Here is a 231,366-nt window from a genome sequence, read left to right on the forward strand (position 1 = left end):
AAACAAGCATTCCTTATATAAGAATTATTTCAAGAGGTGTGACTGCATTTTACATAAACTTTACAAAAGTTGTTTTTGTAAGAATCTAAATAATACAAAAACAAACAAAATTGTAAATAATAGAAATCATGGAAATCATCGCAACTTTATATTCTAAAAGATTTGTGTATTTTACATTTATTTTCCAACATAATGAGGAAATACAAAAATATAAAAGACAAGGATTGGCTTAAAGACTGGCAGAAATAAAGTAATGGAGAAAAAAAAAATCATTTTTTTACAGGCTTTTTCCAAAAGGTTTAACAATCATTGCTAATAATGATTTTTACAATCAAACAATCAAACCTATCAAAATGTATGAAATTTGATCACTGGAGTTGTTGTAGTTTCCCCTCCCTGATAATGCATATTAATTTATAGTTTTCTGAATATTTCCCAATTTGGAATCAAAATCCAGAATGAAGTATTTTTTTTTTTCTTTTTTTTTTTGGCCTGTCCCGTTTGGCTCTTTTGCCATCAGAATTGTTGTCTAAAGGCAAAGAAAGATGCCCAACGGATTTACTTTACCAAACTGACCATCCCAGCCTTGCCGTAATGGTCCATTTGATTCACCTTTTATTGTTTATTTTATTTTCACTTACTGAATACGGGACAGACTTGACTGGGGGAAAGAAGGGGAGAAAGAAAGAGGGAAAGAGAAACAGCTGAGAAGAGGGACGGGGGAGAAGGGCAAAAGACAAAAACCAACAGAACGGGCAGAGAAAAAAAAATGCATATATCAATCACCTGGATCACCTGCTGAGAAAGAAAAAAGAAAGCAAGCAGAAGAGAACAAGAGTAATAGAATAAACAACATCACAATGATATATGGGAATATGACAGTAAATACTAAATATTAAACATTATTGTGCAGCACATAAGATCAACAGAACACAGTGTGCTTTGAGGTAGGAGCCAAAAAGGGTGGAGTTTGTGGGTGTGATCACCCGTGTGTACACCTGTGAGCATGGACGCGCTTGTTTTTTGTTTTTTAAAAGGTTCCTTCATGTAATAATCTGCTAGAGGGTGTGGGGGGGCCACAGCCCCGTCCTCCAGGGCGTGAAGCAGGTATGGAGGAGATCAAAACTCCAGACATCCAGAGGCCCCCAGAACACAAGAGACCAAGGAAGACCAACAGAGGGGCAGCTGCGCCACTGTCCCGGAAAGAGCTGAGGAGAGTCCCAGATGAGGGCTCACTCAGCAGCCGCGGAGCAGAAGCCAGGGGGAGTTGCAGTGACGCGCCCGTGAGCTCCGCCGGCAGCCAGCTGTGCCTGAGTGACCGAGCCCCAGGCCGAGAGGCCGGGGGCACCCCACCTCCGAAGTGGCCCGAGCGAGCCCCAGGCTCCAGGCCCCGATAAGCGGCCACCAAGGAGTGAGCCGGTGTGTACCTGGACGCCCATCCCTGGACACAAAGAACCACCAACGCACCGATGTCTGAGGGGGTCCGCCACTGGCAGGGGAAGTGGTGGTACATATAAATCTTTTTTACGCACACACAAATGTTTTTTACACATACAAATCTTTTTTACGCACACACAAATCATTTTTACACATACAAATCTTTTTTACGCACACACAAATCTTTTTTACACATACAAATCTTTTACGCACACACAAATGTTTTTTACACATACAAATCTTTTTTACGCACACACAAATCATTTTTACACATACAAATCTTTTTTACGCACACACAAATCTTTTTTACACATACAAATCTTTTACGCACACACAAATTCTTTTTACACATACAAATCTTTTTTACACACACAAATCTTTTTTACAAGTACAAAATATTTATGACCACATTTTGAGCCCATATTTTACAAACCAATTGACTGTGTGCACGTTAGCATATGCTACTTCCGGTGCGGAAACTCCTGTGGGGAGCTTTGTTTCTGGTGTCCTATTCGCGCCTGGTTTATGGTCCAAAACAAGTTAAGCAAATGAATGACTCAAGCGGCGATTTACATTTCTATAGATGTCTTGGGCATTTACCCAATATATCTGTAAATGATGTTCATCGACTTGTTGATATTTTTTCCCTGCACCTCAGGGCAAAAGAGAAAAGGGATTCAAATGTTATATTTCTCAGCTGTCCCTCGTTTATCGCGGGTGTTATGTTCTAAAAATAACCAGCGATAGGTGAAATCAAGTAGCCAATTTAATTTTTTGACGATGCAAAACGTTTCGTGGACATCGTGGACATACAGTACTGCACTTCAGAGTCACACTGCTAGCGATCGATGCAGCGATTCTGTACTGTACAGGAGAGAGGTCACGGAGGAGATCGTCTGCAGCAATCAGGACGCAGGACACAATGTGACGTAAAAAAAAAAAAAAAAGGCATGCAAACTTGCACTAAAAAATCTGCGAAACAGTGAGGTGAAAGGTTAACCGCGTTATTAGCGAGGGACCGTGTAATTTTTAAGGTAAGTCACAACTAGAGCTGGGCGATAGAACGATAACGATATGTATCGCGATATAACTTTTACTCGATAGAGAAATTAAGCTATCGCGATAGACCTCGCCGCTCTTGTCCTCTTAAAAAAAAAAAAAAAAAAAAAAAGGTCAGCCAAATTAAGTAGCGCAGAGCCGAACCAATCACAGCCGCAGCGTCACGTCGCGTGACTTGTTACGTACAGCACAAGTGCCAAGCCGCACGTGTGTTTGTTTGGGAAGCAGCCAGCGGGTAATGGAGCCAGCGCGTAATGGAGGAAATGAGTGTGCCGACTAGAAAAATCAACCGAGCGTGACCGAAGAGAAAACAGATGATGGTTCCAATGCCGGAGAGATTGTCGAACAGAAGAGCCATAGAAGTTCCGTAGTGTGAAGGTATTTCGGCTATTTCAAGTCTGACAAAAAACAGAGTAGCGTGCACTGTAAATTGTGCCGAAAGCAAGTCTGGAAATGCAATAAACTGGTGCATGCGTCACACTGTGTGCCACGTTATTGTTTCGGTGAAATGAATTTCTACAATACTGTTACTGTTAATTCTACTCTCTGCAGTGTTTAAATGCTTACATATACACACAGTTACTGTCCCTCCACACATATGACTCGGTTCTGCTTCTATGCCCCAGCTTTGTTTACTTTTTCCCACCGAGGCTTCTAGACTTCTGATTGGCCAACATTTCTGCACGGTTAGGAATTTAGCGCCACCTGCTGCTTTGGCATGTTCATAGCAGCGTTTTCCTTCATTTCTCCCTTTATGTGTGGACGGGATTCTTTTTTAAAACGAAAACGGAAAATCTCCGTTTTCAAAAATACCCGTGTACGTGTGGACGTAGCCTCAGTCTCTGACTGGAAGCGCTAATTCGTCATTCGGCTTTTGTCAGACTAAAGTAACTGTTAAAACTGTTTGAAAAGCTCAGCTATACAACAAGGAGAGATTGAGAATTTCCTTTTAGTTCTCAGTTTATTTGATATTGACAAAAGTTGGTCAGTTTTGTCTGTTATTCTGTAAAACAAACTAAGATTTATTTTTAGAATTAATATTTTGTTTCTAAGTGAAATTGACAATTTAGTAGTCTGTTTCGTTTGTTCTATTTTGAAACTTAAACGCTTTAGCGGCTGCCTTTTGTGTAGTTTGCAATATTTGCCTTTATTTATCTGAAAAAGTCTCATGTTCCTTAAGTACATCTACCCTGTTGAACTTATTATGAGAAATAAATATTTAAATCAAAACAAGCTGCTGATTATTTCACATTTTACTTGTGAGCAACGGCACATTTAAATCTTACAAATATAGTTATTTGGCTTATATCGTGATAGATATCGTTATCGACTGAAATGAAAAAAACATATCGTGATATGAAAAAATCTCATATCGCCCAGCTCTAGTCACAACATACTCTTCGTAAATACTAATGTATAGAAACCCTTACCAGCAATCATTCATTTTTTGTGTGGCTTTTTTCACGGTTTGTTAACATGCTGTGTAGGTGTGTACTTGACTAGCTGATCTCGACATAATGGGGGAAACATCTGGTTTGACTATTCTTCACCTGTAGTTTGAATGCTGAACATTTGCCTGTCTAAATCATAAGACCAGTCACTATACAGAGATGTGCTTCTGAATGTGGACGATGTGTCTTCTGCATGCAGTAATGCAGTTCTGCTTGTGTTGAGTGATGTAAACAACTCATCGATCTAAACTCTTTAAACGTCAAAATTGATCATTAGATTTTTTATGACACAACAGTGGTGAGTGTTCCCACCTTCTGCTCTTTGTAACTTAACGCGATCATTCCGTTTTCGAGTTTTGGACATGATTTTGGAGTACATCTTCGCAGTAGCAATTGACCGCAAAGTAAAGCTACCGGAAATGTACAACCCTACATCCGGTCTCAAACCAGGAAGTTAGACCCTGTGCACGAGAAAATGCTAACTTCCTGGTCTCAAACCAGGAAGTTAGACCCTGTGCACGAGAAAATGCTAACTTCCTGGTGTGGCGGGGCGTGGCCTGCGGTGCCGTGCAGAGGAGGCGGACGCACCTGCACGGCATCCGCAATCACGCCCCGCCGAATTAAATATTGTACTGGGTCCTGTGGTTGTGTTGTTGTGATAGTGTTGAGCGGGCAGCGGGAGAGCTGCAGCTCTGTGAGTACTGTGGACAGCAACCGTCAAAGCTTTAATAAAAGGCATCAAAATGCCACTGGGTCTGCCGTGGTCGTTTACAGTGGTGCCGAAACCCAGGACGGGAGGCACGGCAGATCCAGGAGTGGGCCAGCAGAGGGAGGAGCTGGCGAGAATGGTGGCCGAGCTGGCGGCCACGCAGCAGGAGCAGGCGGCGGTGTGGCGCCGCAGGCAGGAAGAGCTGCAGGACCAGACCGAACGCCACCTGCAGAGGATGGAGAATCTGGCGGCGCTGATCCGGTCCTGCCCGACACCACCGCCACCCCCACCGGCGCTTCCCAAAGGCGCTGGAGTGGAGGAGATCCAGTCCGTGCAGGCGCCCGTGCCGGCCCCCGGGTTGCGACCAACTAGCACGCAGCCTGCCACAGCGCCTGTCCCCACACCTCGCGTGGGAGCCGCTGGGGCTCTGCAGGGCCCGGTGCCCGTTCCTGCGCCCCGGAAGAAGGCGGCGGAGCTGGCAGCGGTGGAGGCGGCGCCCGAGGAGCCGCTCCAGCCGGGAGAGACAGCGGCGATGGCGGCGCCCGAGGAGCCGCTCCAGCCGGGAGAGACAGCGGCGATGGCGGCGCCCGAGGAGCCGCTCCAGCCGGGAGAGACAGCGGCGATGGCGGCGCCCGAGGAGCCGCTCCAGCCGGGAGAGACAGCGGCGATGGCGGCGCCCGAGGAGCCGCTCCAGCCGGTAGAGGGAGCGCCGGAGGCGCAGCGAGGGGAGCTGCTCCCACCGGGAGGGGCGGAGAAGCCGCGGGATAAGTCGGTGGTGCCCGTGCTAGGGGAGTCCGCTCCACCGAAGCCCGAGGTTAGCGGGGTGAGCAGAGCGGCCTCACCTCCACCAGAGGCCGGTGCCTGCCGGACATCTGCCCAGCCGCCTGCGAGCTGGGGCGCACGACCGTACCAACAGCGCTGCGTCCACCTGCCACGCGGCCGACCTCCGGACCAGCTTCGCCGACGCTGCTGGGTTCGCAGGCGGCCACCTGAACTCACAACTCCCCGTCGCTTGGCCAGGGCCCGGGGGCGCCGACGGTCCGGGCTGATCCCCTCTCCCGCTCGCGGTGGGGGGGGAGTACGTTCGGCCGGATGGTTCCCCGGCCTCAGTCGGGCGATGGGGGTATGTGGCGGGGCGTGGCCTGCGGTGCCGTGCAGAGGAGGCGGACGCACCTGCACGGCATCCGCAATCACGCCCCGCCGAATTAAATATTGTACTGGGTCCTGTGGTTGTGTTGTTGTGATAGTGTTGAGCGGGCAGCGGGAGAGCTGCAGCTCTGTGAGTACTGTGGACAGCAACCGTCAAAGCTTTAATAAAAGGCATCAAAATGCCACTGGGTCTGCCGTGGTCGTTTACACCTGGTTTGAGACTGGATGTGGAGTTGTACATTTCCGGTAGCTTTACTTTGCGGTCAATTGCTACTGCAAAGATGTACTCAATTCATTTGTCAGAGCAATTGGACTCACTCCCGCTATTTCATTCCCAGGTTTGAATTTCAATAGCACTTTAAATTCCTCCATCAATACTTTCTTTCTTTGATCATGCCTAGCATCTTCCTCTTCAAGTGCCCGCTTCCCTGTTGGCGTGGATTTCAACTTGTCCTTCCTAACCCCTACCTTTCTACTATGTCCAACTTTATGCCAATCAACATCCATGTCCTCATCATCAGAAAACCCTCCACTACTTGCCATTCCGACCCAGTCACAATTCTGATTATGCAAATCCACCGCCTCCAGAGATCCCAAAACCTCCTGTCCGTGTCCGGACCTGTTGCGGGTACCCCCTCCAGCCCATCCATTCTCATAAAGTATAACCAAACTTTTGAGTGTTTGTGCCGCTTAGGCGCCGTGTTTCCTGCCGGGTAAATTACGCTACGCAACGTGGTGACGTCATTCGAGGCGACTGGACTCGATAGGGGAATCGTTTGCAAAAATGGCAAACAATTCCAAATAATTGAAACAGTGGGAACCGTTTGATTCTGGGAGGAGACACAAATCCCTTTGGGGTCATGTGAGGAAGGGCATTGAGTGTTATAGTTTGTTTTCTTCATATGATCACGACCTGGAGGAAGCTATAGCTGGAGACACTTCAGGTCACTTCAAGAGACCTCTTGTTATTCTTCTTCAGGTAAATATAATCCTCTCCTCTATTTAATTAAAACGTTCTTTTCCTTCTCAGGCAAACAGGCAGAAGGGGATCCAGGCGGAAAGCAAAGAGAGTGACGCTCAGGTAGGCTTTTTAAAATATTTGATTCCTCATCATCAGTAGCTTCTTTGCTTTTAGTCTCACGGCATGACCATCACATGCGTTTGGTCAGGTGTTCAGTTAATCTGTAAAGCTGGGTTGACGCCCTCTGCTGGACAACATGAGCAAAACTTCCCTTAAAATGTTGTTCAGAACAGGGCGTTATGTTGTCATGTTTTTGCTTAGAGAAAGGTCCTGTGGTGTCTTCTGGTGTTACTGCCAAACTGATCATAGATAGCTTAGTGAAATGTATCTAGATGTGATTTCTGTTGCAAATCTATTTTATCACGTCGAAATTACTTCATCGTGAAGCTCAGAGAGATTTGGATCTGACAGCAACATGCTGGGTCTAGTACAAAGACTCTGGACCTCCGGATCTGAGGTATTCAGGCTCGGTAGTCCACAAAAATGTACATTCTGGACCTCTAAGACTTCCATAATCCTAATCATTGTTGTAGCTCATCACATTCCCTCGATGGCTTCATGTACTATCATCTATTGAAATCACCACTGAATCCTTGACTTGGTGGAAATGTTTCTCATCTCTACAACAGAGTTAATATGATATGAAAGCAGGAAAATCTCCTGTAGTGTTTACAGTAAAAAGCGTAGTTTTTTTCAAGTTCTCCCCTGTACTCTGCCATAGACACTAAATTCAGCTGTTTCTCCCTGTGATCAACAAAACACGCTTTAAATGATAACATGCATGATGCGTCATTTTCTGGTTTTAGGCCCTCTTCAAGGCTGGAGAGCAGAAGTTTGGCACTGATGAACAATGTTTTGTTACCATCCTGGGTAACCGGAGTGCAGAACACCTCAGGAAAGAACTGAAGAAGCTTCTCGGATGAGAGGTGAAACGTCTTCAAGCAACTTAAAGAAGTCCAGACGCTTTTCTTTCCAAGCTCCTTTGACTACAATGACAATGACAAGAAAGCTCCTTACCATGCATGGAGGGTTTCACCCCAAGTCCAGCACCCTGAGGCTGTACGCTAAGTGGAAGGAAGGGGGCCGGGGACTGGTGAGTGTCAGCACCACAGTCCAGGATGAGACAACGAACATCCAAGAATACATTGGGAAGATGGCCCCAACTGACCGAGTGCTCAGTGAATGCCTCAGGCAGCAGAAACCCAAGAAAGAGGAGGGAGACGAGGAACCATCATGGAAGGACAGGGCCCTGCACGGTATGTACCACCGGCAGATAGAGGAGGTGGCTGATATCCAGAAATCCTACCAGTGGCTGGACAAAGCTGGACTGAAAGACAGCACAGAGGTGCTAATCGTGGCAGCACAAGAACAAGCTCTGAGCACAAGATCCATAGAGGCTGGGGTCTATCACACCAGGCAAGACCCCAGGTGCAGGCTGTGTAAAGATGCCCCAGAGACAATCCAGCACATAACAGCAGGGTGCAAGATGCTAGCAGGCAGGGCATACATGGAATGCCATAACCAAGTGGCCGGCATAGTGTACAGGAACATCTGTGCCGAGTATAACCTGGAAGTCCCGAGGTCAAAATGGGAGATGCCCCCAAGGGTGGTGGAGAATGACCGAGCTAAGATCCTGTGGGACTTCCAGATACAGGCGGACAAAATGGTGGTGGCTAACCAACCGGACATAGTGGTGGTAGACAAACAGAAGAAGACGGCCGTAGTGATCGATGTAGCGGTTCCGAATGACAGCAACATCAGGAAGAAGGAGCACGAGAAGCTGGAGAAATACCAAGGGCTCAGAGAAGAGCTCGAGAGGATGTGGAGGGTGAAGGTAATAGTGTTTCCCGTGGTAATCGGAGCACTAGGTGCGGTGACTCCCAAGCTAGGCAAGTGGCTCCAGCAGATCCCGGGAACAACATCGGAGAGCTCTGTCCAGAAGAGCGCAGTCCTGGGAACAGCTAAGATACTGCGCAGGACCCTCAAGCTCCCAGGCCTCTGGTAGAGGACCCGAGCTTGAAGGATAAACCGCCCGCAGGGGCGTGCTGGGTGTTTTTTATATATATATATATATATATATATATATATATATATATATATATATATATATATATATATATATATATATATATATATATATATATATATATATATATATATATATATATATATATATATATATATATATATATATATATATATATATATATATTAATTAGATAGATAGATATAATCAAAGCTTTTGTTCCTATTAGGTTCTTGCAAAAACCACATTTTTATAGCACATTTTAAACTGGGTCATGGCGTCATACTTGGACATTGGTTCAGTTCATCGCTCAGTCTTACTACTCATAAGTACACAGTGATGAATTTCCTTTCTGTGTGTGTTTTTTGTACTGTGAAGTGTGCCAGGCAGGAGTGTTCCTTCACTATACAACGAAATATTATGCTGAAGTGTCAGACTGCAATTGTCTACTTTGTATGGGAGAACATATATATCCAATAATAAATGCTTAATTTGATGAAGTTCAGTGGTGTCTCATTAATAATATTGCAGCCAGTATGCTGTTTTTTTGTTTTTTTTACATATGTATTGACCTCTCATGACCACAAGAGGGAGTCAAAGGAGTTTTGTTAGAGATGAGGTGAGCTGCTGAGCTCTGACCCTCTGTAGGCGTCTTCTTCAGCTGATAGATGGGGAAGTCACTCACTACTCAGTGTTCATCTTCAACATCACAGAAGAGCTGCATGTTTTTATTCCTGTACTGTACTGAAACAGCTTTGCATGATTTACAATTCTAAGTAATTTAAAATAAAATACTTATTTATTTTAAATTGGGCCTTGGTGCAGCCCTTCTGTTCATCCCTGGTTTGACTCCTCTTCCTTTAAGGCTGTCTTCCCTTTAAGCCAACGGTGTCAAACTCATTTTCCATTGTGTGCATATATATATATGTATATATGTATGTATGTGTATATGTGTATATATGTATATATATATATGTATATCATTTACAAAAAAGGCTATTACATATAAGAGCCAAATATGTTCTTTATCTACTCAATTTATCTTAAAATTGAAATTACTTACAGATTCAGATTTTACATATAAAAAAACACTTTAACTCTTACCTGCAATAGAGCATTTTATGTTATTGCATCATTACTAAAGGAAAAGGTCAGATTAAACCACTACTGCATGTATATCATATATATCATCTACTGGTGATGAGGCATAATGAAAAGCTTTACTGCATTCGTTTTACCAAACGATCTGGATGGATGTTCACTGTAAACTTCACTATGCAGGTATTGACTTCAGCTAAGTCAATACCTGCATACTAACGATAAAAGTGAGAGGAATGTGCTTTTCACGCCTCAGTGTATGTGTTTGATAAAGGAGGGATTATCTCAGGTCTTGTTATGATACTCTGTCATTGTTTTCATGGAAGAGGTTGGCATTTATTGTTGCCACAGAAACCGGCAGCCAATAATGAGGTCCAAACAGCTGGGTGTGGGGTCAGACCACCTCGAGTCACTGGAAGAACAATACCTTTGACTCCTCCTACCTGGTTGCCTTGTGTGTCTTTGGGTGTGGGAGACTATGAGCGGGCATGTGAACAGTCAGCTTTTTCAGATTTTGTCATGGGTATTTGGTTGAGCGTTGAGCTGTGCTTTGATATTTTTCCCGTCTGACATGCAGCCCCTCCCCCTGCTCCACACACTGGCCAAGGCTCTGTGAACTACAAAAGAATCTGATGGGAAGTTTGTTTAAGAAAGAGGATTAGATGCTGGTTAATGTGTCCAGAGAAAGAAGCAAATCAATGAAAGATAAATGGCTTTGTGACAAACGTTGTGCAGCCTAATTGTGTCTGTGACTGTCTATGTTTCAAGAGGTGAAAGATGGCTCATTTATAATGTAAAATGCTAGCAATGTCATATGGTACTGTCTGGTGTAGGTACACTAATGAAAAGCTCATCAACTGGGATAAAGCTGGAATAGGCAGCAAAGGTAACTGGAGAAATATAAGAAATAAATTAAATGGTTTCCTCCCTTAAAATGCTCTGCCAGGGCTTTACTGAAACCTCCCTCAGTTGCTGTTTATTTGTGCATTAGTATTCAGTGTTGTATATAATAACTGAAAAGCACTGAAGAATATCTCCTTTCTTTGCTTCAAGAAACTCTTGAACTGAGCAGAAGGTATGGACCTGTACATTTCACAAATCATCCCGATACCTTTTTCAGCTGTCACACTATCAAAAAACACTTTGAATGTGTGACCTTTGTGCATACATGTACTGTAATGTTGCTTGTGCCATGTTTGAAAGATGATGTGGTATTCAAAGGAGCTTGCAAAGAAAAGCGACTACGATGACTACGATGATCTGGATGACTGAGAACCTTCACAGACATGATGTGGTATTGTTTGTATGATGAGCTGTTTCTTCCTACTTTTCTCTTCCCGTCACTGTGGTACAAGTTGATCTATCTATCTATCTATCTATCTATCTATCTATCTATCTATCTATCTATCTATCTATCTATCTATCTATCTATCTATCTATCTATCTATCTATCTATCTATCTATCTATCTATCTATCTATCTATCTATCTATCTATCTATCTATCTATCTATCTATCTATCTATCTATCTATCTATCTATCTATCTATCTATCTATCTATCTATCTATCTATCTATCTATCTATCTATCTATCTATCTATCTATCTATCTATCATCTTGCAATTTGATAAGACTCAAATCAAAATAGAATTAAAATCTTTTTTTTTTTAACTTTTACTTGGATTTAATAAGTCTGATAAAAGGTCACGTGGCTGCTATTCTCATCTGCTTTCATCAAGTCATGCTGAGGGTATGTGTCTGCATCTTTATGCAGAAGCATGGTAATACAGTTTTTCTCAGTCGCTTTGGTGCGTTTCTCAGAACACCATTAACATTTGCACAGCAGTTAGTGCATTTCCCAAAACAATTAGTGCAAACTGCAAAACCTAGTGGATAGCCTGCAAAAGCACGTCACATGCACAGAATTGATTATCCATACCTCAAAAGCAAGTATCCATGTCAATGAAACTGTCAGTGCCATCAAAATGAAAAGTCTTGACACCATCTTTATGAACAAGATAGTCAAATGGCATTGTCATGTTTCCACTATGACAGTTTATAATTTCAGTGTTTCCCATTGCAAAAACAATTGGTGACACCTGAAAATGCTGACGACAGCACTATGGCCTACCTGTACAGCCATCTGAAATGTGCAGTAAAGTCACTGTAGATGTTATGGGAGTCTTGGGAGTAACTGAGTCACTGAATACGTACGTTTCACATTTCCATTGTGTAGAAGTGTTTGTAATCCTACAGAATTGTGCAAAAGAAAAATATGCTACAGTCACTTGTGCACTGTAGAATACATGTAAACATAAAATCACCCATTTGGTAGAGCTGTGCACTAATGTGAACAATAAACAGCACATGTAACAGTACAGTAAATCATTCTGGCACATCCAGACGTTCCTGTCTGTCTGGCCACATATTTTCATCTACATCACAACAGATGTTATCCCTCGCAATGCAGCGAGGAAAGTATCTCCTGGAGTGGCGAATCCATCCTCTGCAGGACCCTGCTGTGATGTCGTCACATGCTGCATCCATGGCTGCTAGCAGGGCCATTTGCTCATGTGGATTTCATTTTTCTTGAGTACTCTGTCAATTGTTGAAATTGGAACAGATTCAATATTGCCAAATACCGTGTAATTCTCTATGACAGCGCTTTGTATGTCTCTCAGCTTTATTGCATTGTTTGCAATGACCATTGCACAAATGGCTTCTTCTTGCTGTGGGGTAAAAAGGGGCCCTCTTCCGCCTCCGCGAGGTTGTCTTACTATCCTATGTGGTGCAGAGTAAACTTTTTGTGAAATTGCAAATACAGTACAGTAACATGTGATGTGTCTGAGATGGCACAGTACAGTACAGTGTATTACTGTTTGCATACCTGTTTTCCCTACGGAATGTTTGAATGATTGAACTGACAGTAGTTCTTCCAATATTGGGTTGCACCCTTCGACCAGCCTCCTCCATGGTGAGGCCGTGATTGACAACATGGTCCACAATTGTAGCCCTTATTTCATTAGGAATCCGCCTATATCTGCCTCTTCTCCCTCTTCCCCTTCCCCTTCCTCCCCGCATCCTCACCCCTCTTCCACGGTGCTGACCTTCCATTTTGTGTCACAGAAGTGTAGAAATGGTACACACTAGCTCCTGCGCAGTTTATATATGCTTGCCAATTGGGGATTCACAGGATTCATCCATAATTGACAGTGAACAAGTTGTTTGTCATTGGTTACAACTAAACTTTCACACGCCTCCTCATGAGTGACAGCTGTAATTCACCTGAGATCAATTGTTCAGTTTCGGAGACATTTCCAGGGAAAATGATACAGAAAGGTATAGGATTTGCTTGACAGATGGCCAATATTTGGCATGTGATAACTAGTTCAACAATTTTGTGTGTGATGACTCAAGCAATGGATGTATGACTATTAGTTTTATTTGGAACGACTATTCAGCATCCATAGGTATGATTACTTTTGACTGACATGACATAAGCAAATGGAAATGTCAGAAAGCAGCAGGGAAATGTATGGAAGCAACTGATTCATGTCCAAAATCATTTGCAGTTTGTTCAGAGAGAGGAGAAATTGCTACTATGATGTGCACAAATGACTGAGTGTTGTGGAGGTTGAACTAATAGTTATGAGAATTTCAATTCTGATCTGAGAAACGCACCAAAGCGACTGAGAAAAACTGTAATGTCCAAAAATTAGGCTAATCTGTTTGTTTGTTTTTTTAACAGTTTTACAAGTCTATGAAAAACCAGCTGTTTTGGCATTAAAGTCTTAAAGTCTAAATGTTTCTGAGCAGGGCTAAAGTGCTGAACTGAAGACTTAGAAACGTGTTTTCACATGTTTTTTATTATTATTCATCAGGAAGACACTTGTACAAAAGGGTTTTGTGTCTTTAGACTGACTGAAGAGGAGATAGGAACACATCAAAAGGGTTTTCTAAAGAAGGTGATGTAATAGTTTGAACCAAGGACTCAAAGGCTGCTGCTTTCACAGCTATAGCATCCTCTGAGGAATAAACAAGACGAGACGTGCCCAGTGTAACCTATACAGGAAGGATAAGGAGATGCACATACCTGAATATGACTCAGATGAGCTGATGATTATTGATAATAATGAGTCTCCCCCCCAGGGGCTTCTTCACCTCATCAGGGCTTAGAGTAACAGTTTCAGATAATCCTTAGTCTTAACAGGGCTCCTCATGCTGTGAAGAGGCTTTACACAAATACTGTACAACATGTATTTACATTAGTATTTCATGAATTTTAAAGAAACAAAAAGACTACCATTAATTTTTGTTTGATTTCCTTTCTTTAACAGTGTCTGCAAGCCTCTTTGGCAGAAGCCCAAACTTTAGGTACAATTTGTTTAACACATTTCTTTTTTTTTAAATAGATTTCTGTTTAAGGTCGAGAGGGCTCACAAAGTGACTCTGGATTCACAAGAGAAGGACATATTATAATATTTGAATGCTTTTTTTTTTTTTACGTAATATTAACTGACTAAAGGAAAAACTTTGTGTGTGTGCCTGTGTGCTCAAACACCTGTGAGGTGGGACTACAAGCAAATTCCTCTGAATACACCCACCTAATCACACCTCACACCTTACTACAAGCCAATACCTACAAATCTTACAATCACATATAAATTCATATGTGTGTTTGATATACTTCATCAGTTTGCCGACCATCGAGAGTAACTTCAAGTCATCCGACAACGCCACCAAAGTGCCTGGGATTGAATTTCCTCTGGTATTTGCTCTCATTTGCTTTTCATTTTAACACACTGAAACTCTTGAAAACACAGAAGCAGTCTTTATGAGGTTTTCCATCCATCCCTCCCGCCATCCATCCATTTGTCCTCTTCTACTTATCCCATCCAAAGCTGGGGTGGGCATTATCCCAGCTGTCAAAGGGTGAGAGTTGGGATACACTGTGGAAAGGTCACCAGAATCTCACAGCGCTAACGCACAGAGAAAGACAACCGTTCATGCCTACGCCAAGTGTAGAATAACTCATTAACCTAACAAGCATGTCTTTGGACTGGGAGGAAGCTGGAGTACTGGGAGAGTCCATGCAGGCACAGGGAAAACATGGAAACTCCATACACAAAGGCATGATCACATATATAAAAGCACAAACAGAAGATTAAAAAATGACGTATTAAATATCAAGTCAAAATCATGGATTTAAAAAAAATTCTATGTGTAAGAAAGGTTAAAGTATAATAAAGTATAATAATCTATTAGGCGTCCATTAATATTCCTGTGTGTGATATTTTTGTAATTCGCAGTAATTTTACAGACACGGCAAAGAAGTCAGTCCTTGAATTTGAGTGGAAGAATCCACTTACAAATGGCTTATAAAGTGAATTGGCTCTGGATACTGGATCACCTTAAGCAAACATTTAAGGATCTGATCCCTGTATCCTGCTTGTGGATTTTCCTTATTATCTGCACTCACTCCTGGGTAAAACAAATTAACCCACAAGATGACTAAAAATAGAGGTGGGGAGACATTTTGGTGGTACTATTTCCTACTTCACCCTTAACCTCTGACTGTGTGGTGACACTTGATTGCACCCTTGAGCTGTGATGAAGGATTTGTTCAAACAGTTTGTCTTTGAGCATCTCTTTTATGGCGTCTGAGACTGATGTGGAAAAGGTGGAAGTCACACTCCAGACAACTTTTATGTGTCTGTCTGAGGGAGCAAAGAGGTCAGAGGCAACACTCCCTTGTCCAGGTACCACACATATATGCACATGAGTGCACGCATCACACGTCTTACTACTTATATTTCTGTGAGGACAAGCGTTCGTGACACTGGTTGCTGTCACTGAGAAGATAATTAGAGGCTTCTGCAGGAAACTTCAGGAACAAGCCTCCTGTTTGGATGCCGTGCACAACTGGACCGGTTATGCATTTGAGTCTTTCATGATTTTGTGGAGTGTTAACCTCAGAGCAAGTCATCTGGGTCTCAACTCTGTGTGGTGTAGTTCACAAATCATTTCATCGGCCATACAGAAGTGTGCTCTGATTGTGAGGTGGAAGATGTTTTGTTCAGCACAAATGTCAGATACAAAGTTTAAAATTGTTGGAGGGCTTTAAAACACAAGCTTAAAACACATGTAAGGAGCTTCCATGTTCCCCCTGTCCCTAAGTCTAGTCTAAGACGGCTGTAGGTGTGAATGTGAGTGTGAAGGGTTATCTGTCTTCTGTGTTAGCCCTGTTGTTAGCCCTGTGAGAGACTAGCAAACTTTCCCTACCTCTTGCCCTGCTAGGATAAGGCCCACAACCCAACCTTGGATTGGATAAGCAGAAGAGGATGGATGGATACAATGGATGGATATGTGCGCTGCACAGAGACTGTTTGTGTACATTATCAAATCCACATTGTTATTCTTTGACTTGTAGAGCAGCTATGCATAATTTCACAGATCATTCTAGTCCTTATTTATCTCATACGGGGCTTAGACCAGTCCCTCAGTTTATTTATATATTTTCCCTCTATCTCTATCCCAACTTTCTTCTGATTGGGTGCCCCTCAAAAACAGAAGGTTTAAACAGCAGATGTATTGCTGTGTGCCCTATGATCATATTAGAAATAGCCACGCTCACTGACATCATATGGAGCCAAGAGCAGAAAGAACATTTTTAAAACGTTAAAGCAGTCTGAGCAGTTATTTGTACATGATGAGCAGGGGCCTGTTTGGTGCCCTGGACGAACACTCGCTCCACATTTATATATATATAAGGATTGCAAATTAACATATTTTATTGTGACAACTGTTGTCGGAACCATACTAAATTTGACCTGATAAATATTTTTTGCGTGTGTGTGTGTGTGTGTGTGTGAGAGAGAGAGAGAGAGAGTATGCAAATGGCTAACAAACAGTCATTATAATTCGTCTTACATTGAGAATAGCAGACAAATCAACAACACACCTCTTCCAGTTAATGGCTAATTAACACTATGCTGAACACAGTCCGAAAGATTAACTAAGCCACATCTGTGTCTACTCTCTGACTACTGTTTACCATCATAGCCGAGTGGCTGACAAAAGTAAACGTTTTCCCAGTCCCTACTGATGAATGTTATCTTGTTTCAGGATACATAATACATGCCATTATCCAAAGACACATCTGCTTACCTGTATCTTTCGCTCTTTTCTCCTCTTCTTTTCTCTTTTTTTCTAAACTGAGGACCTTATAGCTTTGACCTTTTCTTGTCCATCTTCCATCAGTAATTTTGCACTCCACTATCAACACCCAACCCCACAACAATATCTAACAGACCTACACCTTAGTGGAATCAGTTTTGTATATGTTTTTTTTCTTCTTCTGGGATTTCAAAACAACCCAGGAAAGAATAATTAATACATAATGGGCTTGATAACATTATGAATTGATAATGTTATGATTGATTGTTATCCATTGATAACATTATGAATGAAATCTGCACTATTTGATAGCAGCACACCCCCTCCCCTTTCGACAGGTTGTGTGTGAGCAGCAGCAGCAGCAAGCAGGTGCACCGAGGGCCCTCACGCTCACTTATATGTGAGTGATAGAATTTAGAAAACACATCGGTGCAAATTATAAGTCTTTATCATAACGTCTTCTGGTTTTGTGTTTGTTGTAGGTCTGTCAACGCGTTAACGCTGTCATTACGATTAATGCAATAAAATTTTTTAACGCAATCAATCTATCTGGTGAGCAAAATAGACAAACTTTGGACAAACTGCCCAAAATGCGTTGACAGAGACATTTCAGGGATTTTGAGTCATTCTCCAGGTGGATTAATTGCATTAATCGTGATGTTAACGTTGGAAGCCCTGGTTTTTTTTGTTTTTATTTGTTTTAGAGAATCCCCCGCTGTCCCGCCCCTCTCCTCCCTGTGCAGCAAGCAGCAGGGGCACCTGGTAAATGGAGGGCGCCCTTACTCCTCGCAAATTGCCAATGCCATGATGCAGCATGGCCCATGTTGCCCATATCAAAAACCGCCACTGATGATGAGTTCCTTGACTATGATTAATGAGACTAGCAAATGGACTTGAATATATAAAACACATGGTTTTACTGCTCTTACTGAGCAATCAGAGCTCATTTAGACTACGAGCCACAGTCACCCAGTGCTTGTTATTCAATGTGTAAGGACATCTCAGAATGTACACTGGTGAACCGGAGAAATAACCACCAATCTTCCAATCATCAGACACAGTCACTCCAGCCAACAATAATATGCACAAAAAGTATTTGAGTAAAAAGTTGGAACTGTTGGAAACACTGTTTTAATGAAATAAGACTTAGTGAGGACAAGAAAAGACAAAATCTGACACGTTTGCTGTTTATATTGTTTATCAAATTGCTCAAGGACTAAAAAACACAAATGTGGAGGATAAACACAGATTCTTCCATTAGTGGTTGAATGATGACCAGAGGTAGAAGAAAACAGACAACTCATCATAATGAGCACTTCTGCGAGACAAACAGCAGTGGAAGAAGCATTCGGGTCAGTTACATTAAAGTAACAACAGCAGTGCAGTTAATCATACTTGCAAAAGCATTAAAATGTTTCCTGTCTGCAGGTCGGGGACTAGGTTTTAGATCCTAGGATCAGAACAGCGCTTCAATGACACAACATGAGGTGATTATACATAAACACACAGAGAAACTGACACTTTATACCTATCGCTCTGACTATGTCTGATCATGCAATAAACGTGTCTTTTTCGATTATACATGTACAAATTATCACAATGTTATATTTTAATGTATTAACATGAAAGAAAATATTCAAAATTAAAGTCCATGGATGATGAATGTCTAACAGTGAAGGTAATTAGAGCATGTCTACTTTATGGGATAAAACACAAGGATAAAAAATAATGCCAGAGTAACACAGAAAATCCTTACTTTTCACAATTGCCCATACATTATGGCATTTCCAAGAAACTAAAATCTTCAGCTCTGATCTGTTAAGTCAAACTCAACTCATAAATAAGATCACCTGAGTAAAATCTGTAGACTCAAGCTGGTGCGCATGCGCACAGAGAATAATCTGATTATTGCTGATTAGAAATAAAAGACACAAAAAAGCCGCTCATGCGTCCTGTAGCTAGCAGTCCTCCTCGCTTTGCATCATGGACAGGAAGAAAGAGCACACGCTGGCCCAAGAGCTGCCGCAGTACTCTTCAGCCGTTTTGCCGTGGTCCGCGCGCCGCCTCATGCACGCTGTCGTTGCAGTGGAGGTGGAGTGAGATGATGGGGGCGGTGAGGGAGGCTGAGTCCCCGGGTCTCCGGACTGAGCGGAGACACGGGAGCTCGAGATGTCCAGCTTGAAGTGCGCACTTCGTGGCGCGCGCTTACACATCCCGGCCCTCACCAGCGCGCGCTCGTCCTTGCACACTTTACCTTGGAGCCGTTTAAGCGCGCGTGCCACCTGCTTCCAAAAGTTTAGGGGCTCGGACAGGTAACCCGGGCAACCCCGGGGTTTGGCGTTGTATTCACAGCGCAGGTCGGCGATCCCGCCTGTGACGCGCGCCTCCGGGTTCTCGCATTTGACCAGTAGCTGGACCGCGTCCCTGACTTCGCTGGCGACCCACGTGCACTGCATCCTTTCCTTTGTGGAGAACTTTCCCCGGCCACCCGCTACACCCACCTTGGACACGGCTCTGTCCGATTTTCGGGCACCGCAGGACAGAGAGACCAGCTGTCCGAGGAAAGCCAGCAGCAGCCAGGGAGCTGAAGCCTTTAGTAGCAGCATGATGTGTTTCAGCAGAGTAACTTTCCATCTGAAAGCAAATATATGTCTATAAATGGTGACACTCAAAAAAAGTGCAGCTGAAATGTCTCAACACCGAGGTGCTGTTCCTAACTTACCGACAATGGCTATAGTTTAGTGTTGCCGTGCGTAAAACTTCTTCTTGTGCTGCTACTGGCGTGCCACATGGCTTTCATACATAGGTACTATCACGCCCACTGCTTCCGTCCAGCACACGCACGCCCCCCCCCCCCCCCCCCCCCCCCACACACACACACACACAGAGAGAGAGAGAGAGAGAGCACTATAGAAATCTAAAAAAGAGAAAATGTGGCAGCAGTTCCTTATCAGATTATGTTTTGCTATGACATGCCCAAAACGGATTTTTCCACCTCTTACAGTGAGTAGAAGTGAAGATGATCAGTGGGTGATGTGTCAGCATGTCAGTACACGTTCTTGGTTGATCCTAAAGAGCCACCATGAGCCTGATTACCATTACAACTCCAACCCTCTGCTGTCTTCAGGAGATACGTCCCCAGATTATGTTCGCAGGTTTTGTGTTTCTTCTTCTTTTTCCCCCTGTTTTTATAAAAAGATTCTTGATCATCTGAAAAGGAGGACAATAAAAATTAAACATGAGGACAATCCATTCTTATGAAAAAAGACTGTATTCTTTGGATCATAACTTTAATTTTCCATGTTAAACTCAAAATACCATTAGGGATTATAAAGCTGCTGATCATAGTTCCCTATAAAGAACCAAATATCCATCTTCCCTTGAATTGGTGGAGATCAAACACAGAACTAACGGAGTCTTACAGAGAGACCAGAGGCACAAAGTTGCTGTTCTGGATTTTAAATAAGCAAAAGTCTGGTATGAGTTCTCTTGTGATGCACACATATGTGTCTAATCCAGACCAATGTTTTATGGTCTTTTTTATTTTATTTTACTGCATATATTCTGATTTCCCATCATAGGAAAAGATTGTTTTACCTACACAAGTGTAAAATTACATAACTCCATATTACTTGTCTCTAGTAACTGACCACTCCTCATAGCTCACACATGAATTGTTCCCATTTCTTTAGTCGAATCTGTAAAAGAAATACCAGGTAACAGTTTGACAGGCAAAAAAATAGTGTTTTTGCACCAACAAGGTGATTCCCAAAGAGCTATTAGCTGAAAATGTGGCACAAGGTGTGCAGTGAGTCCTTAAAAATATGGGGAAACTGGATAAGAGGAAAGAAGAATCAACAGGCTCAAAAGCAACTGTCCACTGCAGATGAACAGTATCTGAAAGTCACATCCTTAAGAAATGTTGTGCAGTGTCCTCCAAGAGGTTGTACCTTTTTCCCTTTTTTTATAATATAGAGAAGTAAAGGAGGACTCAAGAGTTTTGCACAATACTGTAAATTGTAAATCATTTAAGGTGAGTGGACTGAGATCTGAAGTTTGATAATCAAATTAAGGCAGTGGTAAAATCTAGCTTCTTTCAGCTCAGGCAGCTGGCAAAAATAAAGTCAATTCTTTCACGACAGCACTTTGAGACAGTGATCCACGCCTTTGTTAGCACTCGGCTGGATTACTGTAATGCACTTTATATTGGGGTCAGCGCATCATATATTACTCATCTACAGAGGGTGCAAAGTGGAACGAGCTCCCTTTAGAGATTAGACAGGCCAGTTCTTTACCTGTTTTTAAGTCACTCTTGAAAACCCACCTCTTTACCCTGGCCTTTGACACCACGTGAGATGTTGGTTTTTATTTTTATTTTATTTTTTATTTTAGTCGTTTTTAGTTGATTCGATGCTGTTTTATCTTGTTTTTGTTTTAATATAGGGCTGTTTTAATTTTATGCATTATGTTTTTATTTATTTTTGCTGTTTTCTGTTATTCTATTGTTTTTAACTTATTTTCTGTACAGCACTTTGTTCCTGTGCTGGGTATTTGAAAGTGCCTTATAAATAAAATTGGATTAGATTGGTGAGGACTTGATTTAGAGAGCTATCGTATGCTTTCAGGAAATGATTGCAAGTCAGTGTAAAGTCCTTTAAAGTGATGCAAACTATGACTTTGTGCTTGTTTTGGACACATTTCGGGAAAAATCTCACAGCGAGGACACTTCTGCAGCTCTACAACTTTTTGGTTGCTCCTCTTCACACCTTCATGTCACCACTAGAACAGGGCCCCAATCTGTTTTTGAGCTCCCAGCTCAGCAGCATCATCTTGTGTTCACCACAGGTTAAACAGCCTAAAAACAGATCACAAGTACAGTACTTTCTACTCCACGGTAGTTAAAGGCAAAGATTATACAGAAAGTAAAATGATGAACGATTGACTCCAGCAATAATAGTTGCAGGTTTTTATATTTATATTTGTGCTTCCAATTTCCTCTTTAAATCTGCACACATTCCAGTGTTGTAATTATATTAAATCAGGCCTATAATAAACTATAGAGTTTGTTTTAGTCTTATATTAATACCTGAAACAAATTCTATAGTTTTCTTATGGTCAGAGAGCACAACACGGAGAACACAGCTCTCACTTTGATTTGGCTCGTTGTCATTCTCACTTTTTTTTTGCTTAGCTTACTTAGCTTACAACACATTTAAATTTCAAAGACTTTTTCCTATAGAACTTATAGTAAATGATAGAAATTTGCAATATCACACAGGACTTCTACTTCCTCTTTTTTGCTTATTCCGTCTTTGGGACTGAAAAAAAATCAAAGTGCTAAATGTGACGTAACTCTCCCGTCTTTATCAGATTGTGTGTGTGTTTCACGGCCACCACATCCATTTCCACTCATCTTCGGCATGCGCACAGACCCCCTCTGTTCCTGCACACAGCAGCTCTCAGGACTCAATTCATCAGCTCATACAAAGACGTTTTTAGCTCTGCTCAGACACCTCCTGCACCTCATGGGTTCTTTCAGACTTCGTGTCGCACGGTAGCAGCTTCCCCAGCTGGACAGCAGTCGCGGTGCTCCAGCCGAAGGGTGGAAAGAAACAAGATCTCCTTTTAATAAATGAGCATGAAAGCTCTCTGCTTTGTTTCAGCTCAGTAGAAGAAGAAACAGAGGGACACAGAAAAGAGGAGGGCCACCACTCGGATTTTATTCTCTTCTGCAATTAAAGCTGGAGGGAATTTTCCATCATATACAAACAGAAACACATGCCTGCTATATTTTCTCCTTTGTCTTGCTGTCATTTTGACACATTCAAAAAAAAAAAAGACACTACAGGAAAGAAATCATCTGCTAATTGCACACAGGTGTAGGTCAAGGGTTTTGGTCTCAGTCTGTAGGGTGCTGTAACGCGAGGAGTTCGGAGTTCGATCAAATGACTCCAGGAGCTTCCACACAGAGGTCAAAGATGGAAGTGCGGATGGGGCACGCCAACTGAAATAAAAACAAAAAAGCACTCAGGAACATATTGTACTAGCATTTTCAAACTTAAATGACAAAGAAAAGTCACATTTTCACATTAAAAATGTAAGTTTATAAGCGTGTTCATTGCTAAGATCTCTCCCTCTCTGCCCTTTCTTTTCCTTCATTCGTCACTCACCTGTGGCTGCGGTATCGTCTCAGTTTTGGAACCAGTTGATGACGTAGGTGCAGATGCCTTGGAAGCTCTTCCAGCAGTAATCGGATGCAAGACGGGAAGCTGTGGATTCAGGCAGCTCCGTCGGGTGATCACTGGTTTTCTCAGGCTTAGGAGTAGTCTTCCTGCTCTGACGCCCCTTGCCTGGCTGCTTATTGGGCTTCACAGGTTTAGGAGAAGTAACAGGCTTGGTCTGACCTGGCAGTGCTGGTTTACGTGGTTCCTGAGCGGGCTTGGAGGGCTTCAAGTTGGCTGTTTTGGGCCAGGAGGCCAGCAAGGTCATCTGAGTCTCATCTGGGTATTTCTTGCACATGTGCGGGCGGTAGATTTTAGTTCCCTGGCAGGCGTGGCTCAGTTTCCTCAACTCCCACATCATCTGTGTGAAGTAGTGGCGAGGGTTCTGGTTGTAGGCCCGGCACAGGGTGGGTTTTCCCTGGAAGTCGCAGTAGTAAGAGCGTCCTGGGGTTTGGCCCTTGCAGGAGACACGAAGGCGGGTGTAGTTCTCTGGTGCAGACACCACCATGGTGCAGGAGTCTTTGGTCTTGGTGCTGAATCTGATGGGTTCATCCCAGATGCTGCGCTGCTGCTGCTTGTCATTGTCGCTGCTGTTGTCGGTTTGAGCATTTGAAACACAAACAGCTGCTGCTGAAACCAGCAGCAACAGTCTCAACCCAGCTCTCATGGTGTTCAGCGTGGACTGATGGACGGGCAAGGGCTCAGGGGTGATGTGTCCGCAAAGAAAGTTAAGGTGTGGAAGGACGGAAAGCATGCAACTGGGAATTTATAAAGCTGAAGCTCACAAAGAAGGCATTATTCAGTTAAGCTGAAAAGTTTTAACCCCTCCCTCATGCTACAGACACACACAGAGCAACCACAAGGTTCGTGTGGTATGCTAAAAAAACACCAAGGAGTAACGTATGGAAGGAAAGGGTGAACATAAACTTAGAGATGAAGACAGGAAAAGGAGGGGGGTTGGCTTGTGGGAGCCGAGGGAGAATTAAGAGGTCTGAAGAACACGCATGAGGCCAAATAGCTGCAAGTCATTATGCAGTGTCACATAAGAGGTTCATTGACCATTGATCAGGAGGGGAGAGCAGTGAGGCTCCAGAGCCACACTGCAGGCTCAGGTTACTTGGTGGAGATTTAAGATTTGATATGTGACTCAGTAAAACAACAAATCTTTAGATGTTTGATGACTTTTGTTGCAGAATTAATTGAAATGGACTTCTAGGATGTCTCTCAAAGTTTCCAAAGATGGTAAATTATGTTTTACTTGCAGTACATATCTTACACTACAGGAGTGTTTTTGGTTGCACCTGGAGAAAATGTTTTATCCTGATAGTTTGAGAGGGTCTGACTGCAAATCTCACATCTGGGGGCACCTCTAGAGTCTGCGGGCGGAGGTAGAGCAGGTCATCTGCTAAGTGGAAGGTCAGCGGTTTGATCCCTGTGGCTCTTCCAGTTAGAGCCGGGAATCTATCTAAAGATAGTGAACTCAAGAAACAGCAGTCCATTTATCATTTACCACATGCACACAGCGACTCTGTTGGCAGCTCTTGCATACATGAGCTGTTAATGTTGTGAGCTGTTTGGATTGAGCGGGCATGGCGTAGGTCTACTGCCTGGTAGTTTAAATTTAAATATCCCCCTTCCCCCCTACTGCATAAGCACTCCCATTCCTTGGGCACCACCAGTCTGGAGAGCCTGAGTTCAAAGTCAGACCAGACTGAAAATTTCCGCATTAGCTAGCGGGTTTGTTTGCTGAGTGAAAGAGTGTGTAAGTGCACGCACAGCCTCAGTGCATTCTGGGAGTTTTTATTTTTATGGCGGTTAGCCTAATGAAGCGGGGAAAAGCTCAGCTGGAAGAAACGCTGAGGATGTGTGTGTGTGGGCTGTCTGCACCATGTTTTCCTATATTTAGTTCTCTTCTCATACGGTGCAACAGCATCACACCACCTCTAACCAGAGATGGGCAGTAACGCGTTACTTCTGATTACTTTTTTCAGGTAACAAGTAAAGTAAGGGATTACTATTGCAAAAACGGTAATTAGATTACCGTTACTTTCCCGTAGGAACGCTGCGTTACTGCGTTACTAAAACAGTGATTTTTTGCGAGAATGTCTCACGACAGTGACGTAAGCGAGTGCGACGTTAGTGACAACAGCTGTGTGCAGATCAACAATGGATCATATATGGAGTGCAGGAGAGAGTATGAGCGTGCAGCGTTTAAAGCGTGGAAGTACTGACCTTACTTTGAGTTTGATTCCATAAAAAGTGACAAAAACATTAGCGTCCATCGTGCGTGGGAAGAAAACTTCTTTTTACAGCGAAAAAAACCCCTAAACTTCCAAGCAAGCACCGAGTGCGCAACGAGGTAATGGGAAACTCACAGAGAAACTCGCGGATTCTTCAACTGACCGCTGCGGCACACCTGCACCAGGGTAAACCTCCGCCTACGCCAGTCCTGCTTTACAGGTGAAAATAGAGCAACAGGGCCGCTGAGTCTTTGACTTTATTTATTTTCTGCTGTGTTTTACTTGCATCTATTTGAAAGAGTGAGTGTAAACACACAAAAAAAATTATTTTATGTGCTGGAATGTGCACAAAATAAGTTTAAATGTTAAACAAATTTCTTCCAGTCAATGTTGCATATAATTAAATTTTTGCTTGATGCATAAAGTTAAAAGGTTAAAACTAATAAAACAAGTTTTAAAAAGAGACTTTTCCATTTGATTACATTTTGTATGATGGATTATGCAGAAAAAGTAGAATTGGGCTGAAAGATCTATCGCTTTATCACCTATTCAGGTTGTAAATAGTGTTTTTAAAAAGTAACTAAGTAACTAAGTAATTAATTACTTTTGAAAATAAGTAATCAGTAAAGTAACGGGATTACTTTTTGGGGGAAGTAATCAGTAATTAGTTACTGATTACTTTTTTCAAGTAACTTGACCAATACTGCCTCTAACACCACCAGCACCATCATCACTTCCTGTGTCTACCTCCAGCTGCTGTGTGCGCATTGCAGTTATATTTTTGTATTTTCTAATTAGCTTTTATTTATTTTTTTTACTTGTTTTAATTCAGTTTAGTTTTCAGGATGGATTTTCTAATTTTCAGTTTAGTTTCCATCTTTTTAATTATTATGGAGCACATGTCAGAGGCCAATTTTCAGAAAATCAGGACAGATGTAATAAGAAAAAACACTTTTAAAAAAGTTCATAGTACCATTTCAGTTCATTTTATTTTAGCTAAAATATTTTGTCATCTAGTTAACTATAATTCATCTCTGCATGTGCCACATGAGCATCACGTGTCTTCCTGAGCACGTATCAAACTCCTTTTAAGTCATTTTTTAAAGGTTTTGCACACAATAAAACATTTCCTTTATATTTAGAAACGTGTGATTTATGAACCATGTTTATGCAATAAAAAACAGACGACACTGGATTTGAGTTTTTATTTAGAGATTTGCATCCTCACCACAAGCCCAGTTGTGTTTTTCAGACCTTTAATATTGCAGAGGCTTCTGGGAATTTTATTTGACAACACAAGCAACAGGCCCTCATTAACAGTCTGGTGAAACATGATATTTTGTGTGTCATCGCTCCTTAAATCCTGTTAAAACAGCGCTTACCAAACTTTTGAAGCTGATCAAACAAGTTGACAGCCTACATACAGTTTTTATGAACAAACAACAACATAAACAGGAACTTAATTAAATTTAGTTAAATAAAAGCTGATTCAATAGAATAAGCACATGTGTGTATTTAATAGCTTGTAACACTTTGTAGTAAACTGCGCAGTCTTCATGTTTCAAGGATGTACTGAGCCGAGCAGAGCTGCCGCTTTGCTGCTTAAATGAATAATTCAATACCTTTGGTCTCTTTGGTCAAAAACACAGCTGCACAGCTGTTTGGTAGATTCCCATGAGAGATGTGATCTGTGTCAGTTCTGAAAGAAAGCGAGTAGCTACTTTTTTTTTTTTCAAATTGTCAAACCATTCCTTAAATAAACACCTGCTAAGTGAAACCTGTTTGATGCAAATTATGTAAGCTATATTACAAATATTCACAGAGAAAAAGAAAGCTATTACTACAAACCTACTTACATGTTATAAAACAAAGTTTAACAAAAAATATATAAAACTTTCAAAAGACTTGAAAGTGTAAAAACTGTACACTTGTGTTGCCTTGTTTAAAACTGATTATGTAAGTACAAATTGATTCTCTATGCAGCTAAATATGCAGCTGTTGGTGTACATAATAAAATGGTAAAGGGGTCGAGAAAACACTTCATAGGATTTTGCTGGCATTAGTGGTTTTGTCAAATGGCCTGAAGGACTACTGAAAGACGCCTTCATCCCAGAGTTCACGATTGTTCTTCCCTTTTGTCCTTGGAAGTGTTAAAAGATCTGAATCGGAAGCCTAAACAGCCCAGTGATCCTGGAAACGAAGAAAGCTTTTAGAAAAATTAAGTGCACTAAGAGTCAGGTATGAAATATGTGAAGAGATACAGATGAGCGCTTACCACAAAGGGAAGATCAGTTCCAGTTCTCCTGTCCACTGTGGAGGGAAAAGAAAAGGTAATGTTTTATGTTAATGACTGGAACATCAGTCAAATCATCAGGAAGAGCATCTGGAGCTGTTGCGACACCTTGTGACTGTTACTGTCATTGCTATTATTATAAATTGCAGGGTGAGGGTGATGGGTTTTTTTTAAAACCACATAGTAGATGATTATAAAAAGCAAATGATTTCCTGTGGTCCACACAATGGGAATCACTTCCACAAATCTTTGAAGATTGGAGGGTAAACATGTACACAGGTATACAGGAATTGTATTCATATTTCTATAGCTGAAATATGTGAGAGTTACACACAGAATAATATTTATTAATTTATTTTCCTGTGAGGTTTTCACCTGCACACATTCAAAGCCAGGACTTGTGTTTTGGGGCCTTTACTGTTATTTCACAACTGGTGGGGAAAACACGAGTTTTCCAACATTTTTTTAGTGTTTGAAAATAGTTTTGGGTGCTCTGTTATTCAGAAGGAAACACAAATCAATCATGCAGAGCTACGTGCGTTCGTGACTCCTTCCAGGATTAAACCAGGGACCTTTCAGGAATCTAAAAAATGATTTTCTTGTTTTTTTGTTTTTCCAAATAATAGATTGATTCATTTTTGGTCTTAACACAAGAAAAATGTTTCAGAAAAATAGTGTAGCATTAGGTTTCTTCTGTTTTGTCCTGTTGAGGCTCATTTTCCTTTAACTGGAGAACACAACAGCGCTTCAAACACAAAAGCAAAAGATTTTTCTCTCTTCCTGTGCAGCTTTGACTGAACACTGCATATATCCAAGGATGAAAACTGATCTAATTGAGGCACAATCTGGATGCCTGACACGTGGCAGCATCATGTGGATATAAGCAGTTACCTCCATCACAGAAAACTTCATTTCAGTGGGCTCTGATGTTTGAATGCAGTGATGGATGAAGAAGATAAGAGGGAAGTCAGGAAAAAGAAGGATGTTTTTGTCAAAATGAAATCAGCGTAGTGATGGTGGGATGCTGGATGGTCTTACATGGCTGGTTGTTAGCGTAGCTGTAAGGGTTAGTGGAGTCATCAGTGATCGTCAATACCTCATCAGCAGGGAGAGAGTTCCAGTGGGTCACCAGACTGAGTAGCTCGGGGGGGCAGAGGCCCGAGGGAACCGAGTCAGAGTGTCAGAATAGGGAGAGCTGAATGCACACACACACACACACACACACACACACACACACACACACACACACACACACACACACACACACACACACACACAGGGAATTCTTTATATCTCTATATGTGGTAAATAAAAATTTACGCTGACAGGACTCCAAATATCCCTCCACCAATTAACACTCCAGCATGCAAGTCAGATTTAGCTCCACGCGGCTCGTACCTGATGGCAAGGTTTCCATGGATATCACACACCTGTTCACCGTGATTACCTGTATTAGCCATACTGCAAGAGAAGAACGAGGGGAGGGGCAGATGAAAAAGGGGAAGACTCCTGTGAAAGTGACAGGGATGGAGTGATCCACAGAGAGCGACGCTCGCATCGGAAAGAAAGAGAGCGCGAGCAGTGATGGGAAAGTCCATGTTAAGAGCTAAAATGCCGAGCTCGTGATTTCAGAAGAAAGAGTGAAAAAGCTCAAGAGATTTGAAGCTGAACAGTCCCGTTCCAAAAAGCGAGTAAGTGTGTGGGAGAAGATGAGAAAGTGCATGAATTATCGATGTTAAAGTGCAACAAGCCATGGGTAAGAGGAGCTGGAGTGAGCGGATACAACACAAGGAGAAAATACGAGGAGAATCCGTGTCCGTGAAAAGGAATAATGGACAGAGAAAAGGAAAGAAAATTATTAATGAATTTGGCTTTGATTTACATCAGAAAAAAACCCAGGAGGATAACGAGGAAGGTTTGGACTCACTCTTCAAAGACGTCCTCTGTGTCCATCCTTCTGTAATACTTGGCCAGTTTGACAGAGAAGATGATGCTGGGGATGAGCAGGATGCAGCAGCTGCCGAGACCAAACCAGAATGTGTTCTGGAAAATAAAAGTACCAGTAATCACATTTTATGCGATTTCATTCATTGCTGTTACTTTTCACTAAACACTGAACTCTTAGTGCTAAAACACTGTCAAAAAGATTTCAAATCTTGATATTAATGTGGGTATAATAAGAACTCATATTTGGCACAATGGCTGTACCCGTTTCTCTGTACCTGACAAAAGTTGCAGAGACTGAAACATTGTGTGGAGGTTATAATATATTTCTACATAACAACAAGACAACGAAACCACTATTTTATTGATTATTATCATTTATGGTCCACCTGCTTCATATTATTCTAACATTATTGTAACACAATACAGTCCTGTGAAAAACTAAGTACACCCTTTCAGTCCATAACTTGTAGAACCATCTTCAGCATCAATAACTTGATACTTTTCCTGTATGAAATTTATTGGGAATTTTGGCCCGATAACACAGGACTCTGTGTGAGAAGTTTGAGTCCAGCTTTATCTGTCACACAGATGGAGTGGAAGTGGAAGATGCCCAGTTCCCGTGGCTCCAAAACAAACCCAATTCATCATCCATCCTCCGCCGTTATGAGGTGTTTGTGCTGCTGTGTTTGGTTTTCATCAAATGTGGTGCTGTGCATTAAATACTTCACTTTGGTCTCTGGTGTCCAGAGGACATTGTTCCAGAAGTCTTGTGGTTTGTTCAGATGTTACTTTGCAAACCTCATCGTGCTGCCATGATCATTTTAGAGGTAAGAGGTTTTGTCCTGCAACCCTTCCTAAAGAAGTCACACTTACTCAGTCTTTTTCTAATCTGAATGTCATGAACTGAGGCCTTTAGAGTCTGAGATGTAGCTCTTGGATTACTTTCAGTCCTTCTGAGCCTGACTTGAGTGTGAGTTTGCTGGGACATCCATTCCTGAGAGATTGCGGCATTGTGTTAACACACATCTGGATATTCAGATGTGTGTTAACACAACACCTGTAACATCCAGACCAACAAACTACCAAAATGTCCGCCTTTGTAATGATCTTCAGACTTGCTGTGGATCAGCGAATCAAGTGATTAACAGTGAGTAGCAGCATCTGGCTGCAACTGACGACCTTAATTCCTATTGAAGAAGTAAGGGTGTATTTAATTTTTTTAGGGCTGTAGAGAGTCCCATAAAAACATGTTTACCTTAGAAATGTACTGATGTACAAGTTTAAAGTAGACTAAAAGAGTAATTGCAAATGCTTGAGCTAAGGTACTTGTTAATATGCAACAACTCTTAAATCAGGGGACTTTTTATTTGTAATCATCACTGAATGAAATGTCAGGACTGTGACTTTTAAAGACATAATAACATCATGGACCAATGAATTAATAATAAATATACTTGTTGTAGTACTGCTAATGTCACACATTTATGCAGCTGAATTTCACGAACAGAAGCCTAAAATATGTGTGCACACAGACACACACACATGCACACACAAAGCACATCTAAATGTACAGTAGCTGCAGGCAGTGCAAAAATTAAAATCCTGTTTATATTGCTCACAGTCTTTGGCCTGTTTGGGCTCATTAAACTCTCAGGAAGTCGCATGCTTGATATACAGCAAGTATAAAAACATAAACCTTTATAACTCCTCAGGGTCAGGAGTGAAAACACGGAAGAATCCATGTGTGTGTGTAAATCCCCGGCCCAGACACAAAACAGGCTTTATTTAATCTCAGTGTTTGTGAACAACACACCGTTCTCCTCCTAAAACTCTGAGCTCCCCAAACAGTTCACATAAAACCACAGATATATTTTTAGTTTACATCCAGGTACATGAAGGTACATGCACTGTGCAAACAGCTGGGAAAACACACATCCACACATACAGGTAACCACAATGACATCTTACCAGTGAGTCGATTATGAAGCTGCATCCTACTATTTCCATACTGTCCACAATGTTGCTGATGGGTTTACACTGGGCCACCTCTGTAGTTAGCTGTAGGATAAAAACACACATGCTGGCTGATCTCTCTTCAGAATCCACATTTATTCATTAACTTCAAGTTAAATCAGCAGTTCTTAAACCATACTAAAACTTAAACACTAAAACTAAATTAAACACTGACTCAGATAATCAGAAGAGGCAGAGGAAGGATTTACTATACTGCAAATTTTGTACAAAGACACTGAATAAAACAATAGAGAAAATGGCAGAGTACTCACAGAGTTTTTAACCCATTCTGTGTACTGTTTGAAGTATCCCACCAAGCCCTGCACATACGCCTTTGTTTCCTACAACCAAAAAAATGAAAAACACTCATGAGTACTCACTATGATCACGATTGAGATTTCAAGCTCTGGAGTTCATTTCCCTGTTGGATCAAGATTAGCTCTTTATACACTTTTCTTTAAAATGTAACCTGATTTGAGCACTACGATAATGACGTTCTTGGCCAGTGAATCAAGTTTGGATTGCAAACACAAAAAATATTTATAATAATGTAATCAGTCTGCTTACAATGGGACTCTAATAAGCCACAGAAAAACAAGTCGTCTTTATTCTGAGGCAACACATTTGCTACCAGAGAACAAAATCACAACACCAGTCGCCTCAGAGCCCTTACGATTATAAAGCAAAGACCCTACAATAATAGAGGGAATATTGCAACAATCATACAACCCCTCTATGAGCAAGCATTTGGCAACAGTGGGAAGTAAAAACTCCCTTTTAACAGGAAGAAATCTCCAGCAGAATCAGAGAGGGGGATGAGGGAAAAGAAAAGAGAGAAAAAGGAGACCATAAGGACACAAAGACAAAACGTACACTTTGGGACAATTTAATGATGTGAGTGTTGGTGTAAAAACCCCTGAGAGAAGACAGGAGTGGAGCACAAATGCCCAGTGCATCATGGGAAGTTTGCCTGTTGTGGCATGATTAAAGAGCTTTTTGCTGTGTGTTCAACATTTATCTTTTGATGCTCCATGTCACCATGTTATGTTGAAGCCTTGATCGATGTACCTGCTTCACCACGTGGGAGGCATTATGAGCGATGAGGTACTCTGCTGCATCAATGGCACTCAGGACATTTGTTACTTTGACCTCAGAGAGAAATAAAAGCAAAAGAAATTAGTTCACGAAACGTGGATAGGTTGCTAAGGAAATAATTGTTTACACTGCTATCTGTGGTCTATAACAATAGTTTTCATATTTACTGGCAGGTCGTTGGATGTCTTCTGTAGCTGTTTGACACTCTGGTGCAGCGTACTCTGTGTGAGAAGATTAAAGCACAAGCAGTCGCACGGTGAAACAGACACACGCACAACTCCCTCCTTATTTACAGATACACATCCATCACATCACGCCACCGCTGTCACAACATGAAGGACGTTGCTAAGACAACACACACAAAAAAAGAAAATAAATCACTGTCACAGTGCTGCACATCAACAGCAGCTTACCCGTGCTCTGACATATTTCTGTCACCACATTATGAAAGAAAAGAACAAAAAGAAGGAACACTGAGGAACAGAGCAAAAAACAGACCATGTAGATGTGTTTTGTCTCTGAAGACATTCTCTGTTCATTAAGATTACGTAATTACCACTATTTCCCTATTAAATAATGGTAAAAAAAAAGAAAAAAAGCTTAGGTGTAATGCTACATGTTTGCCTCATTCAGTATGTGCAGATGTGCAAATCCTCCCTGGGCCACTTGCCACCAGCTTTCCTGTGCTAGGCCAACTCACAGGTTCTCCTTCTATGTGGGGTGAGACGCTGCTGAAATACGTGCTGTTGTTTTTTACATGAGAGTCACTGCTTCATACTAACTCAAATACTATTATCCTCACCTCCTCAACCCTGTAGGTATCTGTTTTAGTAACAGAAACAGCATTTGGCTCAACCACTGACAGTTTGTTTCATTAATGGGGTCAAAATGATTTTCATTTTACCCAAAAATGGGTAAAAAATTTACGTTTTTTGTTGTGATGCCTGAAATAAAAAAGCCTCAATTCAAAATCCTCTGTTCATCTAGGACACTGCTAAAGAAAAATAAACAGGTGATCTTCATCGTCTTGGTAGCTGAATATATAAAATAAGCTATGAGAAATAAGTGTTGAACTGTTAATAGTGCTGTTTGTATTTGTGCTGTGGTTAGTTGATTACCATTGCTTGCTCCAGTGGCACCACCTGTTCTCGGTGAATGAATCTAATGCTGCTGGCATGGCCTCTCAGTGCGTTCTCCAGAGCACCACGTGGCTGTAAACAAACACAGTTTTAAGGATACAATATGTTATTACAGATGTATATTGTTTAGGTTCCCATGAAAATGTAGAATAGATTTTGAGTCTTTAACGTAACTAAAAACAAATATTTTGTCATTGTTTTATTATAAGTTTCACTACAAGGGCACATGCAAACATCTCCCTGTGTAACAAGCTCCAGAACCCGAACACGTGGCATAAATGTGTGCAACGTGAACATGAACCCTAAGTTCCTTCAACATGGGTGTCTGACTATATGTTTAGAATTGCCGGTCTAACACGTATATATGACATTCCTGCTGTCAAGTATTAAGTCAAGTACTGCCAGAGATGTGCCATCCTTCATGAAGATGAAATTAAAAAATCCACTTTTAATCAGATCATTTAGACAGATGTGAAGATTCACTTTAGGTCTGTGGTGAGAACCTGACTAATTCAGCAGCTCAAGTGTTCATAATTTTAACCAACTGTGACATCGTGGCTAATAGTTTTTCACCCGTTTTGCATCCACAAGAGAGCAATAGTGGGACCTCTGACTGCCACTGCTCTACAAAAGGCTGTAACCGTGCATGCATACAATATGTTGATGCTGATCTACAACACATGTGCAGACATTAATGACTCACCAGCTGGTCAGCCTGACCCTCCAGGTCGCTACAGAAGGACAGCAGATCTATTAGAGTGACTCCTTTATTTACCTAAAAACCAGGAATTTACACATGAAAGATGGTTAGTATAAAAGGTTTTAGTTAAGGTTTGTTTGGGGGTGGGGGTATTTTTATTAGGGATAGCTTTTAAAGTTGCATAATCACTGTTTCAAATTAAATGCATTTTATTTATGCATATTAACAAAACTGGAAGATGTTATGATTGCATTCAAAATATTTTACATTAAACAAGAAAAATAAAATTAGCAGAATAATGGAAATAATTTTTACTGAGTGTATGCGCATATAAGCGGAGTGAAGGGCTTTTTGTGCACAGGATATAAAGGAAGTAAACGGTGTGCATCGTGCCATTCAACATAAACACAACCACAGATGCACACAGCTCACCTCAGTGAGATAAACCTGAAAGTCAATCTGTCCAATTCCAGAGTTGGCAAAGTTGATGAGGTTGTCTCTGCCAGCCTGCTCCAGCAGCGTGATGCCCTGCAGGTCCACCTGCACACTATCAAACACTTTGGCCAGGTCCCTGTTGTACTGTTGTGAAACACATGTGTAGAGTCAAACTACCATTCACCTTCTGCCATCAATGCACCTGTAATGGTGACATACAGTAACAGAGCTCTTACCACTGTTCTGTTGAGGAAGGAGTTAATGTTGAACATGGTCTCCAGCTGCAGAGCGTGATACAGACCGTTGTTGTCATAGCACTCCCTGTGAGACAAAACCATGATCATCACAAACACAGTGCTGTGATGTTTTCTGCTTAACTACAGGTAATGAGTTTCTTACAAAAACAACTAGAAAAATTGGATTCATTACTTTTTCGTGATAACTTAAATGTTACCTGTACATGCCGCCTAGAGTTAAATCAATATTTGGATTCTGGAAAAGCATCCCAGGAAGGAAGTTCCTCTTTTCAGGATGGACCAGGAACGGCGTATCAATGATCTACAGACACACACACACAGTTTAAGAAAGCAGTGTTGGCCATTTTACGGCTCAGATAAAAGGTGAAAATAATAAAATCTCCAGCAGAATAAAAATAAAAGACAAAAGAGAGTTAACACCTTAAACAGTTGTCTGTTAGCCAGAGGTTCACATATCAGCTTTTCCACATTGCCCCCGACAACAAACAGGGTGGTAACGATGACCATCAGCACCCAGGCAAAGATAAACGAGAAGCCAACACCACTGCAAGAGTAAAAAACAGACTCTGAGAGACAAAAATAATATTTTTGCTGTTATTTCCCACCATATATCACAAGAGATAATCCCGTAAGAGTCCACTTTTGATAAAACCAGTATTAATGTGAAGAAACTCTCTGAACTTGAGACCTTTCTATAATTATTTCATGCATTTACTGTTAAATTTAATCTTATTTGAAGAACACTATTGTGAGTCTTCATTTTTTGTAAAGTAAACCTGTACTCAGTGCTTATAATGCTTCCTTTGTTATATGACTGTAAGCTAAATGGATCACAGCCACTTTTACAGTTTGAACTCCACCCTGAAAAAAAGATCCCTGAGTGATGCCTTCAGGTGAGTGAGTGTTGTGATGGAAACCTACGCCATCAGCAGGTTTCCCCCAGTGTTCGACAGGCAGCCGCGGGTGGTCGGGCTAGCTTGCTTGTCGTAGCCACAGTTACCACACAGCAGGCCGAGGATGTTAAAGGCCATCACCAAGACGACCATGCAGAGCACCGCCACGCAGGCGATCCACCTGAAGGTTAGACAGAGAGGTTTACCCACTTTAACCTAATTCATTGTAACCTAGAGTGAGATTATTTCTCACAAGCTGTTCAACTAGTTTGGTTCTTTTTATTTATTTATTTTTTAAAAGCAGTGAGAAGGACCGTGTGTTATAACTAGAGCTGAACCTTAACAGCCTTGTTTCTATCTATAACGTTTTAACATCCTCACATTTTCTTAATAGATTTTTAAAGAGAAACACACAAACCTGTAAAAATCCATCTGATCGATTTGGGGGTAATAGGACTCAATAGCTTTGTGTCTTTCATTTAGGAAAATGGTGAAATTTGCCAGAGAAGCTTCCACGGGGAACATCTTGGAGAAGCCGGTGATCTCTGCACCGATCTTATCCAGCATCCCCTTTACTCCTACAAACACAATTGTAACAATAAATAAGTCAGACAGAAATAAACTGGAAGGCTGGGGGTTTTAAGGTGAAGTGAAAAAGGGATAATGTGTCTGACACAGAAGAGAAAAACTTACGAGGCAGAGCTGCAGTTTCATCATCCACAAGTATGCAGACAGAGATGAAAGAAGAACATGAAACACTTTATACTCACTCTTATCTCATTTACAAAACAGAGCTCTAGCTCACACACACGCACGCACGCACGCACGCACGCACGCACGCACGCACGCGCACGCACGCACGCACACACACACACGTGTACCTGCAACAATGTTTTTTGTTTGCTCTTTAACCAGTCTTGGCGTGTCGTTAAAGGATGCGTAACCCTGTAGATGAACAGAATAAGAGAAAAGAAAGATGACAGGTGAGACAAAAAGTTTTAGCATGGACAAGATGATGATGCTGAGTGAGAGACGGCCACTAACCTTTTGTACAATGTTGCTGAGATCTGTTTTCAGGACAGTATTGACATTGGCCAAGGCATGATTAACATCTGGGATCTGACAGACAGGAAAAAGAAGCAGAGTAAACCTGGAGATATTTCTCACGGTTAAAATGTTCCAGTATTAGATGGCATATTGCTTCTTATCACCTTGGAGAAGTCAGCATTGATTCCCAGCTGGGACAGTGTGGAGCGGATGGTGTTACAGGTATGTGACACAGCTCCGTTCGTGCAGGCGGGGTCGGACAGGGTGTTGGACAGAGAGGCGCGCTCTCCTGACAGGCTGGCCTGAAGCTTCCCCACCCCGTCCTGCAGCACCTCCAAGGACGAGCTGACGTTCTCCAGGGCCTCTTTGGTCTCCCGCATGGCTACAAACAACAAGCAATATGACACACAGTGAAACTACTTTTTCTTGAGACAACAGCATGCTGGGCTTTTTTACACCGACCACAGAGGCACAACCCACAGAGGAAAACTATAACAAAAAACAGTTTCCAACTTAACACAAAGGTTCAGAATCACCATCTGCTTCTAACACTTTTGCAGACACAGCTACGAACACTGCACCACTGAGTCCCACTCAGCTCACTTTACCTTTGATGGCACTCTCAACTTTTGCTTTAGACAAAAGAAAATGTGAGAGAATCATAGAGGGGAAAAAAGAAAGAAAAAGAAATGAAAATTAAATGGTGAGTACTTTTCCTTAAAGACTGTCTTTAGTATTAAACCCACAAGAGAAGTTGTGGCATTTAAATGGCATTAGCTGTAACCGTAGCAACTACTTAAAAAACTCCTGATTTTATTAGAAACTTAAATTTGCTACAAAATTTAAAATTTTATGTGTATTACAGTACATCTTTTAAAAAGAACAACTGAGTTTTGTTTAAGAACTTGCACACTGGTTTGTGAGTCCGAGTTGTGTAATCTCAACGGGAGGTTTATACAGAGACGTTACCTCCTGCCATACGCAGGGCGGTGTCCAGCGAAGGAATCACTGATTTCTCCAGCTGAATGTGGATCCTACCCCCCAGCAAAGGGCCAATGTCTGTGAGGAAGCACAGAAAGGTCAGAAAGTTCAGCACAGTTATGTAAAGTGAGAGATATCAGACAAACACTGTGTGCAAACATGCAGGGTCGAGCTTACTGTCGAGGTCTGACAGGACTTTGTTCTTGGCTGTGGTGTACTGGGCTGTCAGGTAATCGACTTGCTGCAGCAGGAGACACACAGTATTAATAGATATTAGTTATATTATATTATTGGCTTTTGTTTTTTCAAAAATAAACGGGTTATTGTGAGGACATACTGCAGGCGTGTTGTTAGCGAACGTCTTCAGGTCTCTCATGTTGGTGTTAATGAGCCGCCGAGTGCTTTTGACCTGTGAGCTGATGTTGTGGTTTGCGGCGAGAGCAATGAGAACACCCACACTGAAAAACACATGCAGGATCAATTAGGAGAAGAGCAGTGCAGTGACCACACTTTAACAGCAGAGAGCAGCACAGCTACATAATGGGGACTCCTGCATTATGAGTTTTAATTCTTGCTCACTGAAGATTCAACTCTGCCCTCCACAGTTAGTGATGTAAGAAAAACTGTACGGCTGAGTGTACAAGCTAAACATGCAAAGTGAAGCTAAGCATTAGGATTATGTGGTTAGAATTCACTGTGATTCACTGCAAAAACACCTTATTAGTTTTACAGTAGTGATATTTTAGACTTTCTGTAACAAACAAAAACAATGTAGAAACAGTAAAAAAACAAATCAACAAAAGCAACCAACTGGTTATATTGTTCTTTGGATGTGAGCATTCACATTTGTGCTGTGAAAGGACTCATTCAGATGGCGAGGCCTCTCATGGTCAGCCAAGTAATATCGGTAACACATAACTGTCCTCCACATTTAAATCAAATTTCAGTGGGCTTGCCTCTTCCACACAGCAGGTACTCCGCATGCTCTCTGCATATGAGCAAATAAAGTTATTGGACATTTTTTTTTACCCCACATAAAGGAAAGCATTTTTACATATGTGAAAAATTATACGTGTAAATATGTGGCGCCAACATTGACCTGCTGAGATCTGTTCATTATTACAAGGGTTGTTAACTTTTTGGTCAGACTGCTTTCAGGAGCATTTTTGTTCATATTTTAAGTCGTAACTAATTTTAACGAATAGTCTGGCATGACACCTGATAGTCTTTTAGCTTGTAGGTTGTAATCTATTTGAGAAAACAGATAACTTGTGTAACGTTTTGGGTTCATATGCAGTGAAGAAAGCTATCCAAACCTACCTGGCACCATGTAATTTGACCCCTAAGCCTAATAACTGGTTGTGGCACCTTTGGCAGCAAGAGCTGCAATCAAGTGTTTGTGATAAATGGCAATGGGTCTTTCACATCACTGTGGAGGAATTTGGCCCACCCTTCTTTATTTAATTGTTTTGATTTGGTCACATCTGAGGGTTTTCAAGCATGAATGGCCTCTTATATGATTTTTGAGCCATTCAAAGGTGAGCTTGCTGGCAGGGATGGGAATCGAGAACCAGTTCTGTACAAGAACCGTTTCCCAGTAGTCAGATTCTTTGGAATTGTTAGTCTGTTTGCCTATCAATACCATTTACCGGTTTCTGCAGCAGTTCAATCAGCTAATTTCAGTTTGTGTGCCGGAGATGGAAGATAGTGGTACGGTCTACAGCCTGGATATAGTCATTACATTTAGTTTTACTACACAAAAGGACAAGAGCACGATGGTAAAGTGGAAACTGCATCCAGGTCAGAAAAAAAACGCATTATGCTGCCAACACAACTTCGGCTCCTTGCAAGCACCTGCACAGACAGCATGCTAATGCTAAGCTAGCCAAGAACCCAGAGTGATGCTATAAAGCTGACTGAATGCTGACCTCAGCCCAGCAACCAGACCCTGAACTTCAACAGATAACAAAAGCAGTAATGAGCAATCAGGCTTGTAGATGCAGTTTCCATCTGTTTATTGACTGACATATGTCAATGACTTTGTTTTTCAGCTGTTTTTGAGTTTCTTTAGATCGTGGTATGATGTGTTGCTTTTTCAGATTTTTTAGTCTACTTCACTTTGTCAGGCAGATTCTGTTTATTTCTATTTAACCTCTATTTATGCAGGTATTCCCCTTGAGAATCAATGTCTCATTTACAAAAGAGACCTGTTTCTGACAAACATATTAAAATTACAACAATAAAATTTAAATTTTCTAATGTTTACACAGTTGTATCAAAAACAGGTGCTTTAAACAAGTGTTTAAATGATTTCATGATTCAGCAGGTCTGGCAATAATCATAGCTGGAAATGACTAATGAAATTATACTCCAATGTGATTCATTGGAGTTAATTCATGATTTAGAAAAGGGGCAATGATTTTTTTGCATAGGGCCAGGTAGGTTTGGATAGCCTTTTCCCTTAAAAATTGAAAGAATCATTTAAAATCTGCATTTTGTGTTTATTCTGGTTACTGTGATCATTTTTAATCATCAAAATGTCTTTGATGATCTGAAGTGTGGATGTGTGACAAATATGCAAAAATAACAAATCACCGCAGAAGGTGAAATCTTACAGGTACTTCGCAATACAGAAATCAAAGTAGAGGAGAACCAGTGTCATTAAAATCATCCTCATTTTGGAGTATAGCAGACTGATAATGATAAAAACTGTGAAGAAGAGGAATGACGACTCACATGATGAAGATGGTTGTAGCAACCAGCGAGGCGGTATAGAAACCTCTGTGACAGTCTGCATTTTTCCTCTGTCTCTGATGCATCTCCCCTCCACAGTTATCACAGCATCGACACATGCAGAAGCACATAGCTATGACGGGGATAAGGACCACAAACACGACGCCGAAGGTTGCACATGTGAGAAATCCGGACTCGTACTGGATCCACTGCGGGAGGAGAGCATTCACCCAGTTATCAATCTGCTCTCTGCCCTTTACTTTTGACAGAGATATGCAGTGAAAGCTGTGTTGAGAGGAGTTTACCTGCAGCAACAAGACGACGTTTTCTGGCTGGAGCACCAAACCAGATGTGGAGGTGTGCAGAAATCACACAAGCATGAACAAAAAGAAGACATGCAAACCAGGTCAATGTGACAACAGAGGGATTAAAAAAAGGAGAATCCTCATTTCTAAATGAATAAAGTTTTTCATGATGTGACACAGTCACTTTGTGGTTCCTGCTGTGAAGTGATATTTTAATTTCATTAAAATTATCCAAACACATAAAACTAATAAACTTTAAAGTGAGACACAAAACATGTTTTTTTCATACACTGCTCAATTGTTTTGTGTAAGTATAAAATTAGATAGTGCTTCTTTTAAAGATTTAAATTAAATAAATTAAATTTAAATTATACTTCACAGTGACGTGTCATCTACTAGTAATTTGTGAGCAGTGTGCCCCCAATACAATTGCAAAAACCTGCAAGTACACAATTTAGAAACCCAATGGTCTAACGTCCATTCAAAATATGTTACTGTATCAGAAGAGCATGTGGGGGTTCTGTGGAGGGTAATTGGGGTGGCTACAGCTCGGGAGGTAGAGAAGGTCATCTGTTAATTGGAAGGTTGGTGGTTGGATCCCAGGCTGCTCTTGTCTGCATACCTCAGCATCCTTGGGCAAGATACTGAACCGTGATCCATTCATCATGGGAAAGTTATAAAGCACTTCAGTGTAAAAAGCAAGTGCTTGTAAGAATGAGGCATGTTTTACAAAGTGCTCTCAGTATTCAAGTAGAATAGAAAAGCACTATAAAAGAACCAGTTCATTACCATTTGCTAGTAATTTTAACACTTAACATACCTTTCTCCATTCCTCTATTTTGATTCCACCCATGTTTTGCTGAATGACTTTGACAATGAGATCTGCAAAAAAAAAAAAAAAGAACACACACATACAGACGAGTGCTTACATACAGAAAAACTGCCGCACAGAGTAGATGCTGTGTTTCAGTGATTTACAGGCAGGTACGTGATGACAAGCAAAGTTGGAGAGGGTAAAAAAGAATCCATTTATGTGCTCACAAGCAGACAACGCGGATTACGTGGGATCGTTTTTTAATTTCCGAGGAGAGGACGGCACTGAGACCGTGTTTCAGTGTTTTAACGGGAGCTGTTTGAATTGTGTAGTTTGTCACCAGTGACTTCAGTTCAGTCCAGCTGTCTGTGTTTACTGTATATAGGTCAGCCAGCGCTAAGCCTACCTGCAGTGTGACTCACAGCAGTGTTACTCAGCATGTAAAAGATGATTACGATATGCTTCTATGGACACAAGCTCACACATACATATTACATGTATGCCTATTTGACAGCATTAAAAGCAGGATATCTGTGCCACGTATAGATACAATCACATCCAAGCGTTCCAACACACTCACATCAAAATACTGTATTTGACAACTCAGCAGAGGTTATTTGAAGTTGTACAATTAAATGACTTCACAGCGTTTGTTTGCCAGATTTCTCACATTAAATCAGTAGTTCACAATTTCTTTTTTCGGGTCTCACTTCAAAAAGATACAAATGTCGTTTACACACATTATTTAACTCAAACACTCAAACGGCTTTATTAAAGTTTTGCATTTTTCTTATTAGTTTTTATTTCTGTTTAAAGTTTTTGTTTCCAGACAGTCTCCGGAGTGGGTTTAGTTTGTATTCTTTTCAGTGTAGGGTTTAGTCTTTAATTATTCTAATATGACAGGTGATTGTCATGGGCAACCTATTAGACATACAGAGTACAACAGAAAACAAAACAACACTTTATGAAAGCAGCTGACTCTCAGTCCTCTAGAGATCTCAAATCTCAGTAGACATTTGCATCTGGGCCTTGTTCGGCATGTGCTGATACATTTCAATCACATAGTAGCTCATGATCCAGTACAACTCCCAGGCAACCCTAATGTGAAGTACAGAAGGAAAGTTATGTTTTTCAAGTATTGCACAAACTAATGAGAATTAAAATCTACTGAGAAGTGAAGGAGTCCTGTAAACAGTCATATCTTGTTTCACTAAAATCTGACCAGTACTCTAGGAGGAGGAGTGGTTCTTGTGAAAATGGTGAAAAGCTCCTAGGAAACAACAAAAATACGATCTTGAGCATAATTTGGGTGAAGACTCATTAAGTGATTAAAAACAATCGGACTAAAAATCAGTCCTTGTGCCGGGTGGGCTGAAACTAAAAGTGAGAGCATTTCCACTACTTTTACTTTGTTGTTAGTAGGGGTGCAACGATATTCGTATCGATATTGAACCGTTCGATACAGTGCTTTCGGTTCGGTACGCATATGTATCGAACAATACAACATTTGTAATTTATTTTATCAATTTTCCTTCTGACGATGCTGTCTGTGTTGAGCGCTCAGTGAATCTGTGTTCGACTACTCCGCCTAGGCTGCACTGTCCAGCGCAGATCCACTGAGGGCTCAACACAGACAGCATAGTCAGAAGGAAGAGCGCAGGGCAAGCTAGCGAGACAGAAGTTAAGCTCTCCTTTTAACATGGACCTCCCCCACTCTCATTCAGATCTGGCGTTTGGAATTATTTTGGTTTTCATGTGACGTATGACCCTGAAGGTAAGCGAGTCATGGACTAAAGTAAAACAGTATGTTGGATGTGCCATGCAATGCTCAATTACATTGGTGTGAACTAGTGTGTTAGCGCAGTTAGCTCGTTAACGTGTTGGCCGTCTAGCCCCATGCACGGAGCGATCGGCGGTAGCTCGTTAACGGAGATTTGCCGTGTTGTGGCGTTAAGGTCATTTCAACGAGATTAACCTGAAAGCACTAGTGGGAACACAACGAATATGACTGCACATTTACGCCGACATCATCCTAGTGCAAAGACAAGTGGAAGCAGACAAAAAAAAGCAAGCATGCTACTAACTTTAGCCGAGTCATTTAGACAGCTGTTAGCACATGATTCTCCTTATGCTGCTGAGAATATAGCCCAGAAGAAGCGTATAGTATAGCTTTTATTTTGGAAAGAGCCATTTCTCTGTAATAAACTCTCTTTTCCAAAGATGAGTGATTCCTCAATCAGATACAGGGCTCGCAATATCGCTAGCCCGACGTCCCGGGGCTAGCGATTTTTTTCAGTCGGGCTACCAAAATCTATCTCTTCCCTGCCCGTCGGGCTATTGTAGGAAAAATATATGTCAATGCTTTTGCATTCTTTCAGAAATGTAGCTGGGTAATTATGTCATTGGCATCGGTGAGCCACTGTCAATATGTGACATATTGAAATCGCGTTTGAATTTGCGCTTGTTTTTTTGCTTTCACTTTGCAATCGCCCGAACTGTGTATAGAGAGCGACAGCACTGATCTGTGAGTGATGATAATTTGTGCACCAATTCCTCTGACATCGTCTTATTAATCGTTAGCTTACTATGCAAACATGACAAGTGAAATCTCCCGCAGCAAGCTTAAACATGTGAGAGGTTGATCGCGCAGAGAATCGCTGAGCTTATGTGAGTGCGCGTGTAAAAGCATTTCAGTTCTGCTGAGCCAAATAAGACAGGTCAGGGTGAAGAAGTGACAGCCAAAGAAAAGCTTACCACAAAACGGAGAAGTTATGACAAATCAGACTATAAGGCAAAAAGAAAGTGCAGCTTTATGGTTTCATGGACAAAAGAATTTCTGTGGCTGCAATATGATGAGCTAAATAACCAGGGCTGCACATAAGTGGTCCGCAGGTGCGCATTCGCTGTCAAAATAAAAAACACGCACAAGGGTTAGGGTTAAATTTAAAAACTGTACTTTTGAGTTAAAATATATATTTATAATTTTAATAAATGACAAATTAAAAATGCTTGAACATTTTTTTGTATCGAAAAAATATCGAACCGTGACACCAAAGTATCGAACCGAACCGAACCGTGAATTTTGTGTATCGTTGCACCCCTAGTTGTTAGTGCACAACACTGTTTGCTATTTTTACCAGAAAAATCAAGTTTTTATTTTAGTTAACAAAAAGCATTTTTTAAAGAAAACTATAATAAGGTCAACATAATGTTGGCAAAGTTGTTTATTTTCCCAAAAAGAAAAATATCCAACCTTTTCCCTTTTTTTCTGTCTTTTAACTTAATATTATCTCACAGCAGAGCTTCTCAGATTAGTACCGTGTCATGTGCCATTGCACACAACAAGCAGATGGAGACCAGGGCCCTGTGCTTCGTACGTCGCTTACTACATCCAAGATCAAATGAAACATCCAAGACCAAATCATCGCGCTAACTCTGAGCTCGCTATTCCGGTTCCCCGAACACACCTGTTGTTGACGATTAGTATAGCTGGATGAAGTAATGTGAGATCACTGGGTGGCCCAACAGGGGCTACGCATCGATAGTAGAAACATTGATCGGCAACCCTCTGATTGGTCGGCGAAAATGTCGAAGGAGCGCGCTCGGTATTTTTCGGCAGCAGAGCAAGAACTCTTGAGTGAGGGATTTCAGGAGTTTCAGAGTTTAATCAGAACGCAAGGGAACACTGCAAAGGCTGCAAAAGCAAGGAGAGAGGGCTGGCAGAAAGTTGCTGACAAATCAAACTCGTAAGTAATTCAATAATAACAATAATAATGGAGTGGATTTATATAGCGCTTTTCAAGGCACCCAAAGCGCTTTACAATGCCACTATTCAGTCACTCTCACATTCACACACTGGTGGAGGCAGCTACGGTTGTAGCCACAGCTGCCCTGGGGCAGACTGACAGAAGCCAGGCTGCCATATTGCGCCATCGGCCCCTCTGGCCAACACCAGTAGGCGGTAGGGTAGATTTATTATATTACACTATATTATCCAATATTATATTACATTATATTATATTATAATATGTTATATTATATCCCCTTTCACATTAGAGCCACAACAGGACCCACTAGAACATGGGAACAAGTAAAAGTGAAATATAAGAATATTCTACAGAATGGTAATATTTATCACTTATATTGCTTGTCGTCTCTTGGAAAGAGACCCTGGAATACTCTGTTTGTTTGTTCATAACAGCAACCAAGAAAAGGGCAGAGCAAAAAAAAAGACAGGTGGTGGTCCTGCACCCCCTCGTCAACAAGTTGGTTAAGTAAATAATACCCTCACGGGAAAATCGATATCTCTCTATGAGCACACTGTCGCGCTGAGCTAAAGGATCCTGTCTGTCCCGCAATATACGCTGAATTCTGAAAACTCTCCTTATCAATCTTGCACCTTCCGCAATGGGTTGCTCGCGTAAACGGACAGGATATGACTGCGACAGACTTCCCAAATCCACCTTCGCTTTTATAGCCGCGGTCTCTCATCTTGATTACACGAAGTAATTTACAATTACTACTCTGAAATATGAATTACATCTGTAATAATCACATACATGTAATAGAATGTTAATAGTACATTTCCCTTTTTTAGGGAATGACCTGTATGTATCTGTGTGAAATCAATAAAAGGATCAAGTGCTGCATTATCTTTAGTTACATTGATGTTATTTATTTATGGTGAAACAGTGGTGGAATATCGCTGTTGCTTTCGTATGAATGACGCGGACATACCTGCGTGGCCGCGATCTAATCCTGTTTACATAAAGTAAACCTGCTCCCCAGCAGGTTTACGCTTACGGCTCTGTTGCTATGACAGCAAGTCCCGGATGGGCTTCGGGGAACCGAACGATCCAGGATCACGCGAAATCGTCAACAATCTCATCCAGCTAACTCACTTAGCGCGGTACGAAGAACAGGCCCCTGATTAGCAAATAGATGTCCCTCACACACACGTGCGCGCGCGCACACACACACACACACACACACACACACACACACACACACACACACACACACACACACACACACACACACACACACACACACACACATTCTGGTTCAAGCTTCTGCTTGCACACCTGCTGATCATCAGGTGAGGTGATAAAGTGCACTTCACAGTGTCTACATGGTTTTTAATCTTCTGTTTGTACCGAGCTTACCAAACATTTAATTTCTCTTTCTTTCCCGTGGAAAGTGTGCAGTAATGTCTGTTTTCATAGCAGATTTAATTGATCACATGTCAGAAAATTACTTTTGTGAGTCTGAGGTGGTTTCTTTAAATTACATGGAGAATTACACACACACACACAAAAGCAGCAAATCCATCCAAATCAGAGAATGTTTTACATTTCGTGCTAGAAATTTTTGACAGAGTTAATTATGAATCAACAAATCAATTAGCTACCTTATCCTAGATCTTGTATTGCGTACTATCAAAACAAAGGAACAGATCTTCCAGATGACTGAACAGAACATTTTGTTTTTTTGTGTTTAAATTAATTTTTTATGCATTTATTTTTGTTGACTGGCAACAAACTGTCTTTTTCTTCTTGCATTTTCAGACTTCCTGAACATTTCTGCTCAGTCAAACAAAAGTAACAGTGATGTGTGCTTTTCTTTTGTAACCACACAGATAATCCTCTCAGTACCCAATACTGTGTTTCTGCTCGTGGTGGGAGGGGACTCGCATTTCTGTTTCTCTAATCTCTGTGAAAATGCTGCTAACACTGACCGGCCTGTCACAAAGTGTGAAGACATCTTTACTGGTTAACTCTGCAGATGCAGCATATGAGCACCTCACAGTAGGGTCAGTGCCACCTGCTGTTGCTCAGCTACTTAGTTAGCATTAGCCACTGAGGGCAGTTAAGCTTACACAGCTTAGTTCAGTGACCCAGTATAGGAGCTACCTACGGGAAATGAAAGGAAGAGAAGGGATAAACAAGCATCAGACTTATACCTAAAAGGATGAACAGACCACTGCCCAACATGATCTCATACAACCTCAGTAGTCCCCGAGGAAAACAACTCTTTTTTTTTTTTTAAATGAGCAAATATAAATAGAAAAATTACCATTTTCTTGCTTTTAGTGTCTTGTGAGAGAAGCTTTTGATTGGTTTTAGTGTAGTTAGTGAATATTTTGTTTTTAATTAAAGACATTTCAATAAATCCCAGCCTGGCCTGAGTGTTTTTCTTACACTATAAAGGCAGTTGTGCATCAGAACTGCAAGAAAGACACAGGTAAGATCAGAAATAAATTATAATAAAAATAAAAATCTAAAAATAAACCCTCTAGTTAGCTAATCTGATCTACAAATCAGAATTTACAACCATCTTACTGTAATCTGTAAATGTAGGTAAACACAATCCTCTACACTGACCTGCTCTGAGAGATTACTGGAAGATGTGGGCAAAATCTTATGCAACCCAACCACCACCTCTGATGCTTTTAGGAGACATTTGCATGCATGAATCATACACTTAACGACTATATTAGTCAGTTTCTATTCATAACTGTTTGCCTTTGTGTTGCAGTTAACAAAATAATAGACTCACGTTCACCATTATGTATGAAAGTTTTTTATTTTTGATCAGAGGGTTTTTAAATTTAGCCATCTAAAGCAATCCAAGCTCGTCAAGCGCTTGTTAGTATTATATACTTTTGCTTGGTGAATAAGACGACTATAGTGGAAATCTGCAATAAGAAATGTAATCAGTCCCAACCATGTTTTCTTGTCTTTTCCCCCAAGATTTATTATCCAACTCCTTCATCCTGACCAACCCCCACTTTAGGAACAGCTGCTTCCAATATTAGCAGCTACCAAGAGCTAACATATAGACAGACGCTGACTTGATTCAATTTCTTTTCCTTTTGAGTCCCTGAAATTCAAAAGCGCTCATTTACTGCATATAAGTGCATCGGTGCCTGGGTTGCAGTGGAAAAGGTGTTGCTATCGTGATATAAGATCTTCCAAAAACAGAGAACTTTTGTTACTTTCAATAAATGATGAGTGTTACACAATCCATTAAGCGCTGTACTTCATGTCAGCATGAGACACTAAAGGAAGTCAGAGCCAACTGTTTGCTACAGCAAAACTACTAAGAGGATTATGTGCCATGTCTTTTTATGCTTTTGTACAACACACTCAGACCTGTTTCAGATTCACATTTGAAGAGATGAGAAATGAAGACAAAGAATTTGAATTTAAAATGTATTACTCAACATTTCCTTGATGAACTCAATTATCAAGTGAAATTATGAATAAAAGCTGGTTTCCTCCCACAGATCAAAGACTTGCATTGGTGATTATAAACTGGCCATAGGTGTGAATCATCACATTAATGGTTGTCAGTCTCTGTGTGTATGCCAGCCCTTCAAAAGGCTTGTTCTAAAGGTTGCTTCTTGTGTTACAGAATTAGATGAGAAGTCAAGAAAATGGATGGCCTTAAAAGAAAAGTTTTAAAAAAAAGCTAATTTATTTAAATAGCTGTCGATATCCAGCTGCCCAAACATTCAAAGATAAGAACATCAGCTAATATTCACAAACACGGTGCTTGGAAATAATTATTTTTGTTAATATACATAAGAGGCGTACAGAAACTGCAGAAAATGTGTCTACAGTCTCAGATGCTAAAATGCAGGATTTTAAATAATTTCATTCTCCAAAATGTGCGAGTTCCTCTTCAGAGTGATCTAATTTAAGACGCTTGGTAAACATTCCCACAACCAATCACAGTAATTAAGGCAAGCAGACAAACACCAGGACTATGACCCACTTTCGGTATTTGTGTGTGCACACGCCTGTGCATGTATTTACCCAAAGTTGTGAGTGTGTGTGTGACAATGCCATCTGCAGCAGTGGTAGCAGGACAGTGTTAGCATTAGCCTGTGGATGCTAATCCTCTAATCCAGCCTGTGTGTATCAGAGGGATAAGACGCTGCCTCCACACTCAGTGAAAGAGCCCAAAATGCTTCTTCACTGTTAGTGGAAAAAGGGATGAGTGAGTCCCAGAGGAAACCCAGTGTCAGGAAATGCTGATACCCCGCTGAACCTAAGCACACATGTTTTATTCTCTGCTAACACTCATATGCAAACAGTTCTGCTGGAATCGCCAAAAATAAATGAAATTTACAAAGTGAGGGGATTTATGGGGATTTGGACACAGTCTGATAACTGTGCCACATTACACTGATTAACTCTTTACTGATTAATTTTCAATGTTCTGACAGACCTGACAAATCTCATCTTTAACACTGCAGCCGAACACAAACCTGCCACCTCTGCAACAACTAACGATGACCGCATCTAAGCTGAGCACATAAGCATGCACTGCAGCACAACAGAAAACATGGACACATAGAGTTTAGTGCAGGACTCCATGGAACAATGTAAACTTACTCAAAAAGTTGTCAACTGCTCTGAACGGAGGCGAAGAACAAGCAGGCAGCAGGAGGAAGTGAATCAGTGAATCAGATTGCCAATAAATCAAATTAATTCAGCTGTCTCACTCAGTGAACAGACTGATTACCCCACACAGTTGAAAAATACTTTTGGCATTTTAAGAGTTTTTTTTTCTTTTTAGTTGTTATACAGTTAGTTATACAATGTTTACCACACCTCTTACTCTTTGAATTCAGATTTTTCAGTCCCATTGCTGTATCAAGATGCATTCATAACCAGACTGATTCCCACCCCTTGCTTTCCTGGCAATTCTCACTTTGGAAAAATACAGGGAAATACTTGCCAGTATTTTATTTTAAAAAATTAAATGTATAAGCTTTACAGATACTACTACTAATAATTCATTTTTTCAAATAGCTTTAAACTCAGATCACATGTGGTGTTTCTTTTGACCACACAGCAGATGTGCTACAGTCTTTAACTGTAGCTGTGCAAACATAAAAGGTGTTTGCATGTGGAAAGACCACAAAACACTACACAACTGTATTACTTCAACTGTAACGTCATGACACATCAAAGTATGTGAAAAACACGTTTCTCAGATGAACATAAATTTTTATGTTTATTAGGACTTTATTTTGTTTAAGACAAACTTTTTCAGCCTCTCGGCACATTATTTTTATTACTTCCTTCTATTAGTACATGAAAAAAAATTATACAAAAGGCTAATGAAATTAGCCTGGTTCATAACTTATGTTAAAAGCAATTTATCTGAATGTAGGGATCGCTAATACCAAAAATTAGACTACCCTCAACTAACCCACATGGGAGTAAAGCTATCAGTATCTCTCAAGTCCATAGAAATGTAAAAAAAAAGAAGAAAAATCAATGTATCTTAAAGTTCTTTTATGTTTTGTCTCTCTTTTGATTTGTAAAAACTAATATCATTCAAATTTCAGTGAAGGAAGATGGAAGGGATTCTGGAATTCAAGCAACACTACTGGATTATTTATTTATAATATTACAATTAATATAACCATATTATAATTTTTTCACATTTTTAGGTTTAAATATCAAGGTTATCTGCATATCATGACGTCAGTTAATATGTTTTTTTTAAGGATAAAGGAATATTCGTTAATTATCGTTTCTTATGAGAAAATATTTCGTGGAGGCTTAAAAATATGTATTTTATTGAACCTTCTCTTGATTTAGGGATTGTGGCAGCTTTGCAACCACCTGAAACAAACACATGCACTGGTCACTACCTCAGAGGATCAGGATGTGTAAAGCATTTACAGTGGGTAAAATTATTAAACACATCGGTAAATTTCTAAGTAAATGTATTTCTAAAGGTGATATTGACATGAAATGATCACTTAATGTCGGTAACAACCCATCCAATCCACACATGCAAGGAAATCAAGCTATAGATGTCTATAAATTAAGTGACATGTAATAATGAGAAACGACACAGGAAAAAGTGTTTAATGAAATGTATTTAATACTTCGTACTAAACCTTTTGTTGGTGATCACAGCTTCACGATGTATGGAGAAACTAGCTGCATGCACTGCTCGGGTGTGATTCTAGCCAGTTCTTCCCTACAGCCAGTCCTCAAATCCTGGAGGTTTCGTGGACCCATTCTATGAACTCTGAGTTTTATTTGTTTCTGTAGATTGGCTGGGTCATTCTAGTAGCTTTGTTTTCTTCCTCTGAAACCAGCTGAGAGTTTCATGGCTGTGTTTGTGATCATTGCTTCCTGAAATGTCTTTCAAATGTCCTGAAATGTCATTTCCTGGTAGACGGAAGAAGATTTTTATCAAGAATGTCTCATCACATTTTTCCATTCATCCTTCTTTCAATTAGACGAAGTGTGCTAGTGCCATAGGCTGGAAAACGGCCATACACTGTGATACTCCCACCTCCAAACGTCACTGTTGGTATGGTGTTTCTGGGGTGATATGCACTGCCTTTTGACCTCTGAACATTGTGTATTATGGCCTCCAGTGATATCAATCGTAGTCTAATCTGACCAGACTATATTCTCCCAGTATTTTACAGGCTTGTCTAAATGTTGTTCTGCATACATGCTTCAGCATGCCTTTTCTTTGCGAATGGAGTATTGCAAGGTGAGTGTGCATACAGTCAAGTGCATTACTTATTGCTTTCCTTGAAACAATTGTACCTGCTGATTAGGGCTGCTCAATTAATCGAATTTTAATCACGATTACGATCTGGGCTTTCAACGATCATTAAAAATGACTGAGCCGATTATTAGCCCCTCCCTAATTTATCCGCGACACCTTAAAGGCCGGTCCGTGAAAATATTGTCGGGCATAAACCGGTCCGTGGCGCAAAAAAGGTTGGAGACCGCTGATTAAGAGGACCCGAGGGAAGCTCGGAAAGCTAAGCAGAAGTTATTTGGAGAGTGACTGCCGTTGGTTGAAAAGAGAGTTTAAAAAAAAAAAACTTCAGTGGTGTTGCACACTATTTTATATTATTTTTTTAAAGTCATTGTTAACCCTTTAAAGCCGGTCAGAGCAGCACGCTCCGTTTTGCGTAACTATTTTTAAATCCCTGTAGAATCTGAACCGTGTAAGCTAGCGCAATAATTTGTTTTGCACATGAAACCGGAGGAGTTGTACTTACATCTGATGCCATCAGCTTGTCCTCGGTCACGGTTTCGTTCCACATATAGCTTTGCAAAAATTGCATAAAAAGCGCTTGCAGGAACAAAAACATAATATTCCAGAAACACGCTTTGCCGTTCCTATCAGCTGTTCGTAACACTTCCCACAGTGAAATGATGCACATGCTGTTTTCTTTGCAAATTTGCATCATAGGATTGTTTTTTGTTTTTCCTGCAGTATATAAAAATTGCTGTATCTCCAAAATAAAACTATGAAGACACTCAAAATAAATTTCCTGTGGTGGGAAACTATTTTTTGCAACTTTATTGTATTTAAAGTTTTGAGGGATAAACCTCTTAAACTTCTCCAAGTAGAAATATATGTAAACAAAACAAAAGCGATTTTCAAATTTTTTTGTAGTTTATTGCACTTTTTTGAATTTTATGTAATTACTATGCACTTAATGCATACATATTATTAAAATATGGGCTATAACAGTTGTATTGATGTATAGCAACTTGAAATGCTCCCACAAATGGCACTACAGCATGTAAAAAAAAATAAATAAAAATAATATAAGCTCTGGTGGACTTGGTTCTATAGTAGGTCTTAAAGGGTTAAATAAATATCGTCAAATAATCGTGATCTCAATTTCAGTGAAAATAATCATGATTATCATTTTTGCCATAATCGAGCAGCCCTACTGCTGATTCCAGGTCTTTTTGTAGCTCTCCACAAGTGGTCCTTGGCTCATAGACAACTCTTCTGATATTTGTTTTCACTCTTCTGTCCCAAATCTTGCAGGGAGTAGCTGGTCATGGCAATTTCATAGTGAAATTATGTTCTTTTCACTTCCTGATTACGGCCCCAACAGTGCTCACGGAGAGAGCTCATTAGTTTTACCCATAATGACATATTTCTTGTATGATACCTTAGTAATGAGACAGCTTTTTATGGCACTTCAGATAGGATTGAACCAGGTGGCCAATCAATATCATTTATGTAAGTACTGACAAATTTCAGCTGGTGTCATGACTTTCCATGTCCTTTTCTCTGTCATTTCTCATTATTACACATAATTTATGTACATCTATGGTTTGATTTCATTGCATGTGTGGGCTGGATGGGTTGTTACAGACATCTTGTGAGAATTTCCTTTAGAAATATATTTACGTGTTCAATAATTTTTCCCCTACTGTAAGCTTGAAATTGGAAGCTTTAGAAGCAAATGAACAAAACATATATATGGCACCTTCTTCTGATTTAATGTTCATAACAGTTTTGCTTGACAGTGTTGCATTCACCACAAATGAACACATGCACCTGCCACTGTCTACCAGGCTCAGGTCGTGTAAAGCATTTATACATATACGTACAGGGAGATGATGTGGCATCCAGGTGGGCTACCTGTGTGTGTGATAGTGAGTCATACTGGAATGGAATAGCAGCATATGGTGCAGCAGATTAAGGTATTATGCTGTGATGCAGGTGACTGGGAAAGCTTCCCTTAATCGCAGATCTGCTAATTGATTAGCCAGCCAGCGGCCCTAACCCTGGACACCGAAATGGCAGCAACTTAAAACCTTCAATCCAATTGCTGTGTGTCATCAACCAACGTGACCACCCATAGTTGCACATACAACACATAAACAAACTGTTTTTGATGGGATGTGATCACTGGATTACTTACTGGCCTTCATCACAAAGACAACAGAGCAACATACATTGTTTTTATTGATCCTGTGATCACCTATGAATCACCTGGAGCATGGTCTTGCAGGAGATCATTCATGACTTATGACAGCTACGGATCCCTTTAAGCTGCTCAACAATCGCATATCATCACAGCATACCACCCCCTTTGTGCTCTTTGAGTTTGAGGGATTTTAAATTTTTTTTTTGGGGGGGGGGGGGGGCAGCAGTGTTAAAATTAGATAACGATGACATGGCACAGGTTTACCTCTGGGTTTAGGGTTACAGACACAGCAGCACAGCACAAATAACTCGCGCCACAGCAGCCTTGTTGAGGTTATTACTGTTTATTTGGACTTTGCCATTTGGTTTATGACGTACAACAGTCCAGTCAGGTCCCCGACCTCTAAGCCAAGTGAGTGATTTGTGAGCTGCCTGACGTTCAATGCCTTAAAACAAATCATGGCATCAACGTGGGCAGTGAGGAGAATCAAAGTCTAAAAATAAATGTCTTTGTTTAATCAGGATATATATATTTTTAGATTCTCACATTAATTATAGCTTGTGTGGACCCAGACCTTTAAATGGAAAAACAATGGTCCACTTTTTTTCTTTTTTACTTACTTGCTTTAATATTGAAATGCATATCAATATTTTTCTTTCATGTAAAAATATGTTTAATATAGCTGTATCTATTTATAATTAGTTTTTTTTAAATGTGGTTGAATTTACCCAATCAGAAAACATTTTTTTTGATTTTCAAATGGATAAAAATACGAGAAAAATCCATAGACATCTATTAAGTAAGGTTATGCAAACGAATTAGCTTATTCATATGCAGACTAATAGAGTTTCATCCCTGAAAGCCTGCTTTCAGCCAAGAGAAACCCTGCATACACACATTCTCAATTGTACACTTTTCCACCACAATTGCACACTTATTGCACACAATAAAGTATCTCTCTGTCTCATGTCCTGTGATTGTGACTGTGATTACACTGACAAGTAATGCACTTCTTACATAAATGGACTGTGCACTTGTATTTCATATATAGACAGATATGCATAAACATATGTATACTGAGCATCTGTACAGCAGCATCTGGATGACAAGTAAGGTTGAGTCAAGTTTGTGGTCATAACGAGTTCTGCTGCTGTAAATAACAGATTATAAACCGGGTGCTAAAAATACTTGCTGAACTTTCTCCTCAGGTAGCCTAATTAAATGTGATTGGTCGCACCTGTTCGAGCCGCACTAACGTTGAAGTTGAACTAGGCCACGGTGGTGCACCGTAAAGACAACGTCCTGGGAATAGGAAACACGGGTGGGGAGGTGTCGGTAATCTCACCTTTGGGAAAGGGGTTCGGCTGAATGATGTAGAGAAACGCGTGGACCATATGGAAGAGGATCCCCATGCTCCCTGGCTCGTAATAAGCGTGGGTGTCGTAAACCGCCGCGGGTACAAACCCAAAATCTAGCGGCTCCACCGGCGGAGGTGAGCGCTCTCTGCGGGAGTCCGACCGGACCTCAGCCGGTACCGCGCCCCTCTCATCCGCCTGCTCTTCGCTGCCTGTGGCCCCCCAGCAGAGCAGCAGCACGAGCCAGCGTGTCCACAGCATGGCTCCCCAAGGTCCTACTCGGTTTCCAAAAAAAAAAAAAAAAGTATGAGGGGGAAAGGAAACACAAAACTGGAGGGAGAAGGGGGGTGACACCTGTCCCTCCGGGTGGTGTTTTTTTATCCCCACACCGCAAAAACAACCGTCCTAAGGAAAAGTTTTAAAAACAACATCCAATGGTCGCAGGAGTAGCAGCCGTTAGCTACGGGTTTCCCGGTACGGAGTCATCACCGACATCTTCCCGGGGCTCCGGCGGCCGAAGACGAGCGCTCACACATTCTCACCGGCTTCGTCCTGCGAGCAGCCTAATCTCGCGTGCACGTAAAAGGCTCGAGCACGCTCGCGCGCGTTTGAAAGCTGGTCGGGAGCATCTGTGGCGCGCGACACCGCTCTGACCAGCCACCTGTCACCCTCTCTCTCTCTCTCTCTCTCTCTCATCCCCAGGTGTACTGTTCAAGCAGAGGTTCAGAGAGGGTCAGCTGAGCACGCCCGCTGACTTCACAACAGGAAACCAAAAGGTGGATTTAAGCAGGCTGTTTGTTTGTCCAGGACAGAGTCAATACAGTAAAATATAACGAGGTGTGGAGATTTTTGTTAACTAAAAATAACAAAATGAGTGAATAAAAACCAAAAATGTTTTTAAAAAAAAAATCATAAATCTTGCCTCTGCTATTCATACTAATGTCTTACTATTTGGCTTTGGTTTGTGTTCTTTTTCTCTCAGGAATTAAAATTCTGCTTCCAACATCTGAGCCAATAACGCAACTGGTATAAATTTTGAGCTTTTTGACCCTGCAGTTGATCCAACAATCATCATTTTGAAGGGTTTGGTTCATGGGGAGATATTTTTGTGTATGAACGTGTTTCAAGCTTGATACATTTAGTCTGAGCCTGCTAAAGTAGCTTTGCATGATTCAGAAGTTCAGAATAATCTTGTTTTAAATACTGTTTGACTTGGCTACACCTTGGGCCTCTGTGAGTAAAAGTGAGTCTGGACACTTAGCAGTTGTCTGTTAGATAGTTCAGCAACGGGAACATCTGGCAAAAGATGCAAGGTTTGACTTGGCAAGAAAGTGTGGAAACAAAGCATTGAGTTTAACGGAAACAGTATAGTCTGGTTAAGCCTTTAAAAACCGCTTTGATGGCTTCATGAGTAAGTGCTCTCTTTCGTCCTCTCTCATCTCACATGCATCTTTTATGTGGCACCGGATGGGTTAAATGTGGAAAAACCTGAAATATGTCGACACAATCAGGGATGTCGTGTAGCCAGACCATTTATGTGAGCTGGACCTTTGGCAAAAAGCCCCCACCCTACCCCTGTGTGTGATGACATACACCCCCTCTAAATGTCCATTCAAGGGGAACAGTCGGCTGCAGTGTTTGCCTGGTTAACAGGGAGGGCATCGACTCCTTTCACTGAAAAGCATGCGCGCACACACAAAAATCACACCAGAAACTTACAAAACAGTCTTGTTTTATTCTCCTTCTACCACGTAAGGAGATACATTACACGAATGAGCTGTACATGGAAGAGAAAAAAAAAAACTCATACACTGTCCGTTTTTAGGTAGAGATCCATCCACATGCTGAAAAATACCTCACATATGACACACACACACACACTAATGCTGCATTCACACTCCTCCTTCCAGCAGTATACAGCTATTTTTTTCCACTGTACGGACCATGATCCTGCAGTGAGACTGGACTTGGCCCCTGGCTGTGCCCCTCATGGACCCTCACTGGTCTCAGTTAAGATAAAAAATCTTGTTCAACAGTTGGGTCTATAATTTGTATAAGTATTGCATAAAAATGTCTCTAATTCCCAAACAGTTAATGGATCATTTTTGTAAATCCCCTTGAACTGAGGTTTGAAGTCTGCACTTCAGTCACATCTTCACTGTTTGATTTAAATCCACTCAAACTACAAAAACTGTGTCACTGTCCAGCAAATTAAGGACCGAACTGTGCCTGATCAGTTTTTAGTCCTGCGTTCCTCCTGCTCAGACCTTTGAGTCAAAGATGTAGCAAGTCCAAGTTGCAATTCTCTTTCCACGCAGCCAGAACCCATCCTTGTAATAACTCTTTACTTCCTTCCCCGGAAAAATCTTAATCCATCGTTTTGCATAAAAAGATATAAACTAGCTTCAACACAGAAAACCTGCACTTTGTTCATTGACAAGCTAGTTTTGGCCTGGATTATGAAGAAATCAGCATACAATGAAGCATTTCATGTGATTTTCACATCCACTCTCACTCAGATAGCGAGGAATGAGAAAACATGTCAGATCAGTTTCCAACATCAAAAAGCAAACAGAAGAAAATGTTATATGGCTGTGATGTGTCGCCACTATTATCTGTAGGCCACATGCTTCAATGAAAAAGGTACAAATTAAGCACATAAATAAGTCACACCTGTCAGGCCTGGTAGGCCATCTCAAAATAAATACAAATCTGCACCATCATCTCAGTGCTTTAAGGTAATACCAACACAAATGACATTAAGCCTTCCAACTTTTTATATCTCTTAAGTTACCAAACCAAACATTACAACTGAAGCTGATGCAGCCAAGCAAAGCCATTCTTAGTGTCACTGCTGCCATATTTAACCTGCTGGGACTGCAACTCACCTCATCACCTCAGATCAACCTCTGTGTGTGTGTGTGTGTTAGAGCTTCTGTCTGCAGAATAACTTCATGATTTGAATCCTTCCATGTGATTGTGATTCAATTTAGAAAAAAGATTTGAAACCTGTCATAAAAACTTCATTTCAAATATCATCAGCCTTTTTTTTTTTGGAATAATTAAAAAAAACTAGTAAAAACTTTTGTTCTTTCTAAAAACAGCTTCTTACTGATTGTGCTTCTGAACACACGTGATTTGACATACGCAGATTTCTCTCTGTAGTCTGCTCCTCCCGTGTTTTACATGCTGTCTTCATCAGCGAGTGCGTCACCGCCAGGCCTCTGACCCAGTGCCAGAGCCCGCTTGGCTCATCAGACACACGCAGGACCAGCTGGAAACGTCTGATGCCACCTCGGATGCTTGTAGTAACAGCTTTATGCCTTTGCTGGTTTTGTCAGTCAATAAATAAATAAATACTTGAGGGGTCAGGTGCACAAAAGTAAGTACGGTCTGAGCATGCTCCATGACCCATGTCTGATCCCTGAACCCTGTAGTGTTGCCAGGATTGCTACACTGGTCCTTCAGTCTATTCGGTTGCCACAGATGGTGAAGCGATCTATCTCCAGCAGGTCTTTCTTTGGTGGTCGGTGTGCAAGTCCGCCTCCTTCCAGTCCCGTGTCAGCGTTGATGATTTTGTCATCGTCCTCCTCGTCAGGAGTCGTCAGGAATGTGTCTGAGTCACTCTTCGGGAAGGAGGGGGCAGCGTTTTCTGCTGTGTTGGTGGGCTGACAGATGTCTGACGGCAGAGAAGTTTCTCCTTTGTCAGCTGTGGATTCTGTTATAAAGCAAGTTAAGAGTTTTTAGCAGCAGTTAAACTCAGGAAAAGAGACAGTGAGACAGAGTGACTGAGCTACCTTGCTGCGGTGAAACGTGAACATGTTTTGTCCGGTGAGCTCTAGAGTTTGCACGGCTGGAGGCGACAGAAGGCGGAGGGTTAAAGAGCTTTTCCTCCATATTGGCCTCTTTGACAAACACACAGGAAGTTCCCAGGAGAACGATACTGTTGAGAACCTTCAGAGTGATCATCCTGCTCACACAGACAGGCAAAAGTCACGTGAACATGAAAACAAACAGTGTCAAGAAAATAATCAAAAATGATGAAGACATGTTGGCCAATTACCCCAAGTAAAACAGCAGCACACACATAAACGAGAGCGACCCCTGGATCTTCACTGAGCTGGTCACCACTCTGATCAGCTGAAAAAAACATCGTCACATTTATAAGCAAGCAAACGTGGGAGCAAACATCTCAATATCAAAAGCCATCCTGTGAAAGAACGACTGACCAGCAGCGCTAAAGGAAGCGGGATGAAGCCCATTCTCCTGGATACTGAGTCACTGTAGTCTGTGTACGCCTGGAGACACAGTTAACACATTGTTATGTAAAACATCAACAAGCAGCACAGTTTTACTCATGGATAACTCAGTCCATTCTTTTAATGAAATCATAAGCTAAAAATCAGGAAAAACTGCTGGATGTGCTTTCAACACGTTCCTCATTCACTGTTTAAACGTTACTCACCGACTGATGGATCAGAATCAATAATTATCAGATGTTATGATCAGAGGTGAATAGCAATAACAGAAAAGGACATATGCACAACACCGTCATCAGTGTATCATGCTGCAACTGAATCAAGGTGTATGAGGCAGGGCTACTGGCAATGGTGGATGCTGGCACGCATGTCTGAGCTCTTCTGAGTGTGGTGGAAATGTGACCGGACAAAGGTACCAAGATGAGGCGCCCCAACCTGCACCGGTGCCATTCTTGCGGCAGCAACCCACCCTACAGCTGTTACCGGCACACAGTGGCCAGTAGATCAGGAGCATGTCCTGGCGCCAGTCAGGATTTAGTCCCAAAAGGTCTCCTACTGAGCATGCCGGGGACATGCTGTGTTGAAATTCATGAGAGGCAGCCGCAACAAGTAAGCAGTGCACAGCTGCAGCCTGCACTCAGGAATGGAGAGACATCCCTCAACTTACTCAGGCACTGAATATGCAGTCCAGGCCATACCTTGTATTATAGTGAGGGTTTATGAAATCTATTCAAAACGCTAACCTGCCTTTTGTTTTTGGACTAGTATATATAATAAAAAAAGAGGAAATAAGATGATATGTAGTGTCATACAGAAGAAAATGTTGTCTTTCATTAGAGAAAACACAAACAGCACCTTGTCCTTTTATTTGTATTTTCCTAAATTACTGTGATTTGAGCCGCTTCACTCACATTTTTCTGCCGACTGCTGACTAGGTCAAAGGCGAGGCTGGCTCTGTATTCCCCGTATACCTGAGACAGAGGCAACGTGTCAACCGATACAAGAGAAACATCAAAATATAAAACAAATAAGCTACTGAGTAGAGCGCCTGCCTTGTCGTGGTGACGTAACAAATGTTAACTTGTTTACTGCAAGTCTCATAATTGGTTTACCTGCTTGTTCTTTACTGTGGTGCATGAATGCGACGTGAAAGCACAGTAAAGGTAAATTCATGAAGCCGAAAAGAAGCAAAAATGTGTGTGTGCGGATTAAACGTGGATTAGTATGGACTCACAGGTACTTGAACACTTACAATGTGAGTGAGGTTTGTGTGATTAGGTTTGACAGTTTGGGGATAAAGGGGTTAATCCCTTCCTGTGGGGCTGCTTTCTGTTACATAAGCATAGTTACAACTCGTTGGAGGAAAATCAAAGAGAAAGGCGACTCATGAGGGAAGGAAGTGAGAAATTGATAAGGAAAAAATGGGCCTGCTGACGGTTTCTCTTGCAGGTGGATGATTCTCTAACAGTATAACAATAGTGCTAAAGAGACCAACAAAGTGAAAATACACAGATTTGTAAATCATGAAATACTACAATATAACATATTTTATATGGGTCAAGTGACCAGAACTCTAATCCTGTTATTGTTCTAGATCATCTTAATTTGAGGTCCATATGGTAAATACTAAATATTTTAGTAAAACTAGATTTAACATGTATATAACCCTAAACATGACAGAAAAATATGCACCATCATTTCAGTTCCTTAAAGTAATTTCTATCACTGCTGTTAGTTTTGCTGTGAGATCACAACATTGTAAAATGGGTTACACTGTTTGAATGGTGAAGTTTGTTTCTTCAATTGAAAACAGTGGAAGCATTTTCACTTGGATCAGTGTGCATTAAACTAAGCTCTTGCCATAGGACCATATATCAAATCTAAAATAGAGCAGATCAAACTTAGTTGCTGCTATGCGTGTTAGCCTGTTAGTGTGGCATCATTACATTACTCACTGTAAGCATTTTTCCTGCATATACAACTGAAATTCTGCACATTACTCTCAAATTTGTTTTGTTGACCGCTTAGTTGGCTTTCTTTTCTGATGCAACTATTGTCAAAGCACAGATTCTCTCTGATGTTAAGTAATATACAGGTTGTACTGACCATGGTGTCACAGGTCCAACCCCTTCATATCCCCAGTTACTGCCTGGAGAAACCTTGTGTCAGGTTAAACTGGCCATCTGCGAGGCTGTGTCTGTACTCCCCATATACTAAATCTAACCTCACAGGTATGACACGTTTTCCAAAAGATCCCTGACGTCCTTTGAAGAGAAATGCCCATAACTGAGGAAAAAGAAGCTCTAAAACTTAATTATCATAGTGCACTGGTTTTTCTCTGTACACTGCAGCAGATGTTTAATGATGCCAAGAATATATAAATAAAACTGCAGCCCATTTCTAAGTTCAGCTGATACATGGTGACACTATACCAATATTTAGATGTGCTTATATGCGCAAAAGCACATCCAAATGTAGAAAGTAATAGATCTAAGACATAAATGAGAAAATATCCCATTAAAATGTTTTTTATACCTAGAATAGTGACACTCCCCACTAATCTCTTCCACACAAATATCTGAACTGTGTTGAAGCTGATAGACAACTGTCCACAATTTTAATTGTATTAATAATCTTTTAAGCTTATTTCCCATTTTATGGTGATTTATTCCAAGTTTTTCCACATCGGAGCTTGCTAAGACTGTCAGATGTTCATTCTAACTAACAGATTTATTTTATCTGATTTAAACTGTGTTTCTCATTGTACTGAATTGCTGTTGGGTGAACATGATAGAATAGTTCAATAGTTCTAACTAATGTGTTTCTCCTCTAGTTGCCAAACACTCAACTGCACTTTAACCAAGTTAATAAACCGTCAAACGTACAGAGAAAGGACTTACATCAGCACTGATGTCATTGAATTTGGTGATAAAGGCGTGCTTGACAACATCCACGGCAACCTCTGAGGCTATCACCATGACTACATCAGGAAACAGCACCCACAAGTGGTCTGACAACAAACACATTGAAATCTAATCAGTATAATTATTTAATCTAGTATTAGTAGTAAAAGAAAACAGTGAGCTACTTAGCAAGAGTGAAAAGACCCGATTATGAACCTAATCGGGGTACTATGATAAAGCACATCTGTATGCAGCTGTATAGCTTTCAGTACTCTTTGCAAAGCTTTGTATTAGGTTACCGGCATTCCATGAAAACTGCTCCATGTTTCTCAGACAGACGATGAGCAGGAGGATGTAGTTGGTGAACCTCTCTTTTATGTCTATGGGAAACAAACAAATCAATCCAGGATTAACCTACTTTGTGCTCACTGCAGTTGAGCTCGATTCCACATATTTACCTTGTATTAAATAATCATACTGAGAGGAGGAGGCACAAAGTATTCAAAAATTTTGATTTTTGTGGAACGTAGCCAGCTGTTTTACCACCACTTACCACTGTTTGACATCTGGAAAAGGTTGTTCTTTTCAAACTTCTTAAATACACTCCCTTTGATCTCAACAAACTGCAGAAAAAAGAAAAACCCAACATAAAAACATCAGGACTGAACTGGAGATGCCGCATGTTTTAAACGGGGTAATATGTCTGTGCATAAAACTCACGTTGTTTGACATCATAATGGTGAGCAAGGACTTGTTGTGGGAGTTGAAAGCTACATTGAGAGTTGTGGCCTGAACCATGATGAGGATGGCATGAAGAACTGGATACATATTGAGGAAAAACACACATTTTCTGCACTGTAATAATACTGACGCAATGACTTTATGTTCCCTACTAGTCTGAAGTACAGCTGTTAGATTTGCTGCTGCTGATTACTTCAACTTTGATTGACTGTTTGGTTTATGAAAAAAGTTGAAGACTGGGAAGATTAAATAGCAGAGTGATGAATAACGCTTGTTTGGGATCACTGGGGGCATTTATTCTTCCAGGTCTTTCCTTTTGCCTCTAATGTGGCCTTTTTCTATCAGTTTCAAAATCTGAATTTAAGCTTTTAATTTCATTTGTTTTAAATACACTTCAGGAAAACATTTTGCTGAACGATAAAACTGATTAATGTTGCAAATCAACTTTAAACTGACTAACTTTTAACCGTTTTAATATCAGTGATGTTTTTGAGGATACAGACGTAGAGAACAGCCATGAGGAAGTGAGGAATCACGCCAATATGCGCTCTCTTCTTCTCCTTGGGTTCTGTGGCGGTCCAGTACAGAGCGTCCAGTATGTCTTGGCCAAATGATGAGAACAGGCGGTCCGCCACCTGACGACACAGGGAAGGGAAGGATGACGGGGGAGAGCTAGTCAATGTGTGGTGCAGTGTCATTAGATACTGAACTGGCCAATGAGGAAGATTACACAGTGTACCTCTAACATGTTGTAGATGATGTATAGTTTGATGACAGACTGTCCTCTGATGAGATGGTACATCATGGCGTAATCCACGTAGCTCATCATTGAGTAACACAGCACCATAATAAAGCCTTTGAGTACGTCGCACACCTGGGCTGGCTGAAGCAAGCGGGAGCCGCTAAATAACACACAAACGTCACAGACAAGGAAAATGTTCACAAGAAAATCACCAGAACAGAACAGCATAGTTGGCTGTTGCCTCAGAGCTCTGCTGCCCCCTGGAGGTCAATAATAACATTGCACTGCCTCAGACAAAGACCTTGCCCAGGGTGACAGAGCTTTAAAGTGGGACTGCAGAACATATTTATTCCTTGCACCTGTTTTATTTTTATTTTTATTTTTATTTATATATATATATATATATATATATTTATATATATATATATATATTTTTTTTTTTTTTTTTTTTTTTCTCCCCTCAATGAACCACAATTTGATTCTTTACAGTTTCTAAAAAGAATTCTGGATTTGAGGAAAGCAGGGAAGCTCTAAATATGGGTCATGTTGCCTACGCTGTACATATCACAAGATATGCAGATTTTGGAAAAGGTGCTCACAACGCAACACAAAAAATTAAGTGACTGTAATCAAACTGATTAACAGTGTAATATTAGTACTGATCAACAAAGGACTAATAAGGGATGCACCTGCCTAATACATGGAGTGTATATCAGCCCAATCCTGACTCAGAAAGCCAGACTGGGTGTCGGTGACAATGAGCAGACGAATGGGGTCAATATGTTCAGCATTTTTCTGTTTACTTTGTCACACATCAGCATCAGTGAACCAGCTCCTAATGCAAAAGCAATCATAACCGAGGGAATATAGGGGCAAAGGTTTTGCATTTTATAGGTATGTCAACTTTACCATATCAACAGCTTTAATTTTTATGTTGATAGAAGTTTATTATTAAACTGCAAACTGTGGTCAAGTTAGGTGACATGATTGAAAATCCCCGACGAACATGATGGTTTCCATGTCGGCGTCTCCCTCCCATTTGCTCTCACTCCCATTATGTTCAGTTTACTGATGTAATGCTTGTTGGGACGCTTTTATTGCACAGCAGGATTCAGAGTCTATTATTACTCCACATCTGTGAGAGCAGGTGCACTCACAGTGACAACAGGTAAACAAGAAACTAGTGAGACTGTAAATAAAGTAAACAACTTTTTCTGTATTTTATTCATCTTGCTCAAATTGCTGCAAATCAGTAAATGTAAATAGCCAGAGTTTGCTTTTTTTTTACAACATCATGACAGCAATGACTAGGTCGAGCCTGACATTTCGACTTTGTTTTGCTCTATTATTCTCTGATTTCTTATGTTTTACTAACCAATTTTGAAGACAGAAAAATCACTGATGAAGAGCTGAGGCTCTACTCCAACATTATACTTCACAGGACCTGATAATCATGATAATCACAACATTTGTACCTCGTACATAAATGACATCTAACACAATCTATGCAAATATACTTTTAATGATGGTGGAGTTGTACTGATGAGAAGCACATGTATCAAAATATTCCCTGTTAATAACAAATGATGGGTTAAGGAAATGTACTTTAATACTTATATATATAATAAAATGTACTCTAATACTTATACGTTACCTGAGACCACAACATGGCACTGTGAAGAGTCGCAACAGGGCCAGAATCACCCTGAGGGGCAACAGCGTAAACACATAGAGGAAGGCGTCCAGACAGAGGAAGAAGCCGAATGTCATCAGCTGAAAACAGGAAGAGAGGGGAGAAATACATTTATTACAACTGTGTTTATTTCATTTCATTTTTTTTCTTTAAGTGTGGGGGTGTACAGTGTGTTCACCTTCTCCAGTTCTTTGGGGATGCGGAGGCATGTGTAGACCCTCTCTCTGCGCTCGGTGTATTTGGCCTCGTTGTGTTCTAGGAAGTAACCTCTGGTGAGCTCAGTAGTTATGAATCTGACCAGAGACAGGTCTACAGATACAGACAGGAATAAATTATTATTTTTTACTGTGTTTTGAATCTATCACAAACAACACTATCAACACAGCACACATAGAGGAGTCCTTACTTAATGGTAAATTCCATCAGATGAGAACTGGCTACACTAAAACCAAAACTACTCGAGCTAATCTGCTGCTGGAACCGTCTAAACTCCTCTGCTGAAGCTTAGAAACATGAACGAAGGGATTTGTTCCCATTTAGCCACAAGAGTATTAGTGAGGTTGGCCACTCGTGGTTCGATCAGGCCTGGTAGGAACTCCAGTTCATCCCAAAGGTGTTAAGGTTTGGAAAGTTAAAGCTGTTCTGGTCACTTGGTTTTATATCAACTTTTTTTATTTCACTTACATGTTTGAAGCGGCTTTAGACCTTATACTATGTTCTTTTTTTCTTTTCTTTTTTTTAAATATTAGGCTCCTTTTTTACATTATATAATGACAATGCATACTCAGTATTCTGTTCAGAGTCATCTGGTTTTTCAAGTACTCATAGCATATTTTGTTCCCTTTATTTGGATAAATCCAATAATAAAAAAGAAGTCCTCTTCATTAGTATTAAAATGGACTATCATTAGCATTCATTAACATCCAGTGCTTTTATTTAGGTATTTAATCTGACTTCTAAATCAGTGCAATTTAACCTATGGTAACGATATTTTATATGCGTGAACTCAAGAAGAGCTGAGAAACAAAGTCTTTGACATCTAGCAGTCTGGAAAGGGATACAAAGCCATTTCTAAAGCTTTGGGACTCCACAGAGGCATGGTGAGAGCCATTATCCACAAATGGAGAAAACTTGGACCAGTGGTGAACCTTCCCAGGAGTGGGCAGCCAACCAATATTACTCCGAGAGCTGATCGACGGCTCATCTATGAAGTCACAAAAGAACCTGAACAATATCTGAAGAACTGCAAGCCTCACTTGGCTCAATTAAAGTCAGAGTTCATGATTCAACAATAAAAAAAGAAGAGACTGGATAAAACATGGTGGTGGTAGTGTGATGGTCTGGGGTTACTTTGCTCCTTCAGGACCTGGAAGACTTGCTGGGGTAAAAGGAAACATGAATTCTGCTCTTTACCAAAACATCCTGGAGGAGAATGTCTGGCAGTCAGTGCCCTGAAGCTCAAGAGCACTTGGAGCACTTGCCAGCTATCGCAAACGCCTGACTGCAGTTCTTGCAGTGTTATCAAGGGTGACGCAGCCATCAGGTTTAGAGGGGAATTATTTTTTCACACAAGGACACGTAGGTTTGAATAGTGTTTTTCCCTTACTGAATGAAATCATAATTTAAAATGCATGTTGTACTTACTCTCGTGAACTAAGACCAATATTAAAAAGTGTTTGATGTGAAGCAAATATGAAAAGGGCTCAAACAGTACTGTATTTTTTTCCAGCTCTGGGGGAGCTTTATAGATAAAGTTTATTTTCTGAACAAAAGGAGCAGAGTTCAAAATATGTAGGTGTTTAGCAACCAAGAATGGTCAAAAAAATCTTTATCCAGTTGCATTAAAAATAGCAATATTGAGTATATACATAAGAAGACCGCGAGTGCACCTTCTGAATTCACAGAGAAAGAAAAGTGTATAAAATTTAGAAACAGCTGAGCTTTATGGAAGGGATGTACACGCTTTCTAATAAACAAATCTTACTAGAATAAACCACAACAATTTATGTTGCCAATCATCTGAAAACACATGGCCTTTTTTTCTTCTTCTTGCAACTGGGTCAAAAATGATTGCCGTAAGCATTACGTTGAGCAATCTTTCAAGTCAACACGGGTGTCTGTGCACCTATGGCTCACACGGTGTCCACCGACTCATCCGAGTGCGCCTGTGCAGAGAACCAAACCGCACGAGAAGCCAACTGGCTGACCTGGACTTTCTGCATGATCACATGCAGTACTGCTGTCTTACTAACAGTCAGAAATCCTCCTGCTAGGTTTAATTTGGATGCATATCACACAATTGTGCCACCTGCTCGTTACTTTACTCCAGCTCAGTTTCTCACAAACAGCTGCTGAGGCTGCCTGCAGCTACATCCCCACAACATGTGCAAACTCGGAGCAAGCCCCGATAAGCTGCAGAAGCTCAGTTGATATTTTACATGCCTTCTCGAGAAACTCTACAAAAAACACCCTACAGCCGCCGTAAACAATAATTATCTCAGCTGCTAGCTAGCGCTGTCAAACTGGGAGTCAGCGCCTGTGGAAACGAAGCTAGCTCTCACCTGACAGGTTGCTCTTCTTTCCCCTGCTAGCGCCATTTTTATCGTTAAATCCCAGCGTCTCCGTGACTCCGTCTTTCTCCTTATTCTTCCCCGCTGTGGCAGCCTTCTTCTCCCTCTCGCTGTCCTCCTTCTCCTTCTCTTCACCCAGACCTGTCGACAGCGCCTCCGCCATCTTCGCCAAACGAAAGTTTCAGGCCGCTGCTGCCTGGGAAACTGACGGTCAGACGTCATCACGCACTGCAGGTTGTTCAACTCACCGGCAGATGTCGCCAAAGCCCTGAGATTATTTGCCGCACATTATTTATTTTCCCCCTTTCTCAGTTTATAATCCCACGAAGCTAAAAACATTAAAAAGACTGTATAAAATGACACAACTATCAGCTTACGTTTCATTATAACCTATTCAACTGAGAAAGACTGTGAATGAACAAAATAAAACATACAAAGCTGATTGAGTTTTTATTACCGTGTATGCAATAGATTCACTATCATCATAACCCTTTTCCAATTGCACCTATAGGCAATTAGGCAATTAGTTGTGTGAAAGTAACAGAAACACACACACAAATGTGTTCAATATTTAAGGAATTTGCTGATTTGTGTGGTTCTGCTCTTCTTATATATCGCTGCAGCCAACACATCTCAAGAGACACAACTTTTACTTTGAAGGCGGACTCTGGCGGACCATTACACCACTAGCAAGAAGGTGACACAAGGCAGGATGAATTCATGCTTTCATGTCTTTTATGCCCATTTCGGACCCTGCCATCTTGATGTCACAGCAGAAATCAAAACCCATGAAACAAGGCAACCTTTTCTAATCTCCTGTTGTGCAGTTTTGGTGAGCCCATGTGACTTTCCGGACAGAAAAGCCCCTGGTGCAGTCTTCTGCTGCTCTAGACCATCTGGTTTGTGTTCAGAGATGCTCTTCTGCGTACCTTGGATGTAACCAGTAGATCAACAGTAGATCTACAATCTTCGGTTTTGAACACATCTCATCTTGAAGAAATTTCTTCAAATTTGCCAAAAGCATACACTTGGACCACAAACAATTTAATATTTGGAAGTCAAAGGTCAAAGTCATCAAGTCTTTATGTCTTCTTAATTTCAGCAATGCCTTGAAGGTAAGAGGTCGAAACACAAAGATGGGGACCAATAAACCCTGGTGGTAGCTAATAGTCCACGCTGACCTTCAGGCTCTGGGACATAACGAACCACATCTGTCATAATTAAGCACTGGTACATGATTTTTAAAGCTGTAACCAGAATTATAGGTCACCGCTTAGATGTCTGCATGCAAAAGCCGAGCAACAAAGGTTAATTAATCCCATGAATAAAGAGGAGAGTGAAAATAGGGAGAGAGACAGAGAGAGAGCAGAAACCAAGCGCGCAGCACGGATAGAGTTTCTCCCGGCGAGGGATCACTTTGACCTCCATGGATTCAGTTTCCCCTTCCTTGTGACTCACACGTCAAAGCTACACGCGACACGTTGATGCTACACAACGGTGGGAGCAACTATGATGCTTTTTCTTTTCTTTTCTTTTTCTTTCTTTCTTTTTAAATTGTGGGATAAACTTATGGTGATCGCCGAGCGCGCACTGCGGTTCCTGCCTCGGGGCACCATGGGCTCGTAAGATGCCTTCTCTGTGGAAGCGGATAACATTCTCGGTGGCCTCGGCGCTCTGTATCGGCTCGGTGGTCCTCTTGGTGGTGGCTTTATCCACGGAGCGGTGGGTTACCGGGCGGATCCTCTGTAAAACCGGGGTGGAGATAGTGAATGCGTCAAATCCCGAGCTGGACCAGTTCATCGGGAGCATTTATTACGGATTGTTCCAGGGAGGAAAGACCAAGAGGTGCGGGCTCGGGAACAGGCGGTCCAAAATTTACAGTAAGACGATTTCAGACTTTTAAAACTACACCGATGCTGTCTCATTAGAGTAGAACAACACGTGAGCATCACTTTTGTTTATTTTTACAGGGGGGTTCACCCTGAACTCAAACTTTGTTCTTTTAGTTGTGACATGAGTATAAAACATTTACTAAGATATGATCATAGGCCTTACAAAGAAGCTGATTCTGTGAACTCAAACCACTTTTACACTCACAAAAATCAGCGTGTGGCCTTATTTTAATGAATATACCAAAATTTTAGGGTTTGGGTAGCAAACAAAATACTAAAATTATCTAAGTTTGTTTGCTATCCACAAATTTACATAATAATGTAGAGGGTTACAGCTCTACTTTTTATACAGTCCAACAGAGCTGACAAGATGCAGTATTTGATTCTTTCTGCTCTCTCCAGTTTTCCCAAAGCTTGTGCGGACACTGAACGGGGGCCTCCACATGATGGTGATCCTGTTCCTGCTGGTGGCTGTGGGTTTCGCGCTGGTCAGTCTGTCTTTCTGCATTTACAACGCACGCAAGGTTCCATACCAGAGCATCAAAGGGCACAAGGGACTCTATCTGTGGAACTTCATCGCTGGTATGTCCGGGTTGGTATGTCTCAGATGATGCATCATTTTGTTTCTTGTCCTTTCCCTGACTTGCCTGCTCCTCTGTCTGCAGCTCTGTTTGGTGCCCTGGGTGTTCTGTGCTTCCTGGCAGCTGTCAGACACCACAGTCTGACCGAGCGAGTGGCAAACTTTAGGGAGCACCTCTTCGTCCTCGTTGTCTTGGATGACAGTCTGGACTGGTCTTTCTGGCTCGGCGTAGGCAGCATTGCAACTCACTTTGCTGTCTGTGGAGTGGTCGCGATGAGTCGTATCAAGCTGCCCAAACCGGAGATCAAAAAACCTGAAGAACCGACTGTCTCTGCTGTGGACCTGCTGTACTGAAGAATATTGTTTTTTAGCATTTTCATCACTAATGATGGACAAGCGCCAACCGTCAAAACAAAACAGTGCCAGGGCCCTGTTCCTTTGAAGCTGTAACTGAGTTTTAGGTTAATTACAGCCAAAATTATGGAGTCATAACTACATAAATTAACAAGTTGGGACTAAAGTGGCGCCTAACTCACATACAAAGCCCAGGCAAATTCGTCCTTACCTTGATGATCATGCAGCTGTTTGAAATGACTAATGTATTAGTATAAATCTGGCTTTGATGCATATGGATTTATACATTGTTATATTTGATTTTTCAGAGTAAAAGTCAAGCTTAAAAGTAAACATGCCAAATCTCATACTTTGAATGAGTGCTGCAGTGTGCAGCACAGATCCTAAAGTCAGTATGAAAATATATATATTTTTCTTTTAAATAGTCGTGTAAATAAAGTGTTAATGTGTAATCCTATGTTTGTACATCATGAATTTAATTCAGACACTTCAAAGCTCAGCAATACATGTCTGCAAAAGAGAATAGAGGGTTACATTAGTTATGTCAATCATTCACACTAGAAGAAGATTCACTCTCCTTGGTCAGTCAGTTCATGCAGGAGACAGACATCGAGATAGAAGAGATGGACTGAATGAATGAAAAAGCTGCAGAGCGTCCATCCTGAATTACACCTTTTACCGCATTCATCATCTACATATTGTTTGCAAATACATGATTATTTTCCAATCATATTTATGTGTTGACAAAGACAGAGTAGTCTCAAGTACGTGGTCTCTGTCAGGTCCTTTTCTGATGCTTTTTAAAATTTACTTATTTCATTTTTAAAAAGTTTTAAATGCTGAGCTTGAGAGATTCTTAGCCGATGATGCAATAAATAATTGTATGATGTGTTTAAATAAAGGACAGTGCTTTTAAGTAAAGTCTTCCTATGCAGCTTTCTATGAAGACAAAAAAAGTTGTTTGTTAGCAAAAAAGTGAAAAAATTATTTTGAAAAAGAGTTCATGTTACATCAGCAGGTCGAACTATTTCAGAGTCTTCAAGATCCATTCTCCCTTCTTCATAGAAACGTGTGTTCAGGCGTCTGTATATAAGATAGCATTAAACATCAAGTGCTTACTTTTTTGTGACTAGTTTATGACTTCTCTGGACACCAAAGCTTTGTTTTTCTTCTTAAGAGATTGTCTACAGCAGGGGTGGACAATCTTCCCAAAGAAGGCCACATGAGAAACTGAGACTGTTTCTTACGCGGCCTGACATTAATTTGAACTTTTTCTAATTTACTGGACTGTCCCTCAAGAATAGTTTCTAATGTGACCCCATTGGGAAGATTAACTACCCACCCCTGGTCCACAACATATAACGTCCGATATCCCTTCATTCACACACATATACACATGGTTTAATGATGTTAGAGAATCCCCTAAAAATCATTCCATGTATACAGTTAACTTTTATAATGGAGACGTGCTGTACCTACTACTAATATTGATCAGAAGAAGACTGATGATGCTTTTTAATGTCAAGCTTGAAAGAATATTTATTAGTAGATTCATGTTATAGTCAAAAATAAAAATACTGAAGATAAATACTGTGTGTGTTTTTATCTTTTTGCAGTTTATGTCAAGATTGTTTTACTTAGTGAAGTCAAACAAAGGCGATTGTATCAGTTTATATTACAGCCATTTTAACATACAAATAAGGAACCCGTGAAAACAAATATAAAGTGTTCATTAAAAGTATGAAGTTGCTACATGTTTTTCCAGCTTTAGGTCTTCTTAAACTGCTTTGATCGCCAAATAATATCACCAGTATCCGTAATACTGGCTCTTAATCAATTATCCATCTGCCGCTAGGTGGCGACAAAGCCCTCTCTCCGTCGTCTCACTGTGACGTACAAATAAACGCGACCGATCGGCTTCCTCTCGCACATGCTCAGTGTACGACCTTTAAAAGTGATTTATTTGGGCTCTCGGTGTGTGTGCAACAGATGACAATGTTTCTGGTGAGGACAGCTGCGCGGACGGCGGTGCGGACAAACTCCTGCAGGTCGTTTTGTGTCTCACACACTCAGCTGAGCGACAGAAAGGTGAGTTTAGCATCTGGTGACAGTTACATCATCATCATCACCACACGAGGCTCATTCAGTTTCAGATCAGTTCGGCTCCGTGTGTTGGTTCAGATGCTCTGCAGGTTCATGCGTGAGAATGTGGCCGTCTGCATCTTTTATCATATTAAACGGTGTTTGTGTGTCTACAGGGTCTGGTGCTGGGAGTGTTTGAGAAGGAGGAGGAGGAGGATGAGGGCACTCTTCACCTGACAGAGGCGGCTGCAGGGTTTGACAAGTCTCTCTCCGGAAAGCTCTCTGAGCTGCTCAAACTGTGAGTCTCTTTTACCTGCAGACTGAGAGTGAACAGCATCCTTTGTGTGCGATTAGCCTCATAAACATTTGTATTTCCCAGCTCTGGGCCTGCACTCAAGAACGGCAAAAGCAGAGTATTTTATGGACTTCACAAGGTAACAAGGTGTGACTTTATGTTTATAAACCCCCGTCTACTCAGTCTAAGATCTCCTGATGAATGTTGTTTGTGTGTCTCCTGCAGGACTTCCCATGTGTAGCATTAGTCGGTTTGGGTAAGAACAACGCAGGTGTTTGTCGCACAGAAAACTGGGACACCAGCAAGGAGAACATCAGGCAGGCTGTGTCAGGTATGCCGTTGGTGTGTATAACAGAAGGAGTAAAGTGTTGTGCAATATGGCTTAAATGTGTTATGGACTGGTTCTTATATAGCGCTTTTCTACTCTATTTGAGCACTCAAAGATTTATACAACATTCCCCATTAATACAAGCATTTTTTTTTTTTTTAAACTTCAGCGAACACTTCATCAGCCAGGGATAAATCCACCAATCTTCTGATTAGTAGATTATCTCACCCATCTATCCATCCATCCTCTTCCACTTATCCAATACATGGTTCTGGTGGCATTCCTACATATTTCCAGTTCCTTATGATGGATCTCAAGGTGTGAGATATGCAATCTCTCCAGCGGGTTCAGTGTCCACCACGGGATCTCCTTGCAGTTGGGTGTGACTAGAAAAGCTCCATTTGGAGGCATCCCAACCAGATGCATGAACCACCTCAGCTGGCTCTTTTTTTTTTTTTTTTTCTTTTTTTTTTTTTTTTTCATCTATGACATATCCCAAAGTCATTGACCATTAATTTTATCAGCCACAAAGTTAACTCTGCCTTTTCTTATTCCTTCTGTTTGTTAATCAAACAGTCATGCTATAATAATCTGTCAGTGTGGAAACTGCTGTTATGCTTTAACACCCTTAGAAATGTTTGTACAAGTCTAAGGTGCGTTTGCGAATGAGTGCTTGTGTAATCCGTGTACTCTGGGTACTGGAGCATAGCACAGCACCTCTGAAATGCTTTGGATCTCAAAGTGAAAGTAAATTAAAAAAGTGCATCCTCTGATTCGGACACGAATGTTACCTATCTTTAATGCCTCTGGGATGTTTAAAAGGTAAAAATAAATGCATCATATTTGACCTTTAGCTCAGAGGTAATGCAGATTGTCACCTTCAGGTTCTATTGCACAGAATTGCTTCTGTTGCATGTTACATCTTCATCTGCACTCATTCGGGTTTATGCTGAATTCGTACCTGGTTTGTTTCTGTCATTCATGCGTGTTCAGCTGGCTGCCGGTTGCTTCAGGACCTGGAGGTGAGCCACGTGGAGGTGGACAGCTGTGGTGATGCCCAGTCAGCAGCAGAAGGCGCCGTTCTGGGATTGTTTCATTATGACCAGCTCAAATCCAAGAAGAAGACCAAAGTAACAACGCAGCTTCACGGCAGGTAGATTCGAGAAACTGAAGCTCGCTGACTGTCAGAGGTTTTTAACGCTTTAAATACAGCGACATGCTACTTCCTGTGTCTGACTCTTCCTAGCGCTGACGTGGTTGGCTGGGAGAAAGGCATCGTGTATGCAGAGGGCCAAAACCTGGCACGGCTTCTCATGGAAGCGCCGGCCAATCACATCACGCCTACTGCTTTTGCCAAAACCATTGAAGAGAAACTGGCTCCACATGCTGATCGAGTCACCATACACAAGAGGTGAGTGTTTCGTTAATCATCATCATCCCCGGCACCGCTTTCAAAATCAGGAAGAAAAAAACATTGATTTTAAACGGTTGTATGTTTCAGGTGAAACTCTTCCATGTATTGTCATAAATGATCAAAAACTTCTTCTCCTTCTCCTTCTCCTCCTCCTCCTCCTCCTCCTCCTCCTCCTCCTCCTTTATTTATTTAGCTCTGAGCACTGATTTGGTTGTTGCAGTCAGTTACTTTATTTGTTTATTTTCATAATTAATTGACTTGGTGAATAAGCATTATTATTATTATTATTATTATTATTATTTAATGAATGAATGTATTTATTTACATTTTTTTCATATTTTTTTTTAAAGTCATGGGCTGATCTGTTTTCTTTCATAGGGGAACTGATTTTCTTTGGACTTGTTCAATTGGTTGAACAAGATGTTACCATGTTTATATTGTGTAATAGACACACAGTGTTTAATTGATATAAAGAAAAAGCTGTGTGTGGCCTTTAGGCATGGCACATACTCTTATAAACAGATAAACAACAGAGCATCTTCAAAATAACTGCGCTTTGGCATCTAAGAATTTCCCCTCCAGGTTTCAGGACCCTTTCAATTCAGTTTCCAATTTCGTTGTACTATTGTACTAGGTATGACTGTGCAATGACAATAAAGATTTATCTCTTATCTCTCAAATTACTTTGCCTCCTCTCATCAGTTTCTAATCAAATACTGTACAAAATGGTCCCATTCCCCCGACTGAAGGCATATAAAAAATATTTTTTTATGCATCCATTCTTTTCCACTTACCTAATTTAGGATCAGAGGGGGGCTGGAGCCTATCCCAGCTGCCACAGGGCGAGAGGCAGGGTACACCCTGCACAGAATAGCCCCAATAAGTGAATTACTGTTGTATATTTGCCGATCCTGTTTTTGTTCTGAAGAGTAGATGAAGTAGAAGTGTTTTTGTCTAATAAACTGTGCCATTGTAGACCGCAGGCTTGGATCGAGGAACAACAGATGGGAGCCTTCCTTAGTGTGTCTAAAGGTTCAGAGGAGCCCCCTGTCTTCCTGGAGCTACATTACAACGGTTCTCCTGACAGTAAGCAGCCTCCGCTGCTCCTAGTGGGGAAAGGCATCACGTTTGACAGGTAACACACAGCAATACGGGCTGGGATCAGATACACCATACAGTGCTGTCTTTACGATTCTCTGTCTGTAGTGGGGGCATTTCTCTGAAGCCCTCTGCCTCTATGGATGCGATGAGGGCCGACATGGGCGGAGCTGCCACGGTGTGCGCCTCCATCGTCACAGCAGCATCTCTGAAACTCCCTGTCAACATTGTCGGTGAGCATCTTGATATTAAATACCCTGTTTGTTTGTTTTTTAAATTTATTTTTGTCATACATAATATGTGTAAGTCTGAGCACTTCACTGCCCTGATTCATTCAGGTCTGGCCCCCTTATGTGAGAACATGCCCAGTGGGAAGGCTACTAAACCAGGTGATGTTGTCAAAGCCAAGAATGGAAAAACAATCCAGGTTAGTGGAATCCTGAAATGGGCATCGAATTGCTACCTGAGTGTGCTTGTGCCAACACTGTGGCTCAAGTGTTAGAGCGTGCCATCTACCAGTCAGAAAGCTGATAGATCAATTTGCAAGAACTTGGAATTGCTTCTGAATGTTAGAAGGTGCTTGGACATGGATTAATGTGCTGTAAGAATGTGCTTGTGGCTGGTGTTTATTATTAAGGGGGAAAAAAATCCAAACCTACATGGCCCTGTGTGGAAAAAGTGATTTCCCACTAAACCTAATAACTGGTTGACGACCCTTGGCAGCAACAACTGCAATCAAGTGTTTGTGATAACTTTTCCAGCACTGCGGAGGAATTTTGGCCCAATGATCATTGCAGATCCCAAAGGGTTGATTCTGTTAGTCTGGACGTAGCGTTTTCAGTGGGAGAAATGATTTGTCACTCATCCAAATGACTTCTTCAGTCTCAGCTGACTGCAGGTTTCCCCAACCTTATAAACAGTATATTTGTACAATGACTGACACCAGCCCACTGAATGAACAATGGGCTGTGAGGTCAGTTCCTTTATCATTAATATGCAGATTGTAATGACCATTGATCAACAACCAATTAAGCCCAATTATTTGCAAAATTGTTGTAATTCAGCCCCACTGGAGGGTTTTCAAGCATGAGCTGCCTTTTTAAGGTCATGTCACAGCATCTCAATTGGCTTCAGGTCAGGACTTTTGACTAGGCCGCTCCAGCGTCTTCATTTTGTTGTTTTTAAGTCATTCCAAGGTGGACTTGCTGGTGTGTTTTAGATCCTTGTCCTACTGCAGAACCCAAGTGCGTTTCAGCTTGAGGTCACGACTGGCTGGACAGCCTCCTTCAGGATGTTTTGGTAGACAGCAGAATTCATGGTCCTATTTACCACAACAGTCCTCTAGGTCCTGAGGCAGCACAACAGCCCCAGAACATAACATTACCACCACCCTATTTTACTGATGGCATGATGTTCCCTTTCTGAAATCCTGTGTCGGCTTTATGCAGATGTAATGGAACACATACCTTCTAAAAATTCAACTTATGTCTCATCAGTCCACAGAATGTTTTCCCAAAAGTCTTGGGGGTCATCAAGATGTCTTTTGGTAAATGTGAGATGAGCCTTTGTTCTTTTTGGTCAGCAGTGGTTTTTTTCCTTGGATATGCCATGGATGTCATTTTTACCCACTCTCTCTCTCTCTCTCTCTCTTATTGTTGAATCCCGAACTCTGACCTTAACTCAGGCAAGTGAGGCTTGCAGTTCTTTAGATGTTGTTCAGGATCTTCTGTGACCTCCTGGATGATTCATCGAAGTACTCTTGGAGTAATGCTTTGAGGCCGGCCATTCCTGGGAAAGTTCGCCAGTGTTCCATGTTTTCTCCATGCCTGTATAATGGTTCTCAACATGGTTCATTGGAGTGCTTAGAAATGATTTTGTAACCCTTTCCAGACTGATAGATCCCGATTACTTTGTTTCAAAAGTGTTTCTTTAGATCATGGTATGATGTGTTGCGTTTTGAGATCTTTTAACCTGTCAGACAGGTTTTATGTAAGTGACCTCTTGATTCAACAGGTCTGCCAGTAATCAGGCCTGAGTGTATTTAGTGAAACTGAACTCAGCTTTCCAAAAAATGTGGTTAATCAGAGTTAATTTATGATTTAACAAGAGGCACAACTACTTTTTCACACAGGATCGGGTAGGTTTGGATAACTTTTCTCTTTCACACCACTATAAGTACCAGGACATTTACTGCATGTGTACAGTTGTACAGTGTTTTTGTTTTTGTGTTCCAGGTTGATAATACAGATGCAGAGGGCAGACTGATCCTTGCTGATGCTCTCTGTTATGGACATGTCTTCAACCCCAGAGCCATTGTCAATGTTGCTACGCTAACAGGTAGGATTTCTTTAGCAGTTTGTTTACACAGTGACATCAAATTTTCTTTATGCTGCAAGACATTAATCATAGACAAATGTCAAAATCGTGGCGTATTTTGTCTTCAAGGTGCGATGGATGTAGCGCTCGGCTCAGCGGCAGCAGGAGTCTTTACAAATTCTGACTGGCTCTGGGAGCAGCTGCACAGGGTACTGCAGATACACGTTAAAACACGGTGTCTCAGTTCATCAGCTCTTCTGTTAACGTGTGTGTGTCCGTGTTTGTAGGCTAGTGTTGTGACAGGTGACAGGGTGTGGCGGATGCCTCTGTTCCAGCACTACACCAAACAGGTGACTGACAGCCAGCTGGCTGACCTCAACAACATCGGCAAGTACAGCCGGTACGTATCTGTGTCTCATCTCCTGTTAGAGGCATCGCTGCAGCAGAGAGACGCCCAGTCAATGCTCCAGTGTGCAATGAATTGGAATTTTTTTTCTTCTTCTCATGAGTGATTTCTTTTTAGTTCTGGTGGTGCGTGCACTGCAGCTGCATTCCTGAGGGAGTTTGTCAAAGCTCCTCACTGGGCTCATCTGGACATCGCCGGTGTGATGAGTAACAAAGATGAAGTCCCCTACCTGAGGAAAGGCATGTCTGGAAGACCAACACGTACACTGGTGGAGTTTGCTGCTGGTCTAGCCCACAATGGCTAAAAGGAGATGGACAACAAATATTGATTAGACTATTTCCCAATCTTCTAGCAAGACTCAACAGTGTAGGAACAGACCGAGGGCCAAACACGATGGTCAAATGCCACACAGTGTGAAACAGGCCACTGGATAAACTGATATAATTATATGAAATGGAGATATTTTTGTAAAACATCTGAGCTTCACTGTTTCCATAAACCACATGCATCAGTCTCAGACCAGTCCGTGGTCCTGTTGTCATCCTGAAGCTGTGTAGCATCAACAGTATTTTTTGTAGTATGAATAAATAAATTCTTACTGGTAAATAAAAACTGTTTTGTATGACTGTCACTGTTCAAACATGCTCTATTGAGAATGGATGTACACGGTGTACCTCATTATAGTCATGTGATGATTTATTTATTTATTTTTAAGAAAAGAAATGTGGACAGTACCTTGCTAGTTTAGGGGCAAGGCACTGCCCCCAGTTTTTTATTTAAATTATTTATTTTCTTTTATTTGAAGGATTCTGGAAACCTGGCTGCAGATTTGCTTCCACTCAGAGATGGCAAAATGAGTGAGCTGGCCTCTCCTCCTGGATGATACCTGACTCACTCGTCCCACAGGTGTTCGATGAGTTGGAGGTCAGGACTCTGCATCATTTGAGTGCACCCACACTAAAGTGGGAAAACCGTTTCTTTGAGGACAAAGACTTGTATGTAGGGGTGTTTAAACTACGTTTGCATTCCACTACAGTGATGCAGCTGCTGCCAATTTCTGGTACACAACTGTACAAAATATGAGACATTACTCAGTAGCTTTAATGTCAGAATCATCAGAATCAGAATCAGAATACTTTATTGATCCCTGGGGGAAATGTATATAAAGATATAGATTCCTATCATCTCTCAGGAGGACGCTTTGACTAAATTATGTCCCCCACAAAAAAGCAACAGACCAGAAAGATATTGCCACTGTGTCCCAAAAGATGTGCAAAAGGTTGTTCACCTAAGTTTGGCTAGAAAGCTCTGTAGACTGTATACGCATGCGCGGACTGTAGAGGGGAAAAACAATCGGATCAAGATGGCTTCGTCCATGAGTGGGATGTTTAGCGGCCAGCAGCCTCCTGGTGCACATCCTGTCGGGGGTCCCGGCGGACCGGGCCAGCCGAGTTTTGCTAGTGCCGCTCCCAGGACGCAAGGAAGCAACACGCTGGTGGATGAACTGGAGGCTTCTTTTGAGGTAGGAGTCTTCAGTGCTGGCTTCCTTTAGCTGTGCATGCTAACTGTCGCTAGCAGCTTTAGCCGGTTAGAGTTAGTGTTTGTTTGCTGGTGCTGTTGTACCGCAGGGTGTACCCATTTTACATTCAAGTCCTGTTCTTAAAATTATTAAAAATAATAATAATTATTATTATGAGCAAGTATTGTGGCGTGTAACAAAGTCCCAGCCTCGCCCCCTGTCTGTGCCCTGCTAATTAGCAGACACTTGGTAACAAACACACGGGCTGCTGTCTTTTTTTTTCTAACACCTAAAACACCATAATCCTCCCTCTTTGTCACTTAACTAAAGAAAAAAAGAAAAAAACACAATAGACACACACTTCACACATCATGTACATCTGACTCCTTTGTTGGTTTAATGCGCTATGCTTCTAGCATTAAGCTGGGCAAACACTGTGCGATTTTTTTTTCTTCAGTCGCGTCATTCAGCTCCTGCTCAAACTGTACGATTGAGTCGCAGGTATTAGAAGTTCGTAGGTCACGATACTATACGGCCCGATGCTCTGATGCGACCTGAGTGCTCATACTGTGTCTCTCGCTCTCCCTCTCGGTCTTTCACTCACACAGCCCCCCCATCATCAACTTTGCTAAATTGCTAATGGAAAACATTGAGCAGCAATGTCTATCCAACTCTTTTCACGGTTGTTGCGGTCGTTTTAATTTTGTGACGCCACGTCGAAATGTCTCGGCTGAGCTTGTGTCCAGACCACACGCTGCACTGCCACGCTGAGTTCTCTTTGCACAATATAAATTACACGAAGGATCTTCTCACATGCGTCTAACTGCTTTTGGTTGGGGACCTTAGTTCTTCAAAAATAGCTGTGGTTTTATATTATGAAACCAGTTTCAGCATGTCTTTGGAAAAATTTACAAGATGACAAAGCTTGGAGACAGACCCGTACAAACACTTTCACACAAATGTAATCTCCAAAGAAAAAGGGTACAACCCAGATGTCCCAGTGGATATCCACAGATAAAGAGCTACTATCAAACCTCGCTGCCCGAATGAATGCCATTTATGTGCCAGGTGTTTATCACCTGACATCAGAAACCACTGTGAATAATGCTGCTGTCAGAGTAAATCTCTGCACCCAGTGACAAACACAAGAATGGCGCTCTTTAATGCAGACTGTATTTAAGTTTCACTAAGGCATAAACATAGAAGTAGTTCTAGTTACAGTTTTTTACTAGCATTGATGTCTTTATCGTATTTTTCCTCAGTTGCAAATCAACAGCATTGCTAATTTCTTTGTGTAGGTTGGGAGGCAGGTATTATTCACATATTTTAAAGTTTAATTAATCTATTTGGGGACAAGCAGTCTAGAAAACTGCCTGGACTCAAAGCTGGAACATCACTCATTCCACATCAAATCATCACTTTTTTTTAAAAGAACATTTTCTGCTTAAGCACCTTTGATTTGCTTGAAAGTTTCAGGGTTTGAAATTTATAATGATTGCTGTGAAATTTTAGCTTCATTTGTTAAATACTATTTTAGATATCTAGGCAGTCTGAGGCAGTGTGTGATCAGAAATATCTCAAAAACTTTAAAAAAATAAAAGCATGACAACGTAACAAGTATCAGTTCAACATTTATGGTACAGCAAAATAATTAAGGGAAAAGGGGATTAGTAACTCATTTCATGTGAATAGTTCAGATTTCCATCTCCACATGCCGTAATTAGCAGTCTAGTGCAACACGCTTACCCAAATACTACGACTGCTACGGCATGTTGACTACTGCCATGAATGCTGCAAGACTGTGAACTTGTTTGACTCCCCAAGGCAGATTTCAGGGTGAGAAAAAACATGCTTGAAGTGGGTCAACAGATCATTTTTCTAAAAAGTATCTGATATAGAAAGGTAGCATTTCACAGAAATCATCATACATGTCATAATAATAATAATGGATTGCATTTATATAGCGCTTTTCAAGGCACCCAAAACGCTTTACAATTCCACTATTCATTCACTCTCACACACTGGTGGAGGCAGCTACAGTTGTAGCCACAGCTGCCCTGGGACAGACTGACAGAAGCGAGGCTGCCATATCGCACCGTCGGCCCCTCTGGCCATCACCAGTAGGGTAAAGTGTCTTGCCCAAGGACACAACGACCAGGACAGAGAACCCAGGGATCGAACCGGCGACCTTCCGGTCATAAATGCGCTTCCCAACCCCCTGAGCCACGGTCGCCCCAGATTTTGGACCTTTGATCTTAAAAGTTTTAGCCAAATTTGAGATGGTTGAGCAGAATGTCTGTTATGATTTAAGAATGTTGTCTCTTTTTATTCTTTAGGCATGTTTTGCATCCCTGGTGAGCCAAGATTACGTTAATGGAACAGACCAGGAGGAGATTCGAACAGGTCAGTGAAGCACAACACTTTTATTTTCCACATTTCACATTTTAGTCCGTATGCTGACATGTGTTGTGCTTATTGTAGGTGTGGACCAGTGCATACAAAAGTTTCTGGATGTGGCTCGGCAGACTGAGTGCTTCTTCTTACAGAAAAGGCTTCAGCTGTCTGTGCAGAAACCAGAGCAAGTGGTGAAAGAGGTAAACTATTGCAATGAATTGGGTCCACTTATGTTTCCAATAAATTTCCTTGTTATTTGTGCAAAATAAAATAAACAAATAGTCATGAATGTATATATTATTCATTTTTCTCAATTCGTCAACTTGTCCTCTCACTTCAGGATGTGTCAGAGTTGCGTAATGAACTACAGAGAAAAGAAATGCTGGTTCAGAAGCACTTGACGAAGCTACACCACTGGCAACAAGTGCTGGAGGATGTGAGCGGCCAGCATCGTAAACCCTCAGACCTTCCCCCTCCTGGACCGCTGGCCTTTCTGGAGCAAGCCTCTGCAAATCTGCCCCCTGCCCCTTTAAAGCAAAACTAACACACCACATGTACAGTCACATCATTTGAAACTGCCCCGCTCTCAAAATGTGCTGTTATGCATCCAGTGTGTGTAATAAACCGCCTGGAAACAGCAAAACAGTCGCTTGCCAAAATAAAGACTCTGCAAGGTTGGGATTGACCTGAGTCCGCCAAGGCTGGCTGGAGATGACACAGAAACAAGATATGTGAGCTTGCATTCATCAGTTGTGTATGCCTCATTTGAAGTAATGGGCAAATAAAGTCTGGATTTGAAGGATGGCAGTGTAATGTGACTGTATCTAAAACAAAGAGCACTTTCCTGCAGAAATGTGGGGAGGTTATTACAATATTTCTACAGTTTTTTTCCTCTGTTTTCATTTATGTAAATATTTTCATTGTTGATTTTTTTTTTATTGTAAAAATAAAATATGATAATTTTTGAAACTATACTGAAGTCTTAGTTATTTTTTTTTGCAGAGTGCATTTTGTGATATAGTGATTGAAACAGGTTTGACCTCGCCCTGTAAAATTTCCAAGGTGTACTCCTCGGGTTTATTGGTGGGTCACAAATGAGTAGTACTCAACCTCTAAAACTAGCTTTGCATCGTCTTCTGATAAAACACTGAACCGAGCCTTTGGTGCAAACCAGAGGGTCAGTGTTTAAATGGCATGGAAGGATAAAAACAATGGGTTGTGGCATTTTGGTTCGGTATTGATACTCCTTTAGAAATCCTTGAGTTTTGTGGAAATTAAGTATTACATCAATAGATGTAATACTTGATATAATAATACTAGACGCACATGAGACTGTTGCTCAAAAAACATAATTTAGAAATAAATTATTTGTCCTCTGTGTTTACATAAAAACAAAATAACATTGCTATCTTGGCATTTTGGTTTAAACAAATCTACCTGCCAACAGCTTTTATTCCAGGTCACCACTACACTGAGTCAGTAGTGAGTACAGAGCATTATGAAAGCATGTTGTCTCTGATGTAATTGGTGTCTTCACACCACAGCAGATTTGTTCTGCTCATTCTCACAGCTCTTGCATGTTCACAAACAGTACAGTCAGGCAAAATATCCTCACAGATGGTGCTCCGAGGACAAAAATGTCTACAAATGGGTCTGTGGTCCTGACATGAAGAAACCTGGATTTTGAATGTAATACTAATGTGTTTAATTAGCAGTTATCCACTCTTTTAGTACAGTTTCTGATTGACATGGACTACATTTAACATGTTGTATAGTGTGTGTCTAATGCAGGCAGATATCTAAATTGACAGAAAGACTAATAAAAAATATAAATGCTCATGTATGTCAGTTTTTGACTTCCAAAGACATGACTTGGGAGAGAAGAGCAGAACATATTAGTCGCAAGGATGAGATATATGAGTATTTGTGGTCATGTTTGCGAGATACACACAGAATTATTAGATAATGAAGCAATCAGTCTCAATCAGATCTCATTGTGCAGCATGACAATAGCCCCAGGCATGTACTGCTGTATACGGGTTCTGAGTAAGTGTCCAAATAATGAAATAAAAGTAAACTGATAAGTGAGAAATATGATGCCGATGAAGAAAATGTTGACTTACAAAGTAAAATGCTAAAATAAAACTTTGTGCTTGATGATAAATAAAAGTTTTGTAATCCTATGTTTAAATTTAATCAAAATTGTGACTTACTAGGAACAGAATAACAAGAATTTAAGCCAGTAGTGAAAGATATAAAGCTAAAAGACATAGAAAAGAATAAAATAGAATAAAACTTGATTGTCATTGTACATGTACAACGAAATCGTGGGTGCTCCACATCAGCTGTGTTGGAATAAAATATAAATAGTAGACAGCAGGAATAAATAGCATACAGGAGAAATATATACAAAAACAATAGAAAGATACATCGGAGAACAAATTGCAAAGTGCTTCGAAGTAGTGCAAAGAAAATTTTTGTTAGATATTATAGTATAGTATTATTTTATGTGTTTATTTATTTTACTACAAAACACATTGGTCTTAACTGTGCATATAAATAAAACTGACTTACTTAATATAATACTACAAATTTCGTAATAAAATCAAAACAGAGAAATGCTAAGGCAGGTTTAGCATGAGGCAAACACTCAGTAATATGATATCTAAAATCTGAATCCATAGTATCTAAATTCTGCCATGAAAATTTAAATTCCAACTTACTGATTTATAAATTGACCTTATTTAATAAAGTATAACTTAGACTTTAAAAATCTAAAGTTTGAGTCCTTTAATCAAAATCGCGGTAGTATATCAAAATAACTTGTTATAGTTTATGAAAGTAAATCAAACACCTTGAGTCTGTAGCTGAAAATGATACAAACGTAGATCATAAACAGTCAACCAAGTCAAATTTATAACAGGATCAAATTTAGAGTACGAGGTCAAAACTGTGACATTATAAAGCAGTTTCTGATTTACAAAGTCAGATTTAGAGATATAAAAATTTGGGCTTGATGAGAAGCAAAAAACACGTTTCATGTTCTTATTTTTAAACTGAATAAAAAATAAAAAGTAATGCAACAAAAATAGGGCATAAATTGTCCATCATAATAAGACCAAACCTGGAGTAAATGATGAAGTCTAAAGTATTTACAGTGTCACTTTACAGTTTCCCCTTGTGATACTGTAAATTATTTACTTTATAATGTAAGGTCCTCTGTTCCTGTTTATGAGCTGTCTCTTTATGAACAAACTGAACGGAGTGTTTGTTCAGTTTCGTGAGTCTCCCACAGCTAGAGGGAGACAGCGCTTTCTTCTGGGACGCCTTGGCTGCTCAGAGGACCGTCTTTACCGACATGTCCTTGTTTGTGCGTTTTAATCAGCGATTGGAAAATAACAGGTATCTCTGTCCGTCCGCCTCTCGCACCCATAAACACCCAGGAGTAATAGAGAGGGGACGCTGAGTAAAAACAACCCCCGTCTGACCCGGCGGTGTGCGCCTTTCCTGCGCGTTTTTCGGCCCACATAAGGAGCAGTCCGCTGGGTACAACAGCCGGACTGAATCGCAACGTGTCTGTGGAGAGTGTCACCGCAGCAGTCGGGCTGTGTGTTTCTATGGAACAGGCTGCTTTAATGGGGCTGTCGTCAGCCCGTCTCTCCGCCTCTGGACAGATGATCGCCGTGATTCACGCCTGAATTTAGACCCATCGAAGACGACACTGTGGATATGGAATGGTGCATGCCGCTGGGCCAAGTTTTCAGCCTCTGAAAAACACCAGAATCATGGACAGTCATCCGCTGTAAGTGCAAAAAGCTGCTGAATCTCTCCCCCCCTCTCTCTCTGTGTGTGTTGACGTTTCCCAGTGGCTGCTTGACGGATGGTGCCGCATTGACAGAGACAGCGGCCAGCCGGTGTGGCTGCTCAATGACCGGGTGGGGAGGACTGATACCCGGGGACTGTGGCTGCAGGATCAGGCTGCAGGCTCTGTGGTGGTGTCATAACGTTGTGCTTGTTGGTCTAACGCCTCTGTTTCTGTTCGTGGCACTGAGGACGTGTGCTTCACAGCCGTGTGTGGGTGTGTGGGTGTATTTGTGACAGAAAACAGAGGAGCAGCATGTAAATGTACATGTTGAATGTTTGATTTCAGGAGAGGGAGGGCAGAGGTGTGCGCTCAGAGGTGCAAATAACAAAGTAATTGTGCGGATTATATATATATACTTCTAGTCCGGCACAGTTCAGCCAACTTGATCGATCTGTTTTTAATGAATAGTCAATAATGAAGGTTTAAAGTACACACACGATCTTATCAAACACCTTGGGCAGTCAGAAGGTTCCATCTTAGGTTAAGCTTAATCAATGTTTTACGACACACGCCAGAGTCTCAAACATGAATGGAAATCTGTAGCTGGACTTTTCCTGTTCTCTCTCACAACCTCTTCAGACTTATCATGAAACCCTCAGGAGAAGGGCCCCTGAGTAGAGCTGCTGGACTATGGTGCCACCTGAAAGTGCTACTTGATTCATCAGTATAATAATATCTTACACACAGGAGTCATTTTTCTTCTAAATTGTAACTCGTATTTTTCTCAGAACATTTTCGCTATTAATATTGAATAAGCACTTTTATTAGTGCTGCAGTGTTCTTACATTGTTTCACTACTTATGTCAGTGACTGGAGAACTTATGCAGGGTGTGTTTGTATTTTAAGATGTGCAGCATCTTCTTCTCACCTCAGCAGATCACCCGCCTCCATCTCTCCTTATCCCTAGCATCCTCCTCTGTCACACCAACCCTCTGCATGGCCTCCTTACCTACAACCATGAATCTTCTCTGTGATTGTCCTCTTTTCCTCCTGCGTGGCAGCTCCATCTTCAACATCCTTTGCCTGATATATCCACTCTCCATCCAATCCATCTCAGCCTTGCCTCTCTAACCTTTTCTCCAAACTTCTCAACCTGAACTGTCCCGCTGATAAATGAATTTCTAATCCTGCCCATCCTGCTCACTCCCAATGAAAATCTTAACATCTTCATCTCCTTGTCAGTGCCAGCGTCTCCAAACCATACATCACAGCATGTCTCAGTAATGATGTGCAGCATCATACAAATTCTGACTGACTGCATTCTATGTAACTACAAATTATAACAATAAACAAAAACAATATGAATTTGCATGCAAAGCGTATAACTTTGGCAACATTGGCTATGTGCTAAACTGCTCTTTCAAACACAAGTATCAGCAGTGTCTCAGGCAGTGCATCCCCTATTCTAATCATAACGCTAGTGCAACAACAACAGTTAATAATATCAGCAATAATAATGATAATAGAATTTATAGCAGAACCGTTCAGCTTTTACATGCTACAACTGAGAGTCTGCACCTTGTTGATATAAACTAATAATTAAGGTCTTTAGATAAGATTTTAAACAAGACAAAGCACTACCTGATACTGCAGCTTTGACTGGACTGCTAAACAGTTTACAAATGAGCGTTTAATCTTAATTGTGGACTCCTGGGAAGATGCCTTCTTTACGCATGTGAAAATCAAGCTTGGTCCTGATACAGCGCCCTCTGAGTGTGTGCGTGTTTTTTGTCAGGAAATCAGGAAATATTACACCGTCAGTTTCCAAATCAACAGTAATTTATCTTCTCTAGGAGATAAACCAGCCGAGTCGGGGTTTAAAGTGATTGCAAAGACACTTTGGAAAACTTAATGAGAAGTTACATGCAGTGTCTGATTGTGCTTTTGGTTAAAGCTATGGTGTTTAGAAGTGATTCTAAACAAAAAGATGTCCTCACTGTGATTGCCGTGCACCAGGAGACCCGAGTAGCTCTCAAGTTACGCGTTTTGTGTTCCCTGTGTGCTTCTTGTTTACGTATCTGTACTGTTCCTCTCAGGTGCACTAGACTTTGTCCACACTCTCTGGACAAAGAGGACGGAGTGGAAAGGCACGGTCCCGTCACTCTGAACCCTCGCCACATGAGGAAGGCGTTCAAAGTCATGAACGAGCTGCGCAGGTGTCCCACACTGTCTCTTCAGTTATTTGTTGCCTCGTCCTCACCAAATCCTTTCTGTAAACTGTAACGGTTTCTGTTTCCTACTCGTGCATGTAGCCAGAGCCTGTTGTGTGATGTGACCATTGTGGCAGAGGACGTCGAGATTGCTGCTCACAGAGTGGTTCTGGCTGCTGGGAGCCCTTACTTTCACGCTATGTTCACAGGTAACGGCCCTCCTCCATTCTCATCTATTCGGTTCCTTTCATTGTTTTTAGTGCCTGACACAGTTGCTACCTTTGTGGTGCTGAAAAGCTAACGTGTGCACATGTACTAACAGGCGAGATGGCAGAAAGTAGGGCAAAACGAGTGAGGATAAAGGAGATGGATGGCTGGACTCTGGGCCTGTTGATTGACTACATCTACACGGCGGAGATACAGGTCACGGAGGATAATGTGCAGGTAAACACACACATGCATTAGCTCAATAACTACGGCCTGGACTCACACTGAGCAGGTTTGCAGCATTTGCAGTGTCACACTGGAAACTCGACAGGAAGTGATTTACCTGTAAGGCAAAAATAACATTTCAGTTCAAGCTTTCTCGATGCATTAAAGCTCATTCACATCAAAGGCTTTGTTAGCTTCACACAAAAACACGGTCTCTTTGGTTATCAGGTTAAGGTGAAGAGTTAAACAAACTATTCTGGGTTTTAACCTGCTGGCCAGCTGTGGGCTTTCTGTGTGGGAACTCTGGTTTCCTCCCATGGTCCAAAGACTCATATGTTAGGTTAGCTGATGATTCTAAGTAGATAATATAAGATAAGATAAGATAACTCTTTATTGTCATTGCACAGTCATACATAGTACAGTAGTACAATGAAATTGGAAAAACTGTCCTACATCGGCACTACATATAACACAACACGACACGATATGACACATCACAACGCAACAAACAACACAACACAGTATATTAACTTAGTATAAAAAAGAAGAATAAGTGTATGTGTATTGCACACTGTTATTATTGCACATTAATTATTACTGCACCTTGTTATACATATAAATATTATTGTTATCGTTTTAAACATTGTTACCTCCCCCCTAAAAAAGTCCAGGGAGGTATCCAGTCAGGTCAGCTATTTACATTGATCAGGGCTATTGCCCTGTTGTAAAAGCTGTCCTTGAGTCTATTTGTTCGGGACCTCAGCAGCCTGAACCTCCTGCCAGACGGCAGCAGCTTAAACACCCGGTGTCCTGGGTGTGTGCAGTCCCATAGGATGCTGCATGCCCTCTTGAGACAGCGAGTGCTGTACAGGTCCTTCAGGGAGGGAAGAGGATGTCCAATGAGTTTTTGGGCCATATTGATGACCCTCTGGAGTGCCTTTCTGTGTGCTGTGGTGCAGCTGGAGAACCACACACCGATGCAATATGTCAGCACACTTTCAATGGAGCAGCGGTAGAAGACGGTCAGCAGCTCCTTCTTCAGGTCCATTTTTCTGAGGATTCTCAGAAAGTGGAGACGCTGTTGGGCCTTCTTTAAGACCGCAGAGGTGTTAGAGCTCCATTGGAGGTCTGTGTCTATGTGCACACCCAGAAACTTGAAACTGGAGACCCTTTCCATGCACTCCCCGTTGATGCTGACAGGCTGCAGCTCGGACTTCTTCCTTCTGAAGTCAACTACCAGTTCTTTTGTCTTGGTGGTATTGAGGTCCAGGTTGTTATCTGCACACCAATCTGACAGCCTCTGAACTTCAGCTCTGTACGCAGTCTCATCTCCCCCTGAGATGAGCCCCACCACGGTGGTATCATCTGCAAACTTGATGACTGTGTTGTCTGGGTTGGAACTAACACAGTCATGTGTGTACAGAGTGTACAGTAGGGGACTCAGTACACAGCCTTGTGGAGAGCCGGTGTTGAGGCTGAGGGCTGAGGAAAGATGAGGCCCCACTCTAACTCTCTGTACATGGTCTGAGAGGAAGTCTCTGATCCAGCGGCAGGTGGTGGAAGGAAGTCCAATTTCCAGCAGTTTAACTATTAGTCTGTCCGGGAGTATCGTATTGAAAGCAGAGCTAAAGTCAACAAAGAGCAGCCTGGCGTAACGGCCCTGCACTTCCAGGTGAGAGATGGTGGTGTGGAGCGTTGTAGCGATGGCATCTTCAGTTGATCTGTTAGCTCTGTATGCAAACTGGAGTGGGTCGAGTGTGGGTGGCAGGCAGGACATGATGTGACGTCGGACCAGTTTCTCGAAGCACTTCATTATAACAGGTGTTAGAGCAACTGGTCGGTAGTCGTTGAGGCTGCTAATGTTAGTATGCTTTGGCAGTGGGACAATTGTGGCTGACTTTAGACACGGCAGGATGCAGGACTGGGACAGTGAAGTGTTGAAGATCTAGTGAAGACTGTACATGTACACGTACATGATATCTTTCATATTTTCCATATTATGTCTTCACACTTCTTAAGCTTTTCTTATCTTGAGATAACTATGGATCAGGAGGTAAAGCAGGGTGACTACTAATCGAAAGGTTGGTGGTTTGATCTTACATTGCTAACACTGGTAGGCTCAGTGTTTTTGGTGTTGTGGCTCAAGCAGTCTTTACTAATCGAAGGGCTGGAGGATTGAAATCTTTTAACTCAGTAGGAAGTCGTGTATTATGATCAGGGCTTATGGTTGGGTTAAGGTCTGGAGTCTGGAGCCCTGTCGCAGGGCCAGAAGCTAGAGAGACAAGGTGGTGCAGCAGTTAGTACTGTTGCCTCACAGCAAGAAGATCGTGGCTTCTAATCCAGTCTGGGGCCTTCAGTGTTTGCATGGGTGCTCTCCTGATACTTTAACTTCCTCCCACAGTCCAAAGACATGCAGTTAGTGGGGCTGGCTTAACTGGTAATTCTAAATTGGTGTGAGTGTGATTGGAAAAATCTCCTGGGTTTCAGGAAAAATCTAAAACTTGCATCTGTATTTAAATAAGGCTGTATTTAATATTGGGTGTCATTTAAAAAAAGATGACACTGACCTGGATAACTAAGTTTTTCTGACGTAAATATTTCTGAAATGCATTCATGAAACGATGAAATGTGATTTAATCAGGCTTTTTCTCTAGAAGTTTTCTACTTGCTTTAAAACCCACGAAATTAAACCAGAAAAGCAGTTTCCATCTTTGAATAGATTTTTTTTAAACTTGGGAAGGATCAGATCACCACAGTGCAAATAGAGGCACTATAAAAGATGCACGTACAGCATGTGATCACTTTGATTGGTAGCTGTGCTCTAAGCTCAGCTGAGTTTATTTTTAGGTTTTCACTTCTCTCTTGGTCTAAAAGTTGAAAAAGACTGGAACAGTTTCATCAACGTAAACTGTCAGTGAGTCAGAGATTGCTCTTCTGCACACCAGGCCAACCTGTCACCGCTCTAAATGTACTGATCTGTACGCTGTGGCAGTAAAGCCGAAACCTGTGTGCAAACCTCGTGTTCTTGTTTCTCAGGCGCTGTTGCCTGCAGCGGGGCTGCTCCAGCTGAACGAGGTGAAAAAGGCTTGCTGTGAGTTCCTGAGCTCTCAGCTTCATCCGTCCAACTGCCTGGGAATAAGAGCCTTCGCTGACCTACACGCCTGCTCCCAGCTTCTCACGCAGGCTAACAGCTTCGCAGGTTTGTGCGTTCAAAAGTCTGCACGTGTGTGGCAGCACTCCCTGTTCCTTTATTTAAACGAGTCCGCGTGTCCGGGAGGATCTGGGGAGACAGAATGAGAACAGGTGTAATTAATGAAGTTGTGGAGAGAAGCAGCTGTGTTTATCTGCAGTTTGTGCCCGCAGAGCAACATTTTACAGAGGTGGTCGGGAGTGAGGAGTTTCTTAATTTGGGCATGGAGCAAGTGTCCAGCCTTATCGCCAGCGACAAGCTCACCATACCCTCAGAGGAGAAGGTACGCTCTCTCGTCGTTCTCATTTTGCACGTATAGCAGAAGTAGAGTAAAAACTTTACAATGATTTGCGTGTGCCTGTGTGCGCTGGTGTGCAGGTTTTTGAGGCCGTCATAGCTTGGGTCAACCACGATAAAGACGTCCGCCAGGAGCATTTGGCTCACCTGATGGAACATGTCCGCCTGCCGCTCCTCTCCAGAGAATACCTGGTGCAGGTGTGTTTAGCTGCTGTTCTTTAATCTGCACTTAAATGAAGTAGAGTTAAAGTTTTATGCACTGTCAGCTGCCAGTAACCTTTTGTGTGTCATCCTTTTTTTAAAAAAAAAGAAAAAAGAAACTGGGCTGGTGTAAAGCCTCCTTAATGTTTTTTTTCCCCATCTCTTTGAGTGATGTAGAAAAGCACTATATACAGAACATGAACCACATGTAGGTCAGAGAAAGAAAAACGGCAGGAAAGGGTGATTAAAAGTGAATTCAGTAAAAAATGTGGGAAATAAAAGATGAAAGAGGGGCTGACAGGAATAAGGTGCCACAGTAAATTATGAATGTAGACAATGTACACAATATAATGTAATTTATACTTTTTAAAGACCAGACTCGTGCGAGTGCAAACAGTGCAGCAGAGCAGTGCTTCAACATTCAACGATGGCCTGTTTTATTGTTTCTGGGACGTTCAAACAAGCTCACGCAAGAAAGGCTTTCTAATTCTGTCATCTTGCTGGTGAGGTTGGTTATGACAGGAAGATGTTGTGTCTCTGTGTGTACACTTCACTGATGTGTTGAAGATATGTATAAAAAACAAACAAACTATGATGTAAAGTGAATGTGTGCTTCACTTGTCAGAAAGGGCACTTTTATTGAAAGTGATGAAATTAAAAATATAAATGAATGTTTATTTTTCTTTGTCACTTCTGTTGCTTTAAAGAAGTGGATTTGATTATTTCTTGGTGCAAAACTGAGTGCAGTGTTTGCTGTGGCTGAATCGTTTTTACAGTAAAGTGGCAGCGGCTGAAGTCCTTTAGCATTTATTTTTTTTACTGAAAAAACATCATGACCTTGTACAAATACCAGTCATTTCCTGAATATTAAAAAAAAATTAGTTAACAATGCCTGCTGACAGTATTCAGTTTGATATAAACACACTTTGGCTTATATATTTTATAAGCCAAAGATTTTTCACTTTCTTATGGGTTTTTCTTATGCTGACTTTAGCTCAGAAACATCACACTCACTGCGATGTACTGTAACGGTAAATCATGCAAGCTGATCGGTTCCTCCCTCACTGTTCACTTGTGTCAGCGGGTGGAGGAGGAGTCTCTGATTAAGAACAGCAGTGCCTGTAAAGACTACCTGATTGAGGCCATGAAGTACCACCTGCTGCCGGCCGACCAGAGAGCTCTGATGAAGACCGCCCGCACACGCATGAGGACTCCAGCCTGCTGTCCTAAGGTACTAACACACTATGAACACTTACATCCACATCAAAACAGCATGTGATCTTGTAATGGCATCGCTGTTGTGCGTAGGTGATGGTGGTGGTTGGTGGTCAGGCTCCTAAGGCCATTCGAAGTGTTGAATGTTACGACTTTGAGGAGCAGCGATGGTACCAAGTGGCTGAACTCCCAACTAGGAGGTGCCGAGCAGGTAGGAAACCCTCAGTAATCATAATAAATGAGCTGAAGAATGTCACCAGTTTGATTCTCATCCTACCAGGATTTTCCCAAGAAAAAGTGAGAATAAAAAATACATAAAGTTTTATGTCACTCAGCACTGATCAGGAGAATGAAAGATGTTTTAAACTTTGTGTTCTCTCTCAGGTGTGGTGTATGTGGCTGGATGCGTGTACGCGGTGGGCGGTTTCAACGGTTCTTTGCGCGTGCGGACGGTCGACTGTTACGACCCGATGATGGACCGCTGGACGAGCGTGAGCAGCATGCAGGACCGTCGATCGACGCTCGGGGCCTCTGTGCTCAACGGACTCCTGTACGCTGTTGGAGGCTTTGACGGCAGCACAGGTCTGCTGCTACGCTTTTTTTATTTGTGTGGTCGTGACATCAGCGTGTGACGCCAAATGTCCTTTAAAAATGTGACAGCAGAGAATTTTCAAAATGTTTGACTGCTATATTTTTGATTGACGTTCTGCGTGTTTGCAGGTCTGTCTACGGTCGAGGCGTATAACGCTAAGACAGACGAGTGGTTCCATGTGGCGCCCATGAGCACCCGACGCAGCAGTGTAGGAGTCGGCGTTGTCAATGGTGAATATGATTCCCAAACTAAAATTAGCTTTTAGAAATAGAAGGTGAAAAAAAAACTAAGGAAAAACAGCTTCAGTAGAGCTCATATTTTTCTTTTTTAAAACAAACCACTATTACAAAATACTACAGTACTACGATATATACTATGGCAAGAGCGGTGTGATTAAAAATATCATAGTTCCTCCATCACTTGTGTCTTTTATCCGCCCCTGCACCTCGTTCTAAATTATGGATTGCATGTTTTTCAGGGATCCTTTATGCTGTTGGAGGTTATGACGGAGCCACCAGGCAGTGTTTAAGTACAGTAGAAGCTTACAACCCTAAAAGCAACACGTGGAGCTATATAGCAGAGATGGGAACAAGACGCAGTGGAGCAGGTGTGTCAACTTTTGAAGTTATTTGTGTTTAAAATACTAAATGGAACAACTGATCTTTTTGTCAGTACAAATCTTTACTGAAGCTTACTTATAAAAGAGGACTAAATGAAAAACATTGCACAGTGTGATCTCTAGTAAGTGCATGTCCAATGCCTTCCTCAGGTGTGGGTGTATTAAAAGGTTTACTTTATGCTGTGGGGGGCCACGATGGTCCATTGGTGAGGAAGAGTTGTGAAGTTTATGATCCAGCCACTAACAGCTGGAGACAAGTAGCTGACATGAACATGTGTCGACGTAATGCAGGTAAGCAACACGGCGTGTGTTCACCAAGCAGCCTCGGATGTGTGGTGCTCTTGTGTTAGATGTCTTTTAATCGTTGTGCGTTTGTGTGTGCAGGCGTGTGTGCTGTAAATAATGTACTCTACGTGGTGGGAGGAGATGACGGAAGCTGTAATTTGGCCTCGGTGGAGTTCTACAATCCGATCACTGACAAGTGGACGTTACTGCCGACCTGCATGAGCACAGGTCGCAGTTATGCAGGTCAGCGCTCCACATATGGAGCCACACAGTTTTCAATGCTTTCTTGAAGTTGGCTTTTGTTATTTCTTGTGGTTACTTGAGCCATACTGTGCAGAATGATTTACAAAGGGGCGCTTTATATTGTAAGGTAGAGGCCCTGCAATAACATAGAGAAAACTGCAACAATAAAATGAATCCTCTATGAACAAGCAATTAGCAATAGTGGGAAGAAAAAACTCCCTTTTAACAGGAAGGAAACCTCTGGCAGGACCAGGCTCACAGAGGGGCAGCTATCTGCCGTGACTGGTTGGGGGTGAGGAGAGGAAAACGGGACAAAAGACACACTGTGGATGAGAACCACTTAATAATAACTAAAGATTCAATCCACAGAGAGTGAAGAAGAAACACTCAGTGCATCATGGGAAACCCCCAGCAGCTTAGAGCTATTGTAGTGCAACTAAAAGAGGATTCAGTCACCTGATCCAGGCCATCACTATAAGCTTTACCAAAAATGGAAGCCTGTTGTATAAGAAAACGAGGATATAGTTGTTTGAACTTATTTTATTTCTGTTACTTCAGGTGTGACTGTGATTGACAAGCCCTTATGACTGCTCTAAACACCTGCCGCTGATTGGGAGCTGAACGTATTCTCCTGCTGAATACTGATCTTGGATCTGTCTACGATGCCAATGCTTCAAATGTTGGGCAGCATTAGCTTAGGCACTGACGAAGATGAAGGAAATTACAAGAATGTTGTTGAAGATGACGAGGATTTTTGCACTTAGCTGAATGGGGGGAGCTGTAACCAACAAGGGGATCAAACCTGTGTTTTAACCCCTCCCATCTCTCGTGGCAGGACCGCAGCAGTGACTGGACAAAGCTGTTTGAAGCATCTGTGTACCACTGCAGTGCCACAGAAACGCTACTGATATGAAGCTACTTTAACTCCAGAGTTATTTTAACATTAGTAATGTTAGCTCAGAGAAAGACCACTGGCCTGCTCCATGGGAGAGGAAGGCAGAGAAGGACCATTTGGGACTGAAATGGGTTTCTCTTTCATTTTTTAAAAATCCTATTGAGAAGTGAGTTGTGTGTGCGTGTGTGTCTGTTTGTGTGAGGGCTCGTGTGTGTGTGTGTGTGTGTGTACACTAGCATTTAAAGGTGCTCTGTTGCTTGCACATGTGAGCATGTGTGTTCGTGTGCATCTGGTGTGGTGACGCCTGGTTCGATGCCGCATGAACGCACTCCGTGTGACCTCCGATCTTTTACAGTGTTGCAGGGTGGCTGCTCAAGAGTGCCTGAATGTCAAAGTACGTTCTGTCTCCCCTTCTCCTCTATTATGCCTTCAGTACTGTTACTGGACAGAGAGTGGCTGCTGGTCTGGGATAGAGAACACACATTTTGACTTCGGGTAGGATGCGATGGCTGTGTTAGCTCGCTTTCAACCAGAACAGCAACGTGAGAAGCAGCTGTAGCAGGTGACGGCGTGCAATTATTCTGGAGGAAGCTGACTTTGATTGGAGCCAGGAGCCTCGTTCACCTTGCCAAAAAAACAAAACAGTGATCGGTAGAGGGGAGAAAAAAAATACAAAAACCAGTTGGATGTGTCATCTGGCAGCCATATTTAGTGTGGTTGTAACCACTCATGACAACAGCAGGCTGAACTCACTGCATGGTTCCTGTCTCTAACCTGCTACCCTCCAAACCGTACCCTCTTCTCGTTCGGTGTAGCAACTGTATTAACTACTGCACACCCTGACATACTATGAATGTGCCAATTTTAATATGTCTCTTCTTTTCTGTCTCTCTTTTATGACTCTTCTTCACTAATCTGTTCTCTCTTTCTGGAAAGTGACCAAACTTACTGTTGAGTTTCTTTTGTTTCTTCAGTCTCTCGCCTCTCCTACTATATTGCTACTTGGTATCGCTTGGTATCGCTGTTTCTTGTCAGTGTATTGAGGAATGTCATGTAGGCTAATGACTTTGACAATGTTTCACTACTTGTTTTATATTATCATTAATAAATATGCTTCTTGTATTTAAAGCTGTGAAATGATATAATCCGTTTTTAATATTTTGCCAAATCAGTAAAACCTTGAAATGGAAATTCCTGTGTGTGTGATGCTTTACTCCTGTTACAAAAACTGATATTTCATAATGCCCAGTGTCCCTTTTGGTCATTTCTCATTAGTATATCTGGTACAAAATACACTTCATGATGCTTTATTCTGTTTTAAAGGCAAATATTGTATTTTCTTTCTCCTTTAAATGTATTGATGGAGCAAATAGAGTAACACAGAGCGTTTTTTAAAATCTTTTTTCCTTTTTTTTTTTTTTTTTTTTTTTAAATTGACGCATTAGATGCATTAGTAATTTAAATTTGCCAAAAATACTTCTGTTTCTTGGACTGTAGGGCTTTTATAGTGTGGTCTACAGTTATGTCCAGTTAGGCAAAACAATAAAATTAGTTTGTTGTACAATGTATACCACCACAGGGAATTTTAAGCCAAGCAGTTAGGATTTGATTGAAGGGGTTTAACAAAAGTGTTGTATTAACTGTTTGGTAATTACAGGAATTTTATTTTTATGCATAATCCCCCTATTTTCAGTGGCTCGAAAATAATTGAATTATTGGCTTATGAACAGTTTTGTTGTGCAGTAAAACACTTTCCCTCTTTCTTTTTTTTAATGTCGCAGCAAACGCATCTGAAGTTTTAATTCAGGGTGTTGAATTTTTATTCTATAGATTTTCACTGTAATTATCAACACAAGGCCCAAAGAGCTATCGGTGCAAGGTAGGCTGAAAAAAACTAAATAAATCTACCACACAGAGAGCATAATGTTTAGTGGTGACATCCTTAATCTGGTACATTGTTATAACAAAACAAATGAATATTAATGTATATAACAGTTAAAAGCAACTTCACAACACCTAACCAAGTCAAGAACTCTCTCCAGGAGGTAAGTGTATCACTGTTAAAGCCTATAGTTAAGAGACCTCTTTATCGATAGAACCACAGAGGGTTTATAACAAGGTGCAAACCACTAATTACACTCAAGAACATAAAGGCCAGATTAGGCTGTTCTGGGGAAACAGTCTGAAGAAAGAAAATCAAGATGAACTTGTACCAAAATGATGGAAAGAGAAAAGTATGGAGGGGAAAAAAGGAACGGCTCAGCGTAACACATCGGTCAAACATGGTGGACGCAATAAATTAAGAGTGTTTATTGATGGTATGACTGCTGATTGAAACAGCAGGATGAACTGTGATGTGCACAGGACTACAGACTCTGCTCAGATTGAGACAAATGTTGTAAAACTGATCAGATAGTGCTTTACAGTGTAAATGCTTGTAAGACAAATGAGCTGATAGTGGACTTCAGCACTAAGCAGGAGAGGAACTACCAGACCCCCGTCATCAACGAGTGCCCAGTGGAGAGAGTGGACAGCTTCAAATACCTCGGAGTTCACATCACGCAGGACCTAACATGGTCCTGTCACATCAACACCGTGGTGAAAAAGGCCCGACAGCGTCTCTACCACCTCAGACGCTTGAGAGACTTCCAACTGCCCTCCAAGGTGCTCAGGAACTTTTACTCGTGCACCATAGAGAGCATCCTGACGGGAAACATCTTAACCTGGTTCGGGAACAGCACCATGCAGGACAGACGAGCTCTACAGAGGGTTGTGCGGTCAGCTGAGCGCACCATCCGCTCCGAGCTCCCTGACCTGCACTCAATCTACAGCAGGCGGTGCTGGACCAAGGCCAGGAAGATCGTGAAGGACCTCAGCCATCCCAACAACAGACTGTTCTCTCTGTTGAGGTCAGGAAAGCGATTCCGCTCCCTGAAGACCAACACAGAGAGACTGAGGAGGAGCTTCTTCCCGCAGGCGATACGGTCTCTCAATCACACCACCACACAGTCCTGACCCACACATATAGTTCTTACACACACACTGGACATTCTGGACATTGTTTTCACTTCATCACTTAATCACTTCAAGCATATTTGCACTGCACAAGACATAATGTGGATTGCACAACACTGGTCACTACATTCTTCACTTCCGGTTAATACTTGTACAGCTGCTGTTATTGTGTATATATTTATTTATATTTCTTCATACATTCTTATATAGTTCTATATTGTGTATTTTGTTGTACAGTTATTTTATTTTCAACTTTAATTTATATATTTTATCTTATTCTCCCAGTTAAATTTACCCTTCATTCTAATTTGTGTTGTACAGTTATTTCATTTTTAACCTTAATTTATATTTTATTCCTTCCTAGTTAAATTTACCCTTTTTAACTTTTCATATTTATTTCCTATCTTATTCATAGCCTTTTCCTTTTTTGTTTTCTTTAGGTCACGAGCAGTTGTCCAAGCATTTCACTACATATCGTACTGTGTATGACTGTGTACGTGACAAATAAAATTTGAATTTGAATTTGAATATGCTGACCCCAAGCATAATGCAAAAGAGTTTCTCAAGGAAAAGTAATGACATACTGTTCTTTTTTTTTTATCTTTCTTTCTTTCTCTTATTTCAAATGATTAAAATTTCAACAAAACAAACACGGGAAACAGAAAACATGATAAAAACATTTTCAACAAAAGGATCTGTAACGCAAAAACAAAGGGTGTTCGAAAGGGAACTCAACCTTGTAATTAAAAAAAATTTATTTGTGTCTTCACGATACCAAATATTATGTATTATCCTTATTGCTTTGTTTTGCATTGTGCATATGTTTTGTAGAGGACTCTTGTAAGTGTTGCCCCAGATTTCAACACAGTACTTAAATATGGTAGTAGCAATGTGCAGTAAAGTGTGTGCAATCTTGTATTGTTCAGGACGTACCTTGTTTTTCCTAAAATCCCTGTGGTTTTTGAGATCTTGTTTCACAAGTGTTTGATTTATACTTTCCAACAAAGCTTGTAGTCCAAAGTTACACCAAGAAATCTCTTTTCAAATACTCTTTCATTGGATACTTTATCAATTTCCAGTCTCCAGTTATAAACATTTCTCGATTTCCAAACAACATAAATTTGGTTTTGGATGAATTTAAAGATAACTTTAAGTCTTTAAAGCCTTCCCCAGAAAAAAGAATGGTTGTATCATCTGCAAAAACAACAAACCTTAGTATGTTTGTAACTCTACAGATGTCATTGATATACGTAGTAAACAATTTGGGACCCAGCACTGAACCTTGTGGGACACCACAGGTAATATTCAAGAACACAGATTTTGACTGAGCAGTTTGTATGAATTGGCAAGATAACTTTTTAACCAGTTGTTTTTGTTTTTGTTTTTTACCCCTCTCACACTATATCTTTCCATTTCTGTAAGAATATTTTGTGGTCATCATATCAAAAGCCTTTTTCAGGTCAATAAATATCCTCACTTCATATTTTTTATTATCTATGTATTCAGTTATATTTTCCACTAACTTCATCATTGCCATAAATGTTGATCTAGCTGATCTAAAGATTAAAATAGTATTATTCTCAATAAGTTGTCAAGCCCTGCAAAAAAATAAAATAAAAATAGATGTCCAGTTATATTGGAGAACTGTCTAAGTAAGGAAACTGGGCTGTAATTTGTAAAATTATGGTTCTGGTGGTTGAGCGTGGTTAAGCCTAGGCCTCGTGGCAGAGCCTAAAGCCTTAGCCTGGGCCTGATGGCTAAGCCTGGTGAAGCCTGAACCTATAGCAGAGCCTGGACCTGGTAGGACCTGGTCCTGGTGGTTCGGCTTGGGGGAGCCTGGACCTATTGGCTGAGACGGTGGCGGAGCCTGGCCCTGGTGGCTGAGCCTGCATGGTTTCTGTTCAATGGGCAAGTCAGTCGCCTAATTTCAACCCTACAGACATGCTTTTTAGTTCTTAAAAATTAAATGGAGACAAATCCACAAACAAGCAGAAACTGGTGACATCCATGGTTTCTAGACTTGAGGCAGTCTTTGACTGCAAAGGATTTTCATCCAAGTATTAAAAACAATCCACACTGTAAACTTTTGTTAGTTTGTTCAATTAATTTGGATCCTCTGAAAATGTCTGCAATTCCTTGTATACAGTTAGCAGAATTTCTTTTTTATGTTACACGTCTTTGATTTAAAATGCACTGTGATGGTCTGCAGAGGTAACATTACAAAAAAATAAATAAAATAAAATAAGTGCATCATTATCCAACAAATGATGGTTCTGTCTGTAGTGTAAAGGGAGTTGCACAGTTGGCAACTAACTACATAGTTTGCTTTGGAACAGAAACGATTATATTTTATGTTAGATAATATGGTAACAAATAGGAAAACCTAAAGTTTAATTTGTGTCGAATTAGTTATTTTTAATACAGAAAAACAAACATAACTCATACTACGTGCGTCTCAACGTGTCCACAGTATTTCCACATTAAACACTGGAGTCAGAATCTGTTATAAAATACAATTAAAAGTGAAGATAACGCATGGCTCAAGTATCTCGGGACGAACCACCCCATCTCTTCCCTCATACAGCCTGTTAACTTATGCTTCGGTTACGAAAGCAGACCTCACTTCTGATTGGCTGTTGCTGTAGAAACCCCCAGTCTCACTATAGTCGCTCCATTTTGCGGACCAATCAGAGGGGAAGTTCGGCCCCTCGACGTCAATCTCCTTTCCTCTCGGCCAATCGGAGTATCCGATATTACTATACTTCACCCGCTCGGCCACCTCTCGCTCAGGTAGACGGGACATACAGCGGAAAGGTAAGGGTTGAAGCTTGTTGTCGGCACTAATCAGGGCATTTAGCAACATTTTTAGCTTCTATAGAAAATACTTGTTTGTTATTTAGGCGTAAAAACAGCAGAATATAGTGCCACAAGTTCGGGCAAAAGCCTGTAGAAGATATTTAGGCCTCTGCTAGCTTGTTTACTGAGACGTAGTTAATGATTCATAAACTAATTTAATAAAGATTTTATTTATGCCACCTGCAGTTGACACACTGGTGCTTTTATGAGGTGTTATGTGTTAAGAGGTAGTAGGGTTTAAAATTGGAGAGCTGTTAGCTTGAATGCGTTTGTGAGATGGGAAAGTGTCAATACTTGTATTATTAGTTTCGTTATGCGTGTTTTTATTGATAAAAATAGTTACTCTCTGGCAGCTTTAAAGAAAACTTCAAAAAAAAAACGTCCTAAAGTTGAATGTCTGCTTACTGTAGGCAACAACTTCGTCAAAAAATGACAAACAAAGAGATGTAGCCCAGTCAAATGACAAAATTTATGGTAAAGTGGCATTATTAAATGACTTAACATTGAAAATTATGTTTTTTTTAAATAGCTGTTCCTACTTTGAATACTTTACTTCTACTATTGTATTTGTTTTTTTCAGTTAATAATTATCCTTAACATTATGTCTGATTTTTGTCTTATATTTTTATTTTAAAACTTACACTGTGGTGTAGCATGACTATAGTGGAAATGTAATTTTGCATCGATTCTACTTATTTTTGTTCCTACAGATATAATTAAGAGCTGTGTTCCTGTCTTTCAGGCCTCTCTCCTGACCTGCAGCCAGCTTGCATTATCTTTCAGCATGGCGGTGAACGGCACTGCAAACATTTTGAGCTCTGCCTATCTTGCAGTCGAGTATGTCGATGCTGTTCTGCCAGAAAACCCATTCCAGCCCTCCCTGAAACACGCCTGGGGCTACATGCTGGACAACTACACCAAATTCCAGATTGCCACCTGGGGCTCGCTCATCGTCCACGAGTTAATCTATTTCCTGTTCTGCCTGCCCGGTTTTCTCTTCCAGTTCCTGCCTTTCATGCAAAAATACAAGATTCAGCAGGTTTTTTTTTTTTAAATTGTTGGATATTGATCTTGTTTTTTATTTGTTTGTTTGTTTGAAGATGGATGGTTTACGCATTCTCCTGATCCCCGGGAAGAGACACAAATCCCTTTGGATTTTTTTTTTTTTTTTCAGGACAAGCCAGAGACGTGGGAGAAACAGTGGAGGTGTTTCAAGATGCTGCTTTTCAACCATTTCTGCATCCAGCTGCCTTTGATCTTTGGCACTTACTACTTCACCGAGTATTTCAACATTCCTTATGACTGGGACTCCATGCCACGCTGGTCAGTGCAGATCAATAATGCACACCTAAATGGATTAAAGTGACCTAGACATACAGTAGAGCGGTTTCACAACTGTCATATGAATTATGGGTCCTGTAATGCATTGCTATTAACCACAACTATAGGATTAAAAAAAAATGTATTGACATCATGTTAACACTGGTATTAACCCAACTTTATTTACCAAAGTGTGACCTTGAAATCAAATGTGGACTCCCTAAATACAATAATTATGGTTACAATGAGACTCTTTAAGACTCTAAAGAATTTTTTCGCTCTTGCACAGCAATAATTTATATAAAAATATACTTACATTTTATTATACATGACCTGATATGTTGATCTGCTTCTAAATAGAAAGGGAACATTTGAATATGCTTTATACATGTAACACAGTTGTTCCACATGTTGCTAATTGTCTGTCAGATCTGTCTGTTGGGATAATTTCAGTGTGCTTTTGTAAACTTCTCTTGGCCTTCTTCTCCAGGCCATATCTCCTGGCTCAGTGCTTGGGCTGTGCTGTTGTTGAGGATGCCTGGCACTATTTCCTTCATCGCATACTGCATCACCGCCGGATCTACAAGTACATCCACAAAGTCCACCATGATTTCACTGTGAGTAAAACAGATGAGTGATAAGATCAATAAACAAAGCTTTCTGCTGAGTCTGTTTATGGAAGAGTTACTTATTAAGCGTGTTTTAGCAGCTGTTTACAATTAAAAAACAAACAAACAAAAAAAACACTATGTGTACGTACAGTCAGCATGTCTCTCCACTGCCTCAGGCTCCGTTTGGCATGCAGGCAGAATACGCTCACCCCGCTGAGACGATCATCCTCGGGGCTGGCTTCTTCATTGGCATCATGATCTTCTGCAACCACGTGTTATTGCTCTGGGCCTGGGTCGCCTTCCGTCTGATGGAGACCATCGATGTTCACAGGTAGGACACAGTGGGCGCTTTCCTTTTCACTAAATAACTCCTCGCTCTGCTGAAAATCATTCCACAATCAAAGATGATCTTTCAGTCTCTTAAATGCAGCTCAAGGAAGCACATGAACCTTGCATCTCTCTCCTTCTCTCATTCTCTCCCTTCAACCCAATGAGATTTGTGGGAAAGATACAGGTGGGGGGAGTGAGGAGAGAAGTTGGAGGTTTTAATTTCTCTTTAAGCTGAACCTCTTGTCCAGAAACAGCCTTGTGCCAGATGGTTTATTATGGTGGCTGTAAATAGGACAATGTAGTTTGTTTTCACTCATTTTTATTTTACAGCTTCATCACTGAGCCCAATCAAACTGATTAAGCATACATCTTAACTTTAGTTTGTGGTGTGTCGAGGTCGTCCTCTAGAGGGCCACAGAGCTCATCAGATGTTCTGTTAAACAGTCTTCATTAACTCCTTTGTTAATACAGGACACATTATCACACATTTGTAGTGTAGAAATAGTACTTTTGACTATAATATTGTTTAATTAACTTTTTCTATGAAAACAATGTTTACTGTATAATAATAATAATAATAATCAAAATTACACATTTATTTGTATAGCGTCTTTTTAAGAAAAGGCTCAGGTCAAGATATTCAGAAAACTCAGGAAAAACAGTTTGATAAGTTTGATAACAATCAACATTAAACATTATAAATAATGAAGCAAATTAACAGTCAAAGTAAAGCAGATCATAAACATTTGCATCGTTACTGAACACTATAAAGTTATGGGAAGACACAAAGCTCACAGTCTGCCGGTACATCACACATACATATAGACACACACACACGCGCACACACACACACACAAAGGAAATATACACTTGACCACCTGCAGATATAGATTACACATTAGAAATTTAGAAATATGTAAAGGTTATGAGTTTTACAAAGACCTAAGGTTAGGGCCAATGTGAAGTGTTGAAATTTGACAAAATTAAAATGTGTAAAATGTACAGCATACTAAAACGGTTTAAAAGGAACATAACTAACATCATTATTCAGTATTGTGATGAACGTTTTGTGTGAAAATGCTTTAGATACAAAGTTCCCATATGTCTGGGACTGACATCAATTGGTTTAATCTTTCTTGCTTCTTCTTTTGTCATGATTCTATCAGAGGTTGCTGATGTTGTTGATTTAATTTGTTCATTTAAAGTGTCAATTATTTTAAAATCAGGGTTGGGTTCATAAGCTGAAGCTACGACATGCGCCCTTTCCACCTGTCAATTGATTTCTTCTTTTTATTATTTAATTTCTTGTGATATAAGTAAAATGATTCAAACTAATTAACCGATTAACCAAGTTTAAGTAGTCTCGTACAAATATTCTGTGCACTCTTCTAAAACTGAAAACATCAGCCTGAGGACAGAGCCAAGTTAAACCCATCTTTTCTTCAGTAACAGACTTTGAGAACCATTCTGCTTTCTGAAAAAGACAAATGTTTTTGTTTTAGAAGGATAGTTATCATCAAAGATTTTTACTCATTTGTGAAAGTTGGTCACTTTTTGGGTGACATTATGACATATCTTTTTTCCTCTTCTTATTTCTATTAGCGGTTACGACATTCCTTTGAACCCGCTCCACCTGATCCCGTTCTACGCCGGCGCTCGTTTCCACGACTTCCACCACATGAACTTTGTCGGGAACTACGCCTCCACCTTCACGTGGTGGGACAAACTGCTGAAGACAGACAGCCAGTACAACAGCTACATGCAGAAGCAGACAGATAAGAAGACGCAGTAAACTGCTCAAGCCTCCCTTCATGGACACACGCCTGTCCTGTCAGGTGGAGAAGAGGCAGTGAGCCGTACAGACAAAACCACGCAATTACTGCTGATTTTCATCTCTGTACACTTAATAAAACACATGCAAAAGGTGTTTTTAAAAAACGAGTCAGCACAGCTGTGGTTTGATTATGAATCAGACTGCGTGTTGGTTCGGTCTGCCTTCTTTGCCTTCTTAGAAAAGAAGAAATGTCAGCTGGCTGAATAAAAACCATCAAGTCCTCATTTCGATTTTGCTTTGTTATCAAAAGGCTTAAACTTAAATGCTTCTTTAACCCTCTGAATGTCTCAGCACTTTAGTACTTCCTCTAATTGATCTGATGCGGTCTTTCCTTCCTGTAGTTGAATCTGCACTTCGGTGGAAACTGTATAAACTCAATGCAGACTTTTGAAAACAAACCAGTCAGGCGTGTTTGATGCAAACTGTAAATTATTGATGAAAAGGGGATGTGTTCTAGGTCATTCAAGCCTGTAAAAATAATTAAATGCTGCTCTAATTTTATATAAAATAAAAAAATCTTTGGTGTTTTGTTTTTCTGTTTTTGTCAGAATAAAATATGTGAACAAATTTAAACAGGAGTTGTTGCTGTAGCAGTTTTGTTTTTCTGAATTTAGTCAGAGAAGAACATATGTGCCAGCGAGCTATAAATTTATCCATTACTGCTAAATTGACATTTTTTTAATATAGTGAGTGGAAACACTGACTAAGTGCTGCCATGCTTAGGCCCATTGTATGTGTCAAAGTAGCATTCCAGAGGCTTGCTGGGTGAAGATAGCATCTTCTCAAAAATGATAAGTGTTTTTCATTTTATTTGTCAGTGGTTTTAATGTTGTGGCCTTTCGGTGTACATGGAGTTGGTTCACTGCTGCACTGTGGACACACCCCCGCAGCTCCGTCCAGCGCACACAGGCAGCTGCATCAAGTGAGCCAACAGCAGCCAGGACCAAAGAGGAAGTGAGGCATTTTATGTGACCCGGGAAAAACTCAATACATAAAACTGGCAAATTCTAATTGTTAATGGCACACAAATAAATAAAAACACCTTTTCTTTTTACATTAATACCGCAGCTTTGGTGAACTGTGCTGCTCAACAGCCTAAGACCATGTCTGCATGTTTTGAAAAGTTGTTTTGAAAAATTAATAGATTACTTAAGTGTATAAAAAATTTTATAAATTAAATTTTATTTATATAACCCCAAATCACAACAACAGTCACCTCAAGGTGCTTTATATTGTAAGGTAAAAGCCCTGTATGAGCAAGCACTTGACAACAGTGAGAAGGAAAAACTCCCTTTTAACAGGAAGAAACCTCTGGCTGAACCAGGCTCAGGCAGGGGCAGCGATCCTTGCCATGCCTCGTTGGGGGTGAGGTTTAGGATTATAGTCCTTAATTTTGCAATATTGAATATTATTGTGTAAAATATCTTCTACAAAAGAAAAAAATGACACAAAAACAAAGCAAAAATGAGCAGGAAATGACAACAGAAGCATCTCAAGCTATAGCAGCATGCATTCTCTAAACTGAATGTGCGTGTTTTAACATAAATAATGCCCTGAAAGAGTTCCTGTAAGGGCCATAATACAAACTTTTTTGTAATATTTTGTCATTTGTGCTTATTCATACTCTTCTACTGACTTATTACGTCCATGCTGCAACCTGCGGGTTGTCTTGTTTACTTTTCGTTCTTTTTCCATCCTCCCTTTTTATTTCTTGTATTATCAATAACGAGTTTTCCTTGTGTATAAGCAATTTAAATAAATCTTGGCTTTTTCAGTTTATTTTGAAAATTATGACAGGATGTGGGGTTGGTTGTGGCTGGCTTTACGCAGTATGTTGACGGGGAGCCTGAGCTCAGGTACAGCGCATCACACTCAGAGGGAAGAGAGAGAGAGGCAGAGGGAAGGATATTTATAGCCTAAAGCGAGGCTGCAGCGCAGAGATAAGGCTCGGAGCCAAGCCGCCGGCAGGCAGGGAGACAAGCTTAGGAAAACGAGGACGCGTCAAAATGAAACACTTCCTTACGGTTGTTATACTCGGGGCTGCGGTAGTCACCCTGGTCAGCGCGGCCAGTACCGACGGGGCGATCTCCTTCGAGTACCACCGCTATGAGGAGCTGCGGAAAGCGCTGGTGTCGGTGTGGCTGCAGTGTCCGACCATCACCCGCATCTATACCATCGGGGAGAGCTTCGAAGGCCGCGAGCTGCTGGTGCTAGAGATGTCCGACAATCCGGGGACGCACGAACCTGGTCAGTTTTACGCAAACACAAAGTCTGTTTCACACCGAACGCGCGGGACCATCACCATCCCCACTCCCTTTGTCCCTGCTTTCTGTCGTGGAATGAACTAATATAAATCCATTACCACCCGCTGGGATAACACAAATACATTATGCACTATTGCGCATAGCAGCAGTTTGGCTATGCCCTCATTTGTGTGTGTGTGTGTGTGTAAAGGTTATAGAAAAATGACTTGTGTCCCCGAGATAACAGCAGAGGAGGAGCGCAGGTGGGTCGTGCTGTGCGTAAAGGGGCGAGCGAGGGCCCCGCTGCATCAGTTCTGATGAATCTAGATAGTGGGATCAGCCGTGCAAAGCCGCCATTTTGCTGATTGATAATGATCTCTTTGCGCTTATCCCGATTCGTGATTCTTAGAAAACACCACAGATCGTGCCGTGACCTATTTGGAGGTGTTTCGAATTAGCCTTTCCAGCTTAAAAAGGAAGTTCAATTCAAAGGAAGGAGGCTTTGACTTAAATGGACCCATTAGTCATTAGCAGGGCTCTACAGTCATTATCATTACATCCCTATCTGCTTCAGTGCTCTGTACTATTTACTGGATGAAACAACAGATGATGAGTTTTACTGATGCGGTGCATTAGGCAAAACAACTACAGATGTGGTTAACCGCGTTTTAGATGCAATCCACCTTCTCCTTTTGCCAAATTTTCCTCTCCTAGATGGGAAACTTCCATTTTGGGAGGAAAGCTGCATCTTCAGACTCATCAGATGGCTTTCCAAAATATTTTAAATACAGAGGGTGTTTGTTCCAGGGCCCCAAATGATCATAAGCTCTGTGGAAAAACGACCGTGGTTAAATTTCCCCGGAATATGAGCCTTTATGCTTTCTTGGAAGGATGTCACTGAAACAATCTTTGGTTTCTTTATTTATTTTTAATCTTTTAGCTCTCTTTTTAAAATGCCAGACTTGGAATCCATGTCTTCATTTGTATATATGATGGTAAACATTAAAAACACCAATCCCTAACTGAGCATTGGCTTGTTTTTCACATACATTAGTAATAAAGTCCTTTTATCATTTTGACCTCTTAATCCAAACCTCACTGCTGACCCGCTCAGACTCATTGGGGTGCTTTAAGTATGGAAACAGTGAGAGGTACACTGCTGGTCCAACCCTAGCCTGTAGTTTATTTAACCTTTAATGAACATTTGGGAATGGTTTAGTGATTCCTAGCCAGCTCTCTCCAAATGGGAGCTTTAGCCATGATCTACTGCAGGAAATAATTAATTTCATTTCAGTAATCCTGAGCTAGAGTTTTCAAAGGAAAGCGGAAACTCGTTATATTGTGGCACAAAGGTAATATTTTGTGGGATTTATTTGTGTGGAGAGGTGTATCTTTTCTATGGGTGTATTTTTGCGTCGTTAATGGTGCACCACAGGTTTGGTGTGCCACTCCGCTCACATGGTCACAGAGTCTAATGACCATACATACTAAATAAGTCTGTAATAGTCCAGTGGGCGTACGCAGGCATGAGTCACAGTAGCGAGCCGTTATTACTACCAGATGAGTTTCCAAGCCGCTACTTCGCTAAACAGGGCTGGGGCCTCCCCTCCTCCTTCAGCCTTTTCCTTTTCCTCCCTTTCCTCCTCTCCCTCTGCATCTCTGCCGAGCAAAACATCCACAGAGGGCAGGAGCACGATGAAACAGAGAAGCGCAGAGGGAGAGGAGCTCCAGATGGGGCAGAGCAGAGTAAGAGGAGGGAACTGCGGATGTGTGACAAGAAGGATAAAACTCAAGCTTCCTTTAAGGCGTCCTGCTCATATTTTATTTGAGCCTGCAGTGTGTTCGAGCTAAGGTGGAGCCAAAATAGCTGTTGCCGGGGCAACAGATCGGCTTAGTGCACTGAGCCGACTAGCGGCTCGTGGTTGGCTGGCTGACTGTCTGGCTCAGGGAAGACCATGGTGATGGTTCTGAGCGGATGCATCTGTCAGTAAGCAGCCATCTGTCATGCGGTGCGGCACTGGACCTGCCTGTAGTCATAAATACTTGTAACACATTAGTATACATTCAGTGCCCATAGTGTGGATGGAGTCTGGATCAGCAGGTCTTTCTATATTTTCAATGGGTCACATTCTCACTCACCAAAACAGACCCCCGAACCCAAATTAGTGCCTGGTTTGCTCTCATTGATTTTGTTTCTCGCCTTTATGTTTGGTTATGTTGCTGGTGAAAAAAAAATCTGTAGCTGACAGCAATGCCTTCCCAGGAAACGAATGAACTCAGCAGAACACGAGGCAGCTAAGACCCACATATTTTCCTGCAGCAGTTTGTTGTCAACAAATCTTTTTAAAAAAAGGAGAGTGAGTAATGGACTGGGGTGTGCCAGGTGGACAGACACATGATTCAAACAAACAATACTGCACTGATTCCGCTGGATGTGCAGGTCTGCCTAGACACTTGTTATCTGACAAGCTTACCATTAAAAAGGGGTAAATGTTGCGTTTCCTGATTCTTTTTGCTGTCCACGGTGATACGACATCACAGGGCAGCGCTTCAGACCTGTTTCGAGTGCCATATATATGCGCTTTCAGCTTGGCATTTCCTTTAACATTGTATGATGGCATGAAAAGTTCAGGACTAGGCTTTTCATGGCTGAAACTACTTGGCATGATATGATACTTGAAAAGGAAACAGGAAGAGTGAAATGATTTGAGGAAAATGGCGTGTTATTCATTTACCGTTGACACCAGCCTGCCAGAAAGTGATCACATGTAGGCTTTTTTAAAAAAAAGTCAAGTATTTTCATTTTTATGTATTCAGGTAGATTCATCATATGCCACTTCTCCACCATCCACCTTTTAAAAGGGAAACTGCTGCATTAAATCTGTCTGAATATAGTTAGGCTACTACCACCGCTTAAACTGTACATAAGAAACACGTGAATGTCCCTCAAAGTGCACATTATGTACTTTTGATACTCAAGGAGCCATTTGAGGATTGTTATTCAAACTAAAGGATTTGAATGCTTCCATCATTTGAAGGAGTCTGAATCTCACAGCTGGCTTATATTTAAGCTAAAAGCTTCTTTTCATCAGGGGAAATGAGGCTCTGGTTAAACTCTTTTGGCTCTCATGTCTGGAACCATTTACAATGTTTCTAACACCAGTAGGAGAAACCCTATATTGTAATATGCTTGGCTTTGTCTGAAGGTGAAAAAAATATGTCAGTATGAGGTACTGCTTGATCCAATCTGCTGTAGACCATCTCACGAGGTGGAAGATGTCATAAGACTGCACGGCCGTCTGTTTTATGATACGACAGTGAAAGTGTGAAATCCCCAGTGAGCACAGACTGAGATGCCCGGTTAAAGCATATAACAGGCAGACACACCGCTGAATATAACATATCAGATGACACTGGGTGTGTTGACTATAACCTGTCCTTTTCAATGCTACACGCTCCTGTTAGAAGACATTACGGTGGAGGGGAAGGGGATCTAAAATGAGGACATTTTGCTTCGTGTAGAGATGGTGAAAACAGCCGAGAGACAAGAGGTGCTGATGGGAAAAGGAGCTAAAAATGACAGGAATGATAATTGAAAAAACAGGAGCGTCACAGGAGTGCAAGTGTGATGAGGGTGAAGAAGAACACGGGGAGAATAAGGGAACAGCAGAAATGGAAAAAAATGGATGAAAGAAAGGCCAAGGCATCAGCCAGAGGTCATTCATTATACATCAGACACCCACAGCCATCTACCACCTCCTCCTCATTCTTCGCCTTCACTCTGCTCTGACATGTTTTTCCTCCATCTTCCACTGTCAGCTTTGCTTTTATTCTCACCCTTTCCTACACTTTTTTGTTCTTTGTTCCTTTTTTTTCCTCTCTTGATATTTTATTTATTTTTTGTTTCTTCATTTGCAGTTTATTTTTGTGTGGCTTCACAGCCGACATGTAGGCACTTCTCTCCCATGTCTTCAATCGTGGAATCCTGAAAGATTTTGATGATGTCCATGTCCTAAAAACACAAAAATCAAAAAACCCAGTCTGCTTCTAACACTTGTCAGTTTCTGAGGTATGTACAGAAGAGCAGATCCTTTTTCTTTTTCCCTTTTGGCAGGCGTCGGTTATAAGCAACTATAGCTCCCACAGGCTGTGAGAGTGCTCTTTCAGGAGAGCACAGCCATTAATGTGTAAATGAGAGGCAAAAATTGCACAAGTTCTATGTTATAGACTACAAATGTAGAGGCTTTGAAATCTTGGACGTGAGTTGTTGTGTTCTGAAAACAGTTTCACAGGTTTTTAGAAAGGTGTTTAGACACCAGCAGAAACTGGTGCATTCACGGGGGATAGGGGGAATCAAGCATTTACAGACTACAGCAGCGAATGAGCATCCGCATACCAAGAATTTTTTTATCGATGCCCATCCAAAAGAATCTAAAGCAAAGACTATAGATTAAAGATAATTGTCAGAATAAAAAATGACTTCATGTGGTAGAAATAAACTGAGCACTGGTGAGCTTTCTCTTGTCTTTGTCCATGTGTCTGTAATGTGAGCGTGTATATGAGTGTGTTTGTGTACCCAGGCACGAGACAGACGGACAGATGCGGAGTGAGAGTCTGTTTACTCGCTCTCCCAGTTCATTTATCTCCCTTAGAACCTGCCCCTGGCAGGGTTGCCACGACGACTGAGAGCGTGCTTAATGTGGTCATTCCCAAATGACGTTTGTAGCTGCAGCCATAATTACTCGGTCGCCTAGGAGACTTTAGTGCTGCTGATCATTTGTGACAAAGGTCGGAGGATGCATTGGATTTTGGCAGCGTCACATGTGTCATATTAACCTTTAGCAGCAGGGAGTGATTTAAAGTTAAAGAGCATTTGGAAACTCAAGTTTTTACTGAAGTTAAGTTGTGATATGTAAAATCCATGAAAACAGAGAAAGATGATGTGATGTTCTTCTTAATCAATTAGTTAGACTAAATTTTTAATGGTTTCATCTTCACCTCATTTGAATCACTGTAAAGTGAATCTGTTTTGGCTTTGGGATGTTTTCCACATGAAGGATGTGGCTGATCTGGACCTTTGTCATATTTTACATACTAGTAAAACCTGTTCAGCCTTACAAATTAAATATTAACTGCTTTTGTGAGTATCATATGTGGACTACTTAAAACATGTATGTACAAAAGTCTTGCACCAACCCTTGTTTCTTCTTTTCAGTTCAGCTGAATTGAATTTATATACTGTAGCACCAGTTCAAAACAACAGGAGTCCAACTTTCTTTTAATAGTTCTTTTAATTTGTAATAGTTCTCCAGACTTTCTGAAAGTCTTTTAAAGTTCTTCTTTTGACATTAGCTGCTTTTTCACTCATTTTTAATCCAGTCCTTGTACCTGGCTATTTTCAGATGGATGAAGAATCAGATACATCTTTTGTTTGCTAAGCAACTTAACACTGATCTATGAATCACTGAAGCACAAAAAGGCACCTTAGTCAAGAGGTGAACCGGTGTTTACATGTACCAGATGACTTAGCAAACATCCAGTTTAAAATTGTATCTGAATGCACTTTGTTACTAGCAACCTATCAAAAAACCTCATCATCTGTTCTAATTTCAAAGATAACAGATGGAATTATGATTTTGATACACTATATAATACCATCAGAAAGGCATCTGAAGGTTAACAGCGTTATGACAATGATCCCAGTACATAAAAACCATACCTGGATAGAAAAAAAACACAGTCAAGGATTGGCCTCCCAGAGCCTGGTGCATTGTGGGATCATCTTGACAGAGAACAGAACAAAAGGCACCAAACATCCAAAGAAGAGCATCGAGTGTCCTTGAAGAAGCCTGGAAACTGTTCCTGAAGACTACTTAAAGAAGTTAGAAGAAAACTGCCAACGAGAGTTCAGGCTGTGTTGAGGAACAAATGTGGTCACACCACATATTCACTTTCAAGCTTTAAAATAAAAAGAAACAACGGATGAATTCACATAGGAATGTTTCCTGTTATGAACTAATGCTATCACAGGTGACGTCTTACATTTCAGAAGTGAAGGGTCTCAGCTACATCAGTTTCATATGTTGAAAAATCCACATTTACAGTTTCATGTGTGAGCAGTTTTTTACGCGGGTGTCAGAGTTAAAGCTCATTCTGACCTTAACAGAAAAGAGGAATAGATTGAGAAATAAGGGGGAGGGTTTGCATGTGTAAAAACAGAACAGATGGAGCTGTTATGAAGTGTTAATGAGGGTGAATCTGCAAAAAAACATATGAAAACAAATGACAGTACTCCTCATGTCACCTCATAACTAGCTACATGAGTCTGCACATATATGGGTTCTAAATAAACATGCACAGCTCTGTAGTCTGCATGCTAACATGGAGTTCAACAGCATAAAAGCATGTTTCGTAAGGGAGACGGGAAATGTCTCACGATACTGAGCATCTGTTTAATAGCTTGAAACACAGTAACTCATTTTTTGGCTGAATGCAACATCAAAGTGTGTGTGTTTGAGTGTGTGTGCACATGCATATGGCAGCTCTGTCGGGCTTCTGAAGGCTGTAAAAACAAAAACATCCAGCAACGCCAGGACAGAAAGAGTTAATTGCAGGCTTGAAATCATTAGTAGCAACTGTGAGGAGATTCAAACATTTAAAAATAACCTGACTACCAGATGTGGCTGGGTGGTGTGTGTGTGTATTACTCACGCATGAAGCTGCTGGCGTTACTCTACAAATACATGAAGAGTACAGCCAAAATGGATTTAAAAAGTCTTGAAAGCATTTTATACAATAATTTAGTTGTAGAAGAATATATATAAGATACACAGAATAATAATAGTCATTATTCTTTAGTGGAAAAATAAGGACAACGAAATGACCCAATCAGGGTAGAAGGAAGAACAATAAAAACACAGTTCTCAGTAAAACCAGCACCCTGCAGCGATTTGGCTTCAGCACACTTGGATACTCGCTTGCTTTTCAACATCTGCCATTCTCAAACTACATTTTATAACTTGTAACCGATCTGAACAAAAGACTTTGTTCTCGTGCAGCCACAGAAAGCCATTAATCTTCGATTCATAGCCAATCAAAGAATGTTTACAGCTCGCTGCAGCTCATACGTTTTCTTCTTTGTCATTTTGTTAAAGGGCTTTAAATAGGTCCAATTTCAAACTTGTCCGTGTTTTGTATATATTTGTATAGATGAAGAGCCTAATTAGTATCTAAAACAGATGGTGGGATCATGTGGGTTTATTACAAGGCAAATTCACTGGGCTCAAGACAGAAATAGCTTTTAGATATGAAAGCAAGATCACCTTTGATAAAGAAAAGCAGATGCAGTTTTTCTACCCACGCACTGACGTGGCCAATAACAGTAAATCCACCAAATGGTACAGTGTGTATTTTTAGATAAATACAAAGAAAGGAACCAAATTTAGAATCAACTCAGATCCAAGGTTCTCAAAAACAGGACAGGATGTTGAAATGTGCAAAACATAATCAGGATATCAGACTATGACCCTGGCGCAATACAGTAATATGTGTATTAAACACAGACGTTCAGTGAGCAAGGATAAAAGTACATTTCTTAAAGATTTGTCATCCAGTCACACAGGTCTAGATGCTGACTGGTAACTGTTCAGTTAGGACTAATGTGTATCCCCTGATCATTTGGTGAGGGGTGAAATTGCTCTACCAAAAATCATCTTGCGTTGAGGCAATGTTGCCTGCAAACACTCAGCATTTACTTTTCAAGCTGTAGGGAAAAATTAGAAAAACTGACACAAAGCAGAAACATAAGCCGTCCACCTTCACAGTTAAAGTTGCATCTTTTTGGTCTCAGTGGTAAGCACATCTTTTACTTTTTCTTTCTTTTTTTTAAATACTGCTTAATAAGTTGTTGGTGAGTGTTTGCAGACAAGGTGGCAAGTTTCCATGACAACTACAAGTGACCAGTACACAGTTTTTACTGTTGACAAATCCATTATTTACAAAACATAAATGTTTTAAAAATCTGAAATGTAACTGATAACAAATGAGTGGCTGCGGCTCTGGAGGTAAGCAGGTCATCTAATAATCGCCAGGGTTGGTGGTTTGATCCTTGGCTGTTACAGTCTGCATGCCAAACTGTCCTCATCAGATTGTGAATGCGTGTGAATGTTACAAAGAAGGAAAAAAGTGCTCGTATGATTGTGTGTGTGTGAACGAGACTTGTTGTTTGAAGTGCTTTGAGTGGAAAAGTTGAAATAAGAAGCAGTCCATTTGCCATTTACCCACTTTTCTGGTGATCTGAAGAGCTCACTGTGGTGAAGATTGGCTTGTAAAACCTTTAAAAGCTTTTGAAAAAAATCCAAAATTAGATTGGCATTTGAACCTGCCATGTACGGCCTCCTGCCTCATTTCAGACAAACACCTTCATATTTAATAGACGTAAAAGACGTAATAATAAAATACTATCCCCAAGTGTAAAATACACTGATAATTTGGTAACTGGAATGACTTTAAGTGACTTTGTTAATTAGTAGGTTTTAATCAATCATCAGTAATCATAGTTGGTGACTGTTAATCAGTGATTTGGGGAATTAATTTTGGTGTTTTGAGTTAAATTCTCTCTCAAACCCATCATCAGCAGGCTCCTCGGTGCCACGTGTCTGACAGAACAGTGTGTGACACAGTCGCTGCTTAATCCACTGTGTCTCTCTCATTATTGTCCAGAGGAGCACTGGGCTCGACGTTTGATACGATGTAACCTTTCTGTTGATGAGTCAGTGTGTTCGTCACTCCTTGAGCGTGGACGTCCTCTGTGTCCACGATAACTTCCATAACAAATCATAATGCGACCTGTTTGGTCCCGAGGAGATAACAGATTGTTTCCATGATGGTTTCCCGCTATAGTGTCGATGTGGCCAGCTGTATGTGTGCATTTTTTTCTTTTTGTGAGATTACGTGAGAGTGGTTTATGCTGATTCATTGTCAGCTTTGTCAAATCCTCCTCCTTTGTGAGATGTGTGTTCAGTTCTGCCTCTCGGCCAAAAACCTGCTCTTCACAACAGGGATGGTTACATTATGTCCAGTCACAGTTACGTCTGTGTGACAGTGACTCAACAGGAGCCTTCTGGTTTCTTGCAGGTGAGCCTGAGTTTAAATACATCGCCAACATGCATGGCAACGAGGCGGTGGGCAGAGAGCTGCTCATCTACCTGGCTCAGTACCTGTGCAACCAGTACCAGCAGGGCAACGAGACCATCATCGATCTCATCCACAACACCCGCATCCACCTCATGCCGTCAATGAACCCCGACGGCTTTGAGAAAGCCGCCTCACAGGTGAAGAAACAGCACGTAAAAATCACTTTTTGAACTTTACGTCTGGACAGTTTAAGCTTGCAGCCCTGCAAACAGTCATTTAGGAACCACAAGTCTTTAAATTACACCTACACAGCAAGAGCAGCATCTATTAAAGCTCCAGACACTGTCTTTTAATCTGTCCCCATCTCATTTCTGTTTACTGTGCAGCCCGGAGAGATTAAGGACTGGTTTGTGGGCCGCAGTAATGCGCAGGGGGTGGATCTAAATCGTAACTTCCCTGATCTGGACCGCATCATCTACATCAACGAGCGGGAAGGCGGAGCCAACAACCACCTGCTGCAGAACATGAAGAAGGCTGTGGATGAAAACACCAAGGTAAAACAAACTGACTTACTGATTACAGGATAAGGTGGCCGTTATTTCTTACTTACCATGAAAAGACTGAAGTAGCAATAATAATGCTAAGACTCAAATGTTTGAGTCTTATTCACCCTTTCTGTGTCACTCAGAAACAAGCTAATTCAAGCTATGTAATAAATATGCTTATATAAGTTCATTAATAAATGATATTAACATTGAGAACTTTATTTTAAATATTTTTAAGAAATGTTGCACAGAAAGGAATAAATAGTCCATTTGCTCTGGTCTGTTTTCATGTGTGGATTGCTGAACATCTGTGGGTATCTACGGGACATTTACAGTAGAAGGATGGAAAATGTGAGGTTGAACCAAAGCTGCTATAATCAAAAGTGTATAATATAACAAAGCTAGTAAATGAATGGCTAAATGAAGGGTTGCCAGCTCAGTGGGGAATCAAAATCCCCCCAAAATTGACCCTTGGTATAGTGGGGTGTCCACTGTGTGTGTGTGTGTGTGTGTGTGTGTGTGTGTGGGTGGCATTTTTTGTGTGTGCATGTGCAGAAATGATGAATTGATAACTAGCAATTCAAAAATGGCATTTTCATTTATTATTACCCCTTTCATGTTCATTCATCAAAAGTAACCAAATTTGATGGGAAATCCTTTGAATATTAAGTAATTTGATTACTTGTAAATTCTAATTTTGTGACATACGTACATGAAATTTAATGGAATCTAATCAAATTAAATTGACTTGACTGGCATGCATTCAGTTTATACCAAGCATATTTTCCTTAATGATTAATCAGTTGAATAAATACAACTTTGATTTGATATATTTCAACTGCATTTTATTCAAAATTATTGTACCATGTTTATTGAGGGTCAAGAATCCTTTTTTTGAGTTTGTGTAGGTCGAAGGTGATATTGCTTTAGACATTTATTATCTAAACATTATTGTAATTGTAATTTTTTTAATGTTTCACATTTGCAGCTGGCTCCAGAGACCAAGGCTGTGATCCACTGGATCATGGACATCCCCTTCGTCCTCTCGGCAAACCTGCATGGAGGAGACGTTGTGGCCAACTATCCATATGATGAAACCCGCACTGGTACACACACACACACACACACACACACACACACACACACACACACACACACACACACACACACACACACACACACACACACACACACACAGTATAAGGACATTTATATCACATTTTAGAGTCCATTTGAGTTTTATTGAAGCCTATTCCCTCCACTGAAAAGAAAAAAACATTATAAAACACTGGCGCTGCTCTTCATCATCATCATCGCAGATATGATTCCTGATGATGCGACCCAAATATCCACATTTAAAACTTCCCAAACAGAGCAAGTGAAGTTTTTGCTTCGCCTTTAGTAGAAGAGATCACTCCCACACCTGTTTTTCCTGTTTGGGTTGTTAAACTGTATGTAAACTGTTCCTTTCTTTCATGTGAGGATGTTTATCAAGATAAATATTTGAACCGTTTATGTAACAGCAAACATTTTAGTCCCTTTTCTTTAGAATGCCGTAAATTTGATTTAAATCAGATGGAAAATCTTTCCACCGGCCGGTTCCTCTGCGTCATCGCTCAAAGCAAACAAAATGTGTTGAGCAGGCACACGTTTTCTGCTAACACTTCATCATAGCCGCTCTCTAAATGGCGAGCGCTTGTTTGTTCTCTTTCCTCTCATTAAGGATCCACGCATGAGTACAGCGCCAGTCCGGATGATGTGATGTTCAAGTCTTTGGCTAGAGCCTACTCCATGTATAACCCCGTCATGTCCGATCCTCACCGAGCCCCGTGTCGCAAGAACGATGACGACTCCAGCTTCAAAGACGGCATCACTAACGGCGGGGCCTGGTACAGTGTGCCTGGAGGTAAGAGGCAACTAAAGCATACCTCTCAATAAGGACTTTCTCCCTTGATTGCTCAGTATGGCCAAGCCACCAGCTCTCAGAAGAGTCCTGGTTGCGCCAAACCTCTTCCATCTGAGGCGTCTGTGCTCATGGGAACTCTGATGCAGCAGAAAAGTTTTTGTAGGCTTCCCCAGATCTGGGCTTTGCAACAACCCTGTCTCTGAGCTCTCTAGGCTGTTAATTTGAGCTCACAGTTTTTGCTGTGATATGCATTGTCAGCCACGAGGCCTTCTATAGAGAGGCAATTAAATTTACCACAGGTGGACTTCAGTCAAGGCGTAGAAATGTCTCAGCAACGGTCAAGAGAAACTGGAGGGATTGAGCTAATATGTTTTTTTGCAATAGGCTTGAATTCTTATGTAGATGTTACCAAAAGCGGGCAGTATGGTGGCACAGTGGTTAGCACTGTTGCCTCACAGCAAGAAGGTCCTGAGTTCAATTGCACCATCAGGTCTTTCTTTCTTTCTGTGTGCAGTTTCCATGTTCTCCCTGTGCTTGCGTGGGTTCTCTTGAGGTACTCTGCCTTCCTCCCACAGTCCAAAGACATGCAGTTATTGGGGTTAGGTTAACTGGTTATTCTAAATTGCCCATAGGTGTGAATGTCTGTCTGTATGAGTTAGCCGTGCGACAGACTGGTGACCTGCCCAGGGTGTACCCTGGCTCTCACCCTAAGACTGCTGGGATAGGCTCCAGTGTGCCCGCAACCCTGAAAAGCCAAAGAGAATGGAAGGATGTTACAAAAATTCTGTTTTCAGTTTGTCCGTATGGGGTAGTGTGTGTAGATTAATGAGGAAAAAAAGAATTGATGGCATCATGCTGCAACATAACAAAACTGAACAAGGTGACGTGGGTGTGAAGACTTTCTCAAGTCACTGTATTTAACTATGTATATTGTTTTCAGGTAAATGGTTAACCCATTTTCAAATATATAATCCTGAATTCTGTTGACTTTTTCGGTTTTGCTTTCTTTCTCTCTGCGGTTTACAGGAATGCAGGATTTCAACTATCTCAGCAGCAACAGTTTCGAGATCACTCTGGAGCTCAGCTGCGACAAGTTCCCCAATGAGGAAACGCTGAAGAGCTACTGGGAGCAGAACCGCAACTCGCTCGTCAACTACATCGAGCAGGTAGGCAGGACTCTAAATACAGATGCCATAAATCACGGTTTGCAGTCTCTTCCATTTGCACAGCTGACCCAGAGACAATACCAATGCTTGCAATCTCAAGTCTATAAGTGCTAATGCTTGAAATAAACTGCAAAATGTGTCATCTATAAGAGCAAAATTGACCTTCACAGTCACAACATATTTTCAGATCATAGGTTGGATCTGGCAGGATTTATGTGACTAATTCTGCTAATGGAGGTGAAAGAATCGTGACTTTGATGGTAAAAAGGAACCACATAATCGGACACGTAATGCAGCCTCACGCCGTCAGAGTTGCAACTGCCCATCCAGACGTCAGACACTAATTTGTGGTGATGCCACTTCTTCCTTTGTTTGCTCACAAGAGATTGCTCAACCAGAAAAAGCTCTATATTTATTAAATGCTCAATGCTCTGCTGAGGACACTGTTACATTACATCTTCTCCACCAAAAACGAACAAATCTTTTACACCTGAAAAAATGCTGCCATCAGTCCTAGAGGGAACATGTTCTTCACGTGTCAATGTGCGCATTGTGTGCAGGTTCACCGTGGTGTTAAGGGCTTTATCCGTGACCTTCAGGGCAACCCTATTTCCAATGCCACTGTATCTGTGGAGGGTATTGACCATGACATCACCACAGGTAAATTCACACAATTCACAAAGCACAAGTGCTATCACAGCTTTTGCTTGCTCCATGTGAGAAATATAACGGAGAGATGGTGCAATGCCTCCATCTCGTGGATAGTGTGGGTACTGCAGTTGTTGCTCGGAGCTGCTCTGAGCATCAGTGTGTTGGTTAAACACATTTTAATAAGACAATCTGTATTTTATAGCCAAAGATGGAGACTATTGGCGCCTACTGGCTCCAGGAAACTACAAAGTGGCAGCCTCTGCCCCTGGATACCTGACTGTCATCAAGAAGGTGGCTGTACCCTACAGCCCTGCAACCAGGGTAAGACACACAAACAAATGACCCATCACATTCCCTGTGGGGTCCTTTATCTTTCCAGAAGGTAACCTGAGTGGAAGTTTCCCAGCCATATTTTCTGGATCTCTAAACCCTACACCTATATGAAAATATACAATCTAGAATAAGTCACTGAACCTTGGTCCCTCCAGCAGACACCACAAACACATCAGATGCTGGATGTCTGACTAATGTTGGCACCGCCTACGTAATAATGTAAGGTCTCGGTTGAAGTGTCTGTTCACAATAAGCCACTAAACGTTTAACAGCTGTTAAGTGCTTAGTATGAGTAACAAAGGGAGGAGAGTTTGTTCACTCAGAAGCCCTCATGTCAAGCTGCATAGGACGGAATTTGTAGGGCAGAATTTTTAAAGTCTGCAAGCTACCAAGTGAGTCTGCAGCAGAAAAATGATTATGAGTATTTAAACTGAATTCTATTCAAAATCAGTCTGGATTGCATATTCTTGATAAAAGATATCAGAGTCTCTATTTTTTTTCTTCTTACCAGCCCTGTTAACAATCTTAAGATTGCCCAGATTAATTTCTAGAGAACCAGTTGTTTTCCTGTCATGGAGGATGCTTTAGTTTATCAACTAATAGCTAAAGAATCTTTTCAAAGCTTCCAGTTGCATCACAGAGTCTTTATTATCAGATGGAATCAGTTCTGCTATTTTTGAACTTCTGCCCAGACTTTTCAGGACATTAAAAACAAGGACAAACAGATGAAAAAGCTGAAGTAATAACTGCACTAAACACTGCTGGAACTGTGCAAATTTTAAAAGAGAATGAATCGCGCACTGAAGGCACAGGAAAATGGCTACTTTTAGAGACCTTCATAGATTTCTTTTTGACATACAAGACATTTTTATCCTTTTTTCAGATGTCTGCGCTTATAGATTGCATTCGATTTTATTGCATATGTGCAATGACAGTAAAGATGTTATTATTATGTTGATATGGTCTCATATGGGGGGTCATGATAACCCTGTTAGTGTTTTAAGATAAGATCTGGTGTCAGTTGTAGTTTAATAGAATTGTCTTCCAACCGGCCCTGTCCTGGTCGATGGTGCTGCTACATCGCTGTTCGATGCTGCGATCTGTTCTGAGTCAGTAAAAGCCTGGAGAGAGATCAAAGAAAGCAGTGATATTCATCTACATGTGGCCACCTGTAACTGTGGATTAAGTGCGATGACACCAACTGAGCTCAAGAAGTGCAGAAAACCTATCATATAGACCAAATACACCTATCATAGTTTATATGTTAAACTTCAACATATAAACGACTCGTGTGTCATACTGAAACGTTTGGTGTGATTCCGGTAAATACAGCTCCAGTATTCCTTTTAACCTAGAGGTATGAGCAGGAGAGCAATGTGTCATGACTTAGCAAATTCTGAACATTTTAGTGACCAATAAATCACTGTGATTTTTACTTTCCACAATAATAAGTTTCCACAATAAAACACACCTTTCAGCTTTTCATGTATTTTGAAATTGTTTTTTTTTTTTTGGAGACCTGGAGTGTAAATGTGCCTGTTTCTAAAACCCTTTGGATCATCTTCTGTTCCGTCTGTAGACGTGACAATAAACACAAAAAGGTTCTGCTATTCTTTATAGAGCAGGTTTGAGATGTATTTTTTTCATTTCCAAAAAACTACCGTATTTCCCGGACTACAAAGCGCACCTGAATATTAGCCGCACAAGCTAAAATCAGGGGAAAATCCTGTTTTGTACATACATTAGCCGCACCTGACTAAAAGCCGCAGGTGTTTCAATGTTGACTTATCATATGTAAGAGAATATGCACAAAGGGAATTGTCAGGAAAGAGATGGCTGTTTGGAGACACACCCCCTTTTATTAATATTTTGAAAAACAAGTTATGGGTACATATTTGCACATGTAGTACATAACAGTAACCTACAGCACACCAGAAAAATAGATTCGGACTACCTTTTAGGCTCAGGTGCAGTGACACGGCTTTAACAAGAAGAAAAGTCAGTCATTCACCATCTTTCTCTTCTTCCTGCGCTCTAAAACCACCAAAGTCCTCTTCTCCAATGTCGGAAACGAACAGGCTCAGGATGGCTTCGTCATCCACTCTCCGCTTCTCTCCTTCGTTGTCACTTTCAAAACCAAAGAAATCCTCGTTGTCAGTGTCAGAGTCGAACACCCTCAGAAGGGCCGTGGCGGTGTCCTCCTCTCCATCATGCAGCAGTCCAGCCCTTCAAAATCCGTTGGTGATCGTGGATCTTTTCCACGCTGTCAGAATCCACCGGTGGAGTTGGGCATAACTTGCTTTTCGCAAGTTTATCGCCGCTCGTCATCCACGCCTCCCGCTGAATGCGTAGCGCTACTTTGAAGTTTGTTTTTCGCGCTACTTCGTACGGCACTACGTTGCCTGGCGGACGGACATGTGACTAACATACCACTCTTGAACCCCGATCCTTCCGCCAGGCAACGTAGTGCCGTACAACAGCGGAACAAACAAAACAAATCGTCTTACGATATGACAAAAATCATGGAAAATCCATAGAAAAGCCGCACCTGACTAAAAGCCGCAGGGTTCAAAGCTTGTGCAAAAAGTAGCGGCTTATAGCCCGACAATTACGGTAATACATATTTTACATATTGGAATTAAAGAATAGCAACAAAATATCCAGTATTGATTCCATCCTAATGCCTGCCTGTCGATACAATCAATGTTTGGATAGAGAAAATAGGAAAAAAAGCAACATTTGAATGAATGAATAGAAAAGTTTCTAGTTAAAGAACAACTTACAAAACCAACACATTAGCTCCAAAGTCCGTTGGATCCTCCTTGGTTCTCAGCTGCTGTATCTTGTGTGTCTCAGGTGGATTTTGAGCTGGAGTCCCTGATGGAGAGGAAGGAGGAGGAGCGGGAGGAGCTGATGGATTGGTGGAAGATGATGTCAGAGACACTGAACTTCTAACGATTTTGTCTCGCTGACGATCGGAGCATCCACAATTCGATGTAATATAGTCAACGTTCTGTGTGCCCGTCCGCTCTGAAAAAGAATATATTGTCTCTTCTTCTACTTCTTTCTTTTGATTGTGTTCTCTCCATTCTTACTTTAATTAATTTTGTTGTTTATTAATGTAAGAGTTTGCCTCACACTCCTGTAGATTGTTTGAATATCCTGCGCGCGCAGTGAAAGACAAAAGGAGGAATTTGCAGGCAACTTGCTGGCAGTGAGATTGGTCTTGACTTCCGTGGTATTGTGTTCTTTATCGTACACGTGATTGGTAACCATGGCACTCACCTATATATCCAATGAATGACTGAGTAATAATGTATGTAAAAGATCTGTTTACATGGTTGCCACATGGCTCTGTCTATAAGTATTCATTTCCCCTCCTGTTTTAAATGTCTCTGTTTCTCCAGGCTTTAGTACCAATACATACACAACGCTACTACACACGAAACCTTCCAAGTCTGAGTAGCTGTAAACACACACTCTGATACTCGTGCTGTTTTTTTCCTGTAAAATAAAGCCGATGTCGCACTACGGTACTGAGATAATCAGGGACATTGAAAACACTGTAAAATCACTGTAAACATCATATTGTAAACAGTCTATACAGGCAAGCTAGTTTCCATATATGTTATTGATGTTACGATTTTTTAAAACTGCAGCACAGCTTTGATTCCAGCACAAGATGAATGGTTATAATATTATAATATATACTGTATTTATGAACTAGGTATAGCAAGAAAAGTTTTTTTTGTAACTAAAAAAATATGAAGAACCACGATCATGACACTAATAAATCAGTCAACCCAAAGCCATTCCTTTGTATGTGCACTACACAGGAAATACTGTAAAACATAACGAAGGAAGATTCATGTTTACTGCAACATGAATCTTTTGAGTGGACAGTTGGCTGACTTACATGGATGCAGTTCACTTCATTTTAGAGCTCAGAAAGGATTTATTGAATTTATGGCTATGGAAATGGTTTAAACAATGTAAAGAATAAACAAATCAATAAAACTCCCCTCTTTATGTTGTCGAACTGCCGTCTGGTCTCTTTTGTTTCAGCTCTTTTTGGGTGAGAGCAACTGCAGTTGTTCACTTCTTAATGAGGCTGATGGATGGGAGCAAATGGGTAAGGCTAAAGCCTTTATTAGGTTTTCATTAAAAGCTCAAAATAGCCCCTCTATTTTGAGCTTTTTACTTTTTTACAGGGATAATTTGGAAAGCATTTGCTGTTTGCAAGGAAATGGAGAAACAGTCCCTAAAAATAGGCCCGATGGCGAGATGCCACAGTGGATTAGAGGGGAAACATTCAGCAGAAGTTTTGCATTAATGCCTCAAATCTGTTAACAAAGTCATTTTATTTATGGTTTCTTTATTTCCTCATGAGCAAAAGAATTTCACTTTATGATGTCAGCTCATCTAACAGCATATAGTTTTAGGTTTTCAGTGCTCACAGCTGTTGCCATAAGGTGTTGCTTACGGATGGTTGGAGAAGTTACCGCCTATAATTATAGCAAACACCCATCCGTGAAATGGTCATATAACAATCACTACTGCAAATTCTGACTTACCAAACCAAGTTTGATGTTCTGGTACAAGCACGTGCCTGTTTGATTATTGTATAAGAAGATGATGTTTGCATTTTAAACATTTTACAGCTCAAATAAGATGAGAATATAAAATTCTGATGTAGATTTCTATTCTGTTTGAGTGCAGCAACGCTGTGCATCTCTCTGACTTGGTAACCTTTTAGCCTTCTCTTTTTTTTATAGAAACAGCTCATTTCTGCATAAACTTAAACTTATGTTATAGTTTATGAATTTATTGGTAAAAAGCAAAAACAATTAAAAAAAATGGGAAGTAAGATCAGTGCAGGAGCTTCTCGATCTTGTATACCAGCAGTATAGCAATGTTCAAACGAGTAAGAAAAAAGAAGTTTTATAAATCAGGATAATAAAAAAATGTTTAATTCAAAAGAAAATGATTTTGTTACATTCAGAATTTCTGTTAAACACTGAATGTAATTATTTTGTTTTTGTAAATATTTTATTAATATTAAGGTTGGTTACAGTGGACATCATCTCTAAATTGTGTTGGCATGGACTCAATTTCTGATGTCAGTTTGACTCTTCTAATCACTTTACATATATCGTTTTTTCCCCCCTTGCACATTAATGCATAGTGCAGTGGATTCATGCAATTTTAGCAACTCCAAACTGAGGTCTAATCAGGCAGAATAAGTGAAAACAGATGTGTGGGTGTGACTGACCTTTAACAAACAGCAATGAGAACAAGTAAGAAACAGTGAGCTTGTGTTTTCATGGATTTGTTCACTTAACCACTTCACTTTGACTGCGCATCTGGTGAGGAGTGACGTTTAACTAATGCTCAGTGTGCCCATATAATGCCTGGCAGATCAGTAATTTCTAAAATACTCATTAACTGAAACCGGCACAAATGACTACGTCACATTCATCTTTATTCCCCATCCTGATGCTCAGATTGAAAGATCTGTTTGTCTCTCCCTCTCCTCTGTGTGCGTGTACGGAGGTGGGTGTGGTCCAGAGAGGACACACCTGTTGTTGGCATGGCAGCTTTTTGTCTTTCAGTGACAGCACTTAAACCTGACTCTTGTCTGCACTCACTTTTAGATTGTGGCTCTACTCACATTCAGCCTGTATAGCTCAGGCATCTTTGAACTGCTTTCCCGACCCCTTTGTCAGCTCACAGTGCTTCTTGAATATATGAGATATATGAGCCAGCCTTGTACTTACCTGTAAATCTGACTGAACCACTCTCACACCAACACTCCCAGAAACGTGCCTGTTCTGTAGCTAAAGGAGGTTGTGATGTTGGCCCTGTGGTAAAAGCCTTTTTGAAACTTACCTGAACGCCTGTCTGGAGATACTTAGCTCAGTGTAACTTTACTTTGATATTACAGCTTATTTATTCTATACCATATATTTACCTCCACAAAGGGCAGATCCGATTTGATTTAAAGCAGCCTGTGTTCACTGACTCAGAAGTCTGTTTTTACAGAAGGACATCTGATATTTCACAGCAGGAAAAACGCTGTCCAGTGCTAAAATTACAGATGGATGAATTCCACCAAGTTTCACGGTTCTGGTTTCTGCTGGCTCGCTTTCCTTCTTTCCTAACTTACAAGGATTTCTGAAAAGATCAGAGCCATCAATAATGTCATTAAAAGCATCTGTGCTTCATATTAGGACTAAAACCTGCTGTCAAAAGACCCCTTCACTTCCAAGTTCTTGGATTGAAATTGCTTGCCTAGTCTAATAAGTTATGAATCTTGAATAAGGGAGGACATAATTTATGTGAGATAGACAAGCCAGTGCCAGTGTTTGACTTCAGCTTTGTGTTTAGATATAAATCTTACTGCGTGCTTGTACATATTGTGCCTTCATATTGGTAGAAAAAAATGGCCTTAAGCATTGTTATCTAACTTTCACTCCCTGCAGTCACACACACACACACACACACACACACACACACACACACACACACACACACACACACACACACACACACACACACACACACACACACACACACCTAGCAAGGGTGGCACTTTTAGTCCAACTATGCGGTTGAATCAGCTGTTTTAGCATTAGATGCTAACTCTGCAGATCAATGGCAACCTCGGTCTATTACTCATACCGACCCTATTAGCATCTGCTATTAGCATCTTGTCATCAATACCATTGATCAAGCTGCTCTGACTTCAGGGCAGAGCGGGACACAGAGGGGACCTGCTGAGAGAGGGAAGAGGACATTAATCTGATCAGTCAAACGTGATATTAGACAGCTCCTCCCTCATCAATAATGCAGGAAGACCTATTTGTTTTGGCACTGGGGCCAGTAAAAATGTGATGACACTGTGCTGGTAATTAGTTAATTATTGGACTGAAGTAATCAGCAAATATTTTGATAAGTGTTGGAGCGATTTATAACAAAAAATAGGGGGTCGGCTTCTTGTTTATCATTTATGAGGTTCCAATGTTGACGTTTGACTAGAGAAAACAGCATGGAGGTGTTTATCGTGACTTTTACTGATTTATTTGAAAACAGATTCAGTTTTACTGCATTTCAGAAATGTTCTTTCTGTACACACACACACTTAGAAAACCAGGACTTTTATGAATGCGTTTGTTTGGTTGCATGTCTAATTTTACACTCCTGCTGCCACAGCTCGTCTTTGTCATTACTTCTTAAATCCTGCAGATGACAGTAGTGTGCTGACGACCTGACAAATCACAGAGAGAAGAAGTGTTTGCACATGAAGACTACAATCTTCTAAAGGTTTCTGCACCCTCTGTAAAGGTTCACCATCAAACTCTCAGTCATTAAACCATTAAGTCACAAATCTGATAAGTCACAGCCTGATTGCATTTGTTGTTAAAATGTTTGGCTTATTTTTAACAAAGTTAGACTGTTTGTTTTAAAAATGACCCAAGAATGATTTGGTAAGTAAAAACTAAAAAATATAGACCTGTTTTATTCTCAGGTTCACTGAAAGTATGTAATGCAGCCTTGTCTTCATACAAATGGTGGAGGAGTAACTGATCTGTCTCTGCTCCTTCTTTTGTGATACATGTGTAAGGAGTGGTAACGATAAATCACACCTCAGAACCTGTATATATGTAATCTATAATAATGCTAAAACTCCTTGATTATTAGAGTTGCAATGATCTATATCGACTTGTTGATTTATATCAGCCTACAGGTGAATAAGATGGTAAATAAGCTGTGAGAGAAGGAGAGCGGGCTCAGAGGTTCAGTACATACATTTCTTTCACACTCCCAATTTTTTTTTTACTCGGTAACTTATTTTTTTGTCAAAATTTTAAAACTTGTCTTCAGCTGAGTTCATGCTGACTCAGTTAAAATTATTTGAGACGCAACAAGAACATTTTCTGAACTTTAAAAGCTCCACTCAACAAGAACTGTGGGCACATTTTGATATCTCAAACTGGTGGTATTAACTCTGAGCTGAAACTGGGTTTGATCTTTGATATGAGGATTTCTCCCTTCTGTTCTCTGTCAGGATGATCCCACACCGCTTCAGTAATGTTGAGGTGCGTGCTCTGGTGAGGCCAATCCATGACTGATAGTGTTATATTGTGTGTTTTTCTATCCATCTTACTCTAATAGCAGTTTGGGATCATTTGGCATGCTGAAAAAGAAGCCAATTAGATGCTTTCCAAATGTTGGATCAAAATCTTCCAAATTACACTTTTTCTGTCTATAATTCCATCAAATTTGACCTCCAACACTACTGTCCAAAATCAAGGCCCAAATCATAACAGTGCACTGCTGTACCCCTCTCCTGACCTACTGGTGACAATATGAATACAAATGTCAAATTTGCCTCTCACACTGTGTTATCTTTTGCATTTTTAATAGATTCAAATAAAGAAATGTGAATAAATGATGTGTTTTTTTTTTCAACAGGCTGCTATCAACAAAGGGTCTCAAGATATGGTTTAAAATGTGATCTTTGTTTAACTTTTTACACAGTCTATGGTCTGTCGCTTGACTTCAGTTAACAGGAACTTCTTTCTCAGTTTTGAGAAAAACATTGGTTCTCACAATGTGCCAAAGCTGATTTTGCAGCTAAAAGATCTTTGTACAGCAAATCAACCCTCACTCACTCACTCTCTTCTCTCGCTCTCTCTCTCTCTCTCTCTCTCTCTCTCTCTCTCTCTCTCACACACACACACACACACACACACACACACACACACACACACACACACACACACACACACACAGCATATTTCTATAGCCTTTCTGAAAAGAAGCATATCTGCAGTAAGCAGAGGCCAGAGCGCACACACACACGTTGATCATACAGCTGCGTTACCATATCTCTGAGGACATTGCATTGACTTATATTAAGTTCCTGGAGCTTTACCCTAGTGTAGTCTTACATTACCTTAAATCAATTCTTCTAAAATTTGGTAAATCATGTTATGAAAACTTGCTTTTTTGCCCCCCAAAACAAAGCTGAGCCTCCATGTTATAACAGCGTAAATAGATTTATGTCCCCATAACACGAGTAATACAAGTGCACACCCAATACCAAGTTCCAGAAGAAGTGCAATGTCAGCAAATGGCTACTGTACACACACACACTTTCAGCATCTTCAGCTTTCAGAGAAGCAAGGTGGTTGGTCTGTTAAGGTGGTCTCACTCGGTGTGTGGCGCTGTCTGTTACTGTTCCCCAAATTCTAACTCGACATTCAACTCAACTTTCTTCCTCCTTGTTCAGTAATGACAAAATGACTGGATCAACAAAAAGTTGTTTTTTAAATTTAAAAAACAAAAACAAAAACGTAGATATTAGTTCAATAAGTCCAAGTGAGTGTCATAAGGTGAGGACGATGATAGAAAATCACAATCTGAACAAAATTCAGACAATAATCTTGTGTCTGGATATTCTTCATTTAATTTCATATTGTAGATAAAGAACAAACAAAAAACTAAATAATAAACCTTAACCCAGTCGATAAAAATGTGGAGCATAATGTGTCCTGATCAGGGACACATGCTCCAGGAGGGTTTTTCCTGTTAATAACTTTTGCATCTGGATAACTGAGTTAGGGATGACTGATAGTCCTGGAGCCAGTCACCTGTCCTCCGACTTTAAATCATTGAACTGGACCTGTGGGTCAGTCATCGTGCCTTTTGGAGCATTTTTAATGGATTATCAGATTTCTATTTTGGCTTGCTGTGTAGTACAGACCTTCTGAGAAGGTTGGGCTGCGGATATGGGGCTATGGTGAAATTCCAGTGTTTTATTAGTCTGCAGCCTTTATAAATGAGCTGATACGTGTGTCTGTGTACCTGCACAACTTCGCGCTCCACCCTTCAATCTAAATGTGGTAACTTCTGGTTTTAAAAAACAGTTCAAAGTCCAAAACCAATAGGAGATGTCACTTTTATATTCTCATTGATAAATATATCAGCACTAGGATCTAAATACATTTCAGTACCAGCAAATGATACTGAAAGTCCATAACATGCAACTGTTTCAATTAGATTGATTGTCATTTTAACTGACTTTTTATTTTATTTGAATTTTATTTGAATTTTATTTTTATTTTATTTGTATTCTTTCACTTATTGTTGCATGCGTGTTGTTGCTGCCTGTGTTTGAGTAATTTCTGTAACTGTGAGACATCTGCTGCTGCCTATCTTGGCCAGGTCTCCCTTGAAAAAGAGGTTTTTAATCTCAATGGGATCTTCCTGGTTAAATAAAGGTTAATAAATAAATAAATAAATAAAATGATTTGAGATTAGAAAAACAACATATCCATGAACTCTACAGGACACAGCTAAGGAAGAATCTTAGACACTGTATATAAGAGTGTAAAGGTTCAACAGCCCCTTTGACCCTTTTACAGTAAGGCATTTACTGGGAGATCTTCCCTTCCTCATTTTCCTGCATATGTTTTTCCGTCTCTACCTCCTTGCAGCTGCGGCCATCTTTTGACACCAGTGTGCATCCTGCTTTCATTCTTCTTCTCCCGTGTCGGCAAATTCTGGTGGCACAAAGACAAAAAGCAGGTCTGTGTCATCTTTCCAAACTGGCACGCGCACACCCGCACGAGAGGTAGCGGAGGAGAGATGAAGGAGCAGAATCAGAGCCATGAGAGGTGCAGAAAAGAGGAAATAAGAACAAGGGAGAGCGAATGGCACGCACAGCTTGGCATTTATGCAGAGGATTTCCTCTCCACACCTCGTCTTCCCTCCGCTCGCTCTGTTTACATAAGGAGCCACTTCACATAGTAGCTGCCATGTGTGTCTTGTATGTGAGTGCTGCATATATATGCACTTTCCAGTAACACGGACAGAGAGCATACATGGGCGCCTTCATTCCTTTTGCTGCTGAACTTAAAAATAAAAACCTCAAGTTTCACATTGTTTCGAGATTTTTTTTTGTATGCTTTGTTTTTCTTTTTCAGCAGTAAAAGTTATGAGGAAATTAAACTGCCTCGACGTGTTTTTGAAGCTACCGAGCAATATCCAGGCATTATCATCATCCTCTGCTGGGCTCTGTTGTGGTGTCAGCAGACTGTCTTTTAGCCAAAAGGTGATGGATGTCTCTGGCCACCTCTTTGCTTCCTCTTGAGGAATTTCATAAACCTCTTATGACACTTCCACAGTCAGCAGACCTAGGAGAACACATAATATTTTCTTTTTTCTTACCTAAGGTATTGTTATCGTTTTAGCTTTGTCTTCATTTTCTGCCTCTGCCTGTTCCCCTCTAACCTGTCCCCCTCTTTTATTAGCTATCCAAAACTTATCTTTCACTAATTTACTTCAGTGAAAGTTACAGAGGTCGGGCACGAGTATGATGTTCATGCTGTAGTAGAGGTTATCGTCTCAGTGGTGTCTGTTAAGAAACCAAGGAATCTCGTTTATCTTTTATTTTATAAAAGAGTAGGTAATTATTTTTATATAACAGTTTTGATATGCCTAAGAAAGCAAGCACACTGTCTGGTAAAGACTCTAAGGAAGGTCTGAATCTAACACCGGGACTAATATAACTATCTAAAGTCCACTAAAACCTACACCTGTTTTCACACCTTGCCTCATGTGACTAGGTAGTTCACTCTATATAGTTGACTTTAGTTTATTAGCTAACTAGCGGTCATAGCTTTGTAAGCCCTGAGGATAAAGAAAGATACAGAAAGGTGAGGTTTCTCCGGCTCGATCAAAGGCGGTCAGCATCACTTGCTCTTTGGGGGTTCTTGCTCCCACAATGCAGTTTGTGGGGATAAACTCGTACAAAAAAGTAACTAAATAAGTAGGCAAGTAAGATAGTAAACATTTATTTATAAGGCACATATTATAAACACATTTTTACACACAGATTTCACTGACCAAAGTGCAGTAAATAAATTATTACATCTATTTATAAATACAGAGATGTAATTATTTTAAACATTTTTAAAAAATAGGATATTGAATTATGAGGCCTTCAACAAAAAACAGCGAAAAACAACTAGAGGACAGCAGGGGATGAACAAAGTTACAGATATAATAAATGAAGGATTAGTGGGCAAAAAATGTATACAGGAAATGTCTTTGTAATCACGTAGGTTACCAGTGTTGAAAAATACTACTGTTTTATGGAGTCTGTGACAAAGTGGGTGAGAAGACCATTTGTCCATATTCTTAGTCAACATTCTTGTTCTGATTAAACCATATTTCATATGTAGTCTGCAACAGGCAAACATCTACTATCCCGGGTTTGTTTATGTTTTGCACTTTTACAGATTATATAATATAACATCTTGGTTTAAATCAATTCCTACGAGTTTGTTAAGTTAACATGTTCTTTATTTCAACTGTTAATTTGTATTGTTTAGAACTTACCTTACCTACCTGTCTTCCAGAAACAAAAGGAGGAAATGTAGTTTTACTTCCTGCTTTATAGCTTCTGGGTTCATCTGAGGTCACAGGATGAGACCAGGTGCAGAAGGGGAAGAATTCTTGTAATTTAATAAAGTTGATTTTAGAGGGTTTATGGAGAAATAGATTTATTGTTGTACTATGTATTGATTACACCATAGAGTTTATGTTGTTAGTAAAGAGTGGCAGTAGAGGTTTGAATATAATCATGTTCATCTTACCTACTGAATGGAATAGTCCAGAGGAGAAATTGTTTGGTTAAGTGGACTATTTAAGCAGAAAAACTCAGGTGTTCGAAGAGAAAGGTTCAGGTCAGTGTAGCTGTGTGCAGGCTGACCTTAGTTTCCGTTGATTTAAGTTCAGTTATGTTTATTTGAACTGAGTTAATTTGGAGTTGAGTTTCTTATTTGTTTCTTTGTAAATATTGTTTGGGTCACAAAATGGTGAATAAATCAGTTGCTACACTGCAAAGCATCAGTCTCCTGCACTTCTTTGACCGCTTAAGTCAAGTCCTACCACAAAGTCAACTACCCAGGCTTGTTAAAAACTTGTTATTGTGGTTAAAAACTTGACCCTTGAAGTCTTTGGCCTTAAAGTCCAGTCAAGGAGTTTATTTTGGATGAATGACTGACCGATGTTTAGCCATGCTTTCCGTTACAAAGCACTGTGCTACGTCACAAATGAGCCATTTAAAAAAATATTTTAACCAAAAAAGGACAGAAACTAAATTATGAAGAAAAGTCAGAAATTTGAATGAAATGATCTGCTGATCCTGCATCAAGTGGAAAAAAACACCAACAAAAATAAATGCAAATAGAATAAATGGTAGCAAAAGGAGGAAAAGAGAGTTGTGTTGTTTGTATGATATATCCACCAGCTATGAGAACTAAGTACAGGTTCTCAGTAGGTTGCATCGCAACAAAAGCTTACCTGAATATACATGATATTTACTTGAACAATGCTTACAGTAACATGGCGTCACAGTGTACCACTACATGTTGTGTTACTTATACTGCTGTAGCAGTAAACAAAGAGATACACCAGGTCACCAGAAATAAGATTCTCATGCAATGATCAATTTCTTCAGATTTAAGATCTCATTTAGGGCTGTATGCATTGATTTAGGGGCGTTTGTAGTGTACATGTATTATTTATGTTCTTGGAAACCTGCTAAATATACATAACATACTTAACATGTTCCTGAGGGAAACATCTGCTTCTTCAGCTAAATGCTCCACCACCACTGTGTCCGCCTTCCAGAGCATGCAGCTGTTTTTATCTATTTAAGTAAAAACAGCTGTATGCTCATATTATAGCATACATTTTTTACATTACAGATTTCTTTCAGCTTGATAAGTCGTGCTTTAAATCTCATTCAAGTCACATTTTGGGTCAAAATCTCTGTTTTTAGCAGCATTTCATCAGGTTGATGAATATGTTGCACATCAAAGCTGAATGTAATATTTTGACATGAATATCATGAAAATGTGGCTGTTGTCTTCATATAGATGAATGGCAGTGTAGGAAATGTTGCTGTGGATTTGATATGTTTCTATGGATTACAGCAGAATTAATTCAAGGTAACTGGGGACTCTATGAGTGACAAAGATAGCTTAAACAGTCTGTTATAACCAGAGTGGATCACTCAAATGCCTGATTCAGATAATGCATATCTTTGAAGTCAGAGTAGTGTGCAGCAAACCTGGTGCAGTTCAATTCTACTGCATCTAGAAACAAAGCTAATATTAGTGCTCCAATACCTGCAGACCACAGCACTTGGAGGAGTCTCGAGGGGCTGCTGCTTTGTTTGAGGGTTCCTCTTGATATTTGTGTGCGGGTGTATGTGTGTGTTTGGATATGAGAGAGTGTGGCTTCAGGGAGGGGTGGTGGTCAGTGCGCTGGGTCAGAATGCTGGCGAGGTACTTTCACAGAGTTTCACTGATCGATAAGTGCTTTAAATAGGGACACAAATACCTGAACACAGCATTAATTTCAATAGCTGGAGCCTATTTAAGAAGGAAGCGTTTTTGCTGAATAGATTTGGTGGGTAGTAACCACACAGATGGACTGTAAGTGGCTTGAAAGGCCAAAAATGCCACTAAATGCCTTCCCTGGTGTTAATTTGCAGGTGTTCGAGAGGGAAAAGCAGACCACAAATAAGCACTAAACACACACGCACACAAACACTAAGTAAAGTGTGGAGGCTTTTTAAAATAACTTTAACACTGTTCTCGTGGTAAGTACGAGTCTTGTGACATGCACTCCCAAAACAACAACATGCCCACCAGCTTCACCCAAACGTCTATGCAAATCAACACGCATCGGCATAACATGGATGTAGAAAGAATGTATTTGACCTGCGGTTAACAACTGCACACTTAAACACACCGATTAGTGCAGTGAGTCACAAACTATAAGATACCCCTAGGCATGGATGACCAGTAGAAACTTGTGAAGTGAAATGAAGCTGAGTGAAGGTGACTTGGTTGGAAAACACACAAGCAAGTGTCAGCCAGTGCTGCTGTGCTGACTTTTATTTCATTAAAATTTCATTTGTCTTTTGTTTTTGTACAATGGTTGAAAATGTGGAGTGGGAGGGCAAGAGCTCGTTTTGGCTTAGAGTAGTGGCTCGTGGCATTTACCTGCCAAACTTTTTGCTGAGCTAAGCAGTAGTGCTTCAGCACACCCTGCTGGTGATGGCAGTTTGCTTGCTCTCCCCAAAGTTTTTCTTTATCTACCTATTTATTTTTATTATCCTTGTTAGTGCAATTCTTGCCATTAAGACTCGTTGATAATATCAGAACCCTGATCTTAGTATGAGGAACCAGACTGACACAGATTCATCCTGTCAGAGTTGGTTGTTGCTCCTTTTTTCTATCCCACAAACTTTCAGGTTGTCCAGCAGGTTAATTTTGGGACAAAAAAAACCAGGAGTGTGTCGACCTGCGCGCGCGCGTGTGCGCGCGTGTGTGCTGCCTCTAAGGCAGGGGTGTCAAACTCAGATACACAGTGGGCCAAAATTCAAAACTGGAACAAAGTCGCGGGCTAACGTTAATATTTATTGAAAAAAAAAAAAAATAAAAAAAATAAAATATATATATATATATATATATATATATATATATATATATATATATATATATATATATATATATATATATATATATATATATATATATATTCCTCCAGATATAAGAATGAATCTTTTCTTATGGACAAGTTTAGCTGAAAAACTGAATATGGAACAAGCAAAGCTTAATACTAAACAATATATACATTAGCTGTATAATGCCAGTAGGCCAGCTCTAATAGTAATTTGGTATGGCTTCGCGGGCCAAATGTAATTAGGCTGCGGGCCAAATTTGGCCCACGGGCCAGAGTTTGACACCTATGCTCTAAGGGATTTGTGTCCAACCGTGGATAGTGGACAGCTTGCGGCTGGATTGATGGCGTGACGTCAGCGCGCCGCTACCTCTCCCAGAGGGCAGGATTAGTCGGGAGCGGCAGAGACAGCGCTCCGGTAATCTCCCGGTAATAAATGGGGGGAGTCAGGCACGTTTGAAACTGCCGGTACCGAGTGACACCCCGAGACCCCCTGAGACTCCGGAGAAAGTCCCCACAGTTGCAGCACGATGGGTCGCTATGTGGCTCCGCAGCAATCCAACGCGCCCCGGGCAGGTAAACGCAGCAGGTAAGCTGTGGAGACGTATGGGTGAGCTTGTCTCAGGAGGATTTACACTGGCAAGGTGTTCACTGTCTGTCAACAACTGCTGGGGTTTTATTTTTACTGCTGTAGTCTTCCGTGTGTGCATGTGCACGTGTATAGGCAGCACTGGGGGAGATTATGGGTGGTTCCTGACAACTTTGCAGTCCGTGCGAAATTAGAGTAAAATACGTCAAATGAAATTGACTGTAAAGGATTTTTTTCTCCCCCTCTTGCCTAAATGCTCTTAGCGTTCTTTTCATGAACTAACACGCTCAGGCTGCTGCGCTGGACCTGTGGATGTCAGGGATGCAGGGGAGGATCACGAACTCGGTTGTTGACCGACCTACTGCTGCCAAGGGTATTTATGAGAGATTAGAGAAGACATCATAGGTGAATGGCAGACTGGTCTATCTATCTATCTCGGGTTGCAGACTATCTCCCACTCTAAAGGCCATTGTTCAGTAGGGATTTATTTATTTATTTATTGAAATTCACTATTTAAGTTTCAAAGGTTTAAAACTGATGTCCCTCTCCCTCTCTCTATGACAGCAACTCAGAAGGGGGCCAGAATAAAAGACCACTTGTCACGTCATGACTGTAAAGCTCCTGCCTCTGGGCGTTTATGGTTTGGCTCTCACCTACTTGGCACCTGCCTCAGAATAACCAGATAACACCTACTTAGAGTCACAGGCAAATTTGTGGCCACCGTGTTACTTTTACCGCTACCGGTTCTTTACTGCCAGTTCACTTTATTTTGCGGGTCAATGTGAATAAAGGTCCAATTAAGCCGGTGATGATTAGTGAGCGGCTTCCTCTCTGAGATCAGAGAGAAGGTTCAGGAGTTTTGCGCATTAAAAAAAACGAACGAAGAAGACTGCGAATGGTCCATTGAATGGAGACAAAAGAAGACAGAGACGTGTGGTTCTGCACCACTTGGGACGAACAGTGCGGTTGTGTGTGTGTGTGTGTGTGTGTGTGTGTGTGTGTGTGTGTGTGTGTGTGTGTGTGTGTGTGTGTGAATGGGCGGTGCGCTGACTTGGGTTGAGAGAGAGAGACAGTACCACCACCGGACACGAGAGAAAGAGAGAGAGAGAGAGAGAGAGAGAGAGAGAGAGAGAGAGAGAGAGAGATTGCGCTAGGCGAGGGACAAGAGTGTTGGTTGGAAACACACAAGGTGGATGATTCTCGTGCGTGCAGCAGCAGCAGACACACCACCGTGCGTCTTTACGCTCAGAGATCACCCAGCCCTGATCTCCTAACCTCTCCTCTTTCTTGCTTGTCTAGCAGCAGCTTCACCTGCGAAGCCACAGCGGAGGACAGCGGAGCTTCTCAGCGGACACTTTGCTGACTGAGAGACGGACGCACGGAAACCTCAGCGTACTTTAACCATGGAGGAGAGTCAGTCGGAGTAGGGTAACTTACTACAACCTACACCATCCACAAGCAGACTGTCACAAAGGACGCCAATCTTCAAGATGGCCCGATAAATTCTTAACGCCGTGCTTCGGAGATTGGATTGTCCATCTCTCAGTAGTGCACGAGACGAGCAGAGAGGCCGTTATTTGGTTATTTCAGTCTTCAGATGGACCGTGTGCCATCCGCACTTGCTGGTAAGATGCGCTGGATCACACTGGTGCTTGCCGGCTTGACTTTCTGGGGCAAAGTTACTATTTGTAACTGTTTCGACTACGAGGAGCCAGACTATGAATATTATGAGGAAGAGAGAGCGGAGACCATTGACTACAAGGACCCCTGCAAAGCTGGTGAGTCATTTTACTTTATTTTAGCTTTTAAATTATAAAAGTAACACAAGAACTATATTTATTACTCTGGTCACGGTGATCCTGCCCTCCTACAGCTGGCTCCGAGGCGGCACGTGCGTGTGTGTATGAGGGATGACAGCGCGCTTCTGCCAATAACCGCATAACCGGTGTCGGTGTCTGTAGCGATCTCGCAGATGCATGCCACGTGCATGCCACGGTGACGGTCACGTTAAGTCTGATGCACTTTTCAATGCATGCAAACACACAAACATGCTCACATTCAGCTCAAGCATCCCCCAGAGTCCAAATATTGGTGGCGCGCATGGATCGCATACGTTTGCGCGCGTGTGCAGATGTCAAGTCAACTAATAACAGGAATAAAAATAACAGCTGGATTTACACAGGCGCGGATTCACGTTCTGTCTCTCACACACATGCGCGTGCACACGTGATAAACATTTAACATTTGTGTAGTTGTTGTGGAGTAACACCCTGATGTGGCTTAATCACTATGAACGAATTTCTTGTGTGTAAAAAATAAAAGAAAGAAAATCTTTCACTGAATCGAAAATAAATGTGTCTGTTGTGTCAGCGAGTGGTTGCCAGTTTTTTAAAGTTTTAAAGTTTTATACATAAGAGGTGTATTTTTTTAATAGGTCTTTTATTGGCGGCGGGAAGGGGGGGGGGGGGGGGGGTCATTTTGGATTTTATATAGTCGCTCTCTTAACCAGTCCCTCTCCTCCTAGTTATTCTCCTCTGTTAGCGCCTGGACCATAACCTTTAAATGCAGTATTTGTTGGTGACCATTTACGTATCCCCATTTTATTAAGGCTGGCTATATGGGAAATGTTTTAGACTGTTACCAGTGTAATGATGACCAGTGGCAGCACCAGATAAGATACACCAGATAGAAACTGGTATTATTACGTTTTCAGCGGTGTGAATCATCCATGTTCTTCTGCTTATCCAATTAAGGGTTACAATTTTTGTGAAAGCCTCTTCCAGCTGTCCTAGCGCTAGAAGAAGGGTACACCCTGGACATGTCACCAGCCTGTCATATGGCTGACAGAGAAACAGACAGACACACTACCTACAATCAATTAAGAATCACTAATAACCTAATATGCGGCAGACAACCCACGGAGTCACTAGGAGATGATGCAAACACACAGAAAAGGCCCAACAGGCCAGTGGATTCAACCACCAGCCACTGTGGAAATGACTGTACGCCAAAGAATAATTAGATTAAATCCTTCAATCCTCACTCTTCTTATTATCTTATACAGACAATACATCTTATGCTTCTTTTTTTACCTTCACTTGATGAAAACAAGCTTGTGCTGTTGCTCAAGTTATTAATTTTTAAAATATTGATAAGCTATAAAATTATTACTTTTTTTCCCTAGGTTTTATGTTTTTGTTCATTTGGGAACAAAAATGATTGAGAAATTGTTCTGCAAAAAGGTGTTCCTGTAAAACAGAAGAATACATGTACCTCAGGGCTGATGAGTATATGCACAGTGCCCTGAGGAGCTCCATCCTGTGTTGTGTTGGATGACCACAATTAACTGTGTGGTGGCCCTGGCCACCCTTGGCCACTACTTGGCTCCTCCCCTAATTGTCCCTGAAGTGCACAAACCATTAATAAGAAACATTTGGCACCTAGTAATTGTGTCTTAGGTAAAAGGGAAAATGCAGTTCAGTTTCATATATAGAGCAGCAATTCATAATCACAGTAGGCTCAAGGTGCTCGAGTTTGCTCCAAAATGAGAGAGAAAACGCCAACAATAGGACATATGTGTGTTGATCTTCTTGCTTTTAGGCCTAGAACAACGAATTTCATAATCTAACTTAATATCTTTTTGATATATTTTTTAAGGTTTTTCTGACCCTCTCCTCTCCTCTTTCTATAAGAGGGATGTTGGGATGGTGTAAAATAAATAAGCATCTTTTAAAATCTGGATCCTTGTTTGGGGTTACACCCTCCTGACTTTGTGTGTCTTTCTCCGTGTGTGTTTGTGTACATGCGTGTCCATGTGTGTTTTAGTGGTACTTAATGTTGTCTGCGATGACACATTGGACTGATAAGAACTCCACCCCAGAGCGCTAAGCGTCCACACGCTGACCAACACACATTCTTCCCATACCAAATACACAAACCTGACAACCGTGGACATTGGCCAGTGTGTGTGTGTGTGTCTGCATGTGTGTTTGCTCATGTGCATGTCACACTGATCTCTATGGGTGATTTTTATGTTGACTCTGCAATCCCATGTCTCTGTGGCTTTTTAGCTATGCAAAGAACTTACCGTTCATTCGTTTGTGTGTGTTTTGATGGGAGCCCGGCAGGTTAAAGGGAGTCAGTAAGTCTACGCATGTTTGTGAGACCGAGCGAGTCTTTAAGGTTAAAATAACTGAGAGAAAAAACACAGCGAATGTATTTATTTTCTGAAAATATCGATGAACATAAAGAGCCTTCTATACTCAGCTGCTGAGGTTTCTTGCAGCAAATTGCATAAACGCACACAGGCACACACACTCCTAATAATCAACACATACGTTCATCTTATAAGCCTTATAATTTTACAAGTGCCATTTGTTTTCAGGCATTTCTGTTTTATTGGACATTTGACAGCTGGCACCTTTTTACATCATTTGAACATGTATAGCTCATTTATATTAAATACTGAGTCCTCAAATTTCATTCTCCTTTTACTTTCTCCTCTGATGATTTGGTTTATAATAAGAAAATGACAAAACCATCTCATCTCAGAGTCAGTGTAGGTTTTTTAAACTGTGAATGCAGCCCCACTGGTGAGGTATGAAACTGCTGTGGGTGGGGTGTGGACGACCAAGGTTAAAAAAAAATGTAATTAACTTGAATGATTTGTGTAGGATCGGATAAGTGGAAGAGGATGGATAGATTTGTGCAGAGATAATAAAGTCTGGTGATGCAATGTTGATGACCTTTACTTCTCTAAAATTCAATTTGAGTCATTTTTTATTGTTAATAATTGCTGAAAGCTGTGCATGTGTGTGTAGTGGGGTCAATTACGGCTTCTGAAGGCAGAAATTTTTTTTAGAGCCACTGGTGTGGAGGGTGCTCTGGAGCTTTGGCCTGTTTTGCATGATGCTCATCAGCAGATTGAGTTTGCTTATCTTCTCATCTGGCTCAAAGTTTGCAAAGTTTTCATCATTTTATGGTGTCAGTTTATTGTTTAGATGCACAAGTCTTGGGCTAAAAAATAACACTACTGTAAATACAAACGAGTAAATGATTCTGTTTTTCGTTTTATGCCTGCATCCTCACCACCTGATGTCTGTAACTGTTCCACTTAGTACTGTGTGGGAGCATGTCATTTAATATCTACCTGCACATTCTGAAATACAAGCTTTCAATATGCTAATCCAGCCACAGATACGGACACACAAATGTTTCAGTGTGAGCCTGCAGAGCCTCTGACAGACACACACAAGTGTCTGCTGATGTGCAGCTGAATTTAAACCCACTCGCACGCACACATCTCCTGAGATTTTCTGGAGTAATCGTGTTGCAATTAATGCACTGACTTGGCAGCTATGTGCAGCTTGTAAGAAGTGGAAGCGCGACTCATTCCACGCCTGACCCCATGGCATCGGTCTGAGTGGTTGGTATTCCGCCTCCTGTTTTTGCTGGGAAAACACAAGGGGAATATTTGGCTGTCTGCTTATCTCCTCCGAGTCCCGCGCTGGTAGACAGGGGAACACACACTTCCATGCCTTTGTGAAGTGATTTCCCTACACGAACACACATGCACACACACACACGGTACACACACACATGCTAAGCTCCCTCCATTCACCCGCGCTTATCTCTTCCTGGTTGTCTGCATCCTGCTACTCAGCTGGAGATGACACACATACGCGCACGCCCACACACACAAATGCGCACACGTATGTGCCCCTACGCTCACTCAAGAGTCATTCATGCTTCCTTCCAAATCACTGTTCTCATAAAATCCTCACACACATCGAGTGAAAGCTAAACAAACCTCGGTATCTAAAGGCTGTGGGTCTTTTCTTCAGGAGGAATCAGAGACATTACTACCTTTTCTCTACTTTAAACACAATAGTCGGGCATCGTAGGAGTGTGTGTGGGCACAGTGTGTTGTTTTTTTATGGACACATCACTGAGATCAGGTGTTACAACATAAGACTTAAAAGATTTAAAAATTTTTATACAAAATTTGTTTGAGGGGTGGCACAGTGGCAAAATAGTTAAGAATTGTTGCTTGACAGCAAGAAAGTCCTAGCTTTGAATCCACCGGCTGGCACAGGCACATCTGTGTGGAATTTGCATATTCTTCCTGTGCCTGTGTGGGTTCTCTCTGGTGCTCCAACTTCCTCCCAGAGTCATGCATGTCAGATTAATCAGTGAGTCTAAAACTCTGTCACAGTTGCCAACGTCTATATTTCTGCGTTAACCACGCCACCCTGTCCAGGGTGTACTTCACCTCTTGCCCTTTGAAAGCTGAAATAGCCTCAGGCCTTCCACAATGCTAAAGTGAATAAGCAGTTCGGAGAATAGATGAATGAAATTAATGAATGAAACAAAGTTGTTTATTCTCTGCATCATGTGCACCTAAAGCAGATTGTCACTGCACATAGTCAGGTGATATGGCTAGTTACATCACAGTCTTCAATTCAACCTTTCATTGGAGGGATCACCTCATAAACCGTTTCACATTGGCTGAAGCTGATTCAGATGTGATGGTAGAATATATAAGGTACCATACTACACTGTACTTTACTGTAAAATAACTGGGATCTGTTCTATCAGTTTCTCATTTTATATGCAGATAAAAGATTCTGGCACATGGGATTTAAAGAACCATTTAAAGTGTACGCCACAGTCTGAGGCAATTGCGTTATCTTGTTCACCACAGAACAAGATGCAGGGTGTGCTTGTTTGAAAGTCTCGTGGATAGGTTTGTTTTAGTCAAGAAGAACAGCAGAAAGAGCGTCAAACAAAACAAATCCAAAATAAACAGGACACGGATTAAGTCAGACATACTGTAGCATGAAAAGGAGGAACTGTGGTGGAGGTTGCAAAGTGGCTTGCAGATGCACAGCAGGTGCTGTTATCAATTTTTGGGGAAAACAAATCTGATGTTGATATACAGGTTGATATACATTGTACATAAATATATCCATGCAAAGTGCTGCTAGGCCTTTACTGCAATCACCTTTAGGTGCTGCTGGTTTGTGGCTCTCTTTGTCATCATTTCCATAACATAGAAGCTGCTCTGTTGGGATGAGATCGGAAGACCGACTTGGCCAATCAAGAATATGGCCTTTATTTGGCTGGAGAAGCTATTGTGTTGTTTTTGCTATAAACTTTAGGTCATTATCCATTTGCACTGTAAAGCACTGTCTGATCAGTTTTGAAGCATTTGGCTAAGTCTGAGCAGAGAACATAACCCTGTACACTTCAAAATCTATCCTGCTACTTCTATCAGCAGTTGCATGATAAATAAAAAACACAAGTAGCCTGGTTACACAAACAGGAATACACGTCGACGCCATAACGTTACCTCCAACATGGTTTATACATGACGTGGCATACTTTAACAATTAACTGTTTCCCCCCTTCTCCATACTTTTGTTGTTGTTGTTTTTCTTAACAATGGGAATAATTCTATGGTTGTTCACTTTAGTTGTCATCTATAGTGTTTCAGGCTTCCTTTTTTGTAAACAATGCACTGGGCTAATTATACAGATCTTTTATCTGCTTAATTTGTCATAGAAAGGAACAGGAGTAACCTGGTTATAAAAGAGCTGTTTGTCAATCAATTTTTGATTTAATTTTGAGCCTTTGAAAATGTTGAGACTGTATAATGAAATGGCTGTAATTCCTCCTCAACAGTTAATGCAAAGCTTTTGTTGAAACCCTTGAATTAAACCTGCAAGTCTGCGCTTCAATCACATCTTTATTCTTTGATTTAAAACCCACTGTGGCATAGAGAGAAAGAAATTAGTAATGATAACCAATACAGCTGATTAGTACGAGTTTAACTCACACTTAAATTTTCTAGAAGTGTCCCAAGCGTACGTCAGATCCTGGGATTTGAACGCCTGTGCAGGTATATGTTCGCTGTGTACTGTACATGCAGCCCACCAAGTCGTGACATGAGCTGCAGCTACTGTTCATCCCTTCCCCCATTCATCAGTAGGAAGGAAACTAGAGCAACATGTGTATGTGTACATTTGGCACCGCGGCTGCCTTGCATCTTTGTGTGTTAGCGAGGGAGCAAGTGGTCTCACTCATATTATATTAAACAGGATTTTCCCGAGCAGAGTGCTCCTGCCACTGAGCTTCCGAAGTCTTCCTCAGGATTCCCGCCTCAGCACAAACTCTGCGGCCATGCCCAGGGCCGACTGTTTGTTCTGGAGCGTCATTGTTCCGGAGCAGCAGAAGCCATGAGTCAGCATCGTCTTCACATCGCCCACCTGCCATGCACCGTTCAATTATTAAATGTCTAGGTGCTTTTATGTCACCCAGCTTTCCCTGATGGTATTTATAGAAGCAAAAAAATAAAAAATAAAAAATCAGACCCATTCACACATTAATGTCTGAAGAAAAGCATCTTTCTCCTGGCAGTCAAACTTGTTTTGTTGTCTAAGTATTGTAGCAGCAAACTCCTCCCTACACTCCACCTGCTGCAGTTGCGATCTTTGATGCCTAAGCAAGCTAATGTTACAGGAAAAAAGTGATGACCATGTAGCTGAGCTAGCCTGTATTGTCACCTGTGGCTGAAGACAGATACGTTTAACCAAACCAGGTAAAGAGAAATATCTTTTTGAGTTCAGATCTCTGACAAAGATCTCTTTAGGATCCTTATGATGTCATAAATTCTGGTTTTCTCAGTCTTTAATTGCCCCCATAGATAATCAGCACTATTGAGATCAGGTGACTGTGGAGGGCAGTTCATCGTACCTCTTCTTTCCTCTTCTTTGGTCTTCTGCTGCTGTACGACTCCTTGTGGTGCTGCTTCTCCTTTGTAAAGAGTTCACCAAACGATGTCTCCATTTCCCTCTCAATATCATACTGCTTAGGGGAATTTGAGGCACAGCTGATGGACGAACAACAGCTACAAGTTGATTATTTTAAAAATTCCTCTGATGTGAGTCAATCAATTCCGCCTGAGTCTCATGTGAACGCTGCTCCACTGGAAAGATTTCATGCCTTCACTTGATTTATGCACTGTAATCTAACTGAAACTCATCATTTACGGCAACTGCACTGAAATCCAACTTCAAATGAAGTTACTCATCCGGTAATTGAAACTATGTAGTCACACCTGGGTTCAGCTATCTGCGATCTCAACAAGAACAACATTGTTCTCTGTTCTATGACTTTGTGCATTTAAAGGCCAGTTGGCTGCTCGTTCCCTGGGTGCAGACCCGGGGCACGCCGACGGGAAACCGAGCCGTAATCACGTCCCGTCACAATGTCTGGCCAAACCCATGACCCGCTAGGGAGGAATCCCAGTGTCACAGTAAAGTGATTAGGGGGTTACACCAGCTCTGTGAGTGCATGCGTCATATGATATCATGTTATTCTGTCTCATACCAAACATGTCTTTGCGCGATCTCGCTGTCAATTTATAGTTCAGAGTTCTAAGTGAGCGAGGCCTTTGAAATCTTTTCATTCATTTCAGATTTAATTATACAGCAGCCAGTTCACAACACGAGTCATCTCAGGTCACAGCACATTTAAGGTCAAGACCTTAGAAAAAGAGAAAACCCCCTTTGAGCAATGAACAGTGGAGATAAGGTGGTTTTTACTCAACATATTTGTGCTCTCCTACCCTTTACCTTCCATCCATAGCATTTTACAACATGTTCTTCTTTTCCTTTTGATCTCTTGGCATAGACTACTAGCAATATTTACTGAAAAAACTAAAAATAGCTCCACTTGGACAAAAGCTCCTGTTAACTGGATTTGTTTATGATCAGTCTGGACTTCATTCCGGGTCATTTCAAATGTCCAGGTGTGTGCCGCACGGCCCTGCCATCTGTTTTCAGCTGTGTTCACGGATGAAGAAACTGTGCTTATTCTAATCTCTAGACAAACACACACGCACACTGTGGCGCAGGTAAACACAGTGATGTGTCAGTGTACAAGTGTGTAACTGGGTCTTTGTCAGTGTCTGGGACTATATTTACGTCTGTAAAAATATATAATTAGAGTTTGCGTGTTTTGTATAGAGTCAGACCTCAGTGCGACTGGTGATTTTAAAGTTTCTAATTATGGCTTCAATTCAGTGAATACTCACCAACACTGTAAGTACCCTGTTTTATTCAGGATTTTTTTCTATTGCATGTCACTCTTGTCTCTTGCCTCTGTGTCTCTCTCTTTCAAATCTACTTGCAGCAGGGTGTGGGTATGAACATTTTTGGACTTGGACTAAGCAGCTACATTTTTCACATTTTTTTTTTTTTTACCAGTGATAGAAAAACTGCAGCATCTCTTTACATTCCAGCACCTTGGCGTAAGTGCAGTAGCTCAGCATTATTCCATCTTAAACACTCAAAGAAGAATAGAAACGGCCGTTTCAATTTCAAGTGCTACTCAAAGTCATACTTTGCTTCACAATGGACAATGGGGGCTTTGGACAGTTTGGTTTCACAGCAGTTATTTTGGGTTTCGGGATAAAAAAAATCCATAGAGACAATCCATGTAGCATCTCCAGGAATTTCAACACTTTACAATTTGTGTTTGAGTCTAATGTTCGATCAGAGTGTTGTGAACGTTATGAAGGTTGGTACGTGGGCTTGTGTCACACATAGGCTTTGACACAACCCCCCTCTGTGTACTCTGTAAAGGAAGGCCAACTTGAAAGTGCTTTAAACTGACTCCTTTGGTTGGTAAAATCAATCAAAAGCTATACAAGACTATAAGACTATTTATTTATTTATGGCCTCTGCAGATATTAACCTGGTTTCAATCACCAGTTTCAAAACTTACCGAATATGGTGGTTGGTTTTTTTTTTGCAAATTTTGTAAATTAGGAGTAAAATAGATAATAAGAAGCAAACTCACCAAGGCAGCTCACTCTCCAATATTTACCTTTAAAGGAAATATTGTATTTTGTATAAATTCATTTGGGTTTTTAAATTCAAGAAGTTTGTAGTGCAGTAAAAGTCAGATAAGGGATTACAGGTATTGATTTGTAAACGATCTGACATGAATAACTTGATCCTATTATATGATATTATACCACTATGACTAACTAGGCAGCTCATTCTCTGTCTCTTAGCAACCCTGTCTTTAAACATGCAACACACTTTGGGGTAGAAGTGTAAAAGTGAGGTCAGAGGTCAAATGTTGTAGTTGTTAAGTCCTTTTACATTGTTGTTTATACTAGTCAGACTAGTTGGAGCATCTGATTGTTGATGTGTTTTATAATGTTTGGAATGTTTTTCTGTTATATATACTGCTGGTGTTTTTATAGACTTAAAAAAGGCGTTTGATACAATTGATCATTCTATATTAATGAATAAACTAGAGAGATATGGCATAAGAGGGATAGCATACAAGTGGATGAAAAGTTACCTGGATGAAAGATATCAATATGTCGAATTCAATAATGTAAAATCTAAGCAGTTGAAGGTAACTTGTGGTGTTCCTCAGGGCTCTGTGCTGGGCCCTAAATTATTTATATTATATATAAATGACATATGTAGTGTTTCCAAACTGTTAAAATGTGTATTGTTTGCTGATGATACCACTCTATACTGCTCAGGTAAAAACTTAGAACAGCTTCTGACTACAGCGGAAAAGGAGTTAAATATATTAAAAAACTGGTTTGATGTAAATAAGTTATCATTAAATATAAAGAAAACAAAATTGATTATTTTTGGCACTAGACAAATGAAAAATGTATCTAAAATAAGGGTTAATGGAATTGAAATTGAAAGAGTGTACGAAAATAAATTTCTTGGAGTGATAATTGATGATAAGCTGAGTTGGAAGTCTCATATAAACCACGTGAAAACAAAAATGTCAAAAACCATTGCTATTCTCTATAAAACAAAGCATGTCCTGAACAAAAAATCATTATACACACTTTATTGTACTCTGTTGCTTCCATATATGACTTACTGTCTGGAGATATGGGGTAATGCATATAAAACGAACACTCTTCATATTTTCAAGTTACAAAAAAGAGCTATAAGAATTATAAACCAATCAAACTATATAGAACCAACTAACATTTTGTTTATTAATCTGAATACCCTGAAATTTTATGATTTAGTTGAATATAAAATGGCACCGATAATGTATAAAGCACAAAATAACTTGCTTTGCCCCAGTACTCAGAAGCTGTTCAAAGTCAGAGAGAGTCAATATGACTTAAGGGGAACAGATTTCTTTAAAAAAAACAAGATAAGGACAAACATAAAGCAGAGATGTGTTTCTGTTAGAGGAGTTAACCTGTGGAATAGTTATGACAGTGATTTAAAAAGGTGTAGTTCATTTTCCTTGTTTAAAAACATGTTTAAAAATAGAGTATTAGAAAAATATATAAATCAAGAATGAAAAGAGCAAAAAGGAGAAAAAAAAATAACCTCTTGATTCTTTTGCTTTGATGTAGTTACTTATCTAAGGTGGAAAGTTTTTTTTTCTTTGTTTTTTTTTTTTTTTTGTTGGTTTGTTTGTTTGGTTTTTGCTTTGTTTTATTATTTTCTTCAAGCCCTGTGTACAGGAGCTGCATACAAAAAGATATTTTGTGAAAAGGGTTGGCGTAATAAGCAAATGCTTCAGCCAATACCTTTTGATTAGCCTTGTCTCATGCTTTCTTTCTTTATGGTAGATTTTTGTTCTGCTTTCACTGTTTTTTTTCTCCCACTGTTTTCACTGAGATTTGAATTTGAATGCTAATCAATAAAATCAAAATCAAAATGAAAAAAAAAATGTGACATCATATTTGGATGCAAACTATAATGTGGTATTTAGAAGATATACGTGTCACATATACATGTAGATATGATTTTCTATATGCCAATATGTTTTTGATACAAACAATGGCAGTAAGAAACTTTGACTTTCAGATCAATCTGTTGATGTTGAAGGAGAGGTCAGAGGTCAACATGATATTTTAACTCTTTCTATGGTACTTTATACATATTGACAATACATACTGAACTTGTAAGATTCATAGTTTCTAAGTCATAATGTTTTTTGTCAGCTTGGTAAAAAGAATAATCATGGAGCTGATTTTAAAGATCTTGGTGTTACACTGAGCAGTGTCCAAGTCTTTCAGTCAGCTCCACTTGTCGTGCCTAACTTTAAAAGACCGAGATGGTGATGGGCAAAATGTCCAAGTTGAGGTTTCAGAATATTAGTTGACAAACCAGTGGAGCCATCTATATCCATTTTTAATCTTTGGTATCACTGTTGCCTCTTACAAGGGAACATGGAAACCTTGAATCCATATTAGGCTTTTTAATGTAATCATATTTTTTACACTTAAAAGATCATGTTAGCTTCCAGGCTCATTGATATTTCCCCTCACTTTGCCACTGGTTTGCTCGACTAGATGTTTCAGTTAAAGTCAGTTAAACAAGCCAATATGATTGGCTTCTATTTGAGTATTTATGCACAATCGCTTTAGTCTTGTGCATAAATTGATCACACAGGCTGCTTGCTCATCCGGGACTTCCTTTAAAACAGAATCATTTATAGCAGAGTTGAGTTTAAATCGAGGCTGAGCCTAAAGAAGTAAAAGAATTTGAAGCCAGACAGTGAAGTAATGCTTCAAAATATCAGGAGCACCAATGGGTAAATCAAAGTGTGATAATCCAGTCCTGACCAATGCAAAGGAATGATCTTCAGCTGCTCCCTTATTTCCCAAGAGGTTACCACTGCGGATGGATCCACATATTTGATTTGGCACAAATTTTACGCTGGCTGCCCTTCCTGATGCAACCCTCCTGTTTATCCGGCACTAGGATTACACCAGCTTGCGACCCCTGAGGCTGGGTTCATGTCTCCTCCTGGTCTAGAACTGGGAATCTTTCATGTGTAAGGCAAATGTGGTAATCACTACACAACAGAGCATACACACAGTATATATATATATATTTTTTAAAAATGCACAAAAAAGGTCTTTACAGTATAAACACAGATTTCCTTCTTAACAAAGCTGAGGTTTCAATAGTGAACAGATATTTGGGTGGAGCATCAATTTAATAAATCCACTTCATAAGATCTCACCTCAAAAGCATGCCATATTGTAACTCTTTGAGGCCTGCATTTTTGGTACTTTGCCTCATCATGACCTTTTCTGGCACCATCAGTGTTGAACTGCAGCACCTGCTGTTGGTCGCAAAGGGTTAAAGTAGATAAAGCAGCTTGCACAATGATTAGTTTTGGAGAAAATCCTCAAACGGGGCCGAGATAATCTCTTTTTTAATATAACGGCACGTTTGCAGCCACATTTATATACAGCATAATAATATCACATGAGTGAACGGGCTCATATACATGCACATTCACACACATGGATGCCCACATCTTAGCCCACCTACACTGTGACCTTATATTTGCTTAATGAGGAGCTTAGTGAGGTGTGTGTGTGTGCAGTCATTGTGTATGTGTGTTTGTGTTAGATACACCCCAGTGAGTACAGCATGAGTGCAGAATGCAGTAGTGCATAACTGTATACTGTACTGTAGTGCAGTCAAAATGTACAGAAAAACACCTGCTACATTTATCACAAATAACATTTAAGCAAACAAATTTTCAATGCCTGAAATGCCGCTGTTGTTGTTAGCGTAGCTCTTAGCAATCCCATAATGCCTTGTTTGGTTGGAACATGGCCATCAGTGGCTGTGTTACAAACCTGCCAAGTAATTAAAAGGACTAACTGGACATCTGAGTTGCAACTCATTGCATGGAATAACAGCAGATTGACCTCATTCTCTATAGACCTGCACTTTCAGGGTAGTGAAAGCATAATGAATAAATCAGCATAGATGCAATGAATAATATGTACAATCTCCTTTACAGATATCTATAACATTGTAAGCTGTGTGCTCAGGGTGTGTTGAGCATTCATAGATATACATACCTATCATTCAGGCTATTTTTTAACTAAAACCTGGTTGTTCTGAAAACAGATGGTACGTTACAAAGCTGAAGCCAGACAAACATTACTACACAGGAAATAATCACTTCGATCGAACTGCTTTGAATTCTTGTTTAACTTCAGCAGTTATAGTTATGGGCTCGTTCTCCACCTCTTTGCACTCGCATTTTGAGCGTAGTTTGTTTTGCAAAAAAGAGACAAATCATACATCAATCAACATTAAATATGCATTTCACTGATAGCATTAGGATTAGTATTATCATTCCAGTTTGAATGCTGTTATCACAAACTCTACTGGGAAAGATAATGCATTGAAACATATCTGTGGCAGCACTCAAATGAACATGGCAACGACTGCTTCACTGAGTGTTTAAGAGAAACCCAAGCAAAAACAAAAATCTTTTTCATCTAGTGATCACAAAAAAATCATAAACAACCATAAAAGTTCAGGCAGGGAAATATAATACATGACTAAAATAGGGCAGCCATTATTTTTTATTTAAATCCTAATTGAATTGCATTGTGTTATCATTGTATTAAAAGCTTATGTTTGATTGCTCTTTTGCATCAGTGTGTGCGTGCTTTGTTCAGATGACAATGAGTGACGCTCGCATCTGTTGGACATTCGCTGTCAGGCTGCAGAATTACTTGCAGAAAGCTGACTTCAGCTGTGTATGCTTGAGAACTTGATCAATAAGACACAAAGCAGTCTCGCTGCTAGCTGGCAACATGGTGGGCTGGTGGGGTGAATACGTGTGAGTAGTGATGCCTCTACCTCTCAGACTGTGTTTGGTGCATTACTGTTGTGTGTGTGTGTGTCCCTGTGTGCTACTGTGTGTGTTTGCTGCAGTGCCCCTGCTGAAGGGCGAACAGTAAGGCCCTGGTCAGCATGATGTAGACCTCCTGGGACGTCCTGGGGTTTTTGGATCAATACCTTTCCTCCTGCATCTCCCTGCATCACTGTTCTCATCCCTCCTCACCCCGTGGCTTGACTTTGGGCTATTTATGGTATCTCTATGGATTAACAAGACCCTAACGATCAATGGGCCAAACTTACTATCACTGTACTCCCCCTCCACTTCTCACTTTGTATCTCTGCTTGTGTCAGCTCCTTTTCTCTGGAAAACTTTTAGTCCTTATATTTTTCCCTTGTTGTCCTGAAATGTTCAGAGCCAAGAGAAGTGTAATCTCAGGACACTGTCACATTCACGCTGCCCCACAAATAGGAGCAAAAATGAAGGGAAAGTCTTTTTCCAATGCACATGCAAGGTGATGCAGACTGTGTTTGTACGAGGATTGTCACATTGTCCTTTTGCTGTTGAAGTAGCAGATTTAAGTCGATTGTTTGTTCAGTTTTTTTGTTTTTTCACTCTTCTGTGGCTCACTATGAACGCAGAGAACATGCTAGAGGAAAACTTTGTCACCCACAGCAATTTAGCGTCAGAAATAGCAATTCTAATAGGACTATCCAGACCACATCTTTAAAAACGTGCTGGTGTAATTGTGCTGTTTTTGCGACTTTATGTGTCAAAGTCGCACCCAGATCAGCCTTTTCACATAGTATTAAACCTCTTTTTATATATGTTTTTAAATGGTTTTCCTTTCAACCAGGGATTAATCCAATCCAGACTCTCGTTATAAAATGCCCAGGGAAAAAATATATTTAAAGGGATAGCAGATTCTGTTTTGCATTCGCTCTTGCATAAATAACAGAGCTGCAAATACTCGAAAAATGACAGCGAGAAGTTTGATTAGTACCATTCATGACAAATGAAGAATGGATTTTCCTAAACAAATCTCTTTCCAAGCTGAACTGTGCACAAGCTGTGTGACGTACTACCCTCATTAAAATACCAAAAACTGGTTGGTCATCTCTGTGGAGCTCAGCACGAACCCAGTAGCAACCACCACCTGTAGCTCAAAGTTAGAGTCAGACTTAGTGAATCATGAAAGATTAATTAAAGAAAGACTGAAAATAATTAATTTTTCAGACTTTCAGAAGTCTGATGCTTTTTGTTGCTGTAGACTACTTTGGACTATTGTGCGAACAAAGCCAGCTGCTGGTCATTTGCGGTGATCGTTGCTCTCTCTCGATTGTACAATGTGCATTTGGTAAATTATGTAATAAAAGCAGGGATTACCATGATGTTTAATAAATGCATATCTTCGCACATCTACTTCTTTTACTGTTTCAAGCTACCTCCACAGTTTATACTAAGGCAGCCTGATCAAATGCTGGCTCTTTCTGGTTTTAAAGGTGATTTTTTACATAATATATAAAAATAAACACATTGCTTCACATCCAGCTCTAATTTAGATTGCTATCCTTCCAATCTAAGCAAAATATAAAACACCACTGAGCCAAACACACTCCCAGACTGCATCTGATGTTGTTATTCATAAATCTATGGACGCCGTGGTTTGCTCTTCTCTGTAACAATAGTGCCGAGTTGAGCACAATGGCACCCTGACCCCCTTTCCTTTAGCGGCAATCCCGATTAGCTAAATGACAATCTTCTCCCGTGCCATTGTTAGTGTATTAGTGTCTTGAATCCCTGTGGAGGCCAATAACTCAGCTCAGCTAATCACTCAGAGATGACTATCGTTCAGTTGTCCATTGTTACAAGCTAGCGGGGTAATTGTGTTTACGTGTGTGTCTATGTGTATGTGTGTGTGTTGGACTGAGGTGATGAAGAGACTGAGGAGGGAAGGTCTATTACAGTACGTGCAGTGCAGCTGTTTTTGCCACCGTGTAGCTTCTCAAAGGTATCAAGGTATCACTGCAGCTCGCCTGTAGACCTGACATTTGAAAAATCGAAGCAGCGTGCTCCCTGACAGTGATGTTGGACCAAAAGTTCTGTTTAAGTTTTTGATTTGTCCTTTTCATGTACAAACATAGATAAATGATGATTTTTTTAAGCATGCACATTTTTATCTGTTTTCAGGGTCACCCTGAAATGATTACACTTCATGTTTTCTCATTAATATATCAAAAAATGAAGCAAAAACAGCTTTTTGGACTGCTTTTTAATGTCAGCATCATCAACATCAACATACAACATCAACATCATCAACATCAACACCGGCGCTATAAGATGGCGCCGGTGAGGTCGGCTGCCGTCACGACTGCTCCGACCACTTTTTCTTTGTCTTTGTTTTTTAAGTTAGTTTTCAGCGTTTCTAAATCGGCAAAATCATCACCATTGGGTACATTAGGTATGACAGTGACACTCTTGTTTCTATTGGTATACAATGTACTCACAATTCGAAGTTTTTAACTCCGGATCCGAGCTGGCCGAGTGAGATCTCGAGGGAGAACAAAGGGAAGCGGCGGCGGCCTAGAGGGAAGCGAGCCGGCGTCAGGAACAGGCTGAGAGCTCGTGCACACCGCACACCTCTGCCTAGCATCCTGCTCGCCAACGTCCAGTCACTGGAGAACAAGCTTGACGACCTCAGGGCCAGGATAAAGTTCCAGAGAGACATTCGGGACTGCAATCTCCTCTGCTTCACCGAGACATGGCTGAACCCAGCGGTGCCGGACCACGCCATCCAGCCGGCCGAGTTCTTCTCGGTTCACCGCATGGACAGGACACGGGACTCGGGGAAGTCAAGGGGAGGCGGCGTGTGTTTAATGGTGAACAACAACTGGTGCAACAGTGCGAACGTTGTTCCTCTCACACGCTCCTGCACACCAAATCTGGAACTACTGTCCATCATGTGTCGTCCTTTTTATCTACCTCGGGAATTTACATCGGTCATTGTAAGTGCCGTTTATATTCCACCACAAGCGGACACGGTCACCGCCTTATGCGAGCTGCATGAGGCACTCACACAGCACCAGACACAACACCGGGACGCTGCGCTTATTGTGACGGGGGACTTTAATAGCGCCAACCTCAAACGCGCAGCGCCGAACTTTTATCAACACATCACCTGCCCCACCAGGGGTGAAAGGACACTGGACCACTGCTACACTACGGTCAAGGACGGCTACAAGGCACAATCCCGCCCCCCGTTTGGCAAATCTGATCACGCCGCCATCTTCCTCATGCCAAAATACAAACAAAGGCTGAAACAGGAAGTTCCGGTTCAGAGGAAGGTCGCGCGCTGGACGGATCAATCGGTGGCCGCGTTACAGGACGCACTCGATGACGCAGACTGGGGCATGTTCAGAAACAGCTCCGACGATGACGTCAACGTGTTTACGGAAGCAGTTGTGGGATTCATCGGGAAACTAGCGGATGATACCGTGGAGACAAAGACTATCACAACGTTTCCCAACCAGAAGCCGTGGGTGGATAAAACCATCCGCGACGCTCTGAGATCCCGCACCGCTGCCTACAACACGGGACTCATGACGGGGGACATGGACCCGTACAAAGCCGCGTCATATAACGTGCGGAGGGCGGTGAAAGAGGCGAAGCAGCGCTACGGGAGGAAACTAGAGTCACAACTCCAACAGAGTGACTCTAGGAGCCTGTGGCGGGGACTAAGGACAATAACGGACTATAAAGCACCAAAAACCAGTATGACGAACGCGGCCGTGACTCTGGCAGACGAGCTGAACACTTTCTATGCTCGCTTCGAGGCTGCAGCTAAGGTCTCCAACAATGCTAGTGTTAGCGGCGCTAACGGCTGCAGACAGGAAGATACTGCCAGCACCGGAAACGTGCTCGTCATCTCCGAGCATGAAGTAAGGAGAGCCTTCAAGAGAGTGAACACCAGGAAAGCAGCAGGACCAGACGGCATCCCAGGTCGTATCCTAAGAGACTGCGCATACCAGCTAGCTCCTGTGTTCACTGAGATATTCAACATCTCTTTATCTCAGTCGGTGATCCCCACATGCTTCAAAGAGTCCATCATTGTTCCTGTCCCGAAGAAACCCCACCCTGCTTCTCTCAATGACTATCGCCCTGTAGCCCTCACCTCAGTAGTGATGAAGTGCTTTGAACGCCTGGTCAGAGACTTCATCATTTCTTCACTACCAGACACACTGGACCCACTACAGTTCGCTTACCGTCCAAATCGTTCCACAGACGATGCCATCTCTCATCTCCTCCACACATCACTCACTCACTTGGACACTAGAAGGGGGAATTATGTTAAAATGCTCTTCATAGACTACAGCTCTGCATTTAACACCATAATTCCCTCCACACTCACCACCAAGCTGGAGCATCTGGGACTCAGCTCATCTATGTGTCAGTGGATCTCCAACTTCCTAACTGGCAGACCACAGGCAGTAAGGATGGGCGGACATGTCTCAGCCTCCACCACTCTCAGCACTGGAGCCCCCCAGGGGTGTGTTCTGAGCCCCCTGCTGTACTCTTTGTACACATATGACTGTGTGGCCACTACCAGCTCCACCACCATCATCAAGTTTGCTGATGACACCGTCGTGGTGGGCCTGATCTCTGATAACAACGAGACGGCCTACCTGAAGGAGATTAGGAATCTGGAGAACTGGTGCCAGAGGAACAACCTCCTTCTAAACGTCAGTAAGACAAAGGAGCTGATAGTGGACTTCAGCACTAAGCAGGAGAGGAACTACCAGACCCCCGTCATCAACGAGTGCCCAGTGGAGAGAGTGGACAGCTTCAAATACCTCGGAGTTCACATCACGCAGGACCTGTCATGGTCCTGTCACATCAACACCGTGGTGAAAAAGGCCCGACAGCGTCTCTACCACCTCAGACGCTTGAGAGACTTCCAACTGCCCTCCAAGGTGCTCAGGAACTTTTACTCGTGCACCATAGAGAGCATCCTGGCGGGAAACATCTTAACCTGGTTCGGGAACAGCACCATGCAGGACAGACGAGCTCTACAGAGGGTTGTGCGGTCAGCTGAGCGCACCATCCGCTCCGAGCTCCCTGACCTGCACTCAATCTACAGCAGGCGGTGCTGGACCAAGGCCAGGAAGATCGTGAAGGACCTCAGCCATCCCAACAACAGACTGTTCTCTCTGTTGAGGTCAGGAAAGCGATTCCGCTCCCTGAAGACCAACACAGAGAGACTGAGGAGGAGCTTCTTCCCGCAGGCGATACGGTCTCTCAATCACACCACCACACAGTCCTGACCCACACATATGGTTCTTACACACACACTGGACTTTCTGGACTTTGGTTTTGCACAACACTGGTCACTATATTCTTCATTTCCGGTTAATACTTGTACAGCTGCTGTTATTGTGTATATATTTATTTATATTTAGATTTCTTCATACATTCTTATATAGTTCTATATTGTGTATTGTGTATTTTGTTGTACAGTTATTTTATTTTCAACTTTAATTTATATATTTATCTTTATCTTATTCTTCCCAGTTAAATTTACCCTTCATTCTAATTTGTGTTGTACAGTTATTTCATTTTTAACCTTAATTTATATTTTATTCCTTCCTAGTTAAATTTACCCTTTTTAATTTTTCATATTTATTTCCTATCTTATTCATAGCCTTTTCCTTTTTTGTTTTCTTTTGGTCACGAGCAGTTGTCCAAGCATTTCACTACATATCGTACTGTGTATGACTGTGTACGTGACAAATAAAATTTGAATTTGAATTTGAATTTTGAATTTGAACATCAATCTGTTCTTCTCAGCAGGATGGTTGAAAGGAGAATGGATGGGGAGTGAAGGTGCACAGCCACATTCAGGTCCTTTTTTCAGAAATCCTGCATTTTATTCGTGGAGCTTTTAGAGATTTAGGAGTTTTTCTTGTGTTTTCTTGGCTAATATGTTGTGGTTGTCTTTTGTTGAAATGTAAACACCAAAATGAAGCGCTTGAAGCTTGAAGTTCCTAAGGAAGCAAAGACTGGAGCCGCTCCTTTTTTGCATTTAGAGGAACCCACTGAAGTGGTCTGAGCATCCGATCGGATGTTTCCACTTTCATTAAAAGTAACTGGTAGAAGATCACGAGGTAGCCCCAGAACAGGCTTGATAGATTATATCTCATTTGTCCAGGAAAAAGAGAGGATGTCAGTGGTGCAAGGGCAGGAGTAGAGAGAGTAAACAGCAGAGCAGTGAGTGTCCTGATTTCAGGCCACTGTAACAGCCACTGTTACCAGTGTTGAGGTTACTTAATTACTCCCTGGAGAAAGTAATTCATTACACTACTTGTTACATTACTTATACATTACTTCATAAGACAACCTGAAATGCATATAAACCATAGCCCCACATGCTAACACACCAATCTCTCAATGAGGACACACACTTTTTTTTTTACAGTGTTTAAATTTGAACATGAAGCGAAGTTTGAAACCAGAGCAAAGAGACTTCAAAGTAATTGCCACAGTGATTATACTGTAGAAACATGTACAGGTGTAAAGGAGGCTTTAAGCCTGACTGCCCTTCATTGTCTTTGTTACCTGTTCAAATTCAGACTCTGGCTGCTTGGCTGGGGTCAGCATGCACTCAACTTTAAGGCCATTCTTGATTCTTGACTAGTTTGTGTTAACGTGCTGTCTGTGCAGCTGCTTGTGGAGAGCTGATGTTATATTTGCAAGAAAAAGACACCTTTCATATGATTTTCTTTCCATTTGCCCGGCATGCAACTGAAGAACCTTTGTAATGAAAGTGATTATGTAATTGTAACTGTAATGTGATTACTGAATTTAGTGCAGCAATGTGTTACATTATTGTGTTACTGAAAAATGTAATGTGACACGATTAGACACGATTAACATGTTTACACCCAACACTGAAGATAGCTGTGTGTGTGTGTGTGTGTGTGTGTGTGTGTGTGTGTGTGTGTGTGTGTGTGTGTGTGTGTGTGTGTGTGTAGCAATACACAGCTGCTTTGATCTCTGAGTTTATATCAGATACAGATTTCTGTATATTAGAGCAGAGGATCTGGCAATTGATTGTATAGCTGTGCAGGAAGTTAGACAGTTGATTGCCAGAAGGTTAAATTAGGTCATCACCTCAAAAGTAATAGATGTCACTGAGTAATTTCCTGGTATGTGTGACATCTACCTTAGCAGCTGCCCAGACTGTAACAAAAGGATATTTGTATTTCCCTAATCCGAGAAACCACGACCACTGAACTGGAGGTTGTAATAGGTCAAATACTTTGAACATGAATCAGACTTCAGAACAAATAAATCCCTGCTGTAACAACCTTGAAATGTAAGTTCTTTCTGTTCCCATGTGTTAAATAAAAGTAGAACGAAACAAACATTTCCATTTCCACTCTCACAAACTGTTGTACATGTGGTGTTTGAAACACAATATTCCGTTTAACTTGTGATTAACTTTTATTTTTCATTATCCATTGTTTTTTTAGGGGTTTTTTATGCAGCCATATATGATAAATGCCACTACTTTGAGTAGTGGCATTTATCATATATGGCTGCACATTACAAAGACATTATATATTATATAACATGTACAAATTAAGGTTCAAGAATTTATAAACTACAGTGCTTCTGGAAAAACACCTCATACATATGAACCAGTCTCTGAGAAAATTATCTCACTGCTCACCACATTTATTACCTGCAGAAACATTTTTTCTTGTGAGTTTATGGGCTCAGTTACAAGTTTAGCATCTTTTTTAAATACAAAAGGAATTCATAAATCATGATCGTGATTGCAATAGTCTCACGTTGACCTGGTCGCGCAGGTGGCTGCTTGTACTTCATCTTGGTTAAATGGTAAATGGCCTGCATTTGTATAGCACTTTTATAGTCCATAGGACCCCAAAGTGCTTCACACTACATTCAGTCATTCACACACACATTCACTCACTGGCGATAGCAAGCTACATTGTAGCCACAGCTGCCCTGGGGCGCACTGACAGGGGCAAGGCTGCTGGACACAGGCGCCACCGGGCCCTCTGACCACCACCAGTAGGCAAACACAGGGTTAGTATCTTGCCCAAGGATATTTGGCATGCAGCCAGGATGCAGCCTGGGATTGAACCACCAACCTTCTGATTAGTGGCTGACCTGCTCTGCCACCTGAGCTACAGCCACCCTGGAGGTTCCTTACTGTTAAAAGGGAGTTCTTCCTCCCCACTGTTGCTCAGTGCTGCTCATAAAGGATCATCTGTTTCCTGGGTTCCTCTCACCAATATTGCCCTTACCTTCCGGTATAAACCACTTTAATGCAACTAGGGTTATGGTTTGTTGCTATATAGATATGACTGAAGTAAACTGAATTACAGCAGTGTAGACTCTGGGAAGGGGCAAACCTGTGATTGGTAAATGGCCTGCATTTGTATGGCGCTTTACACAGTCCCTAAGGACCCCAAAGCGCTTCACACTACATTCAGTCATTCACACACACATTCACTCACTGGCGATAGCAAGCTACATTGTAGCCACAGCTGCCCTGGGGCGCACTGACAGAGGCGAGGCTGCCGGACACAGGCGCCACCGGGCCCTCTGACCACCACCAGTAGGCAAACATGGGGTTAGTATCTTGCCCAAGGATATTTGGTATGCCGCCAGGAGGCAGCCTGGGATCGAACCACCGACCTTCAGATTAGTGGCTGACCTGCTCTGCCACCTGAGCTACAGCCACCCTAAGTTACTACTGTCTATGTGTGCAGTGTCCCTCAGCCTCTCACTTGCGACGTGGTCACCGTCTCTCAAGTTGAGCCATCAAAACTGAAGTTCACAAACTTCAGAAACATTGTTTTGTTCTTAGTTAGATTGCTGTGCTGTTAAATTAGCCGGTACAACATCACACTCTTTGGCTCCTGTTGGTCTCAAACTGAAAAACACATTTGTTACACTTCAGCACATTGTGATTCTGGTCATGGTTTAGCTTTGGGTCTTTGTGTTTGAACTTTACAAGCATGCACTAAGATGGTCAACAGAAATGCAAGCATTTTCACTTTTTGATTAGATGATTAGATGAAACTTTATTAATCCCTCGGGTGGGTTCCTCCGGGAAATTCAGTTTCCAGTAGCAAAGCACCGAAAGAAGTTGCATGTTACAGATACATTAAGGGGAATGAGAGTAAGGATATAAGCATAAATACACCACATATACACATATACACATATATAGATACAGAATATACAATATGGATAAATAGGATTGCTCATTTGAGTGAGTATATTGCACAGTGATTATTGCACAGTCAAATATAAGAAAGAGACAAAAAACAAAAAACAAATATTGCAAATATTGCAAATATTGCACCGTGTAGAAAAGCCCCTACAACTCAGTTGTTCCCGCCCTCCCTTGTCCCCCTGTTTCTCTTCCCTCTCCCCTCCAGTGAGGAGTTAAACAGTCTGATGGCGTGTGGGACAAAGGAGTTTTTAAGGAGTTTTTATAACAGTATTAGGATTTGATAATAACTGGAAAATGTTCTCTTACTTCCAGCTGTATTTTGGGGTGACATCGCATTAGATGAGGAAGACCTGCGCATGTTCCAGATTGACAGGACGATAGACCTGACACAACACACACACATGCACACACACTCTCGACAGGGGCACACGTCTGGTAAGTGGACTCACTCTAACTGCGACTGTCTTGTGTTTTCTTTGAAACTCTGTCATTACCCATCAGTTGCAGAGTAGAGTAGCTTGAAAAGGAAGGAAGTAAACAGGAGGTCACCTGAGGACAACATGATCTGTCATTGTCTAATTTTTCTTTTCTTTTTTTTTGTTTGCCAGGTGGAATCGAGGAACATGAAACTCTGAAGAAGAGAGGGTCTTTATACCTTCTGCTAGAAAGAATACGTAGGTTTGGTTTTGGTAAGCAAACTAAAATTCATCCCATGCTGTTTTTCAAACTTCATGAAACCTGCTGAGTCTGCATGGTGGAGCTTAGGGACTTTATTTATTTAACTTACTTTGTTAGTCATTAATGTTTATGGAACTGAATGACCTAGACAGCCTATTGGTTTTCTTTGCAAGCAAAATTTCTTTTCCCCTTGCAACTGCAACCAAGAAAAAAACAATAAAGACACAGTAAAGCATTTAAGATACATAAATTAGGCTACAGTCCCAGTAAGATAAACTTTTTTTCTTTCAATTCAATAGGAATCGTGGTGATATGCTGTGTCATGTGAAAGAATTTCCACAGGACATTATACAGTCCTGCAAACAACTAAGCACACCCCATGATTCCTTAGCTAGGAGAACCACCGTTAGCAGCAATAATTTGGAGTAATCATTATCTGTATGACTTTATCAGTCCTTCGCATTGTTGGGGAGGAATTTTGGCCCACTCTTCATAACAACGTCTCTTTCACTTCTTTGAGGTTCGTGGGCATTTTGCTTATGCAAGCTCTCTTAAGGTCCCGCCATAGCATTTCAATCGGGTTGAGGTCTGGACTTTGACAGCATCATTACAACGCCTTGATTCTTTTCTTTTTCAGTCATTCTTTTGTAGATTTCATGTGGTGCATGAGATCATTATCCTATTGCATGACCTAATTTGGGTCGAGCTTTAGCTGTCAAACAGATGGCCTCACATTTGACTCTAGAATACTTTTGTATACTGGAGTTCGTGGTCTACTAAGTGACTGCAAGGTGTCCAGGCTGTGTGGCTGCAAAACAAGCCCAAATCATCACTGCTCCATCACAGTGGTGACAGCTGCTGTGAGGTGTTTTTTGGTGATATGCTGTATTTGGTTTTCTCCAAATGTGGTGCTGTGCATTATGGGTAACCATCTTCATTTTAATTTCATCTGTGCAAAAGACATTGTTCTATAAGTTTTGGGGTTTCTCCTGGAGAGCCTTCTAAACAAGCCATACTTGTTCTCTTTCTAAGTGTAACTGTCATGAACTTTAACGTTTAACACTTTGGGGCCTGTAGAGTCTCAGATGTAGCTCTTGGGTTTTTTGCAGTCCAAGCGTTGTGGGGTCATCCAGGTTGTGGCACTTCGTTAGTACACAGCTGAATGCTCCAGACTGCCGAAAGTTCTGGTTTTATGGAGGTGCTCACACTTTCTCATGATCAGTTACTTGAGTGCATTTAATTAGCAGCACCTGGCTGCTATTTCAACCCTTAATTCCAATAGAAGCAGTAAGGCTGTACTACGTTTTTCACCCTCTGCTTCTGCAGTTTAGTTTTGCTTTGTGACACAGTGAAATATGTCATGTTTCACAGATTGCTGTGAAAGCTCTCTTTTTCACATGGCTGTAACTACACCATAAACTTTTATGAGGGCCCACTCATGAAAACCAAAGTCATACCACAAATCAGTGACAAGCTGATTTTTCTAGAAGAAGCACCAAATAATCACATCGTAGAAAGTAACAACCATGGTAGCTTGTTAGAAAAGTGCCTTTTCCTTCCAAGAATCCTCAGACAACTTGCTCATCTTTCTGGGATGATTTTAAATTGAAATTTCATCAAACCCTAAAAGCCTGTTTTGCTGTTTAGGCAAATGAAGTACTTCACAATGAGGAAATAGAGACACCAGAAGCAGATCTAGAGACTGAATCCATTACAAGTTTACTTGTTTTCAGTTCTTCCAAGTGTTGATAGACCTGACAAAGCTGCAACACAACCTCTGGTCTACACACTGATATCTGGCACCACTGAAAGTTTGCTATACTTTTATTTTTAGAACTTGACTCAATGTAAATGTAAAAAGCTGCATTGCATTAGCATAACTACATTATGTCTGTTTGAGTTTTATTACTGTGGGCCTTTAAAACAAACTGTGAAAGGTCAAATATAACAAGAAGCATCATTATCCAATACTGTGGAAGCACATTTATGACCTCATATTTATAACATTTATTAGGTTTGAACACAACACTTAATTAACTGTGACTTTTCCTCTCACCATTCTGTTAGATTATCTCCCCAAAAATGACAGCAAGGGAGCTGCCAGTCCAAAGAGCCAAAGTGGGAAAGCTGGGAAGAATGGAAAGTTTGTGAAAACTCGTATTCCTCGAGCAGCCACTTCCCGAGCTGAGAGGATATGGCCTGGAGGAGTCATTCCCTACGTCATAGGAGGAAACTTCACTGGTAAGCAACTCCGCTGGACGGCTGCCCGATCAGCAGTAAATCACACACTCATGAGTGATTGTGTAAAAGGAGGATGTAAAATTTGTGTGTTTCAGGCAGTCAGAGGGCCATGTTCAAGCAGGCCATGCGCCACTGGGAGAAACAGACATGCGTGACTTTCATTGAGAAGACAGATGAAGAAAGCTACATAGTCTTCACCTACAGACCCTGCGGGTTGGTTTGGAAATGTGTGTCTGTTTGTGATTGTGTGTGTACCTAGAGTTCACAAGTGACCTTGTCACACAGAGAGACGATGTGGTCACTCAACAATAGCTCTACTTTCCTTCCTGTCCTGCTCCTGTTTCCCCATCCCACCAATCACGGCGCTTGGCTTAAGTGTTTGTATGTTCGTGCAGTTTTTTTGTTCATATTCTGGAGAAGGGCATTGTTCTGTCGAGTGGCAGCACGGTGGGTCAGAGTGTGTTTGTACAGTGGTGACACTTCAACTGACTGGATGGGAGGTTGTAGGGTGCCTGAGATCAGGGCATTTATCGCTCTGAGACAGTGTTGTGCACATGGTTGAAAGAGTAGGATATCCAGCTCCAACTGTGACTTTACAGAGTTGGTGTAAAAATGACCTAGAAACAATTCTTATTTAACAAGTATTAATAATGTCAAAATGCAGAATTCTCACTCGTTCCAGCTTTTGCTTATATGACAAAGTGTTTTATAGATGCAAAATTGGAGCTTTTGACTTGGAGTAACAAAAATTTTAATTCATGTTTTTGAAACAAGGATTTTCACAATATATAGATTTTTTTTTATCCAATGTTCTGCTAGCACCACAAAAGTTTACATTAAGAGACTGTGTAGTTATTACAGTATGTGTACATCGATTATTATTAGCGGTTATTGTGGTTAACAGAACAGACACATTCAAAAGTTAATATTCAAGACCAAATATCCAGTACCTGCTGGTTTCACCGCATCCTTGTCAGTGTTATTATAGTTCCATTTTCTTTTTTCTTTTATCCGTTTCTAACTGTTAAATGGGAGTTTTTCCTTCCCACTGTCACCAAGTATTATTAATAGGGAGTCGTCTGATTGTTTGGGTTTTCTCTCCATTAGTGCAGGGTCTTTACCAATATAAAGTACCTTGCAGTGACTGTTGTTGTGATTTGGTGCTGTATAAATACAATTTAATGTATTTTTTTGTCTTTGTTCAGTTAGAGTTAAACATATTTACATATTTGGGGCCTTTTTAGTTTTTATTGCAATACGAAAGAAACCAGTGCCTTTGCATTAGCCTTGGGTTACCTGCCCAACCCAGTGAGGTAAATCAACACCCACGTTTAATATAGTTTATAGCGGCTTTTATTATTAAAATTGAACCAAGTTTTACAATCACAGCCTAGCTGGGTCACAGACACGACATCCCAAAAAATTTGACCAAATTTAAAAAGAAGATCATAACATTTTCTAAGACTTGCTTCTGACTGCTGAGTCATTTGAACTTTTAACACTTATTTGATCAATTATTTTGATGCATTGAGAAATGTAACCTTACCTCAACATTCAAGCTGTAGATGTGTAGAGTCAAATTTGATTTAAAAAAATAAATAAATAAATTTGGAATTCAGTTTAGGATTCTTTTAGTGTCTCTTGCAATATTTTTTTGTAGTTTTAATTTGGTTTCTCTTTTGGTTTGAGTTAGTTATAATACCCTTGTTGACTGTGGCAAAGTCACATCTTGAAACACTTTTTTTTATGGCTGGAGAATTAAATACAATCACATGCTTGCTTGCAGACTCTCTGTACCTTTGGAAATTTTCTCGCAAACATGTTAACAGACTGTGGTATCAAACCTCGTAGACTAAAATGTGCCCATGGCATCATGAATCAAAAGCACTGAAGCACATTTAAAGGAAAAGTTAACGGGAGACAATAAACGTCTCCAATTTTAGAGCAATTGTAATTTATATGTGAAGTTTTTGGACAGTGTTTTTGTGTAAAGAAGGAATTTAACTTGTGGTTTTCTTTTTCTGAAATTGTGAAAGACATCTTTATAATTTTCCAATAAAGTGCTTAAAAAGAAATTGCATTTTTGATATCTCCAGCCGTGCAGCCACAAGCATCAAAAATACTTCAAACCATAATATTTGTTGCCTGATGAAGCTCAAAAAGTTATACATGGATGAGTCCAAATGAGGTTGCTTTTAAATGTAAAAACCAGCAGGTGAGGAAAATATCTATGTGTTAACTGGTGATGTCACTTGCTCGTGTTCTGTGATTGGTTGGCTGCATTAGGCACTTTAAGCTGACGTCTAAGTACCCTGCAGGTTGGATGTGCAGTGTGGATGTGTGTAAATCAGACAAACAAGGAAACATAAAATAAAAATGCACACATAACCACAGTACATGTACATCTGTTGTGTGTTTGTATGAATTTACTGACGGTTTCCCTCCACCCCTCCACCCCCCCACCCAAAAAAGCAGAGAGTGAGACTGTATCTACCGTCTACTCCTGATCCTTACCGTGCAATCAGCTCACTGGATAACTTTAATCAGATTTGTTAGCCTGGCACGAATGTCTCTGCTACCCAGCAAAAGAGAAGGAAAGCGTGTGTGTGTGTGTGTCTATGTGCATGTGTGCGTTCTGAACAGCGATATGTGAATTCTCACAGCGTTGGGTTATGAAACCGCAGCATTATCAGAGTGTTTTATGTACCTAAATCCTGCCGCTTTTCCTCTTGTGGATGTAGTGGAGGCCAGGAAATCCTGAAAAGATGTGTGTGCGCTTGTGTGTGTGTGTGTGCGTTTATTGTTACTTGAACATAACACTGCAGATTCTTATTTCCACTGCCAACTGTGTAGTAAATTACCTATCTCTCTGCTATCAACTTCCTACTAATCCTCATTAGGTGTTGTTCCTATGTGGGTCGTCGTGGAAACGGGCCCCAGGCCATCTCCATAGGAAAGAACTGTGACAAGTTTGGCATTGTGGTGCATGAACTGGGCCACGTCATTGGCTTCTGGCACGAACACACGCGGCCCGACCGTGACGATCACGTGACCATCATCCGGGATAACATCCAACCAGGTGAGACCTATTATTAGACACCTGTGGTCTCTGCTGGGATCACTCAGGTTGTTTCTAGACGCAGACAAACAGCAACGCTTCTAGACCGAGTGTGTGCGTTTCCAAATTCACACTCAGTCTAGAAGCTGAGTGAGTGTGAATGAGCCTTTTAATGACTGTGAAGTCACCTGGACCGCTCTCACCACAGTCTGTCACTTCTGCTCAAACACACCTCTCTGCACCACAGTGTAATCTGACAGGTGTGAAATCATATCACACAGCAGTATCTCAGACCTGACCCACGGCTTTATTTAGAAGCAAATCAGAGCTTCCTCTGCTGGACTTTAAGTATTTGAATAAAAGCCCCAAGATACCCTTTCTGTTCACATTTAGTCATTTTATTTTTTTTTATAGATGTGTTGCGCAGGCTGTTTGCTTTTGCACTTATGAAAGCAAACTAAGTAGGTACAGTCTGACTGTTGATCAAACTAAAACCTCCTCATGCTGCTACATCTGCATGTGTGCAAATATTTGTGCGTATGTGTGTGTTTGTACGGCGTGCGTGGAATTTCTGGTTCCCAGGCCAGGAATATAACTTCCTCAAGATGGAGCCAGGGGAGGTGAACTCTCTTGGGGAGCCATATGATTTTGATAGCATCATGCACTACGCCAGGAACACCTTCTCACGGTAAGCAGTGGTTTGAATTTCAAAGATTATGATATGCCAAGATTGATTTAGTTATTAACAGTAAAGTCTGGGCTTTTTCTGTGTTGTGCTGTTGTTGTTTTGTTTGGTTTTATTATATTAGCTCCAGTCTGTCTTTCCGTGCACAAACATCAGCTATGCATAAATTAAACACCTCACTTGTTGTGTTACTCACATAGTAACACAACAAGAAACACTGTGAACCAGCGTTGGTATAATTGCCAATTAACAATTTTTAGGTGTCCTACCCACATGTCAAAAGCTTCTTTCTCACATGATCGCTACATAACCTCAGGAGAATCAGGTTGGGACCCTGTCCAAAGTTGATCTTTTTCACATGCAGTACACAGCAGGAAGTAGTTCCCACTACCATAAATGCTCCTTTTGATTCAGGAGATGCTGCTGCTGGAGGCAGCAGGACACAGAGCTCTAGCTTTAAAACAACCTGATTGCACAATTCTTACATCTGTTCAGCTGGGCATCATACATTGCTTACACTAGGTAGCTGGCAGGCTAAAGCTCGTTTAATGTCCAGTCTGATTGCTGCGCAAGTTTATAATGTCAAATGAAGCTCAGAGGGGCGTCTAGAAAAGCGCATGAGTGAAAATGGCAAACTTTATTGTAACGCAAACTATTTTCACCTGTCATTACCATGTCATGTATTTCATACTGTTTGTTTTTGCTTTGCAACTTTTATGATTTTATGATTTACTTTGCATTTGAAGCATATTTGTGCCCTACTGAGCTGTGCTTGTGTTGACTTTGACAACTATAGCACATTTACTTCATCTGAAATCAGATGTGTTTACATGATGCAGTGAAGCTGATGGAAGCCTTTCAGAATTAAGAAATCTTTTCCAATTTTTTTATACATCTGCACCATTTAAAATGGTGAAAAAAGTTTGGATTTGGCAGCAGAAAGTGTCATGGGTTTACTTTACATTTTTTCCGACTGAGGATGCTTTTTAATCTGCGCCATACCCGCTTATATAAGCCCTCCCATTCCCCAGTCAGTTCCAATGCACATGTTAGAGAAAACACAAAACTGCAATGGTTGGGTGAAAATTGTTTGCTTGTCCATACTGTTAGATTGTTGTTTAATTTTACTGATGTGTTGCAATGACATGTTGTCTCTTTTCTCTTCGCTGAAGCGGGATGTTCCTCGACACCATCCTTCCATCCAGAGATGAAAATGGGGTCCGGCCTGCAATTGGTCAGCGGACCAGGCTCAGTAAAGGAGACATTGCACAGGCAAGAAAGCTGTATAGATGTCCAGGTACAGATGCTTTTACTTTCAGTCTGCAGTGTGTCTGTGCATGTTTGTGTGCGTCAGTGAATGTGAGTGCTGTCGTCATAGCGCGTACCTAAAAAAATTACTTCTGTTTATCTGCTTACGTCTTTGGCGTAAGACCGGCCCGGCCCTCCATTCTCCAGGGTCTGGACATGAAATTGAGTAACATGTTTTGTTTTTTCATGTGATGCTTCCCTCCATTTTTTCAGTGTCTTTTTCTCACACACACACATTTCAAGTGTACGCCCGTGCTTGTCTGGCGTTCCTCTGGTCCCCGGTGAGTCGTTCTAATGTGATCTGGATCTGTTCTCACAATGAAGTGCAGCGATGTCACAAAGGTTTATAATTGCAAATGATGCCATTACTTTTGACCACATATGAAAACACACAGACGCACAAACACAGTTCCATCCCCAAGTCTATGAGGCATCATCAGTTCAGCCAGCTAACGTCAAAATCGCCACCCGGGCCTGGATGTGAGGTCTGACGAGTATGCATGCCAAACTGTTGGCATGGTGTTGGTCATTTTGATTACGTGTACTGTTCTCACAAATTGACAGCAGCAAAATCAATGCGTATCTCTAAAGCAAAAGAGTCAGCATTACAGACAGAAGAGCTGCTCTGGTTTCATTGTAGAAACACAGTAAAATTTACTGATCCTTTAATGATCCTATTTCTGCACTTGCACCTGGATATCTATAAACTGTTAAGTGCAGTGTGTTATTGTGCGATTTGCAACAGCACACCAAAGTCCAGCCATGTATGCAGGCAAACTTCAGCTATAGGAGGTATGTGATGAAGGTACTGTGGAGTAGTTGGCTGAATAACTGAACACTGAACACAATAAGCTCTGTGCTTCATGATCTACGGAGTGTGGGACACAATAAATAACATATTTAAATAAAACCACAGTTTTATTTTATTAATGTATGTATTCTGTTACTATATTACTGCTGACATATGCAGTACTGTGGAAAAGTTGTGATTTGCTCTTCATTTCTTTGCATTTTGCTTTCAAGGAGCCAGTTTAAGGAGAAATTAGAAAATTAAATATTTTTTTATTTAAAAAATAATTTAAAATTATTTTTAATTTCTTTCAAAGATTTATTTTATTGGACATTAGCTGCTTTTTAACAACTCATTTTTAGTCCAGTCTGTGTACCTGACCATTTTCAGAGGAATTGTGTTGGTTAATTCACTTAAAACTGATCTATTAATCATTTAAGCATAAAAATGTGCCTTTGCAAATGTCCCATGTCTTTATTTCAATCTATGAAGAAACGCCAATGATAACACAGTTTGAGTTCAGATTGTGTTTTAAGGCATAAAATAGTATTTTTGCACTAATAACGTGCTAATTAAAAACATAAGCTGAAAACTTGCTCTGCAGTGTGTCCCTAAATAATTTGAGGAAACTGAATAAGTAGAGGACAGAAAAAGAAAATGAAAAAAAAAGTATCTGAAACTCATGGATTCACTAAATAGTAATATAAACAATCCAGCGAAGAGCTGACACGGGACCTGCAGCTGGACTTTTAGTTGATCCATCTACCCAGTCTCACCAGAAATGCTCTCAGTTGAAGGATGGCTGTCAGGAAGCCATTCTTAAGGAAGGAAAATGGAGAGAAAAGGCTGATGTTTGCCAAATTACACAAGAACCGGAATGAAAGTCAGTGGTAACAGTTCTTATGGATTGATGAATTCAAATGTGTTTCATCCCCAAGTCTATGACGTGTCAGATAATTCAGCCAACTAATGTGAAATTTGTCACTCGGGCCTACTTAAGACGTGTGAGATCTGACATGTGTGTATGCCAGCAGTTTACACAGAACCACAATGGATGGCGGTGGTCATTTGATGTAAGTGTGTTCTCACAAATTTAAAGGATCAGTGCACACACTACACAAGATTCAGAGCCATACCTACATGTAAATGTAGTCTCATTTACTGTTACACCTGAACACACACATATATTACAGTTTAAAAGACATCAAACTAACTTAATATAACTCTAAAGATCAACATAGGAGGCAAAGTTGATCTGAAAGCAAAATCCACAACAGAACACTTTCAGTCATGGATCGGCCTCCCCAGAGCCGGGAGCTCAACATTACTGAAGCAGTATCATTCTGACAGAGAACAGAACAAAAGGCAGCCAACATCCAAAGCTTTGAATGTCCTGCAAGAATGCTGGAGAACTATTCCTGAAGACTACCTAAAGAAATTACTAGAAAGCTGCCTAAGAGGGTTCAGGCTGTGTTGAAGAAAAAACTGGTCACACCAAATACTGACATTCAACCTCATTAAAACAGTACACACCTATTTCCTATTTTCCTAGCAAAATATCAAGAAATGATGGGTGGCTCAGTACTATATGCATACATACCATTAATAATTTTGATTGTCTATAGTGAGCGAGTCTGTGTTAGTGGGTCTCAGCTGCAAACAGATACAACTTCAGCCTTATAAGGTCATATTTGAGTGATACCATATTCACTGACAGATGAACAGAGCCCCAGGGCATTGTGGGGGGAAAACAGCATGCGTCATGGGATTGGAGGGGCACATTTGGCTAACCTCCTTTTGAAAGAGAGTGACAGCACTGAACTCAAGATGACGGATAAAGAGAGAAAAGCAGCGGGTTTGTTTTTTCCATTCAGCCCTGTTGTTCTTTTCCTATGTGATGAATTAAAAGTTTGCCATTTCTATTCACTTACAGTCAGTGACTTTACTACTGAGGAATGTTTAATTCTGCTAAATGGTGAAAGGGCTTCATGACTGAGGTTGGACCTCACATGAACACGGATGCACACAGGGACAAAAAAATGTAGCCTCCTACATGCAAAACTGAAAGAAGCCAAAAGCAACACGGAACGCGAGTTTGTTTCTACGTCAGAAATAATGTCTAACAGTTTCCATATGGATGCATCAGATAATATACACATAAATGGCTCACAAACAGAGCATGTCTGATGCTATTGTTTTGAATAAATAGCCTGAAATATATTTACTTAAAATGGCAGTTAAAAATTTTGTGACGGTTGAGAGTAATAATAAATATGAGAGCCATGTGTTCTTTAGTAATGTACCGATTGTAAACCATCAGTACAAAGCTGAAAGGACTGCACACGATGGCAGGGTTTGCCACAAAAATGTAACTCCATTTGTGTGTGTGTGTGTGTGTGTGTGTGTGTGTGTGTGTGTGTGTGTGTGTGTGTGTGTGTGTGTGTGTGTATTGCAGCATGTGGGGAGACGCTCCAAGAGTCAACAGGCAACTTCTCATCTCCTGGTTACCCCAATGGATACCCTTCATACACACACTGTGTCTGGAGAATATCTGTCACACCTGGAGAAAAGGTGCGCACATACACACATGCATGCGCACACACTCAGTAGCACCCTACAGTGTAGTGAATGTGCATGCAAAGCCAATAAAAAATAAGCAACCTCTGCCAGAGTGACTGGATATTGATTAAGTCTTAACACTGCAGGTAGGCCACTCTTCCTGTCCTCTCACTCTCCTTATCTTCAATGAACAGATCTGTACTAAACTTACTAAACACGTTTTTGCTGTTGTTGTTGTTTTTCCATATTTTTGCTCTGCCAGATTGTTCTGAACTTCACCACCATGGATCTGTACAAAAGCAGTCTGTGCTGGTATGACTACATTGAAGTTCGAGATGGATACTGGAGGAAAGCTCCGCTGCTTGGTAAGAGGCAGGAAGCAGGCTGACTGCCTTAAAATTAATTACTCTATTACTCCCTGACTAAGTTAATGAGTAACTTCACTCCTATTTTTAGCTTGTGGCAGCTCACTTTTCCTCCACTCCACTTGGCTTTTAAAACTCCGAGATTAAGAAGCAGGAGCAATTTTCTAAAATAGATAACAGGCTTTTTAAACTCCTCTTGACTCATTTAATTGCTCTTAAGGCTGTGTTAGGATTGACAACTGCGCTAATTGTATACATCAATACAATCTGCACTAACACACATAATGGTGTTATGTGAAATCCATGCGAGGAAATACAGGTGAAAGTTGATGAGATAACAAGATGCTTCACAGCTGTTTAAACTCCTCTGAGGCAAAAGTATTGCAGCAGCAATATAGTTTTCTCTTCTTGTCTTCATGCTTCCACAGTATGCTGTTGTATTACAACACACATACGTGTAGACACACTATAGTGCACTCTACTTACACAGTGTGAATGCCTGTACATTCTAAGTGGCAGATGACTTTATTTTTTTCTGCCAGCTGCAGCGATCGCACTGAAATGAACGAGGAGGCTGTAACAGTGTCATGTTGTCAGCTGTGAGTTGCATTGCCCCAGCAGTCACTGAATGACACGACTTAAAGGGTTTGCTTTTGCGTGTGTGTTTCACAGGCAGGTTTTGCGGAGATAAAGTTCCCGACGTCTTGATTTCAACTGATAGCAGGATGTGGATTGAGTTCCGCAGCAGCAGCAACTGGGTAGGAAAAGGCTTCGCTGCCATTTACGAAGGTAAACGCCTTCATTCAAACAAACTAACAAATAAAAGCATTCGTACACTCGAATCCAGAGACCTTTAATAATTACTGTGAATAATAATTCCAGCCTGTGAATTTGATGACCTTATGTGCTCTGTGAGTTATCTCGGGGCTTTCATTATTCATAGTGTACACAGACTGTGTTTCAGGTGTCTTTAGTCAGTGCAGCTGATGCACACCCAACCTTTCTCTCTCCTCTCGTCTTCCCCGGTGCAGCGATCTGTGGAGGGGAAATCACCAAGGACTCGGGGCAGATTCAGTCTCCCAATTATCCTGATGACTACAGACCCTCCAAAGAGTGTGTGTGGAGGATCGCTGTATCTGAGGGATACAACGTTGGGCTCAGCTTCCAGGCCTTCGAGGTGACTCACTCCTTTTGTGTGTGTGTGTGCCTTTCTGTGCATGCATTTATGTGTATCCCGTGCTTGTGCTTAGGAATGTCTGGGTCAAATTTCACGCTTGTAGAGCTGCTAAGAAGTTAATAAATGTAGTGGTGCATGCATGTGTGTGTCTGTGTGAGTGTGCAGGGACACACAGCAGGCGGCGGAGGATTAGTTTTGTAGTTTGAATGCTGTTGAAATGTCAGGTTGCTAAACGACTCAATCTGACTCCACATGGGTAAGGTCAAAGGTCGTGTTTTCAGTTTAGCTTAGATTAAGAGGGAAAAATGAACTACGATGCAGGGAGACGATTAAGCATGAGCCATGATTCGATGTAAAAAGGACGATGTTTCGTGTATCTCACTGTTTTTGTTGTGCATACCTCTGGTGCAGATCGAGAGGCACGACAGCTGCGCTTACGATTACCTGGAAGTTCGGGATGGCCCGCTCGAAACAAGCCCTCTGATTGGGCGATTCTGTGGCTACGACAAACCCGAGGACGTGCGCTCTACCTCACACACGCTGTGGATGAAGTTTGTCTCAGATGGGACTGTAAACAAGGCCGGCTTTGCTGCTAACTTTTTCAAAGGTGTGTGTGTGTGTGTGTGTGTGTGACTATGAGAAAAAGAGAAGCTGTGCGTCAGTTGATTGTGTTTTCACAAAGCATTTGTTATGCACTCTGACGTGTATGTGTGTTTTCAGAGGATGATGAGTGTGCCAAGCCAGACAATGGTGGATGTGAACAGAGGTGTGTAAACACTCTCGGCAGCTTCAAGTGTGCCTGTGACCCAGGTTATGAACTAGCCCCTGACAAGAAGAGCTGTGAAGGTAACAGTTAGTATGTGTGCCTGGCACGCTGCATTCCTGCTTCTATGTGCATTCCTCTGTATTGTGTTTCTGTAGGATGTGAATGTTACTTGGCAAAATAAACTAAAAAACATCCGAATGGTCGCCGTCAACAGGAAAAAAACATCTTTCTGATTCATGGCCACATGCTTTGCCCTGTAATCCCTCAAGATTACTCTGTAATGAGCAACATATTGAAACAAATAACCAAACCACTTCTGAGAGTGAAGGAAATTAAAGCTATTCTAGTGAAATTAACTTAAATTGATGCCTTTCAGTATTTCTTCAGAGAAGTAGCCACATTTTTGTACACATCTGGTGGTCAAAAGACAGTCAGGAGAGACTTAGATGAGGCAGGTGTTTTGTGAGTATCCTATAAAGTCACACATGTTGTTACACAACATGCACAGATAAAGATGCCCGCTAATTAGTGCTAACATATAAATTAAATTAAAATACTACTAGATTACACTCAGTGAAATAAACTGGACTTCTTGGTCAGGCTGTTAGCACAGTGATTCACACAACAAGGAATATTATTTATCTGACAATTCCCTCGAGAGTATTCCGACAGCTTCCAACACCACAAACACAGCTAAGAGGCATTTCAGAGTTTTAAATTAAAAACAGTGAAGCCTCAAACAGACCCCGCCCCTAATAACACAAAAAGCAGTGAGTTAAAATAAAGCACAGTTTTGAAGAAAAATAGCTTTAGAGACTGAAGCTGTTATTTGTATCAGGGCGTAAACCTGGATATTTCTGTGGTAAAGGTTTTGGGGGACCGACCAGAATTTGTGGAACTGCAGGTGTTTGTAGTGCAGTGACTCTCCGGGGCACAGACATGCAGCTGACGTTTACGCCTCTTTAGCTTAGGTTTTGGACTACAGGTGCTTGAAAGTAGCTGTCATAAAAGAGAGACAATAATAAAACATTTTTATATTTAAGGTACCTAGATTACTCATTGCTTATTTATACAGTGATTAGCATGCATGGAAACGATCCCCCTTAAAAATTGCTACTCGATTGCCATAGAGAAGCAAAGTGAATTTGATCAGTTTTTTTGTCATTTAAAAAAAATCCTGCTGTTGAAGGAAGTGAAATCATGTCATGTTGTAGTAGTTGTAACAGTGACCAAAACATCATTTCACTTCTGCTTGACGCTGGAGATTCCTGGTGCTTCATAATAAAACATATACAGTTGTGCTGAGAAGTTTACTTACATTCATCATGGGCATAAATACCACGACAAATGGATCTAAGAATGAACTTTAATGGCTTTTAATGATTTCTTTCTGTTCTCTTTTTCTTTTCCTTTTAAAAATATAGGGTGTATACGTTTGAAGTTATTTTGGAGTTTCTTCAGTCCACACTGGGTCAAAAGCAAACATACGGGATCAAATATATAATTGGTTAAATATCTCTTTGCAAGCTGCACCTTGACAAAACACTTTTAGTAGCCATCAACAAGCTTCTGGCATGATTCTGGTTTGATAGATGATCACTGTTTTTGGCAAAATTGATAGATTTCCTTTAAATTGGTTGGTTGGTTTGGGAAACCTGTTCCAGAAGCTTAATATTAGCCTGCTTTCTTCATTCCAAAACCTGTGGAATGATCCCAGGTGTGTTTGGGATCATTTTCCTGTTGGAACACCCAGTTGTACTCAAGTTTCAATTGTCTACATCCTGATTGTAGGTAACATTGAAGAGTTTGGAGGTAGTCCTGCTTCTTCATTATTTCATCCGCTTTTTTGCAATATCCCAGTACCACTGGCAGCAAAACAGCCCCAGACAATGATGGTGCCTCTACCGTGCTTCACAGTTAGTACAAAGGTCTTAGATTTGAAAGTCCCTCAAACATACATCTATTCACATTGTGAATAGACAAATATCTCAGCCTTTGTCTGGTCTGACTATAAAACTGTTCTCCACAAGGCAGCTGCAAACTTCAGTTGATCATGATGCAAACTTTTGACTACAACTGTAAATGTAGTGATTCAACTCTTTTCAGATACTCTCTGCTGTCTTTTTTTCAAGCAGCTTTTCAAACTAAATTCAATGAGAAGGTGCATCCCAAAGTTTTTATAATAATGAAAAAAACTTACTTTACACAGAATCAGTTTCCTCTGTTCATTTCAACTGTCAAATGAAGGCAAAAAAAGCTGAATTTGTGTCTTTTCTTAACTGATTACACCTGTGTGTTTCCAGCGGCATGTGGTGGTCTTCTATCAAAGTTAAATGGGACCATTAGCACACCTGGCTGGCCTAAAGAGTACCCACCCAACAAAAACTGCGTGTGGCAGGTGGTGGCGCCCACTCAGTATCGCATCTCCATGCAGTTTGAAGCGTTCGAGCTTGAAGGCAACGAGGTGAGTGCGTCCATGTATTTGTATGCAACATTTCAGTGAGAGAGAAAGGAAGCAGGTAAAAATAGCAGCCACCTCGTGACTGTTTGTTACAAGAGCCTTGCCTGTTTGTTTAGGTGTGTAAATACGACTACGTAGAAGTGCGCAGCGGCCTCTCATCCGACTCTAAGCTGCATGGTAAATACTGTGGTACCGAGGTCCCGGAGGTCATCACCTCTCAGTACAACAACATGAGGATTGAGTTCAAGTCGGACAACACCGTTTCTAAGAAAGGCTTTAAAGCTCACTTCTTCTCAGGTAAAACACACGTGTGACTCAGCGTGTGTGAGACTGTGTGTGTCAGGCCTGTTTTTTACTGGAATGTCAGGAGTCTTTAAATAAGATGGACACAGGAGAAGTGGATTATGGTGCAGGGGCGGTTTCTGGTATTTCATGCTCGGCACCACTGGAATTCAGTCACACTGCCAGAAACTCATGCCGAACACTGATCCTCCCCTTCTGCAAACATTTTAACCTTTGAAGCTGGCAGCTGTTTCAGTGTTTAGACTAACGAGACATATCAGTCTAAAGGTGAGATGCACACAGGAGAAATAAGAGAGATTAGTCAGAATTAGCCATGTGTTGTTTTAAAGTTTTCCAGTCATGTTGCACTCACCAAAAAATCTGGATTGCTTAGATTGTTTAGATTAGGTAAGTAAAACACTCGCTTGGAAAAAAGCAGAAAGACACTGCTACTGATATCTAAGCCATCACTGACTGTGCCGCAGAGATTTAGGTAACCGTGTAATGTCCAGAGCAGAAGAAGTGGCTTTAGGAGGCATTAGCACTCTTATAAACACTCTTGTTTGAGCATCTACATGCCTCATTTTGTGTCCCCATCTCCCTCTGCTGTGAATTCATTTGAGGTTGTTTGCATGGTTTAGTATTTGGTGAAATGTTCATGTGTATGCAGAGCTGTTTGCATATTTGTCTGGTTTTTTTTTTTTTTCATGCTGCCTCCACCTGCTCTCTGGCTTCCTCCACTCACCCTGCTCTCTGCCCTCTCTCCCCTCAGACAGACTGGCACAGTGTCAGGAGCGTATGTTTGTGTTTGAGTCGTGCCAGGACGTAACGCGCGTCAGTTCAACTCGTGGTCATGTCGGCACCAGGCTGGCAATCTCATCAAAGGTCAGAGGTAACATGACCTCACAATCGGGATTGATCTCTGATTGGCTCTGGTCAATTAAGGGAATGGATAGATCCTACTTTATTGATGTGGATCCTTTCTTTATCCATTCTGCTCCAGAAGGAAACGTTCTGTGTCCCAGTATTGTACAAATTATTGATAAAATCTATGATTCGGTGGACTAAAATTGTGATAATATGGAGTTATGAGATGTTATTCTACAACTTTCTGTCATCCAAATTAAAGCTCCCAACTAGGCCTTAAATGAAAACCCTTAAAAAATTAGTAAGTAAAGTAAATAATGGAATTACCCATAATGAATGTGTAGTTATTGTTTTATGTCACACAGTGTTTGCATGATAGCTAATATGGAAAAAAGTAATGAGGAAAGTGGTGAGTTTGATCAATTTACAGGTTCTAAAATATTCAGCAAATAAATGTACTATATGGCTACTTACTGTTTACTGAATGAAAAGTAATATACACTACCTGTCCAAAAACAAGTCATCACCTGGTTAACTAAGCAAACTAAGACTTACACTAGATAATTACTGCAGTGATTACTATGTTTTGGATGGTAACAGGTTATTTAACCATAACTGATGCTGTGAGGAGCTTAACCAACCATGTTAGAAGACATATCCTGTGGTTGTGAAAAACATGTTATTGTTTTTCAGAAGGATTGAAAGGGTTATTGGTTTGCATCAGGCAAATAAAACAAATGGAAATTTCTGAACCAAGAAGCATTAGGTTTACACATTATTAAAGACCTTGAAGTATAATGCAGAACCATCATCTTCACCAAAGAAGTGTGGCTCCAGTTTGCTGAAGACCATAATGACTGGACTCTGGAACAATGAAAGTAGGATAGTGATGCGAGTAAGAGGAGAGGCAAATGAAGCAATACTCCCTACTGCCAGCCTCTGGCTACAGTCCTATGATCTGGGTTTGGTTCAGTTGGTCAGGTCTTGATTCAGCAGCGTAATGTGGCCCTGCAAAAAAATGAGGTTAGTTGAGTACCTGAATACACTTAGTGGTCAGCTTTTTCCATCAGCGGATTTTTACTTCCTTGTTGGTGGTTCCAAGATGACAATGCCAGGATTCATCAGGCTCTAAGAGTAAAAGAGCAGTTTGAGAAGCATGACACATCACTCTTTGGCTTGGTAATCACAGAGTGCAGACCTTAATCCCATTAAGAATGTTTGGGATGTGCTGAAAAAGACTCTCCCATCATCAATACAGGAGAAAAAAATCCAAGTCTAGATGGAAATGAATGTGGTCACAGTGCAAACTGAAACAACACCCCTCAAATCTGTGCCATCAAAGCTGGCCAAAAGAAATATAGCATGCATGATGTGAAAAAAGCTTTTTATTATCCAAAATGTTTAAGTATTGTCACCATCGTGTATTTTCATAAATCCGGGCCATGATTATCGTATGCAAATATATGTACGTTGATTTTTTTTTAAACTGCAATCTCAAAGACAGTCTTAAACAGTATGAAATTGGGACACAGCCCGGTTTTCCACTAAAAATACAACAAATGTTCCCCGCTTGCTGTTTCAGGGAGAAATTTGTTGGATGTTATGATACAGATTTCTCTTTTTTACTCAAACAATTTACTGCAAACTTGAAGAGAAAATCAGGACAGTTTCAACTTCAGAGGAAGAAAAGCTGTTAACTGCATTCAACTAACCTGCAGCACACCTTTAACACACAGCTAAACAGTTCAGTGGGGCAGGCTTGCAAAAGGAAATTACTCAGATACGAATAATGTGCGTACTTGTGTGTTAAAAGCTGCTGTGTGGCTCAGTTACTGTCAGAAGCTTTTAGGGATAGCTTTTGGTTGGTGAACAGCCAGCAGCTTTAGGGAGGTCCCCTCAGCCTCCCACATACTACTAATCCGTGTGTGTGTGCGTGCGTGTTTGCCCGTGCGTGCGTGTGGACATTTTGTGCTTGACCTGAAGACAACTACAATGAACACTGTGTAGCATCGACCGCAAAGCTTCTTAGCCTGTGATAGGGTGAGACTGAGCCCACAATAGCACTGTAATACCACAGCAGACACAGACAAACACACACGGAGAAAGAGAGGGAGAGAGAGAGGATTTAGTGGTTTCATTAAAAGCAGATCTAGTTTGATTCACAAGCTCCAAAGTTGAAGTGAGACTCGGCGTCTGTGTCTAATCTCACATCTCTTTATAGGAATCTATTTCTCTCTCAGTCACAAACACACTGTGCTCCCACACTCTCCCCATACATCCTCTGTCTTCCTGTGCGGTCTGCAATCCATCCTCACCTCCTCTGCCTCTTTCTGTCTCCGCGCTTAACGTGGCAACCCCGAGCAGAGCGAACCTTCCGTTGCTTCTTCCGCCTCCACCCGGGATTCAGCCTCACCAAAGTCTTTGTTCTCACCCAGCCCATCCTGTGGTGAATCCAAGTGGTTAGAGGACACCACAAATTGAGTATGAGGGAGAGAAAATGATTGGGAAGTGAGTTTGTTTTTGGACTTTAAAACGTTTCCACCTTTAACCTGCAACCGGATCAATTTGATCAAACTCTGTGCCAAGCCAAACATTTTACTATAACACAAACAATCTGTGTCTGTTTACCTAAAAACTCCTCTTACATGATCGGGAGTGGTGCAAACAACATTGGTACACAAGTACATCTTAAGCCCTGAAGGTTCTCATCTATATCAGACATTATGATGTCATCATGTTGCCAGTTACCAAGAGGATAAAATAATCCATTTGCAGCTTTTATGCATCTATAACACCGAAAGGTACTGTATCATTGACATTTCACAACAATAACTAATTTCTAATTTATAGCAACAAATTGATTGATGCTTGATATATTCATCAACATCATCATGTTACCTAGCAACCGCATAACAATGGACTAAAAGATGAACAGACCAAACAATACTGTAGCATGCGCATTTACTTGGTGTTCAAATCTTATTTTAAAATTCTATTCAGATTCTTCAGATTCCCAAAACATTCGCAAGACACCACATGTTCACTCTGAATTTTGAGGTAATGTGTATTGAATGATGAAACAAACTATTTAATTTATATTAACCTTGTGAATATTTTTTCATATTTTGCATATATATTGGAGTCTTTTACTCAGTACAACCAATATGTAGCTCCAATAATAATCTAACATAATTATGTAGTATATGATGGGACTGTAAAGTACCATGGTGGGGTATAAACATAAATACAGAGGCTTAAAGGTTCCAAAAGTGACTAAGAAGTTTTTATTGGATTCTGACCAATTCCCTATACAGTTGATGAATGATGAAATCTTTTATGTATCAGCACATAGCAAAAATGAATGATGAATTGAAAAAAATCATACAGTTTATGACATGCAGTTGGGCAAATAATTATTTGATCACCCGCTGGATTTGCAAGTTTGCTCACTTCCAAAGAAATGAACTCTCTCTCACTTTTACTATAGTTTCAGTTTAATGCAGCAAGAGATATATCAGCTGAAAATGCAGAAAAAACACATTACAACACATTACATAAAAGAGGCTTGCTAGACCACTGAATGACATTCATTTGCTTCTTCTTTAGCCACTCCTTTGTTGCCTTGGTGATATTTTTTGGGTTGTTGTCATGACACATCCACGACCCATCTTCAGTGTTCTGGCTGAGGGAAGGAGGTTCATTCATTGTTCCCTTAAGCCAGTGAAATCCTGCTGTACCCTTAGCAGAAAAACAAAACCATAATGTTTCCACCTCCATGCTTGACTGTGGGGATGGTGTTCTTTAGGTCATACTCAGCATTTCTCCTCTTTCCGACTTGGCAGATGAAGTTAACACCAAAGAGTATGATTTTGATTTCATTTGACGACAACACTTCCCCCCCAAGCCTTTTCTGAATCATTAGATGTTCACGGGCAAACTTAAGACAGACCTCTACATATGCCTTCTTGAGTAGGGAGACCTCATTGGTGCTGCACGGTATAGTGTGTTAATAGTGGTGTTCTTGGTGACTTTGGTCCCAACTGTCTTCAAGTCATTACCAAATCTACCACCTTTTTCATGATCATCCTAACCCTGTGATTCAAGATCTTGACTTGAGCACCAGACCAAGTGCAATTGATGATCATTTTATGTTTCTTCCATTTCCTGATATTCACACTAGTAGTTGTCAACGTCTCACCAAGCATCTTGCGGATGGTGTTGTTGCTCACTATGCCTTGTGCAGGTCTACAATCTTGTAATTTGTGTGCCACATGGACACACAGCCAATTTGTGGGAGCCAGAATTCAGACTGTTTTGATTCAAATACTTATTTTACTCAATGACATGCAAATCAATTTATACATTTTATGTAATGTGTTTTTTTTTCTGGATTTTTGGTTGATATTCTGTCTCTCTACACTAAAATACGAATAACATAAACAGAGACTGTTCATTAGAGTGTATGCATGTTGAAAGTTATGGACATGATGTTATTACTTCCATCTGATAGCTGTATAAATCACTGCAGATGGTTTGAAGTTTCTTCCATCATTAGAGAAAGCCAAGTGCATCCCAAAGCTTACTCCTGTGGTTCTACCCTACCCATTAATTAAGAGACCCTTCAGCAGCCACGCATGCTTTCAGTCTGTGTTACACTCATAACAAAGAGAGGTTACAGGGGCTCGACTGCAACTGGGCCCCAGACTAAAACAAGTACACAAACAAGATACACAAGCAGGGTATGTTAACAAAAAACAGATGAAACTAATCAGGGACAAGTTAATGGATCACAAAGTAGGGACAACTAAGGACGCAAAACAACACATTGGGACACACAAGGGAAGTAATACTTTCAAAATAAACACAAAGAATAATCAAAATTCAGTAAACCTAAATAAGACAGCTGCTGTGACCTGAACGTAGACGATTGCAACACAACAACAGACTTACACAAACTAACAAACTTCAGAAAGTTTTTTTTGTTTTCTTTCGTTAGATATTCTTCTCCGTGGCAATCAATGCAAACTTTTGCCTTTTTGAGTAACTTCTCCTTTATTGATCTCCAGCTGTTACTGTAGTAAAAAAACAAAAGTAAGCTGCAGAGAGCGTTCAAAGCCGGGATGGCTCACTTGATCATCCTGCTGGGCTTTAACTCTCAGCCTTGCAATAAAATGTTTAACTTGTCTTCATTTTCTCCTTTTCCACTGCACCCGCACCTCATTACTGTCCTCTTTTGTTTCTCTCCCTTCCCACCATCTCATCTCTCTGATGTTTCCACATCACTGACGTGTTGCATGTGTATCCCTCATAGACAAAGACGAGTGCAGCAAGGACAACGGCGGCTGCCAACACGAGTGCATCAACACGGTGGGCTCCTACGTGTGTCATTGTCGCCATGGCTTCGTGTTGCATGAGAACAAACATGACTGTAAGGAAGGTGGGTTTCATGTGCATTCACACCCACACACACACTGGCATAAAAGCACCGGAGCACACGTGCATGCTGTCGCGCATCAACACAAGCATGTGCTCATTCATAAGAATAGCCATCATCCATCACGCGCTGTCCACACACATCCACATGATAGCAGGCTTTACATTTGAGGGAGTTTTTTTTCTTTGGCTTATATTTTTTCACATAGATTAAAGGGACAGTTCACCCCCAAATCTTCTGGCCTGTGGCGCTATTTATTCATCTAAATTGTTCAAGTGAGAGTTGTCCAATTTCTGGGATGTCCACTGTAGAAATGTCTGCAATATACTGAATATAATAAAACCTTATGGCATTTGCCTTGGAGTGCGCCCCAGTGAAAAAGGAAATTGAAAAACTCCGCAGGAATGTCTTTTTTCCTGAAATCATGACCTTGCTTTCTTTCTGTCAAACTACACCCACCAACCAAAGAAGGCATGCAGCTAGCTAACGTTAAAGCTCAGCTGAGGGGAGACGCCATCAGTACTTACATCCTGTCACGCTGTCACTCGCATGAGCCTCGGGACAGGTAGAGGCATTCTTCCTCTTGGGTAGTGAAAAGCTTGGCAGACAGAAAGAAAATAGGTGCTGTGTGAACCTGCTCAGACCAAAACAATGCAGGCAAAATAAATAGCACTACAGGCAAAATGGAACACAAGTTTAAGGTTTTATATATCAGGATATATTAAGAATAAATTAGTCCTCAACAGGTCTTAAAATTAGGTAAATACAACCTCAGGTGAACTTCAAAACATGACATATTACACAATGTTACTATTTCTTTAACAAAAACTGAGACAAAATCATCAGCAAAAATTAAAAACTTAATTATATATTAAGAGTATTTATTTTGTGTAGTGAGACTAAAAAAGACCTAACTTGGACTGTTCTTAAAGGACATTCCTGAAACAGAAACACACCAAGTCCAAATTAATTACCACAGAAATGTCCCACAAAACTGTGACATTATAAATTATATGTAGGGGATTAACTTCAGGAGATGCTCCACTCTAAACGACTTGATACTCTTGAACTTTTCTCAGATGACCTAAAAACCAGTTGGCAGTCTCTAAAACTCTGTTCACTCTGATGTGTGTGAGAAACGGACAAAGGGTGGAAAAAAGTTTTAGTTTGACAGAAAACATTATTTATTAAAGGTTATTTGCACTTTCACACACACACTTGCACAAACACACACACACACCCTGCTGAATGGACATATTATACACAGCTCTTTGAAGTTGAACTTTTGAACACGTACACACACACACACTCACAACATCAGCACTGACATACACACCTCACTAAAGACTCCCCGTGATGCTCATAAAAAGACTCGTGTTTCAAACATCTGGGACCTTGAAAGCTTTGCGTGTAGCGTTGTCTTCCTGTGTGTACATGTGTGTTTATATGTGCACAACACCAGTGTAAGCGAGCCTTGCCGTGTCACACTAATTCATATTCCCGTCACACGGCCTGTGCCCCTGTTTATATATATACATGAGCTTCGGCTTGTTTGAGAAGATTTCAGCAATTGTTGTTACACCCTGGATTCATCATTAAGCATAATTGTTACTCACCTTTATGGCTTTTCACACCAGTGGGAAATATAAAAAATGACACACAGCATCCTTTAAAGTCTCAGGGATCTCATTTTAAACTCTTGCAATGACTTTGAAACTGTTCGTTTTTACCAGCAACTCAATCAGATTTTGACATCTGTATGTGATACTTTGCATGCTAGAAAAAAGGAAAAAAAAGCTGTTTCAGACTCACGTGTTGTTCTTGTGGATGCCATTTCATGCTGTACATGAGTTTGGTTTTCCTGAGAAATAAAAGCCATCACTTTCAAACACATCGTCTTTGTCGTGTGCATGCCTTTTGCCTCCCCGCACCTTCATAAAGCCATAGCATTTGTCTCATTAAAATCGAATGCATGAAAATGCCATGTGTGACTGTGTGTGGGCTGCTCTGGACGGCTTTAACCTGAGACAGACTCCAGGAGGAAAGTAGTCAGTGTTAACAAACAGCTCCTGTGTGTTTCCAGACTCGTCCATCAGTGACAAATGAAGTGCAGCTGATATTTTTCATTGCGCTTTCTGAGATTCTGTGGCAACAAAGAGCTGACTGCTGAGTACGATTTTCTATAATGTAATGAGTAGGTGGAGCTGACAAAGCCTTAAAATCAAAGAAAGTGGGGCAAATGACAGAGTAGTCGTCAGGAATAAAAACAAAAACCACTGAGTTTGATACTTCTCCAATGAATGCAATGGTGTTTAGAAAAGCATTCAATCTTTAACAGACTCTGAATGCTACATGTGCAGGTATGGTTACACAAATGTACACTGTTTGTCAGTCTAAACTCACTGAATGCATATAGAAAGCATTCAGGCCCACCTCCTCACCCAAATCCAAAATAATGATATGGTTCTTACTTTAATTACTGTATACAAATAGTGTACATATACATATATGTACTCAGCTACAGTATAGAAAGTGCAAAGGTCCCACTGCAGTGTTTGTGCAAAGCTTGCTGCCAATTTCAAGTGAAACCCACTGTGAACTTGTCACCAGGATGTGCTTCTTTGAAATCTTCTTCTCTCATTTAGTTCTTGTGTTTCTCTCCTTCCTGTTCCTTTTCCATTTCCTCTGACCTTTTCCTGTGCAGCCATGATTTTTAAACTTCCTCTCTGTGTGTGCTCTTGCGTGTTTGTGTGTGTGTGTGTGTGTGTGTGTGTGTGTGTGTGTGTGTGTGTGTGTGTGTGTGTGTGTGTGTGTGTGTGTCTCCAGCCGAGTGTGAGCATAAGATCCACAGTCCCAGTGGGACCCTGAGCAGCCCAAACTGGCCAGACAAGTACCCCAGCCGGAAAGAGTGCACCTGGGACATCACAGCCACACCGGGACACAGAGTCAAAATTGTAAGTGTGCATCACGTAAAAGCGGGTTCAACATTGTCAGGCTTTTCTTTCTCTGTGTGTTTTTCCTGGAAATCACAGGAATGCCACCCCACTGTAACGACGCACCATTCTGTCTGTGGGGTCATCTTGTATGGTAAAGCCTTGGCTTGGCTTCTCCTTTCATGTTCCACTTATGAAACCCAAATGTGAATGAGGGAGAAAGTGCATGTTTGTATATTTGGGCTAACTGTGAGTGAGTGCTCATGCATTACAGAAAGGCCTTGGGCAGTGGCCATCTGTGTCAGTGTGCCTTTCTATGCCTGTGCATGCATGTGTGCTGCCTACACACACACACATACAAAGTCTTTTGCGTATTTTCTAATTTGGTGCACATGTATGTGTTTATAAGACACCATTAAAATTGAGCTCCAGTACCATTTAGTGAAGTGTTTGTTTCTGCTGCAGAAACTCAGACATTTCAGTGTTGCCTCTCTAGAGAAGTTGATGTGAGAATTGCAAGCTAAGCATAGTTTTAGCTCCAAGACAAATCTGAATGGTTATTTGGTCCTTGGCAGTTTAGGAAGTCATTTAAAGGGAGAAATCTAACTCTGAACTGTTGCTTGATGGAGGTGATGACAGGGGCAATGATAGTGGTCTTTCTGTGTGGAGTTTGCGTTTCCACAGACATGCAGTTTGTGGGGTCAACTGATGATTCTTAATTGCCCATAGGTGTGATTGGTTGTCTGTCTCCCTGCATTAGCCACGCAACAGACCTGCGACCTATCCAGGGTGTACCCCCGCCTTTTCCGCCCCCCTGAATCGGATAAATGGAAGAGAATGGATGGATAGAGATGGAGACATGTCAGAACAACAAAACAGAAAACCAGCGATGACATACAATCTTTTGGGGGGGGGGGGGGGGGGGGGGGGGGTTTCACTTCAGAGGATAAAATGACAGCTGATGTTTGTCTTCAGCTTCTAAAAATGTTCATCTTGACCAAACATTTTATTTAAGAACGTAATAAAGCACAAGACAGGTCAACTAAAACATGTTGAGATGATGCTGTAAACAAGTCATAACCTTACTTTACATCATGACTGCTTCCACTGTTTGTCCAAGAAATGTTGCAAAAAGATGATTACTTGTAACTTTTCTCTTAAATATATTAATAATTTAGTTTATACATTTCAGAAAGTTCAGAAAATAGCGCAGTCCACCAAAGATAAACTATAATATGTATTGTCACTCGTTACGAGTATTAGTAAGACTTCTCAATTATGAAGCCAAAATTGGTTTGAGTTTCAGTGGCATTTAAGATTAAAGAATGGCTTTAATCTGTTAATTATTGCAGCCTTCAAGTAACTTTCTGTTAGTTGACTGTTAGACTACTACTTTTACTTTCTAAAGGTATGAACGTCATAAGTGCAGAGCTCATATTTGTTCTCACAAGGGACTAAATAACAGGGGGAGGAACCTGGCCTCTAATTGGTTTGTGGAGTTGTGTTCTGAATCAGTACTGGTCAGAATTTAATCATATTTATACAAAATAACCACCTAACAGGGGTGTCAAAGATAAGGTTCAGTGGCCAGAATTGGACTGACACTAGACTCCAATCTGGCCAACTGAATGACTGAAAATGTGAATGCTGGCATACATGTTGGACTTTTTACTACTGATAAAGTCATCCTCGAAGGCCATTCATACTACACCAAATTAAACAATTAGATTACAGAAAAGTTCTTCTTTTTTCACCATCTACTCTAGAACTACTATGAGTCTACAAAAGAGACATTTTCTGTAAAATAACAAAAACTTTATACATACTATGAGCTGCAGGAATTTCTCTATAATTTTACACCTTTATTTTTCACAGTTTAATCTGACGTTGTGTTCTTATGTAGAAAAAAAACAGAGATAAATTGTTGACATTGTGAGGCAGCATGGTGGTGTGGTTAGCACTGTTGCTTTGCAGCAAGAAGTTCCTCAGTTTGACTCTCCCATCTGGAGAGTCTTTCTTGTTTTACAAGAAGCTTGCATGTTCTCCCCGTGTTTGCATGGGTTCTCTGCGGGTAGTCTGGCTTCCTTCCATGTCCAAAGACATGTGGTTATTGGGGTTAGGTTAATTGGTGATTCTAAATTAGCCCATAGATGTGAATGGTTGTCTGTCTCTGTGTTAGCCCTGCATCAGACTGAAGACCTGTCCAGGGTGTATCCCGTCTCCAGGCCCCTCCAATGCTCCTGATAAGGATGAGAGGAAGAGAATGGATGCATTGTTGAAATTGCACTTCTTTATCTTATATCTTAAGATCTTAAGATATAAGAGATATAAGAGATTAAATGTGTATTAAAATTTCATCGCACTGACAGAAAGGGGAGTTTCACTGGCCGGCCCACCAGAGATCAAAGCACGACACCTACAATGTAAAATGTAATGCAAATGAGTTTATTACCTCTGTCCTAACAGGTCTTCATGCAGTCTGTGCTCAAGGTCAAGGTCACATTTGTTATTTTCGAGGCAACAACCTGTGAATTGTGATTGATTATGAGCCACATGAGCTACTGCGTCACCGATATTCTCGTATAAAAACACTGCCGTGAGCATATTTAAACAACAGGGTAGAGTAACTGTGTTATCAGCTAATGCTAGCAAGCTTGTCTAGCAAGGCTCATCCACTGCATGGGTGCACAAAACAGACACAGGAACCTGCTACAGCAATAGTCCAGTTCTCTGACTAGCAGACCTCTGCCAGCTACAGTACAGCCATCTATGTCAGCCGCCCTCACCAAAACAGCCACTCTTTTAATCATGGATAATTTGAAGTCTTAATGCAATTTAAATGGGGGATAAAACTGTTTATTTCAGATGTAATGTAGATGTTGGGCTTTTTATCGGAAGGTCTGTGTGGATTGACTAACTTTTCAAACAAACCTTGTGTTGGCTTCATGTTTCAGCTCCAGAGGTTGGTTTCAAAGAAAAATAATAATAAAAACAAATACAGAAGAATGAAATCACTCACATGCTCACATTTACACAGGATGCTTTAGATAATCCTCCTAAAGTCATGTTCCCATGCATGTGTCTCTCTCTATCCAACACACACACACACACTGTTGAAAGGATGCATTAAACGTTTGGCTCTTCACCTTACTTCCACTCTGCAGCCACAATATGGGCTTGTTATCAAAACTGTCATCCATCGTCATTTAGTTTTTGATAATCTCTAATGACCGCTTATGTAACCAAAACACATTACATCATCATCTGCGATAGCACAGTTACGAGGTTTTGCTCCCGTTTTGAATGTAACTTTGTAACTTTGTGTGATTCAAACGATACTAAATACACACTCCTTTGTCTTTATGTTTTTAATATTACTTGTTGTTTTGTGCACTTTAGCTTTGCATATATCTGTGAGGACCAGTTTTAAATTTTAGACTTGTGGAGTGAGGGCACTTTTGTTTTTGTTTTTTTTAGGGGGGGGGAATTAGGTCAGGTATTAAAATTCATTTGATTTAGTGTTACAGTCAGCTTAGAAGTAGGGTAAGGGCGAAATCAAACGATGTATTCCCCTTATGCTAGATTTTGAGGAGTTTTTTTGTAGTTGTATGTTAGTAAACTCTCTTTTCAATAAAGATATATGCATTTCAGTGAGTATGCACAAAGACATGAGTACAAATGTATGCATATAATAAATAGGGGTGCTCTCTTTCTCCACAGTAATGACATCAAAGAAGGACATATAAAATGCCAGAAATCTGAACATGGCATTAAGATCATTTAATTATTCCTCACTCTGTCTGGCACACACACACACACACACACACACACACACACACACACACACACACACACACACACACACACACACACACACACACACACACAATTTGCTTGGATGTAGTACACGGCTCAAGTCAGACCATCAAACCAGTGTCTCGCTTGAGGTATGGTTAGAAACATCTGGAAACCATCACGACCTCAGAATCAAACACTTCCCATCTGTGTAATGAAATCCACGCATCAGCCCACCTTCACCCTCCTTTCTGCTTCAAGTCAGTTGGTTTATGGAAAAAAAGAAAAAAAAATCAGAGTGTTGTGATGGTTATGGTGACGTGACAGACCCAATCAAGTGTGTGACTGTGTGGGAGCGAGGCCTACAAGGTGTTATGACTCAGCTCACGGTGACATGGTTGGATTATAAATCGTGACACTGTGTACATGCTGGTCCGCATGGAGGCATTGCATGGGCCGGGGGTTTCTTCTCTGACGCTCAGAAAGAAAATAACATTTGTTTTCTAAAACGAGATCGTATCTGACTGATAGATTAACAGCCTAAACGTGATATGCAGCATCTTGCATCTTTCATTAAAAAAAACAACCCAGTGTAATATATCATGCAGCCTGGACAATGACAAGAATTATTTTTAATCTGCCACAAATGGGAAAAAGAAAATGAAATCAGAAATAAATATGGGGTTGAGGAGACAGTGTGTATTTTCTTTTGTATTGTGGCCTCAGCTAATTTTAATTACTTTCTAATAACTTCACTTTGCTTTGGAATTTCTTAGACTGACAGTACTATTGACCAGGGATGTTTGGGAAGCTTTAAGCATGCGCCTGACAGGCAGTCAGTTAGCTCATTGGGGACGGAATTTGGGTATCTCATGCTTAATTAGAACCCAATAACAGTGCAATAATGCATTTCCATTGCAGCTACATTAACTCATGTTTACCTCTCTTTGTTTAAAAAATGATTTGATGCTTAATGAAAGACTTACCGTGAAGATATTTCTTCATAAAAACACACAATACATTTGGAAATAATCCATTCTCTTCCTTCAGTCTGCTCTTCTTTGTGTTTATTTTTTCCTTCAGCTCGCACATGTTGTCTACATTCCTGAGTTCTATAAATAATTCTTTAAAATAATAAAGCCCTCACGTTTTGAGACTTTGTAAACACTACAGAAATATTTTTCGTACCTACAAGCTTGTTGATCTCCGAGTTCTGCTCTTCGTGCCTCACATGGACAAATTTAATCTGCTTTACGGAGCCAAGCAAGCAGATAAAGTTAAGCCCTTTCCTTCAACAGCACCTGGATGAAGAAGTGAGATGGAAAAGTGACTTGAACAACTTTAGGGATTTTATTCGTGCCGTTCTCCAACTAATGTCGCTCAGAGAGACCGGTGAGGGACCTCAGAATGCCTGCCTGTTGCCAGGATGATACAAATTCAGGAAAAGAGAGATTAGATTAGTAGTGCAGCATCTTTACGAAAGGGTTCTTGCATATTTAGAGATTTTTCGGAGCATGTTGCCTTTACTGGATAGCAGAAACAGATTGAAAACAAAGGGAAAAGAGAGAGAGCGAAAGCAGCAAAATGAAATTCAGCAAAGATGTAGTGCCAAGAGTTAAATCAGGAACTCGGCTTTAGATGTAGTTTTCTTGACCAAACAGGGTGACAAACATAAGGCCCAGGGGCAGAATCAGCCCAACACAGACTCCAATCAAATGCACTGAGCAGCTTTGGAAAACATGAAGAAGCACATACATTTTGGACTTTTTACTTTAACAGCTTTTTGTATTGATAAAGACCTCCCAAATGCCCCATTCATACACTACCAAAGTAATTAAGTAGTAGATAAAAAATTAAATGACAGAAAAGTAGATCCACGGTGAAAAAAATAGGACATAAGCTGTGCATTAACAGAAATGTTCTGTTTTAAATTTACCAAACAGTCTGGGCAACGACCAGAACTTTATCTAAAAGTTTACACATTAATTTCTTACAGTTTAAGAGATGTGCTGACAGATTTCTTTCTTTTATCACAGCAGCATTTCTTTCAAGATTCAAAGTGTTTATTGTCATGTGTACAGAAGAAATAGCATTTCTCTGTGCAATGAAATTCTTCCTTTGCTGTCCATACACAAATGCCAAGTTAGGTAGGGTTGAAGGAAGATAAATAAAGATATCTTAATAGCTTGTCTTTATCATAGAAAAACTTCTACACACCAGGCAAAAGAGGATTTTCACTGGTCTGGCCCACATGAGAGCAAAACGGCCCATGATGTAAAATGAGTTGGACATCCGTGATCTAGCATATGACACCATAGCCATGCTACCATCACTCAGAACTGTAAAACCCTAAGATTGAATTCTCAGAGTGACAACTTACATGTTTTTTAGAATTACAAACTTGAATTGCTTGTCACCTGCCAGCCAATCATGCAGATACATGTGTAAGTTCGTGATTTCATCAATAGAGAAATGTTTCGACGCCAACTTGTATAAAGGTCACTCTTAGCACTTTTGTGAAAATAGGAAGTATCCTTTTGAGTATCTCTGGTAGCTCCTATAAGGTTCTTGTCTTAACACCCACTCATTCATTCATTCTCCGTCTCTGCCATTCTCCCCGCTTCCTTCTTTTCAGACCTTCAATGAGTTTGAGATCGAGCAGCATCAGGAATGTGCCTATGACCATCTGGAGGCGTTTGACGGGGACAGTGACACAGCCACCATCTTGGGTCGTCTGTGTGGCAGTAAGATCCCGGAGTCGCTGGTGTCCACTGGCAACAAGATGTACCTACGCTTCATTTCTGACGCCTCAGTGCAAAGGAAGGGTTTCCAAGCTTCACACTCAACAGGTCTGTGGTCATATAAATATCCTTATGTAGTAAATAAAGTCGATTTTTTAAGTCTGTTCTTGGAACACTGTGCAAGACCATATCTGTCGAGAGCATCACTCAAAGTCATCAGCGTAATTAATTGAAGTTAGGAGCAATGTCCCCCTCTAGTGGTCTTTAACAGCACGTGCATGCTGAAATAACCCGTCATGAAATCTGACTTTAGTTCTTCACTGCTGGGAAGAACAAAAAGTGCCCCAAAAACCATTTTTTCATACTTTTTCCTTTCTTTGTGCCTCTTTAGAGTGTGGAGGTCGGCTGAAAGCAGAAGCTCATCAGAAGAACCTTTACTCCCACTCCCAGTTCGGAGACAACAATTATCCGGGTCACACTGACTGCGAGTGGCTGCTGACGGCAGAACAGGGCTACGGCATCGAGCTCAGCTTCATTACATTTGAGGTGGAGGAGGAGGCCGACTGTGGTTATGACTACATCGAGCTCTATAATGGGTATGATGCCAACTCACACCGACTGGGACGCTTCTGCGGTTCAGGGGTGAGTTACCGTTATTTTCAGGGACGTCTCTGAGTTCTGTAAACTTGAAAGACTTGTGGAGGACTCGCCACATGTTTTAGTGGTCGACAATGAAACACTTCAGGTTAGACATGAGTTTGCTTTGGCACTTTGAGTCAGTGAAGCTTTAACTAGTTTTATAAATGTGCATTGTATTACTTTGCAATGTTAACTTTTGCAGCGTTCACGATTTATTGAAATGTGCAAACATACATAGGAAAGGCAGTATATAAGGCAGTTTTAATGAGCTTGAAAGTCCACTTTTATTCTTCAACATAGCCTGAACTCTCTTAGGCAGATTTCTTGTCATTTCCTTAAGGAGTCTTCAGGAATAATTCTCCAGGCTTCTTGAAGGACAGTCAAAGCTCCTCTTTGGATGATCCCACGCTGTTTTAGTAATGGTGGGGAAGCCAGTCCATGATAGTGTTACATTGTTTGTTTTTCTATCCAGATATGCTTTTACTGCATTGACAGTGTGTTTAAGATCATTGTCATGCTAAAAATGAAGCTGTCTACCAATCAGACAATGTCCAGATGATATTGCATGGTGGATCCAAGTGTGATGATACATTACTGCATTCATAATTTCATCAATTTTGACACCATCCCCAACACCACTGGCTGACATGTACCACAAACCATGATAGCAGACAATCACTGTGTGGTACCTCTATTTTAATCACCTCCATACGTATTAACAACAATTTGAACCAAAAATTTTAATTTGGATTCACTGATTCTCAGTCCAGTTCTTTGGATGTTTGACATACCTCAGCCTTTTACTTCTGTTTGCCTTGTTTAAGAAAGACCCACACCATTTTTGATGAAGCTTCAGTGAATAGCAGCTAGATCTTAAGGGCATGACTTTCTGTACATAATGCCAAGATGTGCCACGTTTTCAGCAAACAGCCCTTGTTGGTGCAAAAATACTCTTTTATATATGTCAAACTGTCTTATCTGTGACATATTTTATAAATTCAACAAACAGGTTGCTCATAACAAATTGCCTAAATTTACGATTTAAGACTTTTTCTTTGCTAAGTTATCTGTTTTGTGTATATACAACACTGTTTCATCCATTGAGAAGGTATTTTTTTAATGCTTGGATGATTCATAGGTCAGTGTTAGTGGCTTAACAAACAAAAACAACATCATCATGAAAATGTTCAGGTACAAGGACTGAAAATTTGTGAAAAAGCAGCCAATGTTTTCCTTATAAAACGCCGTTTTTACCATTTCTTCCCGCAGTAAATATAAACAACGATAGTATTCAGGAAGAAAGCCAAACATTGCATATATTTTTTATCATAACTCTGGTTTTCGTGGCCTATCAACACAATTTAAAAACTGGTATAAAGTCCACGCTTTTCCAATTGTTCCGTCTGTCCTGCTCACATCTCCAATGGTTGTACACGTTGTCATTAACGTGGCTTCACTCCACATCAGCCACGCCGCTTTGCTAGCTAAAACACCGGTGTCTGCACATAAGGACGCTGTCATAGCCTGTCGACGTTGATTAGCTGCGTATATACGAATGTGAATCGCATTATTGGGTGGACTATGGGATAAGGTGGCATCGTTCTAATACCATACGGGAGCAGCCAGTCACTCACTGACTAACACTGCAAAACAGAATTGTTAACATATTTACTTTAATTTCAATTCAGGTTAGATTCTTTTTTTGTGCGCAACGTAGATTTTTTTCTGCGCAGAGACCGTGCTAGCAGGGCGCAATTGCGCACGCGCGCAGCTTAGAGGGAACATTGCTGGAGAAGTGTTGCTTAAAAGCACTTTAGAAAAGCAGAAGAAAGTCTGGCTGCTTGGAAGCAAAATATATAGAAATTAGTCAAGACGTGGATCAAAACTTTTGCATAGTTCTGTATCCTGAAATATATAAAAGCAATCTCTTCACTGTGTGTCTGTTGTCCCTTCCTCAGCCTAGAGAGGGGATTTACTCACCTGGAGATGCTATGCTGATCCGTTTCCATAGCGACGACACAATAAGCAAGAAGGGCTTCCACATCCTCTACACGAGCACCAAGTTCCAGGAGAACCTTCACACCAGGAAATGACTACAGTCGTAGCCTGTAACCTCTGACCTCTGTGCAGCCCCAGCCACTGTTACCCTGACCTTCACCACGGCAATGAGAAAAGTACAGCTCGTCCCCTCTTGGCCAGCTATGAGAAGAAGATGACTCTTCTGTGGATATCTGTCTCCCTCTGTGGCTCCACACAGGTCACTGCACTCCGAGATGAGACGAGGAAAAACATCGAGACTTATCAGCAAACACTTGGGGGATTGCGCCGATGACCGCGCGAGCCGTTTTCACGGAGGAGATGGTTTTGTTACCGCACATCAAAGCTATGTGATCAGTACAGGACGACATGGTTGCAGGAGATCCATATAGACTCACTGAGATACCCGGAGCTGAACAAATGCAAATAAAAAGCACAAACACTAGTTTCATATTCGGAGATATAAACCGTGGATGCCAAAGAAACTAAAGACCTTAAAAATGCATCCGAGGAGGGAGTCCAGAGTCTGGAACCGTGCGACGTACTGTGATCAGACGGCTGCTTACCATCCACAGTAACCCACGACAAACTGCTGACAAACATTTTTATTGCCTTTGAGGCCTGGGAACTGGTCTCTTCAGCCCAGCTCAGAACGGCTGCAGATTATTTTATTCCATGTCTTTGTATTGTAAAACTCATTGTGTTTACTGTGTGAGTGTGCGTGTGTGTGTGGGGGGGAGAACAAAGAGGCTCGAGTCTGCCCTTTGCCGTTTTGGTGGTTTTCTTGCTTACAGCTTATGCAGATTGTGGAATAAAAAGAAAATAAAGAATATTAAATGCAAATAAAGACTTCCAAAACGATGTGTGATGTTAATGTTAAGCCTCACTGTAAGTTGTGGGTGTGTCCAGTTGCCCTTCCTCCACAGTGAACATGTGATTTTCTTTTTTTCTTCATCTTCCCAGGATAGCAGAAGGGAATATTTTACACAGCTGTCTCTTGAAAGTCAGTGACTGAAGGAGAGATTCCCATGGTGCTAAAAATAAAGAATACACTGAAAGACTGAATGAAGGCTTTCAAATGGAGACAGCGTGCAAACAGCACTCTGCAATCAACAGCACTAGTCCTATGGAACTACAATATTGCCTTAGAACCAAATGTATGCTATCGGACGTCGCTCTTACGTCTCGTGTCGGCGCCATGTTTTGATTTGTTTGGTGAGATTGGTTTAATTGTAAAAAAAAACAAAAAACTAGCAACAACAAAAAGACATGAAACGTGAAGTCCGGGTGTAAGACGATATCTGCAGTGCATGTGTGTTTGTGTCACTTTTGTGGTTACATGCACACATACGCGTGTTTTTTGTGCATTTAGGGGAAAAAAGGACAATTCGAAGGATATGTGTTGCAAATGGGCTGCGTTGTTTCTCTTAGTGTGTCGTAGGTGATTCTAGAGCAAATGTGCATGTGTGTCTTTTAAGTTGTGTGTTTTTAAGTTGAATCTCTCATTGCTGTATGTGCCAAGCTCCAGGTGACCCTGATCCCACTGTTAACTGTAGTTTTTGCTTTATCGTTCCACCTCTGGGTCTGACATGACGTCCTCTGCATCGGTCATTAAAATACACACAGGCTGAAGCCACACTCGTGTTCTCTTTGTCTTTTGTTTTTAAAGGAAATATTAATCTGTTCATAAAATCCTAGCATTTACCTTGAGGTGGTTATCATGTGACAGCATGATATCTGATATCTGAAACCTTCTCACAGCATTACTTTCCCACTTTTTTGGGGATGGCAGAACATTTTCTGAGAGTTTCAGATGAGTAAGTCTAAGACCAAACCTGACCTTAAATCCATTTTTGAGATAATAACCCATAATTTGGACTTCTTTAGGAAAATACATCAAGATTCAGTGTCAGAAACAAGCTTCCGTATGGATTTTCACTGAATTTGCCGATCAAATTTATAGTCACCAGACAACCCAGTCAGTTTTTGTGACCTCATCACTTATCCAGTGACACATATTGTATTTTATAAAACCTCAATTTAAGACTTGACTTGTTGACTGGGTCTGAGACTGTTGGGCAGCTGGGTTCTTTCTGTGCTGTCAGCAGGGGTCAGCCTGCATTCATTTAAATAACCTGCCACCAAAAATGTTTTAATGATGTTACAGCATCGTGTTTTATCAACACGATCACTTTTAGTGATCATTTTTAAAAAGTTTTCAGAGAAACTTCAGAGAATGCTTTTGGGAACCAAGTAAAACATAAAGCTCTGTGACTTTCATCTTTCAGAAGGGCAGAAACCTGTTTTAGGTATGCATATAGGGCAGTGCATCACAGAGCTAACACACAGACAGAAAAACAATCACAGTCAGAATTTACCATTTTACGTAACAAGCATCTCTTTGGACTCTGGGCGCAAACCCACACTGGCAGTACAGATGAACTCTATCTTTGTTACTGGATTAAATTTAAGTTTCATTGTTCAGTAACTGTTTGGAAGAAAAAACAACATCGTGGATCTTCAGTTCTATTTGTCATGCTGAAAATATGAATTCCTCATTGTCCTCTAAAAGGAAATTGCACAAATTATCAATTATTAAATTGATAAAGATTTGGCTTGGTTTGACAAGTTGCTATGGAAACATAAGGGTTTCTCATACATGCTGTTTTTTTTTTTCATTATTACTTTTGACCCTAACACCTTGTTTTTGACCTTTGGATGCAGTATGCACGTGCAGCTCGAATGCCTACTTTCTACCTTTTGGCATTTCGAGGTGAATTCCTGATTTGTGTTATCTTATAGTCTTTCATTCTTTACTCTCTGGCTTCAACTCTTAATTCAAACACTGCTATTTGTAGATTTAACGATGCTTGCACAACGTGCCAGAGCGGGAGACGTGATTGGACAGCTGCTGATCACACAGGAACGTCATCACAGAGCTAAGTAACAGTCGTCCAATTAGATTTTGGACTTTGGTGCTACTAAATAATTTTATACTTTTAAATAAACTCATAAAAAAATATCTATAAGTATTCAAGTGGCACACACTCCGCATAAAAACACACAGCCACAGCGAACAGCAGTCCACTCTCTCTTGTGAATGAGTTTTTTCTTTGTTGGACTCCTGTAAACATCAAAAAACCACAGCTTTTCAGCATGAGAAGATCTTAACTCATCTTACCTTTATAAGATCGGTTTAATGAGCTTCACTCTCTCATTCGGCGCAACAAACTCCCAACAGTTTGATGCCGCTGCTTTACCAGGAGACAACCACTAGAGTGCGCCCTTAATGAGTTTTTCAAAGGTCAGAGCCCCCAAAAATAAAAGAAATCTTTTTTTTTTTTATTAGAAATCTGTTTTTCTGGTATTCTCCCAGATGAACACAACACTGATTAGAAATATTTAAAACTCTTGAATAATCTTTTAAAGGCATACAAGGCTGTTAATTAAAACTTTCATCATGGGGAAAACTTTCATGTACATGCTGTACAACACTTTTTACACTTTTTAGTCATTAAAATGAGGAAATGAAACCATAAACGTCCGGACAGAGTCACCTTAAAGCGTCCCTTCATGCTTGTTTCCCAATATTGCTGCAGCAGTGTGTTAGACCTGTGTTTGTCTCCACCTACAGTTCACCCAGAGAACTGCAGCCAGACTGATGTAACCATCTCTCAACGTTTTAGGGTGAAAAAACGAGCAAACATCACGTTCTCTTGTACACTGGTCCAAAAATATTGTACAATTTATTATTTAAAAGATAGATCTGTTTATTAAAAGGCTTTGAAGCCTGATAGAGATCTGAAACATGTTTGTTTTGAATTGAAGGAAAGGCTTTTTAAATGAATACCATAGAGAATACAGCTCCTCCCACTTGGTTGGAAGACTTTATGCCCTTTAAGGCAGTAGTGCTGGGCGAACAATTTCAGCTTTGCAACACCTTTTGTGTTATAGAGTTATAAATGACTGATTTTGTGGTCAAAAAAAAAAAAAAGTGAAAAATCCCCGTGCCTTTTTTCTCTCTAAACAAACATCAACAACAGCTGAGTTACTGTAGCTGTTCTCATACAGTTTATGTACTCTGCCTTAGTGCACCGTGTGTAGGGATAAACCTAATAATGAATATCATTATTGATTGATCTAATTAATATTCTATTTTTTACCATCTGATCATCAAAAGTCCTCAAAGTCCACTCAAAGCCCACAGTGAGTCGTTTTGTGAGACTAATAATGGACTATGAGAAGCCCTCTCGAAAAAACATAGTGAGAGCAGAAACAAGTTTTTAGAATTTTTTGGTCAAAGATCAACCAAAACTTTCATCAGAAAGGTTGATTTTTAGTTAACTGATTAATCACCTCTGGTCAGTTTGAGACTTTTAACAGGAACTTTTATGTACTAAGTGACTGTCAGCTACTCTCTTATTTGCAGGGCGTCACCACAGCACGTTTGATATTTACACCAGATGCAACCCCAAAACGATGTGCATCTCCTTGTGGAATCACGCCATGGATCTTTTGCTTGGCAGGCTAACGTGTAAGCCACAGGAACGGCCTACTTACTGAAATTTAAAAAAAAAAAAAAGAATAAAAGTACCAACAAAATTTTTTACAAAAAACCACAACTGATTCAGCTATTGCAAATCTGCCCAATTTTTCCCAAAATGCACCACATTTTTACCTTTCATTAAGCAGATAAAACACAGGTAACACACTCCATCTGCTCGGGAATATTATGATTAGACTACTGAGCGCTCCAAAACAACTTCAGCATGAGCGTTGAAAATGTGCCGTTACCTATGACTTCAGCTTTTAGGCCAACACTCAGGTCCTGAGGCAAAAACGAAATTTAAACATCTGCTTTTTCCTGAACATCACATGTGATATGAAGAAAAGCTCCAAAAATCAGACACAAAACCACGCTGCGCTGCAAGAGCCGTTTGATCTTCTGCAATGCTTGTGTAGGCGGTGAGGTGCAGCTAATTTTACCCAAACATCATTTTTGGTCACATAGCATCTTTAATACCACCATTATAATAATTAGGATATCAAAAGTATCGAGTATACATACATAATTTGCATTGCGGTACACAAATCTGAGCTGATTTATGTGTTAATATCTTTCATTTGTTGTTCTCAGGATCAACTTTTATTATCTTGACATTGTGCTGATACATTAAATCGTCCTGAAGAACTATTTCAGGAAGGAGAACATTTAATTGGACATGTATTGTTAAGCAATATAAAAAGTTGTTTTTTTTCCTTGATATTTCCAAATGTAACTTGAATCCTATAGTCTACTACTTTCCAATACCAATAGTCAAGAATCTTGATATAAGCCAAACTAGAGTCCATGTCACCAAAATCAAAGTACTTCAGGTAGGTTCCTTCACCTACAGTTGTCTGGATATTCTGTAGTTTTTCTTCTGTTTTTTGCAGTTAAGTTCTTGAAGCTGTGGGAACAGTCTATTGAAGCCATGCCTGTTTTTATAACAGTCCCAGTAAATGGATTCTCAGGAGTCTGAAGATGTACGCGTGTGAGTGTTTATGTGTGTGTGTTGGTTGAGGAAAGCGTGGGTGGAAAAAAACTGGTGAAGCACCCCACTTTCCTCTCTCCTCCACCACCGTTATGGTCTCAGTCTGTGCTGCCTGTCAGACGCTGGTGATGGAGGCCAGGCAGTTCGATGACTTCTGGAGTTTCTCAGGCTGTGTGGTGGGGGGCTCTGGGATGGTGCGAAAGCTGAATGGCAGTCCGATACTACTGGTGCCAATGTGGCCGGGGCTCAGCGCTGGATTTTGCCGTCTATTGCTTTCCACTATGCTGGATGTGTTGGATGCAAGGCTTTCACGTGTCCTGCACGACAAAGACAACATGACATGCAGTTTTTTTGTTACGAAAATTGAGTTACATAAATTGAGTTTGTTTAAAAAAAAAAACCATATTGGAAACCCACTGAAATACTTTTGATACCATTTTAAAGCAGACTTCGAATGCTGAGGGGAAAAAAGATGATAGGTTACTGACAAAATTATCACGCTATTAAACAAAAAGGTAATGTAAGTCAAGTGTTAACAATTAGATCTGCCACATGTCGATTATGCTAATTACTTTCTTGTATCTTTAAGCCCAATGTTAAGTTCCAAAATACAGGATATTTATTAGTTTATAAATAAATATTCGTATTTATATCAACGCTAAATACACAGCAAAATTTAAAAATGTATTACAGTGGCGATTCCATTTTACACATGATCATCAGTGTGTGAAAACATCTACCATCATTCTCTTTTACCAACTAGAGACATTTACAAAATGCGAAGTAGTACTGTAAGTGCCAGTGAGTTTGAAAAGCAAAGATTTATAATAGTAAGGCAGGTTTAATGGCAGATGTTCTATTTTACCAAGTGTAGCATCCAACATTTTTTGGAGCTTGCCCAGCATCGATTGCTTTAGGTTTGAATTTTTACTTTTTGATAATATTAAATGAGAGCATGCATGCCTTCTAGAAGCTTCTGGAAGATATACACCCCTGTACTGTCTGTCAGTTTATCCAGAACTGGTTCACACATGATTCTCACACATTAATCTTGCTTCATATTTGACTCAAAGAAACAGAAATGGCTTGTAAAACAGATGCTTGCAACCAGTAAAATATGGAGTTGGAATAGCTTTGTATGATTCGTTTATGTACCGCTGTTTACTTTTGGGTATTTTTCAAAGTTAAGTTTGTTACAGTTAAAACCAGTGTTGGTCAAGTTACTTGAAAATAGTAATTGTTACTAATTACTGTCGATTTGTCCAAAAAAGTAATCCAGTTATTTTACTGATTACTTATTTTAAAAACTAATTAGGTCATGTCAGTGGAAGGATCCGGGGGTTTCTCTGTGAATTTCACATTCCTGTGGCAGCGTGCTAGGTACTTGCTCAGATTTGAAGGTTAAGTTTTCGCTGTAGAAAGACGTTTTGTTTCCATGCAGTTTACAGCGGACGCTAATGTTTTTGTCACTTTTTATGGAATCAAACTCAAAAGTAATGTAAGTACTTCCAAGCTTTAAATGCTGCATGGTCGTACTCTCTCCCGCCCTCCATGTTATCCAATGTTGATCTGCACACGTCTGTTGCTGCCACAGACGTCGCGCGCGCTTACACCATTGACACGCGACACTCTCACAAACAAAATCACGGTTTAGTAACGCAGTAACGCAGCATGGCTATGGGAAAGCAGCAGTAATCAAATGACTTTTTTTGCAATATTAATCTCTTACTTTAATCGTTACTTGAAAAAAGTAATCAGATTACAGCAACGCCCATCTCTGGTTACATGATGGACAAAAGTATTGGGATACGCTGTTTAATCTTTGAATTCAAGTGTTTTTAGTCCCATTGCTACATGTGCATAAAATCAAGCACCTAGCCATGCAGTCTGACTTTACAAACATTTCTGGAAGAAAGGCTTGTTCTTTCAGAAATGTTTCTCAGTGAGTTTGAGCGTGGTACTGTAATGGGATGCTATGCTGCATCAAGTCAGTTTGTGGAGTTTCCACCCTCCCAGTGATTCCGCAATCAGATGTAAGTGGCAATATTGGAAAGTGGAAGCGTTTAGGAACTAAAGCAACTTCGCTATAAAGAACCAAATCAGTAGCGCTTAAATGTTGCCAATACTCAGTTGACCGAATAGCTACAGAGCTCCAAACCTCCTCTGGCATTAACATCAGCACAAATACTGTACACCAGGAGCTTCGCAAAATGCACTATGTAGGCGGCTCAGTGCTTTTGTCCATATAGTATATTATACAGTCCTTTTTAGATTACCTTCTCCAAAAAGTAATGACCACTGCAAACATAGCTGTAGCTTCCAGGTTTGAGCAATAAAGCCAAAGCAGAGGTGCCTTAACCCTGCATTCTGTCTGAAGGCCAGCAGAGGGCTGTGGTGTCAAAAAGACTGGTGCTGTAGAAGTCTGATTGTATGGGCTTGATCACTCATTTTGGGTTATACTGAATTAAAAAAAAGAAAAAATAAGGTATATTTCCTGCTATAAATCCTGATCATCTGTGGTAAGATTTCCCATGGTATGAAACCACACAGTCATTAGCTAATAAATTGTCAATCACAAGGCATAAATCAATGAGTGTGCAGTTTCACACTCAGACCCGCTCATCCTCTTCACATTTGTTTTTGTCTTTTCCAACCATGCCAGATGCCGACAGTGACATCACAGTAGTTACGCCCATCTAAGCTCATACTGTGTATGATGACACAACCCTCCTACAACTCAGTGTCATCCACCGAGTACGTGTGTGTTTAAACTGAAAACTGTGCAGATCCTGTAAGACCAAAAAAATAGAAGTTTGATAGGCAGAGACTGGTTTATTGCTCACCATCAAGAATCTGATGTTAATGCGTGCCATTTTGCACACTTTCATCTATTTATTGAAAAGAATAACTGTGAGGATGTTCACACCCTATTTACACATGCACAAACCTCATTGTTGCTTTAAACAAAGCAGTCAGCAGCTAAATAAGCACATCGGTGGATGAGCACAAACCAGCATCTTCAATGGATGGACTCTGACATACATACAGAACCTTTACAGCACTATTGCCAAAGCTGAAAGCTCATATTTTTTCAGCCTAGTGATAAGCAAACAGTGTAACACGACACTGATATGAGTAGTCTCAGATGAGTTGATTGTTAGCCAGCTACAGTGAATAGATTCATAACCAGGAAGGTTGACGACGGGATAAAAGATCAATTATAATTAAGTATTCTTTGGTCTTGGAGCCTTCATATTGACCCATGACATCTTTCACTAAGGTCTGGGTGCAAGAAGCTTTATTCATTTCAACAAACTACACATAACCACGACATCTGTTTTAGAGGAAATATTCAGGCCCTCGTGTGCTCTACCTCAGCATCCTAACCGCACTCTAAGTTGCACTTTTATGTCATACGCAGTTTACTTTAGCATAGAGCTGGGCGATAGAACGATAACGATATGTATCGCGATATAACTTTTACTCGATAGAGAAATTAAGCTATCGCGATAGACCTCGCCGCTCTTGTCCTCTTAAAAAAAAAAAAAAAAAAAAAAAGGGTCAGCCAATCCAAATCAAGTAGCGCAGAGCCGAACCAATCACAGCCGCAGCGTCACGTCGCGTGACTTGTTACGTACAGCACAAGTGCCACGCCGCACGTGTGTTTGTTTGGGAAGCAGCCAGCGGGTAATGGAGCCAGCGCATAATGGAGGAAATGAGTGTGCTGACTAGAAAAATCAACCGAGCGTGACCGAAGAGAAAACAGATGATGGTTCCAATGCCGGAGAGATTGTCGAACGGAAGAGCCATAGAAGTTCCGTAGTGTGAAGGCATTTCGGCTATTTCAAGTCTGACAAAAACAGAGTAGCGTGCACTGTAAATTGTGCCGAAAGCAAGTCTGGAAATACAATAAACTGGTGCATGCGTCACACTGTGCGCCACGTTATTGTTTCGGTGAAATGAATTTCTACAATACTGTTACTGTTAATTCTACTCTCTGCAGTGTTTAAATGCTTACAAATACACACAGTTACTGTCCGTCCACACATACGACTCGGTTCTGCTTCTATGCCCCAGCTTTGTTTACTTTTTCCCACCGAGGCTTCTAGACTTCTGATTGGCCAACATTTCTGCACGGTTAGGAATCTAGCGCCACCTGCAGCTTTGGCATGTTCATAGCAGCGTTTTCCTTCATTTCTCCCTTTATGTGTGGACGGGATTATTTTTTAAAACGAAAACGGAAAATCTCCGTTTTCAAAAATACCCGTGTACGTGTGGACGTAGCCTCAGTCTCTGACTGGAAGCGCTAATTCGTCATTCGGCTTTTGTCAGACTAAAGTAACTGTTAAAACTGTTTGAAAAGCTCAGCTATACAACAAGGAGAGATTGAGAATTTCCTTTTAGTTCTCAGTTTATTTGATATTGACAAAAGTTGGTCAGTTTTGTCTGTTCTTCTGTAAAACAAACTAAGATTTATTTTTAGAATTAATATTTTGTTTCTAAGTGGAATTGACAATTTAGTAGTCTGTTTCGTTTGTTCTATTTTGAAACTTAAACGCTTTAGCGGCTGCCTTTTGTGTAGTTTGCAATATTTGCCTTTATTTATCTGAAAAAGTCTCATGTTCCTTAAGTACATCTACCCTGTTGAACTTATTATGGGAAATAAATATTTAAATAAAAACAAGCTGCTGATTATTTCACATTTTACTTGTGAGCAACGGCACATTTAAATCTTACAAATATAGTTATTTGGCTCATATCGTGATAGATATCGTTATCGCCTGAAATGAAAAAAACATATCGTGATATGAAAAAATCTCATATCGCCCAGCTCTACTTTAGCACATACCTGGGGGAGTTGAATCCACTGTCCACCGTGACACTGCTGCTGTCCATGCTGTCCAAACGGGCAGAGTGGGCTGACTTCTGGCTGCTGCTATTCTCTGTCTCCTTGGGGCTGAGTAAAGTCAGATTGGTCTCCAGTTTTCGCTGCAGATCGTGGTCCTTCTCCCGTTCCAGGAGCCACTGCATGGTTCCCTCCCCACCACCACCACTGCCTCCACCATTACCACCCCCTTCCCCGTGGTCTTTGTTGTCCTCTGCCGAAGCCAACTCTTTGTGCGAGTCCTCCTCTGGCTCTTCCTCGTCGTCGGATACATTATAATAGTCAAAGGAGGCGGAGGGGACTGTTGGCTCTAAGCAGCCCTGTAAAACTGCAGGTGACGCTGAGGAAGTCGCTGAATTGGAAGGCTGCTGGGGCTCAGGATTGTCTAGGGCCTCTGTTGATTTGGCATGTGAGGCTTTCCGCAATGTGCCAGACTTGGTGTAGCTGCTGTCCACGTAGCCGCTGGACAAGGCATTGTGTGGAGGTTTGAACAAAGTGTCCTTGCTGAAGATTTCTTTCCTCTTGATCACCATACCACCTCCTCCCCCTCCGGGATCGACATTGTGTTGGTGTGGCGTCAAACGGGCATTTTGCGCCGGCTCCGGCGTCTGGCTTGGCGTCAGTCGCGTTGAGCCGTTCTGTCCTTTTGCTGCCGACAAGTCCTCTTTGTACTCCATCGTGTGAGGAGAGGTGAGGTGAGGCGTTTGGCGGTCAGCCGGAGAGCCCTTTCGGAGTCCCCCTGATGAGGTTAATGTGTCATATTCTGATTTTGCCTGAGGCGAAGGGGCAGTTAAGATTGTTTCATTTGACGTATTGCACTGGAAGTACTCATCTGTTGAGGGCTTAGAAGAAAGTCCCATTAGCTCATTGTACGTTGGCAGGCTGTCTCTGCTTTTGTTCCTCTCCATTGTACTCCGGATCCTTGACTCATCCAAACTCCCTTTCCCCAAATCAGGCACATTGAAATCAGAGTGGAACTTAGCAGCAGAAAACATGATCCTTGAGTAATGGGAGGACTTCTGCGTGGCCCGCAGGGTGCCATCATCAGTGTAGTAATGACTACGCTCCTCCAGACTTGGTTCAAAGTCTTCTGGTGCACCCAGTGACGGGCCTTTTAGAGAATTGTCCATGGACCGAGATCGTTCTTTCGCCTGATCTGACCTCTCGTGACGAGACTTCCTGTCCTGATTGTGACTGTGACTCCTTTGCACTCTGGACTGGCATGTTCCACGTGAAGGCTCGGGGAAGGGCATCTCTGTCCGTCTCTTAGCTAGCTCCCCAGACACATCCCACTCAGGGGTAACAGGGCAGTATGACTCAGTGATGTTGGGGTTGCTGTGGACCAGGTATGTCGCGCCGCCACTTCGCCTGCGCTCCAAGGTGTACATAGCCTCTCGGGGTGAGCGAACTAACGAGTGGCTAAAGAAGCGGTAATCCCTTTCCATGAACACAAGATCCCAGTTTGAACCCTCAGATGGGTCTCCCCTGGAGGTCCGCGGTTTGCTATGAGAGCGGGACTTACCATGTGGAGCCCTCCGGTGGCCTCTGCCCCTCCTGCTGCGTGCGCTGTGCTGGGCTGAAGACCCCGCTTTGTTCTTCTGCGTGCGCTCTTCCTCTAACCTCTTCATCACAGCCGTGTGCCTCGCAACATTCTCCACCGTTAGGTCGGGGTTGATTCTGCGAATGATCTCCATCTCCACTTCGCGGGGGATGGGTGTGGTTGGCACATCCTCGTCACGAAGCGGCCACTCCTCCGGAGGGAACTGGGCTGAGAAGCTTGCCAGCTGCCTCATTTTGTCCTTCTTAAAACTCAGCCTGAAGAGCCTGAGTCCAAACCTTTTGGATTGCTTCTCGCCGCTTCCGCCGCCCCCACCACTACCTTCTTTCTTTTTGGTCAGAGTGTCAGTTTTATAGGGGAAAGAAGTGATGCTTTTGCCCTTATCAGCTGGATCTTGAGACGGCGATTGCTGGGCAGGGGGAGAGGTGGGAGCCGGGGGATGGGGGTACGATGGCGGCTCACCTCGGTGCTCCTTGGCTGACGCACTCGGCGGAGGATCCCCGCCGCTGTGATCCTTGGGTGGCTTACTTTGATAGGAATCTCCCCTGTGCTCCTTTGGTGACTTGCTCGGGAGTGCAGGGGGGTGATGTTTGGACGGGTCTTCGCGATAGGAATTGTACGAATCATTGTTATTCTTGCGAGGAGGCCTCTCCCTCAGACAGCCAGGCGTGGATGGTGTGGCATTGCCAGACTGAGGTGTAGCACAATGCTGAGGTTGTTGCTGTGGCTGTTGTTGTTGTTGTTGTTGTTGTTGTTGTTGTTGTTGTTGCTGCTGCTGCTGTGGACGCTCTTGCAGTCGATCATCCAGGTGATACCACTTGTTGTTTGTTCTGATGAGAGAAGGAGTGATAAAGTAGGTCTGGGGAGTGACAATGAAGTAGCCCTCTGGAGTTGGGTAGATCTTCCTCTCTCGCACCAGCATGTTTAGGGTATGTCGCAAAACCTCTGAGCTGGGTGTAGGCACACCTGCAGAAAACAGATGAAAAATTATTTGAGTCACAGCTTTATTTTAAAAGCTTCAAATTCCTGAAGTTCACTTCAAATACAGGCATGTAGGTAACATTTGTTGCAGGCAAAGAAAGTGGAATGTAAAAAACTTAGAGACTAAGACTTAGAAAGAAGTGGAAAAGGGGATGATATCAGCAATGTCTTGAATTTACTTATTTTTTTAAACTTTTATTTAACACGTGTTGCATTGCCTCACCTTTTCATGACACGCTGCTCAAAGTGAATTTCCCTCTTTATATGCAAAAAGTTACCCAATTGAACAGTCTTAACCAAGGGATTTTTTTTCCAGCTGCAACTGTAATCAAATCCAGGCTATTAAATACCCTGTGTTAAAGGACAATGTAGTAGTAGTCTCACTTTTTACTCATATGCCATCTTTAGTGTGCTTCTTATGTTTGGTGAATGTAGTTCAGGATTTTTTTGGATTCTGGTTTGTTGATGGTTCACCACAGGTGAAAGTTTACCACAAAAACAGATCCAGTATTTTAATTTTAAATGTAATCTATTTAATTCCCTGATAATCCCAAATAAATTTGTGTTTTCTAGGTTAAACATGACCATGCCGTGAGAATGAAGGGGTTTTGACTTTAAATAAAAAGAGTGTTTTACAGCTAATTGGTGTTTAGCTTGCATTTCCCATTCTTGCTGTTCAGAAACTTGATGCATGTTTTGCAGTATGCTTTTTTTCACAATACAGTACATGGTTTCAATGGATGACAAGTCTGAGACAACATGCAGGCCAAGTTAGCACTTAGACTCTATTACTCCTGAGCCATGTTGCTGTAATACGTACAGAATGTTCTTTGGTATTATCTTGCTGAAATAAGCAAAGCCCTCCATTAGAAGCCATCTGGATAGCAGCACATGCTGCCCCCAAAACCTGAAAATGTTGTTCAGGTTTTAATGTTGCCTTCACAAATGTGCAAATTATTGTTGCCATGTGTGCCAGTGTCTCCACACAAACTCCAGATAAACTGTGAGAATTTCTAGTCTGGATTCAATGCACGTTTAGTTTCCGAAAAGATTTGTTTTTTGGGCTATTCCATTCAATTCCTAATTTAAAAAACAAGCAAACATGATCAATGTCTGATGTCACTAATAATTTGGATGTGTAATCTCTGGCAGCATATTTGGAGACCTGCAGAAACCACAATTTTGCAGGAAAGGAGCAATATTTTGTTTAAACCTTATTAAACACAAGGCACATTATATTCTTTAACCTCCTAGGACCTGGCGTCCACATACAGGGAGTGCAGAATTATTAGGCAAGTTGTATTTTTGAGGAATAATGTTATTATTGAACAACAACCATGTTCTCAATGAACCGAAAAAACTCATTAATATCAAAGCTGAATGTTTTTGGAAGTAGTTTTTAGTTTGTTTTTAGTTTTAGCTATTTTAGGGGGATATCTGTGTGTGCAGGTGACTATTACTGTGCATAATTATTAGGCAACTTAACAAAAACAAATATATACCCATTTCAATTATTTATTTTTACCAGTGAAACCAATATAACATCTCCACATTCACAAATATACATTTCTGACATTCATTTTGAATGAAACGCTTGATTGTTCGATGATCATGCTTCAGAAGCTTTGCAATTTTGAGACTGCTGCATCCCTCTGCAAGATATCTCACTATTTTTGACTTTTCTGAGCCTGTCAAGTCCTTCTTTTGACCCATTTTGCCAAAGGAAAGGAAGTTGCCTAATAATTATGCACACCTGATATAGGGTGTTGATGTCATTAGACCACACCCCTTCTCATTACAGAGATGCACATCACCTAATATGCTTAATTGGTAGTAGGCTTTCGAGCCTATAAAGCTTGGAGTAAGACAACATGCATGAAGAGGATGATGTGGACAAAATACTCATTTGCCTAATAATTCTGCACTCCCTGTAGATGGACATCACATTTTGGGTTATTTAGACCAAAATACTCAATTTTGCTCTACAAGGGCCTGATAACCAGGACATTATGCTGCTACTGTTCTATCGAAATTTCAAATGAATATCCTCATATGTAGCTCTCATTTTTCTCAGAAACAAAAATTAGGTAAAAAAAAAAAAAAAATCTGGTAATTCTTTGTTTTTACATTCATCAGGTCCCAATCAGCCCAAATATCAAAGAGAAATTAAAAATGCATGCCATTAAAGAGTTCGGGTCTTAGGAGGTTAAAACAGTCCAAAACAGGTGAATAGTTCCAACTTAAATATGGGGAAAATTCATTTTCATCAACCTTTAGTATCATATCCTCCAGATATGAACACCTTTTTCAGAAAGAGTAAGTTTCTGTTAATATCACATCCACATGCATCAAGTGATTGGGATAATCACTCACATCTTATATCACCTTGTAAAATATAGGCATTGTGTGACATTTTCAGGCATATCTGACATATTCAGCTGGGTGGCATGTGATGATCTGACATGGACTGACCCTTTAATAAATACCCAGTTATCATCAAAAGCTGTTCACTTCACTCATAACCTTTATATAGACATTCATATAATGTATTGACATTATATCAGTTATAGTTTTTAACACAGAAATGATGCGACTATTTATTTTAACTGCTTTACAGCAAGGAAACATATGCAAGTATATCTGTGAATGACAACAGGCTACACAATGATCACAGTTTGAGACCTCTACCAGTCAAAACACATGCAGAGCTATTGTGAGGAAACGGCTGTATAAAAATGCTGGATATAGCTAAATTTAAAACTCACATATGCAAAGTGATATTACTGATTTAATGTCTTTTCTTTTTTGTTTTGAATTTGTACTTGTTCAATAAACACTCTAGTTTCATAAAATTGAATTCTCTTGCACGAGTTTTACAATGTTAAATATGAAAGTAAGATGCTGCTAGGGCCATAATGTTTCGGAAAATCATACATTTGTTGTTATTGTTTCTTCTGTACACCACTATAGTGGATTCCAAATCAAATAATCAGGATGTTATCAAAGTGCATGCTTTGAGTTTAAAATTTTTAACTGTTCAAGATTTATAGCCATTTTTATACACAGTTTCCCATTTTCAGAGGATTTAAACGTAACTGGACAAACTGACTGGCCAATACTGTTCAAACCGTGTATTAATTATATTGAATAAATCCAAATGGAGGATGATTTTGTGTTAAATTTATCATATTTATACAAAAACTGATCCATTTTATTTTAATACTGTATGGAGGCAATTACAGAGTTGTGTCAGGCTTAGAACCTGTTGTTGTCTCAGGAGATAAAGATAAATATTAACTGTAAAAACATGCAAGTGATATTCGTCAGTAGTAAATATAGTAGAATATTGATTCTAGATAGAAGTCCAGCTATTAATGTTAAATATGATTGTATTTGTAAAGCTAAAAACTGGGAAAACAGTCCACAAATACAGAAAACAAATCAACACAAAGTATCTGGAGTTTCATGAGAAGCCATTCAGTGATATCAGCCACTCGTGAGATATTACAAGAAGGAACTGTATATCAGCATGTTTAAGTTGCTCTTTGAACAAAGCGTCTGCATTTGACGTGCATAAAATGTGAAACATAAAGAGCATGACTCTTCTGCTTGAAGAATTTAGTTAAATGTAAAACATCTAAATACAAAAAAACCAAGATATGACAAATAAATGGTAAATAAACAACATGCATATCTGATAAATGAATAAAAAAAATCTAGATTTTTAGGCTTTGATTTTTAACATTTTTTCTACAATTTTTCCTTCATGTTTGAGTGCAGTACCATGTTAAGACGCAGGTGCGAGGGCATACCTGGGAAGCTGGCAGTGAGGTGCTCCACCAGTGCCTCCTGGTTGACAGGCTTGTGGGCAGAGTTCATAGCAGAGATGGCCAAGCACAAGATCTCTCCCAGCGGGATGAACTGTGACTGGCTGATAGGTGACATACTGATCGGAGACACGTCACCTGCAGGAGGAGGAGGAGGAGGAGGCAAAAGCACAACTGTTAGATCATGAATGAACAGCAGGCGCAGCGTGTGAAGCTATGATGTAATGGTCAAACAGCAGCAGTGTGTATGCCGCCTGCCTGTAACGGCTCCACCCCTCCTCTCTGCTTCCTCAGCCTCTTGCTCCTCCCGTTTCTCGTAGCTTAGCAAAGCGAGGCAGCAGCTGCTGCGGCGACCGGAGTATGAGATCACCTGAATCTCCACAGCGCAGCTATCTGATTAACATCGTTTTACGAACAGAAACAGGAACTTGGACAATCAGCATATCTGAAATTTAAATGAAAAGCTATTTTTGATGACCTACCCCAGATAAATTCTCCATAAGCTAGCTTTGCCGTCAGCTGTAGTGAGTAGTGAAATCATCTTTACAACCAGGTGCCCGAGCTTCAAGCCCTTTAAAGAGCAAACACTGGTTCTGCTGAAAGGTTGCAAAGCGACACACTGAATCCACTGCTGCGGCATCTGCTGTAGTGACCCTGTCCTCTGACCTGCATCAGGTGATTGACAATCATATGACAAGGTGCAGAAACTGCATCATCAGAGCATCTATATTTAATCTTTCATTAAGCATTGTGCTTCCTCATCTTCAGCAACTTGAAAACAGATCTGGTGCTGCCCATGGTTCCTCTGCCTAGGATGAAATGTGTGCAGGGCTCTGCCTCCTCAGCCTGCTCAGCTGAATGGTCAGTTAAGCAACACAATGACGTTATCTCTACTCAGTATCACAGTCCCTATTAAGCTGTATGTGGCTGTACAAGGCTTTACGTGTATTCTAGTAAACATAAGAAAAGCCACGTATGCTCAAGATCGGCACAAAAGTAAATCCCCTCCTAGTTTGCTTTTATAATGTCTTATACCAAAGAAGCAAAAAAAAAAAAAAAAACAGAAAGAGAAAGAGAACAGAGGAACAAGCTAATGTTTGTAACAGAAGTACTGAAAGGATCAAAAAATTCCCGGTAATTGCATTTCTGATACTGGGATAGCCACAAGCCTTTACATAATCTTATCTAACACAAAATACAAATCTGCCACAGAATGCACAACTTGTTCTTGTACTGAGACTATTCAGACACACCGTATAAATCTACTAAAACACTACAATATTAATTCAGAATATGAAAAACAAGAAGCCCTAAACCTTAAGAAAGAAAGCAGGACTCGTTAAAGTGCAAATAAAGTCATTGATTCTATGATAACACCCTGGAAAACTAAAAAAAAAAAGAAAAAAGGGAGCTGTTAACACCTCCTACTTCAGAGCGACCAAAGTTTACTGACTGAGCAGTCGTGAGTAGAGAGGGTGGAGCTTCTGAGAGTGGGAGGGCCTGACTCACCTGGCGCACGATAACTTGGCGGGGATGGAGAGAAATGAGGGGGAGGAGGCGGAGGAAGATGCTGCTTCTGCACACGGATGTCTTTCTCACTACGAGAGAGGTTGTGCTCCAGCGGGCGTTCGGCGAGCTCCGAGCTGGGCCAGGCCCGCCGCAGATTGCTGCTGCGGTTCTTCTTCATCGTGACCCCCTTTTTTCAAAATCGTATTTTTTTTTCTTTTTTTAAACCAGGTGGTCTTCACCCCCCTTGGGCTTCTCGGGATAAGGTTGGAGGGAGGGGGGTGGAATGGGGTGGGAGGGAGGGGGGGGGGAGGGAAGGAGGGAGAAGGGGAAAGGGGGAAGGGGGGTGTGTGCAGGGGGAGGTCGACAAACCTCGGGCTCAGTGCCTCCCCCGCATTAGTAAGAACGTCCCGCTAGAGCGATCACACACCAGACATGGCAGGAACCAGTGTGCTCCTTCACACACATACACATGTCTCATTTACATCCACGAGCAAGCTACAAACGACCGTGTTCGCACTGTGGGTGGTTGTCATCGGCTGCTGGGCTCTCCCAGGCTGATCTGGATTGATGGCAGTGGCAGCAGAGGTGCAGGTGACTGCGCGAGGCATCACCCTTTCATCGACATCAGTCCCAGCCACCATTCGTAGCATCCCCATTTGCATGCGTAGGGAGGCACATTACGTAGCCACTCTGATGTGGGAGGAGGGAGCAGGAGAGAGGTGGGGGGGCAGGGGTAGAGATGAGGGAAATGGGGCATTGGAAAGAAGGAGGACGGTGAGGGAAGATTTCAGCGGAGGTTTTTGGGATCTGCTTGTTCCTTTCGAGTAGAAGGTAGCAGGGGGAGAGAGGCAGGGGACGGATGGATGGTCAAAGATTCAAAGCTTAAGAGAGGCCCAGTCTTCGACAATAGCTCAATTCACCACAGGAGTGCTCGGCCGATCCCCGTAAAACAAAAGAGCCCGCTTCAAAAAACACAGAAATAAAAGCTCCATTCACCCTAATGGGCAGTGAAACCTCAATAGTATGCCAAGCAGCGGAGACGCCACGTTCACCTCCATCTTTATCCGATCAAGCACAAGACCCCATCGTCCTTTCGACAACAGCACACCAGCAGAGGGTGGGGAGAAAAAAATGGAGAGCATAGAAATAAATAAATAAATTCAAGAATAGATATCCACCATATCCCGCAATCCGACGGAAGAAGCTCCTGAGCTGATCGCCATAGCATCCATTCATTAACGGGGGGGATGCAAACTCCAGTCAACGGCAAATCTCTTTCAACGCTAATGCTGCAGCTGCTCCCAGCACCTCCAGGAAGGGTGTGTGAGTATGTGTGTGTGTGTGAGAGAGTGTGTGAGTGTGTGTGTGTGTGTGTATGTGTGTGTGAGAGAGAGTGTATGCGCGCATCCGCCTGCTGCGCGCGATTCTGCGTGAGCATGCATGCGTCTGTGTCTGGGTGATTGAGGCTGAGGGGAGGGGAGAGGAGAGGATGCAAGAGAGAGCAAGAGAGAGAGAGGGGACGTAGAGAAGGCAGAAAGGAGAGCAAATATTAACAGCTCGAAAAATAGATACAAGAAAAAAATAAATAAATGTCAGCATCCAGATGATAGCCAGGGGAACTGCAAAAACTCTCAGTCTCTACATCCTCCCTTCCTACTCTTGTTCTCCAACCCTCTCAGTATTACTGGCTGCACTCTTGAAGGATGAGGGGCCCCTTGAACAATCAGCCTTCCTCTTTTTTTCTTTTTTTCTGTCTCTCAGCTGACTGTGAAGCCACAACCTAGTGTGGAAGTCATTTTAAACCTGCTGATTTGGGTCTTTCTCATCAGCGCTTTCCACCAGTTGATTCAGTAACTTAACTGTGTGGAGCACCGAAAAACCCCAAAAGCATCACCCTAATAACGTCCAAAAGCGACAGCTCCTCCGCTCGAAGCCGGCTCGTGCTGACTCACATGCGTGGAGTGTGAATGGACGGTTGAGGTGGGGGATAGAATAAGGAGCAGAAAAGTGTGAGGGCAGGATGGGGTGCAGGCAGAGGGGTGGACGGTGTCACAACCAATCTGCTCCAGTTCACTGATACCAAAAAGAAAGAGGAGAGCAAAGGAGGGGTGGTGAGGAGGAGGAGGAGGAGGGAGAGCGACACCACCATGCCAGCCATTTTATTTCTCAGTAGTGCTGCAACAGCCTTTGTTGCCATGACGACGCAAGCCGATGATCTCATAGCTGTTACCTTTGAGTGCTGTTCTCTTAAAGAGCCAGCTACTCAAAATAGAAAGCAGACAGGCTCCACACACACACACACGCACGCACAAGGACTGCCTGTTCTACGGACACACGATGCTCCTGCAGTGATGCTGAAAAATGGAGATCCTTCAACTTTGCCTATAAGACACGGGTACATATACTGAGAAAAAAACATGCATCATGAGCTGTTTTCACAAATTTCTCCTGAAATTGGTGACTTGGACCCGAGAGAATGATTAAAGTTTTCCTTTTTTAATACAGAACACCAAAGTAGGTAGTGTGCATCAGCTCTTGTCCTTATCAGACATGACATGGACTTTGTCGTAAGTGAGCTGTTTGCCTTTAAGCTTGCATCTCCTGAGGGCAATTCTAGAAAGGTTTGAGGCTGGAGCACGCATGAGAAAGTAGTAATGATGTAAAAATTCACATAAATATGTGAATCTACTGTTTTATTGATTATTTCAACTTTTAATACTTGTAAGATATCCTCAGGAAATGTAAAGATGAGACTACTAAGACAAAGTTAGCACAAACTAAGGCTACGTCCACACGTACACGGGTATTTTTGAAAACTGAGATTTTCCGTTTTCGTTTTAAAAAATAATCCCGTCCACATGTAAACGCAGAAATGAAGGAAAACGCTGCTAGGGACATGCCAAAGCAACAGGTGGCGATATATTCCTAACCGTGTAGAAATGTTGGCCAATCAGAAGTCTAGAAGCCTCGGTGGGAAATAGTAAACAAGGATGGGGCATAGAAGCAGAACCGAGTCGTATGTGTGGAGGGACAGTAACTGTGTGTGTATATGTAAGCATTTAAACACTGCAGAAAGTAGAATTAACAGTAACAGTATTGTAGAAATTCATTTCACCGAAACAATAATGTGGTGCACAGTGTGACGTCAAAAAAGGCGCACACCTTTGACGCTGCGTTTTCTGCGTTTTTCTCGTCCACACGTAAATGTAAAAACTGAGTTTTCAAAAATATCCACCCTGGCCGGAGTTTTTAAAAATCTCCGTTTTCAGTGACCGAAAACGCAGTTTACGTGTGGACGAAAGGTGCAAACGCATAGAAAAATCTGCGTTTTCAAAAATACCCGGGTGCGTGTGGACGTAGCCTAAGACACTTGACAATGAATTGGTAGAAGCCCAACAAGGGAAAGGTTGAAAAATAACAGAGCTATAAACTCTATGCGCAGCACATTAGTTTCATGTTCCATAGTGGAACTATGCATGTCATAAGGAAAAAGGCCTAACCATGAGGCAAGAAACTGTCAAATTACAATTTGGATCAATGATCAGATCTTTATCTGACTAAAAATCTGTGCTCAATCGCTAAGAAGCAGGATGACGAGCAGAAGTCAACAAGTTGTGATCACCTTAGAGCACTGACAGGGCAGGAATAGATCTTCGAAAGTTTTTGTGAGGAACAATATGCTTTGAAGACTTTTAGTGGCAATTTAATCTTAATTAAGAGTCAGTACTTATAAAGACCATTCCTCATCATAACGCTGACTTATCATAATTCTTTGACTTCTGGGACACATCCTGACTGATGGTGACCCATTCCTGATCACAGTTTGTTGCCTTCTGCTAGTTCACCTACTTTTTAAAGATAGACTACATATTTTCACCAAGCGTAATGCAAAGCATTGGAGGCAATGGTTTAAAGCAGTGGTCCCCAACCCCCAGGCCTCGGACCGGTACCGGTCCGTGAGTCGTTTGGTGCCGGGCCACGAGAGTTGAGGCTCAGGTGTGAAATGTATGGTTTTCAAGGTTTTTATTGGTTTTCAGCGTTATTTTGTTATTGTTTTTATCATTAACTCTGTTTTCCTGGGTCTTTTCACGTGTGTTATGAATAAATCTTCTTTTTTTCGGTACCGGTACTAGTTTTATTTTGTTGTATTTATCCGCGACACCTTAAAGGCCGGTCCGTAAAAATATTGTCGGGCATAAACCGGTCCGTGGCGCAAAAAAGGTTGGGGACCGCTGGTTTAAAGCACATCGCCACTGGATTCTAGAGCAGTGGAGACATCGTCTCTGGAGTGAAAAATCCCACTGAGGCAATCCAATGGATGAGTCTGGGTTTGGGAATGGTATTTGTCTGACTGTACTGTGACAAGTGTAAATTCTGGTGGATTATGATGTGGGGTTATTCTTCAGGAGTTCTTCTTAGTTCCAGTGAAAGGAACTCTTAATGCTTCATGTGGTAAGAGTTTGGGGATTATCCCTTCCTGTTCTAACATGACTGAGCACCAGTGTGCAAAGCATGGTCCATAAAGACATGGATGAGTTTGGTGAGGAAGAACTTGACTGGCCTCCACAGCGTCCTGACCTCAACCTGACAGAATACCTTTGGAATGGATTAGAGAGGAGACTATGAGCCAGGCCTTCTTGTCCGGCATCAGCGTCTGACCTCACAAATGCTCTTCTAGAAGAATGATCAAAGATTCCCATAAACACACTCTTATGTCTTTTGGAAAACTTTTCCAGAACAGTTGAAGCTGTTACAGCTGCAAAAGGTTGGGCATACATCATTAACTCCTATAGATTAAGACTGGGATCTCACACAAGTTTATATGTGTGTGAAGGCAGATAAGCGAATACTTTTGGCGATATGGTGCATCTACGCTATCATCACGCATGCTGCCAACTAATTTTTGTACATTAAATGCATTTGTTTATAGATCATCTCAAGCCTGATGTGGTGAAGATGGGAAAGAAAGGTAGTAAGGAAAACGGGATGTCTTGGTCAAATTTTAAACCACTATCAGCTGCCTTTTTAATTTTTTTGTACTTGGTTGTATATAAATTCAAATCTACTACTTTTAAATTTTGCTACTAGTTGATCATTAACAAAAATATTGCAAAAAATAGTCACCTGATAATAAAAAAAAACCCCAAAGGGACACTGCACCAAACACCATAGCATTAGTCCACCATACTGGACTAAACTGGTCGACTGACTAACAGTGATGCTCCTGGAGAGATTCCACTCAACACACACTCACATCCAACTTCCTCACAAACAGAAGCAGAAGCATTTTCCCAGCGGTCTGCCCTCCTGCGGCACATTCGTAGCATTACATGTTTTTGTTCCCTCAAACTCTCGAATTAAGACACTAATATTTTGGGGTTTTTTTGACACAACAGTCACCATAACACATCCTGATCTGACATTAAGATATATAGCATCCCATCTCTCCGCTGCGTCAAACATTTCCCTCAATTCTCTCCTAAAACCCTCCCTTTCCGTCCAGTGGAGAGCTGTGCTGTGGCTGGGAATGCAGCTGAGTAGAATTTTTTTTGTGGAACAAATACTCGACTTTTCCTTCCTAAGGGGTACACCCCATCCCCTGTCTATTGTTTGTAGGCTGCTAAAGGATACAAAGTCCCTCTGTTAATCAGACTGAGTCGCCTATTAAAAAACACTTTGTTTCCACATAGCTGAAAATCCACAACTTTTCTCTAAATATATTAATCCAACTGCTATTTGGCTCACAGCCCCAATCAAACATTCTCAAACTGTTTGGTTGATAATCTGGACTATGTGCAAGTACAGTCCTTTTTTTTTAAAATTCACTGCATAGTTTAAGTCCTGAAGCTTTTTTTCTGAAGAATTTTCTTTCCATAGCAATGCTAATGAAATATCATATCAGTGTGTGTGTGTATGTATTACCCCCCAACACTTACCTCTAGTTAATGAGTACCCTATGGTGGAAATTTGTCTGATCTTTGTTAGAACTTGTCTACCAAAAAGTAACATCCTGACACCACAGCTGGGAAAACGAGTCAGTAAAACTTGCAGCTCACTTTTGAAAATCAGAAGATTTCATTGAGATATCACAATTATAGTTCATTTTGTTACTTCACAAAGAAGTAAAGAAACACATATTGAGTGTTTCAATCTGGAAAAAATAAACTGAAATCAGGCCAAAAGAGGCAAAATGGTTCAAGTTCAACACAACACCACAAAATCAGAGACTGAATAGGTTTCCTAGTGGTGGTAAGTGCAAAAACACAACCCCTTAAACTGTACTACAACAGAACAACAAAAACAGCCTTCAGCTAACTGATGACTTCTAAATGATGTCAGTCTGTCTTTTTTGGGGTTCAGTTTTAAAAATATGTATCCTACACAAAGCTTACATACATAAGAAAGTCATTTGCATCTGGATTCACAGCATACAAAGTCAGCTGGTTCAGGATTTATAACGTCTGGTGAGTTATTAGCTATAAGACAAACATTCCAGAGCTTATCTGTGTTTGCTTCACCGGTATCAATCAAGCTATGCCACCTTTTCTCACAGAACAACACAATCCCAATCTATCACGTCTTTTGTAACAGAACTAGCAGCTTTTCAGCTCAGCAGAGTTGATTTCAAGCAGCTCAAAGGCAGAGTTAAGATAACACTCACTGTAAAGTCACTCAAGACAAAAATAATTATTTATTTTATTAAATTTAACAGTGAAGAGTTTGGTTTGATGGTCTGTGTTTCTACAACTGTTTAAACAGCAAGATGAAGTGAATAACCCTGAAAGTCTACCTGGAAAATATCTGCTGAGCTATTTGATGATATGAAGAACCCAATCCAGAGATTCACCTAAGAAAAAGGTCTAGCAACAATTTACAAAATTTCATTTTAACATGATAACATAATGCTGCTTCAGTAATAACGCTCCAGATTTGTCAGCTGTTAATCTCCCATTCCTCCTATACCAGGAAGGATGGATCTGTGCTTTCTTGTTGTTTGCACTAAATTCTGACCCCCATCAGACCAGCCTCAGCTTCCTGTTCTTAGCTTACAGGTGTAAGCTAAGCTAAGAACAGGTGTGGCCTTCCGCTGTGTAGCTCATCAGCTTTGATGAATATGCTCGTCTACATAGCTTGGTTGTAACAAGCATGAGTTACTGTTGCCTTCATATCAGCTCTGGCCATTCTCGTCTGACCTTTGGCATCAACAAGGAATTTCTATCCAGAGATGTGCCGCTCACTGAATATTTTCTTTTTTTCCATTCTCTATAAACTCAAGACACGGTTGTGGGGGAAAATCCCAGAATATCAACAGTTAATGAAACAGTCAGACCAGTCCGTCTGGAACCAAAAACCAGTCAGTTAAATCACCTCTCTTCCACATTCTGATGCTCAGTTTGAACCTCAGGTCGTCGTCTTGACCATGTCTACATGCCTAAATGAACTGAGCTGCAGCCATGTGATTGATTGAGTAGGTACTCATATTAACAAGCAGTGAAAGTGTGGTAGGTGAGTGTGTGAAGTCAATTTAATGTTGTAATGGCAAACATACCACTGTGCAGTCAAACGGATCTCAACTTTAAGGCAATCAATTTAAGTTTTTAAGGAAAAGGGTGGAGTACCCACTCCAGGTCGGGGATGAGTTCCTGCCCCGTGGAGGAGTTCAAGTATCTCGGGGTCTTGTTCGCAAGTGATGGGAGAAGGGAGCCGGAGATCGACAGACGGATTGGTGCTGCGGCCGCAGTGATGCGGAAGCTGCACCGGTCCGTCGTGGTGAAGAGAGAGCTGAGTGTAAAAGCAAAGCTCTCAATTTACCGGTCGATCTACGTCCCTACCCTCACCTATGGCCACGAGCTGTGGGTAGTGACCGAAAGAACGAGATTGCGAATACAAGCAGCAGAAATGAGCTTCCTCCGAAGGGCAGCTGGCCTCTCCCTTAGAGATAGGGTGAGAAGTTCGGCCATCCGGGAGGGGCTCAGAGTAGAGCCGCTGCTCCTCCACATCGAAAGGAGCCAGCTGAGGAGGTTCGGGCATCTGACAAGGATGCCTCCTGGGCGCCTCCTGGGTGAGATGTTCCAGGCATGTCCCACCGGGAGGAGGCTCTGGGGCAGACCCAGGACACGCTGGAGAGATTATATCTCTCGGCTGGCCTGGGAACGCCTTGGTATTCCCCTGGATAAGCTAGGGGAGGTGGCTGGGGAGAGGGAGGTCTGGGCTTCTCTGCTTAGGCTGCTGCCCCTGCATCCCGGCCCCGGATAAAGCAGAAGAAGATGGATGGATGGAATTTAAGTTTTTACTACTGGGAGCAAAGGATGCTGTTGGGCTAGTAGCTTCCAGCCAGAGAGTAAGCAGTGGCCAACTGCTTACCTTATATATGGACAGGACTTTATTCTCAAATGACCACTAATGTTGTCAGCATTATCAAAGTTATTAACTGTCATGGCTGCAATCATTTGAATCACAATAATTTCCTCCACATTTAGGTTTTTAGGATCCACGTCCACGGCAAACAATCCTGGAAACCATGCTTTTGCTCATATTCTTCAAATTGCAGACTCTTGATATCAGCCTATGCAGTAAAAGACAAGTACTAAAACTTTTAGTCTTCACTTCTTTCACACACCCAACCCTGCTGACCTTTCTGTTTGCATTTGCCCTGCTGCAGGTTGATGCTGCTCACCGATAAAACAAGATGATTCAAACCCTGGCTCTATTGTGAAATAAACATAAATAAGATGATCTCTGACAAGCTGCACGCCTCTCTGTCTCATTTGAACACAGACGTATGCACACACAGAGCAAACCCAGTATGATGAACTCTCAGTATGATGGTGCAGTGGTTAGACAACACTTCAAGTCGTCACAACCTGTCTCAGCACATATATGAGTTATGGCCTTGTCAGAAGAATCGGAATCAGAGTGTGGGAATGCTGAACTGGAGTCAAACTGGGCTCCAATCCTGTCTGTGCTATCTGGATGAGTAAGCCTCATGACATGAAGCAGCTGAGGTTAAAAGGTGATATGATGCCTACACTCCCTTTTTTTTCGCTGAGACTAGCCAGTCGAAACGTTACTCACAGACTCACATTATTCAATTATTCAACTGCAGGAGAACATATTTGAGCTCTCACCTCTAAAAATGCCAATCAGTAGTTTCTGCCAGCTCGTAAAAAAAGAGGTGTGGACGTCAGCGTGAAAAACAAAAACACAGAAGAGCTCTGAAGAGCCAGAAAAGACGAGAAGATCTGCTGATGAGAACGGATTCACACGACACACCAAAAAGGGAGTTTATAAAGTGGACAGCATTTTAATAGAGCGATCCAGCTTTCAATTCAATTCAGTTTTATTTATATAGCGCCAAATCACAACAATAGTTGCCTCGAGGCGTTTTATATTGTAAGGTAAAGACCAACAATCACACAAAGAAAACGGAGAAATTCCAACAATCATATGAACCCCTATGAGCAAGTGCTTTGACAACAGTGGGAAGGAAAAACTCCCTTTTAACAGGAAGAAAGCTCCGACAGAGAGCCACAAATAATTGGGGTTAGGGGAGGAAGACAGGACAAAGACATGCTGTGGAAGAGAGCCAGAGATAACTAGTAATTATAGTAATCATTACTAGATAATTAGTAATTATAATGTTTTTTTGTTTTTAATGAAGCTGATAATTCTTTTAATGAGTGCTTTGAATTCATATGAAACTATAATAAAAACATATGTACGGCTTAATGTTGTTGTTGTTTGCACCTGAACTTCATGGGTCAGGATTTAATCATCACAAATGTTGTAGAAGAAAAATTTCAGTTAGTTCAAAGGCCTAGTCTGAAGTCTAGCACTAGAAGGTGAACATGGGGAACATTTTTGTTTCTTCTTCTTCCTTCGGCTATTATTATAAGGACATCTGAGCAAGTTCTTTTCACTCTGATGAATATCTCCGTTAACACAACTTTGAGATAAGATTTGTCTATTTTACTGCTGAATACTGTCTCCAACTATGAATAGGGTATTTTAAACTTCTAAAGGACTCAGTACTTTGTTTCTATAACCCAAACAACCCATATTAGAACACATCCATCTGGGAAGACAAGAAAACCCTGAGGCTACATTTAACTTTCTAAGATGCTTTGTAGTTGTTATCACGCATGTCTAGACAATTTACCCACCTATGTATTTGATGTCAAAGCCCTCGGGAGGTTGCAAGGTCCGTCTCGTCCATCCGTTCCTGAGGACCTGAAGGTGCACCTCTTTCCCTTGGATCAGCAGCACATGCTCATCTATCCAGCCCAGGAAGAAGATCTCTGTCAGCGCGTGTGTCAGCGCCTTGTTCCAGAAATGCTGCATGTTGACGGCTTTGAAATTAGCGAAGACCTCATAGCCAGAGTGATGCTTTAAGTTTACTGAGAGCAAGGCCGGTGGCGACGGTGAGTCCTCTCCATCTCCTCTGCAAAGGCGCGACAGCACCAGCGCCAGGGAGTGCGGAGCGATCTGGAGGAACTTGTCCATAGTCGCTCCGGTCAAAATTTGGGACTCAAACGGAAACTACAATCTGTTCCTTGCACGGCATGGTTCGGACAGTGCAGGTCTCCATCGCGGTTCTATCTCCAAACTGAGAGTTTTTGTTTGTTTGGGCATTTTCAAGAAACAGATTCCTCTGAAAGCTCCAGATTTCCCAGAAAAAGAGTTTTAAATGTTTCAAACACAGGTGCTCCATGTAAAACCAGGGAAATCAGCAACCTGATACCCGTCCCCTGCAGCCACCTCTCCCAACTGTCAAAGACGTTTAGGTCCTACTTTCAGCGACAAAAAAGGCGAGCACTTGTGATGCGTTCAAGCACTCCCTGTAAACTACCACACTTCACTTTAGACGGTCAAAATCCACGTTTTTGATAGAAATCCCTATCTGGTCTAATCCTTACTTAACCGTCTAAGACAATTTAATGTCATCAGTGTCTTAAAACACCAATGGAGCACTCTAATATGAGAAAAAAACACATGCAAACGGAATTTCAATTCAAGCTTTCGCGATGCTTGAATGGAAAGCAAATGTGTAGCAGCCGGCTTTACACAACCAAAGTGATCGGAGACAGCTACAATGAAAAATGAAAACTAGCCAATACTTAAAGTAATAATAACAAAAAGTAATGATTTCGGTATTTGCCACATTTGTAAACACAAGAATCAAGTTCAGTTTCTTTCATTTCTATTTTAAATACCCAAATATAACTAGTAAAAACTAAAGTTTTTAAACACACACACACACACACACACACACACACACACACACACACACACACACACACACACACACACACACAGGAGCCTAAATGAAAGTTAATTTAATTTAAAAAAAAAAAAATCTAATTACATTCAAAAATAAAAAAAGGATATTGCAAAGGTAATTTTGAATTTGATGGCAGCAAGATTTCACCCCAAAAAAGTAGGACACAGCCATGTTTACCACTGTGTATCATCACCTCTTCTTCTAAAAACAGTCTGTAAACGTTTGGAAACTGAACAGGGCAGCTGCTCAATATCATCGTATTCTCTTATAAAATAGGATTCTGGTTACTGAACAGTCCTGGGTCTTAGTTGTTGTATTTTCCCTTTCATGCTGTGTTTTTAGTTGGTGTAAGACCTGAACAGTCAGGCCAGTTCCACACCTGGACTCTTGTACTGTTAATGTTATGTGTTGTAATAGCTGCAATGTGAGGTTTAGCATTGCTGAAATATTGTCCTGATGAAAAAGATTATATCTGGATGAGACCACGTGATTCTCCAAAAACTGCATATACCTTTTAGCACTGATGGTATCTTGGTGTAAGCAGCCAAGTTAATAGGTACTAACACAACCCTATAGTATAAGAGATGCAGCCCTTTGAATTAATAACAAGTTGGACTATGGTCTCTCTCCTCTTTACTCTGGAGGATTCGGCATCCATGTTTTCCAAAAAGAATTTCAGAATTTGATTCATCTGTCCACAGAACAGTTTCCTGATTGCATCACTGCATTTCAAATGAGCAGAGATGATGGTAGTGTTTCTGGATTGTCTTCTTGTTTGCATCATAGAGCTTTAACCTGCAGATGGCACAATGAACTGTGTTCACAGACAGTAGTCTCTGGAAGTGTTCCTGAGCCCATGCAGTGTTTTTGATGACAGCATCACACCTGTTTTTAATGTAGTGCCACCTGGGGGCCTGAAGATCACCACAAGATCACACTGAGTTTTTGTATATTGTCCCTTGCACACAGACATTTGTCCACATTCCTGGGATTCTGTAATGAAATTATGTATGGTAGACAAATCGTTGCAATTTTATGTTGTTAAACGTCATTCTGACATTGTTTCACAATCTGTAGATGCTCAATTTTCAGCTCATCACTACTTCTGAGAAACTCTGCCTCTCTAAGATGCTCTTTTTACACCCAGTCATGTTACTTGGCTACTGCCAAATTAAAAAATTATAAATGAGACAATATTTGTCGAAAGTTATATTTTCTCAGTGTAAACGTTTGATTTCTTTTCTATGTTCTATTGTGAAAATAAATATGTGTTTAACAGATTTGCAACTCATTACTTTCTGTTGATATTTACAATTTACACATGGTTTAATTTTTTATAACTATACAGAACACACATAGACTTTCACATAAAACATTAAAAAACAGATAAAACACACAACACAATATGTAAAACATAAATGGTCATCAGTGCCGTTTATCACTGCCACAGAAAACGTAGTGTGCACCGGACTGAAACAATAATGATTACAGTTAGACTCCAGATATATATCTGTCTGTATGTTAACAAAGTGGACCACTGCAGAGACGAGTTTTCTCTATATAGTGTTAAAAATGCCTTATTATTATGCAATCCAACAGTACCATAAAATAAACTATCAAAATGGACCATATATCATGCACTTGCTGAACATTAAGCCATTAGATAGCCAGGTCTATAAGATTTTGGACAAAGCAAGCCTTGCATGGTTTTTGCAGGTTTGCCTGTGTGAATTTTAAACCAAACAATTAAGGTGTGACTGAAGGGCAGATTTAAATGAAGATGTTTAACAAAAAAATCTGAAGTAACTGCGTGGGTATTACAGACATTTTTATAGACAAAAATTGTACAGTTGACTCTCAAGTAGATTTATATTTTTTTCATGTTTCCTTGTGATTTCTTTACAAACCAAGCAGATAAAAAATGTGGATATGATTCGAAGTGTTGAATTTGTGTTTGGTAGCTCAATATGAAATCCAAAGAGATGCTGATGCAACTGGAGGAGGACATCATTAGGCTGAAAAACACAATAAAAGAATCAGAGAGACTGCAAAAGCTCCAGGA

At 41.0% G+C, this 231,366-nt stretch overlaps 11 protein-coding genes and 1 pseudogene across 18 annotated transcripts; 7 read left to right on the forward strand and 5 right to left on the reverse strand.

Annotated features, from left to right (window-relative positions):
• Positions 1–18,247: 18,247 nt before the first annotated feature.
• LOC308395491 (fibroblast growth factor-binding protein 1-like) lies at positions 18,248–19,925 on the reverse strand (annotated as a pseudogene). The gene is made up of 2 exons (XR_013974791.1): positions 19,848–19,925; positions 18,248–19,759 (listed from the first exon to the last, which is right to left on the reverse strand). The product of XR_013974791.1 is annotated as a fibroblast growth factor-binding protein 1-like (transcript).
• Positions 19,926–22,793: 2,868 nt separating this feature from the next.
• fgfbp2b (fibroblast growth factor binding protein 2b) lies at positions 22,794–24,196 on the reverse strand. Its single transcript, XM_080880536.1, has 2 exons — positions 23,296–24,196; positions 22,794–23,129 (listed from the first exon to the last, which is right to left on the reverse strand). The coding sequence occupies exon 1, from the start codon at positions 24,098–24,100 to the stop codon at positions 23,315–23,317; it is 786 nt and encodes a 261-aa protein (XP_080736662.1). The 5' UTR covers positions 24,101–24,196; the 3' UTR covers positions 22,794–23,129; positions 23,296–23,314.
• Positions 24,197–26,830: 2,634 nt separating this feature from the next.
• Positions 26,831–56,931, reverse strand: prom1b (prominin 1 b). 2 transcript variants are annotated; one of them, XR_013971418.1, is made up of 28 exons: positions 56,317–56,931; positions 42,245–42,306; positions 41,425–41,451; positions 41,123–41,328; positions 38,724–38,844; positions 38,564–38,627; positions 38,375–38,464; positions 37,570–37,787; positions 37,403–37,477; positions 37,240–37,303; positions 37,052–37,060; positions 36,777–36,936; positions 36,387–36,539; positions 35,886–36,009; positions 35,663–35,766; positions 35,445–35,529; positions 35,206–35,352; positions 34,777–34,848; positions 34,053–34,145; positions 33,102–33,155; positions 32,908–32,988; positions 32,112–32,180; positions 31,795–31,884; positions 29,807–29,922; positions 29,278–29,340; positions 28,918–29,074; positions 27,862–27,896; positions 26,831–27,776 (listed from the first exon to the last, which is right to left on the reverse strand). XR_013971418.1 is itself a non-coding variant. In XM_080880516.1 (28 exons), exons 1-27 carry the CDS (start codon positions 56,585–56,587, stop codon positions 27,875–27,877), a joined length of 2,619 nt encoding a protein of 872 aa, XP_080736642.1. In that variant the 5' UTR covers positions 56,588–56,931; the 3' UTR covers positions 26,831–27,776; positions 27,862–27,874. The 2 variants fall into 2 exon arrangements, 1 of the variants encoding a protein (XP_080736642.1); XM_080880516.1 differs by lacking the exons at positions 28,918–29,074; positions 29,278–29,340 and adding exons at positions 33,348–33,365; positions 38,014–38,037.
• A 1,128-nt stretch (positions 56,932–58,059) lies between these two features.
• tapt1b (transmembrane anterior posterior transformation 1b) lies at positions 58,060–69,419 on the reverse strand. Its single transcript, XM_080880714.1, has 14 exons — positions 69,226–69,419; positions 66,843–66,973; positions 66,626–66,744; positions 64,969–65,131; positions 64,729–64,864; positions 64,209–64,306; positions 64,042–64,111; positions 63,788–63,868; positions 63,486–63,595; positions 61,497–61,556; positions 60,556–60,624; positions 60,390–60,466; positions 60,124–60,296; positions 58,060–60,044 (listed from the first exon to the last, which is right to left on the reverse strand). Exons 1-14 carry the CDS (start codon positions 69,395–69,397, stop codon positions 59,791–59,793), a joined length of 1,713 nt encoding a protein of 570 aa, XP_080736840.1. The 5' UTR covers positions 69,398–69,419; the 3' UTR covers positions 58,060–59,790.
• A 1,398-nt stretch (positions 69,420–70,817) lies between these two features.
• On the forward strand, positions 70,818–72,898 carry clrn2 (clarin 2). Its single transcript, XM_080880568.1, has 3 exons — positions 70,818–71,114; positions 71,529–71,708; positions 71,792–72,898. Exons 1-3 carry the CDS (start codon positions 70,862–70,864, stop codon positions 72,058–72,060), a joined length of 702 nt encoding a protein of 233 aa, XP_080736694.1. The 5' UTR covers positions 70,818–70,861; the 3' UTR covers positions 72,061–72,898.
• A 1,060-nt stretch (positions 72,899–73,958) lies between these two features.
• On the forward strand, positions 73,959–80,611 carry lap3 (leucine aminopeptidase 3). Its single transcript, XM_080879756.1, has 13 exons — positions 73,959–74,148; positions 74,319–74,440; positions 74,522–74,576; positions 74,663–74,768; positions 75,759–75,918; positions 76,012–76,176; positions 77,156–77,314; positions 77,386–77,510; positions 77,616–77,704; positions 79,512–79,614; positions 79,723–79,802; positions 79,881–79,993; positions 80,117–80,611. The coding sequence occupies exons 1-13, from the start codon at positions 74,050–74,052 to the stop codon at positions 80,301–80,303; spliced, it is 1,563 nt and encodes a 520-aa protein (XP_080735882.1). The 5' UTR covers positions 73,959–74,049; the 3' UTR covers positions 80,304–80,611.
• A 651-nt stretch (positions 80,612–81,262) lies between these two features.
• On the forward strand, positions 81,263–84,884 carry med28 (mediator complex subunit 28). Its single transcript, XM_080879757.1, has 4 exons — positions 81,263–81,521; positions 83,855–83,921; positions 84,000–84,112; positions 84,253–84,884. The coding sequence occupies exons 1-4, from the start codon at positions 81,363–81,365 to the stop codon at positions 84,454–84,456; spliced, it is 543 nt and encodes a 180-aa protein (XP_080735883.1). The 5' UTR covers positions 81,263–81,362; the 3' UTR covers positions 84,457–84,884.
• A 2,382-nt stretch (positions 84,885–87,266) lies between these two features.
• Positions 87,267–99,081, forward strand: klhl2 (kelch-like family member 2). The gene is made up of 15 exons (XM_080880916.1): positions 87,267–87,714; positions 89,814–89,933; positions 90,030–90,136; positions 90,250–90,371; positions 93,396–93,558; positions 93,723–93,832; positions 93,928–94,044; positions 95,129–95,278; positions 95,356–95,473; positions 95,647–95,844; positions 95,983–96,084; positions 96,333–96,461; positions 96,624–96,764; positions 96,858–97,001; positions 97,560–99,081. The coding sequence occupies exons 1-15, from the start codon at positions 87,647–87,649 to the stop codon at positions 97,586–97,588; spliced, it is 1,818 nt and encodes a 605-aa protein (XP_080737042.1). The 5' UTR covers positions 87,267–87,646; the 3' UTR covers positions 97,589–99,081.
• A 4,583-nt stretch (positions 99,082–103,664) lies between these two features.
• Positions 103,665–108,434, forward strand: msmo1 (methylsterol monooxygenase 1). The gene is made up of 6 exons (XM_080880947.1): positions 103,665–103,725; positions 104,510–104,806; positions 104,942–105,090; positions 105,578–105,704; positions 105,875–106,029; positions 107,631–108,434. The coding sequence occupies exons 2-6, from the start codon at positions 104,552–104,554 to the stop codon at positions 107,818–107,820; spliced, it is 876 nt and encodes a 291-aa protein (XP_080737073.1). The 5' UTR covers positions 103,665–103,725; positions 104,510–104,551; the 3' UTR covers positions 107,821–108,434.
• Positions 108,435–109,721: 1,287 nt separating this feature from the next.
• Positions 109,722–127,874, forward strand: cpe (carboxypeptidase E). Its single transcript, XM_080880971.1, has 9 exons — positions 109,722–110,109; positions 119,241–119,437; positions 119,627–119,794; positions 120,774–120,891; positions 121,509–121,691; positions 122,718–122,857; positions 123,418–123,517; positions 123,711–123,829; positions 126,698–127,874. Exons 1-9 carry the CDS (start codon positions 109,869–109,871, stop codon positions 126,794–126,796), a joined length of 1,365 nt encoding a protein of 454 aa, XP_080737097.1. The 5' UTR covers positions 109,722–109,868; the 3' UTR covers positions 126,797–127,874.
• Positions 127,875–139,754: 11,880 nt separating this feature from the next.
• On the forward strand, positions 139,755–201,360 carry tll1 (tolloid-like 1). Of its 5 annotated transcripts, none has more exons than XM_080879244.1 (22): positions 139,755–139,976; positions 141,276–141,754; positions 165,226–165,348; positions 165,522–165,602; positions 167,659–167,832; positions 167,928–168,045; positions 170,733–170,911; positions 171,473–171,578; positions 172,748–172,872; positions 176,129–176,244; positions 176,495–176,597; positions 177,270–177,386; positions 177,629–177,774; positions 178,186–178,381; positions 178,495–178,620; positions 180,844–181,004; positions 181,118–181,298; positions 187,462–187,587; positions 190,411–190,538; positions 196,948–197,161; positions 197,445–197,695; positions 199,651–201,360. In XM_080879244.1, exons 2-22 carry the CDS (start codon positions 141,574–141,576, stop codon positions 199,783–199,785), a joined length of 3,087 nt encoding a protein of 1,028 aa, XP_080735370.1. In that variant the 5' UTR covers positions 139,755–139,976; positions 141,276–141,573; the 3' UTR covers positions 199,786–201,360. The 5 variants fall into 5 exon arrangements, with proteins under 5 accessions (XP_080735370.1, XP_080735369.1, XP_080735371.1 ...); XM_080879243.1 differs by having other exon boundaries at positions 141,279–141,754; XM_080879245.1 differs by lacking the exon at positions 139,755–139,976 and adding an exon at positions 141,079–141,178 and having other exon boundaries at positions 141,279–141,754.
• Positions 201,361–203,257: 1,897 nt separating this feature from the next.
• On the reverse strand, positions 203,258–228,819 carry stox2a (storkhead box 2a). Of its 2 annotated transcripts, none has more exons than XM_080879992.1 (4): positions 228,187–228,819; positions 216,500–216,652; positions 210,113–212,672; positions 203,258–205,580 (listed from the first exon to the last, which is right to left on the reverse strand). In XM_080879992.1, exons 1-4 carry the CDS (start codon positions 228,524–228,526, stop codon positions 205,379–205,381), a joined length of 3,255 nt encoding a protein of 1,084 aa, XP_080736118.1. In that variant the 5' UTR covers positions 228,527–228,819; the 3' UTR covers positions 203,258–205,378. The 2 variants fall into 2 exon arrangements, with proteins under 2 accessions (XP_080736118.1, XP_080736119.1); XM_080879993.1 differs by lacking the exon at positions 228,187–228,819 and adding an exon at positions 218,024–220,530 and having other exon boundaries at positions 203,259–205,580.
• Between the last annotated feature and the right edge of the window lie 2,547 nt (positions 228,820–231,366).

The sequence above is a fragment of the Rhamphochromis sp. 'chilingali' genome (assembly GCF_963969265.1).
Source record: "Rhamphochromis sp. 'chilingali' genome assembly, chromosome: 4".
Lineage (NCBI taxonomy): Eukaryota > Metazoa > Chordata > Actinopteri > Cichliformes > Cichlidae > Rhamphochromis > Rhamphochromis sp. 'chilingali'.

Excerpts from the sequence above, each read along its gene's own strand:
- lap3 (XM_080879756.1), top strand. The coding sequence starts at position 74,050 with ATGACAATGTTTCTGGTGAGGACAGCTGCGCGGACGGCGGTGCGGACA. Across the intron at positions 74,769-75,758 it reads CATCAGGCAGGCTGTGTCAG|CTGGCTGCCGGTTGCTTCAG; the intron begins GTATGCCGTTGG and ends ATGCGTGTTCAG. Across the intron at positions 75,919-76,011 it reads ACAACGCAGCTTCACGGCAG|CGCTGACGTGGTTGGCTGGG; the intron begins GTAGATTCGAGA and ends GACTCTTCCTAG.
- fgfbp2b (XM_080880536.1), bottom strand. The coding sequence starts at position 24,100 with ATGCTTTCCGTCCTTCCACACCTTAACTTTCTTTGCGGACACATCACC.
- tapt1b (XM_080880714.1), bottom strand. The coding sequence starts at position 69,397 with ATGGCGGAGGCGCTGTCGACAGGTCTGGGTGAAGAGAAGGAGAAGGAG. Across the intron at positions 66,745-66,842 it reads TCCCCAAAGAACTGGAGAAG|CTGATGACATTCGGCTTCTT; the intron begins GTGAACACACTG and ends TCCTGTTTTCAG. Across the intron at positions 60,467-60,555 it reads CGCTTCCTTTAGCGCTGCTG|CTGATCAGAGTGGTGACCAG; the intron begins GTCAGTCGTTCT and ends TGTTTTTTTCAG.
- med28 (XM_080879757.1), top strand. The coding sequence starts at position 81,363 with ATGGCTTCGTCCATGAGTGGGATGTTTAGCGGCCAGCAGCCTCCTGGT. Across the intron at positions 81,522-83,854 it reads AACTGGAGGCTTCTTTTGAG|GCATGTTTTGCATCCCTGGT; the intron begins GTAGGAGTCTTC and ends TTTATTCTTTAG. Across the intron at positions 83,922-83,999 it reads CCAGGAGGAGATTCGAACAG|GTGTGGACCAGTGCATACAA; the intron begins GTCAGTGAAGCA and ends TGCTTATTGTAG.
- msmo1 (XM_080880947.1), top strand. The coding sequence starts at position 104,552 with ATGGCGGTGAACGGCACTGCAAACATTTTGAGCTCTGCCTATCTTGCA. Across the intron at positions 105,091-105,577 it reads TGGGACTCCATGCCACGCTG|GCCATATCTCCTGGCTCAGT; the intron begins GTCAGTGCAGAT and ends CTTCTTCTCCAG. Across the intron at positions 106,030-107,630 it reads GAGACCATCGATGTTCACAG|CGGTTACGACATTCCTTTGA; the intron begins GTAGGACACAGT and ends TATTTCTATTAG.
- tll1 (XM_080879244.1), top strand. The coding sequence starts at position 141,574 with ATGGACCGTGTGCCATCCGCACTTGCTGGTAAGATGCGCTGGATCACA. Across the intron at positions 171,579-172,747 it reads GCCAGGAACACCTTCTCACG|CGGGATGTTCCTCGACACCA; the intron begins GTAAGCAGTGGT and ends TCTTCGCTGAAG. Across the intron at positions 197,696-199,650 it reads GACGCTTCTGCGGTTCAGGG|CCTAGAGAGGGGATTTACTC; the intron begins GTGAGTTACCGT and ends TCCCTTCCTCAG.
- cpe (XM_080880971.1), top strand. The coding sequence starts at position 109,869 with ATGAAACACTTCCTTACGGTTGTTATACTCGGGGCTGCGGTAGTCACC. Across the intron at positions 120,892-121,508 it reads ATATGATGAAACCCGCACTG|GATCCACGCATGAGTACAGC; the intron begins GTACACACACAC and ends CCTCTCATTAAG. Across the intron at positions 123,830-126,697 it reads CCTACAGCCCTGCAACCAGG|GTGGATTTTGAGCTGGAGTC; the intron begins GTAAGACACACA and ends TGTGTGTCTCAG.
- stox2a (XM_080879992.1), bottom strand. The coding sequence starts at position 228,526 with ATGGACAAGTTCCTCCAGATCGCTCCGCACTCCCTGGCGCTGGTGCTG. Across the intron at positions 216,653-228,186 it reads CTTTGACATCAAATACATAG|GTGACGTGTCTCCGATCAGT; the intron begins GTGGGTAAATTG and ends CTCCTCCTGCAG. Across the intron at positions 205,581-210,112 it reads AGTGGATTCAACTCCCCCAG|GACACGTGAAAGCCTTGCAT; the intron begins GTATGTGCTAAA and ends TTTGTCGTGCAG.
- clrn2 (XM_080880568.1), top strand. The coding sequence starts at position 70,862 with ATGCCTTCTCTGTGGAAGCGGATAACATTCTCGGTGGCCTCGGCGCTC. Across the intron at positions 71,115-71,528 it reads CAGGCGGTCCAAAATTTACA|TTTTCCCAAAGCTTGTGCGG; the intron begins GTAAGACGATTT and ends TGCTCTCTCCAG. Across the intron at positions 71,709-71,791 it reads TCTGTGGAACTTCATCGCTG|CTCTGTTTGGTGCCCTGGGT; the intron begins GTATGTCCGGGT and ends CTCTGTCTGCAG.
- klhl2 (XM_080880916.1), top strand. The coding sequence starts at position 87,647 with ATGGTGCATGCCGCTGGGCCAAGTTTTCAGCCTCTGAAAAACACCAGA. Across the intron at positions 95,474-95,646 it reads AACTAGGAGGTGCCGAGCAG|GTGTGGTGTATGTGGCTGGA; the intron begins GTAGGAAACCCT and ends GTTCTCTCTCAG. Across the intron at positions 95,845-95,982 it reads AGGCTTTGACGGCAGCACAG|GTCTGTCTACGGTCGAGGCG; the intron begins GTCTGCTGCTAC and ends GCGTGTTTGCAG.
- prom1b (XM_080880516.1), bottom strand. The coding sequence starts at position 56,587 with ATGCTGTGGACACGCTGGCTCGTGCTGCTGCTCTGCTGGGGGGCCACA. Across the intron at positions 38,038-38,374 it reads CGCCCTGCGTATGGCAGGAG|CAAAAGTTGAGAGTGCCATC; the intron begins GTAACGTCTCTG and ends TTTTGTCTAAAG. Across the intron at positions 35,353-35,444 it reads CCTTCCTCAACAGAACAGTG|TACAACAGGGACCTGGCCAA; the intron begins GTAAGAGCTCTG and ends GTTTCACAACAG.